The sequence below is a fragment of the Lacerta agilis genome, chromosome 11 (assembly GCF_009819535.1).
Source record: "Lacerta agilis isolate rLacAgi1 chromosome 11, rLacAgi1.pri, whole genome shotgun sequence".
NCBI classification, from domain to species: domain Eukaryota; kingdom Metazoa; phylum Chordata; class Lepidosauria; order Squamata; family Lacertidae; genus Lacerta; species Lacerta agilis.
The window spans coordinates 49,752,620-50,007,586 of NC_046322.1; the positions used below are offsets into that span (position 1 = coordinate 49,752,620).

Sequence of the window (254,967 nt, forward strand, 5' to 3'; positions counted from 1 at the left end):
CTGTCCTTCCAGTGAGCACTCAGGCCTGATTTCCTTAAGAATGGATAGGTTTGATCTTCTTGCAGTCCATGGGACTCTCAAGAGTCTCCTCCAGCCCCCAATTCAAAAGCATCAATTCTTTGGCGATCATCCTTTTTTGTAGTCCAGCTCTCACTTCCATACATCACTACTGGGAAAACCTTAGCTTTAACTATACGGACCTTTGTCGGCAAGGTGATGTCTCTACTTTTTAATATCCTGTCTAGGTTTGTCATGGCTTCTCTCCCAAGAAGCAGGCATCTTTTAATTTCGTGACTGCTGCCACCATCTGCAGTGATCATGGAGCCCAAGAAAGTAAAATCTCTCAACGCCTCCATTTCTTCCTCTTCTATTTGCCAGGAGGTGATGGGACCAGTGGCCATGACCTTAGTTTTTTGGATGTTGAGCTTCAGACCATATTCTGCGCTCTCCTCTTTCACCCTCATTAAAAGGTGATTGATTACATGTACTCATCAGAAGCAGGGCCCATATGCTCCCATGAAAACATGGGATTTTACAGAGAAACTCAGCGCATGAGAAATATTTCTTTCCTCAAGTACCCACTTTTTAAGCCAACAAACAGAAGCTTAACATTGTAAAGGCGACTTTATCTGGGGAAGTCTAAGGACATTTATCTAGAACTAAATCCCATTTTAATCAATGGTGTTTGTTTCCAAGTCAAAATGTCTTGAAGATTAGGGTGGCAATTACAGGATCTGGGAGATTAGGGGGCTAATCTGAGGTGAGATGAGGCTTCAGCATCCCATATTATTATTATTATTATTATTATTATTATTATTATTATTATTATTATTATTTCATTTCTATACCGCTTTATATTTTTAAGGAGAATGTCAAAGCGGTTTACAGCATATTAAACACCAGTAAAACAATGCAGAATCAAACATTTCTGAAGACAGTCAAGTATCAAGTACACAGTCAAAGCACCACAATTGACAGGAAACCAAAATACCATCTCAAAGATTTCAAAATAAAACATTACAAAGGAGGTCAACTACAGAATACATATTTAACAGAAGCAAAGTTAACAAAAAACAGAAATATAATCTTAAACATTTCAAAAGTACAAGTTACAGGTAGGTAGCCGTGTTTGGTCTGCAGTAGTCGAAACAAAATAAAAAAAAATTCCTTCCAGCAGCACCTTTGAGACCAACTAAATTTGTTATTGGTATGAGTTTTCGTGTACATTTCACATTTCTAAAGGCTCATGTTATGTGCTGTGTGCAGGTCACTTGGTAGAGCATTTGTGTATGTAGCACAGAGCTCCACCTCACTATTGGATTCCACCTAGTAATTCGCTTTATTTATATCCCACCTTTCTTCCCTGGGACTCAAAATAATACATTGCGGGTTATGAAAGAATCTCCCATCCAGCCGCTGCCCAGACCTACCCCTGCTTAGTTTTAGCACAATGGCTGCATCATCATGCACCTCCAGGCCAAGCTTGTAAAAATTCTTTGATGCTTCAACTTAAAGCATTCTCCGTAGCTTTACATGCTGCATGGCAACCAATAATAACAGCAAAAGTTATCATTATCGTTCCGTTCTCATGGTGGGAGCAGCTGGAAAAAAAAATCCGCCTAAGCTACAAATAGCTACAAAAAGGAAAGTTTGGTCTTGAGCATCTATCAATTTTTTTTTACATGATCTTTTTGAAGGAACCATTATTTCCAAAAACAAAAAAACAAAAACAACACCCAATTTTAAAGCACCATCAAACTGCATTTCTAGCACCGTTGCAATTTCCCATATTTAAATTGTAGAAACGAGGCCCTGAGAAATTAAGAGTGAAATATTCCCTCCTCCTCTCCTTTGGAACAAAAAGTATTTCTGGTTTTTATGAGGGGTCAGAGAGTTCAGACTGCAAGAGACTACTCAGGATCTCATTAATGCAGATCGCTGGGGATCTGTTCCTTTGAACGTATCTGGGCTGGTCTTTTTTTCTCCAAAAAAAAAAAGGAAAAAAAAGTTAAGTGTTGAGTTTTGCTTTTGTGTTTAGGAAGAGGAAATGCCAGAAATATTATAGTGTGTACCGCTTTCCCACATATCACTTCTGATGACATGAAAGCTCGTCAGCATCTGTCTGCTGCATGGGACTGTCCAACATCTGTTTCGGTAACATGTGGCGTGTTTACAGGGGCAAGAGAAACCCGGAGACAGATGCTTTGTGTGTGCACTTGAAAGAGAAGGAAACAAGGGGAGAGATGCCTTCCAAATATTTTTTAATGATTTAGGAAATTACTTCGGGGAGGCGAACGATGTATCAAAGTCCTTTCTGAACTACTGAGGTTGTTTTACATAGTTATCGGGGTTGGTGAGGAAAATCCATGCCATAGATGAGCAGCAGATCGAGCTTGGCTCTAAGATATATTGTTCTGTAGCTGAAAGCAGTGGCTGTACTGGTTGGAATGGAGATGCTACTCATTACAGTCGTACTTTGGTTTTTGAACGGAACGCATCCTAGAAGTCTGGTCGACTTCCGGAACGTTCAGAAAGCAAGGCACGGCTTCTGATTGGCTGCAGGAGTACTGGTTGGAATGGAGATGCTACTCATTACAGTCGTACTTTGGTTTTCGAATGGAACGCATCCCAGAAGTCTGGTCGACTTCCGGAACGTTTGGAAAGCAAGGCACGGCTTCTGATTGGCTGCAGGAGCATCCGGCAGCCAATCAGAAGCCGAGGAAGTCGCGCCAGACATTCAGCTTCCGAGGCAAAGTTCACAAACCGGAACACCTACTTCCAGATTTGCGACGTTCAAATTCCAAGTTGTTCGTGAACTAAGCTGTTCGGAAACCAAGGTACGGCTGTATACTGAACTGAAAAATATGTTTAAAATAACTTTTTTCCTAAAAAGCCCAGAGCCTTTCTTTTAGTAATTTAAGGTGTCAAAATCCCAACAGAGCAGAAAAGACTATTTAGGTATACTACCACAGCTTTACGGATGTTATTAGCCGAGAAATGGAAAGAGGATAAAGTCCCGACCAGAGAAGAATGGCAGATGAAGCTGATAGATTATGCCGAAATGGCTGAAATGACCGGAAGAATCAGAAATCAGGAAAACAAAAATTGTAATAAAGAATGGGGGGAAATTATAATTTATCTTAAAAAAACATTGTAAACAGTTAAAATTGTTAGTAGGATTGGAATAACACTTGTAGTTTAATGGTAAATTTTGGATATAATGCAGAGGTGAAAGATTTGGTGTCGGGGTTCGGGTGCTGGAGCTCCTCGTGCACAAACTTAGGCTGCCCATGCACGAGGTACCAGTAGCGGGGAAAAGCGGCCAGCGTTCCGCGTGCTTATGAGCACGGGCGCCGGCCAAGTCTCACAATCTGAAGGAAGCTGAGTAAGACGGAAACTGACTCCGAAGGTGTGTGAGTTCTTGAATGCCTTCTAACTAAAATAAAGCCTCGAAAACTAATGGATGCCTCGAAAACCAAAGGACGCCCTGAATCTGAACCATGTGAACCAAACCAAGGACATTGCGTTGAAATTAAAATTCTTAAAACCTTTACCCCCTTTTCCCCAATTGACGACAGACACCGGATCTTTCTTTTGTGGCTTTGGCAAAACCCGCATAGGCTCGTCTTCTGGCCCTAAGCTAAGTTTCCCTGAGCTCTAAGTCCCTGCGCGCCAATTCTTCCGCGATACTAAATTAATCTAAATCTAAACCGAATATCTTCCGCAATTCTAGCCCTAGGCTAAACCTAAAAGTCTAACTAAAGCTAAACCGAATATCTTCCGCAAACTAAACCTAACTAAAAGCAAAACCCATCCAACCCAGCCAACCCGCTCCCAAAATCCCTAGAACTAAACTAGACCTGAACTGAAAGTAAAAGTTCCCAAAAGAATAAAACGTGCCTAAGCGGGGAGCCTCAGCCTTTTATTAGGGAACAGATGTGACATCACGATCGATGCCTCAACCAATAAAACCACTGTTGCTGCCCTCCAAAAAGGCGGGAAGCAGATTTAACGTTCATTGATAACTTCAAATGTTGCCGGAACTACAAATAAAAGACGGATTAATCTTATTGGTAAACCAACTATTCATTCTTACTTTCACTTTTGCTTTCACGCGTAAAGATACTAAAAGTAGTTCTCAAAAACCCATTAAAGCAAATGAAACAACCGCGGATCTTTTGACGGATCCACGCAGCGTATTCCGACAATTTGGATTATTAGAAAAGATGCAGAAGGAAATGATTAACCAGAGGACCCACAAAGGGGAGGAGGGAAGGTTGTCACTATTAATAACCAGGAGGGAGAGGGGTGAGGCACCAGAGAGGTTGGTGTTGTGCAAATGCACTGGCAGAGTCAACCCAGTGAACCAGGGATTAGGACCTCTGTGACCATAGGATACTGGACTAAATAGGCCTTTGCTCTGACCCAGTAAGACTCTCCTTATGTTCTTAATGTGTGTAGGCAACTGGATGTGTATTGCTAGAGATTTTGGGGGAAGCCCCCTAAACCCTAGACATTAATAAATTGCAAGATTTTGATTATTTGGGATGTGAAGGGAGAAATAAAGGCTGCAGAGGAATTCCTGGGCGAGCCTATGCAAAGCCAAGCTCAGTCATAACCAAAGTTTATTTTGGTTAGTATGGTGTGATGAACTGTGCACTTGAGCAGCTATCGCTACTATACAGTTTTGGGACTGATCCATGCATTACAAATATGTTCTGCTGTGCCCTGGCTCAAATGAAGCAGCATTTTTAATTTCATTTATTGTCTATTGGTTGGAATGCTTTGTTCTTTGAATTTAGAAGGGGAAAGTGTTGAACGATGAATAGTTCAACTACTTTTATTTATTTTGGGGGTGGGGGAGGTGGGGAGAGGAAAACTGTATGCAACTGGAAGCAGGTTTTCCTTGAATTTTAAAAGTTTTTTGTGTTTAGTTTTGGGCAACAGATGTGTAGGTGTAAAGCAAAATGAATTCAAAAACTTATGTTTGGCATCGATTTCTGTATGAGAAGTATGGAGTAAATCTTGTTTCAAAATCATACTTGGGCTCCCTTAAGTCGAAGCTCTTTCCTTGATCATGGAAGTGCATTTAAAAATAAAATAAAATTCTAATTTATACTTTTCAAGTTTATACGTTTCACTAATTGTACAATCTTTTTGACATTTCAAAACTTGACTTCCTTCCCCCTCTTTCTGCGGTTCCTTAAATTTATTTTTAGTTCCGTCTGCATGTCCAAATTAACTTAATTTGCTCATTCATTCATCTTCTTTAAATATATACTCTTTTAAAACTGCAGATTATTACAATAATCCTGCCAATGTTTTTATCTGGATTTTTTTAAAGGGAGAAATGGAGGCAATGGCACTCTGCACATGCGACAGAGCACACTTTCCTAAATAAGAGCTGTGATTTTTTTTTTAAAAGCAGCATATTAACATGACAATAAATGCATTAAAGGTATCATAAGACTTTTGGGTGGTTTTGCTGCACAAGACTAGTATGGCTCCCTGTGTGATGCTAAAAAGCATGACACAGGGAGCCATACTAGTCTTGTGCAGTAATCCAGGGTGAATTGGACTTCCACACAGAAAGTCTATACCCTGCCCATGTCCTATTTTGAGACTTCAAGTAATAACATAAGTGAAGCCTATGTCATATCCTGGCTCTCCACACAGTGATTGATTTCACCACAACTTGCTGTGTCAGTAGTAAAAACAAGTTTCCACTTTCAGTTTGAGAGAAGGTCACATCTCACTAAATTTTACCCAAAGTATTATGAGTCCTGTATGCACTGTGTTGGAGTTCAACACACTCCCCCAATAATATGCAGCAACTGGAATTGGATCTGAATGTTTTGCGTATTTTACAGATACAGTGGAACCTTGGTTCCCGAACTTAATCCGTTCCGGGAGTCTGTTCAAATCCCGAAACAGTTTGGGAACCAAGGCACGGCTTCTGATTGGCTGCAGCAGCTTCCTGCAGCCAACCAGAAGCTGTGGAAGCCGCGCCAGGTGTTCGGCTTCCAAAGAACGTTCGAAAACTGGAACAATTACTTCCTGTTTTCGTCCGTTCGGGAGCTGGAACGTTCAGCTCTCAAGGCATTTGGGAGCTGAGGTTCCACTGTAGAAGAAGAGTTTGGATTTGATATCCCACTTTATCACTACCCAAAGGAGTCTCAAAGCGGCTAACAATCTCCTTTTCCCTTCCTCTCCTACAACAAACACTCTGTGAGGTGAGTGGGGCCGAGACACTTCAAAGAAGTGTGACTAACCCAAGGTCACCTAGCAGCTGCATGTGGAGGAGCGGGGACGCGAACCCGGTTCACCAGATTACGAGTCTACCGCTCCTAACCACTACACCACACTGGCTCTGTATAAGAATAGGGCGTGTTTACATCTGAGAAAACAAAGACCTCCATGATATAACAGGGGAAACTGCTTCCTGTATTATACACCAGCTGGTGTAAAGAAATGGGGATTACAATAAATTGGGAATGAGGAACTGTCACGGGGTTGGCCTATAATTTACCTGGCTGTGCTAATTAGAAAGGCTGCCATTTGCTGCTGCATGCATTTAGCTATAGAATAATGGGAATAAAAATTAGCTATAAAAATTGTGCTGTATGCAGTGTACAGCACGGCATGTAAAGATGTTTGCAGGAACTGCTGCTGATCAGACCAGGCAGTCTTGAGCGAGATGGATTGAGAAAAGAGAAGGCAGTTCCTCCTGTCCTTTTATTCCGTGTGAGAGCTTGGAATGTCACCCAGGGTAACTGAAAGATCAGAGAAGGGCAATGGTAGCAAAATCCCATGCCGCAGCAAAGTGCCGTGGGGTGGAGCAAGTTCACGGGAAGGCTAGTGTTGCTCACGGCAAAAGAAAGAAGCCGCGATTGTCTCATGATCTTTTATAAGAAGAAAGCAAACACAGAAGATATTTGCAAAGGCTGTTTGACCATCTGTTCTGTTCTCACTTTGCGTGGGCTTTGCACTTCTGACAGGCAGAAATCAGAGATCAGACAGGGCATGAGAGTCAGTGCAGTGGAGTGGGAGACCAGGATTCAAATCCCCACTCAACCATGATACGCATTGCGTGACCTTGGACCAGTCACAATCTCTCAGCCTAACCAACATCACAGATAAAGTGGAGATAAAGAGGAGGAGGTCCATGTCTCTTCTCTTTGGTGATCACTCGTAGCTGAGTAAGATTGTCTTCCATAAACATGGTTTTAAAAGTGAGTCCGCAAGTGACTGTGAAGGCCAATTCTGGATCCACACGTCCTTCCACAGTGGGGACATAGGTTTCCGGGTGGGAGTTGATCACGATGAGGGTTTGCCAAGTATGCCTTCCTCTTAGCACATTTCTCCCTTTCGTCCTGAGTTTGAGTGTCTTCCAAGTCCATGATACCTTCGGTAAAGGCTGTTCTCCAATTAGAGCACTTGCAGGCCAGTGTTTCCTAGTTGTCGGTGTTTATACTACTTTTTTATTAAAAAAATGCCTTCAGAGAGTCTTTGAACCTCTTTTGTTGACTACCAGCATTACGCTTTCCATTTTTATGTTTGGAATAGAGTAGTTGCTTTGGAAGACGATCATCAGGCATACGAACAACATGACCAGTCCAACGAAGTTGATGTTGAAGAATCATTGCTTCGACACTGGCGATCTTTGCTTCTTCCAGTACGCTGGCATTAGTTCGTCTGTCTTCCCAAGTGATGTGTCAAAATTTCCGGAGACACCATTGATGGAATCTTTCGAGGAGTTGGAGATGGCGTTTATAAGTGGTCCACGTTTCACAGGCATACAGTAAGGTTGGTAGTACAATAGCTTTGTAAACAAATATTTTGGTTTCCCTGCAAATGTCCCGGTCCTCAAACACTCTGCATTTCAGTCAGGAGAAAGCTGCACTTGCAGAGCTCAGGCGATGCTGGATTTCGGCATCAGTGTCAGCCCTTGTGGAAAGATAACTGCCTAGGTAGGAGAAGTGTCTGACATTTTCCAACGTTACACCATTGAGTTGGATTTGTGGCACTGCAAAGGGGTTGTTTTGTGCTTGTTGGCGCAGCACTTTGGTTTTTTGTATCACCTTGAGCTGCTTAGAGGAAGGGTGGGCCATGAATGAATGAATGAATGAATGAATGAATGAATGAATGAAACTGAAGCATACCATGGCATGGAGTTTGGGTGATGCAAAAGAGTCACCTGTGGACTTTCTGCCTGTTGTGTAACTTTTAAATGTACTGGATAATACAAAAGATAGCAACATTTGTTAAGGAAAACAGATACAGTCATACCTTGGGTTATGGCTGCTTCAGGTTGCGCATTTTTGGGTTGCGCACCGTGCCGAACCCGGAAGTACCGGAACGGGTTACTTCCAGGTTTTGGCGTTCGCCCATGCACAACAACACTGAAGCACGCTTTGCGCATGTGCAGAAGCGCCTAATCGCAACCCGTGTGTGCACAGACACAGTGCTGCGGGTTACGGATGCTGCAGGTTGCGAATGCGCCTCCCGCATGGATCACGTTCACAACCCAAGCGTCCACTGTATAGTAATTCCCCCCCCCCCGCCCCGGTTGTAATTAGGATCACATTCTGAATAACATAGGACTGTATCTAAATGGTGTCTTTGTGCTAGCAGAAAATGCTTTTGCTATGGTTCTTGTCCCTGATCTCCCCCTCCTTCCACTTTCTTCAGTTTTCTCTGCTGTATCCTATACTGTTCTAGACTGTCCCCCAATCCCCAGAAACCGCTTTTCAGAGGCTGCAGGTGGCTGCGGTGGGGAAGAATTGGCAAAAATTGGACGCCTCACTTTGCGCAAGCAGAAACGCTTCCAGCAATAGCCAGGGGCATGGATAGGTACTTTAAAGCGCTACAGACACAAATTTGCATGATATTTGCAAATTACTTTGGCCACCTCATGAGAAGAGACGACTCCCTGGAAAAGACCCTGATGTTGGGAAAGATGGAGGGCACAAGGAGAAGGGGACAACGGAGGACGAGATGGTTGGACAGTGTTCTCAAAGCTACCAACATGAGTCTGACCAAACTGCGGGAGGCAGTGGAAGACAGGAGTGCCTGGTGTGCTCTGGTCCATGGGGTCACGAAGAGTCGGACACGACTAAACAACAAAAATTCATATGCATAGACACGAGTTTAACTTTAAATGTCACAAGAGGCAAGCTAAAGTCATTTGAATTAATTTAGCCTCCCAAAGTAATATCCTACACAGTAACCAGGACCATAATACAATTCAGTTTCCCCGAAATTAATTACCTTCGTGGAAACACTCCAAAGTCAGCCCCCCAGACCCCATGAATTCACCCCTGGCAATGCCTCTGCTGGCTGCTGAAGGCCATCATCACTGGATACAATTCAGTATTTCCCCCTTTATACATTTTAAGCAACTACAGTGGTGAAATAATGTTTAAGAGGTTAGATCTCTCACCTCTCCAGCCCCAGTTTCAATGTATTCTTCTAGGCTGAATGATGGTTTTGACCTATATTAACAACCGTAGACACAAAATCAGTGTGCGATGATAATTCTAGATGCATTCCTCTGGAATGAAGGAGCACAATCCTGGTGCTAAGACAGATCTGCCAATGCCAACTAAATTAGATATAACTACTGCGGAGGAAGTGATAACTTTTCAAAAGCAGGACCAATTATCTTGTTAGTTCCAACCGTGCATTTTAAGTGGGGGGCGGGAGCTGTTTCAGCATGGCTGTTTCCATGACACTAGTGTGTGTGTGTGGGGGGGGGGGGAATCAGGCCCCCAATAAACAACTAACATTTGTGATAGGTTGAGTGTGCTGAGCCAGACGAAGTTTCTCTGGATTCTGGAAGCAATTATGAGACCATTGGAAACTTTACGAACTAAAGCCTTAGCAACACCAGATCTCAACAGCAACATGAAAAAGCGAGTCAATATATAAATATAAAATAGACTTTAAAAATATTTTTTAATCTGTCCAAAGTTTATCGATGGTTTTGAAGTAGGTGGCTACAATCCTAAGCACACTTACTAGGAAGGGGGGCTCGTTGAATTTATTGGCACTCGCTTCTCAGAAAGCATGCGTAGGATCGGGGTGTTAGTCAACTATCAGAAAGCATCTATGGCTTGTAGCATCAGACACATTTTAAAACCATATGGTCATGCAAGCAGATCTCTGCGTAGATGTTTTTCCGTCAGATGGAAAGCAAACAGTTTGGGACCAGATGTTGAAGAGCATCGGCATACATTCTAAAGATGTAAAGGAATAGGGTGAGCAAACCAGAAGCTGTCTGCTCTTTTGTACTTGTGGGCCTTTATTTTATGTTTTCAGCATGGAGTAGGAATTTATATGGTGGGTGGTTTTATCCTTCATGAGGCTAAGATTTGGGGGGGGGGGTTGATTATCTCAGCTGTGTGTGCAGCGTGAGCGTCGTGTGAACCAACAAAGAGTTCTTACATACCCTCCAACATTTCTCCAATGAAAATAAGGGCATCTAATATCATCATCAGTGCTTTTTTCTGGGGGTAGGGTACGCAGGGGTACGCAAACCCCGAAACATTTAGTGAATCTTTGTACTTTTGTCCATTTACTGTATTTATTTTCCCCGATTAGAACTATAAAATGGTGATTTTTTTCTTGAGTCAAAATGAGAGTACCTCTAAACATTTTTTTTTTAGAAAAAAGCACTGATGATGATGATGATGATGATGATGATATACTCTGGCTTCTTCTCAGATCGTATAAATCTTTCGCCTTTTACTAAAGATGATGATGATAATTGTTATTATTTCATACCCCCATCCATCTGACTGGGGTACCCCAGTCACTCTGGGCAGCTTCCAACATATCTAAAAACATAATAAAACATTAAACATTTTTTAAAAATCCTTATACAGATGTCTTCCTTCAGATGTCTTCTAAAAGGTTGTATAGTTACTTATCTCCTTGACTTGGTGGTAGGATAACTCCATACCCGTCAACATTTTTCCAATGAAAATAGGGACATCCTAAGGAGAAGCGGGACATTCTGGTGTCAAATCAGAAACCAGGAGTGTTTCTGTAAATCTGGGACTGGAAAATAGGGACACCTGGAGTTTCTAGTCTTATGCTAGACCATCTGGCCTCACACTGTCCATGCCAACTAGCAGCTCTCCAAGACCCCAGGCCTAGCCACAAGTTACACACAAATGTGTTTCATGACACCTTGGTGGCTCCTTAATTTTAATGAAAAGCGGTCTTTGAATGGGGCAGTTTCAAACAGAGAGTAAAAGGTTTAAGCACTCTCTCCTGTAAATAGTAAAGGGCCCCTGAACGGTTAAGTCCAGTCAAAGGAGACTATGGGGTTGCCGTGCTCATCTCTCTTTTTAAGCCGAGGGAGCCGGTGTTTGTCCACAGACAGCTTTCCAGGTCATGTGGCCAGCAGGACTAAACTGCTACTGGTGCAACAGGACACTGTGACGGAAGCCAGAGCGCACGGAAACGCCGTTTACCTTCACGCCGCAGCGGTGCCTGTTTATCTACTTGCACTGGCGTGCTTTTGAACTGCTAGGTTGGCAGGAGCTGGGACAGAGCAGCGGGCGCTCACCCAGTCGCAAGGATTCGAACCGCTGACCTTCTGATCGGCAAGCCCAAGAGGCTCAGTGGTTTAGATCGCAGCTCTACTTCTTTCCTCTATTTCACACGCACCCCTTTGGGCTGGCTGCTGTGTGCATTTTTGCATAGTGTGTTTTCTGCCCTCAGTCAGAGATCTTTCCCAATCCACCTACCTGTCCTGGCCTTCACTGCCAGACAATGAACTCCAACTCGCAGCACTCTTTCCGCCAAAGGCTTTAATGCGTCGTTCAGATTGGTACGTAGGCAAGGCACAAGTTACAAGTTACAAGAGGGGCATGAGAGATATAGACAAGGGCAAGTTAAGACATTAGTCTAACAAGCGACTCACGTTTTATGAAATGAAAATGATTCCAGTGATTACATCATCCCAATAAATGTCAACCAAGGGGCATTCCCACCCTAGGTGGAAGTATGATTTTTAAAACCTGCATCCCCTCTATCAGTTCACAGATCCCTCTCCTGTTACTCTTACTATGTGCACTGGGATACAATAACACCTATGTAGCATTTTAAGGGAATTGTCAAGAGATCAGATGTTGAGGACTGTCGAGATCTGCCATAGATCTAAAACCCATCAGCTGCACAACAGAGAACAACGTACTTAACAGTGCCAAACATTTGAGCAAGTTTGCTCCACAATTTGAGAGCATGAGTTGCAGAGACCACATCCCCCTCTGCATTCATAGCAGCGTTTGGTTTTGAATAACAGATGATGACTTCCTCCCAATACTGTCTCTATCTAATGTATTCGCTGTGCAACGGTGTACAAAACGACATTCTTTGTGTCTGCTTCTCAAGTGTGTAAAACCTTCTCTTGGTGACTTGCCAGGTACTAAGTCTAAGCACGTCTTGGAAGCAATGCAAGTTTTTGAGTCAGCTGGCTTTGGCGGTGGGAAGTTAGCAGGAAAGTTGTGTATAAAGTTCCAGCTTTTTATGCTGAGCAAGTCAGATAATTTTTAAAGGATGCAACCCACCAGGAGGTTTCTCTGCAGTAGGGAATAGAGACGTCCCATTTAAATTAATAGGAGCTTGCAATACTTTGGGCCCTAAATACAATTAAGTCATTATATTTATCATTACATATACAGTCGTACTTCAGCTCCGAACACCTTGGGAGTCAAACGTTCCGGCTCCTGAACGATTGAAAACCAGAACCAGGTGGGTAGCCGTGTTGGTCTGCCATAGTCGAAACACAATAGAAAATTCTTTCCAGTAGCACCTTAGAGACCAACTGAGTTTGTTCTTGGTATGAGCTTTCGTGTGCATGCACACTTCTTCAGATACATAGTGTATCTGATACACACTTCTTCTGTGTATCTGAAGAAGTGTGCATGCACACGAAAGCTCATACCAAGAACAAACTCAGTTGGTCTCTAAGGTGCTACCGGAAAGAATTTTCTATTGTGAAAACCAGAAGTGAGTGTTCCAGTTTTTGAACATTCTTTTGGAAGCCGAACATTCAACGGGGCTTCCACGGCTTCTGATTGGCTGCAGGAGCTTCCTGCAGCCAATCAGAAGCCAAGCTTTGGAAGTTGAACGTTTCGGAAGTCGAACAGACTTCCAGAACAGATTCTGTTTGACTTCTGAGGTACGACTGTATATCCTAACTTTCCTCCAAGGAGCTCAATGTGGTGTGCATGGTTCTACAACTTCCTATTTTATCTAAATAGGGATAGAGCATCTCAACACCCATCATTCAGCCCAGAAACTGAGGTCCACCTCCAAGGGTCTTCTGGCAGTTCCCTTACTGTGAGAAGTGAAGTTACCAGGAACCAGGCAGAGGGCTTTCTCAACAGTGGTGCCTTCCCTGTGGAACACCCTCCTATCAGATGAGAAGGAGATAAGGAAATACAGTCGTACCTTGGATCCCAAACGCCTTGCGACTCAAACGTTTTGGCTCCTGAACACCGCAAACCCGGAAATGAGTGTTCCGGTTTGCAAACGTTCTTTGGAAGCCGAATGTCCGATGTCACTTCTGCAGCTTCCAATTGGCTACAGGAGCTTCCTGCAGCCAATCGGAAGCCATGCCTTGGTTTCCGAATGTCTTGGAAGTTGAACGGACTTCCAGAATAGATTTCATTTGACTTCCGAGGTACCACTGTACACAACTTTTAGAAGACACCTGAAGGCAGCCCTGTATTGGAAAGTTTTTAATGTTTGGCATTTTATTATGCTTTTATATGTGCTGGAAGCTGCCCAGACTGGCTGGGGAAATCCAACTAGATGGGCGGAGTATAAGTAATTTTATTATTATTATTATTATTATTATTATTATTATTATTATTATTATTTGTATCATCATCATCACAAGAAACCTGTGAGGTAGGTTATCATGAAAGACAGTGACTAGCCCAAGGTCACCTAGTGAGGTTCACAGCTCACTGGGAATTTGTAGCCTCTCTACCCATTTCACTACACTATAACTTTTATAAAACAAAATATAATTTAATTAAAAATGGGCAAAAGAGTGTGCAGCTCCTTTTGTTATTATTTCCATCATCCATATATTATACTCAGTAGGTAAGAATTGCCTAAAACAGCTGTATTGACACAAAATTCACAAATGCAAACTTGCTTTGCTGAAAATGAAATTGACCAGTAATTTTCCTTGTTGGAACTATAATCGGTAAGTGACAGCAAATGTTTAAAGATTTATGGAGATATCACCATAAAGTTTTAATGTGCTATCTATTATTTAGTTTCTAGAGGAGGAGCCGTGTTTGCTATGACAGAAAACAGCTCAGTGGCAACTGAACGACCAACCCATTTATTATGGTTTAAATGTTTGTAAGGAAGACCTTATTTCATCTGATGAGCTAATGTCTGAACATATATTAATGGAGATAAAATAAATATGCATTTAAGAAAGAATTTGTGGATAATGTGGATCCTGAAAACATTTGCTTGGAAACAACATATTTATTCCAACATAACTTCCTTCCGATGATACATAGATGTTAAGGCACTGGCCACTGGTTTTATTTTCAAACCATGAAAGTCAATTTGATGAAACCTGGGTAGATTCCCCTGTGTCCACACTAGTGAATTCATTATTTTGTGCTTCTTCCTATCCTAAATACAGGACAAAGCTAAAGTTGCTTCAGTGCACTCAATCATCACGACCAACCCAAGAAATTTTGCTATCTGAGGCGGACAAGACTCCTGCCTTCCTCACTTCATTTACAGAATCTCACCTGACTTCAACACTGGCTACAAATGGGACAGTGTTCTCCACATTACATGAGGGCAGAGGGTTAGTTTAGGGCAGGCATAGGTAAAATCCAGCCCTCCAGATGTTTGGGACTACAATTCCCATCATTCCTAGATAACAGGACCAGTGGTCAGGGACGATGGGAATTGTAGTCCCAAACATCTGGAGGGCTGGAGTTTACCTATGCCTGGCTTCGGGGTACGGGGTACAAGGCAAACTGCACAACAGACAGAGCTCTGCCTTGTTACTGCTCCCCTCCCATTCTCAATATTTGCAGCCTCAGGCAGCCACCTCAATCTGCCTAACGACAGAAACACCCTGTAAATCATGTTATTTAGATATAAACACTGAATTAAATATATGGGGTTATTGAAAAGTTCCAGGCCTTAAAAGAAAGTACTTTTTCACTATGGAATCTGCTCCCACAAGACGGACCCCAACTTGGATGACTTAAAAAGATTATTAGACAGGTAATAAAATCATTTTGGGAAATAATATATAATGAGTTGAAAAAAACGTTTAAAATAACTTTTACAAAAAAACCAAAAAAAAACCCCAGAGGCTTTTCTATTGGGAATTCCAGTTGCCGATATTCCAAAGGAGCAGAAATAGTTTTTATGTCTGCAATGACAACTGCATGGATGTTACTAGCCCAGAGATGGAAAGAAAACAAAGTCGCCACCCACCAGAGAAGAATGGCAAACCAAACTGTTGGACTATGCCGAAATCGCAAAACTGACTGGAAAGCTCAGGAACCAAGAAGACCAAAACTTTAACAAAGAGTGGGGGAAATTTTATAATTTATCTAGGAGAGCACTACAAGCAGATGAAAACATTAGCAGGATTGCAATAACACTTGTAATGTAGCAAATACTATGGAAACAATGGAGTTATATAAAATATGGACTGCTGAATAATATGCAGTTGAAAAGGTTGACAATAGGACCCACGGAGGGGAAGGTCCAGAGATCTGGAGGAATCTTTAAATATGGATGTGTGTGGTAGTTATAATTTTATACTTGTAAAATCAAATAAAAATATTCTATCCGAAATGGCTATGTTTTCCATCCATTGTTGGAGGTGACATGCCTCTGAATATCAGTTGCTGTGAATCACAAGTATGGAGATCACTGAAAGTCCTGCTTGTGGACTTTCCACAAGAGAAACTGCTAGCAGACTTCCCTTTGCATTGGCCACTCTGACAACAGGGTGCTGGACAAGACATTATGCACTTAGAAGGGAGATGGCTTCTGATGTAGGCCAATAGGTTCTCAGCTATTCCTCATATATTTGTACAAGTAATCGGGTTCTCTCCCTGGAGAGCATGCGTTGCGGTGGGAGCTGGCAACCCACCTCCCTGGCCGCTGGGTGGGGTTAGCTGGCTGGCCACAGCTTCCATAGGACCCTGAGTGTTGCTGGGGTGAATTAAATGTTCCAATATGGTGATGGACAGCCCAGCATCCTTTATATTGCTCTGCACGCAGGGTGATCTCTCTCTTGGCTGCGTGCTTCGGATTACCCAGCCACCCTCCCTTTAATTTAGGCCTCTGCATTGACCTTGCAACTGCCTGTCATGGGGTTGTCTGCTTTTGGGGCAGGGGCCCAGTAGGCATTTTGTCCATTTGGCTGATTGGCTGTTGCCATTTGGTTTTCGCCTACTGCAGTAGCAACTAGTCACAACTTGTAAGGCTGGTGGTTAGGCATTGGTTATTGTGTTGATTACTGGAAGGGTGGTGCCCACCTCCAGAATGATGATTGTGTGCAGGGAATTCGGTTAAAATTCCGTTAAAGGAATCCAGGGGCTCGACATGCTTTTGTCCAAACCCCCAGTAGGGGGACAGGGCCACGCAAGAGCCCCTGGGACCTCTGGGGAGAGGGAGACTCTGCCCCCAGCCTCCTTAACTCTCCCCAGATGGCATTCTCCCGTCGCTGACTGAAAGTCAGCTCTGTCCCGGTGGACAGCTAGTCTGAACCAATGCCTACACAACCACTCACATTATTTGTATTTGAATAAAGTTGTGGACTAAATTATTGCCAAAAACCCAAACAAAAATTATGTCTGAAGTGTGAATTTCTTGGGGGGTGGCTTGGGGACCTCAACACGCAATCAGCTTTCCAGCTTTAGCTTTTCAAAACGTGCACTCTCAGAGCTTCTCTGGATTCATCATGAAGTGGACTTTCTACAGTATTTTTTTCCAAGCAGCATTTTATTTTAAGAGAGGAATGGAGAGCTGTTGCCCTCCAGATTTGCCGGGTCTCCATGTCCCATCAGCCCCAGCCAGCATGGGTTAGGCAGTGCTTTTTTCCTGGGGGGATGCAGGGGTACGTATACCCCTAAATATTTTGTGAATCTAAGTTTGGCCTCAGGGCTGTCTTAAGCATGTGTGGCGCTGGGGTGCAAAGATCTGCCTGGTGCCCCCCCCAATTTGCCCAGTCCCAGGCATGCAGGAGGGCGGAGCCAGCTGGCTGCCTCATTGTCTTGCTGGTTCGGTCACCCCCAAACTTGCGGAGCAGAGCCGCCCGCAGCAGAAGAGCCAGCCGCAGTGCTCCAACCGACAGGCAGGCTCTTCCCCAGACTCAACACTCTGGCGTCCCTGAGAGCGCGGCGCCCGGGTGCCCCGCACCCCTAGTGCCTATGGGTAAGATGACCCTGTTTGGCCTCATTGAGGGGCAGTATTTCAATATGAGTAGGAAGATGAGGGTACCCCTAAACATTTTTTTAGGAAAAAAAGCACTGGGGTTAGGGACGATTGCAACAACACCCAAGCTGTAAATACTCAATCCTTAATTCAAAATATTTAAATAGCATCCTTTGTCAGATCCTATATCAGGGTGGAGAGCAACGCATATTAGATAATAAATTATGTAACTTTTAATATAATATAATAGAACAATGACATCAACAACCCTGATAAAAGACTAATGAAAATTGCAAAGCAGCCCATGGGAAGTAATACAAATGCCTGGGCGAATAAAAACGTCGTAACCTGGTGCTAAAAAGATGCCAATGATGTTTTAATATGTATATTTTGCTTTAAAATTACTTATTTATGTATATTTTGCTTTAAAATTACAATAAAATTAATACTTCTTAATTCTGAACATTCTTCTTATAAGAAATGCTCTCGGTGCAATGCGGTTGGCGATCTTAAGACATAGGAAGAGCCAATCCATTTAGGGCTTTAAATGTAAGTCCCAACACCTACAGACACGTAGGAGAATGTTTGCATGGTTCTGAGGCAATATGGAAAATGGACTTTGGATTAAAAAATACCCCCTAGAGTTTCTTAAACAAGCATGAAGAACCGCTGACCTCCAGGCAAAGAATGCAGCTTTGTTAGCCATGTCCTCATGCGAAATGTGCTCAGACTATTTCCGTGGTTGCTTTATGGAATGATTTCTTCCAACTGAAGCCTTCTTTGCATGCATACAAAACAAAATAACTAAAATAAGCAAGACAACATACTGTTTGAGTTCTTGTCCAAATGACTTTGACAACTGCAATAAATCACTTTTGAAATGTTTTGCAAGTTTCAAAGAACGAACAGAAAGAGTTTTCAGTCCCTTATTGGGTAAAGTTACACAAATTTACTTTTAACACTGAAATTAGTGAAATGTAATCCCCCTGTGTTTTCAAGAGAGGGTCATGTTCTCTGGGACAGCTTCTTCTTAAGACTGCGCAGTGCTCTTATAATGAATCTGGACAGTTTGTTAGAAAGAGCAATTGGTTTTTGATCACTTTACTTAGATGTTACATAGATGATCAGGCTGCAGTTAAGAATAAGAAAACAAACTGGTAAATCCACATCCATACCCATACTTTTATTAATGCAGGCTTCAAAGTTTGCAACCCTCCACAAATATTTTCCTCCCCCACCCTCATATTGTTTGACGCACAGTGTGAGTGACAGCACTTTGAAACACATTAATCCTCTAAGACGCGACTCTTCCTGTACATATTTATTAAAATATTTATATCCCACCTTCCTGTTCTGCAAATCCACAGGGCAGCTATTTTAGCAGGGGGTGAACTGATTAAGAATGTTTACAGCACAATATAATAATAATAATAATAATAATAATAATAATAATAATAATAATAATATATTTATACCCTGCCCATCTGGCTGGGTTTCCCTAGCCACTCTGAGCGGATCTCAACAGAATTTTAAAAAACACGATAAAACAAAACACTAAAAACTTCCCTAAACAGGGCTGCCTTCAGATATCTTCTAAAAGTCATATAGTTTTTACTTCCTTGACATCTGATGGGAGGGCGTTCCACAGGGTGGGCGCCACCACCGAGAAGGCCCTCTGCCTGGTTCATTGTAACTTCGCTTCTCGCAGGAAGGGAACCGCCAGAAGGCCCCTAGGAGCTGGATCTCAGTGTCCCCAACATCTACCCAGATACAAGTCCCCCCGTAAGGCTTTCCATGGAACATCGTTCTTCAGAACTCCCTTTCAGAGGGCAGCGAAGGAGTCCTACCTTTGCAGATAAGAGGTCCAACCTTGTATGACTTCCCTGTGAGGTTGTGGAAAGGTAAATCCTCCAAATATGGAGCTCAGAAAAAAAAGAGATGCATTTCCAGGGAGTGTCGTGGGAATAGTGGGAGGGGCTGTGGGTTTGCAGAATCCCAGGTCCTTCCACTAACATGGGACAGACTGCACCAGCCCTGAAGACTGTGTAAGTTATTCTTCTAGCTGGAATGAATGGGAGGGGAAATGGTCCAATGTCCTGCCATCTGCTTTCGAATTTCTCTGCTCATTGATTAACTAATTTATTAGTCTTTTTGATTAAGTGTATATTGATTGGTAATATTACTATTTATTTAAAATATATATTTGTATGTATTTAAATCAGCACAGTATTGAAAGATAATCCTAGGAAAAAAACCCAGTTATAAACTATCTACTGAAGATGCAGAAATTCTTTCCACGTACCCATCATTCAGTCCATATTATTGTTGCATGTCATAACCAAAAATGTCTACCAAGAGCCTATTATCAACATATACCAAATCTTTTAAATATTTGTGGCTTTTTATGCAATTGTGTGATTCCGAAATATTCAGTGCATTCCTGCATACAATTTTCTTTTCCCCTATCAACTGTACTGTATTTAATTCAAGGGAAAGCTTGCTGATCATTAAAACATCCCATAACTTTTGCTATCTAGTCATCTGCAGCGCACGTCTTTGAGTTTTTCCAAAGCTGAGTGATTAATATGTGAGCTGCTGTCAGCATAAGTTGATTCAGATTTTTACAAGAATGGGAGATTTCCTCTCAATGTAACTCAAGAAGACTGTAAGAGGATTTCTCTCTAATGAAGTCAATTACTCCTCTTTTTCATTGATGGATTCTTATCCAAACTCTTTGCCGTACAGGCATGACCACAGGGCATACAAATCATTTCCTGTTTCATGTCACTGCTTCTAATAATTAGCCAAACTATACTTTTGATCATAACAGGGATTAGATATCATCGCATCAATATTTTATGATTATTATTTTTACTATCATTTAAAGAATAAGCAGGACCGTTAAAAAAGACACCATCTCACAAATCATTTTTTACAATGTGTCCTAAAGTTATTTCTCGTTTCCCCCATCTATTTTGTTTTACTGAGCAATCAAAATCGCTAGATTTGTGGGTTGGGAGGCCACACAAACATCCCAAACAGAGAGGGGTCCATGCTGGTAAAAACCATACGCTAGTGCGGGCTTCCTCAACCTCGGCCCTCCAGATGTTTTGAGACTACAATTCCCATCACCCCTGACCACTGGTCCTGCTAGCTAGGGATCATGGGAGTTGTAGGCCAAAAACAGTTGGAGGGCTGAGGTTGAAGAAGCCTGTGCTAGTGGGACCACATCGACCTGCCAGTGGTATATATAGTTCTCCCCCACAGGTGGATTATGCTGAGACAGTGACTGACCCAAGGTCACCTAAAGAGGGTCATGGCTGACTGGGGAATAATAATAATAATAATAATAATAATAATAATAATAATAATAATAATAGAATTTATATACCACCCTATACCTGCAGGTCTCAGGGAAGTTCACAGAATAAAATCAGAATATAAAACCACAAAATACATAAATAAAAACAAGAACCTAATAACCCTGGTCTCCCGGGCCCTAGTCCAACACACAAACCACTACACCATACTGACTCTGAGTAAATGTATTAATAATACAAGGTGTGACCGGAAAGTTCGGTGAATGGTCACAGAAATTGGACAGCGAGAAATATTCGAACACACAATCGGCCTCGGAAACCCACAAAATGCTCACAGATTGTGTACTGAGGTGAAGCTGTAACACGAAAGACAGGGCATGAGTGGTTTAAGTGTCTCCGTGAAGGGCGGCAAATCATCAAAGATGACCCTCGGTCTGGAATACTGTCGACGAGCAGAGCGGCGGCAAATGTTGGGAGAGTTCATGAGTTATTGATGTGGGATCAGCGTTTGTCCATCCGAATGATGGCGGAAGAATTGCATAAAAAAGGTAAAGGACCCCTTACAGTTAAGTCCAGTGGCAGACAACTCTGGGGTTGTGGTGCTCATCTCGCTTTACGGGCCGAGGGAGCTGGCGTTTGTCCACAGACAGTTTTTCCGGGTCATGTGGCCAGCATGACTAAGCCGCTTCTGGCGCAATGGAACACTGAGACCAGAGCTTCGCACGGAAAGGCCATTTACCTTCCCGCTGGAGTGGTACATATTTATCTACTTGCACTTTTGGGCATGCTTTCGAACTGCTAGGTTGGCAGGAGCTGGGAGCTCACTCTGTCACGGGGATTCGAACCACGATCATTACTGAGGTTACTAAGTTGTCCCACCCTCCATATTCTCCCAATCTGGCTCCACTGGATTTCTTTCTTTTTCCCAAATCGGCACTGAAAGGGCACAGATTTCCCAACATTTCACATGTCCAAGCTGCTGTGACAAGGGAACTGAAAGCAGTGTGAAAAGAGGACTTCTCCAGAAGTTTCCAACAGTTCTACAAACATTGTCAACGGTGCATTATATCAGAGGGGGCCTACTTTGAAAGCCTGTAAGGTATGTATGTTCAAATATTTCTCGCTGTCCGATTTCTGTGACCATTCACCAAACTTTCCGGTCATACCTTGTATCTCTGGGTGACAAGAGATAATGCTTTCTGGAGGTTTTTTGGGGAGTCAGAATCTTGGGAGGGCTGTGGCCAGCTTTGCCCTATAGGGTATGGCCCATACTGTAACTTTCCACATTTAAAGTACATGACTTCCGATACTGCTGCTAAGAGTTTTTATACCTCCGCTAAGGGTACTGGGAATTGTAGCTGTGGCATGATTAAATGACACCTCCCATGATTCTTTGGATGAAGCCACGTTCTTTAAATTTGGGTGAATATAGAGTAAGCAGCAAGTTATTTCTGAGCAAGAAATGCCCCTCTTTCATGACCCCAGACGAAAAACAGAATCGGATCTAAAGGAGACATGGGTTAGAGGGCAAGGAGAAGGATCACTCAGTTGAGGTCGACCCCTGCTTTCTTCATTGCAAAAAAAGAATCTTAAGTCAGGGTCTCTCTTTTTTAACAACTAAGGGAAGGTCTGGCTTGCCTGCAGTAAATCTCCCACTCAAGGTTGGCTGAAGCTCCATTTCTCAGGAAATTAAAAATTCACTCCCTCCTCGTCTGTGCTCACCAGAACTAGTTAAAATGAAGAAACTGGTCCCATGAGAAAAGACACAGGAGATTTTTCGCATGGAGGAATACTTCCTGCATGCCTCTCCTGCTGTGGTGCAAGTTTCCAGGGATATAAACATGCAAAGAGTCCTTTTACTGGAACAGCCCTGGAGGAGAGACATGAAATCACTGCAGTCAAAGGATGGCCTAAGATTTAATGCAGATTAGTTAGCTCTTAAGACTGATCGCCAAAGAATTGATGCTTTTGAATTATGGTGCTGGAGGAGACTCTTGAGAGTCCCATGGACTGCAAAAAGATCAAACTTATCCACCCTTAAAGAAATCAGCCCTGAGTGCTCACTGGAAGGACAGATCCTGAAGCTGAGGCTCCAGTACTATGGCCACCTCATGAGAAGAGAAGACTCCCTGGAAAAGACCCTGATGTTGGGAAAGATGGAGGGCACAAGGGGACGACAGAGGATGAGATGATTGGACAGTGTTTTCGAAGCTACTAACATGAGTTTGGCCAAACTACGGGAGGCAGTGAAGGATAGGCGTGCCTGGCGTGCTCTGGTCCATGGGGTCACGAAGAGTCGGACACAACTGAATGACTGAACAACAACAATAGACTTTTTGTGGTAGGGAACCCGTAGGCCTCTGAAGGGTGCCAAGAGGATATTCTGGGCTCGGTACACTGTACAGCAAAGTCCACAACTTACATTCCAGGGATTGCACCTGAAGCTAAAACTGTGTATTGGGTGAGATCGCCAAAGTCATTTCCCCAAGAATCCTGCCCACTTTCTAATTCTTTGCCTAGTGATGTGAGGTGAGAATATTCTCCGGAGAACATTCTGGGTTGCAAACCATGGTTAGTCTAAACCAGGGTTTCCCAAACTTAGATCTCTGGCTGTCTTTTGGACTACAACTCCAACCATCCCCAGCTAGCAGGACCATTGGTGATGATGGGAATTTAGTCCAAAAACAGCTGGCAACCCAAGTTTGGGAAACCCTGGTCTAAACCACAAACCTGGGTTGGGAGATGTGGCTAAGCCTAGTCGCGACTTAGCTCAACACTAAGCAGCAGAACAAAGGGGGATGAGCAGAGTGGCTGGGCTGTCATGTCTGGGCACCGGCCGGCAGGACCGGTGCTAGGGTTTCTTGCGCCCTAGGCGAGACCACCTTCTGGCGCCCCCCGCCCCCTGTCCAAGCCTGCTTTAGCAGGAGGTGGGGGGTGGTGGAGAGGCAAGCAGCTGTTTCTCCGCTGTAGTGGAGAAGCTGCTGCTCGCCCGTCCGGCCGCACACACCCCGCCAAAGCCTGCTTTAGCGGGAGCCAGGGGTGGTGTAGGGGGCAAGCAGCACCTCTCCGCTACAGCAGAGAAGCTGCTGCTAGCCCGTCCCCCCCCCCGCCCAAGCCTGGCCAGCGCCCCCTCCATTTTGGCACCCTAGGCAATTGCCTAGTTCGCCTTAATGGACGCGCTGGCCCTGCCGGCCGGCCATGGTTAAACCATGGTTTGACTTAGCCTGAGGCATGAACCATGACACTGGCTGGCTGGGGTTTGCTGGGGTGTCCTCCCCAGGAGCCTTTACCAGCCAGCAGGGATTGATCCTGGAATGCAGGAAACTCAGCTAAAGCATCCATGACAGATGACCCTCCAACCCCTGCTTAAAAACCTCCAAGAGAGTCCACCACCTCACAAGGGAGACCGTTCCACTGTCAAACTGCTCTTCCTGATGTTTAGTTGGAATCTCCTTTCTTGTGTAACTTGAAGCCTTTGGTTCGAGTCTTACCCTCCCGAGCCCTTGGGATATCTGAAGATGGCTACCATTGGGCCGACAGCTCAGACAGTAGAGCATGAGCAAGGCTACTGTACTTCAGAGGTTGATTTGAAAGATGGAATTGATTTGGGGTGTGTATGGGAATTTTCCAAAAAGCAGCGCTTTGTCCAAAATTTTGGTGCACATTATTCCACAAGGGTGGCGCTGTGGATTAAACCACTGTGCTGCTTGGGCTTGCCAATGAAAAGGTCGGTGGTTTGAATCCCTGCGACGGGGTGAGCTCCTGTTGTTTGGTCCCAGCTCCTGCCAACCTAGCAGTTCGAAAGCACGCCAAAAAGTGCAAGTAGATAAATAGGTACTGCTCCAGCGGGAAGGTAAATGGTGTTTCCGTGTGGTGCTCTGGTTTCGCCAGAAGCGGCTTAGTCATGCTGGCCACATGACCCGGAAAAACTGTCTGCAGAAGTGGACAAATGCCAGCTCCCTCGGCCTGTAAAGCGAGATGAGCGCTGCAACCCCAGAGTCGTTCCGGCTGGACTTAATTGTCAGGGGTCCCTTTACCTTTACCTTTACCTTAAATAAAAGAAGCTCAGCAATTTTGTGGTCTTCCAAAATAATAATAATGAAACTAGGCAACCCTACTACTTTTTAAAATAAGGCAACCGTCATCCTTTCTGAAATATGGCAACTCTAAGCATGAGAATTAATCGAAGAGTCGTGGGTTCGAGTCCCATGCTGGGCAAAAGGTTGAAAGGTCCCTTCCAATTCTACAACTCTGTGTTTCCAGATCTCCATTCGGTCTCCTCCAGATGCGCGCGCCCCTGTCCGAGCCAGGCCACCCTTCCCCTCACGCCTCGCGGCGGCGCGCCCCCTGCTTCGCCGCTTGCTCGGCGCGAGGGATCGCGATAGCGGCGTCGGGGGCGCGCCTTCCCCGCCCCCTCGCCTTCCCTTCGGGGCTGCCGTGCGCTCGCTCCATGCTCGCGAGGAGCAGCGACTGGCTGGGCTGACTGGGCTGTCCGGCGGGCGAAGGGAGGCGCGCTCCCAGCAGGCGGACTCAGTCGGCGGCGCCGCCGCGTTCCTCCCCTCGGGCAGCGTCCGCTCGCGGGAGGAGGAGGCGGAGGAGGCGCAGAGGAGGCGGCAGCAGCAGCTTCTCCGTCGCTCGACGTCCAGGGAGCCCGCAAGAAGGCAGCATCCTCGGGAAGCGCCGCCAGCAGCGTCCGCCACCTTCGCCAGCCGAAGAGGCGAGGGCGGCCACAAAGGGCTCTTTGTGCGGCGGCGGCGGCTCCTTCGTCCTTCTCTCTTGGCCGGCGCCAGCATGGGGGCAGCCAGCGCCACCTTCGTAGCCGTGCTGGCGGCGTCCGCCTTCGCCCTCTTCCTCGACGCAGCAGGTAAGGCTGGAAGCGCCCCGACGGCGGCTCTCGGGCTGCAGCAGCAGCAGCACCATCGCCGGTCTTACTCCAGAGTCGCCTCGACGGCTCGCCCTTTCCCCGTTGGCCGACCCCCGACTTGCTCTCGAGTAGACCAGTGCCAGGGGATGCCGTGGGGGGGGGGGTGCGCCGCTCCGGAGCAGCCCCGTTTGAAAGGGAGAGCTCTCTGGACTCCCTCGGCTGGGATGATTACTCTCGAGTAGCTCTACGTAGACTTCGCCACAAAAGGCGTCGAAAACTAGTTGTTGTCTAGGCAAAGGCGTGCAGGAGGAGTAAAAATGTGATTTTATTTTTTTAACTCGGGAGTAGCCCGATCGGAATCCGTGGTAGCTCCGTCGAGGGGCGAACCGGTTGCTTTCGAGTAGTCTTGCTTGATGCTTTTTCACCTCGGGTACAACGGCAGCCTTCGGGGCGCGGGGGGGGGGGGGCGAGGGAGCCTAGGAAACTTGCCACCGCCCCCCCTAGAAAATAGTTTATCTAGGTAGGACTTTTGAAGCTTGTATGCTTACTCGGAAGTAAGTTGCCTAGGTAAAGGACTTTTGAAGCTGCGCCCTTTGTGTGCTTACTCGGAAGTGAGTTACCTATGTAGGACCTTTGGAGTGGTGCTTACTCGGAAGGAAGGCGCGCGCGGCGACTCACTTCCCAGGATCCGCGCATCTTGTGGTGGAACAGTCCGTCTCGTTGGGTTACGGCCGCGTAGGACCGCCGTCGAATCTCGGGCTGTATTGTACAGTATTTGGCGCGGAGAAAGGCGCCCTGCAAAGTCCATTGGGGGGCTGCTGCTCTCCTGAAGCACCATTGAAAATTTACGCCCGTGCACTCGTGTTGGGAGTTGTCTTTCCAAACCCTTTCATCTGCAAAAGCCCAGCAGCGCCATCCTGCCCTCCTCTCTCTCCACCCCACCCCCCTTATACTTTATTGTGCAAAATGGAAACATCGCAGTATTCCCCACTGAGAGGGAGAGAAGATGGGATGGGGAAGGTGAGCATCTTGATGCGTAATGGTGGTTTGGAAAGTCTGGGCAGAGTTACGCGGCTCCATCCAGCATTACCCCCCCCCCCCCCCCTCTGTAGGAGACGTGAAGTTTTCACCTTCTGGGGTGAGAAATCGGGACAGGAGATGAAATAAAGGGGATTTCCCTCCTTTTAATTGCACATTGTTTTCCAGTGGCGTGTTGGGAGAGGGCAGACAAAATGTTTTGGGAGCAGAGAGTGCCTTCCTCTTGCTTGGCGCGTCCAAGGAACCGAACCCATAATGGGGCAGAAAGCCCATCCTCCTCCTCTTGCAGTGGGGATAGTGTGTTGTGGTTGAGTGTCCCCAGTAGGGGAGCAGAACTGGGGGAAAAGGATGTGTGCAGTTGCGCTTTGGAGTTTTGTCCTTCTCTCTCCCCCCCTCTTCCCACGAGTGCCTTTTGTGCTTTTCGGAGAGTCCCATTTCCTGTGTGTTACCTGACTGACCTAACCCAGAAAGAGAGCAGAGAGGATCACGGGGGGGGGGGGGGGAAGGCCGGGCGATCAGGAAACATTAGGATTCGGTTCAACAAGCCTTGCGATTGTTTGGAGAGCCTGAATTCAAGCGGCCCTATTAACATCTGACCTTGCACACTGGCTGGCTGGCTGGCTGCTGTTGAATGCTTGCCAGCTCGTCCGGCATCTCTCTTTTCTCCCTGCCTTAACAGCAGCAAGATTTATGGGAGCTCTTTGGGAGAGGGAGGAGCCGGGAGTGTGCAGAGTGAATATGAGACTGGTGGAAGACTTAACAGTCCTTGCAAAAAGCAATTGCCTGATCTTGCATTTTATGTCCAGCTGTGGATTTGTGGCGCTTTCTTCTCAGCCTTGCATTTTATCCCCTCCACCCCAGCCGCTTGCTGTTAGACTTAGGCTTTGATCCTGGGGCAAAATAATTTCTATGGCCAGTCATCCTCTTTCCAGGTAATTTTGTGTGTGTGGCTCCTTTGCACTCTTAACTTGGGCTAGATTTGGCAGAGAGGCAATACAAAGTCATTCCCCCACACCTTTGAATCATGCTTAATCACTTGGCTGCGGGGGTAATTTGGCAGGTAGCCAGTGGAGCTTCCATTTGTTTGGTTTTATTTTTTATTTTTTTTAAAAAAATAGCATTAACTTTGATTGCCCTGAAAAGGGATCCCATCCCCAATAGAAAAATAACAGGCTCAAACTGCAGATTAGAGAGGGCCTGTTAATCAGTTGCATGTTTAAAAGAACTTTTCTCTTCCTTTTGTTGAACGCTCTAATCCATTTACCTCCCCCCAGGAGGTGACAGATGCCTAGATTTCCTGTTATTCAGCTCCAGGGTCCCAGGGTCTTGCCATTTGTTGCTTTAGCATAGGGCAGGAGATAACATTTCTGGCTTTTTTTTTTTAAAGGGGAAACCTTATGGCTGCCTTGAAGGACTCAGGGCAAGGTTGCAAAATCAACAAGTTGCAAAATATACAAGTTGCAAGTAACCTGGATTCCCCCCCTCCCTCCTGTGGGCTTTTGTCTCTGTTGGGGAGGCACTTTTATCATTCCCAGACTGAAATACCCCCAAGACTGAGAAAAGACTTGGGAGCTGCTGAAGGGAGGATGGCTGGTTGCTCTTGCTTGCTGGAAGTTCCAGGAACAAAGTGAGATATTGCCTCCCACCCAACCCCATTTCCTTTCAACAGCTGGATCTGCTTTTAGGGGGCCAGCACTGAAAGCTCCAAAAAGTCTCCTGCACCTTTTTTCTCACCGCAAGAGGTTCTCCTTCCTCGTTTGACAGATTTCAGGCAGCTCCTTCCACTCAGTGTCATAATGGAGCCTTGTTCTTTTTAACAAGAGTTACTTTGGCTCCGATAACTTGACTGACCTTTGTGCTAATGTGAATAAATACTTGTTCTTCTTTTTCCTTAAAAAAAGAAAATCACGGGGGAATGCCGATTTAGCAAAATAATGGAAATACTTTGATTGAGAAATAAGCAGAGTTAGGGGTCAGCTTTCAAGTCTTTCCCCCAGAAGTGCCTTTTTATTTTTTATAAAGAATCCCACGTCTCTTCCATCTGCAAAAAACGTTCTCAGTGCGAGATTCTAAATTGCTGTTTTCAGGTAGTGGTCGCACCTTATTTACTGTGGAATGATTAAAAAAAAACATGTTGCACACAGTTTCAGATAGAGACGGGTTTGTTTGCTTTCTTCTGGGTATAGTCTCTTCGAGGGATGTGTTGGAAGTTTGTACTTCAAAGGGACAAAGAGTGCCAGCCTATTGAGTAGCGTAGAAAATATCCACATATGTTTGTGGTTTACTTTGACAAAATGACTCTTGCTGTGACTGGCCTCTCAGAATTTCAGTGCAATAAGTTTGCTTTACCAGCTGTGGGACTTAACACAGTTTATACTGGAACAGGGATGGGTTGGTGCTGTGCAAGACACCCTTGTTGACCACATGGAAAACTCTCCCATGTTAGGCAGGGCATCCATAGATGTGCCCCAATCGCACAGGGACTTGCTTGCTAGATTTCTCTTTCCCTCTTTTCGAGGGGCCTAATTTCACAAACGGAGCCCCCACATAATCAGAAGCTCTTGTGGAGGTTTCAGCAAACATGACAGGCTATTTGCATGGCGGTGGAGAAGAGTTTGTATTACCCATGCGCCATAGTATGGTAATAATGGTCCAGAAGATGGTGTGATCTGGAGCTATACAACTTTGTTGTTGTTCAGTCATTCAGTCGTGTCCGACTCTTCGTGACCCCATGGACCAGAGCACGCCAGACACGCCTATCCTTCACTGCCTCTCGCAGTTTGGCCAAACTCATGTTAGTAGCTTCGAGAACACTGTCCAACCATCTCATCCTCTGCCGTCCCCTTCTCCTTGTGCCCTCCATCTTTCCCAACATCAGGGTCTTTTCTAGGGAGTCTTCTCTTCTCATGAGGTGGCCAAAGTACTGGAGCCTCAACTTCAGGATCTGTCCTTCCAGTGAGCACTCAGGGCTGATTTCTTTGAGAATGGATAGGTTTGATCTTCTTGCAGTCCATGGGACTCTCAAGAGTCTCCTCCAGCACCATAATTCAAAAGCATCAATTCTTTGGCGATCAGCCTTCTTTATGGTCCAGCTCTCGCTTCCATACATTACTACTGGGAAAACCACAGCTTTAACTATACGGACCTTTGTCGGCAAGGTGATGTCTTTGCTTTTTAAGATGCTGTCTAGGTTTGTCATTGCTTTTCTTCCAAGAAGCAGGTGTCTTCTAATTTCGTGACTGCTGTCACCATCTGCAGTGATCATGGAACCCAAGAAAGTGAAATCTCTCACTGCCTCCATTTCTTCCCCTTCTATTTGCCAGGAGGTGATGGGACCAGTGGCCATGATCTTAGTTTTTTTGATGTTGAGCTTCAGACCATATTTTGTGCTCTCCTCTTTCACCCTCATTAAAAGGTTCTTTAATTCCTCCACACTTTCTGCCATCAAGATAGTATCATCAGCATATCTGAGGTTGTTGCTATACAACTAAGTCATGTAAATTTACTGTTTCATCTTTATTTGGGGCTTTACCCTAAGTAAGTGGAGACTTAATCCTTCCTCTCGATCCATAGGAGTGTAACTTGTATCTTCATGCCTTAATTGCAAAAAAGAGAGAGTTACTGGTAATTGGAAACATTAGGGAGAAGATGGGGTGTATTTCAGACTGATGCTTAGCATTGTTCACTCAGAAAGAGTGTTCCCTTCAGTCTTAACAGGGTTTACCTATTTAAAATTGCAGTACAGTATAACGTTCTGATCTTATGCACATTTAGGGTGCCTCAGATGGGGTCTTAATATTGGAAACAGATTGTACTGATATTGCAAATCAGTCTTGAGCAGCAGTTTGGCTTCTTTTTAACTTATCCCATTTTCTGTGGATAGGGTAAATCCGGATTAAATAGGGAAAATGCATGCTGAGTGACATTTTGATGCCAACAATGTCTTTTTTTAAAAAAAAAGACACTACAAAAACAAAAACAAAAAACAACCTTGCATGACTAAAGAGCACTGGTATCACAATAAATATTCACCTGGAAGCACTCAATAATTCATTTTAGGTGTAAGACCTCCTTCAGTCATACACACCAAGCCACCTGGGAACTGCTTCTCTATGGTGTAGTCTCACATATGTGTGTAAATATCACATGAATGTGTGCGTGCAGTTGCTTGGGTTGATTGCATATAGTCCATGGGTAGGCAAACTAAGGCCCGTGGGCCTTATCCAGCCCAATCACGTTATAAATCTGGCCCGCGGATGATCCAGGAATCTGTGTTTTTACATGATTAGAATGTATCCTTTTATTTAAAATGCACCTCTGGGTTATTTGTGGGGCCTGCTTTTTGTTTTTACATGAGTAGAATGTGTGCTTTTATTTAAAATGCATCTCTGGGTTATTTGTGGGACCTGCCTGGTGTTTTTACATGAGCAGAATGTGTGCTTTTATTTAAAATGCATCTCTGGGTTATTTGTGGGGCATAGGAATTTGTTCATTTTTTTCTTCAAAATATAGTCCGGCCCCCCACAAGGTCTGAGGGACAGTGGACCGGCCCCCTGCTGGAAAAGTTTGCTGACCCCTGGTATAGTCCCTTCAAACCTAATAGTTACCCCCCTTCCCATTGGGGTGCCCATCAGATCACATAATCATTCACATATGCACAGTCATACCTTGGTTCCCGAACGCCTTGTGACTTGAATGTTTTGGCTCCTAAATGCCATAAACCCAGAAGTGAGTGTTCCGGTTTGCAAATGTTCTTTGGAACCCGAACGTCTGACGCGGCTTCTGCGGCTTCCGATTGAGTGCAGGAAGCTCCTGCAGACAACTGGAAGCCCTGCCTTGGTTTTCAAATGTTTTCAGAAGTTCGACAACCAAGGTACAACTGTAGCTACTGCAATTTGTGGCTTGATTTCTGTGGGTACATGGTGGAGGCCTAACAGTGTAATCCTATGCTTGGCTACTCTGAAGTAAGTCCTGTTAACTGGAACTTACTGGCGCACAAACATTCTGAGCCAATGTTCCTGGGATCCAGCAGTTGATTCAAATAAATGTAGATAAGTAAACAGCATTGAATTAAAATACAGCTTGTCTTTTTGGGGGGGTTCAATAGATTGTAATAGAACATGATTTAAAGCAGCAACAAAACACCAGTAATTTCAAGGGGTCTGTTCTGAGCATAACTAAGTCTGGAACCAGCCTGTAGGATTACAACTGAGCAGTCCTATGCACATCTGAGAGTTAAGTATGGTGTAGTGGTTAAGAGTGGTAGACTCGTAATCTGGGGAACCGGGTTCACGTCTCCGCTCCTCCACATGCAGCTGCTGGGTGACCTTGGGCTAGTCACACTTTTCTGAAGTCTCTCAGCCCCACTTACCTCACAGAGTGTTTGTTGTGGGGGAGGAAGGGAAAGGAGAATGTTAGCTGCTTTGAGACTCCTTCGGGTAGTGAAAAGCGGGATATCTTCTTCTTCTTCTTCTTAAGTTGCACTGAAATTTGTGGAAATTATTCCTGAATAAATATGGCTATTGGATAACTAACACCATGAGTAATACCACTCAGTATCTGAAGAAGTGTGCATGCACACGAAAGCTCATACCAAGAACAAACTTAGTTGGTCTCTAAGGTGCTACTGGAAGGAATTTTTTATTTTGTTTTGTTTTGACCACTCAGACTGTCATTCATCCAGTTTGTAATGAATTTTGCATTGCAAGCTTTAATGTGAAACCGTTTGACTAGTTACAAAAATCCACCTCCTTTGCTTTACAGTTAAATTGATAATGAAAGGAACTTAAGTTTGGGTCAAAGAAGCAGTTAAGACTTCCACTGAAAATAGTTCTTCCCAGGGCATGTCCTGATTTTTTTTTGATTTTTTTTAAAGCAGTAGTTATGTCACAAATGCTGGGATTCCACAATCTTGTCTTTTGCGGAAAAGCACAGAAATGTGGCGGTAGGGGAAGAATGGAAGATTGACACACTTGGCAGATTAATCCTATTTAGGAAGCTTTCAGTTGGTTGCAGGAAAGCTGATCCCACTTTTCTTTTTAAATACATTTCACTCAGGGCAAGGTGTTAACAGCGCTGAGTATTAGTCGGATGTATGGAAGCAATTTGATTACTAATTACAAAACGAGCATTCATGCTCTGGGTGGCTAATATTAAAATGTAAAAGGTTTTTGTTTCCTTGTTCTGCAAAATGCGCTTGATAAATGTGCCCTAGATTTCAGGCCTCTTGCGTGTAGTTTGGACACAACTGCCAAGTTAAAAGTTTGTATTCAGCAAACTCATAAGTTAGAAATGTGTAGCACCTGAAATATATACCGGTAATTACATTCTAGAAAAGAATACTAAGTTTTTTCTCATAGCCCTGATCATTATAAGCATAGCTAACATCTTAACGGAAACAAGCTACATCTAGCTAGTGTCTATCGTTAGAACAGGGGTCAGCAAACCTTTTCAGCAGGGGGCCGGTCCACTGTCCCTCAGACCTTGTGGGGGGCCGGACTATATTTTTGGGGGGGAAATGAACGAATTCTTATTCCCCCCAAATAACCCAGAGATGCATTTTAAATAAAAGCACACATTCTACTTGTGCAAAAACACCAGGCAGGCCCCACAAATAACCCAGAGATCATTTTAAATAAAAGGACACATTCTACTCATGTAAAAACACACTGATTCCCAGGCCGTCCGTGGGCCATATTTTGAAGGCGATTGGGCCGCATCCGGCCCCCGGGCCTTAGTTTGGGGTCCCCTGGTTTAGAAAGTCTTTGAATTCTAATATGTTTGTTCCATATTTTACTGTTACTTTGGTTAAAATTCTGTTACTTTTGTAGTAGGCTTCCTTGTGTAAAGGAAGGAGGTGCAATTTAAAGCTTGTTTGTTCTCCCTGGGTTTGTTGCTTTATAAAAGGAAGCTGTCATTAAGCTCAGTATGTCTGGAAAGTATGCAAGTACCCAAGTCTTTCTAATCCAGTGAGTACAAGCTAGTTAGGGCTTCAAAGAAAACGAATGACAGGCTTTTGCTGCAATGAAAGAGGCAGCATTGTTTGTTAATCCTGTTTTTTTATTGTTATTTAGACTTCTGGCTTCTGTAGCATACCCTGTAACCATTTGGAACAAATAGCAATTTGACATAAATGGTCCTCTTTTCTTTGTGTTTTGACTAAACCATGGGAAAGGTTTGAAGTTAAAGGTCCCTTCCAAGCTTATCTTTGGCGCAACTTTTTGTCTGATTTTGAGTCTCTTGCCCTGCTTTCACCAATCTGGTAACCTACAGATATTTTGGGCTCAGTTCTTGGGAGTTGTGGTCCGACACATCTCGGGGGCACCAGGTTGGTGACGACTGATTTTGCCTGTTACATTTTGAATATATATTTTTTTAAAAAATAACATGTAATTTTAAGTTTCCTCCAGCGCCCTCACTTCAAAATGAAACCTGTAGCTTACCAGAAGGTATTCTGACTTCATAGAAAAAGAAACAAGTGTTTCTACTGGGTTAATGTTTTGTTTTGAAGTTTGCAAATAGGTGGTTAGAATAACTTCCGCTTTCATGCTTTGACACATTTCAAGTTTTGTGAGCAGCTTTGAGCTCTGCTCGGTTGTTGGGAAAACATAATACAAATATCGAATTACCTACCCTATTGCATATAGTCAAATAAGCTAGTTAATACTGCGATTCCTTGCACACCTATTGACAGCTGCTTCAACTGTGTGTCCTCTTGATTTGCATTTCTGGATGTATCTACAGGAGGAACTCAAAAAAATTAGAATATCTTGGAAAAATCCATTTATGTAAGCAATTGTTTTCATTAGCTACTGGACTTTAATATATGAGATAGACTCATGACATGCAAAGCCAGATATGTCAAGCCTTTGTTTGTTATAATTGTGATGATTATGGCGCACAGCTGATGAAAGCCCCAAAGTTGAAATTGTTAATTTGGGGTTCTCATCAGCTGTACGCCATAATCATCACAATTATAACAAATAAAGGCTTGACATATCTCGCTTTGCGTGTCATGAGTCTATCTCATATATTAGTTTCACCTTTTAAGTTGAGTTACTGAAAGAAATTTCACTTTTATATGACAGATGAAAATTTAAAAATAAATGTAATCAAGTAGCCAAATGTGAGGAACTTGAATGAAAGGATCCTGTGAGACAATAGCAAGTTGTTTCATGGAAAGAGGTCATTGTTTGCTCAGTTTTCCCCCCAATCCTTTTGAAGAAAGAGATCTTCCAAGAAAGCTCTTTGACTCTTGTGAATAACTGCAGAAAACAAAGCACTACTAAATTATCTGTCTGCTTTGATCACCAGAGATTGGTTGATCAAGAGGCCCCTCCAACATGGACCATTGGCAAGCTGTTGGTGACAACATATTTCTATCACATTCTTTGTAATAATAATAATAATAATTATTATAATTTTATAATAATAATTATTTTATATACTGCCCTATACCCGCAGGTCTCAGGGCAGTTCACATGATAAAATCACAATCTAAAAGCACAAAATAGATAATAAAAACAAAAACAAAAACAACCCAATAATTCCCCCTCCCCAACATATTTTAAAAGGGTGTCAGCCAGCCAAACGCTGAAACCATTCACCATATCAAACATTACCTCTATCAACCCATAAACCACCCCCCCTCAGCAATTTTACAATAGTGCCCATAGCTCCATGTGTAATAATTGGTGTAATTCCTTTTCTCTGACAAAAAACGATTCCCTACTCCTTGGACCCCTTCTTCTGTTGCTGTGAACTCACAGTTTTCTTTCTTCCCTTCAGTTCCTTCTCTAGCAGCCAGACTTAAGAACATAGCAAGGTCAGGCATTTTCTGGAGCCCAAAGACTGGCAGCTGTGCTGTTAACTTTCCCTTGGCATGGGAAGTTTCCCTTGGCACGGGAAGCCAAGGAGGTTGGAGGCAGCATGAGAGAATTTTCACTTTGCACGTCTTGCTGCTTCTGGGATTTAGGGGCCAACTGAGAGCAAAATGTTGGAGGTCCCCTACTCGCTTACAAACGGTGAGCTTTTTATAGAGCTGCAGTGGTATCACACTTGAAATAGACTTCTGAGTAGTCCACGGCTTCTTACTTTCTTTCTCTCTGTCAGGCTTCTGTTGGTAGTTTTGACGCCACTAGCAGCAGCTACTGCTTCTTTTTTGGGGTGTGTGTGTGTGTGTGTGTGTGTGTTTGTTTGTTTAAATGATTTTGCATTGACACTGCTGGTTTTAATTATGTTGTAGCAATAGTATTTATTCCAATTCAGTTCATTGTGCAAGCTATTGCTTTTCTTTGACTGAGGATATGCACGTACAGTGGTACCTTGGTTCTCAAACTTAATCCGTTCCGGAAGTCCGTTCCAAAACCACAGTAAGTGTTCCGAAACCAAGGCGCGCTTTTCCAGGAAGACAAAAGAGATTTAATGTTAGAGCCTTCTAAGTACTTCAACTCCAGTACAGAGATACCTCGGTTCTCAAACTTAATTCATTCCGGAAGTCCGTTCCAAAACTAAAGCGTTCCAAAACCAAGGCACGCTTTCCCATAGAAAGTAAATGCAGAACGGATTAATCCTTTCCAGACTTTTAAATACAACCCCTAAAACAGCAATTTAACATGAATTTTACTATCTGACGAGACCGTTGATCCATAAAATGAAAGCAATAATCAATGTAGTGTACTATAAAATAAATAAGACAGTATTGTGGATGATAAAAATTAAAATATTTCGTTTCCTTACCTGCACAGTGTTTGGATGGGGGGCTTTTATCTATTTCTGCAGTCACTCACTCAATCAATCAATCTGTAGCTGAACTGGATTCCACACAGTCACAAAAACAAATTAATGGAAAAAGCCTCAAACGCAAAATAAATAGCAAAAACCAAAGTGCCAAACTTAATCCGTTCCAAAAGTCTGTTTGACTTCCGAAATGTTCGAAAACCAAGGTGCAGTTTCTGATTGGTGCAGGCAATTTGGGAACCAAGTTACCACTGCAAAAGGAAGAAACCATTAACTCCCTGGGTAACATTAATAGGATAATGATGCGTCTGTATTATTGTACCCTCTTCTCCCCATGTTTAAACTAGCATTGAAAAGAACCAAGGTTGTGGTCTTCAGATTTAGCGATAGAAAGATAGAACTCAATAGAATCAGCTACCGAACTGAACTAAGCAAAACATACAATGTAAACAGGAACTCCAGATATTAGTTGATACATGAAATGAGTGTTGTTCTTGCTTAATGTCCACTTAAGAAAGCAGACTGTAAAGGCTTTCCTTATATAGACATAGAAATTGTTTGTTTGTTTATTAAAGGGTTTCTATACCACCATATCAAGCTACATTGTGGTGGTGTGCAACATTAAACTTAAAACACCATTGCAACAGTTCCGATGATCATTCAAGTGAGTGGCTGGTTAAAAAATAAATAAACAGCTGCAAAGGCCTAGTGGCAAAAAGAAAAGAAAAGAAAAGAAAAGAAAGTCTTCAAGAGACACCTGAAAGTGCAAAGATGGGGGGGGGGAATTCCATTCCACAGCATGGGATCAGCATCACTAAATGCCTGACTTCTAGTTAGAGGCCAGTTGAGCCTCTGCAACACAGGGCATGTCAAACTGCATTGCTGCAGGTGACGGAAGTGGGATATAACTGCCCTTTAAGATATCATGGACACAAGTTCAGGACTTTGTGCATCAAAATAAGAACATTGAACCTGGAGTCCAGTGTGCATGTTTTAGCAGAGGTGCCACATGCTCTAAGCCAGGCATGTCCAACCATAAGTAGCCTGAGATCTACCATCCAATATCGAAAACTGGCAGTGGTCTACCACACTCTCCCATTGTCATTCTTCAAGTTAAACATATTATATTTGGCTGAGCTTAGGAGAAAAGTAATGACAAATGATGGTCACTTCCATAAAACCTGAAAAGTTTGTCATAAATCAATATATTTTTTAAAAAATACACACTTTGTATACTTGTAATAACATAAGAAAATAAGTCCAGTTACAGGTAGGTAGCCGTGTTGGTCTGCTATAGTAAAAAAAAAAAAAATCCTTCCAGTAGCACCTTAGAGACCAACTAAGTTTGTTCTTGGTATGAGCTTTCGTGTGCATCCCCCCAAAAAGGGAGTAGATCACTGCCAGTTTTTAACTCTGTGAGTTGATCACAGTCTCTTGGGAGTTGGCCACCCCTGCTATAAGCTATTTCCCCCCATCTGCATTATGCTGTAGCTGGGGTTTATGGACAGCCAGGTAAACAATGCTTCCCTTCCCAAGCCATCCTGCTCCTGAGTTAAATGTGCTGTTGAAACACTTATCATGGGAATCCTATGTACCTTTCCTAGCACCTTCCTGTGAGCCCAGCCTGGCAGCAAGAGTTAAATATGCTGCTCCTTTAAGATAAGAATAACTCTGCATGATAAGAGCTTCTCTTCTTCTTTTTCAAAGTTGCTGTTCTGACTAGCTCTCCCTTACTTGCTCTCCCAGTAGTCAGCTTCGTCCCGACTTTTAAAAGCATAAATTTAAAAGATTTTACTGCAAGGATTCCGCTGCTGCAAAAAGTTTGAGAACCACTGAGTTACCTGTTTTGTGCCTGCCTTTAGTTACATGAAATTCAAAAGCTTGCATACCCTGCATTACCAAACTCCTAAATACATCCCCTAATAGCTGTAACTTAAAACATTTTCTTCAGTAGTTTAGGCCAATCCTGCTTGAATGTGCTAGAGTAGTTTTAAGCCATTCAGTAACAGTTCATCTGGTAAGTATTATTTCACAGTGAAGTGGCTGCTGTAACTGAATTTGCTTGCTTTTTTCCAGTTTAATGCCCTGACATTATTTTTCTATACTTTTGTGTATTTAACTAGAAGGCTTTGCATGCTGCGTAAAGAAAAGATAAATTCCAGCCAGGGTTCTGCAGCAGGTTAGAGTTGGGATTAATTGAGTGTGAAAGTTAACTTTTCAACACAGGCCTCATAACTGTCTAACTGAATCATAAAACTATCCCAGAAAATGTTTTATTTTTTTGTATTGTGAAGATCATTCATAATATTTTTCAGGTTCAGAACATTTAATGTGGAAGTAGTTAATAGATTTTTTTTTAAAGTTCAAATTAAAATTGCATCAAGTGAATTCAAACTTTCCTCCAGGGTGCTTCTGGGGATGTGATGATGACCATTCAACGATCTTGTGCAAGATGGCTCTCTTGTCTGCGGCTGGCCAGTTGTGTTTAGTATACTTGCCCATGAGTATACAGTGCCTGGATGACCACATCTGGGTGTAATAAGCTGAAATATGAACAAGACATTTGGCGCCACACACAACCCCATTGCTCTTCTTCCTGAGCAAAGAAACCACCAAACTAGAAAACTTTCAATTTACAATACTTTTCTCTTTTCCCCAAACCAGGAAGCTATGGTTTACGAATATGCACAAAATGGGAACCTGTAATTAATGGAATGCTTTCTGGTTGGTGAATGGGCTTTGCGTGTGCCCCAAAACCTTATTCCTATCTCAGCTTATTGAGCTGCAATATGATTCTCTGTACACTCCCATCACATGTTATCAAATGCTATTTTTACAGTGCTTGCCGCTGTGTGCTGGGATGTGAATTCTATGCCTGGTCAAATATGCATGACACCAGCTTTCTGGGGCTTGTTGCCATTGCACATAAACTTTTCAGAACACTCCATGCTCATAAATTATATAAAACGTACTCTTTTTCAATTGGCCTGACAGGCAGAATGTTATTTTACAACAACATCATCATCAACAACAAATTTATTATTTTTACCCTGCCCATCTGGCTGGGTTTCCCCAGCCACTTCTTCCTTCCCTTAAATAAGTTTTAAAGGAAATGTATTACATCTTCATTTCAGGAATCTGCCAAAGATTTATTCTTTAAAAACCATTGTTGATTATAGCCCTGAATGAGTTTTGAGTGCACTTAGGAATAAGTGTCATAAAGAAGAAATGTAAGTGATTTTTAAACAATAATACATTCAACCAATAAATTCAATTTACATGAAAGGAGATTGTGACTAAACATCAGGGGGGGGGAAATCTGGCAGTAAGAGCTGCTTGACAGGGGAAAGGACTTCCTTGGGAGGTTGTGCACTCTCCTTCATTTGAGGTTTTTAAGCAGATGTTGGACGGCCATCTGGCTCCCTTGGGGCTGGGGGGTGGGGAGGAGGACTACTTGCCCCCCTCGCCTCTTCTTCCAGCTCCCCCTCCCCCATACCACATCTCCGGCCTGCCACAAGGTCTGAGGGACAGTGGACTGGCCCACGGCTAAAAAAATTCGCCGACCCCTGGACCAGATGAGTCCCTTCCAATTCTACAGTTATATGATTTCATAGGGAAACTACAGTAGTATTGTAATACTTTGACGACCAACAGATTGATTATGGCATAAGCATTAATTTACTAGAGCCACTTTATCCGGTGCATGAAGTGTAAGCCTCACTTCCAAGTATATATACATGAGGGAATTGCAAGCAGTGAGGTCAGAAGAAAAAGAAAAGACAAGAGATGGACAATTTAAGTAGACATAGCTGGGCAACCAGGTTGACATAGGCTTGTCTAGATCGTCTTCCCTGTTAGTCTGCTCCCTTCCCCAAATTTCCTAGTAAATGAGCTTCGGCTTTTCTGTCAGCAGGCATGTTTGATCATTTGGGGTCCTTGTCCCTGTGTAGCCCAACTCATGAGTGATGTAGCTACCAAAGACGTGGCTTGCTTTAAACTCATGCCATGCCTATGTGGTTCTCATTGTTTTGACTCCCAATCCCACATCTTTCCTGTTGTGGTCAGAGGAAGCCTTTGTGTTTTTAAAAGCATTTCCTAAGCTCACGAGAATTACAGTTCTTTCCTTTTTTTTAGGTGGTGGAGGTAGTAGCTATAATTAATAGGTGTGGTGAAAATTATTATACAGTCGTATCTCAGCTCCCAACGCCTTGGGAGTCAAACATTCTGGCTCCCAAACAATTGAAAACCGGAAGTGAGTGTTCCGGTTTTCGAACATTCTTTAGGAAGCCAAACGTCCAACGGGGCTTCTGCGATTCTGATTGGCTGCAGGAGCTTCCTGCAGCCAATCAGAAGCCGTGCTTTGGAAGTTGAATGTTTTGGAAGTCGGACGGACTTCCGGAACGGATTCTGTTTGACTTCCGAGGTCTGACTGTATATGTGTATGTAAGGGGACATAGCTCAGGTATTTTGTACACATAAGGTACCAGGCTCACTTTCTAGCATGTCCATTTAAAGGATCTCAGTGCCGCCTTGATCTGGGAGAGCCACTGCCTTCTCTGTGCTTGGTACAGTGGGTGGGATTCTGTCAGAATAATAATGAGGAGGAGGAGGAGGAGGATGAGCCTGAGCTTGCTAGTGGACCCTGAATTATTATTATTATTATTAGGGTATGATCAGTATCCAAGCCCTGCTTTTAAGCTAGTTCAGGGCTAGCTTCAAAATGTGCCTTTTGTTGTTACTGATTAGTTTCTGTGAGGACTATGTCTGCTTAATGAACAGTGAGGGCATCTGAGGAAATGGCAGAGATGTGGATTTAGGTTTCTGCTTGAAAAGTTTTCCTGTTGGGAGATTAGGGACACTGGTGGCGCTGTGGTCTAAACCACTGAGCCTCTTGGGCTTGCCGATTGGAAAGATGACAGTTCGAATCTCCACAGCGGGGTGAGCTCTCGTTGCTCTGTCCCAGCTCCTGCCAACCTAGCAGTTCAAAATCATGCCAGTGCAAGTAGATAAATAGGTACCACTGTGGCAGGAAGGTAAACAGCGTTTCCATGTGCTCTGGCTTCCGTCACGGTGTCCCGTTGTGCCAGAAGCGGTTTAGTCCTGCTGGCCGTATGTCCTGGAAAGCTGTCTGCGGACAAACACCTGCTCCCTTGGCCTGAAAGCGAAATGAACGCCGGAACCCCTTAGTTGCTGTTGACTGGACTTAACTGTCCAGGGGTCCTTTTTACCTAATGAGAGATGAAGATGTCCAAGCCTATTCCTCTGGATAGGTCACAGTTGTTGTTGTTGTTACAGTTTACAGTGGTACCTTTGGTTACATACGCTTCAGGTTACAGACGCGTCAGGTTACAGACTCCGCTAACCCAGAAATAACGCTTCAGGTTAAGAACTTTGCTTCAGGATAAGAACAGAAATCGTGCTCTGGCTGCGCAGTGGCAGCGGAAGGCCCCATTAGCTAAAGTGCTGCTTCAGATTAAGAACAGTTTCAGGTTAAGAACGGACCTCCGGAACGAATTAAGTTCTTAACCCGAGGTACCACTGTATTAGTGAATTACTTTCACTTGGATTGGGCTTCAGCCGTTTTTTGGGGGGGGGCATGGATAAGTTACTGTCTGACATGTCTGAGGGCTGGGATGTAACTGGATTAAATGATACGTTTTGATAGTATTGCTTGTATATATGTGTATATCATATGTTAAATGTGTATATCATTTCCTCGGTGTTTGGTGCAGGCCCATTGTATCAAGTAAAAATTTATCTATGTCTGGGTTGGCTCAATGACAGCTGTCAGCCTAGGACTAGATTTGCAGTTTGTTGTTGTTGTTGTTGTTGTTGTTGCATATAACAACTGCATAGTTATATAACAACATTTCACCACAAAAAAACTTGGTTTGTTTTAAATATGATCTCCTCAAGAGTTCCTGCTGTATTCCGGCAGCGAAAATGTGGAATGCATCAAATTTAATTTGAAATAGTCTCACAGCTCTTTAATTTACTGTTAAGATCCTAGACATTCATTGTTAATCGCATGCTTTGTATTGTCATTTACCATTAGTGCTGCACTTTGAACGTGGTATTTCCGAATGAGAGATGGAAAAGTTTGGATAACCGTTCACATTGGGATTGAAATAAATCATTTCCACTTCCGTGTTGTGTGAGTGGGTGTGTTTTAAGCAATTCATAATGGAGTTTGTATCTTTTAAAACGCTTTCCAGGCCCGATTGGAATTTGGCTATTTAGGCTTCCACCTGTCCTTAGTCTCTATCTGCTACAAAAAACCACCCTTGTGTAGTAACTGTTATTATTGGCTCCAGATCCCCTTCATTATTAATTGTAAGCCGCTCAGAAGTTTAGAATTCCACCAGGACTTTACATGTGTATTTCTTGCTTCAGTTCTGTGGTATTAATAGTCTGCTCCATGAGATAAGTCGTTCTACTTCTAGGGAAACCATACAGTTCAGTCTTTGCAATAAAGCACTTTTTGGGTGGTCTGCTCATATGAGGAAATATGAGAAACTGGTCATGAGAGTATTTCTGTTCTCACTGCAGTTTGGGATGGGGGGAAATGAGGAGATTGTGGATGATCAGCTGTAGTCTACATGTGTATTGACTTTCTGTGAGAACTTACACACTGGATAAAGGTCTGCTTAAATTCAGGGTTAGCATCTTTCAGGCACCCAATATTTTGAGGCATCTTGGTGAGGGTAACTTCACACGACCATGCCTTGGGTGGATATAGCTGATTGTCGAAATACTACACGTGAATATTCAGTGTTATGTTGGAGGGGATGCCAGAAAACAGGGAATTAGGTTCACATGTGGTGGGGGTGTAAATATGTACAATTTTTTTTTGGCAAAGTGTGTTTAAGGAGATAACAGAAATCACTGTGTTGAAGCTGACCAAATGTCCAGAGGTAGCATTATTATCAATTTATGATGGGGTGGAAGGTTCACAGGCTATGAAGGACTTGCTCAGAAATTTATTGACAGCTGCACAAATTAGCTAGGAAGTGGAATGGGCAAGCAGAATATAAAATGGAAGAATGGTATAAAGAGGTGTGGGATATCAATGATAAATTAACATGTGCCATTAAGGTAAGACGGGGAATATGCAAGAGAAATGATTTTGAGGAGATATTGGGGGGGGGGTGTTTGTAGACTTTGTACTGTTAAAAGGGAAAGGGGTCAAACCATCGCAAAAGGTGTTGAAGTTTTGGGAGGTTGGGTCGTTACAATGGAATGGTCTCGGTAGTGGGAGGCACATGTTTATTCTTATTTATTTATGATTATTACTTTGTCAAAATAAAATAAAAACCAAACAAACAATCAAATAAAAAAGAAATACTACACATGTGATTACACGTGTGCATTTTGCCATGTGCCTGTGGTTGCAGCATCCCACTTAGGTAAGTAGAAATGTTTGCTGTTGTGTACAGTGCTTTCCCCATAGAAGAAGAAAAAATTGTGAAGAATGTTTGTGTGTGAAGGGACCCTGAGGAATTAATTGATAAATGTATTTAATAAAGCATCCAGACTTTGTTTGATGTATCCTAGCGCTGCATAGGTTTAGGTGGGGTTTAACTTTAATATTTTCTCTCTGTGCTTTGTCTCGCCAAAATCATTGCAGTAAGGAATTGAAATCAGCCCTGGGCATGATAATCCATTGGCGCTCCAACCTAGATGACATGGAATGCATTTGGTGACAATAAAGTCCAATCTGTCCCCACATCCTCCCCACCCAATACCAAACACTCACAAAAAAGTCTTTCAAGACTTTTCTGGTTTCTCTGATGCATCAAGAGAAATAAAATACCAGCCATGTTCCTCCTCTGCTTCCTTTTAACATGTGCTGGACTGGAGTTTTGGCCTATGCAGCTGTGCTTTCCATGATCTGCTTTTACCACTTAACAGCTCTGCAGTACTTCTCACTTTTGGGTTGGGGATGAGGGATGATTTTGTGTCCTGTTGAATCTGTTTATTTTCTGTTCACTTTTAAGGCAATAAAACTTGAGCTAACACAGTTACTTTTCCACTGGGCTTTTCCAGAGTTTTCGAAATACTTCCTTCATTTACAGATTTTCCAAATGCTAGCCTTGAAGAATAAATGTTCCATTTGCAGAAGGGGCTGAGGAGATTGAACAAGAAGATAAGAGCATTAGAAAACGTTCCCAATGCACTGAGGGTTGCAAGTGGCCTCAAAATAACACCAGTAGAAGTCTGACGTATTGCATGTGTTACGGATTTTAAAAATCTGGATATTGTGTCACTTACAGGTAGGTAGCCGTGTTGGTCTGCCTTAGTAAAAACAAAATAAAAAATAAAAAAACCCTTCCAGTAGCATCTTAGAGACCAACTAAGTTTGTTCTTTGTATGAGCTTTCGTGTGCATGCACACTTCTTCAGATATTGTGTGTTGGCTTGAGCTCAGAAAGAAGCACCTGTGTCTCTGAACTCCTACCACATCATTACTTGTTCCAAAACCTTTTTGGGTATTTATAGCTTGAGTTGTTTCCACTTGGTCACCCTTTCCTGGGCCTGCTTTCTTTCCTGCAAAGAATCCAACCCTCTCCTTCCTTTGTCTCAAGCTTTGTGCATACTGAAACAACAGGAGGTTATAAGCTTTCTCCCCGTGCTTCTCTAAGAGGCGTTGCAGCTCCATTTGGCCCTGACACTTGTGCATACCTGCTTTGCATCTAGAATCATCATGTTGGCTGGGACTTGGTGGGTCATCGAGTGCAGTGGAATTCCCAGAGCTGGGGAATCATTTCAGTTGCCTAGGAATCAGCACCGCATTTTCAGGCGTCTGGGATTTTTCCAGCAGTGGGATATCCTATACCTAAAATATCTCGTCCAGATGGCTTTCCCATCTCCTCTCAAAAACCTCTAGAGCAGGGGTCTGCAACCTTTAAGACAAAAAGAGCCACTTGGACCCGTTTCTGAAGAAAAAAAAAGAAACTGGGAGCTGCAAAACCACTGCGACATTTAAAACAAATATAACACTGCATTTTATTTAAAAAAATCCGATTTAAATTTAAAAAATCCGATTTAAATATAAAAAAATCTGATTTAAATAAAAAAATATATTTTTGATTTTTTTTTTTTTTAATCATTCATTTTTATCCAACCTGGGGACCACTACCAGGTCACAGCCTGATCCAAGGTGGGTTGCAACAGCATACAAATATTTGATTTGTTTTTTTTTTTGTTTTTTTTTTAAATGAGTCCTCAACTGCACACTTGTGTTAAATGTTTGTCCCATGTCTAATTGAAGACTGCTGGCTTTTACAATAATCTTAGTGTCTTTTACCCTTAATATTCCAGACCAGAGGCTATGCTCACCTCTTCCAACCTCCTCTCTTGCTAAATAAAGCACAGAATTGCGCCAGAGGAGCCTGTGATGTTTGTGCTGACTTGCATACAGGTGGCTGTAGTAGTTCATAGTGTTCAAACCTTTTTAGGGGAGTTCCCTGCCCCCTTAATGACAATGGCGATAGATTTTGCACATGAACACAGATCCAAGTTAGGACTCCTCTCTTCCACGCCAACAAGTACTTTGTCAAGGCTCCCCTAACACACACTCAGGACAGAGGAAAAACTGCAACCTTTTGGGGCGTCATTCTCCTACCCATGTCTCTGTGAGAACCAGCCCTTTATTCTGCCTCCCGTAGTACATCCTCCCCCTTCAAGAAATCATTTCCTTTGGACTTTCGGCCCATCTCCACCCCTATTACTCCTTGCCCTCGCGAAGGAAGCATTTTCACAAGTTTTCTTTTTGGTGGGCTGTCCGTGCTTCCAAACACCTGGAAGTCACGACAGGGGCTTCTCCCCCCACCTAGTAAATTCTGCCCCTGCATAAGTTACTCAGGTTTGGTTTTCTTCACCAGCCCACCCACCCACCCACTCCGGTCGAAGCAGAGCAATAAGTCATTTACCTCAGCAGGGGACAAGCTCAGCTCCAATAATGAAACCCTTCCAAGGAGTGGGGGGGGGGTCCAAAACTTGTGACAAGCACAAGGTGGTTGGAGAGCAGCATCGGAGGGGGAGGGGGGAAGGAAATGAGAGGGGGAGGGGGGAAGCGAGAGAAAGCTTTCCCAGTTTTTACGCAAGCCGGAGCCTGAAAAGTTGCCAGAGCGCATGCGGCAAGGAGACTAAAGAAGTGCTATTGTGGGTCGAGTGACCTAGAACTGGGAGAAAAGAAAGCGTGGGAGAACAAGCCCCTCTTTCAGCCGCCGAGGAGGAATCCCCCGGATCTCCTCCAGCCACAGGCTGCCCAACCAAACCGGGGCAAAGCCAAGGTGCCGCTCTTTGCGCCGCGCGTTTGGAGAGGCCACTTTGGAGAGGCCACAGCCGGAGGGCGCGGCGCAGGCGGCCAACTTGCGCTCCCGCGCTCCGCCCGGCAGCCTAAGCAACACATCTGAGGAAGCAGCGGCAGAGGACTCCCCCTCCCCAGTCCCAGTCCCCCACCCCAAGGGACTCATTGGGGGGGTTGCAAAGCCCCCCGCCCACGGCAGGCAGAGAGCTCGATGGTGGTTTCTGCCCAGCCAGCCCAGCTTTGCGCCCTGGAAGGCGGGGGCGACGTGACTAACCTTGCCTGGTGAGGTCCGGCGGCGGCTCCGCTCGACGCTGCTGCGGAAGAACGCACAACTGCCTTTTCCTCCATGCAGCCTTTTTAAGCAGCCACGTCCCTGCTGTGCGTGCTCGGGCTCCTAGGAGCCTCCAAGCCCCCTCGCAACACATGCACCCATTGGCTCCTGAGACGCGGGTCCCGGGCAGGGGCGAGTCCCGGCCTTGCTCTGGGGCGGAGAGAGACGCGCGCCCACGAGAGCGCGGTCTGAGGCTGCGAGCGGAACCAGGAGTGAAGGAGGCAGCGGCAGGGAAACAGGCGCAGCTTCCTCGACCATTTTTAAAAGGAGGGCTTCCCCCCTCGCCCTCGCCCACCACCCGCCGCCCCTGGCCCAGCCCACAGCTGCCTACCTCGTCGTCGCCTCGATGCAGCAGCCAGCAGCAGCTCCACACCAGCAGCAGCAGCCACACCTCTGGAGGGAAACTGCTGCTGTCTGCTGCTGCGCCTGTGCTGGCAGAAACGAGGTACGACGCATGAGCAGAGCAGCACAGCAGCAGCACCCTCAGCCTCCGGAGGGCGGGCCGCCGGCCAGCTGGAGGGCGGCCGCTGCCGCTGGCCAGCTGGAGAAGTGGACAGGCGTATCCGCCCCGGAGCCGCAGCAAAGGTGTAAAAGAGCCGCATGCGGCTCCGGAGCCGCAGGTTGCAGACCCCCGCTCTAGAGAAGCAGGTTTTGCAGACTCTCAAGGTAGCCAAAACAAAATGAAAAATGCATGTATCTGAAGAATGTGTGCATGCATGTATCTGAAGAAGTGTGCATGCACACGAAAGCTCACACCAAGAACAAACTTAGTTGGTCTCTAAGGTGCTACTGGAAGGAATTTTTTTTATTTTTTATTTTGTTTTGACTATGGCAGACCAACACGGTTACCTACCTGTAACTGGAACTCTTAAGGTAGTGTATTCCCTTTCTGTAATTAGTATGAGATCTCCTTTCTTCTGAATTCATTGTTTCTTTCTGATTTTCAGTTGCTTGTTCCTTTCTTCTGATGTCTTTTAAGTATTCAACAACTCTCATTTCCCCTGCTGCCTTAGAGCCTAAATAGACTGGACCATGGCTGCTGATTCTGCTGATTCAGACCCCATTCATGTGCAAAGTATGTCCAATTTTTACATGAGAAAGGGAGCTGAGCAACTTCCGCACTCCTCAGTTGCTTCAGGCATGAACCAGTGGTCAGGTAGAGTTTAGATCAGACTTCCAAAGGGGGGACTCTTCAGTGCCTATGGTAATTGTGGAATATTTTGGCAGGGAAAGGGCAGCCATCCCATGCCAGCTTTCTCAGTTTATGCTAAACGTCAAGGAGAGGCAAGGATGGTAGCATTAGTAGACATCTACTTCTGGTTGTGAGTAGCTCACACAAAATATGCCAGTGTGCTGCTGAGCCTCTTGGGCTTGCCAAACAGAAGGTCAGTGGTTCAAATCCCCACGATGGGACGAGCTCCTGTTGCTCTGTCCCAGCTGCTGTCAACGTAGCAGTTCAAAAGCACACCAGTACAAGTGCAGTGGTACCTCGGGTTAATAACTTAATTCGTTCTGGAGGTCCGTTTTTAACCTGAAACTGTTCTTAAACTGAGGTACCACTTTAGCTAATGGGGCCTCCCACTGCCGCCGCGCTGCCGCTGCACAATTTCTGTTCTCATCCTGAAACAAAGTTCTTAACCTAAGGTACTATTTCTTGGTTAGCAGAGTCTGTAACCTGAAGCGTCTGTAACCAGAGGTACCACTGTACATAAATAGGTACCGCTGAGACGGGAAGGTAAACGGCATTTCCGTGTGCTCTGGTTTCCGTCACGGTGTTCCGCTGTGCCAGAAGCAGTTTAGTCATGCAGGCCACATGACCCAGAAAGCTGTTTGTGGATAAACGCTGGCTCTCTTGGCCTGAAAGCGAGATGACCGCCACAACCCCATAGTCGCCTTTGACTGGACTTAATTGTCCAGGGGTCCTTTACCTTTATCTTTTTACCTTGTACCCTGGGTTAGAATGTTTATCTAGGATTAGGAATACTTAGGTTAAAATTGCCACTTGGACATGAAGCCATGAAGAAATGTCTGTGGGCCAGCGACCATTTCTAAACCTCCTCTACTTCACAAGTTTAATGTGAGAATAAAATGGGGGGGGGGTTGACCCACAAGCTGTGTTCTCCAACAATAATATTCAGAGGCACGCCATGTGTGATACTGGAGACAACATATAGCTGTCATGACTAGTAGTGTAATAAAAGTGCATAATTCTTTGCTACCCTTTCTTACTTCTGGTTGCAGATTATGAATATGTACTGGTATGCTGGACGTGTCATAGTATCTTGGTAACAGAAGTTGGGCTATATTTATAGAATTTGGCAGCGGTGGGGATATTTGGTAACATGAACTGTTGTACAGTTGTACCTTGGATCTCAAATGCCTTGGCTCCCAAACAAATTGGCTCCCGAATGATCGAAACCTGGATGTGAGTGTTCTGGTTTTCAAACACTCTTTTGGAACCCAAACATCCAATTTGGGTTCCACGGGTTCTTATTGGGCTTCCTGCAGCCAATCAGAAGCCACGCTTTGCTTTCCGAATGTTTTGGATGTCGAACGGACTTCCGGAATGGATTCCGCTTCACTTCCAAGGCACGACTGTATTTTGCATCCCTTGGACTTGCAGGAGGTAGGTTATTACACAGGAGTAAGTGTTGTGACTCCTTTGCTTTTGGCGTTTTAAGCCCATTTATAAGCAGAAATTGTAGCCACAGGGAGTTTTAAGCAGGATCTGGACCAGGCACCCCCAACCTTTGGCCCTCCAGATGTTTTGGACTACAATTCCCATCATCCCTGACCACTGGTCCTGTTAGCTAGGGATCATGGGAGTTGTAGGCCAAAACATCTGGAGGGCCAAAGGTTGGGGATGCCTGATCTGGACCACAGCGGGGTGGGAAGGGAACATTTAACCCCGGCCACTGCTGTGTTCCCCGCAAACCCCCGCCCCTGAAAAGTTCTTACTTGCTCTTGGAGGGAAGATTTCACTGGTTTCAGTTGGAAACAGCAGCTTTGGTGGGAGGAGAGCACAGCTTTATGGACTTCAGAATGGGGGGAAGCATTGAACTAATTGCTTTCTGCCTCCTGAGATTGTGATGCAGCTCATACTCCCATGGCTGCCATTTTGTGGTCCTCCTATGTTGTGATTTTGATGTTTCACATTGTTTTGATGGATTGACATTTGATTGTACTCTACTGTGTATTTTGTTGCAATATGCTGTCCATTGCTTTGAGCTGAAAACTGGTATATAAATATACAAAAAGAGTGGTACCTCGGTTCCCGAACGCCTCCGTTGTCATACGTTTCGGTTCTCGAACACTGAAAACCTGGAAGTAAATGCTTACGTTTTCGGACTTTTTTTGGGGGGGGGGGAACAGATTCCGTTTGAGAACCGAGGTACCACTGTAATTGTGAAGTAGTACAGTGGTAATTTGCTAGACGAATGCCTCGCTAGATGAAAAACTCGCTAGACGAAAGGCATTTGCTAACGAAAGGGTGACTCGCAAGATGAATTTCCCTATGGCCGCGACTCTCAAAACGAAAACGTTTTGCGTTCCCCCCGCAAAACCGCGCTTCCTCCGACCGTGCTTCGCAAGACGAAATTTCTGCTATACGACAGCACTCGTGGAACGAATTAATTTCCTCTTGCGAGGCGCCACTGTATTTACGCCACTGTATTTTAAAATGTGCATGTTAATTGCATTCACACAATTAATATCATATGTAGTTTGCCCTTGGTAATATTTTAAATATATGCTTGTTTAACTAATACTTCAAACAAACAATCAGAAATTATAATATGTGTTTGTGGCAGGGAAATGGAGGGAAGTAATTCCAGGAAGGTTTGTTAAGAGATGTATTTTGTAGTTTTTCAAAGTGTGCATCTTTAAATATTTATCTGGAAGGTGCATGATTAATTTTAGTACACTGCAGCCCAAATTTGGTAACCTGTGTGGCCCAATCTAGATTATACAGTGGGAGCTCGACTTACGAGCTCCTCGATGTACATCGTTTTCGACTTCCGAAACATTTCCGGGAGGAAAAAAATGGCCGCCGCTTCCGAATTTTTCGACCTACGAAGGGAAAGCGGTGGCGCGATACCTTGACCTACGAGTTTTTTAATGTGGGTTTCTCGACCTACGAATTCCCCCCCCTCCGGAGATAGCGCCTTTCGAGTTACGAAAATTCCGACCTACGAGGGCGCCTTCGGAACGCATTAACCTCGTAAGTCGAGGTACCACTGTAGTAGTATAATCGGTTAAAGGTTAATTTATTAAATACCGTAACACCCTTAAAAAATAAAATGTGAAGTATGCACGTGCTTGGTGATTACCTGAACGCTTTTGTACTTGTTGACTGAACACTGAGAGCTTTACTACCAGTACTTTGTGAGATATTGGGTAGAATGCTGCTTGCAGATTTTTACCTTCTGTCTCCATCAATAAAAGAGCTAAATAGGAACTTGCTTTGAAAACAACGATATTGAAAAGACGAAAGCCTAAACATTCACAGAAGGGAGCTGGAATATCATCTGTGAGAGAGCATGCCAGAGCTATGGGCCTGTATGGGATAATCATTTTTTTTGGCAAGACAGGGCCTGTTGTATTTTGGTCACCACGCACAATTTTGTGTCCCACAAGCATGGATGCTTAAAGAAGTGCCTTTTTGTTGGTCCCAGAGGTTGCTGCTACAAACCTCGCCCACCAGACAAACGGTTTCTGGCAAACAAATTGTTCGTAGCTCTCGAGACCCTGCTGTTTTGCTTGGTTGTTGGGGATTCATATGGGACTTGTGTGTGTGTGGGGGGGGGGGTTTGCTATTCACATATCTGCCTTCCCACCCCATGCATGGAAATATCCTGGGAAATACATGTATGCACTCCCAAGTTTTGTGCTTGAAAGGTTCGGCCGGAGCTCTTTTTGCAGCCAGCTAAGAGTTCCGTGCAAATGCAATTGAATAACTCTTGTGTTATTTGATTTTCCTCCCTTGCCATCTGGTTTCTCTCTGTCTCTCTTCCTTTCAGGATAAAAAAGTGTTTTTTCAGCTAACATTTTAAATGTCAGGCATGTCATCTGAACATTTAACTTGCTCTGAAACTTACTAATGAAATTTGTTTTCATGAAGAGGGGCCCTGTATCCTCAGCCGCACTTTTCTCCACTGGAAGCTGTAGACAAGTTAGAATGGCAGGAATGTAGTATCTGTTCTTTCATACTCTAATATTAGTTGAAGGCTCATTAAATTATAATATGGCAGTTAGGTTGCCTCGATTACCTGTGCCTCTTTCTGCAACTTAATTATCAGGTCAGAACTTAAGCCAGTCTCTCTCTCAGCATACTTGCGGCGAACCCTTTCTTAACCACTGGCTGTTTTTTGTTTTAAAAAACTCTGGTACTTGGAGACTTAGGGAAGTTAAACAAGAAAAAGGATTTATTTTAAGGGGAAAATTGGTAATACAAAAGATGTGTTAGGACAGGCATAGGCAAACTCGGCCCTCAAACTTTTGCTGTTGCTTAAAACCCGTGAATTAGGGCTGCAGAATTAAAAGAAAGAAGTGGCTTCAAAAACAGGGTTGGTAAGGTAAAAAGGTGGTTTAATAGTTGCATGGAGAATGAAGGGGAAACCCCCACGGCGGTTAATGTGGGGGAATGGCAGGGGGGTTAGCAAGACCCCAGTTGTCTATATACAGTGGACGCTCGTGTTGCAAACGTGATCCATGAGGGAGGCACGTTCGCAACCTGCGGCGCCGCTTTTGTGCACGCGTGGGTCACGATTTGGTGCTTCTGCGCATGCGCTGGAACCCGGAAGTAACCCGTTCCGGTACTTCCAGGTTCGGCGCGAGCGCAACCTAAAAAAACACAACCACAGCATTCGCAACATGAGGTATGACTGTATAGAGACATAGTATAATGACTAAGGCTGCAATCCTAGGCACGCTTCCCTGAAAGAAGTCCCATTGAACATACTAGGGCTTGCTTCTGAGTAGCCATGCATAATCATTGAGCTGTTAGGGACTGAACTGCGAATCGGGAAGGATGTACCGGTAGTTCATATCAAAGCTGCTGTTCACCATGAACTCATGTACTAGGAAGTCTCTGGGATGTGAATGGCGCTGTGGTCTAAACCACTGAGCCTCTTGGGCTTGCCGATCGGAAGGTCGGCGGTTCGAATCCCTGCAACGGGGTGAGCTCCCGTTGCTCTGTCCCAGTTCCTGCCAACCTAGCAGTTCAAAAGCACGCCAGTGCAAGCAGATAAATAGGTACCACTCCGGCGGGAAGGCTTACAGCGTTTCCGTGTGCTCTGGTTTCTGTCACGGTGTCCCATTGCACCAGAAGCAGTTTAGTCCTTCTGGCCACATGACCTGGAAAGCTGTCTGTGGACAAACACTGGCTCCCTCGGCCTGAAAGCGAGATGAGTGCCACAACCCCATAGTCACCCTTGACTGGATGTAACCCGTCCAAGGGTCCTTTACTTTACCTTACTAGGAATTTTTTCTATGCAAGTGTCAAGGAAACAAATCTATCTCTCATTTCAGGAAGACTTCCAGAAGTTCTTGGTGGATTGTACACTAAGCAATTACACTTTTTAAAAAATGTACCTATTTGAGAAATGGTCTGTAATAGTTTTTACTGTTTTTCCTCCTCCTGAAACAGTTTAATACATGTGTCCAACCTACTTGCCTCCTAAGTCAGGGAAGACAGATGCTCTCATCCCCATTGGGAAATTAGTCTCCATTCATTTTTTTTGTCAGCCACGAAACTGGTCTGGGAATTTGTAGAAGTCCATCCTATAATACTATTCCATATGTTCAGCAAAGTATTCACGATAGGATCTTGCAAGATGGTCATTGGAATGTTTCCATTGTCTGTAATAAATTTAAAAACTGTAATGCCAGCTACTTTTTTCAACTTATTCCATGGTTATGTATTTCATAAATATATGCAGGTATTTCTCTTGAGATGTTAATAAGCGCTACATGTAAAATGGGGAGAGGAGCTACGTAGAGATACTTATATTTAGTTCAGTCCTGGCTTTCTTACTTTTCTGTATTAAAGTGGAGGAAACTTGGTGCATTTTAGACTGCAATCCTATGCATACTTTCCTGAAAGTAAACCCTAACTGAACTCAGTGGGCCTTCCTTCTGAGTAAACATGTATAGGTTTGTATTGTTAGGAATGCATACTAAAAACCAAATCATCCTCTATAAGCTCTGCTGAAGGATGATGCATAAATCTTTTGATAAATACATCCCTGGAAGAACTACATTGGATTCTTGATGTTGTTTTTCATTATTACTTACATTTCCTAACTTACAACTACTGCCTAAGGGACTTATATTTTTGTGCAGGTAACAGTGCAAAAGAAACGAGTCACACGGGAAGAAATGTTAAGACTACGTTGGCAAAATGTTAAGATTCGCAGAGATTAAGCCCTGGTAGTTTTCTTTTTAAAAAACATGAATTGTACCAAGTAGTTACAGAGTCTTATTTTGTCTGATTTCAATAATATACAAGAGGAAAGGGCTAATAGTAAAATTATATGCTCTATAAAGTTGACTTGGAAAGCTTTGTCTTCAGTTTCAGATTAATCTGCCTAATTACCAGGGTCCAATAAACCACATTGTGAACTTGAGTCCTACGCCATAATATTCCACATTTTGGCTAACCCAGCAGTATTCTGTGCTGTTCCATGTGATTTGAGGGCTGTATAACCCATAGACTACACTGTGTAGTCCTCTGGTCTGGTCACTCAAGAGCTCAATCTGCTAAGAAGCTGGTGTGACAGACCACCCAAGATGGAAATGTCTGTTCTAGTTGTAGCATCAGCTGCATTTCATATGTGACATTCAACTCACAGACCTCGAGAGCACGTTTTATTATTGCATAAATTGCCACAGCACAAAATGGTAGGCGGCCATAGCTATTTCATGTGGGATATCTTCTATGCCATTTCAGGGAACCCTATTTTATGTGAATATTACTTGGTTCCTGGTGGGGTCTAGAATTAAAGTAAATGGAAACGCAAGTGAATAGATCCTGTATCTCCTAAGTGAAAATATGCCCCAACTCAAGCTTTTCAGAATTACAAATTACTTCTTCAGATGAGCACTGTAATGAATCACTAGAACCATTTAATAGACAGGCCGGAAGATAAAGGTTTTTTTTTTGCCTGCCAGTTAGCTCCTTTCACAGCTCAGTCAGCATGCAGGGAAATATTTGGCACGCTAATTTTCTGGCATTGTTGTGGACATGTTTTAATTATTGTTCTGGAAATTTTAAAATAACACAACCCCCTCGTGTGGGATTAAAATGCACTCCTCAAAGTGGTTAACAGAAGACTGGAAATATACACAAAGTAAGACATTAGCAACCTGAAATAAGAAAGGATAGGACAATTTTGTGAGGAAGAAGTATGGAGGGGGTGTAAAGGTCCTGTTTCGATGGTCTCCCTGATGAGCCCCCTACCTGGCTTTTTTTGGGGAGGGGGATGCTTCTGGAAGCCCAATTTGCAACAGAGGAGTTGTAGTCCTTGGAGGATATAAATGGTGATGTGGTAATATTTATTCATTTAGTGCTCTCCCTGCATGTTTTGTATAAAGATTCCTACCCATAAGTCCTCACTTCATTCTACTTTAATATCTTTACAGTGATGAGCCCCAAAGTTTTGCGTCTTAAAATTTGAGACTTGAGTTATCTAGCTGGAATTTCTGTAGGCCTGGTGCTGCGCCAAGACAGTCTGCAAAAGTTACGCAGAGTTTTATCCTTTGTTGTGGCTGTGGGGATCGAGGAGGAGTTGGGGAGATAAGTCATGTGGGTTGTCCATTGACTTCAGTTGGGAGGGATATCTCATAATTTGCACACTCTCCTTTGAAGGCTTAGTTATACCATTGCCAAGGGTAATTCTGCGATAGCAGAGAGTTTGCGTCTCTCAAAGGTGGATTCTAGGCAATCTGATCTCCCACCTAGCAGGTATAGCTCTTAAATTAGCTCTGTAGAAGAGTCAAGCTGTTGAAAACAATAAAGCTACGAGCAACAGTGTTTTAGTGGTGATACTTGGAGTAGACACATTAAAATAATTTGTCGTGGGGGTGGGGGTCCTACTCTGAGCATGAGGTTGGATATCACCCTAGCTCTTATTTGTGTTTGTAGAAATGATATTATTACCCCAATCCAAGAAGGGAAAATGTAGCTGTATTAGGAACAGTGTCTCAGGACTGTGAAACAGTGTCTCAGGACTGGACCTTTGGAGCATACAGTGGTGCCTCAGTTGTCAAATGTCTCAGAAGCCAAACGTTTCAGTTTTCGAACTCCGAAAACCCAGAAGGAAATGCTTCCATTTTTTAACGCGCCTCAGAAGCCGAATGGCTTCCGCTGAGTTTCCCCTCCAATTTTCTCAATTGAATTTGCAGACCGCCTTTTGCGCCTCGGTTTTCGAACGTTTTGGAATTTGAAGAGTCTTCCGGAACGGATTACGTTCAAAAACCGAGGTACCACTGTATTCTATTTTAGTAGCAGAAACTATGCCAATCCTTTCTGAGGCATCTATTAACTAACAAATCCATTTTTAAAACAAAAATGTGTACACATCAGTGCTAGTGTATAGAAAATAAAGGAAGATACAGAAACAATATATCTTTTGTAAGAGGGAAAGAATAACCTCTAAGATTCTTCTGATGAATAATCCAATGCAGTGTTGTCCTAGAGGGATTAAAAATATTACAGGAAAAACATGTCAAGTTGATAACCTTTTGCTTGAGGATATTTTTCACTTATTGCTCTGCACTTTGCTGCACAATCAGTTATGGAGAAATATGGCAAAGTCGTTTGACTGTTGTGTACATTTCTGTTAACTGTCTACTTTCTGTGCCTTCGTTTTGAAAGGGTTTTGTTCCATTGTTGTTTTTAACTTTTCATTTGTAAAGATTTTTTTTTTATTCCTCCCCAACTCTAGAATGAATATGGGGATTCAGTTACATGGAGAACATTGTGTATGTTAGATGTCTGAATCGGGAATAAATCTCCAAAAATTTATTCTGTGCAAAATAAAGTGGTTCTCTGTGACCATGTGAATAGGATCCTTAATTGCAGGTAATGAAGTTATACCTTCTCAGACCTAGGCATATCTCCAGGGGTAGGGAATTCACTTAATGGTAAGTTTGATGTTTAGAGTAGAGATGGAGAATCTATATGGTCCTCCAGGTATTGCTGGACTTCAATTCCTATCAGCCAGCACAGCCTATGGTTAGGTAGGGATGCTTGTGGAGCTGTGGTCTAAACCACTGAGCCTCTTGGGCTTGCTGATCAGAAGGTCAGCAGTTCGAATCTCCGCGATGGAGTGAGCTCCCATTGCTCTGTCCCAGCTCCTGCCAACCTAGCAGTTCAGAAGCACACCAGTGGGTTTGAGCCCCACATTTGGCAAAAGATTCCTGCATTTTAAGGGGCTGCGCTAGATGACCCTCAAGGTCCCTCCTAAACTTGATTCCCTGATTCTCTGATTCCATGAAACCAACATCCCCTGTCCCATGGATTCCATCTATTCATGAATAATCTACCTTTCACACATCACATTCGTGCACATGCAAACACCATTCTGCCTCAACCACATTTGAAACCTCCCATTTACTCACACAAACATATAACATTCACGTTCGTGCCCTGGCTTCAGTCCACAAATATCCACTGGCTTCTGTTGACTGTCTTCCAAAGGTGAACTTCCGTCAGCCGACATCCACAAACGTCAGTCTGCTTTAGCCTTGCAGCCTCCACCAACTTCTGAATCCAAATGCCACTGGCTTCCATCCACCAACATCTGCCAGCTTCTCTAAGGTCCATCATGAGACATCAGCCAGCTTCCAACCACAGATACCAGCAGCCTTCAAGGAAGCAAACTTGCCTTATTATCGCTCCATAGCATCCCAATGCCAGAGGATTGCCTCCTTTCATTCACCACTTTGCCTCCTCCAAGTGGAAGAAACCTGGGCAGTGCTGAAGGTCACATCCATTTCCAGGTGTGTCCTGCTGGAAACTGAAAAGGGCTTTCCCCTTGGCCTGCCTGTATATCCACTCAGTTGCCAAGTGCCTTTGTGACATCACAAGAAACCCACAGCCAATGGCAACAGCTGGGAGGCATCATCTTCATTGCTTTGAGCCTCACAATGGCGGGTGGACATATCAATGATTGTGTGCTTGTTTTTTTGGGGTGGTGCTGTGGTCTAAACCACTGAGCTTCTTGGGCTTGCTGATTGGAAGGTCAGCGGTTCGAATCCCCGCAATGGAGTGAGCTCCCATTGCTCTGTCCTAGCTCCTGCTAACGTAGCAGTTTGAAAGCACGCCAGTGCATGCAGATTAATAGGCACCTCTGCAGCAGGAAGGTAAACGGCACTCTAGTTTCTGCCACATTGTTCCTTTGCGCCAAAAGCGGTTTAGTCATGCTGGCCACATGACCTGGAAAGCTGTCTGTAGACAAACACCCAACTCCCTCGGCCAAAAGCGAGATCAGTGCCGGAACCCCATAGTCACCTTTGACTGGATTTAACCATCCAGGGGTCCTTTACTTTTACCTTTATGGCCACATATTATGAGAACTGTATTCCTGTGATATATGGAAGGCTACAGGCTTAGAGACTTGAAACCAATGCAGCAGAATAGTGACATAACAGAGTTTCCTGGGCTGCACTATTTTTAGCTACCAGTAGGTGATGTCACTTTGGAATGCTCCCCATTCAGAAATATTCCAGTACTTCAAAAGCTATCATGTGAGGAAGGACGTTAGCCTGCCTTTTCCACATGATTTCCCCCCCTCCTATTTATTTATTTATTGAATTTATACACCGTCTTATACCTGGAGGCCTCAGGGCGGTTCACAAACAAGACCAAAACATGTAAAATCTAACCAAAAACAATAACCCCATACCCCCCCCAAAAGAACTACATTCTAAAAAGGCATAGGATGTCAATCAGATCAACCAAAGGCCTGGTTAAAAAGGAACATTTTTGCCTCGTGCCTAAAGGTGTATAATGAAGGTGCCAGGCGAAGTTCCCTGGGGAAAGCATTCCATAGATGGGAAGCCACTGCAGAGAAGGTCCCGTTCTTGTGTTGCCACCCTCTGGACCTCTGGAGGAGTAGAAGGCACACGAAGAAGGGCCTCAGAAGATGATCTCAGGGTCTGGGTAGGTTCATATGGGAAGAAGCGGTCCTTGAGGTATTTCAGTCCTGAGCTGGTATTCTGTTATTGTGCTAGATGTGTACATTGTCTCTCAAGAGCCATTCAGATGGTGAGACTGTTCCTGGTCTTGTAAAGTCCAGGAAAAGCTTTACTTCTTGATTCTGTTGATTTATATAGATTGGTACCCAGTCAGGCACATTTGTAATGGCACGTTGACCGCAGTGTAACCTGCAACCTCTGCATCAGGCAGGGGAAATGTCATTAATTATCTTGATAGGCGACACTTCGGGGAAATGTAGTTAAGTATCCCTTGAAAAAAATATTTAACATACTAGGTAGGAGGCTGAAATCCAGCTAGTATTTTCAGAAATGCTACCTGTACCTGTACCAAGGCCAGTTTATTTACAGAATATTCCTGTAGGGTCTCAGTGTGTGGAAGAGCTGGTGGCAATTGGGAAGGAAAGGCTTAGAATTGCTACGCCTTGGGGAGACAAGCTTTGGGACAAAGGAAGTCTGTTCCAAAGAGACAGGTTTCACTTTAACTACAGTATAGCGAACTGCACTGCTGGCTCTTAAAATTAAAAGTAGTTCTGGAACTAATTTCCAGGACCTTCGTCCAGCTTTAAGTATTCAGCTTATCAATTATTATTATTATTATTATTATTATTATTATTATTATTATTATACTTTCCATGCCCTTAATGTGAGGATAGAAAAGACTAACATGATTATACACCAGAATATTTAAAAGGTAAAATATATAGATACTTACATAAGAAGCTCGATGGTCAAGATAGGAGAATTAGATTATCTGTGTCCAAAACAAAATACAGTGTGGATATCATAAATCTAGCAGAACACTGAACATCTGTTAAATTTTAAAACATCACATGTGAACACTTTGCCAGTAGAAAATAGTTCTGGTGAAAGTTATTCTGGTCACCTTACTATTTTGGGTGTCTTGTCAAGTTGCTGAGAACAACTGTCTGATCAAATGGTTTGAAGAGCATGAGCTATTATAGAAATACTATGATTCCACAAGGACATATTAGAGGAGTTTATGTGTTTTAAAGTAGGGGTTTTTTTGTTTTTGTTTTACACTTGAACTAAGTGCGAACATAACTTCCAGTTCAGTATTTATTGAGAGCTTCACTTTGAGGGTGAGGAACCGGTGACCTGCCAGATGTATTTCGACTGTAACTCCAGTCTTCCCCAGTTAGCATGGCTAATGGTCACTGATGATGGAAGTTGCAGTTCAAAAAGATCTGGAAGGCCAGAGGATCCCTGCTTCTCAGCTTGGACTTCCCCAAGCTTAGCCCTGGATCCTGTACTCATTAGGGGAGTGTTCATGCTTCTCACAGTGTGTATGCATTGCAGATAAAAGTGTTGGTGCTGACCTTTAAAGCCGTAAACCAGGCATCCCCAAACTCAGCCCGCCAGCTGTTTTGGGACTACAACTCCCCATCATCCCTGACCACTGGTCCTGTTAGCTAGGGATGATGGGAGTTGTAGTCCCAAAACAGCTGGAGGGCTGAGTTTGGGGGTGCCTGCCCTAAACAGCCTTGGCCCAATACACCTGAAGGAGCGTCTCCACCCCCATCGTTCTGCCCGCACACTGAGGTCGAGCTCCGAGGGCCTTCTGGTGGTTCACTCACTGCGAGAAGTAAGGTTACAGAGAACCATGCAGAGGGCCTTCTCGGTAGTGGAACAAGACCTGTGGAACACCCTCCCATCAGATGTCAAGGAAATAAACAATTATCTGACTTTTAGGAGACATCTGAAGGCAGCCCTGTTTAGGGAAGTTTTTAATGTTTGAAGTTCTATCGTGTTTTTAATATTCTGTTGGGAGCTGCCCAGAGTGGCTGGGGAAACCCAACCAGATGGGCAGAGCATAATTAATTAATTAATTAATTAATTAATGCTCCTTCAGCACTACTGTGAAAAGGGCCTGTGTGTATAGAGCTGCTCCATGTATTTGGAAACACACTTTATTTTCAAATGCTCTGAGTGCACACAGGAGCTCATATAGGAACTTTTCACACTAATGCCAAATCTGGGGGTGGTGGGAAGGCCAGTGTTAGAAATTAGCCAGGCACATTTTGCTACTGGCGCGGGTTCTATGTGGAGATCTCTGGATGCCAGGTTGGCGACTGACATCTTCATTTGGGTGCCCTCACTTGCTTTCTTAAGCAGAATAGCTTATTTATTGCATTTATATCCCACATTTTTCTCCAAGGAGTAAATGGTTCACCCCCCTCCTCAGTTTTTTAAAAAAATATAAATATTTATTAAAGATTTTCTTTGTTTACAAAAGTACATGCATTGTCCCTTTCTTCAGGTTGTGTTTTCTACAGATCAGGTTTAAAAAAATTTTTTTATTGAAGAATCCCCCTGCTCAGTTAATCCCTACAAGGACTCTGTGACATAGGTAAGGAGACTGTGACTGACTCCGTAGCCAGCAGGTAAGCTTCATGGCTGAGTGGGGATTTGAACCCTGACCTTCCAGGTCCTCCTAGTCCAACACTCTAACCACTGCTCCACCCTGGCTGATCAGAAGGTTGGCAGTTCGAATCCCCATGACGGGGTGAGCTCCCGTAGCTCTGTCCCAGCTCCAGTGGAAGTTTACTACTATTATGACAATTACTATTAAAATTTGAATGCTGCCCTTAATCCAAAGATCACAGGGCAGTTCACAACATTACAACATGAAAACACAAAATATACGAGATTCTAAACCTATATCCCTCCTCCCATGGGTTTCATCTTTTCTTTCACACATCACAATCATCAACATGCAAACACCATTCTGCCTCAACCACAATTGAAACCCCCCATTTATTCACATAAACATATACCAGCCGACATCCAAAAACATGACACCCATTCACGTTCATGCCCTGGCTTCAATCCATAAATATCCCCTGGCTTCTGTTGACTGGTTTCCAAAGGTGAACTTCCGTCAGCCGACATCCACAAACATCAGTCTGCTTTAGCCTTGTAGCCTCCACCAACTTCCGAATCCGAATGCCACTGGCTTCCATCCACCAACATCTGCCAGCTTCTGTTAGGTCCACCATGAGACGTCCACCAGCTTCCAACCATGAATATCAGCAGCCTTCAAGCAAGCAAACTTGCCTTATTATTGCTCCCAAGCATCCCACTGCCAAAGGATTGCCTCCTTCCATTCACCTGTTTGCCTCCTCCAAGTGGAAGAAATCTGGGCAGTGCTGAATGTCACATCCATTTGCCAGGTGTGTCCTGCTTGAAACAGAAAAGGGCTTTCCCCTTGGCCTGCCTTTATATCCACTCAGTTGCCAAGTGCTTTTGTGACATCACAAGAAACCCACAGCCAATGACAACAGCTGGGGAGGCATCATCTTCATTGCTTTGAGCCTCACAATGGCGGGTGGACCTATCAGTGATTGTGTGCTTGTTTTTTTGGGACATGGGTGGTGCTGTGGTCTAAACCAGAGCTTCTTGGGCTTGCTGATCGGAAGGTCAGCGGTTCGAATCCCCGCGATGAAGTGAGCTCCCATTGTTTTGTCCCAGCTCCTGCCAACCTAGCAGTTCGAAAGCACACCAGTGCCAGTGGATAAATAGGTACCACTGCGGCTGGAAGGTAAATGGTATTTCCATGCACTCTGGCTTCCATCACAGTGTCCCATTGTGCCAGAAGCAGTTTAGCCATGCTGGCCACATGACCCGGAATGCTGTCGGGGGGGGGGGACACAGCGGCTCCCTTGGGTTGAAAGCAATATGAGCGCCGCAACTCCATAGTCGCCTTTTACTGGACTTAACCGGCCAGGGGCCCCTTACCTTTACCTTTTTTTACCCAGAGTACTTCTGTTATGGGGCAGCTATATAAATTAAGTAGGTACATGAATATGGGGAAAGCAAAAAAGCAAAAATACTGGTATTTTACTTTAAGCTTGAATTGGTTTTATTTTGGATTGTTTTATTTGATGTTTTAATGTGTTGTAGAGTGCTTTTAGATTTTTTTCCTTAAAAATATAAAGTGGCATAGAAATGAAACTAATAATAATAACCATAACAATTATTATGTTGGCGCCTAGACATTCTGTTGTGGCCACCGCAACCTATGTATAAGAAGCCATTTGGCAATTAGTTTATATATCTGAGTTTGTATCACTGACTGGAAGGCATGGCTGGCAACAATGGAGCGGTGCCAGCATGCCCCATTCTTACCCCTTTCTCGAGTGGGCACTAGGGCACCACCAGGTGGGTGGTGTTATCCCGCACTGGCTTCAAGAAGAGGAAAATATCATCCTTTAACTGTGCTTCGAAACTGTTCAGGTTCATTGGTATTGTTTGATTTTAGAAAACAATCCATTTTAGTAATGGAAACTTTTCCATGGAAAAAAGCAAAGTAGTGGGAAAATTTTCCCATCCCATATCTCTGCAGAGTAATAAGGGCCTTGGTGGATGTGCACTGTGTTTTCCCCAAACAGCTGAATGACCACAATAAGACCTCTTAACATCTATAGTTATTGGGATACAGGTGGCGCAGTGGGTTAAACCAGTGTTCCCCAACCTTGGGCCTCCAGCTGTTTTTTTGACTACAGCTCCCATCATCCCCAGCTAGCAAGGCCCAGTGGTCAGGGATGATGGGAGTTGTAGGTCAAAAACAGCTGGAGGCCCAAGGTTGGGGAACACAGGGTTAAACCACAGAGCCTAGGGCTTGCCGATCAGTAGGTCGGCGGTTCGAATCCCCGCGACAGGGTGAGCTCCCATTGCTCGGTCCCAGCTTCTGCCAACCTAGCAGTTCAAAAGCACGAAGTGCAAGTAGATAAATAGGTACCACTCCAGCGGGAAGGTAAACGACGTTTCCGTGCGCTGTTCTGGTTCGCCAGAAGCGGCTTAGTCATGATGGCCACATGACCTGGAAGCCGTCCGCCGGCTCCCTCTGCCAGTAAAGTGAGATGAGCACTGCAACCCCAGAGTAGTCTGCGACTGGACCTAATGGTCAGGGATCCCTTTAACTAACATCTATAGTTAGAGAAAAGCGTGTTTAGGTTAAAGGGGGAAATTTCCAGGGAGCCTTGAGCCTGGATACCTCTTTGCTTTAGATATTGAGCACAGTGTGAATCCAAGAAAAACCTTGTTCCTGAGCCAGCTGTGTCCTTCCTCTCTAGATCAATCTCGCGGCAAGTTGTAACCTTTGAAATGAGGTATGTTACCCAAAGGGAAAGGGAAGGCTACGGAGAGAAATTAAGTGAGGTAGAGCACGACTATGTTTGCCAAGCCAAGTAGAAAAGTGTATGCTTGTCAGAAGTGATTAAAGAGTTATTCACTGTAACAGCACAGCCCCTTGTATAATGGTGATGGAATGAAGGAGCCTAATAAGAAAAAGAAAAAAATACAGGTTTGGACTGAGCATCATTATGCATTAATCAGCTCCAAATCACGGATTAAATTTTTCTTTAAAAAATCAAAGCCATTTCCCCCATAACAATACTGTAAGTTTAAATACAACGTTTTTGTCCAAAATAAAGTATTATTATTATTATTATTATTATTATTATTATTATTATTATTATTATTATGCACTCTATACCTGGGGGTCAGGGCGGTTCACAGAATAAAAATGAATGTCACTCTAGTTTTTTGCTACTATGTGAAAATGGAACAAATGAAAATGGCAATTTTTGGTAGCTACAATCTCAATAAGTGAATTATTTGTTTATAATTGCTTCCTTCCGCTCAAAAAATTTGGACTAAGAGAGAACCTGGAGAATCAGGCTAATATATATTGAGCACCTAGGATATTGGGCTCCTTACCTACTCAGACGTTGAGTGTTCACAGCATGCTTCCTTGCTGCAGGGAGTGCAATTATAACAACGTAAATGGCATCGATCACATGGTTGTCTCTAACCAAGCTGGTCTTTTTTCTTCTTTGGTGATCTCTCGTAGCCGAATAAGATTGTCTTCCATAAACACGGTCTTAACTGTGGGTCCGTAAGTGACTGTGGAGGCCAATTCTGGATCCACATGTCCTTCCACAGTGGGGACATTGGTTTCCAGGCGGGAATTTTCCAAGTGTGCCTTCCTCTTAGTGCGTTTCTCCCTTTCGTCCTGAGTTCAAGCATCTTCAAAGCCCATTACACCTTTGGTAAAGGCTGTTTGTTCTCCAGCTAGAGCACTCACAGGCCAGTGTTTCCCAGTTGTCGGTGTTTATACTACATTTTTTTAGATTTGCCTTGAGAGTCTTTAAACCTTTTTTGTTGACCACCAGCATTACACTTTCCATTTTTAAGTTGAGAATAGAGTAGTTGCTTTGGAAGACGATTATCAGGCATCCGCACAACATGACCAGTCCAACGAAGTTGATGTTGAAGAATCGTTGCTTCTACACTGGTGATCTTTGCTTCTTCCAGTACACTGGCATTAGTTTGCGTGTCTTCCCAAGTGACGTGTAAATTTTTTTGGAGACACCGTTGATGGAATCTTTTGAGGAGTTGGAGATGGCGTTTATAAGTGGTCCATGTTTCGCAAGCATACAGTAAGGTTGGTGGTACAATAGCTTTGTAAGCAAGCATTTTGTTTGCCTGGGAATGTCTCTGTCTTCAAACACTCTGCACTTCAATTGGGAGAAAGCTGCACTTGCAGAGCTCAGGCGATGCTGGATTTTCTGGCAGTGTTTCTATTGGATGGTTTAGACCCATAGGATTGGCCATGCCCTTTGGCTTGCAATATTTGTCACTTCCTTCCCTCCCAGCAGTTTGGGATCCAACATGGGGTCATAACTGCTCTGTGGAACTGCACTTACTATAAAAAGCTATTGTATGCAAGCATTTACCACATCAACAAGGGTTAATTGAATAATTTTACATGATAATTCTAATCAGGAATGCTTTTATGCACATGGGAGCTTATTGCACACTCAGCATTGAATGTTTGCATTCTGCTTGGAAGCGCTGCTTAACTGGGATTTAAAATACTACAGGAAGTGCCGTTAGAAGGTACATTCCTGAAGAACTCAATTATTAAATTTGCAAGCTATTTAAGAAAATAAATCGGGTCTGGCAAAGGGCTTATAAACCTCCTGCAGCTCCATTTGTTTTATACAGGAGAAGAGAGGAACCCAGTCTGAATGATTGGGGGGGGGAGGAGACTCCTGTCACAAACTTAAAATTCTGCTTGTTGGATTAACTTCAGTTTAAAGCTGTAGTACGTACATGCAAAGTGATGAACTACATTTGAAATTCTTTTGTACTGTTAACCTAAGATGCACATCTGCAGTGTAAGTGGTTAGAGGTAGATCCCGTTATAAATTGTTAGGAGAAGATGGAGCCTATACTGTATATTGAATTCAGTACTGGGTAAATGACAACCCTTCGTTACATTAAAAAAAGGCCCTGTACAATTTATCCAGTAGAAATGAAGGTGTGTGTGTGGGGGGGGAATTAAGAGGGAAATAAAAGCACACTCACTGATCCCTCGTTTTTCCTCCTTGAGTGAATGAAAAAATTGGGACAAAGCCCATATTCCACCTGTCCAAAAACACTCCTTCACAGGCAAGCTGTGCCTCAATCCCTCCTTTTCAGGCTCACACAAAGAAATCTGGCTGTTTGGTATGGGCTGGGGAAGAGAAAAGATTAATCCAAGTTGCTGCAGCAATACCAACAGCTTCCTCCTCTGCCTCTTTTCCCTTCCCACCACAGCATACCTTTCCATTTTCTGCAGAGGGCCTTCTCGGTAGTGGCACCTGCCCTGTGGAACGCCCTCCCATCAAATGTCAAGGAAATAAACAGCTATCTGACTTTTATAAGGCCCTCTGCCTGGTTCCCTGCAACCTCACTTCTTGCAATAAAGGAACCGCCAGAAGGCCCTCGGAGCTGGATCTCAGTGTCCGGACTGAATGATGGGGGTGAAGACACTCCTTCAGGTATACTGGGCCGAGGCCATTTAGGACTTTAAAAATAAGCACACGGATGGTGCTGTGGTCTAAACCACAGAGCCTAGGGCTTGCCGATCAGAAGGTCGGCGGTTCGAATACCCGCGACAGGGTGAGCTTCTGTTGTTCGGTCCCAGCTCCTGCCCACCTAGCAGTTCGAAAGCACGTCAAGTGCAAGTAGATAAATAGGTACCGCTCCGGCGGGAAGGTAAACAGCGTTTCTCTGCGCTGCTCTGGTTTGCCAGAAGCGGCTTAGTCATGCTGGCCACATGACCTGGAAGCTGTACGCTGGCTCCCTCGGCCATTAATGTGAGATGAGCGCCGCAACCCCAGAGTTGTCTGCGACTGGACCTAATGGTCAGGTGTACCTTTACCTTTATCAACACTTTGAATTGTCCTTTTTTTTTTTTTTTTTTTAAAGTAATCTTTATTGGTTTTATTTACACACATTAAAAATATTTACAGTCTCATCAATACAGATAAGAAAAGAAGAGAAAGAAAAAAGAACAAAGAAAAAGAAAAACACAGAAAGGGTTAAAATTAAATTACATAACCACACTTCTCACATACATACATACATACATACATACAAGTCTTCCGATCTTTCTTATTGTACTTTCGTTACATCATTGTTTGTCTGCACAGTTTTGATCATCATTTCTCGTTCCTTTATCTTCAATAGTATTCGATATTTGTTTAATTACAAGTATCACTCTAGTTCTGCTAATATGGCCTTATTATTGCAATATATTCTGATGTATTCTTTAAATATTTTCCATTCACCAAAAGTTTTCTGCATCATTTCTCCTCTAACTCCTCCTGTCAATTTTGCCAGCTGCAAATAATCTAACATTAGCATCTGCCACTCTAGGATTGTCGGTACTGATTCGTTTTTCCACTTTCTAGCCACAAGAATTCTAGCTGCTGTGACAGCATACATGAATAGCGTTCTCCTTTCTTTTTTAATCTCTGGGGGTAAAATTCCTAATAGGAAAATCTCTGGGGTTTTTTTAAAAGTAATTTTAAACAATTTCTTCAGTTCATTGTAAATGTTATCCCAAAATTCTCCAATAATTACACACGTCCACCACATATGGTAGTAAGACCCCACGGCTTTTTGGCATCTCCAGCAATTTGGTGACCCTCCTTTATACATTTTCGATAATTTCGAGGGGGTGTGGTGCCACCTGTAAAGCATTTTCATGGTGTTTTCCCTTAGGGTATAACAGGCTGTAAATTTGACATCCTCCTTCCACAGTCTTTCCCATTGATCCATATATATGTTATACCCAAAATCCTGGGCCCATTTCACCATTACCGTTTTAACCTGTTCTTCTTTGGTTTCCCACTCTAAAAGATGGTCATAAATTCGTGAAATATTTTTCCCTTTAATCAAGATTAGATCTTTTTCAAATTTGGATGTCTCCCTCGCTATTCCCTGCTTTATATCTATTGCCAATCTTTGATTTAACTGAAAATACTGGAGCCAGTCCGTTAGGTAGCCCTTAATTTCCTCATATTTTTTCAGTTTGAAGTTATCATTGTTTAATTCCAGTACTGTTCTATACGTTGGCCAGTTTGCTTTCATATTCGGTCTTTTAACTGCTATGGCTTCGGTTGGCGACATCCACAGGGGTATTTTTGGCTCCAAGATTCCTTTGTACTTATTCCAGATCTTATACAATGATTTTCTCACAATGTGGCTCAAAAAACCCCTGTGGACCTTTACTTTTTCATAGATTAGATATGCATGCCAACCGAACCTGTTGTCGTGGCCTTCCAAATCGAGTATGTCTGTATCTCTTAGTGTGATCCAATCCTTTAACCAATTTAGTCCAGCTGCTGCGTGGTATATTTCCAAATCCGGCAGTGCGAAGCCTCCCCTCTCCTTTTTGTCTATTAACGACAGATGTTTGATCCTAGGTTTTTTCCCACTCCATATAAATTTAGATATTTCCCTTTTCCATTCTCTAAAACAATTCATTCCTCCTAGAATGGGCATCGTTTGGAATAGATACATCATTTTAGGGAGGACACACATTTTTACCACTGACACTCTTCCCCAAAATGAAAGGTGGAGTTTGGTCCAGGTTTCCATGTCTTTCTTGATTTCTTTCCACACTTTACAGTAATTATCTTCATACAAATGTAGACATTTATTTGATATCCAGATCCCCAGATACTTGACTTTATTTTTTATTTCTAGCCCTGTCTTTTCTTGAAGAGTTTTTTTCTCATCCCCTGTGAGGTTTTTTGTCAGAATTTTGGTTTTTTGCATATTTATTTTCAGCCCCATAATTTCTCCAAATTTCTTAATTTCCTCTATTGCTGCTATTAAACTTTGCTCAGGATCTTGAATCGTAATTATTAAATCGTCAGCAAAAGCTCTTATTTTATAGACTTTTGCTCCAATCCGTATCCCTTTTATATTCTCATTTTTTCTGATACTGTGGAGTAGAGGTTCTATTGCTAGTATGAATAGCAGGGGCGACAAAGGGCACCCCTGCCTAGTCCCTTTTGAAATGGAGATGTTTTCTGTTAAGTTACCATTTATCAGCAATCTAGCTGTTTGTTTTTCATATATTGCCTCTATTCCTTTTGTAAATTTTACTCCAAAGTTCATTATTTCCAGTTGCTTCTTCATGTAGTCCCAGGACACATTATCGAATGCCTTTTCGGCATCTAGTAATACAAGGGCAGCCTTCTTATCGCTATGTGCTTCTAAATATTCTAGAATATCTATAACATTCCTTGTGTTTCCAGCTATTTGTCTGCCCGGGAGAAATCCAGTTTGATTAGGGTGGATAACCTCCTTTATAGCCTCCCTTAATCTATTGGCCATTATATTTGCAAAGATTTTATAGTCACTATTTAAAAGTGATATTGGCCTATAATTTGATATTAGTTCTGGGTCACCTCCTTGTTTCGGTATGAGAGTTATGTAGGCTTCTCTCCATGAATTGGGTATCTTACCTTGTTTTAAGATATTATTCATTGTCTCAGTTAATGGGGTTGTTAACAATTCTATCATCTTTTTGTAGTACTCCGCTGGAAGACCATCTGGGCCAGGTGTTTTGCCTGTTTTAACTCTCTGGATAGCTTTCTTGGTTTCTGCTTGTGTTATCGGATCTTCAAGTGTTTGTAGTTTTTCCTTATCTATTTCTGGGATTTTATACTGACGAAGATACTCTTCCACCCTCTCTCCTTTATTTGTTTTTTCCTTATATAAATCTTCATAGTATCTTACAAAACTTTGCATTACTTTCTTTGGGTCATCTATATATTTCTCATTTATTTTTAGTCTATTTATTTGTTTTTCTTCTCTCCTTTTTTTGAGCTGCCAAGCCAGGTATCTACCTGGTTTGTTTGCAAACTCAAAGTTATTTTGTTTCCAGGTTCTCAAGTTAAATTGTATTTCTTGTTCTATTTTAGATGTGTATTCTGCCTGTAGTAATCTAAGTTCCCTTTTAATACTCTCATCTCCTGGTTTTTTGTATAATTCTTTTTCTTTTTTCTTTATTTCCTCCAGTAGTCCTGCTTTTTTCCTTTCATTATCCTTTCTTAAAATCGCATTTTGTTTTATAAAATATCCCCTGATGACCGCTTTACTAGCGTCCCAGATTGATCTTACATCGGTGTTTTGCTTGTTATTTAATTCAAAATACTCTTTCAGGGTTTTCCTAGCACCCTCTACAATTTTTTCGTCTTTCAGGAGGGATTCGTTTAGTTTCCACCTCCAAATCCCTGTTGTCCATTCTGGTTTTATTTTCAACAGAACCGGATTGTGGTCGGAGATTGTTTTGGGCAGAATTTTTACCTCTTCAATCCTTCTTAACATTTCTTTTGAAATCCAAATGGCATCGATTCTGCTAGCTGATTTATTAGGTTCAGAGAAGTAGGTATATTCTCTCTCCGTTTTGTGTTTATATCTCCAGGTGTCTACTAGTTCCATATTCTCCCCCATTTTAGAAAAGGTCGTCGGCAATTTCCCTTGGTTCTTTTTCCCTCCCGATCTATCTAAATGTGGGTCTGGTACCCCGTTTAGATCTCCCATTAGTATTATTTTATATTCTAAATACTCTATCAGCAGCGTTTCTAGTTTCTTATAAAATGCGGCTTTTCTTATGTTAGGTGCATATATTCCTACTATTACATTTTTTTCTCCTTGATTCGTGATTTTTATTATCAGTATTCTTCCTTTGGGGTCTGAAAATAATAAATCTGGTTCTAGATTAGGTCTAACATACATCACTACTCCTCTTCTTCTTCTTTTTTGATCAGCAGCTATAAATTCTTTTCCTAGCTTGGGGTTAATCAAAACTCTCTTATGATCTTTTGTTACATGTGTCTCCTGTAGGCAGACCACGTCGTTCTTTTGCTTTTTCAGTATGTATTCTATTTTGTTTCTTTTTTTCTTATCATTTAATCCATTAACATTCCAAGACAAAAGTTTTAACTTCATCTTTATTTATATAGATTAAAAAAAAGAAAAAAAATAATCAAGCTTTTATTTGCAGTGACTTTATATTCTGGTGTTGTTTCAGATGTTATGTTTCTTACTTTTTTAAACTCTTCTTCCTTTTGGATCAATGGTTTGTTTTTATTTGTTTTTCCTTATTCACTGTCCAAGCTACGGTCTGAGTTTATACCTTTTGTTTGTACATTTTTGGGGCTGGATTCTTTTTCTCCTAAATATTTTTCGCCCCCAAGCTCGCCTCTGTATGTTCTGTGGAATTTTTTTGCATCGTCCACTGTTTCTAATCTTCTCCTTTTTCCTTTAAAATTGAAGGAAATTCCTTCAGGGAACTCCCATTTGTAAAATATTGACTTTGCATTTAGGGCTTTTGTTAGGAATTGGTAACCTTCTCTCTTTTTAAGCAGGCGGGGCGGAATTTCTTTTAAAATTATAATTTCTTCTCCTTGTATTTTGAAAGGTTTCTTTCTTCTACGCTGGAGGATCATGTTTCTTAATTTATTTGATGTTAAAGTAATTAAACAATCTCCAGGCCATTTGTTTGCCTTTGCTTTTCTGGAATTAACTCTAAATGCTGATTCTGTGTTTTCTAAAATTTCATCCTCTTTTATTTCCAGCCAAATAGCTAACTCCTTTGTTAAAATTTGTTGGATATTTTCTTCTGGAGTTTCAGGTACCCCTCTTATCCTGAGTATTTTCTCCTTATTCTGCATCTGAAGAATGGACATTGCATCCCATGTCGCCTCTTGTGTGATTTTAAAATCATCATTTTCCTTCTTTACCCTCTCGCATTCTTTCCTGCTCTCTCTTGAGTCTTTTGCAACCTTTTTATAAGATTCTTCTAGATGTTGTGTTTTTATTTTAAGGTCCGCTACTGCTTTTTCCAGTTCTTTTTTGTCTTCTGAAAGTTCTCTCACCTGAGTTTTCAAATCTGCGATTGCTTTTGTATTGTCATCAGTTTTTATCCCCATCTTGTCTAGCTTTTCCTCTAGGCCTTTCACTTTCTCATTCATTTCATTTTTCATAACATTGAAATCCTTCCTCATCTCACCTATGTCTCCTTTCAGACTTAATATAAGTTCTTTTAGTTCCATTTCTTGATCTAATCCTGAGTTCCTTCTACTCTGTTGATTATACGATGGCCCCGAATTATATTTTTTATTCGATGACATGGATTAACCAGTACTTTGTTGACCTTGTTCTCTGAACAGTAAATAGCGTTAAATAGCCAGTGTCTATATCCCAGTTTTCAGTCTTTCCTTTTATGAGAGCTTTAAACGCAGAGTCTTTGTATGAAATGCAGATTATACCCAATATATTATACCTGATCAGTTTTCCCTTAATTCCTCCAAAGGGTCACCCCCAAATTCCGGATATATTCCTCACTTGTTTTCACCAGAAACCATCCAAAACTAAAATAAAACTAAAATAAAATAAACCAATTTCTTTTTTTTTTCCTCCCCCCTTTCCCTTGTTTTGTTGGCCCCCCCCTATTAACCTCTAAGTATTGGTATTGTTGGTATTATTAATATTGTTTTGGGTTCAGTTCAATTATTAATATACTGTTCACTTATTCAGAATATCTTCTCCTTTTCTCTTGTTACACTGATTGGATATTTCCTGTCTTTTTCCACCTTTAGGTTCCTCAGTCTCTCAGAGGTAAAAGTTCTTTTTTTTTTTTTTTCAGGCTAAGGCTGCCTCTGGTTAGTGCTTTTCCACTTCCTCACCAGCAGGTGTCGCTTTATTACCTTCCTTTTCTTGACGTTGGGAGGTTTTCTCTTTTCTCCTTACCAGTCCTCTCTTTGTTTTCTTTTACTCCGCCCCTTCTTGCTTTATTGTCTAGTCATTCCTTTCCAATCTTTGTTGATCCAGCCCTCTGTTAGACCACGCTACGCCATTTCTCAGCCTTGTAAGTCCATTAATAAATTTGTAATCCCAGTCTCTTAAATGCTTTTCTTTGCCTTCTTTTGTTTCCCTTATTTCCTGGGTGTCTGTGTTTTTTCCACTCCTTCCCCACTGACCACACTGACGGTGTGTTCCTTTTTGGTGGAGTTTTTCACGGAGATAATGCTGCTGCTGCTGAGAAGGATATTTTAGCCTTAGCTTGTTTCTTTAGCTTTTTTCCTTTTTTTCGAGCTACTTGTTGCTAACACTCTGTGCTTTCCTTCAAGTACAATAAGATAGATCTCTGTGTTGCTTCACTAATTAACAGGAAAACAAACTGTCCCGTTCTTTCTTCCTTTGGGGCAATCTTTATGGGTATAGATTAACACGACCCCCGCAGTTTGCGTCTGGTCTTTTTGAAGATTAGCTTCTGCTTTTAACCCCTTCTCCCCCTCTCTGGGCTTTTTATTATTTTTTCTTTAGTAGCCCTACTTAGTCTGTAGTAAGGGATTGATATTTGTAAGAAATCTCTCCGCCGCTCTTACCCTCCCGGGGTTTTGAGGCTTGCTTCTGAGGACTGCTCTTTTCCTTGCGCTTGGTGGTGCTCCGTTGTCTCACCCCTGGTTAAAGACGCGGACTCCGAAGCTCCCCTCTTTTTGGCGCTGCAGGACACTCTCAGTCCTGGGTCACCCCCAGAACCTTCGTGGGGACGCGTAGCCTCTGCGTTGCCCCAAATTTGTCCTCTGGAAGCTGCTTAGTCGCGGAGAACCCGCTAAGCTCACCGGAATGGAGGGCGGAGAAACCGGAAGTCCTTGGAAACATACTGGGAGCCAATGTAGGTCTTTCAGGACCTGTGTTATATGGTCTTGGTGGCCACTCCCAATCCCCAGTATAGCTGCCGCATTCTGGATTAGTTGTAGTTTCCGGGTCACCTTCAAAGGTAGCCCCACATAGAGCGCATTGCACTCTTATTGAAGTCTTCTAATGATAACGTTTATATCTAAAAGATCTTAACGATAATGAGCATATTAAAGGTTTTTATTTTAATGTGGTTACAGCTTCTGATATGCTTTATTTTTGTTTTAAAAGAGTTCTTGGTGCTACAGCCAATAGCAAATAAACACAGCGTCCCCTGAAATGTAATTGGGCATGTCGGATTGCCCTGCTGTGGTTTTGGGTCCCTCGCCACATCGAACGAACGCAGATGCCAAAATGTTCTGTAGCTCCATTATTTATGAACTAAGATATTTAAGAACCGTGACAACTTAAGTCCTCACAAGCTCATGGTGGCATCGTGAGTTCCAGCAGCTATTTGAAGCATTTGTTTGTTTATTAAATTTAAATCAAAAAGGGCAGGGTTCACATGGAAATTAAACAAATAAATAATAATTTATTTCAATTTAAATCCTGCCTTTATCTGCCATGATCCCACGGCAGGTTATGAGAGAAACCAAACATCATAACAATGAAATCTGAATATGAGATTTTAAAGAAATCCAAGAACCGATTAAAAATGGGCTGATAGAGCAGTGTGTCAATTCAGAGCCAGTTCATCATATCAATCTCCCATGGGCAAAAGCTGTGTCCTCAATTGGCACTTAAAAGTGAACAGGATCAGTACCAGTTGCATCTCGTGAGGATAGGGCATTCATTCCTAAAGCAGGTTGCCACCACAGAGAAGGAGACTGTCAGTAATGTCTACACTGACTGTCTGGGACGCAGGTGGCGCTGTGGTCTAAACCACTGAGTCTCTTGGGCTTGCCGATCGGAAGGTTGGTGGTTCGAATCCCTGTGACGGGGTGAGCTCTCGTCGCTCTGTCCAAGCTCCTGCCTACCCAGCAGTTCAAAAGCACTCCAGTGTAAGTAGATAAATAGGTGCTTGCTGACCTTCCAGATAAGCCTAAACTAAATGCCCTCATCTTAGGCAAAGACCTAAAAGACAACCTGGATGGTCAGATTCTGCGCACAGATTTGCAGGCGCAGTCTATCCTCCCGGAACAAACTAGTCTGCGGGGAAAATAGTCGAAGTGAGCCCCCAGGGTGATAGGGTCAATCTGTATGGTATCTCAAATTTTAAACTTTTAGGTTCTCACATGTCTAATTTTATTTTAAGTCTTAAGCTTTTTTGCTGTATATTGTTTTAAATGCATATTTTACTTTTCTGAAAGCCATCCTATATGTGCCCTTTGAGCTGGTTTATAACCGTAATAAACAAACAAATGAATGAAAGGGGGTCGATTCTGTTTCTAGTTGGCTTTGTTTTGACACAGGAGTTAGCAGACTTAGAACACCTATTTTAAGAAGCTAAACGAAAAGCCCTTTTAGACCCCTGAAGTACACAAAACCTTTTTCATTATTTACTATCACCCCAGAATTTCACCTAGGCATTGTTTTTTGTTATGAGCATAATAAACATTTCACTTAAGCATCTCTCTGTTTTCTTCTTCAGGCTTCCTGATAGACCCACAAGAAACTTCAGTTAACTTTACGGGATCCAGTGTACTCCAACATTAGACTATTTTTTTGGAATGCAGTAACAAAGAAACCTTTTAAAAAATATGTTGGAACTGGAGTCATTTTGAAATAAATCATATATTGATTTCCAAGCTAGGAGTGACCTAGTAGAGGGGGGGGAGGTGTGGGAGTGATAATGAGGTTTTGATTTTAAAGTTAATCTGTAGGGGTTAATTTAAATGAGAATAGTGTCCTGAAGTCTTCTTAGTGTCAGCTCTAAGTCTAGAAGCACGTAAACCAATAGTTAAGGACAACCCACCTGAAAAAAGTAGCTTTCTGCAAGGGGTGCCCAAACTTTTCCCAAAGAGGGCCAGATTTGATGAAGTGAGCATGCGGGAGGGCTGACCAAAGTTTTGAGCTTTTTTAAGGATTGAAGTTTTGAGCTTTTTTAACCCAGGACATATACTGCCATGGGGACCGGATTAAATCGCCCGACGGCAAGCCGGATTAGGCCCTCAAAATGGACTTTGGACATGCCTGGCTAAGGAGATAGTGCCTGAAAACTGGTACAGAATTCATTTATATGATGGTAACGAAAACTCCAGCATATCTGGAATTGGTGGCAGAAAATAAATCAATAGACAAATTATTTTAAACATCAGAAACACCTGCTCTTTTAGCATGATTTTCATGGTTTCATAAGGTAATTTCTGCAGGAGTGAGGTTTTTAACTCACCTTTCCCATTGGCGGTGATTTTTCGTTGCCTGTTGATGTGAAATAAATTGCAGGTTTCTGTAAGTAACAGAGGAAGGCTTGGGGGCATAGTCTGAGCAAAGTAGAAAGAAGGAATCTTGTGAAGTCTTGAGTAGTATCTCTGTTCTTGTCATTGTACAAGGCAGATGAAAGTCAATTTGTCAGAAGTAATTTATAACTTGTATTTTCTGAAAAGGACACTTCTTTCAGAGCACACAGCCAGCGGTGATGCTATATCTTAGATGCTTAGACATTTGTTTCACTTGTCTCAACTGCTAAGCATAAATTACATGCTTCCTTCGTTACTCGTTTTGAATTTCTGAGTGCATTTGAAGCAGGTGTTACAGTCTGGAAGAGGCAGAGGCACAATTGCAAATTGGAGAAAAGCCATATTGGCTTCCATCTTGAATTTCAGATACAGCTCAATTGTTCATTGCTTAGGTAAAGTGAAATTCATAATCAGTATTTCAAAATATATAAAATTCTGCCCACAAAACTAACTTCATTCTCTCGGCCTACAAACAAGAAAAACCTGCCTTTCTATGTGAGATATCATTTCAGGACAATATATATATATATCAAGGATCTGGGTGTAAGGCTGCTGTCTTAAGCATATTTGCTTAGGATATAATTCCACAGAAATCTGTGAATTTGCCTTTAAAAAGGGAATGAGATTAAAAGATAACCATATTTCCTGGAACTGAGTTGGTATTTTCATTCTTTTCATGTGTTAAAGTCCATGTAGGTTACGTAAGTACACCTCGAAAGTACCGGTATTCATATTCCGCAATAGATTGTCCTACAGCTATGTACGAGAAGGCCACTTAACTGCCTTGAAGTAATAGCTTTGGACCATAAACATTAAATAGAAGCTAAAATTTCTATAATCAGAAACTGCAGGTAATTAAGAGAATCCTCAACCAGCCACCACAAGAAAACCAACTACAAGTTTGGTGGCCATAGATCTGAATGTTCTTTAGATGGTGTTCTGTGCACCTGGGGAAAACATTTATGCGCACCAACACCAGGTTTCACTTAAAATCCATTCCACGACTGTAGCCAGAAGCAATTCCATGCTGCCTGAAATAATGTATTCCAGATATCTAAAATGGGAAGGAATTATCTTCCTTTTGACAACTGCATTTTTCATTTGATTTGGCTTTTGACTGCATGCTAAAATACTTTCTCCTTAGACAAACCATCTCTTATAAAAATGCTGTAATATTTTATCTTACATTTTGAAAGAGTGTAGGACTTCGTTATGAAGCTTATTATTAGGGTACTGGTGGTTTAGGATTGTTTGGTTGAGTTGATGCAATACTTTATGTTGGCATTTTTTCTAATCGCTAATGAATTGGTATATAATAACTCTGCTCTGTGTGAAGCTGAGCCGGTTCACAGATGCACACCCATCACTGCTGAGTTACTGTGTGAATAATAATAATAATAATAATAATAATAATAATAATAATTTATTATTTATACCCCGTTCATCTGGCTGGGTTTCCCCAGTCACTCTGGGCGACTCCCAACAGAATATTAAAAACATGATAAAACATCAAACACTAAAAACTTCCCTAAACAGGACTGCCTTTAGATGTCTTCTAAAAGTCAGATAGTTGTTTATCTCATTGACATCTGATGGGAGGGTGTTCCACAGGCCTGGTGCCACTACTGAGAAGGCCCTGTAATCTCACTACTTGCAGTGAGGGAACCGCCAGAAGGCCGTCGGAACTGGACCTCAGGGTATAGCTGTTGGTGATTCCGTCAGTTTGCATTTCTTAGTGCAGAAAGTATTGATCTGACGTGTAGAGATCGTTCCTATTCTAGTTCATTCAAGAGGGTTCCACAAGCTTCTGGAGGCTTCTCTGTGTGAAAGAAATAAGCAGAAGGTTCATGATGTTCAGAGAAGCTGAGTACAGCTGGCTTAAACTGGTCCTGTTATCTGTCTGTCAAGGTCATGCTGACTATAATAAGAAGGCCAGAAGCAACCTGGGTTTCACTTTCTTCCTATCTCTCTTTCCTTCTGGAGTGGTGTTCTGTACATAGTATGCTTAGTGTTAAGGTTTTAGTCTTATTATCAGTTATTGTAAGTTTAAGTTAAGTCAGCTGCAACTGGATTTCTTATGGGATGGATGCAGATTGAAAAATGGAAGCTGAATTCAGACGAAAAAGTGGCGCTGATATTTTATGTTTCATCTGCAGTTTTATGTTGTAATGTTACCCACCATAGGACCATTGTTGAAGGGTTGGGTAAACATATAAATATACTGCCAGTGGGAACACTGGTGTGGGGAGGGGGGCTCTGCAGTGGTTGTGCCCCCCCTTCCTTCTCTGTGGATGGAGAGGCATCTCTTCCCAATCCTAACCCCTTTCAGAAGATCTAGGTATTAGAACTGCTGTGTTGGTCATGCCAACATTGTCCCCTTTCTTTCAACAGACCTATAAAGCATAATGACCCTCCTTTAGATTTGACTGATTGTCTTAGTTCTGAAGAACAGAATGCATTTCCTTCTATTTTCATACTGATCTGCAAACTATGATTATTTGCACATCAAAATTGAAGCATGTTTATTTTGAAATAAGACCGTTTGATCTCCATGGGATTTGCCTCCAAGCCAAAATGTTTACAATGATAGCCTTTCACAGTGGGCTCATCAGAGCTGGATACCTCTGACCACAATATGTTGTGTGGGAAAAGAATTGCGCCCATACCAAGACTTTTGTGTAGAATGCAAATATTTTATGTCCGCATAAAACTTCGCTCCGTTGGAGTACTTTGAGATTTTTCATAGCTGCTGGATGCCATGCCACCCTCCATACCAGCCCATTGTGAGTGTGTGTGTGTGTGTGTGTGTGTGTACACACACACACACACAGAGAGAGAGAGAGAGAGAGAGAGAGAGAGAGAGAGAGAGAGGGTGGCAAGCCTAATAGCCCAAACCTATGGCAAGCCTCATAGGCAAAAATGGCTTTGTGCAAGGATATTTTGGCAATGGGTGTATTTGCACAAAACATTTAGTCCAAGGTTCTTGGTTTAGTAAACCATACTGTGCATGCAGCCCAATTGCTCCCCCTTTTGCATGCATGGGAAAACAAACCAGAATGGGGGTAGCTTAGTGTTAGTTCTGAACCTGAGATTGTGGTTTCTTTCACAGGTGTACTGTTTTTGGAGGACGGGGGGGGGGGGCGGGCAGGTGTGAAGGACTCCCTGGTCTTGAATGGGGTAACTGTGCCCCTGAAGGAACAGGTACACAGCCTGGGAGTCATTTTGGACTCACAGCTGTCCATGGAGGCGCAGGTCAGTTCTGTGTCCAGGGCAGCTGTCTACCAGCTCCATCTGGTACGCAGGCTGAGACCCTACCTTCCCGCAGACTGTCTCACCAGAGTAGTGCATGCTCTGGTTATCTCCAACTTGGACAACTGCACTGCACTCTACGTGTGGCTAACTTTGAAGGTAACCTGGACACTACAAGTAATCCAGAATGCAGCAGCCCAGTATACCTGAAGGAGCGTCTCCACCCCCATCGTTCTGCCCAGACACTGAGGTCCAGCTCCGAGGGCCTTCTGGCAGTTCCGTTAATGTGAGAAGTGAGGTTACAGGGTACCAGGCAGAGGGCCTTCTCGGTGGTGGCGCCCGCCCTGTGGAACGCCCTCCCATCAGATGTCAAGGAAATAAACAACTCTCTGACTTTTAGAAGACATCTGAAGGCAGTCCTGTTTAGGGTGAGGTATAAATAATAAAATCATCATCATCATCATCATTGGCTAACTGCTACCTGTTAGTTTCTGTATTTCATTGAACACACGAGCTTCAAAATGAAAGTTTTAGTGTGTTTGTTTTTGTGTGAGAGAGATTTACTTCCCTTTGGCCTTGGGAATCATCACTTGGTGGGTTGGGGTTTCTCAAGGCCACCAGGGACACGGAGCGGGCATTTGGCACAAAGCAACACGATTGGTTTGTGGTTCCTGAAACTCTGACAGCCCTTCTGAGTGTGTTTGTTTGTTTTAAAAAGAAGAAAACCTGGTAGGTAACCAAAATAAAAAAATAATTATACAAATGCAATGGCAACTTCAAAATAAAAATGCTCTGGGAATTTATTCCTGAGCTTATATATGGAGAATTTTTGCATTTTGTTTTGATCAAAAATTACCAGGTTTGAAGTGTTGATTCTTTTATTACAGTTGCAGTTTTTGAGGGAGAACAAATTTTTGCAAATGCTTTCTAGTGCCGTATAACCAATAATTGAGAGGAAAAGGCCACCTGCATGAATATTTCCCTTTGTTTTCTTATGTTCAGTTGGGCAGGATTTATGCTTGATTAAGTTACTGTCTTTTATCATAATTAAAGAAAAATGTTGTGGAGAATGAACTAAAAACACTGCTCAATGAAAAACAGATTGTCAAAGCTGAAGTGAAACAAAAGGTACCCTGTCACACATGTTGCCTCCTTTTTCCTGAATAATTACCAGTCAGAAAGATTTATCTGCTGTGAGAATGAATCAACTCTGTTTTAACCATGGGAATAAAAAAAAGGAGAGAAAGTATATTTAACATTTCCCCCCAGAAATGATGCTGTAAAGTTTGGCTGGGATGGTAGGAAAAGGAACCCCAGAAATAGGGACTTTTAAAAATCCATATTTTTAAACAGTCTCACTTAATTCTACCAATTCTGTCCCCCCCCCCGAAGGTTGGTTGATTTCAACAGAATTTAAGTGTATGATTGTGTACACATTGCTGTTGACTTATGAAAGAGTTAAGTTCTCCTTGTGGTGCCTCGGAGTCTCTCTTTTTAAATGGCGTAGCCAGATTTCCTCCTTGAAATATGTATGCTTCTATCAGACTTAATTCCACAGCCCTCTCTGTTCATAACTAGCTGCAGTTACCCACAAAGAGCAATAAGCTGTATGAAAATTGTAGAGTAATGCCTTAAGTTAAATGAAGTCGGCGAAACTCGCATCTTGGGTCTCGCTTCTCCCTCCAACCCTCGTTTTTAGCTAAACTCTGCCAAGTTTGAGGGGGACCCATCTTAGGCTCACCATAATTTTCCCCAGTGCGCAAGGGAAAACTTGGCAACACAATTATTTGGCATTTTTAACGTGTTTATAGTTTTAATTTAAAGTGGGTTCCATACACCATGTTAGGCAGATGTCAAGTGGTTATGTCTCCCAGTATTTAGCAGCAGTAAAGGTAAAGGACCCCTGGACAGTTAAGTCCAGTCAAAGGCGACTATGAGGTTGCAGTGCTAATCTCGCTTTCAGGTCGAGGGAGCCGGCGTTTGTCCGCAGACAGCTTTCCACGTCATGTGACCAGCATGACTAAACCACTTCTGGTGCAACAGGACACCGTGACGGAAACCAGAGCACACGGAACCCCATTTACGCAGGTGGCAGGGATGTGGGTGACGCTGTGGTCCAAACCACTGAGGCTCTTGGGCTTGCTGATCGGAAGGTTGGCGGTTTGAATCCCCAGAATGGGGTGAGCTCCTGCCAACCTAGCAGTTCAAAAGCATGCCAGTGCAAGTAGATAAATAGGTGGGAAGGCAAACGGCATTTCCATGCGCTCTGGCACTCGTCACGGTCCTCTGTGCGCCAGTAGAGGTTTAGTCATGCTGGCCACATGACCCGGAAAGCTGTCTGTGGACAAACGCCAGCTCCCTCGGCCTTTGACTGGACTTAACCATCCAGGGGTCCTTTCCCTTTTTACCTATTTAGCAGCACTAGTCTTGTGATTCAAGGTGTGGCACATCAGCAGCTTAAAACTATAAACGAAGCAACCTATAAAAGTTTCAAAGCCTACCTAAAGAAGTGATGTTCACCTTTCCCCAGGTGTACAGCTGAGCAGCATCAAAATCCCATCTTTTAAGTAATAGTGGTGTTGACAGTTCAGTGCGAAACAGACTACAGTGGTACCTCGACTTACGAATTACTCGGCATACGAATTTTTCGACTTACGAATGAAAAAAGTGCCCGCACGCCTACAAATTTTTCAACATCCGAAGGACATCCGTTGGCGGTTTTAGATGGGGTTTACTCGACTTATGAATTTTAGATGCGATTTACTCGACTTACAAATTTTTCCGAATTTTTCATTTCCAATGCATACCTATGGGGAAATCGCTTTTTTCGACTTATGAATTTTTCTACCTACGAATGTGCATTCGGAACGGATTAAATTCATATGTCAAGGTACCACTGTATAATGCCAACAAAGGGCATTGGGAATTAAATAGCAGGATCTGAACGGTAATTTTGTCTGTAAGCACCAACAAAAATAAGTCATCATTTGAGGATCTCCAACTTATTTAGCCCTTTGTTGCAGCCTTTATCAAGTGTAAAAAATTGTTTTCCAATTCTTCTCTCTTTTCTTATCTTAGTTGTCTTATTTAGGACTGCCTGTGGATAATATTGAAATACAAAATATGAAATCCTTTGTACACTTGGGATGCCGCATTTTGGAACAGCGATATTAATACTTGGTTTTCCATTTTTTCCTGTCTTATCTGCAAGCCACGGGTTTTTGAAATAAGGCATTTTAAAAAGTAAAATTATTTTTAAAATTTCTTTTCATCATCTACATTAGTTTTAAGACGCACTGAGTCACAGGTGATAAATCACCCTTATTTTCTAATTTAACAACAACAAAATATATAAATAACATTTCTTTGTTCCATGATAAAAAAAATAGCATATGTTTTTCATTTAGGAAGGACTTCAACACTACCACAAAATGCTAGCATAGGAATTACAATGGAAACGTATGTGCTTCCCTTTTCAGAATTAATCCGCATACAGGTTTCTGTCAACATCAAAGGGAGAACTTTGAACTCTTCAGAAGATGGAGCTGGTTTGTACACTGTGGGGGTATATTTGGTGGTAGCAATAAAAGTATATCCTGCTCTTGCAATCTGCACCAAAACTTGTTTCTTTGCAAGGCTATCTCCCCCCCCCCCAAAAAATAAAAGAAATATCAAATATCATTAAAGAAAGATTGAACTAAAACAGATTTCAGAAATGAACCTCAGCTTGTCTAGATGTGGTGATGTGCACCTGAGTAAATAAATTTTTTGGATTGGTTGCGATAAATTTTTGCTGACTTCCTTTCTTTCCAGCGCCACCTGGGATTGTTTTGCATGGGAATGAACAGAATCAGATGAGGTCTGCCTGGAGTATTTGGGGTTTTTATAGTTACAGCTTTCTCTATAGTCCACTACGACATCGACTTTCTTCAGTTCTTATTTGCCATAGAGAGCAATGTGCTAGGCTGCCTGGTCCCATTGTCAAGGAAAGGAGTAGGATTGTACCCGTTGGGTTGTTTGTCTATATTATGATCCCATGTAATTCTATGAGAAATTAAACACAGTGGTACCTCTGGTTACGGATTAAATTCGTTTCGGGGTGCTGTGCACACACCGAAAAATCCGCAACTTGAGGTTCCTCTTCTGCACATGTGTGAGTGGTGAAACCTGGATGTATACACTTCCGGGTTTGTCGCGGCCGTAACCCAAAGATTCTGTAACTTGGAGGTTACGCAACATGAGGTACTACTGCATTTCTTTTGAAATTGTGAGTCTCTGTTTAGGATGTTTGTCTTAGCTGACCTTAAAGATCAGCTAACCTTAAAGATCCAGCTTTCAGTTGGATCTAAAGTTGTGTGAATTGGAAGGTCACCCATGCAGTTGACGTTTCCTTTCCCCTTATCCTCCTCCTATGAGAGCCAGTGTGGTGCAGTGGTTAAGAGCAGTGGATTCGTAATCTGGTGAACCTGGTTCGCGCCTCCGCTCCTCCACATGCAGCTGCTGGGTGACCTTGGGCTAGTCACACTTCTCTGAAGTCTCTCAGCCTCACTCACCTCACAGAGTGTTTGTTGTGGGGGAGGAAGGGAAAGGACAATGGTAGCCGCTTTGAGACTACTCACCATTGTCCCACCACCAGTCCCTTGGCTCTGAGTCTTCATCCCCTGGGGGTGCCCAAGGGGGGTGGGTTTCCCAACTGGTGGATCCCACCACCCAACTCCATCCAGCAAGTCCATGACAGAATGTGAGGCTATGTTAGGTTTATTAAATGTGTACATTGTATCCTACATGAAAGTCGCCCAACAATTTATATGCAAGTAAGAGAAATGGTATGGGACACGGGTGGCGCTGTGGTCTAAACCAGTGTTCCCCAACCTTGGGCCTCCAGCTGTTTTTGGACTACAGCTCCCATCATCCCTAGCTAGCAAGGCCAGTGGTCAGGGATGATGGGAGTTGTAGGCCAAAAACAGCTGGAGGCCCAAGGTTGGGGAACACTGGTCTAAACCACAGAGCCTAGGGCTTACCGATCAGAAGGTCAGCGGTTCAAATCCCCACGATGGGGTGAGCTCCCGTTGTTCGGTCCCAGCTCCTGCCCACCTAGCAGTTCAAAAGCATGTCAAAGTGCAAGTAGATAAATAGGTACCCCTCTGGTGGGAAGGTAAACGGCGTTTCCGTGCGCTGTTCCAGTTCACCAGAAGCTGTCTGTGGACAAACGCCAGCTCCCTCAGCCAGATGAGTGCCACAAACCCAGAGTCGTCCGCGACTAGACTTAACGGTCAGGGTTCCCTTTACCTTTAAGAGAAATGGTAATAAAAAGACAGAAATGTATTTTAGAAACATCCAATGGATACAGTCTAGAGCAGAGCTTTCAAAACTGTGTGTCGAGACATGTTAGTGTGTCAGCTGCAGTGTGGGGCACAAATGCTTTGGTGGTCAATGAGATTCAAAGACTCTCTCAAGGCAAATCTAAAAAAAAATGTAGTATAAATAATGACAACTGCCAAATATTGGCCTGTCTTGGGCCTTGAAGACACTCAAACTCAGGACAAAAGGGAGAAACGTGCTAAGAGGAAGGCACGCTTGGCAAACCCCCAACGTGATCAACTCCCGCCCAGAAACCTATGTCCCTACTGTGGAAGGACATGTGGATCCAGAATTGGCCTCCACAGTCACTTACGAACTCACTTTTAAAACAGTGTCTATCTTACTCAGCTATAAGTGATCACCAAAGAAGAAGAAAAGGGGCGTACAAATGCTCCCCGTGCTCCTTCCAGGGCTGGAAATGGCTAGTTTAACCTCCAGTTTGCTAATAAAACGGAATTACTGTGCCGTGAAATGATGCATGTCCAAAAAGTGTGTCGCCAACTTGAAAAGTTTTGGAAAGCTCTGGCCCAGAGACTTGGAGAAACAAAAGATATATTTACTTGGTGCTGAAATGATGACAAGGTTGCACAGAATACCATAGATGTGGGGGCAGCACTACTATAGAGAAGTACATTCTTTCATTGCTACTCTCTGGACCTCTCTCAGAGATGGCACACAGAGTAGGGCTTTACATTACTACTACTACTACTACTACTACTACTTATACCCAACCCATCTGGGTGGCTTACAGCATATATAAAAACATAATAAAACATCAAACATTAAAAACTTCCTGACATTCTCAGAATCCTGGCAGGTTCATATAAAGAAAGACCCCCCCCAAAAGTAGACATTTATTGGATTTCCCTGACTTATGCCCACCCTGACTTATCCACCATCAGGCAATCTTTCCACCATAATTATATGATTTTAACTTCTAATATGGTTTTTCTTGTATGTTTTTATGTGCAATTGTTGTGAACTGCTTTGATTTGCTTTATATTATACTTTCCCCAAAAAGGGAAGGCAGACCTTATGGTGGTGGTGGTGGGGGGAGGGAATCCTCTACACCAATTTTATGTCATGCCCATTATCAATACAGACTAGGACACACACACACACACACAAAAAAAAACACACACAGACACAGACAGTATATTCATAATAAAACTTTTTCATAATAAATAATAATAAACAAGCAGGTAAAAGGTAAAAAGGTAAAGGACCCCTGGATGGTTAAGTCCAGTCAAAGGCACTCATCTCACTTTCAGGCCAAGGGAGCCGGCGTTTGTCCACAGACAGCTTTCCAGGTAATGTGGCTAGCAGGACTAAACTGCTTCTGGTGCAACGGAACAACATTATGGAAACCAGAGCGCATGGAAACGCTGTTTATCTTCCCGCCGCAGTGGTACCGATTTATCCACTTGCATTGGCATGCGTTCGAACTGCTAGGTTGGCAGGAGCTGGGACAGAGCAATGGGAACTCACCACGTCACGGGGTTTCGAACTGCTTACCTTCTGATTGGCAAGCCCAAGAGGCTCAGTGGTTTAGACCACAGCACCACCCATATCCCAAATAAACAAGCACACAATCACTGATAGGTCCACCCGCCATTGTGAGGCTCAAAGCAATGAAGATGATGCCTCCCCAGCTGTTGCCATTGGCTGTGGTTTTCTTGTGATGTCACAAAAGCACTTGGCAATGGAGTGGATATAAAGGCAGGCCAAGGGGAAAGCACTTTTATAATTTCCAGCAGGACACACCTGGCAATGGATGTGACATTCAGCACTGCCCAGGTTTCTTCCACTTGGAGGAGGCAAAGTGGTGAATGGAAGGAGGCAATCCTCTGGCAGTCGGATGCTAGGGAGCGATAGATAATAAGGCAAGTTTGCTTGCTTGAAGGCTGTTGGTATCCATGGTTGGAAGCTGGTGGACGTCTCATGATTGACCTTAGAGAAGCTGGCAGATGTTGGTGGAAGGAAGCCAGTGGCATTTGGATTCGGATGTTGGTGGAGGCTACAAGGCTAAAGCAGACTGATGTTTGTGGATGTCGGCTGATGGAAGTTCACCTTTGGAAGCCAGTCAGCAGAAGCCAGTGGATATTTGTGGATTGAAGCCAGGGCACAAATGTGAATGGATGTCATGTTTTTGGATGTTGGCTGGTATATGTTTGTGTGAGTACATAGGAGGTTTCAAAATGATGTTTGCATGTGCACGAATTTGTTTAAGGTGAAACCCATAGGAGGGGGGATATTGGTTTCAAAGAATCAGAGAATCTAGTTTGGGAGGAACCATGAGGGTCATCTAGCTCAACCCCTTACAATGCAGGAATCTTTTGCCCAATGTGGGGCTCAAACCCACGACCCTGAGATTAAGAGTCTCATGTATTTTGTGTTTTCATGTTGTATTTTCACGTTGTGAACTGCCCTGTGATCCTTGAATGGAGAGCAGTATTCAATTTTTAATGATGGTGGTGGTGATGATGATGATGATGATAATTAATAATAATAATAATAGACATCTGAAGGCAACCCTGTTTAAGGAAGTTTTTAATGTTTGATGTTTTATTGTGTTTTTAATATTCAGTTGGGAGCCGCCCAGAGTGGCTGGGGAAACCCAGGCAGATGGGTGGGGTATAAATTATCATTATCATTATTATTATTATTATTTTATTATTATTATTAATTGGGAGGCTGAAGTTAGCGGGTGAAGTCACCAGGCAGAAGCCAATGGAGGGGCCTGAGTGATGGTGTCAGATGGTAGCTATCAAGCCATTAAGCTTGGCCATCTATGAGGTAAGGTGAAGCAGCCTCCCTTGGCCTTTAAAATCATCGAATCATAGAGTTGGAAGAGATCCTGAGAATCATCTAGTCCAACCCCCCTACAATGCAGGAATATGCAGCTGCCCCATACGGGGGTTGAACCTGCAACCTTGGCGTTACCAGCACCATGCTCTGTAAGCAACTGAGCTGTCCTGAATTAGTATTATATAAATATTTTTTAAAAAGAACAGGAGGCTGTTCATGCATGCTCTTCTGTTTTGGCCTTAAGGCACTGCTTTCTCTGTAAAGTTCCACTTCTAATCTCTTAATAAAAACGGGAAAAACAAAATACGACCATTCCGTGGCAGTCAGCACCCAGGCAGATACTTGAATGCAAGCAGTAGAGTGGTAATTACTAGCTTTCAGTACCCATTAGTTTCAGATTTAGATTAATTTTTCTTTTGGGAAAGCTTTCCATGACTGTTGGTTAAGGAAAACCACACTAGTATACGATTGACAGGATGATTAATTTTTTCAGCATTTTTGTCAAATGTACATAAATCAGAGGTGCCAAAACACTTGGTGGCATCTTGTCTCTTTCACTGCGGGCTGGAAAGTTGCTAGGAAACATGCCGTCATTGCTAAAACCACTTTTCTGCTGACTTCAAACCGGTTTGTGGTTCTGTAATGGCAGGCTATAGGGAACCAAAAGATATCTGAATTCTTCTTCCCGCCCATTCCTAAATTACTGACTTTTTGAAGTGTGTGTGTGCGTGTTGTGGAGAGAGGGACATATATAGATGGCTGCTGTTAACTTCATCCACCAAAAGAAGCAGCACCTCTGGAAGTCAAAAGCATCTGATGGCGCAGAACTAAAATTGCTTTTAAAGAGCGGTTATGTTGCCCTTAAGTCCTGTTTAGCAACCAAGTAGTCTTCTTTGTGGGGAACTGAGGTATTTGTGCAACAAATGAAAATTGAGTTGCCATCCTCTGAAACAGGAAATAGGAGGTTGGGATAGTTATAACAACTCACACCTGTCATCAATCTCAGTATTTCTTTTCATAGTGAAGATTTATTAAAGTGGAGGGTTGAGGAAATGGTGATCACGGTTGCCTGAGTGCAATGATAAATGAGAGTTTTAAGGTTTCCCTCCTTTTATTGCTTTCGGTTTATTAAGCCATTTATTTTTCAACCTCTTCTTTCCTTTTCGCTAAAGTTCACCCAGAATCTTTCTTCATATGAACAGTCTGGACACCCCACCTTTCTCCAAGGGTCTACAACAACTGAGCTCTGACACTGGGAGGTCCCAGTGGTAGATTCAGCAATGAATGACTTTCATATTTGTCCTATTAGTCTCTCCGGTGAAAATATTTCTTCCTCCTGGCTTTCCAAGCCAGATCTCCCGTCTCTTGCCTTAGCTTTAAAGCTGACCTTACAGGTAATTAAAGCAATCTTGCAAAGAAACGGAACATACAGCACAACACAGCTTCGTTGCAAACAGGAAGCTTTCCTGTTAAATTTCACCTAACTCCGATAGGGAGCGATTGGGATAGGTGGGGGGCGAAGCCGCAGTTGCCTGGAAAAAAAGCTACTGGCACATGCGGCGTGATTTGAAATCTTGCTGCAAATATACTGTATTTGTGGTTCCCTTTGTAACCAGTGGCGCCAGGAATTGGTCCCAGGGTTTTTATTTTTTCCTTTTTAGAATGCTTCATATTTTATTACATTATTAAGTTTTAAGTGCTATTGTTCCATATTTGGATCATTAAAGGCTTTGAGGTATGCCTTCGCGCTCCTAAGAAGTATGAATGTCATCAGGATCCCAAGGAGTGTATGTTTTCTGTATCTTTATTTTAATGTCGTTCTTGACTCTCTGCCCAGGTTTGGGTTATTAGGTTTTCCTCTCTGCTAGAACAGAAATTAATCTAGTTTTCCCTTTTGAGTGCACAAAGGACCCTTCTTTTTAGTTGTAGTGAGCTAAAGTTTTACTGTAGGCAGCATAACTGTATATTATTGTTCTCTCTTTTTTTTTCCAAAGTAGAAGCAGTCCATTTATTTTTTATGAATGTCTCAATTGTAAAAAGGTGCTGTGTCTAATTATGAAATATTAGGTTATATTTTGACCTGATTCCCCTGCTTTCTCAGATATTTTTATGTAGTAATCTCCTTGCATATGGTGTTTAAAAAAATAAGTAGTTCAGTTTGAAAAGTACTGACCAACCTCCTATTTTTTTTAAAGTGCACCTCTTTTTGCTGTCCAAAGCAGCATAAGGGTGCAAACTGAGGCTTTGAATTTTATTTACCGTATTTTCCGGCGTATAAGACGACTGGGCGTATAAGACAACCCCCAACTTTTCCAGTTAAAATATAGAGTTTGAGATATACTCGACCGCAGGGGCGTCGTAGGGTGGGGGCGGTGGGGGCGGGCCACCCCTCGTGCCGCCCCTAGGCGGGTGTGTGCGGTGCTGCTGCTCCCGGGGTGAGGGAGGGAGCGGCGGCCCCTCCCACCACTCCCACGCGCCGCCGCTCCCTCCGTCACCCCGGGAGCAGCAGCGCTGCACGGACGAGGCTCCCGAAGTGGCGGCTCGGCATCCCCGGGGGCGGGGCGTCGCCGCGTGTGCGTGCGTCATGACGCACACGCAGCGATGCCCCGCCCCCAGGGATGCCGGGCCGCCGCTTCCGGAGCCTCGGTGGGCTGCAAAGAGCCCCGAAGCCGCAGCCTGGCACCCCTTTGCGCTACGGCAGCGGCTTTGGGGCTCTTTGCAGCCCGCCGATGCCCCCAAGCCCCCGCCCGGCATACCCCAGGGGCGGGGCGTCGCCGCGCGTGCGTGCGTCATGACGCACACGCAGCGATGCCCCGCCCCCGGGGATGCCGGGCCGCCGCCGCTTCCGGAGCCTCGGTGGGCTGAAAAGAGCCCCGAAGCCGCAGCCTGGCACCCCTTTGCACTACGGCAGCGGCTTCTGGGCTCTTTGCAGCCCGCCGATGCCCCCAAGCCCCCGCCCGGCATACCCCAGGGGCGGAGGCGTCGCTGCGCGTGCGCGCGTCATGACGCATACGCAGCGATGCCCCGCCCCCGGGTATGCCGGGCCGCCGCCGCGCGTGCGTGCGTCATGACGTCATGACGCACGCACGCGCCGCGATGCCCCGCCCCCCAGGGGTGTCCCTTGGCTTCCCGCCCCGGGCAGCCAAGGGGCTAGGAACGCCCCTGCTCGACCGCAGATTCTCCACCCGGCGTATAAGACGACCCCTGACTTTTGAGAAGATTTCCCTGGATTAAAAAGTAGTTTTATATGCCAGCATATACAGTAACTGGAAAGGAATGGATTGAAATGGGCATTGTTGAAGTTTACAGGCATTTTCCCACAGGGGTTACGTTTCCGGGTACCATGCCTATACAGTGGAACCTTGGTTCTCAAACTTAATCCATTCCACAAGTCCGTTCGACTCCCGAAGCCGTTTGAAAAGCAAGGCGTGGCTTCTGATTGGCTGCAGGAGCTTCCTGCACTCAAGCAGAAGCTGCGTCGGACGTTCGGCTTCCGAAAAACTTTTGAACACCGGAACACTTGCTTCCGGGTTTTCAGTGTTCGGGTGCCGATTTGTTCGTCAACTAAGCCATTTGAGAACCAAGCTATCACTACATGTGAAATAGTGGGGAAACCATCTAAAAAGCCTCTAAACACCCTCTCCTCCAAACTCCACCACAATCGCTCCCTCCAAACCTCCTTTCTCAAACTCTCAACTCTCCACAAGCTGCAAAGGGTGGTGGAAAGGCTCCTGGGATTGCTAACCATTACCCCTCTCTTTTTGTGCCTTTTTTGCAGTTTCATTGCTCTTTTTGGGGCTGTTTTTGTTCTTTCTGCACCTTTTTGCAGTTTGAATCCAGTTAAAAAAAATATGGATGGATGGGACATTTGCACGCCTAAAACTTGTATCTTCTCATGAAGCTGTGTGTTCTACAGTGCTGCCCATTTGTGTAAACTTTCCACTCAGATCACTGCCTTGGAATTTCTTCTTTTTTTAAGAGATGAGTTGGGGGGAAATACCTTCCAACCTGATTAAACAGAACCTACTCTCAGTTCTATTGAAACATTTAATGCCACCTGGTAGATTCCATATGGTAGATATCTAAAGTAGTCTTCCCCTGAAGAAAAGGTAGAGTGGTACCTCCGGTTGCGGACAGGATCCGTTCCAGAGGTCCGGTCAGATCCCGAGGATTCCGCAACCTGCGTGCGGGGCGAAACCTGGTAAAATACTTACGGATTTGCCACGTGCACATCCTGAGGTTTACGTAACCAGAGGCAAGGTGTGGCTTAGGAATTGTTGCGTGGAACTCATCCTGAAAAGGGTAAAATGTAATTGATAATTTTGATATTGTATATATGTTTGTGCATGGAGTACAGTGGTACCTCAGGTTAAGAACTTAATTTGTTCTGGAGGTCTGCTCTTAACCCGGAACTGTTCTTAACCTGAGGTACCACTTTAGCTAATGGGGCCTCCCACTGCCACTGCGCCACCGCCGTGTGATTTCTGTTCTCATCCTGAAGCAAAGTTCTTAACCCGAGGTACTACTTCTGGGTTAGCGGAGTCTGTAACCTGAAGCGTCTGTAACCCGAGGTACCACTGTATTACTTAGCATTGCCTCGTGTTGAAAGTGACCTTTCAAACGGCGAAGTAAATTTTAAAATGGCCAGTGGGTAACTGCTACCTCCAGCTGCAAAATATGGCATGAAGTCATACACCAGCAGCTAAAGACATTGAGCAGGGCTTCTGGAGCAGACTGATGCAGCTTTCCTGCCGAAGGAGACCTTCAATTACTGCAGGAAAAGTGATAGTGCTCTTGAGGCCCCTGGTTGAATGAGTTTACCGTTTTTGGATTTAATGCTTTCGAGGCTCCGACTATTCATCCTGCATCCTCCAGAGCTGCTTGATTTAGTTGTGGTTATTGTTCGCGACGTGTGACCTTTTAGTTCAGGAGAAGCAGGAGGGCAGAAGAAGAAGGGGCCTTGTCAGAATTTGGATGGGTTTCTGGGGCTAGGATTGATGCATGCATAGCGGGCAGTGCGAAAAGATTCTTTCCCATGAGAAAAAGGTATTTCCCCCTTTAACTTACTTTGATGGATGGTACATGTTTTTATGTTCAGTAATGTCCAGATTGGGTTTCAGCCAGTAAACCAGGAGGTAAGTCTGAAGTGCGGCAGAAACTGTTACATGGTGTTGCACTATCCACTTTTATTTAATAGAGGAAGTTTAGTATCACTCTCAGCAGGCATAGTGGGGGGAGCAGACTATCCCAATTTTGCTGTTTCAAAGCTCAATAGTTCATCTCTGTCCCCTATCTCCCTCTGTGGAGGGAGGCTGTCAGTCATCCCACAGGTGGTCAGTCACCCCTACTGGGGAAACAAATATCCCTTTCCAAGAAGGAATTGTCAGCAGTTCTTCCCTCCTAGGGGTGGGAATTTCCATGAGAGAGTATACCACCTGATAAAGCCTGATAAAGAATTCAGGAATTGGAGATCATGAGTGGTGAATAGGAAATCTATGCCCCACAAATAACCCAGAGATGCATTTTAAATAAAAGGACACATGCTACTCATGTAAAAACACGCTGATTCCCAGACAGTCCACGGGCCGGATTGAGAAGGCGATTGGGCCGGATCCGGCCCCTGGGCCTTAGTTTGCCTACCCATGTCTTAGACTAAGGATGGTGATTAACTTTTTTAGTCAGAGCTGGGAACCAGGCAGAGGGCCTTCTCGGTAGTGGTGCCCTCTCTGTGGAACGCCCTCCCATCAGATGTCAAAGAAATAAACAACTGACTTTTAGAAAAAGCAAAATAAAATAAAAAATTCCTTGCAGTATAATTTTTTATTTTATTTTTTATTTTATTTTGTTTTGACTATGGCAGACCAACCTGGCTACCTATCTGTAACTGACTTTTAGAAGACACCTGAAGGCAGCCCTGTTTAGGGAAGTTTTTAGTGTTTGATGTTTTTATCGTGTTTTATCTGTTGGGAGCCACCCAGAGTGGCTGGGGAAACGTAGCCAGATGCGTGGGGTATAAATAATTAATAATGATGATGATGATGATGGAACAAACACTTAAATAGCTCCCCTCCCTTCCAATTTATCCCATTCACCCAAGGCCATCTCTACACTCCCCACCTTGAACTTCTCAGTTTTAGTGGAAATTCCTTTCCAGTGGCTTTTGATCTGGAAGAATGAGTACAGCTCACAAAATAGAAGCTGTAGACTCTAGTACCCTGTTTCTCCTAAAATAAGACATAGCCATAAAATAAGCCATAGCAGGATTTCTATGCATTTGCGAAATATAAGCCGTTCCCCAAAAATAAGCCATACCCCAAAAATAAGCCATAGTGACGTGGTACCTCCCATTAAAACAGCCTGGGGAGGCGTGGCTATGCAGCGTACCGATGCGACATGGTTAAAATAAGACATCCCCTGAAAATAAGCCATACTGTGTTTTTTTGAGCAAAAAAATATATAAGACGGTGTCTTATTTTAGGAGAAACGGTAGCTCTTAGATTCCAAGATAGTAAAGGACCTCATGAGCTCCCTGGAAAAGGGAGGTAGAAGCATCCATCACAGGCTCCATTGCCCCAACCAGACTGAATCAGCAGCCCACTGGCTGTATTCTGAGCTAACTGAAGTTTCTGAGCAGTCGTCAAAGGCAGCTCCATATACAATGCATTACAATGGTCAATCCCAAGCAGAAAATACCATACTTCATACTTTTCTATAAGACGCCCCCTTGGATAAGACACACACACACACACACCATTTTGGGGGACTATTTTTTTTTTTTAATGAGGGGAGATGGCCCAAAGTTGTTGAGCCTTTCCCTCCACGCAGTTACGGGCAGGAAACACTCCCTGGATCATTTCCCGCACGCAGCGGCATCTGGTGATTTTGCGCTCCCTCCAGCCATCCGGTTTGCAGGAGCGCAACCTCCCCCGATGCCGCTGCAGATGGGAAACGATTCAGGGAGTGCTTCCCATGTGCAGCAGCATCCGGTGAATTTGCGCTCCCGCCAAAGAGCTGGCTGGCGGCGTGCAGCTTCTCCCCTCCCCACGCAGCTGCGGGCAGGAAACACCCCCCCCCAGATCACTCCCCGCTCACTGCAGCATCTGGGGAAGCTGTGCTCCCACCTACCGAATGGCTGGCGGCATGGCGCTTCTCTCTCTCCCCCTCCCCCCGCCATGCTACTATCAGTGTATTGGATGACCCCAGTTTTTTTGATGTGATTTTTGAGTCAAAAAACCTCATCCAACACATGGAAAAATACAGTACTTTTTATGTATACGACAACAGCCACACGGATGTTACTAGCCCAGAGGTGGAAAGAAAGAGTCCCTACCAGAGAGGAATGGCAAACCAAGCTGTTGGACTATGCCAAAATGCAAAACTGACTGGAAAGCTCAGGAACCAAGAAGACAAAAACTTCAAGAAAGAATGGGAAAAAAATATAATTTATTTAGGAGACCACTGTAAGCAGATGAAAACCTTAGCAGCATTTTAATATTGCTTGTAATGTAACAAACACTTTGGACAATTATGGATAGATACAAAATATAGATTATGAAATAATATGCAGTTGAAAATGTTAACAGTAAGACCCATGGATGGGGTGGTAGGAAGTCTTGAGATTCAGAGAAATCTCTACATATGGATGTGCATTTTATGTTATTATAAACTTACATTTGTAAAACCAAATAAAAAATATTTCAAAAATAAAAATACAATGGTCAATGCCAGATGTTACCAAAGAATGGGTAACTGTGGCCAGGCTATGTCTGCTCAAGCAAGCAGCTGGAACACCAGCCTGAGCTAATGAAAGACACTCCTTGCCCATAGAGCAGTGATGGCCAAACTTGGCCTTCCAGCTCTTTTGGGACTACAACTCCCACCATCCCTAGCTAACAGGACCAGTGGTCAGGGATGATGGGAATTGTAGTCCCAAAACATCTGGAGGGCCAAGTTTGGCCATCTCTGCCATAGAGGCTACTTGGACCTTCAGTAACAAGCTGGATCCAAGATCTATGAACTTGATCCTTGTTAGGCAAGTGTAATCCCATTCAGAACAAATTGAACACCAACTTTCTGAACAGAAAATCCACCTACCCACCATCTTCTTGGGTCTGCGTTTCAATTTTTTAACCCCCTCCCCCCGGCCATTATTGATTCCTGGCACTAATACTTCCAGCGCCTCACCTAAATCTGATGAAAAAGAGAAAGAGAGATGGGTGTCATTATTACACCTGATTCTTCAGAGGCCCGGCATTGGGAGCAAAGTCTAGAGCAATCGTTCATCAAACAGGGAGAAACCACCAGCTAGTCACATCTGTTCATAGAAACGTGCATCTTTTTGGCACCAAGTGGGATATCCGGTAGGACTTTGGGAGCAATGATATCAGGGAACAAATATGGTAATTGAATGAAGACAAAGGAAAGCTGTTACTTTTGGAATGGATCTCCAAGGTACTTTCTCTGAGGAGGAAGCCATAGCATTCCCTAGACTCCCATTTATGGCTCACGGTTAGTTTCAGTACTCTCTGCTTTCTCCATGACACTTGTGAATTTACATCATCTGCGAAAAGAATGTCGTATTGATTCCTCATTAGGGAATGAGTACTTTGAGCAACTCCTATGCAGGTGTGTGAACTGGCTTTCTCTACCCCAGCTGCATACTCCAATGTGCTTTGCCCTTCGTTCCTCCAAACCTCATGGTCAGGGATCACATGTTTTAGATATGTTGTAAGCTGTGTTTGCTTTTCCAGGAGGACAAAGAGATTTAATGTTAGAGCCTTCTAAGTACTTCAACTCCAGTACAGTAATACCTTGGTTCTCAAACTTAATCCATTACAGAAGTCTGTTCCAAAACAAAAGCGTTCCAAAACCAAGGCATGCTTTCCCATAGAAAGTAATGCAGAACGGATTAATCCGTTCCAGACTTTTAAAAACTACCCCTAAAACAGCATGAATTTTACTAACAAAACCATTGATCCATAAAATGAAAACAAAGATCTATACCATACCAAGAACAAACTTAGTTGGTCTCTAAGGTGCTACTGGAAGGAATTTTTTATTTTATTTTGTTATAAAAAATTAAGACAGTATTGCAGATGATAAAAATTAAAAATTATTATTATTTTCTTACCTGCACTGATGATAGTCTTTGTTTGGATGGGGGCTTTTATCCATTTCCGCAGTCACACAATCAATCAGTCAGTAGCTGAACTGGGTTCCGCACAGTTGCAAAAACAAATTAACCGCAAAAGCCTCAGAAACAAAAACGCAAAGTAAATAGCAAAAACAAAAGTGCCGAACTCAATCCATTCCAAAAGTCCGTTTGACTTCCGAAATGTTCGAAAACCAAGGCACAGCTTCTGATTGGTGCAGGTGCTTTGGAAACAATAGCCGACAGCCGCATCAGAAGTTTGGCTTCTGAAAAACGTTCAAAAACCAGAACACTTACTTCCGGGTTTTTGGCGTTTGGGAACCAAGGCGTTTGAGTACCAAGGAACCACTATACAGAATTGCAGTCGCCAAGGGCTGTCTTCTCTGATAGGACCTGCATAGAGGTCTATTGCCTGATATTGCCAATGAGCATGACCAGGTAAAGGACCTTTTGAGTCATGGTACCCCATTTGTGCCATGCCCTTCTTCTGGGTTTTTGGCGTTTGGGATCCAAGGCATTTGAGAACCAAGGTACCACTGTACTTCAACTCTTGTATCCTCTGGAACTGCTCCTTGTTCATAGCTTTGTGTCGAGCAATTCTAAGTGAAGAATGGCCTTTATGGCTGAATATTGGATTTCTGCCCCCAGTAAACAGTGTAGAGTGTGGCATTCTATATATTTAAACAAAAAAATAATGTGCCTTACTACAAGCTTTCAAGCTTCGGTTCTCCATATTCTTCAGAGTCCTAAATTTTATAACTTTTATTTATTTTGCTTTCTTTAACTCTATGCCTTCCTCTTCAGGTTTTCTGACCTTTTACGGTGTTGTTCGTGTTTCTGTTTTGACCGAATGCTGCCACCTTTTGTTTGAAAGAAGCGCATCCCATCATCTTTCAACAAGCAGAAACCATATTTAGAAATCTTCTGCAATGGGTTGTCTTAATGGTCTTCCTAAGCTGATCTTGTCCAGCTAATCTTCTTTGTAAACTAGAGTCTCCTCAGGGTGGACACTATCTTAATCCAAAATCTTGTGAAGCATCTTATGTGCTTACAGCACTGTATCCATGTTGAATGTTCTTTCTGAGAGTATCCTGTTCCTTCATGCACTTACCATTCATCAGTAACAAAAAGACACTTCTGAAATTCATATTCAGAGCATATCCCTTGTGTTTTTGTATGTGGTTAATAATTCCATCTTTATCCCTTTTTTAGTGTGCAATTAAACTATTAAGAGTGGAATTCAACACCACTATTACAAGCGTTCTGTTTCTGCAAGCGTATCAGAATTCTCCTCTCCAAATCAATTTCATTAAGTGTGCGGGGAGGGGAGAGAGAAGAAAGTCCCATTGTGCTTGAAAAAAGTTCTTGTGCAGGGCTTCAGCAGCATAGTTTTGTTAAAAGAAATTGGATCAAATGCTTAGTTACCCCATTATAATCTTACAATAAAACATAACATGACAAAGATTCCTGACAGCCCTCATCACAAGGACATCTCTTTTCCCCCAGTGGAATTTATTTAAATCAACACTCCATTAATGCTTCTGGCAGAGAAACACAGTTCACTGACATAAAATATCCTTGAAGTTTCGGAAGCTTAAGAAAATTAAATGCTTGTTAATTGAATAACATTTCCAATTAGCCAAACCCAAAGTATTGGAGAACAGGTTCCAACAGAAGAGGCTGTCAACTCTTGAAAATCCAGGTCTTTGGGGTTTTGTTTTGTTTTGTTTTTGCTTGATGCATTAGCTATAGCTTTCTCCATAATGAAAAGAGTATCCATAGAAAATCTTGAAATATGTACAATTTATGCAGACTAAGCTCCCTGCCACCACTCCAGGAGTTCATTAAAGAATCTGTACATACTGAATCAACTATCATGCATAGTCAGTGTCTGAGGACAGCTTTGCATGTAGAGAAACTGTAGTGTTATGCAGGCTTATCTTTCAAGTCTTTGCTATGTGTGTTTGTGGATTTATTTCTGTGCATTTTCCCTTTCCCAACACTTCCATTGGCCGTTCTAGAACCCGAGTCTCTCCGCTTAATCCCATTACAGTGGTACCTTGGTTCTCACACTTAATCTGTTCCAGAAGTCTGTTCCAAAACCAAAGTGTTCTGAAACCAAGGCACGCTTTCCCATAGAAGGTAATGCAAAACGGATTAATCAGTTCCAGACTTCTAAAAACAACCCCTAAAACAGCAATTTAACATGCATTTTACTATTCAGCGAGACCATTGATCCATAAAATGAAAGCAATGGTCAATGTACTGTACTATAAAATAAATAAGACAGTCTTGTAGATGATAAAAAATAAATTATTTTTTCTTCTTCCCTGCACTGATGATTGTCATTGTTTGGATTGGGGGCTTTTATCCATTTCCGCAGTCACACAATCAATCAATCAATCAATCAGTATTTGAACTGGGTTCCACACAGTCACAAAAACAAATTAAACGAAAAAGCCTCAGAAACAAACAAACAAACAAAAAACACAAAATAAATAGCAAAAACAAAAGCGCCAAACGCAGTGGTACCTTGGTGCGTGAATTTAATCCGTTCCAGAAGTCTGTTTGACTTCTGAAATGTTCGAAAACGAAGGCATGGCTTCTGATTGGTGCAGATGCCCTGGAAATATTAGCTGACAGCAGCATCGGACGTTTGGCTTCTGAAAACCATTCGAAAAGCGGAACACTTACTTCTGGGTTTTTGGTGTTTGGGAACCAAGGCGTTTGAGTACCAAGGCATTTGAGAACCAAGGTACCATTATATTCAAGATACAGTTACCCTGCTGCTGCTCCTTCCTGCTGCCAGGATATTTCCCCTACTGTTGCCACAGTCATAATTTTGTGTGAGCGGGTAATGTGCAAAAGTGACTACTGCCAATAAATTATACATTTTGGGGGGGGGGCAGTCTCCTTACAGGTGAAACTCGAAAAATTAGAATATCGTGGAAAAGTCCATTTATGTAAGCAATTGTTTTCATTAGCTACTGGAGTTTAATATATGAGATAGACTCGTGACATGCAAAGCGAGATATGTCAAGCCTTTATTTGTTATAATTGTGATGATTGTGGCGTACAGCTGATGAAAACCCCAATGTTGAAATTGTTAATTTGGGGTTCTCATCAGCTGTGCGCCATAATCATCACAATTATAACAAACAAAGGCTTGACATATCTCGCTTTGCATGTCATGAGTCTATCTCGGATATTAGTTTCACCTTTTAAGTTGAATTACTGAAAGAAATGAACCTCTCCACGATATTCTAATTTTTCGAGTTTCACCTGTATACTGCCCTTCTCCCAGTGTGGTCAACGGCAGCAAATAGCACATGAGGAGCTGAAATGAAGGGGCTTACTCTGACCTGCTGTACCAGGAAGTTTCCTAGTGTGAGATCTAAAATCTACAGGTGCATAATGCAAATCTGTGCAGAAGGTACTTATTTGCAATGGCTTAGTCCAAGGACTCATTTTATTGGAAAGACCTATTAGCGAAATAGCTTGAGATGTCTCTGCTTGCAGAGCTGACACAATGTCCTGGCAGGCTGCAGAAACCTAAGTACAAATTAAATTACTTTTAGATGCAAATCACTTTCTTACAAGAAACCGTAACATTTACAACCTCTTCGACAAGAGAGCACATGATGATTTTCGACGTTGTGTTGCGAGTTATATAAATCAGGCATGCCTGCGGTTTTAGTGCTATGAACTTTGTTAGGATTTGAATAGCAAGATACTGCCTTGAACAGAAATTGAAGGGGAGGAAAACGGTATTAGGAAACTTGAGTAAAATTATTAAATAAGTCCTTTTCACGTATTATCTGCTTCTGTCGAGGGCAGAATGACACGAGCTGTAAAACCTGGGACCAAATCTTAATCCTCAAACCATTATCTGAATGTTGCTTCAAAATCCTCCCTCTTTAAGCCCACCCATAAACAGAGACATTTTTGCCAGCAGACATAAGGCAGAGCAGCATTCTTACGCTGGACTGGAAAAGCAACAATTTCCTGGCAGAGAGCACACTTGGTCAAGTTATAAAAGTGGTTTCACTTGAACAGAGCCCATGCTATCAACTTTTATTAGGGCACTGTTTATCTTGGACCTTGTGGGAGTCAGGAGAAGTTGTTCAAATGGAACTTTTAGGTAAACTTTTGTGCTGCGTCTAATGGGCCATATCTTCATGAAATGCAGAACTTAGAAAGTACTTTATTTAACTTTAAAGCCGGTTTTCGGCTCTGAAAATTGCACGTGCACTGACTTTACGCAGAAGTAAACAAGATCCATTTTTTGTATTTCCAGAACTTCGTTGTTTTGACAGATAGCACTTCAGTAAAATATTGCCTCGGCTTTGAATTAAAACGTAGATGTTAACAATGCATTGCAGTTGTATAGCATAACGGCCTACAGAACTCTTGTCCATACTTTGGTTGAACTGACAAAATGTATTCAGCATATTCTGGCAAGTGTTGATAAAATATGGGCATTACGGAGAGATTTTGGGGGGGGTATTATTGGGTTGTTGTTTTGATTATATATATATTGTGGTTTTATATTTTGAATTTGTTCTGTGAACCGCCCTGAAACCTTCAGGTATAGGGCGGTATATAAATTCTAATACTAATACAGTGGTGCCTCGCTAGACGAAAATAATTCGTTCCGCGAGTGTCTTCGTAGAGCAATTTTTTTGTCTTGCGAAGCACCAATGCAAACCTAGTTTTCACTAAAAAAATAAAAATCGTCTTGCGAGGCAGCCCCATTGACTTTTTTGTCTTGCGGGGCAGCCTTCCGCTAGCGAATGCCGTCTAGCGAGTTTTTCGTCTAGCGAGGCATTCGTTTAGCGGGGCACTACTGTACTACTACTAATAAAGTTAAATGTTAATGGGCTTGGCAACCTTCTGGTATGAACTGGTTTTTTTAATCGATGGAATTTGCCTGGCCTGCTCATGAATTCTTAAACACCAAACATGATGTCATAGTTCAGGCAGGTACGAGGTTTTTTTTTTGGGGGGGGGGAAACATTTATTCTTTATGAAGAACAGTTCTTTCAGAAAAAAGTATTTCTTTAAAAAAAATATTTTTATTAAAAAAATTCTTGATTTACAAAGGTAGTGGAATGTCTCTCTCGTATTTTTCCATATAACATTTTTACAAATCAGTTTTTGTTGTTGAGACATTAGGAAGAAAAGGGGGAAAGAGGCGGGTGGGATGGGGAGATAGGTGGGGTGGGGTGACGATGTTTCACACCCTACACCAACCCTGACCTCTCTCACCGCCAAAGGAGCGCAAGCGAACAACAGAGAACCTACACAAACAACGCTGACACCAAACCCTACTCATATTAAGAAAAAAGTATTTCCGTACGCACCTAAGCAAAGGAAGCTCCCTTATCGTAAGAACATTTATCCATCGAGCTCAGTATTGCTAAATTGACTAGCCGTGGCTATCCCGGGTTTCAGAGTTGGTACTGTATCATTCCTAGTACAGTTGAGCTTGGAAGTTGAACAGAATCCATTCTGGAAGTCCGTCCGACTTCCAAAACATTGGAAAACCAAATCGCGGCTTCTGATAGGCCAATCAGAAGCCGCGGAAGCCTCGTTGGACGTTCGGGTTCCAAAAGAACGTTCGGAAACTGGAACGATCACTTCCGGGTTTGCTGTGTTTGGGAGCCAAAACGTACGAGTTCCAGGGTGTTCGACAACGACTGTACAGAGTTGGAGAAATTGAATTTAGCCCCCCCCCCCTTTTTGGTAAGCAAGTACTGTATATGTTTACCACTGAACTGTCATCCCTTCCCTAGTTCAGGACTTGAAACCAGCTGCATGGTTGAGTTGGCTAGGTCTCCCAGCCTCAAGCATAAGGGTGTTTTACTTTCATGGCAGAAGATGGAGATGAGAATTTCATTCCTTAGCAACTTTTCCTACCTGCTCTGCATCACAGCTGCAGTTTTTTGTTTTTTTAAAAAAAGAAAAGACTGTTTCTGCAGAGTTGAAATTTGAATCTCTCAGAAGTTAAATGCAGATTGCTTCTCTGGCTGCAACTAGGTAATTAGCAGTTCTAGATGTGCTCTGATACAGAGAAGCCCAGCTGACTGCATCTGTAGGGCCAAGGTCATGGCTTAGAATGGAGGGAAGTTGTAAGATGCATGTTAGGGATGAAAGAATTCACAACTGCGGAGACGGCAACAAAAAGATTATATTTTGGAGTACACCTGTCTAGGAAGCTCTCTATTCTACCCCTCCTCCTGATTTTCCATTCCCCTCCTTCCCAACCATTACATCGTTCTATGATAGGAAGGCCATCTGTCCTACTTTGAAGAGGCCAAACCCTCTATTTGAAGGGCTGTTCTGGTCCAAGTCCTGTTTAAAGATAAGGAACCTAAACTAGGAAAGTAGGAGGCTTGGCCCTTCCTCACAAAATATCTAGGTAAATTTCAGACCCCCGAAGTGTCCCTATTTTCCAGGGATGTCCCTGATTTAGAGAAGCCGTCCGGGTTTCTGATTTGATCCCGGAATGTCCCACTTTTCCTTAGGATGTTCCTATTTTCATTGGAGAAATGTTGGGAGATATCCAACCCCCAAGCTGTTTGAAGGCAATCCTGTATAGCAGGCTTCCTCAAACTCGGCCATCCAGATGTTTTTGGCCTACAACTCCCATGATCCCTTACTAGCAGGACCAGTGGTCAGGGGTGATGGGAATTGTAGTCTCAAAACATCTGGAGGGCTGAGTTTGAGGAAGCCTGCTGTATAGGGAAGTTTTTAAAAAATGTTCAATGTTTTATTATGTTTTTATATACGTTGGAAGCTGCCCAGAGTGGCTGAGGCAACCCAGTAAGATGTGTGGGGTATAAATAGGAAAATTTTAATTATGGAATGGGACATCCCTATTTTCATCAGAGAAATGTTGGAGGGTATGAATTTTTAGTAAGTGATCATGAGTTTGCATCTGTACAAATGCTCCAACAAATGCAGATTTTATGCAAATATCTGCAGTGCAGTTCCTCCTCTTCTTCGGCAATGTGTAAGTGGCTACCCTAGCCACTGAGCACGCTAAACCAGGGGTCAGCAAGTTTTTTCTCATAGCCCTGATCATTATAAGCATAGCTAACATCTTAACGTAAAACAAGCTACATCTAGCTAGTGTCTATCGTTTAGAACAGTGTTTTTCAACCACTGTTCCGCGTCACACTAGTGTGCCGTGAGATGTTGCCTGGTGTGCCGTGGGAAAAATTGAAAAAATACTTTATATATAGTCAATATAGGCACAGAGTTAATTTTTTTAACATTTTTTAACATTTTCTAATGGTGGTGTGCCTCGTGATTTTTTTCATGAAACAAGTGTGCCTTTGCCCAAAAAAGGTTGAAAAACACTGGTTTAGAACAGGGGTCAGCAAACCTTTTCAGCAGGGGACCGGTCCACTGTCACTCAGACCTTGTGGGGGGCCAGACAATATGGGGGGGGGAATGAACGAATTCCTATGCCCCACAATAACCCAGAGATGCATTTTAAATAAAAGCACAGATTCTACTCATGTAAAAACATGCTGATTCCTAGACTGTCTGTGGGCCGGATTTAGAAAGTGATTGGGCTGGATCCGGCCCCTGGGCCTTAGTTTGCCTACCCATGCACTAAACTCTTATTGGGATGTTTTGGAGATTCTCTCTCTCAAGAGTTTATTATTTCCCATAGACTGGCTTTTGTAGGTGCCTCATGCACTAGAAATCAAATCTCTATATTCCAGTAGAGAAGATTCAGCGCTTGCATTATAGTACACCCTTCCAGTGGCGGTGAGGCAGATGCTGACATTGTATGGATTTGGGTGTACCATAAAAACAGTTTTAATTTAGCAAGTATTTCCTGAATGCCAATTTTATCTGGTCATGTTTAATATTCTACAGCAGTGGCTCCCAAACTGTTTTCTCCACAGACCATTTAAAAATTGCTGAGGATCTTCACAGATCACTCAGTAGATTTCCTGTTCTGTCCTAGATTCAGTATTGTTTCATTGTATTTTTATACACTCTGCAGACTACCTGAATGAAGCTTGCAGACCACAGGTGGCCTACAGACTACAGTTTGGGAACTATTTCTCTACACTTTTGTATATGATATATGCTAAACCACAGAGCCTAGGGCTTGCCGATCAGAAGGTCGGCGGTTCGAATCCCTGCGACGGGGTGAGCTCCCGTTGCTTGGTCCCAGCTCCTGCCAAACTAGCAGTTCGAAAGCACGTCAAAGTGCAAGTAGATCAATAGGAACCGCTCCAGCGGGAAGGTAAACGGCGTTTCCGTACGCTGCTCTGGTTCGCCAGAAGCAGCTTAGTCATGCTGGCCACATGACCCGGAAGCTGTACGCCTACTCCCTTGGCCAGTAAAGCAAGATGAGCTCTGCAACCCCAGAGTCGTCCGCGACTGGACCTAATGGTCAGGGGTCCCTTTACCTTTACCTTTACTTCGTATTTTATTTTGCTGTGATTATAGGTGATTCATAATAAACAAATTTACATGCTCCCATATTGCAGTCTCAGAATTAGCTTCAGTGAATGGGAATAATCTGTTAAACTTCAGCTGGTAGTAGTAAGCTAATGCGTAATAGATGTGTTCATCCTGCCAAGGTATCACTTATATATGGCGGTTTCAGGATGTGAGTGTTGGTTGATATTTTCTTATATCAACTTGCATCTTCCTTATCAAATGTTTATCTCAATGCAAAGTTTTCTGCAGTTATTTTTCCTCAGAGCGGACCTGCTTTTAGCACGATCTCCTCATTGTTGAATTGCTGTTTTTCTTTCTCCCTCTCAACAGGCAGACACTCTTTAATTTGCAAAAGGAGGGAGAATGCGTGGAATGCAAGCTACCTCCTGTTAGCCTGCAATCATGGGGTCAATTTGCACTAATTGCACCAAAGCAGCTGTTGCCCTGAGGGGTACAGAAGTGCAGTTTCTCAACCAGAGGCCAAAGGGAATAAGAGCTTACTTGCTCTTTCAGGAGCATTATCCAAACACCACTAGGCAACATGAAGGACAATAAGACAGGGATCAGGCTAATCCATTTGCTGCATCAAAGGCGACGAAGCCTTTAAAGTCTTACTTCATCCTAAAACCGGCAGCAATTTTCAATTATACTTTTATTGACAGATTCAGATGGTTGTTGTCAACACAGCTAGTTAATTTGGATCCAGAATGATATATAAGGCAATCTGAGATCTTTTTCTTTTTCTTTTTTTAAGCCTATTTTAAATCTTTCAACGCAAGCAGTGAGAAGACACTTGCATAGCTTCTCTGTTCTGTGGCTGCACGTATAGATCTTAGATCAGGGGTCAGCAACCTTTCCCAGCTGTGGGCCAGTCCACCGTCCCTCAGACCATGTGGACTATATATTTTTTGGGTGGGGATGAATGAATTCCTATGCCCCACAAATAACTCAGAGATGCATTCTAAATAAAAGCACACATTCTACTCATTTAGAAACACGCTGATTCCTGGACCGTCCGCGGGCCGGATTGAGAAGGCGATTGGGCCGCATCTGGCCCACGGCCCTTAGGTTGCCTACCCCTGTCTTAGATGCTGCATTTCCGACTAAGCCCAACCCAGAAGGCAAATTTATCCATGTAGGATCTGAGTCAGTGTGTCCTCAGATATAGCCATTGTTTTAAGCAATTTGGTGACTTCTGACCTTGGTCCTTAAATGGAAGATCATTTCAATGGTTGCAAACTGTTGTTGCTTTATATTGAGGGTAGAGGGAATAGCATAGCCTCATGGAAAGGAATCTGGTCCTTTAAGCAGGTATTTCTAAGAAATTTTGTAAACCACCTGTTGTTCATTAGCTTGCCAGCACTGAAGAAGTTTTTTTGCGGCCTTTAAGCAGGTTAGCTATCCGGGGAAGAAAGCATATATAACATAGATTTCTTACTTTTATTGCATGGTGTTTATACCCTTGACTTTGTCTTCATTGACTTTGTTCTGTGAACCGCCCCAAGCTCTCCAGGTATAGGGTGGTGTGTGTGATGGAAACCAGAGTGCACAGAAACTCCATTTACGTACCTTCCTGCCGCAGTGGTACCTATTTATCTACTTGCACTGGCGTGCTTTCGAACTGCTAGGTTGGCAGGAGCTGGGACAGAGCAATGGGAGGTCACCCCGTGACGGGGATTTGAACTGCTGACCTTCTGACTGGCAACCCCAAGAGGCTCTGTGGTTTAGACCACAGTGTCACCCGGGTGCAACAGTGTGTGTGTGTGTGTGTGATAATAATAATAATAGTAATAATAATACCACACACCTATTGCTTACTGAAATGAGAATATATTGTCGCTCTCAAAATGTACCTAATCACATCACAAACATTATACAACAGGTAAATACAGCCGCTAAGTAAATAGCAGTAAATAACATTGTGAAATGAATCTCATATCCTCTTTTTCCCTTTCCATACCCCTTTCTCATACAGAGATAAAGCTATTTTAGCCCTATTTGGAAGTTCCAATGCTTCACCCAATTAGATTCATGTGAGGGAGGGTGGGTACAAGCGGACTAGGTCTGCCCTCCAGTTTCTGCCCTATCGCCCATCACAACTTGGAAGGTTAGCTTCTGTCGTGGGGAGCCTGATCCACTCATGTTGGTGCAGTTTAGAACCCTGGAAGATCAGGGTTCTGGGTCATTCAGGGCACCTACATGAGTACTAATGATCCCCCAAGTTATACTTCAGACTTTTGGAGGGCAACAAGGAGAGAGATGGAGTTAGCACAGCCACCTCCATCTCCCCAATGCTGTGGGACTGTCTGAATTGGGTTATAGGCTATAGTTTTGCTGCTCTCCCAAGACACTTTATAGCTATCACCTCCTATATAGCTGAAAAGAGGATTGAGAGACAATGAACAGGAATGAAAGGAAGTGTCTTCCACATTATAAGGCCATGAACTGACTGTTTAGAATAAATTGTTGGTGTTTGACTTACACAATTTATTTCTTTTTTTGATCTGTTGCGTATGTTAGGCTATATCTTTTAATGTTTTGTAGAATCTTTTGGGAAAGTGTTGGACTAGCAAGAGAGGCATGGGTACATAAGGGGAAGAAAGAGTATATGATGGAGAAACACCACAGACTCTGCGGGGAGGTAAAAGTCATCATTCAAAACCCTTCTAAGATTTCCTTTGAACTTTTCACAGGTGCCCTCAACTGCTTTTAAATATACCTTTGTAATTCCAACTGCTGCAACTCTGCAAATCTCTACAGAAAGGGGCCTCAAATCCTGGATTTCTGGAAATGAGATTCTGCAGCAGATTCTGTATGTCACTATCCAAAGAGAAACAGCCTTACAGGAACCTGCTGCTTGGATATAGCTGTTGGTAATCAACCAAAGGGAACCCCATAACTAATTACAAACACATGAGAGTGTTTATATGAGTATGAATACATTCCTAAATTGACTGATTCTGTGATCTGGTGCAGCATATGTTTGCCAGCCTTTTTAAAGGTCTGTAACTTGTCAGATAAACTCTTAATTTCTCAGCTAGTGAGAGAGCACAGCTGCTGTGTGGGTCCAGAGTAACAAAAATATTCCAACAAAAGAAGACTGAGCTTAAAAAAAAGGTAACTGCTATTGGAAATTACTTTTCTTTCAAGCCAAGTAATCTCTCAGTGCCATCTTCTAGTTATGGCTCTACCCAAAGTTGGACTGTTGAGAATAGCTGAAAAAATTATTGCTATTCATTCTGTCTTTCTCTCTCAATGCACACATTGTTGAATAAATAATAAAATAGCATTGCTTTCATATTGCAACCGTGTAATTGAGTTTGATAAAAAATTTAAATGTGATCTCCATCATTTGTCCTATTAATTAAAAAACGCTTTACATCACACACACTTAAAAAACCCCCACACATGTTGCACATTGTTAAATCACACCTGTAGTTTAATTTGAAATGTTTCCAATATACGTTGCTTACAAAATATGTTGTGCTTGAGACACTAACCTGATTACAAAATGAATGTTCATCATGTCAGTTGTGAAAGGCAAATGTTATTTGCTTACTCGGCTTTGTTTGTTTGTTTAAAATGTAGGAAATTTAAACCTGGAAAAAAGCTTGTATGCAAAGTGTATTCTGGGAATGTAGCCTTAATGCTCCCAAAACAGTTGCCTGAAGTGACCACCTCACTCTGCCCAATGGTAGGACCGGCCTCCAAGTCAGAGCTCATGTGACTGATTCCCTGAGTAGGGCAACCTGTGGCCCTCCAGATGTAAATGGATTACAATTGACCACTGGCCATGCTGATGGAGTTGTAGTCCAACATCTCGAGAGAGCCAGTGTGGTGTAGTGGTTAAGAGCGGTAGATTCGTAATCTGGTGAACCGGGTTCGCGTCTCCGCTCCTCCAGATGCAGCTGCTGGGTGACCTTGGGCTAGTCACACTTCTCTGAAGTCTCTCAGCCTCACTCACCTCACAGAGTGTTTGTTGTGGGGGAGGAAAGGAAAGGAGAATGTTAGCCGCTTTGAGACTCCTTCGGGTAGTGATAAAGTGGGATGTCAAATCCAAACTCTTCTTCCTCTTCTTCTTCTTCTTCTTCTTCTTCTTCTTCTTCTTCTTCTTCTTCTTCTCCCTGACCAAATGCCCATACCAGCTAGGTAAAGGGACGCAGGAGGTGCTGTGTTCTAAACCACTGAGCCTCTTGGGCTTGCAGATCAGAAGGTAGGCAGTTTGAATCCCTGCGACGCAGTGAACTCCTGTTGTTCTGGCCTAGCTCCTGCCAACCTAGCAGTTTGAAAGCACACCAGTGCAAGTAGATAAATAGGTACTGCTGTGGCGGGAAGGTAAACGGCATTTCCGTGCACTCTGGTTTCCATCACGGTGTTCTGTTGCGCCAGACGCGGTTTAGTCCTGCTGGCCACATGACCCAGAAAGCTGTCTGTGGACAAACGCCGGTTCCCTCGGCCTGAAAGCGAGATGAGTGCCACAACCCCATAGTTGCCTTTGACTGGACTTAACCATCCAGGGGTCCTTTACCTTTACCTTTTTAAAAAATCTGATGCATGAAGTGGGGACATCAGTGGGTAGGCACGTTTGAATACACTATTCATTTTGCCTTGCCAGTTTATCACCACTAGAGATTGGGTTATACCATCTCTGATGAGTTTGTTTATCCTTTGAAGGCCTGGGAAAAAACTGGAAAAATGGGGGGGGGCACGCGACCCAGGTTCTGTTGGGTTTCTGTTCCTCTCACTGTGCAGATATGTGGGATTCGTTCATCACATGCCTGTGTTATGCATTCCAGCACCAACTATTGGAATCACAGGAGCGGATGTTTACTGTACTCTGTTTCCGTTTGTTTTTGCTTTCACTTCTGACTTCTCTCCGAGGAAGACCAGAGAGAGGAGACATGTTATGCTTATGCTTAAGAAAGTAGTTTAGTGCTCACAACCCCAGCCTAGCTCTGACTGCGTTTGTCTCTGCTGGACTCTGAATGTGTGCTCAAGGTCTCCAAGGGATGAGTCACTATAAATCGTCGGGGAAGGTGGTTCGGAACTCCCTAGAGCTGCACGCTGATGGGAGAGACAGGCTGGAAACATTCCTGTTGTTTGCCTGGGAGTCATCCTCGCCCCCAGCCAACCTGACAGGTTCCCCCCCCCCCGTTTCCCCCCAAAGCCGTTTCCCCCCAGGGAAATTGGGGAAAAAAACCAAAACCCACAGTTTGATGTAGTTTGAATATTTCACCCCACCCCCGAATTTTCCAGGAAAACAACGGCTTTGGGGGGAAACCCTGGGTTTTTCTTCCAAATTTTCCATTTTTTCCAGGCCTTCCCATCTCTAAACCCTTTCTAGCTCATGAAATGCCACAATAAGTGATTGTCCAGATATGAGGAACCCTTTTTAGATCAAGAGGCCACTTGACCGTTCGTGGGCTGCCCCAGATACAAAAGTGGACAGAACAGTTAACGCCAATTCTCTCTCTCTCTCTCTCTTTCTCTCTCTCTCTCTCTCTCTCTCTCTCACACACACACACACACACACACACATATGAGACATTACCTCAAGTACCATATCAGATGGCAGAAATAATGTTATATTTTAAGAGAAAATAATTCTAACTTCATATTTCTCTCCTGATTATGGACCTTGTGTTCTAGATTGCTGGTGATTGTCCAGTCCTTTTTGCACCTATGACTTCTACCACATAATTTTTCTTCTATCTGTATGTATGAAAGGCAGCTGGAAAATTTTGTATTCCAGTCTGCTTGACAATCAAGGCAATATCACATTTTCCAGCAGAGGAACAAAATCCTTGCTGTGTGATTTAACAGTCAGCTCTTGCTTTCAGAACAGTGTACACTTTGTTTATCTGAGGATTAGTGAAAATCCCATAATTCATCACTAGTCTGTCAGAAGTAAGTTTTAGTTGATTTAGTGCTTCATTCTACATTGGAAATGTATACACTTTTACCTTAAATGTTTAATGTTCTTTCTCAAGCACTACTTTATGGCATCACGTTCTATTTATAATAGCTTCAGTTTACTTTTTGAAATGACAGCTCATATTAATGAATTAAGAAATGCTTTATAGAACATTGCTAGGGAGATAAAGACATATGACCTGATAAAATGTCTTCAGGAGACTGTTATAATACAGAGGTTGTATTTTAGGGAGACTGTAAATTTATTTTCACATATACATTAGCCTATCTAATACTGATGATAAAAATTTCAAGTAGGTTATTAAATCCAAAACAGAAGTATACTTTTACCCTACATTCAGGTTTCCCCCCCATAGTGGGTCTTGCAGCTACTGTATTTGGATTCATGTAAATAATCTGATATTGTAGTTAGAAATAAGTCTATGTATTTTGATTTTATCCGTATCATAGATTGCTTCAAGATCTATGAATAGCAAGTGATCTATAAATTGATTAAAACGATAAACAAACAAAATACAAATAATAATGTATGGGAAACAGCGGTCCATTAAAGCCATTCTTTCATGCAGAATATCTGAACTCCTTTCTCCCCCCCCCCAAAGTACATTGGAAAATTAGCTGCCACTTAGAAGGATGTAAGGACACCAGTGTTTTTACCTAAGAAAACGCTGTCACTTATGTTCCCTTTTCTTAAGAAACTCAGTCCCATCACAGATTCCACATTCGCCTCTCATTCTACATCCAGTACTTTATCAAATCTTATCTTTCTGCAAGGCTGTTCCCAAATTTGCTCTTTTCCCATCATAGCAAATCTTTTCCCCCAATGGCAGCTTCTGTATAAGAGGAGTTAAGATCACACCACTAATGTCTTTGCTTCTGAAAGGAAATCCCATCTCACTAAGGTCATAAACACTCACCTTCGTGCTGAGTCTGTCAGCCCTACCAAGTTTAATTATGAAGTCTCTGACATCTGTGTTAGGTGGGCTAAGAACCAAAAGGCCAGGTTGATAAAATAATGGCATTTACCGTATGTTTTTAAAGCACTGAGTGGATTTAGAAGGCCTCATTTGCATCCAGGCAAACATATGAGCTCACAACACATTAGCGCTAGATCTCATTTCTCAGGGTTAGGATTCCACTTTGGGTTCACGGAGTATGATGGGAAAAACCAGAGGGGCAAAGGCAAACATGAAAATGTATACTTTGTGTATTAGCACGGGTCTGTGTCTCCCAACTATCTCCTGCTAATACATGGTTTCCATGAGAGTCTAACCAGTTTATTTGAAACTTCCATAATCCTAAAATGGTGGCTAGTAAGCTGCAGGAACACCTGTAAACTCTGATTCAGTACCATACTTTGTGATGTTGCACTGGCACAGCAGTGTGAACCCCAAATAAGTTTGTACAGCAGGTTTTAGGAGTGGGACAGGACTCATTGAAGAATTTTTCTCGAAGGAATGTCTTGTGTGTACAGTGGCACCTTGGTTCCCAAACTCAATCCGTTCTGGAAGTCCATTCCACTTCCAAAACGTTCGCAAACCAACACGCGGCTTCTGATTGGCCCTGGAAGCAATGCTGACAGCTGAAACAGACGTTCAGCTTCCAAAAAATGTTCACAAACCTGAACACTTCTTCCGGGTTTGCATTGTTCGGGAGCCGATTATGTTCGAGAGCCAAGATGTTCAGGAACCAAGGTACCACTGTACATAAAAAAGTTTCAACTTAAAATGTAAATGTAAAACCATCACAATTTAAGAATAAAAAAGAATAGGCAGGAACCAGCTTAATTGTATACCGTATTTTTTGCTCCATAAGACGCACTTTTTTCCTCCTAAAAAGTAAGGGGAAATACCTGTGCGTCTTATGGAGCGAATGGTGGTCCCTGGAGCTGAATTGCCCAGGGGCCAAAAGCAGATTGTGCTTTTTATTTTACAAAGAGAAAAGGGAGTGTTGAAAGGACCCCGCTCAGCAGCTGATCAGCAGAAGATCGGGAGAGAGATAAGAGTCCCCGGCTCCCTTTCAGCCCCGCCCTCCTTTGTTGAATGTGCTGCAGAGGGAGGTTGTTTGTTTCCCCAGGACATGTGACTGGCTGATTAGATTATCTGTCTGAAAACAGTAGAAATGGCTCCCTTTCCTTAAGATTTTTCAGAAATGTGAGTTAAACCCCATAAAAATGGGGCTTTTCTCTTTGCTTTTCCCCCTTTGCAAAAGGAGCTTTGCTTTTCCCCATTTGCAAAAAAAGCTGCAAAACCTTTAGCTGATCCTCAAAACAAAAACAAAAACAAAAAAACCCCTAGGGCTTTTCCCTTTGCAAAAAAAGCTGCAAAACTTTTAGCTGATTCTCAAAAAAGGCCTTTTGCCTTTGCAAAAACAGCAGCAAAACCTTTAGCTGATCCTCCCAAAAAAACACCCCAAAACCCCAGGGCTTTTCCCTTTGCAAAAAAAGCTGCAAAACTTTTAGCTGATCCTCAAAAACAAAACAAAAAACAAAACAAAACAGGGCTTTTAGAGGAGGAAAACCAGAAAAATATTTTTTTTTTCTTGTTTCCTCCTCTAAAAATGAGGTGCGCCCTATGGTCCGGAGCGTCCTATGGAGCGAAAAATACGGTACATCTCCATTAACATTATTGCTTTCTCAATTAAAGAAATATGCCAACGAAGTTTTCTACTGCTGCAGCTGTTCAAGTTTATTTACATCTATGCAAATTTGCAACCCGGAAAACAGCAATGTTACTGTTTAAACAACTAGTATAAATAGTGAACCGCTCCATTAACAAGAATATAAATAAATTGAGACAGGTTCTCTAGAGCTCCAAGTTTAGGTTATGCAAAAACTTCAACAGCTGTAATATGTAGGTCCTTACAGACTGAGAGGTGTGACTGATGTGAACTGTAGGAATCAACATTTGGTGAATGTATATTTTGTCGCTTTGCCAAAAACCAGGACTTTGCTAATGCTCCTTTCACTGTCTACATCTCTTGCTGAAATAATTCCTTGGAAGAGTATTAAGATACGCATTATGAGAGCAACTCAACGTAATGCTAAATCTATCTATGCATAAGTGCAAGAATTTCTGCTTGCTTGCTTGCTTCAACAATATTTGCTGTCCTTATGCTGCATGCTGTTCAGGGGGTTCTGCTTAACCCCACGAGCCAAATTGGGGGGGGGCACAGAGGTGTGGGGGCAAGAGGGAGGGGCCCCCTGTTGTACTAGCAAAAATCCTTGTGTGGGCATCTGCTAGTGGAACTGGTCAGTTAAATTGACCACTTTCTGGACTTTTAGTACACATAACTGAATGCCTTCCAACTTGGCACCAAAAAGAATGAGCATAACTTAAAGGTTTTATTTTTAAAAACAAACAAACAAACAAACAAACAAACAAACACCAAGACCAACTAAGGCAAATAAATTTTAAAAAGGGCATCTAATGACACAAGTTAAATTTCATTGGCAAAGTGCCATTTTAAGCAATGCAGATACAGTATTATGTTGGGTGCATGGGAAATATCATCCCCGAAAACATCTTGCAACAGTTTCTGAACTGAATTGTAAGTGCAAAAGGTAGTGGGAAGAAAGGGAAAATATACAGTACACGAGAAGTGACATAAAAGTGACCTGGCTTTTTCCACATTGGATGAGATGGTCTTTCCTTTCATTTGGCACCTTCCACTGGTTAAATTGCAAGCTGGCTTGTTATAAATCTTGCTGGAAAGCAGCTACTTCAAATCATGTTCAGCTTCACTTGCTTAAGAAAGTGGAGGATACAATTGACTTTCGTTTTGTGACATTTTAGAGCCATCTTCTGGTTAGCTTTATATACCTATTAGAAATACAGTGGTGTCTAACATTTTTGGATGCTTGTCACATGAAGGGGGGGAATAGCAGTTGTCTTTGATCTGTTGATGATTTTTTTTTTGTATAAATCACTACCATCTGTGTGGCGGGGGGGGGGAGATAATGTTTCAGGGGTGCTTGCTGTTCTTTCTCTTGAGTATTTTAACACAGAAGAGTGAGTGGTCCAGAGATGTCAGGTGGTTATTTATCACCCCACTTTCATCACACACAGAACACACCTTACATTGTCACGTGTTAAATTGTGTAAAAACCTATATGGAAATTGTAAGTCTCCACGTATTGTAAGCCCCAGATATAACCTTCAAAAGAGATTTTCGTTAGCTGGTTGCCATGCAAACTTTATTTGTTAGATAGAACATGTTGTCAGAAGCTGACATTTTAATTAGTTTTTTGGTCATTGGTGATTTACAGTAGCCTCTGAATTCTTAACAGAGTTTAGAGCAGGCATGTCCAAAGTCCATTTTGGGGGCCTAATCCAGCCTGCTGGACGGTTTAATCCATCCCCTGTGACAGTTTATTTCCTGGAATAAAATCCTTTTAAAAAGTTCAAGAACCTCGGTCCTAAAAACAGCTCAACAACTTTGGTTGGTTGGTCAGCCCTCGCGGCCCTTCACTTCATCAAATCTGGCCCTCTTTGAAAAAAGTTTGGACAGCACTGGTTTAGACTTTGTGCGCTGTGTGTGTGTGTGTGTGTGTGTGTGTTGTGTGATAGATTTTGGTGCTATTGTATGGATCAGTTAGTGCATTTAGAAGATTTGCCCAAGGATCTCTGATCAACCTGAGACCATGTTGTTCATTGTAAATCAAAGCACCCTTCCTCTCACCTCCTAAATTACATTGATAGATATCTCAGCATTTTATCTGTGGTGCTGAATGGGGAAATCGTAGTCAGTTTGGATGTATGAAATGTTGAATGCACCGTTAAATATCCAGTAACATAAATTAAGTTCGAAAGGTGTTAACATAAAATACAGCCAATGTGGTACCCGTCAAATCCGACCCAGCCAGTGTGTTCAATGGTCAGGGATAATGAGCGTTACAACCTAACAATATTTGGACGGCACCACATTGGTTATCCCTGCCTTAGAGATATTATTCCTTCCTTCATTCGATCTCTCTCTCATTTTCTCGTCTGACATTCGTGGTCACACAGAGGCCCCATTAAACACACTAATTACTAATCATTTTTCAAATTAGAGTAGATATATTTTGGTTAAAAGTACATAGTGGCTACATGGCTGTAACAAGGAATTTGCACAGGCAACAACATGAATAGTTTAATGCCATACAAGTGTTCCTATGCTTCCAATATTCCACCTTTCATAATCAGGGTTGCTCATCAATTTTGATGTCTGGTTCTTCACAAGAACAACTATTCTCTAACCAGAAGCTTACGTTTGAGGTTCCACCACAGTTCCTTTTAATTATTTTTAACACTTCGCAGGTTACAACGAAAGAGAGAACTGTGGTTGTGGTTTTTAAAGCCATTTTCATCTCAGAACCCCTTTCAGTATCATAGATTACGATACCTCTTCAGTATTTGAAGAATTGCCGCTTAAATAAGGTTTGCAAGAACTTTAAGTCAGGTGGCTGTTACAAGAAGTTGTGTTGTATTCTATGCATTCCTATGCGCCAGGAGAATCAATAAATTTTGCCAACAGGTGTAATGGTTGTGGATAATCACTGTTAACTCTGGCCAGCTGGGCACTTTTCCAGAACTTAATAAGAAAAATTCCAGACTTGAGACCACACTCCATGCACTTTCGGAATTTTTGGCTGCAACTTGAAAACTTAAAATGTTATGCGGACAAGCCTTTGCAAGAGATTTTAGTTTCTTCTAGAACACTCTTGTCATTTTCAGTAAACACACAGCTCCCTTCAGTCATTATTTGCTGCTTGAATACATTTGTGGAGTGGCATATTATTTAAAGAGTGCTTTTTAAACTGGTCTCAATTTAGAAATAACACGAAAAGTTCAGGATGCTACATTTGCAAAATATATATATAATATTGGACTGATTTGATTTAGAAGAACACAGCAGCAGCTTTTAACATGCTGGCTTAATTTGATTATTCATCAAAGTTGTTCCAATGAATGTAATTAGAACATAAAAGTCGAGTCAGTCAAAATGTCTTTGCTATTTAAAAAAGAGGACAAACTTAAAGTTTTGACAGCTACTGCAATTCTATAGTTCATCTCAGAGCTGCAGCTGCAGCAACCTTCCCAGCCTTAATCTCTTGCTGGAAAGAGAGAGATGGGAAGGCTTAAATTCCTTAAATTTCCCTCCCCAATCTTGGAGCAGGACCCATTGTAGAAGTTGCCAAGATGATCCCCCCACATCTCTTCAGCTTCCATTCGTCAGGAAGATTCCCCGCCCCCCTTCCCCAATCTGGATATTATGTGTAAATGTGAGACTTGAGTACCAGACATATTGCTGCTTCTGATGAAGAGTGAGATGGCATTTCTCCAGTATGCATACAGAAATCGGCCAGAGTGCCAGCTGAACTTTACTTCAATGCCAACAAGGTTCTCTCTCCTAAAATGGATGTTGCTGGATGTTCAGAGTTCCAGCTAGCTGTTGCTTCAAAGCAGGGCAATTCACCCTTTCCCTTTTCTGCTTCACATAACAACAACAACAACAACAACAACAACAACAACAACAACAACAACAACAACAACAAATTACTTGTAAAGGTAAAGGGACCCCTGACCATTAGGTCCACTCGTGTCTGACTCTGGGGTTGCGGCACTCATCTCACGTTACTGGCCGAGGGAGCCGGCGTACAGCTTCCTGGTCATGTGGCCAGCATGACTAAGGTTCTTTCAAAAGCAAAGCACTGCTTAATGGTTTTAATGGAATACGTAGGGTTATTTTTTACAAAATAAATACAGTAAATAAATAAATAAATAAATAAATCTAGTTATAGCCATATCCTTAAAGGCTTCACTATGAGACAGCAAATACTACTTATGCATTTTATTTCTGCTTGCACTTTTTCACACAAAAGGGAATATTGAAAAATCATTTGTTTGCCAGATTTATGGAGTGTTAGGCAATAAACTATGATTATTTTCAGCCTTTTGGAGAGATGTGAGTTTTTTGTTTTTTGTTGCGTTGTTCTCGCAGCCAGAAGCAGTAAAGTAATAAATCATGCGATAATGTCATGGATAATTATCATGTTTCTTGGTGTGCTTTGAGCTGCAGGTGTGTTCAGCCGTACTGTTTGGTGCATTTAAGCCACAATATTTACAACCCAGGCAATGAAATGTTTTTGGAATGTTTCCTCATTTTCAGGAAGGATTTTTATTTGGTATAATACGTAACCAACATTTACCATCTGTTGTGAAGGCAAATATTCATTTCATTGTGCAGTTTAATGCTGATCTTCATTCATTAACTTCATATTTTAGCTATGTTATTTTCAAGCTAAAGATCAGCAACAGATGTGGTTTCTACAAGTAGATGTCTGTAATGGTTATCTAGACGGTATATTTAATACTTCAAAAGTAAATAAGGGCAGATTGATATCCCCTGCAATCAACTTCCCTTAATCAACTCCCTTAAAATTACTGAGATTCTGTAAGAAATTGTATATTTTCCCTTCTAAACGAGACAACCTAGTTAGAGCAGCTAGATGGCTAAAATGGCATTCTGGACCCCCTTTCGCCCCACCCTACAACTAAGAGTAACATGAGGGTAACATGCGGGCATTTCCCGTCAGTCCTGCAACTAACCATGTGCCCATATGCTTTCCTGTCGCCCTCCATATTTCCCAAGTATTTTTTGATCAGCAGTTATTTAAGATTTGCCTACATCTCCTCCTCTGTTCTGAATGGGACTTGTGTTTCTCTGAATAGGGGAAGACCAATTGCAGTCGTTAACAGTCGTCAACATGTTTTCCACACCTATCAGCCAATCACCCATTCCCGCCACCCCTCTGAGTAATACCCCTCCCCACTCTCTCACTATATGTAAGGGTCTGGTGACTTCTGTTTCAGTGTATCTGAAGAAGTGTGCATGCACACAAAAGCTCATACCAAGAACAAACTTAGTTGGTCTCTAAGGTGCTACTGGAAGGAATTTTTTTATTTTTTATTTTGTTTTAACTATGGCAGACCAACACGGCTACCTACCTGTAACTCAAGCTATGTAGCGCATCTACATGCAAATAAACCCACAGCACAGCTGAGTACCCACACAATTTAGTTTTCTGGCATCAACGATGCTGTGAAGTTAATAAATGGAGCAAAGTGTCAGTCTGAATTAAGGGAGGAAGAAACAGGTTGTGTTTTACTCTTCCATGGGGTTGTGTGAGCATGCTTTGTGTCATTTCTTGCCCTTGTGCACTCCAATTCAAGATTGCTACTTCCTTTTTAGTACAAAGCACACTGGTAAACTGTGGCTTTCTCTTACCTTCCAAAGTCAGTCATGACTTACAATCCTGGCTTGGATAGCAATCCATAGTTTGTTGGTTTGGATATACAGTTGTACCTCGGCTGCCGAATGCCCTGGGAGTCAAACGTTTCAGCTCCTGAACGATCAAAAACCGGAAGTGAGTGTTCCAGTTTTTGAATGTTCTTTCGGAAGCCGAATGTCCAAAGGGGCTTCTGCGGCTTCCGACTGACAGCAAGAATTTCCTGCAGCCAATCAGAAGCTGTGCTTTGGAAGTTGAACGCTTCAGAAGTTGAATGGACTTCCGGAATGGATTATGTTTGATTTCCGAGGTACGACTGGACCTGCAAATAATGGTTTTTGCTCAAGAGAAGCAACTCCCTTTGAATCAGATCATGGGGAGTGCTCAATCACAAGCCATTTTCTTGTAGTGCTAAACCATAGTTTGGTTTTATGTCTGAGCTGTGTACTGTTATTGCTAGACTAGTTTCACTTTCACGATGAGTTTAATATCTTTCAAAGGCTTTTTACATAAAGTCATTGTTTGCTCTTTTCATCTGAAACACCTGTGATTTGCGCTTGTGGGCAAACCAGGATCAAACCGTAGTTTCCCTGTTCAGACAAAATGACAAACCACGGTTTCCTGAAAACTAGGACCAGAATTTTCTGGTACGAGAGGACAAGGGAACATTGGACACCCTAGTCTCCTTTAGCCTTTTTCTTATGTCTCAACACACTCTTGCTTTCTTAGTCTAGGAAGGCTGTCTAAATTTTCCTTGTTGAATGTCAGCCAAGTCTCAATAGCAGCAGGCGTAGCCATTGCCTTGAGCCTCAGATCAACTCCCCAAGAGCCTTTGCTCTCTCATTTAGAGTTTCTTTGCCAAAAGGAACTGCACTGATGAAGTGTAGCATTCCAAAGGTTATATATATATATATATATATTTAAAAAGAAAGAAAGCAAAATTCTGCCTTCTGCAGAAACAATATGTACTCCCCTGTCCCAAAGCTAATCAGAATTTTATTGCCCAATGTGTTATTTTTTAATATAAAATTACATTTATTGATATTATGCACATGCCTTTGTATTGGTTTTAATCTCAACGAACATGGCATTTGATAGAAAAGAGCACAGTAATGGCATTCCTTACATTCTGTTTTTAAGGGCTGCTTATGAAGAATGAAGTTATACGATGCTTTAATAGTAAATTTGTGCTGTGGCTGCAACACTCGACCTACATACCTGGGAGTAGTCCTTCTGAATCAGGGGTGCCAACTTGAATAAAATAATTTTTTTGGGGGGGAGTAAGCCCCGCCCAGCATAATTGATCACATGATGCAGCGCACAAACATTATTTGACTGAAAATGTCCATCAACTTGGGGATGCCCATCAAATATTTTATTGGAGGAGGGGGCAAAGGATTTGGCCCCTATGTTCTGAATCTATAGGATTGCATTGTGATAAAATGGCCTTTTAGTGTGTACGTGTGGCCTGCCACTTTGTAGAAGACCGAATTGCTAGAAAAGTTGTCCTTTTTAGGTTCAAAATCCCTTTGTTAGGTCACATTGCCAGCTGGGTCCGGGTGACGTCATTTGGCTTCAGTCTTCCTGGTTTCCATGTTACAAGGTTGCCGTTACTCTGAATTCAGCATGAGACAAATGTGAAAAGTGTCTCTCTGCCCCGTTGAGGTTAAAAAATAATTTGACACTGAAATCATTAGTTTTGCTTGTTTAAGGAAGTAAAATGCCTCTACATGTGTGTGTTTATCATGTAGTTTAAACAGGAAGTCTTCCGACTTGCCCATTTGTCCCTGTTGTTTTCATTTCAGGCAGGAACTGTAAGTTGTGGAGACAGTGCAGGTCCTATCCTTGCATCACCGTGAAAGGGATGTGCAAACTGTAGCAGTAACTGCCTCTTTGTAGACATTTCAACACCCTTTGCCACTTTTTTAAAATATCTGTTGCCAAGAGCTGCAGATGTTGGGGGATGAATTCCCATGAAAGGGTATGATTCAGCAACCCAAAGCAGCTTGCCTTTCACAGCCAAAGTAATTAGATTAACAGCTGAATTAAAAACCTACAGTGGCTTCTTTGTCGTGAGGAGTTACAGACGTTGATAACTGACGGTGGGCCAACGAGAGTGCAGCCAAGGAAATAATAGAGAGCTTGACGATATTAATTTGAACGATACTTTCATTTATTGTCATGCGTTGTTCACCTACACATGTGGCCCCTCCAGAAAATTGTTTCGTAGACCTGTGACCACCAGCAGCAAGCTGACGCAGCACCTCTTCCATTTGTCCACATGACCAGTAGATTTGAGGATTATCAATACATGTCTCCACATCTCATCTGGACCCACATCCCTCAAGTGGGATTAATTTTCATCTCCGTCTCAATTATTCTGCACATATAATTTCAATATATTTTAAAAAATACAATCTAAATTTCTTCCAATCTTCCTGCACTGTTCCCTTTCCTTGGTCGCGTAGTCTCGCTGTCAGCTTGGCAAGTTCCATAAAGTCAACCTTAGAAGTCCTTAAAAGCTCAGGACATATCTTAGAGAGCATTTCTCCCTGAATGAGTCCGCTCACCTTTCCAAATCAGTGGGGCCAAGATGATTTGAACCAGCATGGCCTTTACAGCTGTGTTCCTGAAACTCTAACATGAGTTCCCTTTGAAGGTTCAACAATCCTCCTCTTCTCTTGACCTTTACAAAGAGATTGCAAATCTCACCCTTTCTGGAAGGCATTTTGGGACTTAAGTTGCTTTTTCAATTATTTAAATGAATACCATGCTACTGGATTTGTTTCTCATACTTGTTTCTTGTTTGTGGAATATACTGTTGGCTTTTATTTTAATGGCTTTAATTATTTTAAGTCACCCCAAGCTTTCTTTGGAAAAGTAGAAGTGGACAAAATAAATAGAAATAGAGAGGGAGAGGGAGAGAGGATATGACACAAGGATTTTTTGAGTGGGATAGATCAACCATGGATATACAGTGGTGCCCCACTAGACGAATGCCTTGCTAGACGAAAAACTCGCTAGACGAAAGGCATTCGCTAGCGGGAGGCTGCCCTGCGAGACGAAAAAAGTCTATGGGGCTGCCTCGCAAGACAGAAAATTAATTTTTTTTGCGCGAAAACCTCCGCGCTCCATTGCCGCTTCGCTAGATGAAAAATTCGCTCTACAAAGACACTCGTAGAACGAATTATTTTCATCTAGCGGGGCACCACTGTATTCGAATTTCAGTCATTGCTTTGGCTCAAACCTTATACACCTAGCAGTTCAGTATTGGAATGGTATTGAGACTGCTGTGCCCCCTCCCTGCTCCCCAGTGCCTGCTGCAGGATCCATTGAAGTTTTTCACCCACATAATGTGGCAACTATCCTCCCTTTGTTTCGCCTAACTCAACCTGGGTAATGAAATGGAACTGCCATGTCAAATTTTGGCCATCAGCTCACTTTAACTGCCTAGCACCCCCCCCCAAAGGTCAGCAGTTCATTTCACATACCTGTCTATGTGTGGATTTTTACGACCGGCGTATAAATCAACCAATGAAGGAGAGCCGATGATATCCCACAATACTATCTTGCAGATAAAAGTCAGAGAAAGAAATTATCAGCAAGTTGCGTTTGGGGTCCTTTGTGGGTTTATTGCATCGATTGTTTAGCTCTGAAGGACCCCTTCGATTTTCGAAGAAGGTTATTGACATCCTGGTTACCCGAGTTCCACAGTAGCTCTGGTCATTTGTGCTGCTGAACAATTATGTGTGGGGTTTTCTTTTCGTGCTGGCACACCGATAATTTGGTGATGGAATATCATGGCTAGGCTTCCGATATCGGTAAAAGGGGCTTTGTATAGTTTACACGCTGAAAAACCTAAGAAGGAAATAACCAAGCATGTTGGGAAGAATAAATCTATTTGAATTGGATATGTGCCTATGAGAATGAACTGGTGGTAGCAGTCATGTTTGTATTTGGCTACACTATGGGAATGACTTCAGCAAGGAGAAACTGGGATCAAAATGCTCTGCTAATAACACTTACCATACTTTATTAGATTTTCAGGACATTGTAGTTCTTTCCATTCTGTTTGTATATGAGCCTCAGTTTAGAAGTTCATCTTTAAGAGACATGAACACATGATCATATATTGACATTAGAACCTGAGACATGCAGGAATCTCTTGTCCGCGCTCAGCCCACTTCTCATCCCTCTATGGATCATAGTTTCTTGTTTTGTTCAGACAAATAAACCATGGTTACCATGTTCAGAACCAGCCAGGATACTAAATGAACTGCAAAGCGTGGTTTGAGATCCTGATTTGTTCTGAACCTGGCAACCATAGTTTACTGGTAACAGGCAACTATGGTTAATTGGAGACTTCAGAGTTAATTGCTGTGCATAACAAAGGGGTAAGATAAAGGGTGAATGCAGGGGCAAAAGGTTTGATCTGAACTGAAGCAAAGAATCTGGATCTGATTACCTTTGTTAATTGTATTACCATTACCCTGCCCCTTCCCATAGACTAATGCTCTTTTTCGTGATATTGACCAATATTAAATTATTCTGTTGCAACTACTGAGCTTCTTGGGCTTGCCGATCAGAAGGTTGGCGGTTCGAATCCCCGCAACGGGGTGAGCTCCCATTGCTCTGTCCCAGCTCCTACCAACCTAGCAGCTGGAAAGTATGCCAGTACAAGTAGATAAATAGGTACTGCTGCAGCAGGAAGGTAAATGGTGTTTCCGTGTGCTCTGGTTTCCATCATGGTGTTCTTTTGTGCCAGAAGCAGTTTAGTCATGCTGGCCACATGACCCGGAAAGCTGTCTGTGGACAAATGCCGGCTCCCTCGGCCTGAAAGCAACATGAGTGCTGCACCCCATAGTCAATTTTGACTGGACTTAACCATCCAGGGGTCCTTTACCTTTAAATTTTACCTGCAAAATTAGGACAGTTAATGACTCCATTGTGGGATAAGCGATGACTTTTTCTGGCATGGGAGTTGAGTTAGATCTTGGTAAGGATTTGGACTGTCCTTCAAGCAAGAGGCTTCATTCAAGGACCTATTCCAGTCAGACAAAAATATTCAGAATGTGAAGGTTGGTCAATGAGGTGTGCGGCATGGGGAACATTCCAAGGGCCGCATCAAGGGGTGTGGAAGGCACATTCGGCCCCTGAATCTAAGGTTTCCCATCTTTGTTGAAGAGATAGGATGTGCCAGTGTTGTTTTCATCTGCTAAAAGAGGATCACAGATTAAGGTGCGGAAACTGGCAAGGAAAAAAAAATACCTGTGAGAGGTGTAGTGGTAACACTAGAAAGAAATGGATTCACAGGTAGTTATTGAAAAATCTACAAATCCTTTCAATGTTACACAGCTGCTATGAAAGGAAAGGGGTATCTATTGGGCCAGATGGTTCATTGGCAGTTTTTCACAAAAATGTACAGGCAAAGTCTCATGGTATTTATGACACACAGACCAAAGTCTGGCATTGCATTGACTTCCAATTTGAAAACATCTGGTCTAAAATTTAAAAGAGGATAGATTTTTTTGAAGGTGAATTTTCTAGGTCAGCGTCTCTTTTTCTAAAAGTAAATTTAAAAGGGAAAAGTTTGTAATAACATGTCTGCCTGTGATGTATAATTTACATAATGTAAAGAGGATCTTATAAATTTAATGCAGCTTATTCATGCAGATTTTGTTGGGTTTTTAAAACTTTCTGTGGCTTGTAATTATCCACTGATAAGGCACATATGGGGATAGATGTTTTTGCTAGAAATAAACACACTGAGCTCAAGAAGGAATATCACAAAGCTATTATTAAAGTTCCTCTTTTAAAAATAATAATAATAATGAGTAAATGCTTTTGTGTCTTTCCATCTTGATTTGAGGGATTGAGAAATCAGGAAGGAATGCAGGAGGGTGGGAGCTGGAAAATGAGAAAGCCTCCATGTGTCTGGTCATCAATTTACTCCTCTTGTTTCCCTGTCTCCAGGATTCCTCTAAATAGCTAAAGAATTGGAAAAAAGGGGGAAGGAATTTGAATTTTCTCTAAGCAACAAATTTCTCTCTCTCTCTCTCTCTCTCTCTCTCTCTCTCTCTCTGTGTGTGTGTGTGTGTGTGTGTGTGAATTATAGTTTGGGTGTGTAGACACTGTCAATTCCTGATCATTTTCTAAATGTCGCTTTTCTGTAGCCAGTAGATTCTTTACAAATGAAGGAACCATTGGCCAGTGTGTTTCAAGAGCAACCCGTCAATTTTGTTGCATGTTCCGCTCAGATAGTGGATAGAAATAACACTGAGATCCCCTGCACCAGTGTTCCTTTTCTTCATTCCCCCTTTAATAAAGGTGAAGATAAAGGGACCCCTGACCATTCGGTCCAGTCGTGTCTGACTCTAGGGTTGCGGCACTCATCTCGTTTTATTGTCCGAGGGAGCCAGCGTACAGCTTCTGCGTCATGTGGCCAGCATGACTAAGCCGCTTCTGGTGAACCAGAGCAGCACACGGAAACACCATTTACCTTCCCAACAGAGTGGTACCTATTTATCTACTTGCACTTTGACGTGCTTTCGAACTGCTAGGTGGGCAGGAGCAGGGACTGAGCAACGGGAGCTCACCCCGTCGCAGGGATTCGAACCGCCGACCTTCTGACTGGCAAGCCCTAGGCTCTGTGGTTTAACCCACAGCGCCACCCGCCTCCCATCCCCCTTTAATAGATAGGAGTTAAATAATAAGGCTCTAAAACTAATTAAAGAAGCCTTCTTTCCATATCCAGATTGCAATCCCGTGACATAACCATTTCTTAGCTTTTGTCTGTACAGTTCCTAGTCCAAAGTATGTCTTGCAGTATTGATGATGACACAGGCAGGTAGACAACAATCCACAGTTAGATTATACGAGGATTACAGAAGCAGAGAGTTAGAAAAGTTCTCTGTTTTGTATCTTGTTCTTTGCCCTTGAACTTTGTGCAAGACTTATGGAAGATTAGGGGGGAAACTACCACAATCTCTTCAAGTAAAGACCTGTAGGTGCATCAAACGATTCCTCTGCAAACATGTTTTGGGTAGTTCAAAAACAGTGGTCCCTCCAAGGCCCCTTTCTAGAAGAAATCCAAAGCACAATGAAATACTAAGCCCTTTTTCTGACTCCAGGAACATGTAGTTCCCCTTCCCTTTGGAAGTGAGAAGGAAGGAAACCTCACGTATATTGGAATAGCAGGGGCATTTTACCAGACACATACTTCAGCATTTCTGTTCTATTTACCTGTTCTTGGAGATATATCTTAATGGTCTGGCGTGAAATGAGGTGGCTGTCATAAAAAAAAACTAAGATCCGATCTCCCGGGAAGACAATGGATATAAATTTGGATGTGCATTTTTGTAGTTTACCGAATTTGCAAGTCAAAATAACATCCTAGTGAGAGAGGAAAAAAGATAAGCTGAGTATCTGAACTAGATTTTGTGTTAAGTGGTTTGTATTTTTATTTATTTCTTTAGGTGAAATGGAAATACCAGATTCTGACGATCCTTTAGGCCAAATGGATGGACATGACAGACCAGTTCCAACACACAAAGGTAATAATAGTTTGTTTAAATACTAGCCTTATCAATCCTGACAGCCAAAGGGTTTGTTTTATGATCTACTTTTTTCCACTGGAAGAATGGTTATGTCCCTGTGGAAATGGCAGTAATTTAGTCAGTGGCTCATGTGCACTCTTTATAAAGATTTGAGGAGTGACGTTATTAGCCCTCTAGTATTGCCCATGCCGGGTTGCTCAACCAATGCTACTGTGTCCTTTCTTCTAGCAGATCAAGATGATCAGGTGACAGCAAAAACTGCAAGATTATTAGCTAGGGCAAGAGGATTGGTAGTTTAGACCACAGCGCCACCCGCTTCCTTAATAAACAAGCACACAATCACTGATAGGTCCACCCGCCATTGTGAGGCTCAAAGCAATGAAGATGATGCCTCCCCAGCTGTTGCCATTGGCTGTGGGTTTCTTGTGATGTCACAAAAGCACTTGGCAACTGAGTGGATATAAAGGCAGGCCAGGGGGGAAGCCCTTTCCTATTTCCAACAGGACACACCTGGCAATGGATGTGAGATTTGAACTGCTAGGTTGGCAGGAGCTGGGACAGAGCAACGGGAGTGCACCCCATTGCATGGATTCGAACCAGTGACCTTCTGATCGGCAAGCCCAAGAGGCTCAGTGGTTTAGTCCACAGTGCCACCTGTGTCCTGAATAAATAAGCACACAATCACTGATAGCTCACCCCGCATTGTGAGGCTCAAAGCAATGAAGATGATGCCTCCCCAGCTGTTGCCATTGGCTGTGGGTTTCTTGTGATGTCACAAAAGCACTTGGCAACTGAGTGGATATACAGGCAGGCCTAGGGGAAAGCCCTTTTCTGTTTCCAGCAGGACACACCTGGCAATGGATGTGACATTCAGCACTGCCCACGTTTCTTCCACTTGCGGGAGGCAAACTGGTGAATGGAAGGAGGCAATCCTCTGGTAGTGGGATGCTAGGGAGCGATAATAAGGCAAGTTTGCTTGCTTGAAGGCTGTTGGTATCCATGGTTGGAAGCTGGCGGACATCTCATGATGGACCTAAGAGAAGCTGGCAGATGTTGGTGGATGGATGGCAGTGGCTTTTGTATTCGGAAGTTGGTGGAGGCTACAAGGCTAAAGCAGGCTGATGTTTGTGGATGTCGGCTGATGGAAGTTCACCTCTGGAAACCAGTCAACAGAAGCCAGTGGATATTTGTGGATTGCAGCCAGGGCCCGAACATATGTCATGTTTTTGGATGTCGGCTGGTATTTGTTTGTGTGAGTACATGGGAGGTTTCAAATGTGGTTGAGGCAGAATGGTGTTTGCATGTTCATGAATGTGATGTGTGGAAGGTAGATACATTCATGAATAGATGGAACCCATGGGATGAGGGATATAGGTTTTAGAGAATCAGAGAATCAAATTTGGGAGGGACCATGAGGGTTATCTAGCCCAACCCCTTACAATGCAGGAATCTTTTGCCCAATGTGGGGCTTAAACCCACGACCCTGAGATTAAGAGTCTCATATATTTTGTGTTTTCCTGTTGTAATGTTGTGAACTGCCCTGTGATCTTTGGATGGAGGGCAGTATTCAAATAATAATAATTATAACAACAACAACAACAACAATACCAGCTGTAATAATAAAGGTTTTTAGCAGGGGCCATTAAAAAAAGATCTAATACAGTCAAACCTCAGTTGTCAAACGAAATCTGTTCCCGAAGACTGTTCAACAACCAAGGCGCAGCTTCCGATTAGTTGCAAGAGCTTGGATGTTCGGGTTCCGTAAAACATTTGAAAACGAGTGCACTTACTTCTGGGTTTTCAGCGTTCAGGAGCCGAAATGTTTGAAAATGGAGCCGTTCGAGAACTGAGGTTTGACTGTACAGTCGTACCTTGGATCCCAAACGCCTTGCAAGTCAAACGTTTTGGCTCCCAAATGCCACAAACCCGGAAGTGAGTGTTCTGGTTTGAGAACGTTCCTTGGAACCCGAACGTCTGACGCGGCTTCTGCAGCTTCCTGCAGCCAATCAGAAGCTGTGCTTTGATTTCCAAATGTTTCTGAAATTGATTGGACTTCCGGAACGGATTCCATTCGACTTCCAAGGTACAACTGTATTTGATTATTGATATAACCCCCCAAAATATATTTTCTATAGTTAAGTTTTTACCTCTATCTTCAGTACATTTTATTTTATTTTAAATAACCGTTACCTTGAATAAAATTAAGGAAAATGCAAAGATATTTATGTATCTCCAGGAGTCTCCCAAGATTCAGCTTGACTTGTTAACCAGACATTGTTTGTGTTTGCTTCCCTATCTCACACCCAGCCAAGATCTCTGCATGTACAGAGGACCAGCTAAGGGAAGCGGCCAGCCTTTCTCTGGAATAATATTCCAAAAGACATAGAACACAGCGCAGGACCTCTCCCTGAGTCTTCTAGTGTATGCAGAAGACTCCGGGGAAAGGTGACACAATTTTTCATCTGCTTTCCAAATACCACTTTGGAGAAAGAGGGGAAACGGCAAGCTCCTGCAGCTTCCTGATTTCTCCAGAGCCCCATACAATGTTAAGCAAGACTCTGGCCTTTCTCCAAATACTCTTTATATTTCAGTGGACCTAGTGATGGGGGCTGGGCATGATTTCATTTCATGCCTTCTGCAGTTCATAGGGAACTCAGGAGACGGGGAACTCACCAGAGCAGAGAGGTTATTGTTTCTGGCAACTTGGAGAGTTTATGGGAGTCTTGAGTGTCTTGACATTTAGCAAAACATCGGGTCTGAAGAATGACATAGTGGCACAATATGGCTAAACAGGTGTGGATCATAGAAAGGGTTAAATTTGACCAGGCTTCCTCAAACTTGGCCCTCCAGGTCTTTTGACACTATAATTCCCATCATTCCTGGCCACTGGTCCTGCTAGCTAGGGATCATGGGAGTTGTAGGCCAAAAACATCTGGAGGGCCAAGTCTGAGGAATCCTGAATTTGACTGTGGTTATAGCTATTAATTAATTAAATTTATATACTGCCCTTCATCCTAAGATTTTATTTATTCAGTCTTTTGGCAAGTGTGTAAAGCTGAATGCACAAAAGTTAAAGTTGTGAGTTACTTTTATTATAAAATAAGCTTTCGTTCTTTTTTACACTTTGATATGAAAACGGATTTTAAAATACAGTTGTACCTTGGTTGACGAACGCCTTGTGAGTCGAAAGTTTTGGCTCCCAAACACTGCAAACCCAAAAGTGAGTGTTCCGGTTTGCGAATGTTCTTTGGAACCTGAACGTCCAACATGGCTTCCAACTGGCTGCAGGGGCTTCCTTCAGCCAATCAGAAGCTGTGCCTTGGTTTCCGAACATTTTGGAAGTCTAATAGACTTCCGGAAGGGATTACGTTCGACTTCCAAGGTACCAATGTACACAGTTTTGTACCTTTTTGAGCAAAGAACTGCAGCGCAGAATTTGGAGAAGTGCCAGAACTGAAGGACAACTGCATTCTGATTTGACGATAATCCTGGGAAGTGTGAATCAGGCTGGTTTGCTTTAAAATAATGGGCCAAATGTATCCCTGGAGCCAGCAAGTTCCCTTGCCAAAATTCCTCAAAGTTTGCTGCTATTGCTAAATTTACTGTGGCGTGTGCAAAATTGTCCAGCATTTTCATCAGCGCTTTTGCCTCCAACAGTTGTCTCATATGCTATCCCTTCTTCAACCAACCCACCTAAATCAGTTACTTAAATCAGAGCCAGTGTGGTGTAGTGGTTAAGAGCGGTAGACTCATAATCTGGTGAACCGGGTTCGCGTCCCCATTCCTCCACATGCAGCTGCTGGGTGACCTTGGGCTAGTCACACTTCTTTGAAGTCTCTCAGCCCCACTCACCTCACAGAGTGTATGTTGTGGGGGAGGAAGGGAAAGGAGAATATTAGCTGCTTTGGGACTCCTTTGAGTAGTGATAAAGCGGGATATCAAATCCAAACTCTTCTTCCTCTACCTTCTCTTCTTCTTTGTGCCTCGCACCCACTCAATGCCACCAATCATGAAATGAGCTGGGGGAAATTGAAATATATTTTTATATAGACATTCTTTGCACAGCTCAACCACCACCCAAATCTCTGACTGCTATTTATTTTTTTGGAGGGGGGGGGGCAAAGCGTTGGGCACGAAGGAATGAAGTGATCTGTTAGGAAATGTCTCCAACAAGAAAGCCTTCTCTAAAATTTGGTTTAATTTACTCTGCCGTGATTTGAGTTTAATTTACTAGAACTTCAGATACTCTAGCGTATGCTTACTTATCTTTAAACATCTGAGAGTTGAATAAGTGAACCTTATGTTCCTAATGCTACCGCTGACATGCACTCTGCGTCGCCCCAGCATCTCAGAACAGAACACCCTTTTAAAAACAACTTTTTGATTACCGCAGGCCTTTTCCTTTACAAGCTATTTCATAGCACGAATTGCAATTTGGAATGTTACACTGTGGAACATTCTAATAATTGCGCTTGGCTCTCTGCCAGCGTGCATGCTTTCTGGCTGCGTAACACACACCTATCCTGTCTGAATCAACCTGTCGAGCATCTGATGTGCAGCGGAACTAAAATAGGGTGCATTCATTTTAAGGCAGTCTTCATTTTAGCTGAGCATGGATATGTTTAATTCCAGTCCTGTTTGTCCTTATTTTGCACACTGCTCTGTTGTTGTTGTTGGTTTTTTGTTTTTTGGCAAATTTGTTTGCTTCCTCTGGATAGCTGTGTTATGAAGCGCAAATCCATGTGTTAAAACAAAATTAAAAAATTCCTTCCAGTAGCACCTTAGAGACCAACTAAGTTTGTTCTTGGTATGAGCTTTCGTGTGCATGCACACAAAAGCTCATACCAAGAACAAACTAAGTTGGTCTCTTAAGGTGCTACTGGAAGGAATTTTTTTTATTTTTTATTTTGTTTTGACTATGGCAGACCAACACGGCTACCTACCTGTAACTAAATCCATGTGTTGTGTTTGAAATAGCTACATTAGATACACATTTGGGCACCTGCTGTGGTTTATGGTACTTGATGGATTTTGTATCTTGCTTTTGTGGAAGCAGCTATTAAATATGTAAACAGCCTGTAAATGCAAACACAGATTTTCAGGTTTGTTATAACAGCAGAAGAAACAAAAAGCAAAGCCAAACGCATCTGACGGCGGAAATAAGTTCCTGAGAGAATTGTTCAGTACAATGGGGGAGCGTGGAAGTATCATCATGAACTGTGAGACTTCGGAAATGTCTCTGAAGAATGGAATGGCCACCAAACTGAATGCAGTCTGCCTGCCCAACAGCTTAAGACCATCCTAGAATCATAGAATTATACAGCTGGTGGAGACCTCAAGGACTGTCTAACCCCGTGGTTCCCAACATGGGGCACACGCCCCACAGGGGGGCAGTTCATTTTTAAGGGGGGCAATTCGAGAATGAGTTATTAACAATGAATGGCCTTTTAGGCTTCCTCCACATGAATAGGAGTTCACTTTTTGAATAATAAGAATTATATGTCACGGGGGAGGGGCGCATCAGGATTAGGTGGGGCATGGCAAAAAAAGAAAAAGGAAAAGAAAGGTTGGGAACCACTGATCTAATCCAACCTCCGGCAATGCAGGGATCTCAACTAAAGCATCCGTGATAGCCAACCATCCAACCAACGTCTGCTTTAAAACTTCCAATAAATCAACAAAAAATGTGCCTTGATAATAATCTAGGCATGGGGAACTGGATTCAGCTGGCAGGCCAGTTCCTTATTCACCACTGCCACCCTGGCCCGGTTCGTCACCGGACATCGCAATGATGCTAGGTGGCTTGTTTTTGCCTGCGCACATGGAGGTTGCTTAGCTCCATGCACTGCACTTTGCAAGCCCTGACAATCAGCTTGGCAGGTGCCAATCATCAGGTCATCAGCAATGCCTGGAACCCCCAGTTGGCCCAGTGGCATCCCCACTTCCTCCACTCAGGTGGTCCACAGCCTTGTGGGCCAAATATGGAGGCCTGGTGGGCCTAATCTGGCCTGTGAGCCACAAGATTCCCACCCTTGTTCTAGGCCTTGACTATCATGAAGTGTGTGAGACCGTTACTAAGTCCTCATTTGCTTGTCCCACTGTTGCTCTTATCACTTGCACAGTGACTTATGTATGGTGACTGAAGCCCTACAATGATGCCTTCTAGGAAGAGAGGATAAGCTGGAATCAGAAGAAATAGGGTTTTTTTCTGTGGTGGCTAGAGTTGTGGAGCAGATCCCAGGGCTTGCCAATTAGAAAGTCGGCGGTTCGAATCCCCCCAACGGGATGAGCTCCCGTTGTTCTTTCCCAGCTCCTGCCAACCTAGCAGTTCAAAAGTGCACCAGTGCAAGTAGATAAATAGGTACCGCTGTGGCAGGAAGGTAAACTGCATTTAAGTGCACTCTGGTTTCCGTCACAGTGTCCCATTGTGCCAGAAGCTACTGTTAGGTCCATCATGAGACGTCCAACTTCCAACCACAGATACCAGCAGCCTTCAAACAAGCAAACTTGCCTTATTATCGCTCCCTAGCAACCCACTGCCAGAGGATTGCCTCCTTCCATTCACCACTTTGCTTCCTCCAAGTGGAAGAAACCTGGGCAGTGCTGAATGTCACATCCATTGCCAGGTGTGTCCTGCTGGAAACAGAAAAGGGCTTTCCCCTTGGCTTGCCTTATATCCACTCAGTTGCCAAGTGCTTTTGTGACATCACAAGAAACCCACAGCCAATGGCAACAGCTGGGGAGGCATCATCATCATTGCTTTGAGCCTCACAATGGTGGGTGGACCTATCAGTGATTGTGTGCTTGTTTATTCAGGAAGCGGGTGGCACTGTGGTCTGAACCACTGAGCCTTTTAGGCTTCCCAATAAGAAGGTTGGTGGTTTGAATCCCCGTGACGGGGTGAGCTCCCGTTGCTCTGTCCCAGTTCTTGCCAACCCAACAGTTTGAAAGCATGCCAATGCAAGTAGATAAATAGGTACTGCTGTGGCAGGAAGTCAAACAGTGTTTCCATGTGCTATCATTTCTGTCACAGTGTTCCATTGCGCCAGAAGTGGTTTCGTCATGACCTGGCAAGCTGTCTGTGGACAAACACCGGCTCCCTCAGCCTGGAAGCGAGATGAGCGCCACAACCCCATAGTCACCTTTGACTGGACTTAACTTCCCATGGTCTTTTACCTTTTTAATATGCGGATCCCCCTTCTTTTTATCAATTAGGTGGGCTGTAATAACTTTTTAAAGGCTGTTTTTAAGGGTATGTAAGAGATAGGGGCCTCTATTTTTTATTGCGATGTCCAGCTGATGATATTGGGTATTGTTTTTACCCACTTTCCAGTAGGCAAAAGCAAGCCAAGGAAGTGGTATTTAAATTATATCCTTTGCAGGCTCTAGCCTTGCCATGATATCTCAAACTGCTGCAAAAAATATTGAGAACTGTTAGGGATTGTTGCACCATTTCAAAGGCAGGTGCAACACTGTTCTGTGAGTGGAAAGAACGTACTGCCTCAAAAAAAAAAAAAAATGAAAGGCAGGTGTTATGTGTTACGAACAAATTCATTCACAAAGCTAAATAAAAATGTTAAAATAATCATTTGCAATTGAAACATTTTTTACTAGAAATGATTTGAACTACCGTATATTGCGGCGTATAAGACGACTGGGCGTATAAGACGACCCCCAACTTTTCCAGTTAAAATATAGAGTTTGAGATATACTCAACCACAGATTTTCCACCCAGCGTATAAGACGACCCCCGACTTTTGATAAGATTTTCCTGGATTAAAAAGTAGTCTTATATGCCAGTATATACTGTATGTGTCTACTTTAGGCTTAAGTTATTTCGTTTTATTGTTAATAGGAAGTAACAGAATATTTTGAGCATGCTAATTTTAAGCTGAAACAACCTGCTTCCTAATTATTCCAATGCTGTCATGAATCGTTGAAGTGAGGCATGAGGATTTCTGATCAAGTGACAAATCCAATCAGAGTACCGGTACATATCGAGAAAACCTTTTGGTTAAATTTGTTTCTACAGAAGCAAAGAACTGTCAACCCAGGTCTCAGATAACCACGTCTCTATCTGCACAGATAATGCTTAATCTTAAAAACCACAGACCTGAAATGATTTTCCAAAACTGTTCATAAATAAGGGCCCCCAGGCAGTTGCTTATCCCAGCTCGGCTTTGATCTCTTTTTGACCTTTCCCCTTTTCAGGCTACTTTTTGACCTTTTTGGAACCAGTAAACAATATCACCATAGTCCAGGGCCAGACGGCAATTCTCCACTGCAAAGTCGCAGGAAATCCATCGCCAAATGTCAGATGGTTAAAAAATGATGCGCCAGTGGTTCAAGAACCAAGAAGGATCACCATAAGGAAAACAGACTATGGCTCACGACTCAGAATCCAAGATCTTGACACCACCGACACTGGGTATTATCAATGCGTGGCTACAAATGGGATGAAGACCATCACTGCAACAGGAGTTCTGTTTGTAAGGCTGGGTGAGTTACTTTGTTTTAAACTCTGGCTTTTATAGCTAGGTTTATTGCTTTATAGACTAGCTCCTAGTTTTCACAATCACAAAATGAGAAATTAATTCACTGGGTCCCCCCTCCTTTTTTTTTTTAGAAAATAAATTGCAACATGAAAGAAAATCAATAAAGTCCTTGCCCGAGGCATCGTCCTCAGCACAGAACGTCTGGGTTGAACCTGATACCATTTACTAGTAATAAAAGAAAGTAGATACAGATGGAATGGTCTGTAAATACGAAGTTCGGAGAACAGCACAAATGTGAAATAAGGTTTAGTCTAAGGCACAGAGAGGCAAACTCCCATTGCTTCACGTTTCGCAGTACTGCTTGAACTCATTCTGTTCTCACTGGCCAGAAGAATTAAGTAGCTGCTCCCCATCTGGTATTCATAGCTTTGGCCCCAATCTTTGCACATGATGCCTAAAAATCAACACGGGTATTTTACTGCACGATGGATATCCCCAAAACTGTATTGACTGAAGTAATAAGTTGCACACTGGGTTTTGTATTGGGGTACTGACCAGTTTGAAGTCTTTTTTGTAATGGCACTAACTATGAAGGATGCTGTATCCTCTATGCCTATTTATTCTAATAATTTCCACAGGTTACTTAAGTAATAATAATAATAATAATAATAATAATAATAATAATAATAAAAAAATCTATATACTGTCCTATACCCGGGGGTCTCAGGGCAGTTCACAGAATAAAATCAATATATAAAACCACAAAATACATAATAAAAATAAAAACAACCCAATAGCCCCCCCACCCCACCCCCCCAAAAAAACATTTTAAAAGGGCATAGGATGTAAAAAGGAACATTTCTGCCTGATGCCTAAAGGTGTATAATGAAGGCACCAGGAGAACTTCCTTGGGGAGAGCATTCCACAGATGGGGAGCCACTGCAGAGAAGGCCCCGTTCTCATGTTCGTGAACACAAACAATGAGAAGTACCACAGTGGTAACAACAAAACCACTGCACATCGGCTGAAATAATAATGACAACAACAACAACAACAACAACAACAACAACAACAACAATAATAATACCAAAGATACTGTAATGAAAAATCAAACAATGGAACCAAATACACTTATATACATGTAACGTATATGACCAAAATCAATACAAAAGAACCATTCAGCTTGAGATGTATTCAAACAGCTCAGTGCCAACATAAGTTTTCAAAAGTTCACTAGGACAGAAAAACAAAGCTGTCGGTAGTGAGATGTAGTCATCTTGAATTCTTTCACAGAGAGGCAGCTGTTTGAATACATCTCAAGCTGAATGGTTCTTTTGTATTTATTTTGGTCATATACGTTACATGTATATAAGTGTATTTGGTTCCATTGTTTGATTTTTCATTACAGTATCTTTGGTATTATTATTATTATTATTATTATTATTATTATTATTATTATCATCATTATTTCAGCCGATGTGCAGTGGTTTTGTTGTTACTTTTCCCGTTCTCATGTTGCCACCCTCCGGACCTCTGGATGAGGCAAACAAAGAAGGGCCTCAGAAGTAGGTTCATATGGAAAGAGGCAGTCCTTGAGGTATTACGGTCCTGAGTCGTTTAAGGCTTTATAGGTCAAAACCAGCACTTTGAATCGGGCCCGGAAACTCATTGGTAGCCAGTGCAGTTCCTGGACCAGGATCAGTGTAATATGTTCAAACCGTCTTGCTCCGGTGAGCAACCTGACAGCTGAATTCCGCACTAGCCAAAGTTTCCAAACCATCTTCAGAGGCAGCCCTTTGCAGTAATCTGACCTTGAGGTTACCAGAGCATAGTCAACAGTAGTTAGGCTATCCCTGTCCAGATAGGGGCATAGTTGGACCACCAGCCGAAGCTGATGGAAGGCACTACTGAGCCTCGAGTGACAGCAAATCACAGCATCTCAGAATTTATCTGTGTTTTCAACAAAGGTCATACAGCAGTACCTGCAAATCGTGTTTTAACGGTTGAATTAGCTTTAATAGTGTTTAGCAGGAGAATGATGCATTGACCAATAGGATGCTTTCTGGTGTGCACAAAACCTCATTTACCATATTTGATCCAGCAATGATAAGATACTGATTTGCACTTTTGAAAGTAACACAAAATAAGAGTGGGGTCGAAAATACTTCCCCCCCCCACACTGAGGAAAAAGCATTGTTAAAAAGACTATACTTGTTTTAATGCAGTTTTCCAAGAGCCAAAGCTATTTAATAATTTCTGTTTATTCGTTTATAGGTCCAACACACAGTCCGAACCACAATTTCCAGTAAGTACAGAACTACTTGTGATTATTTTACTGGGTGTCCTAAGTATTTTGATACAGAAGGCTCAGTCAGAGAACCATTAAATGAAGCTGGAAGTCATCTCATGTCTTTACTTTTCAGAACGATTGAAGGGATCTTTGGAGACTAGCATTGTGCTTTATTTGGTTTCACTTTGACAAAATTGTCTTGCCTTGTTTCTGCAGGCAGGTTTAACGTTTTAAAAGTGCAATACATTGTGATGGTATTTGTATGGCGATAGTTTCAGAACACTTAATGTTAGCAGAAAACAGCCTTGGGTCCCTATAATTCTAACTTTTACCTAGTTTATTTTACCATTACCCCAAAACTCAAGTTCAATCAGATTCTGAAGACGTTATTTTTGAGTAATCATTGTAATATAAATTGGTTTGTACTTCATGATTTTTACTTCTTGGCTATAATTTATCTCAACTTCATATTAGATGGGAATGTTTCTCTTTCCCTTTCAAGATATTTGAATGTATTTTGTATCCATTTATATAATTGCACAAATCTGCTTGTATGATATCTCAAGGGTTGAGGAGATAAGGCTGCACAGTTGGAAACTAAATTCATAATATTGTCAAGTGTATTATCTCATTGGTGAAAAGAGCCTAAAGGACAGCCAGAATGTATGACTCAGTTGTAAGTTCTTATTTTCCACTCCAAAATGTTAAACTTGTTTGGGGCCACACGGAGACAGAAATTTATAGGAGAATGTGTGTTTATTCTCTCAGTTACTCACATATCAATAAAGAGTTGAATTGTCCATTGTTCAGCTTTTGTTTCAGGGCTGTTTCATGTTCTCTGTTTTCTACTCAGGATTTTATTTCTTTCTATAAAGCACCCATATACATTCAGTTATTTCACGCTCACATGTTTATTAGAGATTTCCTGCTTGGCAGGGGGTTGGACTGGATGGCCCTTGTGGTCTCTTCCAACGCTATGATTCTACGACTGGGAACTATTGAGTTGTACTCTGGGGAAAAAGGTTGAGTGAATTTGGATTTGAATACCCACAAAATTCCCAATACCCATCCCACAAACTAAGACTCTAGAAATCCTGCTCCAATTGTGTGTTTGATAGTTTCCCCGACCATATGCCAGTCGCACATTTGTGCCACTACAAAAGCAACCCCTGTCAGATTCTCGAAGGAATCTGCTAGCAATGTTCCTGCTGCTTCGAAACAGCTTCTGTCATCATGCTTTGTCAGTATAAGAGGCTTAAGTACATAAGTGACAAGGTATAATGTACCCTTAAAGCCTCCTAGACAACAACAACAGCAACAGCAATTTTATTTTTTGCACCCCAGCATATACAAAAACATAAAAAATGTAACATTATAAACTTCCTGATACAGGGCTGCCTTCAGATGTCTTCTAAAAGTCAGATAGCTATTTATTTCCTTGACATCTGATGGGAAAGCGTTCTGCAGGCCGGGCACCACTACCAAGAAGGCCCTTTGCCTGGTTCCCCATAACCTCACTCCTCACAGGGAGGGAACTGCCAGAAGGTCCTCGGAGCTGGACCTCAGTGTCTGGGCTGAATGATAGGGGTGGAGACGCTTCTTCAGGTTTACTGGGCCGAGGCCGTTTAGGGCTTTAAAGGTCAGCACCAACACTTTGAATTGTGCTCGGAAACGTACTGGGAGCCAATACAGATCTTTCAGGACCAGTGTTATATGGTCTCGACGGCCACTCCCAGTCACCAATCTAGCTGCCGCATTCTGGGTTAGTTGTTGTTTCCGGGTCACCTTCAAAGGTAGCCACACGTAGAGCACATTGCAGTAGTCCAAGTGAGAGATAACTAGAGCATGCACCACTCTGGCGAGACAGTCGGTGGGCAGGTGAGGTCCCAGCCTGCGTACCAGATGGAGCTGGAAGACACCTGCCCTGGACACAGAACTGACCTGCACCTCCAAGGACAGCTGTGAGTCCAAAATGACTCCCAGGCTGCACATCTGGTCCTTCAGGGGCACAGTTACCCCAATAAGGTCCAACGCTATATAGGACCTTAATCCTATATAGTAATAGTGAACTCATTCTCCAAGTGTTCATCCATTTGTAACCAAAAGGGCAACATCCACAGACAAAAAATAAGTATTAGCAGGTTCAGGGGGAACCCATAGGCTTTCAGAAGTAAAAACAACTTAGGATTCCCATTCAGTCAGAACTGAGAATGCTCAGCAGGCATAGAATGCTAACTGACTTGGGGGAGAAACTAGATTGCAGGATGGGGAGGAGGCATGATCTGGAGTGTAATGGGAGAGGCCATGGGAAGCTGGGTGGAACCCCAAGCAGAGCACTCCACACTGCAACATTTTGTTACAGGTCCCACTTCTAGGTATAAGTTGTGGCTTTTTCCTTAAAAGCGTATGTAGGAGGGTTCCCAATTAACAGATGTATTGTCTAACCCTGATTTCATTGTAGTTCATAGCTATTTCTGGTAACATGATTGGAAATCTATTTTGTTGCTTAAATACTTAACTTTCCTAATATTGATTAGCCATGGGTGCAGAAGATAGGAACTTTGTTTGGCATTTGGTAGTTTTACATAGGCTGGTTCAGCGGAAACAGAGCTTAAGGTACTGTGCCACACCAGGCCAACAGAATATTTTGGTTTCTGAATATTATGTGAGTATCTTTATTCATTTCTTAGGCTCATTGCTTATTATCATGATTATGAAGCTGGAGCCCTCTAGAATGTATAATGTGAATCTAAATAGATTGCCACATATTGTATAAATCAAGTCAGTTTTTAAGAGCAGTCAAACTGATCAAACAATTTATTCTTCACAAATGCCATTTTAAATTGCCATGTGTTTTCTGTTGACAAAACAGGGATGGGGGGGGAATCAAATGTTCTTTCTCTAAAAAATCGCACATTGTTGATTATTTGTTGAGGGAGTATTCTTCAACAGTTTTTGTAAAACAAACCAAATACTCCATCCAAAAATGCATTGCCATTCTTGTGAGCTTGAATTGGTCACAAATAAGTGAGCTAAATGCACAAAAATAACAAAGGTATCAGGTGGAAGCTTTTCAATTAATTTTTTTTTGGGGGGGAATAGTCAAGCTATTTGCCTTTGTTTAACTTTTCCCTATATATAAAAAACAAATTATATGAGAGTGGGTGCTTATGTAGTTAAAATAACATTATCTATGCAGCAGAAGGGGTGTTTCAGCAAGCTTGGGGCAAACAAAAGGTTTACTAAAGTCCAAAAAAAGAAAAAGAAAATAAAGACTAGGGGAGGCACAAAACCCTAAGAGAGGATATAAATAGCTCAGTAAAGACTGGTTATGTTTGATAGGCATGGAATGCTGATTGGGCATTAGAGGAAGAAAACAGAAAATGAGAGGAAAGGAAATGGAAAGCAGTGTTCCATATCTCTTTGGATCCCTGGACAGTTAAGTCCAGTCAAATTCGACTGTGGGGTGCAGCGCTCATCTCGCTTTTAGGCTGAGGCAGCCGGTGTTTGTCCACAGACAGCTTTCCGGGTCATGTGGCCAGCATGACTAAACCGCTTCTGGTGCAACAGGACACCGTGACGGAAACCAGAGCGCACGCAAATGCCGTTTACCTTCCAGAACAACGGGAGCTCACTCTGTCATGGGGATTCGAACCGCCAACCTTTTGATCAGCAAGCCCAAGAGGCTTGGTGTTTTAGACCACAGCGCCACCCGCGTTCTACTAATCTAGTAGTATTGATTTTGGTCAGCTGAAGGGCAAATCAGCAAACACCTGAAAATGGAAGCAATGGTGAAATAACACAAGCCCCACATGCACACAGTCACAGCACTTCACGAACAATGTCCCTCATTTTTGCTCACCACCATGAGAGTTCAGCTGCTCTCTGCCAAGCCAAATGAGCTTCTTCTTTTTTTTAAATTAAATATGAACTTTATTTAGATTTAACAATTTCACAACAAATTTAAAAACCTTTCATAGGTACAAATACAAAGGAATAACAACAACCACAAAAGATAGAAAACAAACAAACAAACAAAAACAAAAACAACAAAAATAGAAACCACAAAAAGTTGAAAAGGAGAAAAGGAAAAAAAATAAAGAAAAAAGAGAAGGAAAAAAAGGGTAAGACTAAGTGTATAGTCACGTAAGTAGCTTCTACCAATGCAAGAGAGACACAAGCAGAGGAAACAAAAAACAATAGTTAATTCTAATTACACATTATTCAACTTTTTTCCTTTCCTATATTCCTCCCTGCATTGCTACAATTCTACACAAATAATCTATACAAATAGTCTATAGTACAGTGACTTCCACCTTCCATACAGTACTTTGCTTCAGATTCATCGTTCCGTCTGTTTTAAATCTTTTTCCTATCTTTCATCTTTCTTAATTTTAATTCAAAATAACTCTTCCTACTTTCTTTCCTTTCTTCACAAATTTCTTTCACTCTAAACTTAACCAGATTGTCGATTTTGATCCTTGTTTTTTAAGGTATTCGTTCAAACATTCCCACTCATTTTTAACTAAACTTCTAGGTTTACCTCTTACTGTATCTGTTAATTTTGCCAGTTCTAAATATTCACATACTTTACATACTTTACAGAGCCAAATGAGCCTCAATCTTCTCCCAAACCTGTAGCTGTAGGGTGGGGCAGTCATATCATTCCCTGCAGTTTTGTTGCAATCTTCACTCACGTCCCGTCTTTAAGGCTGGGAAGAAGCCAGTTGTGTGGTGGTTTGACTGCTGCATTGTCACTGCTTCCGCAGCATCCCATCAGCACATGGCCAAACCAAGATGCATCTGGAGCTGGAAAGGGTGGTAGAGGGTTACTGGTTCTGGTGTAACGGAAAACTGTGATGGAAGCCAGAGTGCAGGGAAAGTATTTATTGACAAGCATCAATAAATATAGAAGGAAGGAAGGAAGGAAGGAAGGAAGGAAGGAAGGAAGGAAGGAAGGAAGGAAAGTATTCTGAAAGCAGGCATGGCTGGATAGCTGGAATTCTGAAAAGGAGTGCTCTGTTCAGCAATGCTTTGTCTTGTTTGTTCCTGTGAATGTTTATAATCCTTTCTGGTCTTTTTTGGTGAAGTATTGATTTGACTTTATTTGATTTATCTTTTGACTTAAAACAACAACAACAACACAATGCATCTTTCAGTTTAGATCTCTACCCCCCCCCCAAAGCTGTATTTATCCTGATGTCACACCATAATATTCCTAGGGCCTCCTCCCAATTGCCTCTACTATGGTATTCATTACAGTTGCCAATAGAAATGAGCTTAAAGCTGATCCATAGTTTAATCTACTCTCATAAGGAATCAACGTCTACAGCCACATCTGCTTTTCACTACTGTATTGCTATCCCCACACATGTCTACAATAGACTGATTATATGTCTCCAGCAGACTCTGTGGCCAGAGGCACCATTATTTCAATAATACAAGAACATTGCCTTACCTCTTTTGCCAGTAGTTAATTGCATTTCTTTTTGGAAGGATTTGTTGTTCTCGGGTAGCTTAAAAGGATGCTAAAAGTACTGTAGCTCAATTATGGGGAAGTAGAAGATACGAATGTACTGGCCTATGCAGGGGTAGACAACGTGTGGCTCTCCAGATGTTGGACTCCAAATCCCATCAACATGTCCAGTGATTATGAGAGATGTAAAGTGCAACAACATCTGAGAGCACCATGTTGACTCCCCCCATACCAATTCACATTGGATCTGAAAATTGTAAAGATTCTATTCTATTCTATTCTATTCTTGCCATTGACTGTTTCCAATGTGTAATTGGTTTAATTAGCCATTTTATTGCTGTATGCTGTGAAGCAGTATGATGACCATTATTTGCAAACTTCTGCAAAAGCAAAAAATTGTCCAGTAGCACCTTAGAGACCAACTAAGTTTGTTCTGGGTATAAGCTTTCATGTGCACGTGCACTTCGAAAGCTTATACCCAGAAGAAACTTAGTTGGTCTCTCAGGTGCTACTGGACAATTTTTTTATTTATTTCGACTGTGTCAGACCAACACAGCTACCCCTACCTGAATCTAGAATTCTGCAAAAGCAGTATCAGTCCACATATGGCAACATGGCCGCTACAGATTGAGAGGCCTGCCCAGAAAGAAACACAAAACTAAAGGAGAAGCGCATCAGAGGCATGGTTTAAGTGAACTAAATTTCAGATAGCAATGGCTTTTCTTCCAAGATATAGCAGCCTTAATGCAGGTTAATGTGTGGTCAGCTTCCATGTCCTAAAGCTGAAAAAATAAACCTATGCTGCCAATACTCGTAGTACAGTGGTGCCTCGCTAGACGAAAATAATTCGTTCTGCGAGTGTCTTCGTCTAGCGATTTTTTTTCGTCTAGCGAAGCACCAAGGCAGAAAGCGGTTTTCGCAACGAATTTTTTTTTTCGTCTTGCGAAGCAGCCCCATTGACAATTTCGTCTTGCAAATTAGTACAAAAGGACAAATGTTAGACATATTGTAGCTTAAGCCAAGATGAGATGTAACATATGAATTTGAATGTTTGTAAATACTGTACATTAAAACCTTGAAAGAGAATTTACTGAAGAAGCCCAAAACTCTTCATGGGCGAAACAGGTGACAAACGCCGGCACCCTGTCTAACATTTGTGTGTAACATCCTTGACATTTCATCCGATCGGACTTAACCTTCATTGATATCCACAGGAGCCTGGCTAAAGGAACTTTAAAGACTGAAATTGTCCTTTTGTACTAATTTGAATGAGTTTTCTGTTTGTGGCTTCTGTATAAGATTTTGCACATTGTTCTCTCAATTCTTGGATTACAAAGAGAAGATTTAGAACGTGGAATGCTCTGGTAGATTTCCATGCACCGTTTTTGTGCTGCTTACTGTATACCGGTCCATTTTTCTAAAGCAGCTTCCCACAAACTTGGGTGTCCAGATGTTGTTGGACCACAATCCCCATCACACCTAACCCCCAACCAGTGCTGTCAAGTATCCCGTTTTCCCCGGGATTCTCCCTTATTTCAAGCAGTTTCCCGCTGCTCTCCCTTATTTTTTATTTCCCTTAAATTTCCCATTTTTAATGGAAGCAGCTCCTCCCCTGCTGGCCAGGGACTGGGTGGGAAGACCTTGCCTACTTGGAGAGAAAAGCCTCAGCCCTCAAAGCAAGTGGGAGCCATTTCCCGCGCTTACAGGGGGGTGTATTCCTCCCCCTGCATCAGCTCCTATCCGTTGCCGCCGGGCCCCTCAGCTGACCAATAGGGTTAGCTGGCGGGCGGAGCCTGGCTGCCTTTGAGCAGCTGCTGCTTCCTGTCCTGTTTGATGGGATCAGACAAGAAGACGTTGGGGTTCCATCGCGCAGAGCACATGGCTGCCCTCCTCTTTGCTGGCTGCCCTCCTTTTTGCTCCACTCTGAGCCCGAGCCTGCTTGGAGTTTACATTGCTGCTCCGCCCACTTTTGCTTCTGGCTCCGCCCACCACTGACATGTGACTGTCCCCAGGATGGGTGAGACTGCTGATCCCTTATTTTCAAATCCGAAACTTGACAGCTATGCCCCCAACCATGCTGGCTGAGTGTAATGGGGTGTGTGTGGTGTGGCTGAGTGTTTGCAAAGGTGTGCCACTGTCCTGCGCTTCATGTCTTCTACGTACTTCGCATCACGTCTGGCTAGAGCACCCCTTTCCAATGTTCCTTGTTCCATCCTGTCCAAAAAAAACGACTCACGCCACTACAGCCCACTCACGACTGCTTCAGGAGACTCGTTCTTTCCAGAATTGAGGTGAAATCCACGCTATTTGCCCGTCTTGTTCTCTCTGGCGTTGGTTGTTCCTGCAACCTCCGTACTGTCAGGCAAGAGCAACCGATGCAAATAATATTTTGTGTGGTTTTTGGGGTGTAGGCAGCAAGAAGCGGCCTGCTTTCATTGCAAGGTGCTTGGGGCAGAAAGGGGATTAGGAGGAGATGCTGCAGAAATGTTTCTCCATAGCGTTTGTCCAAACTGGGGGCCCCTAAGAAGGCAGACGAGAGAGTTGAAGAACAAGAGCAGCTTTATCTGCCTGCAGTGATAAGGAACAGACATAAAAGAAGAAGAAAAGTCCTTGCAGAGAACCATCAGTTACTTATATTACACATAATATATACCAGCATCTGTCGTACTTCAGTTCTGTGTAAAATAAGCCTTCTTTATAGCATGATTTTATGTTCTCAATGTAGATTAGGGTATGTGCCTACCTATTCTCTTGCTACTGAAGACAATATAGTTATTGTGTTTATATGCCCTCTGGCTCAATCACACGACAGCCCGTGTATAATAGATATCTTAGGCGGTTAACATGCACCGGGTTCTGTCTGCATTTATTCTAGCATTTAGCTTGTTTGATTTGTAAAGAAAGGCTCCTTTGTTCTACAGGTATCTTTCAAACCTTTGTCTGGGTGGTGTTGGCATGCTACAAGCCTAATTTCACTAACCCATGAATCTAACGGCACAGAGGAAATTATCACTAGTAAATCTTCAAATATTGCTTTGACGTGCAGTCTACAGATTTGAGTTTTAGTTAATGAGTGAAACAATATCTCAGGGTCACTTTAAAAAAACCAGCGCATTTTATTCATTAGTCACTAATTCATTAATTAGGCACCGCCTTTCCTAAATGCATTTATTGGTTCTAATGAATTGAGTAACGGTGCTGTTGAACGATGGCTTAGGGATTGTTGTTGTTCAGTCGTTCAGTCGTGTCCGACTCTTCGTGACCCCATGGACCAGAGCACGCCAGGCACGCCTATCCTTCACTGCCTCTCGCAGTTTGGCCAAACTCATGTTAGTAGCTTTGAGAACACTGTCCAACCATCTCATCCTCTGTCATCCCCTTCTCCTTGTGCCCTCCATCTTTCCCAACATCAGGGTCTTTTCCAGGGAGTCTTCCCTTCTCATGAGGTGGCCAAAGTACTGGAGCCTCAACTTCAGGATCTGTCCTTCTAGTGAGCACTCAGGGCTGATTTCTTTAAGAATGGATAGGTTTGATCTTCTTTCAGTCCATGGGACTCTCAAGAGTCTCCTCCAGCACCATAATTCAAAAGCATCAATTCTTCGGCGATCAGCCTTCTTTATGGTGCTGTTGATTTTAAGGACCATCGTTCTCTGTGTGCTTTTGCCTACTCACGAGGAGAGCAATTTCACTACTGTAACTGACCAACACCAGGATATATGCTATCCACACACAAAAAATGGGTGAATGACTAATGCTGATTATGTAATTAGCACTGTCTCTGTACTTTCTGTATTTCGTTCCATCTAACCTCCCCCAGGCATGTAATCCAGCATAATGCTTCATTCATCAGATGAAGTGGCCTGTAGACCTCAAAGCTTTGCCATAATAAATTTAAGATGCCACAAGACTTAATGTTTTTGTGCCAGGAGTCCTCTGAAAGATAATATATATAATTGCCCCAAAGATGCACCTTTTGAACTAACCGCTGCCTTTTTTTTGTTGAGTATTGCTTGTATGACTTATGTCCAAGAACATCATCTTCCGCCTGGGTAGTGGGACTTCCTTTCCCGTTGCCCCCATGCCTGATCTGCTCCAGAGGGTTGGGAGAACCGCCAGCACAGATTCCCCCCCCTCCCAATACTTCTATACCAAATCTCTTAAGGAGTGTACATTATACATGGATGAGGGCATGGGAAGAAGAAGATGCATTGTCCAGGCAGAAGTCCTTGTGCTAAGTGGACAAGTTTGTTGGATGCATCCATATGACTTTTATCTGGTTAAGGAAATACACACACACACACACAGCCCATTTTACATAGCAGAAAGTTTTGGTAATGGAGGGTAAAAAAAAATCTAGATTATTGGCCTGGTTTGCAGGCAAATCATACTGGATCGCCAGGAACAGGTGTTTGGCTTATTTGCTTCCCCTTACACACTCAAATATCTGGAACTTCCAGTTTTTACTTCATTTACTTACTGTGCTTAGCAACAGTGTTCAAACTGGGCAAACCATGGTTAGCCGCCAAACCATGGTTTGCCTCCAAAGCAGAATACTTCGTACCCTGCAGTGTTCAGAAGTCCCATTGTTCTAGGCGCATTTTGCGACAGGGAATTTTATTAGTGTGAGCAGTTTCTGAGCTCTGGCTGCAGTACAGTGCCTAAAATTTCAGATTGACAATGCAGTGTGGAAGGAAACGAGCTTTTTCTGCCTCCCCACTTCCAGCCACTCTCTGAAGACAGGAGAAGAGACCCTCTGAATAATATTAGGGGGGTGGGCAGGAGAAGGACTAGACCATGTGAAAAATGAACTTAATATTTTAGCTGCAGTTCGTTCATTTTCAGCTTTGTATTCTTGTTATAAGAAAACACGCCAAGACTGTCCATTGTTGCACCCATAACCTCGGTTTAAGGTGCCATTTAGCTCCTAGCATCCACATCTCAGTTTCTAACACTATGTGACGGGTTGGTGATCACATGCTTGATTGCTATTCCATGTTTAAAAAGAGAACCCCAAATCTTTCTTGTAGAAAGCTAGCACTTTAGGGAGAAGTTCAGGATTGAATCCTTCTCTCTGCCTGTTAGCTTTCCATAGACAGCTATTTACAGGGAAGCTTTCAAACATGCATGCTGAAGTCTTCCTGGGAGTACATTATATACTTGCAAAATGATATAATGTGTGAAGCGCCCCCCTCAGTGACTATTTAAAGTTGGTCTGTGCTGCTGCAGTTACTGATAAGGGTAGTTTCACAAATTGACGCCCTCCCCCTTGGATTTCCCATATCCTGTAACATGAATGTAAAACTTGAATTAGCCTCAGTTTTGACTTTCAAATGACTCTCTTTGGCTAGGCTAAGAACATATAATATATCAGGCTGAGAGGAAACATATTTCAGGCTAAAAGGCACTGATAGCATCCCTTTTGGTAATTCCTTTAGAGCTGTATTTCTGGGTAATTGTATTCTGCTCTTCCTTTAAATTAAGAGGATAAGATTAATGCCCTGGACGGCTGGATCTCAAGAGCAAAATCCTAAACTTCCATGAAGGAAAGGTGGTATCTACAGGCGAAACTCAAAAAATTAGAATATCGTGGAAAGGTTCATTTCTTTCAGTAATTCAACTTAAAAGGTGAAACTAATATACGAGATAGACTCATGACATGCAAAGCGAGATATGCCAAGCCTTTATTTGTTATAATTGTGATGATTATGGCGTACAGCTGATGAGAACCCCAAATTAACAATTTCAACTTTGGGGTTTTCATCAGCTGTACGCCATATTCATCACAATTATAACAAATAAAGGCTTGACATATCTCACTTTGCATGTCATGAGTCTATCTCGTATATTAAACTCCAGTAGCTAATGAAAACAATTGCTTACATAAATGGACTTTTCCACGATATTCTAATTTTTCGAGTTTCACCTGTACATGTACATTGAAGACATTTCAGCTTTACTCAAGCCCAGCCTTCCCCAAACTGTTGGACTACCTGCTCCCATCATCCCTACCACTTGGTCATGCTGGCTGGGGCTGATGGGAGTTGTAGTCTCAATGAGCTGGAGAGTGCTAGATTGGAAATGGCTGTTCCAGCCCCATTGAGGCATTCTGTCCACACTTGAAGCGGGTGGCGCTGTGGTATAAACCACTCCCAGTCTAGCTGCCGCATTCTGGATTAGTTGTAGTTTCTGGGTCGCCTTCAAAGGTAGCCCCACATAGAGCACATTGCAGTAGTCCAAGCAGGAGATAACCAGAGCATGCACCACTCTTGCGACACAGCCTGCGGGCAGGTAGGGTCTCAGCCTGCGTACCAGATGGAGTTGCCCTGGACACAGAATTGACCTGTGGCTCCATGGATAGCTATGAGTCCAAAATGACTCCTAGGCTTCACATCTGGTCCTTCAGAGGCACAGTTACCCATTCAGGACCAGGGAGTCCCCCACACCCACCCGCCCCCTGTCCCCCAAAAAGAGTACTTCTGTCTTGTCAGGATTCAACCTCAATCTGTTAGCTGCCATCCATCCTCCAACTGCCTCCAGAGGACCTTCACTGGTTCTGATTTAAAAGAGAGGTAGAACTGGGTATCATCCGCATACTGATGAACACCCAGCCCAAACCCCCTGATGATCTCTCCCAGTGGCGTCATGTAGATGTTACTGAACACAAAGCACTCGTGACAGAAGCAGTTTGAATTCTTCTCATTACCGAGACAAAATTAAAACGATCTTTTAGGTGGCCCCTTAAGCCATGTTTTGGCTCCGAAGATGTGAAAGGTCTAGATTTCATTTCATGTTTAACCTCAGTCAAATTGGCAATCTTTGGTTTGAAACTGAGTCAACTACCTTGTGGTTAAGTGAAAAGTACATGAACTCTTTGTGAACCGGGAATGAGGCTGTTTCTGTTAGGTTACATCGGTTCCCCTTTCTGTTTAGCACCACACTCTGTGATGACTTTAGTTATTGTAAAGTGTGTTGAATACCAGTCAGGGAGAGAAGAAATTGCCCTAATCGGTGCTTCTGCTGAAGTTTTGTTGGGAAACAATAACTCCACATGTGCAGAAAGGGCTTCCTTTAAAAAAAAATCCATCCTACATAAATACATTATATTAAATTATAGATGTCTATGCTCAACATTTCCTACATCCATTTTGTTCCTTGATCATTTTCTATGAACTTGGCTGACCTAAAGCTTGCAAATAAATACCATTGTGCTGTTTTTGGCCATAATTGCAGCAATAATTACAACAATGCAGCCGCCTAATTGCCACAACAAACCATACATTTATTGTAGCCCATCTTTGACCTTCTCTGCAAAGTTAACTCATTCATTTTAAGAAACCAAGTCAGTGCAGGAATCTGACAGAGGCTGAAAGTCTTCATACCACCCCTCCTGTGCTGCATCTCTTTGGCGAGAAGGACAAATGTTGATGATCTGGCTTAAGAATAGGAGACTTTCCTTCTGGCTTAGCCAAGCAATTGTTGACTAAAATGGCTGGGGAAATGCAGTAGTGAATAAATCAAAACATGCTTATATGTTTAACTTCTTTACGGGTATCCACTAGACCAAGAGGAAGGCAGACTTGGGACTTTCAGAATCAACCTTGTGTTTCCCTTGAACTTCAGGATCTATCAGCTAGAGCAGGCTTCCTCAACCTCGGCCCTCCAGATGTTCTTGGCCTACAACTCCCATGATCCCTAGCTAGCAGGACCAGTGGTCAGGGATGCTGGGATTTGTAGTCTCAAAACATCTAGAGGATCGAGGTTGAGGAAGCCTGAGCTAGAGGAAGGTGCAGAAGACCATGGTGTCTCTGAGCAGCTGCTGAGCATTGGAGTTTGCTTACAGTGCCAGAATTGAGCTGAGCTCACAAACCTTTCACACAAAAATCCATTCCTGGTTACCCCCAGTCTTTCTAAATTTCAGAAGTCTAAGTTAGTGCACGATGGTGGTTCTTATTTTATTGTTGCTCTTGTCAAACAATTGGAGAGTCGGAAATCCTTGTCTATCTAGTACAAATTGGTCAGAGATCTATCTTCTGTCCACGTCTGCACTAAACAGGGTGTAAATATGTAAAATAAAAATAAAAATGGCAAAGGGTGTTTAAGGAGATAACAGAAATCACTGGGCTAAAGCTGACCAAAAGTCCAGAGGTAGCATTATTCTCAATTTACAATGGGGTACATTGCAAAATGAGCTGTTTTGCTGATAAGGCTGCAGCTGAAATGAACCTTTTATCTGCAGCGAATTGAAACATGTCTTGTTGATGTTCGGTCTCACAGTCCCGTGCATCAAGCCCCGGCCAAGTTTGAGAGGACACAAGTCTTTGGTGCTGTTTTTGACCTGTACTGCACAACTCATGGAGTGACTTAGCTCAAGGCCTAGCACTGATAAGGCCAAAAGGATGTATCACTTCCCAGCTGGCAGGTATCCTGCATGAACCATTTCTCATGTATCAAAGGCATGTCTTGCCAGAGTGGTGCGTGCTCTAGTTATCTCCCACTTGGACTACTGCAATGCGCTCTACGTGGGGCTACCTTTGAAGGTGACCCAGAAACTACAATCAATCCAGAATGCAGCAGCTAGACTGGTGTCTGGGAGTGACCGCCGGGCCATATAACACCAATCCTGGAAGACCTACATTGGCTCCCAGTATGTTTCTGCGCACAATTCAAAATGTTGGTGCTGACCTTTAAAGCCCTAAATGGCCTCGGCCCAGTATACCTGAAGAAGCGTTTCCACCCCCATCGTTCAGCCTGGACACTGAGGTCCAGCGCCAAGGGCCTTCTGGCAGTTCCCTCACTGCGAGAAGTGAGGTTACAGGGAACCACACAGAGGGCCTTCTCAGTAGTGGCACCCGCCCTGTGGAACACCCTGCCATCAGATGTCAAGGAAATAAACAACTACCTGACTTTTAGAAGACATTCTGAAGGCAGCTCTGTTTAGTTTTAAATGTTTTATGTTTTATTGTGTTTTTAATATTCTGTTGGGAGCCGCCCAGAGTGCCTGGGGAAACCCAGCCAAATGGGCAGGGCATAAATAATATGTTGTTGTTTGTTTGTTTGCTGTTACCTTTCAGAGTCGTAGTAACTGGCCATCCCTAGCATTAAAAGGAATGACTTTTTACCCCCCCTAGTAATGGTACTCTGGAGCAACTCCATTTAAGCTGGATACATTAAGCAGATTTTTAGCAGCCCAGACAGTAATTCAACATATGCATTAGGTTCTATAGAAGAAGAAGAAAAGAATTTGGCATTAAATCTAACTTGAGGAGGGGGTGGGAGAGAAGGACGTTTAAATCCTGATTTCATTCTGTTTATCTAAGCCATAGTTCAGAATTATGCCATATTTTAATTAACTCTTGGCAAGGCCTCTTTTGCTATTCGCTTGCAGGAAATGAAGAATTGCAGGAGGAGGCAGGAGAAGAGAAACAACTGCTTGCCTAATTGCATTGCTTGCTGTTAAATGCCAGCAATGTATTATGAGGTGTAACACGATACACATTGTGGTCTTAGTTGGACAGGCTTTTAATAGAATAACCTGCCACATCCCATTATCATTAGCATAGGATTTCTAAGATAATTCTTGTTTTCACTTTGAAAAGGTCCTCCCCCCTCCCTTCCTTGGAATTAATATGTTCATTTATGCCCTTCTTGTCTCCAGAAACATTTTCTGGTGAAAATTTGAGGTGAGAGACCAGTATCTGGAGGAATGAAAAATGTCAGATTGAACATTTCTCTGCTGCTGTTGAAGGACATATTTCTTTAAAATTCATCAGGGACAGGCGGACGACATCTGCAGGTGTACTTACAGGCTCCCCAATTTGTCTTTTGCAGGGAAGATTACCACGAAGATGGGTTTTGCCAGCCTTACAGGGGAATTGCTTGCGCTCGCATCATTGGAAACAGGACTATATACGTGGATTCCCTCCAGATGCAAGGGGAGATCGAGAACCGAATCACTGGTAAGCCTGCATGCCTCTATCCTTGTCCGAAAACATTGTGTTTCATGCAAAAGCCTGAAATCCAATTTTAACACTGTAATGAATGGAAATCAAACTGGGAACAGCTTTTTACAGCCTGCATCATAGAATGAATTGAGGCAATGTGTTTTCCCTATTATGCAGTAGCTTTTGCAGTCGTCCTCAGGTGGAATTTGAAGTGCAAGGAATCGCTCTCAGAGCTTTAATATAGAGAGCCAGCGTGGTGTAGTAGTTAAGAGCTGTAGACTCGTAATCTGGTGAACCGGGTTCGCGTCTCCGCTCCTCCACATGCAGCTGCTGGGTGACCTTGGGCTAGTCACATTTCTTTGAAGTCTCTTAGCCCCACTCACCTCACAGAGTGTTTGTTGTGGGGGAGGAAGGGGAAGGAGAATGTTAGCCACTTTGAGACTCCTTCGGGTAGTGATAAAGCGGGATATCAAATCCAAACTCTTCTTTAATATATGTCTGGGGGAAGGGTTTCCTCCCTTCACTTAAGTTCCTGCTTCAGGGCAACAGCAGTACAACTCTAGCCTGAATGTAGAGTTGTCCACACAAAACAAAGAAACCTCTTTTGGAAGAACCTGAGTGATTTTTTTCCCAGGGTTAAACTGTTTTCTTACGTTGGAAGGCAGTGATCCCAGGTCAAGAAGAGGATACTTCAATTTCCTTAAAGCGCACACCTTTGCTCACCAGCATGAATAATTGGATGCTATCTCATACGATGGCACTTTGATGAACATGATCTTGTTCGCTTCTTATAGAACACAGTGATTTGGAGTATCTGGATTAACTCTTGAGGTGGATTGATGTCTTGCGTGTTGCAGGGGGAGATGGTTGAATTTCATGAGGTTTCTGTCTGCTCACGTTGTGTTATTCTGTGGCAGGGCTGGTGCCAGACTTTAGCAAGAAGGGAACGACAGAAGACGAGATAGTTGGACAGTGTTCTCGAAGCTACCAACATGAGTTGGACCAAACTGCGGGAGGCAGTGGAAGACAGGAGTGTCTGGCGTGCTCTGTTCCATGGGGTCACGAAGTGTCAGAAACGACTAATGACTAAACAACAACAAACCATGGTACTGTGGAGGATCTCACCCCTCCAAAAACAAACCATAAGGCCTCTGCCCAGTGATTTTGCTCACCATCATGCCCTGCAGGACTCCTGGATGTCTCTTAGTGGTGGCACTTTTGTATTTTGAGTATGGTAGGGTAGCCATGGCAGATCACAGCTTAGTACTTTTTGTTGTTGTTGTTGTTGTTTAGTCATTTAGTCATGTCCGACTCTTCATGACCCCATGGACCAGAGCACTCCAGGCACTCCTGTCCTCCACTGCCTCCTGCAATTTGGTCAAACTTATGTTGGTAGCTTCGAGAACACTCTCCAACCATCTCGTCCTCTGTCATCCCCTTCTCATTGTGCCCTCGGTCTTTCCCAACATCAGGGTCTTTTCCATGGAGTCTCCTCTTCTCATGAGGTGGCCAAAGTATTGGAGCCTCAGCTTCGGGATCTGTCCTTCCAGTGAGCTCTCAGGGCTGGTTTCTTTAAGAATGGATAGGTTTGATCTTCTTTCAGTCCATGGGACTCTCAAGAGTCTCCTTCAGCACCATAATTTAAAATCATCAATTCTTTGGTGATCAGCCTTCTTTATGGTCCAGTTCTCACTTCCATACATCACTACTGGGAAAACCATAGCTTTAACTATGTGGACCTTTGTCGGCAAGGTGATGTCTCTGCTTTTTAAGATGCTGTCTAGGTTTGTCATGGGTTTTCTCCCAAGAAGCAGGCGTCTTTTAATTTTGTGACTGCTGTCACCATCTGCCGTAATCATGGAGCACAAGAAAATAAAATCTCTCACTGCCTCCATTTCTTCCCCTTCTATTTGCAGTTCATGGGACACTCAAGAGTCTCCTCCAGAGACTCTTGGGACCAGTGATGGTACCCAGGGGCCATGATCTTAGGTTGATCTTAGGTTTTTCGATGTTGAGCTTCAGATCATATTTTGCACTCTCCTCTTTCTGTTCCCCTTAAAAAGTGTCACTGCTACCCGCCACTGGAAGTAGCATCATAGGTTGACAATGTCGGTCTCTCTGGAACTCCTTGCCTATTGAGACCAAGCAGACACCATCGCTGCTAAAAACATTCAGGTTAACATCAACCTATCTAGATGCTTAGAAAGTGGAGATAATTTTAATCTGTTGCAGTATTTTAACTTTTTAGGGTTCAAAGTAGGGTTGTGATTTTTCTTGATGCTATTCTTGTATCTTTGTAAAGAGCTTTGAGATTTTTTTACAATCAAGCAGTATATAATTTTTATATAAAAGTGACGTGGGTGGCACTGTGGTCTAAACCACGGAGCCACTCGGGCTTGCCGATCGGGATGTTAGCAGTTCGAATCCCTGTGACAGGGTGACCTCCTGTTGCTCTTTCCCAGCTCCTGCCAACCTAGCAGTTTGAAAGCACACCAGTTAAAGTAGATAAATAAGTACCGCTGTGGCGGGAAGGTAAACAGCATTTCTCTGGCCTCAGTCATGGTGTTTTGTTGCGCCGGAAGCGGTTTAATCCTGGTGGCCACATGACACAGAAAGCTGTCTGCGGACAAACGCTGGCTCCCTCAGCCTGAAAGTGAGATGAACACCCCAACCCCATAGTCACCTTTGACTGGACTTAACCGTCCAGGGGTCCTTTACATTTTTTAATCTTAAATTTTAAATAATAATAATAATAATAATAATAATAATAATGATAAATGTTATTTAACCTCCCTGTGCCTAATTCAAAGCTGTTGCAAAGCAATCACATACCTGAGTAGTATTTGGAATCAAACAGCTGTCAATACTGGGACTCACTATGCAACCTTTTGTTTTGTTTTTAACTATTTGTATATACCCTCTGTAGTCTACTGCAAAAAATAAAATGCTTGCTATGGTGGATCTCTTCCAGGAAACACCTTCCCCAGCCTTATGCCCACCAGATGTTTAGGACTCAAAACTTCCATCTTCTCTGACCGCGTGGCCGAGTCTGATAAAAGCTAGAATCTAAAACATCTGGAGGGCGATAGATTGGGGAAGGCAGCCTGGGACTCTGTGATTGAGCTCACGTTTGGCATGTACCGCCGGGTTCCAGGTCCAATGTACAATTCCCAGCATCCCAGGTTAGGGCTGGAAAAATCTTCTGCCAGTCAGCTCCTATGCTTCTGTGCTCCTATTCAGAGTTTTACGTAGGGTGTATATTTGCTTTTATTTAATAGGTTTTCGCAGCAAAGGCCCAGGCTTCTGTTGTACACCAGTGATTTTTAGACAATTCTGCAGTTAGTACATACAAAGGGTCCAGTGATTCAGTGTGCATAGTTATTGGGGCTTGTAATAAGCCATAATCCAGAAAACCGTGCTCCTCCACATGTAGAAACAAGAACAGCTGTGCTCTGCAAAAAGGCATGAGCAAACCTGAACACAGGAGATGCACACAGTAATCTAAATAGGCTGCTTACATGTATCTATGAATGAACTGCAGAAATAACCAAGGCTTTCTGGCTTTCTCCTCAGTCTTGCCATTGTAGCTTCCACAGGTGAAGAGGCAAACAGCTTTCAATGGGAGTTAAGCCAGGGAAAACTAGAATGAGCACTCCAGTTTCATACCCTGAAGGGACGCAGGTGGCGCTGTGGTCTAAATCACAGAGCCTCCTTGGCTTGCCAATTAGAAGGTTGATGGTTTGAATCCCCGTGGTGGGGTGTGCTCCCATTGTTCTGTACCAGCTCCTGCCAACCTAGCAGTTCAAAAGCACACCAGTGGGAGTAGATAAATAGGTACCTCTGCAGCGGTAAGGGAAACGGTGTTTCCATGCACTCTCTTTTCCGTCACGGTGTCCTGTTGGGCCAGAAGCTACTGTTAGGTCCACCATGAGACGTCCACCAGCTTCCAACCACGGATACCAGCAGCCTTTAAGCAAGAAAACTTGCCTTATTATCACTCCATAGCATCCCACTGCCAGAGGATTGCCTCCTTCCATTCACCACTTTGCCTCCTGCAAGTGGAAAAAACCTGGGCAGTGCTGAATGTCACATCTATTGCCAGATGTGTCCTGCTGTAAACAGAAAAGGGCTTTCCCCTTGGCCTGCCTTTATATCCACTCAGTTGCCAAGTGCTTTTGTGACATCACAAGAAACCCACAGCCAATAGCAACAGCTGGGGAGGCATCATCTTCATTGCTTTGAGCCTCACAATGGCGGTTGGACCTATCAGTGATTGTGTGCTTGTTTATTCAGGACACAGGTGGCACTGTGGACTAAACCACTGAGTCTCTTGGGCTTGCCGATCAGAAAGCTGGTTTGAATCCATGTGACGGGGTGAGCTCCCGTTGCTCTGTCCCAGCTCCTGCCAACCTAGTTTAAAAGCATGCCAGTGCAAGTAGATAAATGGTTACCGCTACGGTGGGAAGGTAAACAGTGTCTCCGTGTGTTCTGGTTTCCGTCACAGTGTCCCGTTGTGCCAGAAGTGGTTTAGTACTGCTGGCTACGTGACCCAGAAAAGCTGTCTGTGGACAAACGCCGGCTCCCTTGGCCTGAAAGCGAGATGAGTGCCACAACCCCATAGTCGCCTTTGACTGGACTTAACCATCCAGGGGTCCTTTAACTTTTACCTTATTACCTGGTGGTCCCCTTGCCCCCTTGGAAAACACTTTTGAAACATGGGATTCTGAAAGTGTGCACATTTGGGACACTTGTAATATTGAGACCGTTCTTTATCATGCATTGTTTTGAAAGTATAGAAGTTCCCTCCTATCGTTGCACCAGATATTTTGGGTCGATGAGTAGTTCACTGTAAAGTCTGTTCAATGTAAAAGCACGAGAATCAAACTGAAGGTGACAAATCTTAGAATGGGGGAACAAATATATTTTTATTCCAGGAAAAATCAGTTTTTTAGCAGTTCTTTTTTTTTTAGGAAAACAGAAAAGGAAGTCTACATTTGTAACTGTTATATTAGTTTTCAGTTTAAGCCACTGAAGCATGTAGCTATGGGAATGGAAAATGGTGACACCTGCAGTCCAAACAGGAAAATTAATTTTAAAAGATTGCTTCAAGCACTGTGGTAGTACAACTCTTTAGTGTAAAGTGTGAAACATTTCTGAAATCTCTCTGTCTTTTTTTGCCAAGAAAGAAAGGGGATAATAAATACTCCGCCCCCCTGAGGTGGTGTGGCATGGCTTCTTCAAGACCAGCTGACTCTTAAATTTTATCTCTGCAATACACCTCTTATTACTGCTTTTGGCACGGAAGAAAACTCCCATGGGTTCCTGTACTCCTAAGAGGAGCCATGGGCAAATCTATTATCGGTGTTTAGGGAAGTCAGTATTTGAATAAGCTGCTTTGCTGTACTGGAGAGGACCTGTATGCGTTGCCATATATTGCCAAAACTCCATTTTCATGCACCCAATTTCCACGGGAGTGCTGTATTCCGCTTCAATGCCTGTACTTTGTTTTGCCATCTAATAAAAAGAATTATTTGCTAGGCAATTGATGGCAAAAAATATACAAAGCGCGGAGGTTATCTTGCTTAATCTGCCCAGTGCATATACAGATCCAGATGTTTTTGCAAACAAGTTCAGACATCGGCCAGCAGTGAACAAGGAGATTCTCTTACAGGAGATACAGAATATGAGAGAACTAGTTTGTATTGAGCTATGAACCTTCTGAACCACTGGATCTGATTTTCTGACTTCTAACAGGGTGCACCGAGTTATTCCTGGCCAAAGAATAGCACCGGGCATTTTTCTACAAGGACAGCTCTGAGTCTTGGTTGTGGTATGCTCCTTTCAAGCATCCAGCACTCTACCCAAGACACTGGGGCCCATTGAAAACCAAACTTCCATCGTACCCACCACAGCTGGTTCATTCTCTGGTGCTTTTCCATGTACAGCTGGCACAGCTATAACTGCACTATCCAAAAGATTACTGAAATAACTGCATGGAATTATCTCTGTAACGTTTTCTCATTCTCATTGTTTAGTTAATAGTGTTACATGAATGGAAATTGTTTTGCAGTATTTGGGATTTGGGATTGTTTTACTGATGATTTGTGAAGTATTCTGTAAGATTTATGCTGTATTCGTGATGTTCCATTATGTTATTTTTAAGCCACTTTGGGATTTATTTGAATAAAAAGTGGCAAAGGAATAGAATCAAGCAACTTAGATCCAGGGTTGCTAAAGAGGGAAATTCTCTGGCAGCAGTTATCCCAAATATGAAAATTCCTCAATTATTTTATGTTCCCTTCCAAGTATTCCTTTTGTAGTGGGCCCACGATCTTTACTTATCTTGGCTTTCTTCTTATCTGCATTCTTTTTAAAGACCGGCTTGTTCAAAGATGCTTTGCCATTGATTGAAGTCGTTTGGTAATTCATTATAATCTTTAGTGCAGCTTACCAAAGTCATTAGCAAATATCAGGTTTTTTCTGGTGCACTCATACTTTTCACTTAACATGGTCATGAATGCTGTAAAGGGCATAGCCCAAAATTCTGACTATAAGCTCTGTGTGATACTCCTGTTTGGCAATCTTAGGAATTGCTCTGTTCAGTTACTCAGCTACTTGAAAAAATCTCTGCCCAACCAAGAAAATTAATCAGTACTATCTTTGCCACTGAGTTCAAGGGTTATTCTAAGAGTGTAGGAACACAATGTGGATAAGGCAATAGGATGATTAACGAGAGAGCTGCTAGGTAGACCAAAAAGGCTCACTATAAGCCCACCAATTAAGAGAGGGAGAGGGAGAGGGGGAGAGAGACAGAGACAGAGACAGAGAGACAGAGAGAGAGACAGAGAGAGATGTTGCATCAATAGAAGTCTAGTGTCTAGAGATCAAGGGAAATAATAGTACCACTCTACACTGGCATAGGAAGGGCAGGGCATAGGGGGTGGGGCACCCCGAGCAGCACGATCCTGGTAGGGTTCCATCTCTGCTGCCCCCCCACCAGTGCTGTGCGCCCCGCCCCAGAACACCCACCACGCCCCTGCGGGTGGCACGCCACACCCCCAGAATGTGCACCACACCCCTGCGGGTGGCGCACCATGCCCCCAGAACACTCACCACGCCCCCAGAATGTACACCAGCCCCACCTCTGCCTGCTTCCCGCCCCTGGTGCTGGAGCATGAAGCTCCGCCACTGCCACTATTCTCTATTGTCCTGCCAACCTAGCAGTTCGAAAGCACGTCAAAGTGCAAGTAGATAAATAGGTACCGCTCTGGCAGGAAGGTAAACAGTGTTTCCATGCACTGCTCTGGTTCGCCAGAAGCGGCTTAGTCATGCGGGCCACATGACCCGGAAGCTGTACGCCGGCTCCCTCGGCCAATAAAGCGAGACGAGCGCTGCAACCCCAGAGTCATCTGCGACTGGACTTAATGGTCAGTGGTCCCTTTACCTTTATTCTGCCCTAGTCAGACCACACTCGGAATACTGTGTCCAATTCTGGGCGCCACAATTTAAGAAGGATGTTGACAAGCTGGAACGTGTACAGAGGAGGGCAACCAAGATGATCAAGGGTCCGGAAACTAAGCCTTATGAGGAATGCTTGAAGGAGCTGAAGGAGACGGAGAGGAGATACGATAGCCATCTTGAAATATCTTAAGGGCTGTCACATGGAAGAGGGAGCATGCTTGTTTTCTCCTGCTCTGAAGGGTAGGACTTGAACCAATGGTTTCAAGTTGCAAGAAAGGAGATTCTGACTAAGCTTTTGGAAAAAAACATTCTGACAGTAAGAGGTGCTTGGCAATGGAACAATCTCCCACAAGAGGTGGTGGACTCTCCTTCCCTGGGGTTTTTTAAACAGAGGTTGGATGGTCATCTGTCATGGATGCTTTAGCTGATATTCCTGCATTGTAGGGGGTTGGACTAGATGACTCTTGGGGTCCCTTCCAACTTCCAGATTCTATGATTCTATGAAAGTACCCGAGGGAGAGTTAGTTTCCATTTTGTTCCATTTTGAGAGTGGGGCAGAAGGCATTTTCCTGCTCCGCAGCATAGCTGCCTGTGCCTTCACATGCAGAGATGTGTTTGTAATAGTGTGTGAGCACCTCTGTGTGTGTATTTCAGTAAGTACACACACATGCTTGTATGTGCTTTTGTGTAAGATCTGATTACCAGTTTAAAATCGGCAGTGTGTTTGGAACAAGCATTTCTAGTCCTAGGCAATGTACACGCTGTAACATTAAAACACACACTTTCCCTCAAAGAATTCTGGGCACCGTAGTTTTCCCCTCACAGAGTTACCATTCCCAGCAACCATTAACAAACTACAGTGCCCATAATTCTTTGAGGGACAGAATATGCTTTGAATGTGCTTTATGGTTATGGTGTGAACACAGCTTTTGAATAAAAGGCAAAACAAATGAACATGTTATGATGAACATGTAGTGTGAGCTGTGCCAGTGGGAAGGAGCAGCCTGCGCATTATGAAGGGAAGGTGGCAATTTGTTGGGGGCACGTAAGTGATTTCATTCTTTTATCATTTCCTTGCTTGGCACAATTTGCGTTGGCAGGACGTGCAGATTTGTCGTGAGCTGAAAGCTATAGAACAATTGGGGAAAGTGGAAATCTACCTACATGTATGTGGGACCTGTTTCATGTATCACACCTGTGATACGTCTTTTATTTCCCTAACTTTTAAATATCGAAGAAAATTCAAGTGATAAATGTCAGCATTTAAGCAGCAGTTGCTGGAAAAGCCAGGGGAGGGGCAGTTTCAGCTCTGTGATTATTACATACAACAGGCATAGGCAAACTCCGGCCCTCCAGATGTTTTGAGACTACACTACAATTCCCATCATCCCTGACCACTGGTCCTGTTAGCTGGGGATGATGGGAACTATAGTTCCAAAACATCTGAAGAGTCAGAGTTTGCCTATGCGTGACATACAACCTATGACGAACAATGCAATTGAACTTTGCAATATTATTTTCTCCTTAGCTTATGTATCAGCCAAGAAATGTATTGTTATATTTCCATCCAGTGTTTTCCTTTTTTCTAATTGTGCTGTGTGTGTTTCAGTTTCGGGAGTGGGAAAATGTATGTTATACATTTATCCAGCATAGTGATTTAAAAACAAAGCAAAGCATGAGCTGAGGCAGGTCTCACTAAGGCTTAGTCATGGGATTTGCTTCCCATGCCAAGGCTCAGCAGTGAAACATGTGAGGCTATACTGTGAAACAACATGTCTTTGATCATGCTCATTGCGGGATTTATCTCTTTAAAAAATATATCATTTTTATTGTTTTTATATAAATACATTGAGAAAAACTTTCACATTTGTCTTTCCATTCATTTAACATTTTGGCCTTTTAGGGCCGTGACTTCCCTCAAACCCTCCACATGATTTTCTTAATATCTATTACTTTATACTATACCTCTTAACTCAATCATTGCTTTAAATCATCATATCCAACTTAATCACTGTAATTTCATATTTACAACAACATTTCTTCAACAATCTACAAAGCTTCTTGCAGTCCTATCAACGTGTTTAATTGAATACCATTGTCTTTTAAATACTGTAATTCGTAAATTTAGTCCAGTCTTTGATGAATTTCTGGTCCCGCTGTTCTCGGATTCTTCCCGTCATTTTGTCCAATTCTGCACACTCCAGTAATTTCACTGTCCATTCTTCCTTTGTCGGTGTTTCTTCTTGTTTCCATTTTTGTGCTCTTAAGATTCTCGCCGCAGTCACTGCATATTGGAAAAGTGGGATTTATCTCATCACACAGTGAGTACCGCTAACCCCAGCACATCTGATGGCAGACAGGTTTGAGCATCTCTGCTTGGAACCAGTGGGATAACGTAAAGCTTTCCTTTCTCAATCCAGATCTGTCAAGAGCCTCATCAGATGGTCTCTTGTCAATGGGTCATGGCAGGTTGTCCTGCCGTTGAAAAGAGGGGGCTGCAAAAGGAGACGATGCGAAGATGCCTCAAAATGCAGAGTTGGCTGACCAGATACAGTGGAACCTCGGTTGTCAAACACAATCCGTTCCGGAAGACCGTTCGACTTCCGAAACGTTCAACAACCGAGGCGCAAAGGGCTGTCGGCAATTTCCATTGATAAAATGGAAAAACACACAGTGGAAGCTGTTCGACTTCTGAGGCGCGTTGGAAAACAGAAGCAATTATTTCTGGGTCTTCGGCGTTTGGGTTCCAGAACATTCGGGTTCCGAGACACTCGAAAACCAAGGTTCCACTGTACATCCCAAACATAGGGAAAAGGAAAAAATTGTCAAGGGGTGGGGTGGTCTGTTGGTGGGTGCTTTTTCAAGCGGCTACCATTGTGAAACTCAGAGTGATCATAATATACACCACAGTATAGGTGCATTCAGACACACTCTGCCGTTGCAAAGGGCTGTGTAACGACATGAACCAGATTATTCTGCTTTGACACCACCTCTTGCACCAAAGAACTCTGGGAATATTCGTGATTATGAAACTTTTGAAAATTCTGCATCTGAAAGAACACATCAGTCTGGAATTTGCAGGGCAGATGAGCCCTCTTATACTCTGAGAATGTGACGTTGTCGAAATATCTACTTTGGTTATACATGTGAAATGCCTATGTACTTATCTAGCGTGGTATGTTCTCAGTTCTTTTATTAATGTTTTTAATTTGGTAGCCAGCTTTGAAGATGTTTCAGTTGTAGGAGATCAATAATCATGTGTTGTGTCTCATTTTTTGCCTGAACTAAGCTAAGTCTTAGCGTTTTGCCTTCTCTTTCTTTCCAGCTGCATTTACCATGATTGGCACATCCACCCATTTATCGGATCAGTGCTCCCAGTTTGCCATTCCATCTTTCTGCCACTTTGTGTTTCCTCTCTGCGATGAGCGCGCTCGGACACCTAAACCAAGGGAGCTCTGTCGGGATGAGTGTGAAGTTCTGGAGAACGACCTCTGTAGGCAGGAATACAACATTGCTAGATCTAATCCGCTCATTCTGATGCAACTCCAGCCACCCAAATGTGAAGACCTGCCACTGCCAGAAACCCTGGAGGCTGCCAACTGCATAAGGATCGGAATACCTGTAGATCGGCTCAACAGGTGTAAGTTACCTTTCTTGCTTTTTCTTTCGTGCAAATGTATCAAAATCAAATAATTGGTTTTATCTATTTAAGCATTGGGTTTGAAAAGGAAGAATAAGTTAATTCACATATTACCCATTATAGCCTGGGTAGCTCAGTTGGTTAGAATGTGGTGCTGATGGTGCCAAGGTTGCAGGTTCGATCCCTGTAAGGAACAGCTGCATATTCCTGCACTGCAAGGGGTTGGAGTAGATGATCCTGATGGACAGCGTCTTGCAGTAAATAAAAAGAAAGAGCATACAGGGTCAAAGGTCCAAAAGAAAAACTTTTACTAAAAGGCAAAGGCTTGTTACAAAACTTCCAGAAAAAACTTCAGACACACTAGGTACAAAGAAAGCAAGAGAGAGATGGAGAGCAGATTGCTGAGGGGGGATGCATAGGCCAGCAGTACGTGCTGCTGAAACCAAAACTGGCAGAGGTTTAGGAGAACTACCTGAAAATGATTTACAGATGGTATCTAACTCCGAGTATACTTGCTAAGATGTATAAGACTGAATCAGATAAGTGTTGGAGATGCAATGAGACTGAGGGTATGTTAATATGTGGTGGACCTGTAAAAGGGTAAAAGAGTATCGGGAAAACCAACAACAACAACACCAGAATCATTTTTGTTGGGGATAATTCAGATGGAAATTCCCATGTGTCAAAAATGCTTATTTATGTATGCCACTACTGTGGCCCATGTTTTGTTAGCTCCAAAATGGAAAATGAGTGCGGTCCCACCCACATGGCTTTTACTAAGGCTGCCATACATCTGGGTTTTCTGATTTTCGGGAAGTCGAAAAAATCTCTGGGGAAACTCGGATGTGGGGCAAGGGGTGTTAATATTTTCAGAAAAAGCATTAAAAAATACAAAAAAGGCATGGAAAATGAGCGACGTCCCAACTAAAGAAGAATGGCAACTTAAACTGATGGAATATGTGCAGTCTGTGGACCTGACATATAGAATAAGAAAACAAGAAGAACATATGTTTAAAGAAGTTTGGAAAATGTTTATTGAATATATGGGGGGAAATTGTGTATATTTGAAAACGTGGGCAACATTAAGATAAATTCAACCGTGTAAATAAGCTTCGAAGGATGTAATAATGGAATACTGAATGGTTTAGTTTATATAAAATATGCAGGGATTTATGTTATGCAAAATGAACCATGGAAAGAGAAGAAGGGGAGTCATTGATATTTTAAGGTTCTTTAAATGAATATTATAAAATGTAAAACAGAAAATTTAATTAAAATTATAGAAAAGGGGGGGGAGAGAGAGAGAAAAGCTGGCAAGAGGCTTGAAACTAGGCCGAAGCTTGCATGAAAGTAGGCTGTGTGGCCCCCGCTTCCTCACTCTACCTTTAATGTAGACATTAAATTTGATACATGACATTGTTTAGACTTCTGGGCCAAGTACATTTTACTACTGTGCTACAAAGTATGGGTTGCATCTAATCATGTTGTTCCGTTAGTGCAAGGACTTCTGCAGGAACAGGTTTCCTTTCCCCCTTGGATTCCCATCCCCGCCCCACCCGCCATTTTCTTCTGGGAATTCTCAAATGCCTGGTGAGGGCAGAGAAGGATGGGAGAGGAAGTCCCATGGTGCAGGCAGACATACCTGCACTAATGGGACAGTTTTGTTGGTCTCCCCTTTTTTTTAACATTTTTAAGATTTTTCAGCTACTGGTGGTAGGATAATGTTGGGTGCCCCTCTTTTTCTTTTCAGGTCTAAATTAGCAAGTAAGCTTTGCTTAGGCTTTGAGAGCAAGCAGTTAGGCATCCAAAAAGCAATAAATTGGATTGGGCACAGGAGGCAAGATGGATGGTGAAGTTTTCCCTGATGAAAAACATACCTAGATTTGGCATCCTGTCTATCTGTTCTGGTCTGAAAGGATCTAACACTTAAGAACGGAGAAGACAGTGAAACAATAGAGGAATACAAGAGAAGAACTGCATTCCAATGCGGTGTTTTTGCAAGAGAAATCCTAAATCTCTTTTGCAAAATTAGCAAGGCTTGTGTCGTTCCATCGTAGTGCTTTAAATGTGCATTCCTCTGCAGAGCGAAAGCAATGTGCTGAATTTCATGTTCTCTCTTTCTCGGCTGCTTGAGGCGTACTTGGAAGGGGAGTGAAGTGTGCTGGTGAGAAAGAGGAACAGCAGATGTCAAATCATTCTTCTCCAGCTTCTCTCTGTATGATGTAAAGGGTTGTTGCCAGAGGAATGCAGATTCCGCCCCAGGCACCTGAGAAACTGCCAGACCTCCCTGTTAGAAAAAGGCTGCCCTCCTGCATACTAACCTTTTCCAGCTTCATTGTTTTCAGTAAGATGCAATGTATACACAGTACTATGGCACAACCTTTGTGCTGTTGTGAAGTGCTTGAGGTGTTAAGAATCCACAGAGGAATAAGTCCGCTGGAAAAGGGAAGCATTGACATCTCTGGAAAGGGAATTTCTCTACCCACAAAATGACACGCCTGAGGCAGCGGGCCAGTACAGATCACCTTGTGCAACTGGAGCAATTTTTAATGGGATACATAAATATTATGAAACTGGCACAGTTGTGTTTATGGAAGTGAAGCAAAACCAGATACAGGATAAAAATAAAGAAGAGGGCTGGCGATTAGAAAGTTGCAGGGGGGAAACAAGGAAAAGAATTTGTTAAAAGGAGCAGAGGAAGCTAAGCAGGGGTGGAGAACAGCAGTTTAAAGATGGCATGCAAATTCTGGTGGGAGTTATGTGGTTTAGATATTGGTTTGTTGGCCTTCATGCCGGGACCTATTTGGTTTCTGAATTGCTGCTTTATTCATCTTTTTCTTCCTTGGTGATCACTCGTAGCCAAGTAGGATTGTCTTCCATAAACACAGTTTAAACAGTGAGTGACTTTGGAGGCCAACTCTGGATCACACGTCCTTCCACAGTGGGGACATTGGTTTCCAGGCAGGAGTTGATCACGGTGTGGATTTTCCAAGTGTGCCTTCCTCTTAGCGTGTTTCTCCCTTTCGTCCTGAGTTCAAGCATCTTCAAAGCCCATGACACCTTTGGTAAAGGCTGTTTGTTCTCCAGCTGGAGCACTCGCAGGCCAGTGTTTCCCAGTTGTCAGTGTTTATACTACATTTTTTTTAAGATTTGCCTTGAGAGAGTCTTTAAACCTCTTTTGTTGACCTCCAGCATTACACTTTCCATTTTTAAGTTCGGAATAGTGTAGTTGCTTTGGAAGACGATAATCAGGCATCCGAACAACATGACCAGTCCAACGAAGTTGATGTTGAAGAATCGTGTCTTTGGCACTGGTGATCTTTGCTTCTTCCAATACACTGGCATTAGTTCACCTGTCTTCCCAAGTGATGTGTAAAATTTTCCGGAGACACCATTGATGGAATCTTTCGAGGAGTTGGAGATGGCATTTAGAAGTGGTTCATGTTTCATATATTAATTTATTCATATAGCATAGTCTAGCTGATAGGAAAAATCATACATATTGGGTTATTCTTGTTTGTTATTGCAAGAGTTAGCCTTTTCACTCATCTTTCACTTTTGGATCAGTTAGTTAATCTTAGGTGAAGCTGTTCTATGAAAAAGAGGCTTAAGTCATGTTGAAGCAGATGAGTTTGCTAAGAAGTGATGATGCATATATTTCTGCACTGCATCACATTGGGAGTTTACCTTTTCCTGACATAGAGGTCGGCAAAACAACAGATTTACTAGACACAGGAAACTGTTTTGCAAGGGGAGGATTGCATTGTGTTAATCATCTTCTGCCAAACTACTTCTTGCAGATCACCAGTGTTACAATGGCTCTGGAGCAGATTATAGAGGCACCATCAGTGTCACAAAGTCAGGCCACCATTGCCAATATTGGGACGCTCAGCATCCTCATCCCCATCACTTGTCAAGCACAGAGTTTCCAGAACTTGGAGGGGGACACGCATTCTGTCGCAATCCTGGAAGCCAGATGGAAGGTCCCTGGTGTTTTACGCAAAACAAAAACGTACGCATGGAACTGTGTGAAGTACCTTCTTGTAGTATGTATTATTTTTCTTCCCTGCTTCTAGAGTGTTTGTAGAAAAAAATAGTTGTAAAGCAAATCAAAGGCCTTTTCGTTGCACCATTTCGTATTAATGCATTATTTGTTTGTAAACACTGAAGCCATTTAAGTGCATGTAATATATGGCCTGTACTGCTGTTTTTGGGTTTGAGGAAAGCAAGACTAATCTTTTCAGGTTTGCAGTTTATCTAATGATCTTACCTAAACCACACAGCCTCTTGCACTTGCCAGTCAGAAGGTTGGCGGTTCAAATCCCTGCAACGGGGTGAGCTCCCTTTGCTTTGTCCCAGCTCCTGCCAAACTAAGAGTTCGAAAGCACACCAGTGCAAGTAGATAAATAGGTACCACTACGGCAGGAAGGCAAACGGCGTTTCCGTGCGCTCTATTTCTGTCATGGTGTTCCATCGTGCCAGAAGTGGATTAGTCATGCTGGCCACATAACACGTAAATCTGTCTGTGGACAAACACCAGCTCCCTGGGCCTGAAAGCAAGATAAGCACCGCAACCCCATAGTCGTCTTTGACTGGACTTAGCCATCCAGGGGTCCTTTAGCTTTAGCTTTTTTACAAGAATCAGCTTCAATGCTCCTTGGGCTTGTGTGCTCCTCACTTCTCAATCACAGCTGCAAGGAACTGATTGAGAGCACCTACGTTCATTTTTAAACTAATTGCAGTTGGTTGTTACATCTGACAAGAGCAATTTGTATTTAGTTTAAACAATGGTTTATTGGAAAACCAGGCTTAAACTGTGGTTTATGACTGACGAGTTGCAGTGCAGATATAATAAGAAACACTGGTCAGTCAAAACTAGGAAGCAGATTGTCCCACTTCCCTCTCTTCAGCAAGTAACAGAGGGAGGAGAGCATGGAAAAAAGAAGACCCATTTCTGTAGCATTGAACTATGGTTTAACATTATGTGTGAACTGGGTTGTGATCAATGGTTTGCACACTTAACTCTCTTCAGAAAATCTGTAGTGTGCCAAATTTCATTTCTGAGAGTTTGGGAGCATAGCCTAAATTTTCAACATGCAAATGAATGCTTTATACATGTGCCAGTAATTCATTCTTGTGTCACACTAAATGTTCCTAAAGGACAGAGCTTCACATTCAGCAAAAGGATGCAAGAGTCCTTCCTGGGTGGTACTACTTCAGATGACAGCTGGGAAATTATTATTATTTATTAAATTGACATGTCGCCCTTTATCCAAAGATCTTGGGGCAGTTCACAAGATAAAAAGACAGCATAAAAGCACAAAATAAATAATGAAAACAAAAACAAAGCAAAAATTCAAATGGGATCATGTTGATGAATACTTCTCCCTGATTTATTAATCTTGTATTAATATGTTAATTGCTTCTATTTTATTGTACTGATTTGTTGTTTTTTAACTTTGCATTTTTGTCCTGTTGCATTTTCCTGTGAACTGCTTTTATAGTTCTTACATATAAGTAGGCTATAAATATTAAAACTAAACTCTGCTGCACAACTCTGCTGAACAGATAGATAGTCAAGGTCCTGTTGGTTTTATAGATTTTTCCTAAAGAGCACTTCTTACTTCAGGCATTGAATTACTTTTATTATAATTTAGTCAGAAATTAGACAGTAAGTGATCGAACTGGAAAGTTACATAAGAGGGCAAAGGCCATATAAAATTTAAATGTGCAAATATATAATTGCCAGTTGAAACATTTGTTTATTTTATTTATGAATATTTGCTGGGGATACTCTTAAAGGTGAAGGGTAAAGGGACCCCTGATCAGGGACCGAGCACAGGAGCTCACCCCGTCGTGGGGATTCAAACCGACAACCTTCCAATCGGCAAGCCCTAGGCTCTGTGGTTTAACCCACAGCGCCACCCGTGTCCCTATGGGGATATTCTTAATTCTGCCTTATTCATTCCAATGTGATAGCCTCTCTGGATATGTTGATGTGCATGTGAAGCTGCTGCATTTTCTGTTCAAATGAATGAAGCAACTCTTTTGGGAGCATGAATTCTATGTGCATCAGAGTCCTATACCTGCAGAAAATTGCTGGACCTGAGTAAAGCTGTCATTTGGTGGTGTACTCCAGACTTGTATTTAAGCACGGGTTAGAGTCGTACTGTGGTCTAAACCACTGAGCCTCTTGGGCTTGCCGATCAGAAGGTTGATGGTTTGAATCCCCATGGTGGAGAGAGCTCCCGTCACTCTGTCCCAGCTCCTGCCAAACAAGGAGTTCGAAAGCACGCCAGTGCAAGTAGATAAATAGGTACCTCTGTGGCGGGAAGGTAAGCGGTGTTTCTGTGCTCTCTGGTTTCCATCACAGTGTCCTGTCGCACCTGAAGTGGTTTAGTCCTGCTGGCTGGCCACATGACCCAGAAAGCTGTCTGTGGACAAACACCAGCTCCCTTGGCCTGAAAGCGAGATGAGCGCCGCAACCCCATAGTCGCCTTTGACTTGACTTAACTGTCCAGGGGTCCTTCACCTTTTACCTTTTTTATTTAAGCACTCACCTGGGGCCATAGGCAAGAAGGCAAGTAAGGAGGCTGTCTCTAAGGGACAAAGCAGGCCATGAGGGGAAGGAAGCCCCCTTCTCCGTGCCCTGTATAGAAATGTAGTGGGTTGATGGGGAAAGGTTGGCTACCCCAAATATACTAATAAAAAAGTTTGCAGCCTTATAGCAAGGCTGGTGTGCCTTATTAGAAGTGGCCCATATGAGTGGCTGTTGGGCCACAACCTGACAATGCGGCACAATCTTGGTGTGTTTCCTTGGAAGGAAACCCCAATGTATTCAGTTAGACCTATTCCCAGGTAAGTGCCATAGGATTGCATCCTTTCAAACGGAAATGCAGTCATACCTTGGATCCCGAACCCCGTGGTACTCGAACATTTTGGCTTCCGAACGCCACAAACCCAGAAGTGAGTTTTCCAGTTTGTGAACGTTCTTTGGAACCTGAATGTCCAATGGGGCTTCCGCGGCTTCCAATTGGCTGCAGAAATATCCTGCAGCCAATCAGAAGCTGTGCTTTGGTTTCCGAACGTTTTGGAAGTCGAACGGACTTCTGGAACAGATTCCATTCGACTTCCAAGGTATGACTGTAAAGTATTGTTATTTGTGTATTCAGAAAGTTCAATTATAGAGAGTCATCTATGCATGACCAGTGAGTGCTGTTTAGATCCATGTAGCTTGTATTTATTTTGCATATCAACTTCTCTTGGACCGTATTCACCCCTTATTCTTAGGAATTTGAAAATCTGTTGGCAATTAATGCAATATTATTATCGGGTTTACCATTGGGTTTCCATGTGTGGGTGCATGTGCTGAAGTTTAATCTCTTGGTGCTGGTTGTGTGTATGCACTTATTTGCATGTTTAATACTCCTCCTGAAAATGTGATTTTTTTAAAAAAAAACCTAAACAGGTCCACGTGACAACAGCAAAATGGGGATCCTCTACATCCTGGTACCCAGCATAGCAATTCCTTTGGTTATTGCCTGCCTCTTCTTCTTGGTGTGTATGTGCAGGAACAAGCAGAAGACATCTGCTACTACTCCGCAGCGTCGCCAGCTGATGGCATCTCCTAGCCAGGATATGGAAATGCCTCTCATTAATCAGCACAAACAGGTACCATTTAAACAAGAAAAAAGGACAGCAGGTTTTACCCAGTGGTAGCTTTACAGAGACAGGAAGCATCTCCTTGCACAAGGCAAGAAACTCAATTTTTGCCAATACTCCCCTACCGCCTGGAGCCCTCAATGCCGTATCTCAGACCAGAGATGGGTCCTTAAGGTGGTACAGCAGTCCCAGCATGGCCAATTTTCAGTGATGATGGGAGTTGTAGTTTGACAATATCTAGAGCAGGCTTCCTCAACCTCGGCCCTCCAGATGTTTTGAGATGACAATTCCAATCATCCCTGGCCATTGGTCCTGCTAGCTAGGGATCATGGGAGTTGTAGGCCAAAAACATCTGGAGGGCTGAGATTGAGGAAGCCTGATCTAGAGAGCTGCAGATTCCCCAGCTTTTATCCTCCACTGTTCCAGAGACTCCCTCAAAAACCAGGAGCAGCTTTCTTGGGGACATAGCAGGCTAGATTAAGTTGGGATTAGTGAAATTCAAGTTCCCCACCCTGTGCACAGTAATTTTCAGACAGCAAACAACCATCATTGAACACAAGCCTGTTTCCACAAGCCATTCACATGCCCAGTGAATAGAAAATCTTGAGTTATGAGATATTGAGGTAGAAATGATGCCAGTTCCTTTGACTTTTAGGGTTGGCAAAAAAGGCCATTGTGTTAAAAAGTAACATCACTTTCTAGAACATGATGAAAATTCTAAGCCACTGGGATGATCCTGTTGATAAACGCATGGCAGTTTCTTTTACTTGCTGATTTAAGACAATTGAAATACTCAGACATGAAATATTTTGTCCTGTGTGTGAGTTTGTAAAACAAATGAGATCCCTTTGAGTAGAAATGTAAGCTGAACGCACACTTTGATCCATAGCTGCTTTCTTGTGAGAACCACCTAATAATTTGCAACATTTTCCTTTGATTAAGAATTAAACAATTATGAGAATGATTTTGGGTATGTTTTATTTTCAGACTAAGCTGAAAGAGATCAATCTCTCCACGGTGAGGTTCATGGAGGAGCTCGGCGAGGAGAAGTTTGGGAAAGTTTATAAGGGTCACCTGTTTGGTACAACGCCAGGCGAGCAGACGCAGACAGTTGCCATCAAAACCCTCAAGGATAAAGCCGACTTGACCCTCCGGGAAGAATTTAAACATGAAGCGATGATGAGGTCACGGTTACAGCACCCAAATATCGTTTGCTTACTGGGAATAGTGACAAAGGAGCAGCCCATCAGTATGATCTTTAGCTACTGTTCCCATAGCGACCTGCATGAGTTTTTGGTTATGAGATCCCCTCATTCTGACGTCGGCAGCACTGATGACGACAAGACCGTGAAGTCCACATTGGAGCCAGCAGATTTTTTCCACATTGTGACTCAGATAGCAGCAGGGATGGAATACCTGTCAAGCCATCACGTCGTCCACAAAGATTTAGCCACTAGAAATGTATTGGTGTTCGACAAACTCAGTGTGAGAATATCCGACTTGGGCCTTTTCAGGGAAGTCTATTCCGCCGACTACTACAAACTCATGGGAAATGCTCCTCTGCCTATACGGTGGATGTCCCCCGAGGCAATCATGTATGGCAAGTTTTCCATTGATTCCGACATCTGGTCCTACGGAGTGGTATTGTGGGAGATCTTCAGCTACGGCCTGCAGCCTTACTGTGGCTATTCCAACCAAGATGTCATCGAGATGATAAGAAACAGGCAGTTTTTGCCCTGTCCCGATGACTGCCCTGCGTGGATGTACTCACTGATGTTGGAATGTTGGAACGAATTTCCCAACCGAAGGCCAAGATTCAAAGACATCCACAACAGGCTGAGAACCTGGGGGAACTTGTCGAATTACAACAGCTCGGCACAAACGTCCGGGGCGAGCAACACCACGCAAACCAGTTCCCTCAGCACAAGCCCCGTTAGCAATGTCAGCAACACTAGGTATGTTGGACCAAAACAGAAAGCGCAAGCTTTCCCTCAGCCACAGTTCATACCAATGAAAGGACAGATAAGGCCCATGGTTCCGCCACCTCAACTCTACATTCCCGTCAATGGTTACCAACCCATGCCGGCCTATGGAGCTTATTTGCCCAATTTTTATCCTGTGCAGATCCCAATGCACATGGCTCCTCAGCAGATGGCTCCTCAGATGATTCCAAAACCAGGGTCCCATCACAGTGGCAGTGGTTCCACAAGCACGGGATATGTAACAACTGCTCCCTCCAATGCCTCTGTGGCAGACAGGGCTGCTCTGCTGTCTGAAGGTGCAGATGATGTGCACGCCGCTGAAGACGTTGCTCAGAGTCTGGTCCAGGAAGAGGAGGAGGAAGAGGGCTCAGTGCCCGAAACAGAATTATTGGGTGATAATGACACTCTTCAGATGGACGAGGCAGAATTCCAGACAGAAGCCTAGAGATGTTGGCCTTACTACAAAGACAAAATGGGGCACGTCTACAATCCACTGGAGGCTGTCGTCCTTTTGACTTGTATAATCAATGTGTCCCGTCCCCCATTCCCCCTTCGGACTTTTACACACACAATAATCCAAAGCCACCTGAGATGCAGCAATAACGACATATCATGTTTAAAGGGTTTTTCTTTCCGCCAGATGTTGGCAGATATGAAGATTGGGAATTGCTGTTTCTGGATCTAGGGTTGATTACCGTTTTTGCAGGGAGGCTGTTTTTATAATATACTGTTGCTGTGCAACAGAAAGTGGAAATGCATTGCACATCATGTATATCTTGAACTCTGATTGTAATATTATTATTTTTAAGGAATTCCGGTAAAATCAGTAACCAAAAAAAAGAAAAAAAAAGCTGGTTAACAATAACACACAGGGTTGTTCTGCATGTGGAGAAGTGCTCAAGGTATAAGGGACATCCTACAAACAGAATCTTTGTCTCATTGATAGAATTGATTTGGAAGGGGGTTATTCAAATATAGGTAAGAAGAGACAGGTAAGAATATTATTCCAAAATTGAAAAGAGCTGAAGTTCAGGTAACAAAAGCAGAATGGCTGGTATGCATTTATCTTAGTGACTGAGCATTGCATCTCCCCCCCCCCCCCCGGGGAAGAAGTGAATTGATTTCCATTATAAAGGAATGGAAGTAGAACATATGTTTTAGCAGCAAATATATTTTTCTAACCAAAAGAAGTGACCTGGTAGGCTTTGCACTAACTGAATAAGCCAACCTCTTTTGCCTGTTGTGGTCAAATCTTGATAAAGGGCTCAGAAATAACATTAGCACATATTATTGATCGCGTTGATCAATAAGAATTTTAAACTCATTTTGTATTCATTTTAAAAGGTGCTAGAAAAACTCATACCCTCCTTTGTTTTTCTTTCAAGAAATAACCTTTTTTTTAGAGATTGTAGATCTTTAAAGACCAAAGTAAGCAATATTGTATAGAATGTGTGGATACATGTTAATGCTTTCTTTGTGTGAGATGAATCATGTACAGACTTTGAAATGTAATTTATGTTTTGTTACATTTTATATGGGGGTTTTTTATTGTAGCATTTGGATCTCTGAAAAGAATGCCTATATAACTTAACCGTTTACATTATGCTTTGTAATATTTTATTGGGATTGGGATTTTTATGCTTTGATATGTTGATAAATACTGGTCCAAACATTTCATAGCCATACATTTCATGCATTCTGTAATATAAATATTCCCTGAATTGTATTATAATGTAGCTACATATACATTGTAGTTCTAGGCTGTAAATCCATCACATGGACTATCTAACAAAGCAGCACATAAATATTTGGTTAATTTGTAAGATGTTGTAAAAAGAAAAAAAATACACTGTAAATGTGGAAATTTTCATTTCCATTCTGCCATGTTCTACCATATAAACTGTGCCTTTGTGAAGTACATTTCTGTTACATGAGGTACACCATTGTAATCTGCAGCCTGTCTTAGTAACGGGAACTGCTTAACTGGTTTCCAGTTTATCTCTTGAAATTTGCTATGCACTGGTAGGTAAACGATGAGAAGCTCTCTTGCTTGTTAATATAAATGTGAGTTGGAGAATATCAATAAATCATACAAATAAAATTGAAGTTTATTTAGTTCATTAAATGCGTTGATGACCTTCGATACTGTAATGCAGCTGAATTTAAGAACTTTCTCCTCCTATGCTCCCATTTTCTTATTTATGAGCATATTGACATGGCGGCACAAAGACAATTGTATGCCCAGAGTCCAGAATGGGAGACCAATTCATTCATTCGTTCATTTTAAATGAATGTTTTGCATCCAAGCGGTGCCTCTCTGCTGACTGGAAATTATCTGATTTGGTAGAGCCTTCCACCAGAGGAACGTGGACTAAGGCGATCTTCAGTGATGATCTTGTGCCACCTTCCATGCTGTTCCAAAGGATCCTTCAGACCTCTGGAACAGATTTGAGTTAGGGATGACAGAAAAGGAAAGAGATCCCTGTTCTGCTGGTGGAAGAATCCACTGGGTCAAAAAGCCTTCCATCCATGTTGTTGTTGTTCAGTCGTTCAGTCGTGTCCGACTCTTCGTGACTCCATGGACCAGAGCACGCCAGGCACACCTATCCTTCACTGCCTCCCGCAGTTTGGCCAAACTCATGTTAGTAGCTTCGTCTTTGTCCATGGAGTTTTCTTGGCAGGGATACTGGAGTGGGTTGCCAGTTCCCCCTCCAGGTGGATCACGTTTGGTCCAAACTCTCCACTATGACCTGTCCATCTTGACCTGTCCATAGCTTCCCTGAGTAATCCAAGCCCCTTCGCCACGACAAGGCAGTGATCCATGAAGCACACTAACAGGACACATAGAACACACTAACAGGACACAACCTGAGGACATCTCAATAGCTTTACAATGCAATAAATACACTAGTGGCCAAAATTGTGGAAACCTTTTGGGAAAAGTGTATTTCTGAAGTTTGATTACTCGTAACACCACTTTTTTTGGAGTAATAACATAAAATTATATATCAGTGGAAAGATAACTTAATGAAGAATGTAATGCAACAAAGTGTGTTCAATTATCTGTATTCTATCAAACATTATAGCCCAATAACCAGAAAAAGGAAGCACAACATGCTTAGGTTGATATGCAGTAGCTTTCCTTGTAGCTTTTAATGTAGCCAATGAGCAGAGGCATCGGAAGGTCAGGTGGTACCTGGTGCGGAAAATTTCTTGTCACCCCCCCACACACACACACGATCCCCCCCCCCCCCCGCAAAAATGGTTTTACGTTATTTCATATTTTCTTACAAAGGAATAATAACAAGTAATAATACTAAAAAACTTTTATTTATATCCCTAACATCAGATACATAACATTGGTATAAAATGAAACGATAATTAAATTACCTCCTAAAAACACCTCAAAATCAAATTAAAGTCTTATTAGATGGCTTTCCACAGGGTTAGGGTTGGGAACAGTAAGTGCTCCACTGAACTGAAGTTTCAGCCTTCACGACATAGGAAAACAGCCAAGTAAACAGCTATTTTGGTGGAGGAGGGTCAAGATATTAACCGATATGCATGAAATTTCATATATAGCTATATAATCCCTAGTATAGTAAGATAAGACCTTTGGAGCAGGCATTTTATAAAAAAAGTTTTTTTATGAACCACCCTAGTAGGGCAGTAATTTTTCCTTGATAATTTGTCACCCCTCCATTATGGAACATGGGGCGGACTGCCCCCCCTTGCTACGCCCCTGCCAATGACCATGAGTGTTTAGAGAGCCAATTATGTGTTATGAACCATCAAATCTCAGAAATGCTCTTTTCCCAAAAGGTTTCCACAATTTTGGCCACTAGTATGAATAAATCCCATATGTACTGAGATATTTTCTGAAATTGTTTTGAAGGTGCCTTAGTGTCCACTTCTTTGGTCACTAACGTCTGAATTCTTGACTTATAGGACATCAGTACTTATTGCTCAGCTCTTAACTACACTGTTGGGATATTGGAAGCCACTCAGTTGCTTAACATAGTAGGTTACCTAATTCTTACCAGAGAACTCCTTACCCGTTGCATCACCATTGACTCCAGCAGTATTTTTGGCCACCAACCCCTAAACCTTCAGGAGGCCAATAGACTGCCAACCTTGTTTTTCGTTGGACTAATCTCAGACATGTATCTAACCAGGAGGAAGAATTTGACTGAATACATGCTTTCCATATATGTGCTAGATTCCAAATCTGGAAGAAAAATATAGGAGGCACATAGGAACATTGCCAATCTTATGCATTTTAGATCCCCAGCCATTGTATAACAAGCCCATTGGTCAAAATTCCATCTCTAGCAATTTTGTACACTTCTGATGATTGCTTCTTGTTCCTGTTTGATGTCCTAATTTAGCTACTGAATCTGTAAACAACTTCTTCATTTTATTTATATTTATTTGCGCAAGAATTTTAAGGATGGGTTTTGAGTAAAAAAACAAGGTACTGTCAATTTTAATTCACTTCTTCATTGCTCCTGATACAAGTTCATTCATTTTCCTTTTCACACAAAAAGTCCAAAAGTAGTTCTCTAATTATTATTATGAATACAGGTCAGCAATGTTATTTCTCTAAGTGAACGTATCTCCTTTGCCTCCAGTAACTTCAACAACCATGCCTCCATATTAAACAATAATAAATACTTTCGTCTTTGTCCATATAGGAATCTCTCCGCTGTGATCATATATTGAGATATTATTCCATATATTGAGATATTATTCCATAGTTCTTTTCTTGTTATATAGCCATTAATTTGCACCCAGCTCTTTATCTTCAGTTCCCGTTTCCTGTTGTGTTTGCTATGGTTTTCCATCCTTATCTTTTAGAAATTCCTCCATTTACGCTTCTTTTCCCAAGTAAAGCGCCAGAGATTTGATAGGTTTTTTCCTCTGAGTTCACTCCAAGTTGTACACAGAACCTTTTCTTTCTTAGCTCTGTCGATGCCGGATGTCTCTCCATCCATGACAATTTCACCATTTGGCTGTTTCATTCCTCCAAACACCACGATGAAGGAGAAAGAAGTCCTAAAAATGGCACAGGCTTAGGGCATAAAGTTAAACCACCAGTTCACAGCCAAAATTTAAAAGTAGCTGCTGATGTGTGGAAACATCAATCTTCCGTAGTTTTAAAAAGGAAGGGGCATTAGAACTCTAATATGTTAGAAATGGGATACAAGCATTTTCTTGAACAGGCATCCTGATGGAGATGCATGTAAGTTCATTAAGGGATTTAAAAACCTAACTAGAAACTTCATTCTGTTGCAAAAATATTATCCTTCTAATACGATGATGGAGACTGAGTTGGAAATACATGCTCAGCCAATATTTTCTTAATTTTAATGACTTCTGAAACGAATTTTCTGTTTGAAGTGAAACACTGAAAATTGTGTTTGATGCATTAATTTTTGCACTCCACTTTTCAGCTGCCACATACGTTTCACTGTTGAATAAGAATATCTTACCATTATGTTCATTTAAAGTGATTTAATTCTCAGAAGGCTTGAGGCACTTAGTACTGTTCAATTATCTTTCAAATTACTTTCAGAATTAAACAGATGTAGTATGACAACAGTCTGCCGCTCAGCTGTAGCAACAGAATTGGGTAGTAACAGAAAGCAGTTGCCATAACTTTGGATTAATAACCTCCCAAAAACTGTCCCTGCATGTAGGAGTGAGGCACAGCAAGTGAAGGTGATATTCTGAACTGCAGTGGTTCACAATTATCTTTTTTTATGGAGTAACCACTTTGGCCACCTCATGAGAAGAGAAGACTCCCTGGAAAAGACCCTGATGTTGGGAAAGATGGAGGGCACAAGGAGAAGGGGACGACAGAGGATGAGATGGTTGGACAGTATTCTCGAAGCTACTAACATGAGTTTGGCCAAACTGCGGGAGGCAGTGAAGGATAGGCGTGCCTGGCGTGCTCTGGTCCATGGGGTCAGGAAGAGTCGGACACAACTGAACAACAACAACCACATGAACAAAATATTATTTCTTGGGCATATGAATAAGCGTCCACAGCATCTGGGGCTTCCAGGTACCTGTGGCATGTGGCAACCATCAGTTCCAATAGCTACAGGCAGCCTCAGATTCCATTCCAATCCTCTCCCCTCTGGCAATTCCAAAGCTTACCATCTTGGCTAATAATAATAATAATAATAATAATAATATTTCTGCCCTACCCATCTGGCTAGGTTTCCCCAGCCACTCTGGGCGGCTCCCAACAGAATATGAAAAACACAATAAAGCATTAAACATTAAAAACTCCCTAAACAGGGCCTCCTTCAGATGTCTTCTAAAAGTCAGATAGCTGTTTAGTTCCTTGACATCTGGTGAGAGGGCGTTCCACAGGGTGGACGCTACCGAGAAGTTCCCTGTAACCTCACTTCTTGCAGTGAGGGAACCGTCAGAAGGCCCTCAGAGCTGAACCTCAGTGTCTGGGCTGAATGATGGGGGTGGAGACATTCCTTTAGGTCTACTGGGCCAAGGCTATTTAGGGCTTTAAAGGTCAGCACCAACACTTGTGCTTGGAAACGTACTGGGAGCCAATGAAGGTCTTTCAGGACCGGTATTCTATGGTCTCTGCGGCCACTCCCAGTCACCAGTCTAGCTGCCACATTTTGGATTAATTGTAGTTTCCAAGTTACCTTCAAATGATGTACTGGTGGAACATGACTCCAAATACACTAGCTAAGATCTATAAATTAAAATATAACACATGATGGAGGTGCAATAGGGTAGAAGGAACGATGTATCGTGTAAGATGGGGATGTGAAAAAAATAAAAAATTCTGGAGTAGTATACATGAACTGAAAAAGTTGTTTAAAGCATCATTTGAGAAAAAACCAGAAGCATTTCTATTAGGTATCTTATTAATAGATATCCCTAACGACAAGAAAAAGTGTTTTTATATGCCACAGCTGCTGCCAGAATACAAAAGCTAAAAATTGGAAAGGGCACATAGTCCCATTAAAAGCGAATTGGCAAAATAAGCTATGTGAATTCATAGAACTGACCAGAATGACAGCAGGTATTGGATATCAATCAAATCAGAAACTTAGGAAAGAATGGGAATGTGTGGAAGAATACTGTATATGACAAAACATTGGTCCGAAACAAAACCATTGGTATGCATTGATTAAATTTCATAAACCTAAAATATGGATAGATGTTTTATGGTGGAAAATAAAAACAATATTGACAACACAATAGAAAAAGAAATGTAAGTAGAAGAAGCTGTGAAGTCACACGGATAAGAAAAAGGAATATATATATATATATATATATATATATATATATATATATATAGACGCAGGTGGCACCGTGGGTTAAACCACAGAGTCTAGGGCTTGGTGATCAGAAGGTCGGCAGTTTGAATCCTGACGATGGGGTGAGCTCCCGTTGTTCGGTCCCTGCTCCTGCCAACCTAGCAGTTCAAAAGCATGTCAAAGTGCAAGTAGATAAATAGGTACCACTCCAGCGGGAAGGTAAATGGCATTTCCATGTGCTGCTCTGGTTCACCAGAAGTGGCTTAGTCATGCTGGCCACATGACCCAGAAGTTGTATGCCAGCTCCCTCGGCCAATAAAGCGAGATGAGCGTCGCAACCCCAGAGTCATCCATGACTAGACCTAACGGTCAGGGGTCCCTTTACCTTTACACACACACACACACACACACACACACACACACACACACACACACACGGTATTGAAAACAGTTATAATCTGAATGCATTGTAAAGAGTGTTTAAAATGTGTAACTGAATGAAGCTAAATAAAAAAGTAATTAATGGGTGCAGTAGTGCAAGCAGGAGATAATCAGAGAATGCACCACTCTGGTGAGACAGTCTGCGGGCAAGTAGGGTCTCAGCTTGCATACCAGATGGAGCTGGTAGAGAGCTGCCCTGGACACGAATGGACCTGCTCCTCCACGGGCAGCTGTGAGTCCAAAATGACTCCCAGGCTGATGGGTGAACAAAGAAGACTCTGCACCTTCCTTTCATTGCTTGTTTCTCTACTCGCCTTTCCTTGAACAGCGAGGCCTCTCTCTCCCACTGGCATCCTGGTGGCTGACCTACAGCCTTCAATTACACCATTTAAATACCTCTTTTATGACTTCACAGAGGTAGTTTGGGAGCCCTGTCAGCACTTGGCCTTGGACCAGTATACCTGAAGAAGCGTCTCCACCCCCACCGTTCAGCCCGGACACTGAGGTCCAGCTCTGAGGGCCTTCTGGCGGTTCCCTCACTGTGAGAAGTGAGGTCACAGGGAACCAGGCAGAGGGCCTTCTTGGTAGTGGAACAAGACCTGTGGAACACCCTCCCATCAGAGGTCAAGGAAATAAACAACTATCTGACTTTTAGAAGACACCTGAAGGCAGCCCTGTTTAGGGAAGTTTTTAATGTTTGGTGTTTTATCGTGTTTTTAATATTCTGTTGGGAGCTGCCCAGAGTGGCTGGGGAAACCCAGTCAGATGGGCGGGGTATAGATAAATTACTACTACTACTACTACTAGGGAGCTCCCAGCCGGAATTCAGTAGGGAAGAGGGGATAATCCTTATTATCTGTGAGAGTTTGGTTTTGTTGCAGCCTTTGTGAGAGAAATAAAGCCTGGAAGAAATAAGCTCTTCTTTGCCCTATTTATGGGGGCTTAGGGAGTGTTTTCTCCTTCTCCCTCTCTTTCCCCTCCCCTCTTTCACACCCTTCCCCCCTGTGCAGATGTTAGGGGGAAGAGACACCCCTTGGCTGCTCTTTCCAATCGGGCTTCTCATCCCGAATATTGGAACTGATTTCTCCTCCAAGGAGGCCCATTTCAGACAAAAATGCTCCTGTTTCCCGATGGAGCCTCATCGGAAGCTCATTGCAGTACCCAACGCGGTGCCCTCCCAAGGTTAGACTCTCTTAACTCCCATTAGTTCTGGGCAGCATCACCAGGGATGGTAGGAATTTTCAGACAGCATCTGGTGGGCATTACGCTTGCAGAAGTGTGTAGCCTACAACACAAGGTTGTTGACAACATAAAATGAGAAAGGAGAGAGAACTATGTCCACACCTCCTTGGAGGAAATGGGTGTACAGGAATGAAATAAATAAATTAGTCACACACACAGTGTAACATTTGCCATTAGCAAGAGTAATTATGTATGACTCGGACTACAGAACAGTGAGTCTATGCAGCCACCTGCTGGAAAATATGACTAACACCAAACTACAATAATCTGATCCACAAAGAACATTTTGTGTTGCCCTGTGTGGGGGGAATTCAGTGACCACGTTGCAGCTTTTTTCTTCTTCTAATCAAATAAAACAAGAGGCTCTCAAAATAGTCTGTAGCAAGGTCAGTGGCCCAAATTGGAGCCAAGTAGCTGATTCACAGGGCCATTCAGAGAACAAATAAGAGATGTGTGACTCACAAGTCACTTCTCCTCTGCTTTTAAATGTCGGACAGTTCCCCCTCAAAAGTCACAAATAGGGTAATATCAGAGGAGGAACGGTTGAGAGAGTTGGGTACCGGTATGTTTAGCCTGGATTAGAGAGAACAGGGAGGAGATATGATATAGCATAAACTAATTCAGGCATCTATTGCAGAAGGAAGATGCATATACAGTCGTACCTTGGAAGTCAAACGGAATCTGTTCTGGAAGCCCGTTTGGCTTCCAAAACGTCCAAAAACCAAATTGCAGCTTCTGATTGGCTGCAGGAAGCTCCTGCAGCCAACCAGAAGCCGTGGAAACCCCATTGGATGTTCGGCTTCCAGAAATAGTTCACAGTTCTTTACCTTTCACTTTTTTATATCCATTTATCTGAGATGCTGTACCAGAAGGTTTCTTGCACTGTTGTGGCCTTTCAGCTGTCACACTGGAAGTGGGAGTTTGGGCTCCGACTTCCATCAGCCCCAACCAGCATATGGGAGTATATGCAGCAAATGGAAGGCCACGAATTCCCCTAGCCCATGAAGTCATTTTCATATGAGTCTATATGAAATGAGTCACATGGCTGTATGATAATAATTTTTATTAGTTTTCAATTACAACAATCCAATAAGAGCCTCATTAAAACAATGCCAAATTATAATACAATTACTTACACCAGTCATTCAGATGCCAAATTATACAATATAGGTGCCCCCCCACATGCTAGAATTGATGGTTTGATGATTTGCTTTGTTTCTGCATTCCAAAATCTTATTAATTTCAATTACAATCCAGTCAAAATAACAATCCCTTGTACAGCAACTGCAATTTTAACGACTTCCATTCATATTGACACATTAAATGATTGATAAACTTACAGGTGAAGCATTCAAAATAGATCCTTGTTCTTCCTGTGTGTGGCAATTACTCTGTCCATTGTGTTCCTTCCTGACCTTGTAAAATATTATGTCTATCTTTTCCCAGTCATTGCTGTTCTCCGTCATGCTTTGGGCGGAGCTAATACCCCATTGTTGTTTCTGAAGTTCTCCATCCCTCCGTCTCATGCTTTGTTGTTTTGCAACTTTAGCAGCAGCTGCAAAAGTCACACTGTCTGAATAAATATCCTGGTTTTGCCATTTTTCTCTCACCCTGGGAAGGAGAGTGATCTGTCGAACTTCAAATAACTCAGTGAATCACAGGGCTGTATGCATCTCAAGTCTTAAAAGAGATGTACAGCCGTGTTGCTTGTTGTTGTTGTTTAGTCACTTAGTCGTGTCTGACTCTTCGTGACCCCATGGACCAGAGGACACCAGGCACTCCTGTCTTCCACTGCCTCCCGCAGTTTGGTCAAACTCATGTTGGTAGCTTCAAGAACACTGTCCAACCATCTCATCCTCTGTCTTCCCCTTCTCCTTGTGCCCTCAATCTTTCCCAACATCAGAGTCTTTTCCAGGGAGTCTTCTTTTATCATGAGGTGGCCAAAGCATTGGAGCCTCAACTTCAGGATCTATCCTTCCAGTGAGCACTCGGGGCTGATTTCCTTAAGAATGGATAGGTTTGATCTTCTTGCAGTCCATAGGACTCTCAAGAGTCTCCTCCAGCACCATAATTCAAAAGCATCAATTCTTCGACGATCAGCCTTCTTTATGGTCCAGCTCTCACTTCCATACATCACTACTGGGAAAACCATAGCTTTAACTATACGGACCTTTGTCGGCAAGGTGACGTCTTTGCTTTTTAAGATGCTGTCCAGGTTTGTCATTGCTTTCCTCCCAAGAAGAAGGTGTCTTTTAATTTCGTGACTACAGTCACCATCTGCAGTGATCATGGAAGCCAAAAAGTAAAATCTCTCACTGCCTCCATTTCTTCCCCTTCTATTTGCCAGGAGGTGATGGGACCAGTGGCCATGATCTTAGTTTTTTTGATGTTGAGCTTCAGACCATATTTTGCACTCTCCTCTTTTACCCTCATTAAAAGGTTATTTAATTCCTCCTCACTTTCTGCCATCAAGGTTGTGTCATCAGCATATCTGAGGTTGTTGATATTTCTTCTGGCAATCTTAATTCCGGTTTGGGATTCATTCTGTCTTGGGATTCATCCCCATATTGCTTAAGAAGAGCCATTCATTATCAGTTGTGCTAGGGGAGGGAATGCACATTGTAAATTGTCAGTTGTGAGGGTGCACACCCATGTTCTAAACATGGTCTCCCCTTTTAAAATACACAGACGTCAGGGTGCTGTCCTTGATCCCACCATGCACTTTAAAGGGAAAAGTCACGTAAGAAGCATACATGACACCTTTTCAATGAGATAGTACTTGTGTATCTGTACCCATGTGCAAAACACTTTTATGAGGATGCGGGTGGAGCTGTGGTCTAAACCACTGAGCCTCTTGGGCTTGCCAATCAGAAGGTTGGCAGTTCGAATCCCCGCGACAGGGCGAGCTCCTGTTGCTTTGTCCCAGTTCCTGCCAACCTAGCACACAGTGCAAGTAGATAAAGAGGTGCTTTTGTGACATCACAAGAAACCCACAGCCAATGGCAACAGCTGGGGAGGCATCATCTTCATTGCTTTGAGCCTCACGGTGGCGGTTGGACCTATCGGTGATTGTGTGCTTGTTTATTCGAGACACAGGGGGCACTGTGGTCTAAACCACTGAGCTTCTTGGGCTTGCTGATCAGAAGGTCAGCAGTTTGAATCCCTGCGAGGGGATGTGCTCCCATTGCTCTGTCCCAGCTCCTGCCAACCTAGCAATTTGAAAGCATGTCACTGCAAATAGATAGGTACCGCTGTAGCAAGAAGGTAAACGGTGTTTCTGTGCCCTCTGGTTTCTGTCACAGTGTTCCGTTGTGCCAGAAGCAGTTTAGTCATGTTGGCCACATGACCCGAAAAGCTGTCTGTGGACAAACGCCGGCTCCCTCGGCCTGAAAGCGAGATGAGAGCCACAACTGCATAGTCACCTTTGACTGGACTTAACCGTCCAGGGATTCTTTACCTTTTACCTTTATGCATGTACAAAATACTTTTATGAGAAGGTGGATTAAGGACCAGAGGGTGGTGTTTTATGTAGTGTCCAATTATTGGTTCTTTGTCTGAATTCTTCATGGGGTTCTTTGCGAACCATGTTACACCCTGTTCATCATAATGAATTGTCTATCAGGAAAGGCTGTAGGACATATTCTGCAGCCAGGAAGTCCCTTGTCTAAATCCCACCATCTCGTGGTATGGCTAAAGATGATTCCTGTTTGAAATGCTGGTCGGTCACTACCAGTCACACTGTAGGCAGCATTCAGCTAAATCCGTGTTTCCCAACATGGGGCACATGCTCCACAGGGGGGCATTTTGATTTTGAAGGAGGGCAATTTGAGAATGTATTATTAACAGTGAAAGGCCTTTTGGGATTCCTCAACGTGAATAGGAGTTCACTTTTTGAATAAGAATTATAAGTCACATTATAAGTTTTTAGAGATGCTTAGGTGGGGCATAACCAAAAAGAAAAAAGGTTCAGAACCACTAAGCTAGATGGTCTGACTAGGTATAAGGCAGTTTCCTATACAGTAAAGGGGGGGTTGCTTTTCAAGTCATACATAGTGAAATATTGTATCCTAAGCAGTTGTAGTAAAGAAATTGTAATTGCCATGAAGAAAGACCCTTGGAAGAAACGAAGAAGGCTCCTGGTAACATTCTCACAAACAGATCATCCAAAAGGAATGTGCTTTTCATTAATGACCGTGTTTTCTGATCTTGTTGCTATTCAGCTCTTCCACTGAGCCCTGGGATGAAGGCATCGACATCTGTCGAGAACCTAATATACCTGTAATGTGAGCCTTTGTTGTAAAATTCTGAACTGGTGAGCCTACGATGTCGTTTGTGTGCTTTCCCACAAGGTGGTGCCCGCAATCAATCGTTGGCTTCATGCTTAGCAGCGCAATGTTGTTCTCTGCATCCTGATTCCGATGGACCGGTATGCCCTCCTAGCATGCGAAGCAATAACAAGGCAATTACAGAATAATGTCCTCCGCAGAGGATGTGGTGCTTGTTGTTGGACGTTAATAACTGATAAAACATTTGCCAATGATGAGCGCTCCCCTCCCCCCCCCCGTCTTGTCTCGAGGCTATGGAACTGTTTGCTTTGCGGAATGATTTTCAAGTAACATGCATGAATATTCATGAACTGCACACGAATTAAATTATAAAGGCATCTGTTACACCACCAGGGACTTACTGCTATGCTGGTCACTTGCTGCGCAACTGGAAAACCCCAAATATTCAATAACTCTTCATCGAAATGAAAGATTAAACTTTATCGCCAATGATTGCTTGTATTTTTCAAGGTATTAAACATAACAAGCTTTTTACACAAATACAGAAGGATCCACCCCCCCTCTCTTTTTAATGGGCCATTTTAAAATACCTTGAATACCAGGCTGTTTTCAGAATCCTCTGTAATAGTAACTAAGAATAGGAAGGCATGTGAAATGTGATGCTTCCTGCAATGTCTGTGAAGGCTGCCATCTGAAGGAGAAGCAGAAAAAAATGATTGACTTCGGTAACAGTGAGCATCAAAGATGGCAACTGTGACTTAACATTGAAGTGGGGGGAAACAAAACTAATCTTTGGGCGAGGCATACTGGATATTAAGGGAAAGAAGCACAGATTTCCCATTTCTGCTGCAGACATTCTCCACACCGGTGTGACTAGTCCCTGGTTTCTGAGAAACAAAGATGGATGTTGGAAGAAATTCAGACTAAAGAGGCGAAACAAAGGTGATCAATGGCGAGGTGGCAGGAACAATCAAGGATGACAGTGGATCCTGAACCCTCTCGTCAAACTTCAGGACTACAGTGTTTAGTTGTTAAATTGATTAACTGATACATTTTAAAAGATGCTTTGATTAACTGGGCAGCAAGCTTTCTTGCATGGAAATCCAGTGTGATTACTTCTGGAAATCGCAAATCACAATCCCCGTCTTTAGAAAGACATCCCCTTTTCTGTGTGAGAGAGAATGGAAAAGAGCTTTCCTCAGACGATGTTTGTTTTTAGTTGATGGGCACGGGCACGTCAGCTAAAAAACAATGTTCATATGGATTGTATTGTCATATGCAAATTTAATAAATATATTTCTTAAATGACAAGCTCATAGCGTAATCTTCAGTGTTAGCTATGCTCAAAGTAGACCCTAAGTCCACAGATGTTAATGCGTCTACTGGCTAACGCTGACTATCACCCTTACAATTTAACAAATATTTATTAAATTGGCAGAGAGCCTTGTGGCATCCCAAAGAGTCAACACATTTATTATAGCATAAGATTTCTGATGAAGTGGTGCCCCAATGAAGTCAGCCCACAAATATTTATGTCTTGATAACTTTGTTAGGCTGAACCCTAGCCCTACTTGCTTGGGAGTAAGCTCCATTGAATTCAATTGGATTTAAGAGAGCCTCTGTGGCATGTTCCCCCAACAACGTCCACCTAGTGTACTCTCTGAAATCTTATTTTGCTTACTTTTCCCTACCCAGGCTTTAGATGGACTGAGATAATACTATTTTACTGTTAATGCGCTGCCAAACCTTGCCGCAGGGTTTTTGTGGGTTTTTTTGATGGGGCAGAGGGTTATGTATATATACTTGCAGGTGCTTTATATGAATTCTGTTAATGGTAAAAGGTGTTTATGTTTTTAAGTGCAAGCCACTTGGAGATCTTTGAGTAACAAGCACCTAACAACAGCTACTACTACTACTACTACTAATAGTATATTATTATTATTATTATTATTATTATTATTATTATTAATAATAATAATAATACCCCGCCCATCTGGCTGGGTTTTCCCAGCCACTCTGGGCGGCTTCCAACAAAATATTAAAATACAATAGTCTGTCAAACATTAAAAGCTTCCCTAAACAGGGCTGCCTTCAGTAGACACAGTTGAGGTTGTGCTGTTAGTTCATGGGTAGGCAAACTAAGGCCTGGGGACCAGATCCGGCCCAATCGCCTTCTAAATCCGGCCCGCTGAAGGTCCGTGAATCAGCATGTTTTTACATGAGTAGAAAGCGTCCTTTTATTTAAAATGCATCTCTGGGTTATTTGTGGGGCCTGCCTGGTGTTTTTACATGAGTAGAATGTGTCCTTTAAAATGCATCTCTGGTTTATTTGTGGGGCATAGGAATTGTTCATATTTTTTTTTTCAAAATATCATCCAGCCCCCCACAAGGTCTGAGGGACAGTGGACCGGCCCCCTGCTGAAAAAGTTTGCTGACCCCTGTGTTAGTCTTTTAAGATGCTACAAAACTCTTTGTTAATTTTTTTGCAGCAGACCACTATGGCTATCCTTCTGGAATGTCTTTATAATCAAGTGACCATCTTGCAGTTAAACCCCGTTTAACAAGAATTATCATGTTCAGATATGCCCTTAAACTTCATCTAAACTAGTTAAGGCTGATCTAAGAGATGACTGAATGCATGTTCTTCATTTGCACTGAAACACCAGCAGGTAACATCTTTCAGTCCATGTCCCCTCAGTTTCCATGTGTAAAATTAATGCCCCGAATACTTAAGGGGAACTGAGAATCGAGAGCACATCCTAGTTAATGAGACAGTACTATGAGAATGAATAAATAACAAGGAGGTAAATAATTGAAATACACTTTTTTGAAATGATGGGATGGGGATATTGTCAACAAAGGTGGGAGAAAGACATTGGGGAACTCTTTATTTTTCCCCCTTCTTGCATTCAGATTCATTCCATTAAAACTTTATTTGATTCAGAAGTGACTGCATGAATAAGCTTATGTTTGCTGCATTAATTGAGTCTCCTCACAGTCCTAGATCATCAGAGCAGTATGTCACTTTGGCAAGTACAATATATTCTCTGCTCAAAAGAGGTTCTAACCAGAAACAGCTGTCATCTTATCTTTCTTCTCCCATTGCCACCCCTTTTCATTATTTTGTTGTACAAGGTAAAACCTTGAAATCAATTGGGATGCTTTTCAGATTAAGCACTGAGAGATGTGATACCTGCAGATACGTTTTACAGCTCCCCCACCCACAGTTTAATAATAATAATAATAATAATAATAATAATAATAATAATAATAATAATAATTTGTTACTTATACCTTGCCCATCTGGCTGAGTTTCCCCAGTCACTTTGGGCAGCTTCCAACAGAATATTAAAAACACCATCAAACATTAAAAACTTCCCTAAACAGGGCTGCCTTCAGATGTCTTCTAAAAGTCAGAGAGTTGTTTATTTCCTTGACATCTGATGGGAAGGCATTCCACAGGGCGGATGCCACTACCGAGAAGGCCATCTGCCTGGTTCCCTGTAACCTCCCTTCTTGAAGGGAGGGAACCGCCAGAAGACCCTCAGAGCTGGACCTCAGTGTCCGGGCAGAACCCCCCCCCCAAAAAAAGTAGATTCAGGTGGGGAGGATGTGGTTAGCCTCCTTTCCATTCATCTCTCATCTGCTCCAAAACTTCCTTCACCCACTTTCCTTTCCATTAGGTTCCTAAACCTACACCTGGAGCCTTAGAAAGGGGGAAGATTTTGGGATCAGGTAGTGCAAAAATCATTCATTCCTGGCTACCAGCTGGTATTCACTACCAGGTGAGAGTTGTATGGGCATGGAAGCTCCTCAGTTCCTAAGGTGATACACACCATCTGGGCTGTGCACTATGTACTGGGCACTTTCTAAAATGGCTTCATGAGCAGAAGTTCCTCAAGAGGCCACAGAGCATAAAGAATGGGTGAGATGCAACATGGCATGAAAGGGCATCTGTTTGTATAATAGGGCTTCCTCCCTTGTGCAGCCCCCACATGCCCCCAAAATCTGCTCCAGTTGGTTAGGGATTCTCTTTTCCATGCCCCCCGTGACCCCCAGTTATCCTCTACGTTATTTTTTTTCTTTATTTTTTTCTTTTATTTTGACAATGTAATACCGGTAATCATAAATAAATAAGAATAAAAATGTGCACCCCACCACCGAGACCATTCCATTGTAACTATCCAACCTCCCAAAATTTCAACACCTCTTGCAATGGTTTGACCCCTTTGCGTTTTAACAGCTACAGACACCCCCCATATCTCCTCAAAATAATTTCTCCTGCATATTCCCCGTCTTACCTTAATGGCGCATGTTAATTTATCATTAATAGCTATATCCCACACCTCTTTATACCATTCTTCCATTTTATATTCTGCTTGCCCCTTCCACTTCCTAGCTATAATAATTTGTGCAGCTGTCAATAAATTTGTGAGCAAGTGCTTCCTAGCCTGCAAACTTTCCACCCCATTGTAGATTGATAATAATGCTACCTCTGGACTTTCAGTCAGCTTTAACCCAGTGATTTCTGTCATCTCCTTAAACACCCTTTGCCAAATAAATTTGTACATATTTACACCCCCACCACATGTGAACATAATTCCCTGTTTCCTGGCACCCCCTCCAACATAACACCAAATATCCCTTTGATTTAATCTGACTGGTGCCTTTATGTTAATTTTAAAGTTTTAAAAATTTGGCTTACCACCTAGGTGTTCCCAGTGAAGTTTATATGGTTTAAAAAACAAAATGCCAAACTACTTCATGCAGTGTATAGCAAAACATGATGCTTGCTCTAGCACCCATGAGGTGGTCTTCAACTGAACTTTTGCACCTGTGTGTGTCCTGCACTGTCTCCATATCTCTGGAGGGTGGGGTGAAACCCAGAACAGATTTATGGGAGACATGGTGAAAGAAGGTTTAATTGTGCAAGGAGAAATCCTTGCACTGACAGATTGCGTACCTTAGCTCTATAGTGAATACAGTGGTACCTTGGGTTAAGAACTTAATTCGTTCTGGAGGTCCGTTCTTAACCCGAAACTGTTCTTAACCTGAGGTACCACCTTAGCTAATGGGGCCTCCCGCTGCCGCCACGCTGCTGGAGCACCATTTCTGTTCTCATCCTGAAGCAAAGTTGTTAACCCGAGGTACTATTTCTGGGTTAGCGGAGTCTGTAGCCTGAAGCGTCTTTAACCCGAGGTACCACTGTACAACCCATGGCTTCCCCCAAGAAATCCTGGGAACTGAAGTTTGCTCCCCCACAGAGCTGCAATGCCCAGCACCCTTAAACAACTGCAATTCCCAGGATACTTTGGGGGAAGCCATGAACTTTAAATGAATGGCGTGGACACAAGGTTAGACTCATTGTATATTCCTTTCTATGGTTCCAGAGTTTCCATGTGACATGACTGATAAAGGAATGCATAGAGTATTCCCTAAAAAGACAAAAGATTCCTTCTATCATATTCCTTTTCTTTACCACTATAGCTTCCAACGGTGAAAGCCAAAGTGGTGTATTTATCTCTAATAAATTCTTGTATTTATCCCATACTCCATACAATTTTTTCCTAATTATATGATTTTTAAATCCTTTATGAGCTTTCACCTTTTCATACCATAAATAAGCGTGCCAACCAAAAATATTGCCATGACCACCTAAGCCTAGAATATGTGAATTCTCTAATGTCACCCATTCCTTCAACCAACAAAGACAGGATGCCTCATAGTATAGTCTCATATCCGGCAGGGTAAAACCTTTTTCTTTTGCATCTATCAATATTTTATATTTTATTATCGGTTTTTTCCCTTGCCAAATATATTTAGAAATATCTTTTTGCCATGTGTTTAAACAATCTGTCTTGCCGTATCAGAATCAATTGAAACAGAAATAACATTCTTGGTAATACATTCATCGTTATAGTCGACATTCTACCTGATAGTGAAAGATTCATTCTGTTCCAAATTTGCTAATTTCTTTTAATATCTTCCCAGGTTTTTAAATAATTATCTTTATACCAATTTATATTGCTTGCTGTTAGTCATAGAAAGACAAAACTTTCCAGCCACCTAGCAAACAATCTAGTTCTGTAGTTAACAACAGGAAACCAAATATCCATCTACAGAGATATGACAATAACTTCAGATGAAGAGAGCTGCATCACCTCCGTATCTTCAACGTGACAGAAGTGACCTTTGCTATACAGGTATAATATATACAATGACATGTTGTGAAGTTATGGACACAAGGAAGTTACAATTAAGCTGTTGGTTTCTGCATTATTATTGCACTTTCCAACTCAATAAGTTTTGTGCTCTTTAGAGCTGGGAACTGCCATTGCTACCAATAAGATATTTCTGCTGATGTTGGGAGAAAGAGCATAGTTCGGTGGTAGAGCAGTTGGATTCCATGGAGAAAGTCCCAAATTCGTTTCCTGGCATCTCAAGGTAGGACTGTCCCCTGTCTGAAACCCTAGAGAACTACTGCCAGCAGACAAGGCTGACCTAGAAGGGCCAGAGGTCTGATGCAGTATAAGGCAGTTTTCCTTCTTCTGTGCCTTCATAGGATTTGAGACAATATGACCTTTTCAGGGCCAAACTAGATGTGATAATTGGTTGTTTTTATGCAGCTTAAAAATATGTGTTTTGCTTTACAGTGCATTGACATAGGTGGTGATTCCCCCCCCCCCCATAGCATTTTTGTTATTTTTGGCATGAAATACAGAAGAGGTTGCCCTTTAAAACCATTTCCCTGCTCCACAGCCTTTCCACTTGAAAAATGAGGCTCCTTTTCAGGTAGCGCAGAAGCTTTGCTGGAAGGGAAATATTTTTGCACAGTCAGGCACATGTTGATGTAAGTCGTCTGCATTTGGAATTGCAAATGAGCTGGGAGACACCTCCGCTATGGGTTTTTCAAATTCACTTGATAACACGTGGGAATTTCTGTGCCATTTATAATTCAAAGCAAGGCAATATCTAACAGCAGCAACATGTATTTGCCCTAAATGATCATAGTTAGACTGAAGTCATGGAAACAAATTATAAACAATTGCTTTCACACAATTAGCTAGAATAATAACAATAACAACAACAATAATAATTTATTTATACCCTGCCCATCAGGCTGGGTTTCCCCAGACACTCTGGGCAGCTTCCAACAAAATATTAAAATACAATATATTAGTGCTATACTGACCAGCAATGCCAAGATCATTTCATAATATTTAAAGGTAAAGGTAAAAATACCCCTGACCGTCCAGTCGCAGACGACTCTGGGGTTGTGGCGCTCATCTCGCTTTATTGGCTGAGGGAGCCGGCGTACAGCTTCCGGGTCATGTGGCCAGCATGACTAAGCTGCTTCTGGCGAACCAGAGCAGCGCAAAGGGAGCATAGCCCCTGGTTGTTTTTTATTTTTATCACAGCTATTTTGTGCAAGAGCAGTTCTTCACAAAAGAGCTGTTGTTTAAAAAAAAAACAAAAAAACTGAATACAGCAGATGGGGCCTGAATGTGATGCAGTAGTATCTTTCGCATCCATTGTCATTAGTGAAACAAAAATAACTTGTGTGTAAGGTGAACCAGAGCTTCGTGCTTCTCTTCTTCCTCCTGCCCCCTTTACCATATGTTGTTTTTCCTTTGTTTGCTGCAGTTGCTCTAAGCCAATTCTGTAGCATTCTGCTCTCCAGAAATAATTTTGAAATCGCTTGGCTGAAGGCCACCATATCAAATACCCAGCGTGTTATAAGAGCATACTACACAGTTTAAAAGGCGACAGGTAGTTGTGTCCTCTTAGGGGAAAGTGGTTTTCAGGTGTGTGTGGTTTCTTTGCAGGGTAGGAGACCTGCCACTGTCTTTCCAAGCAACAAGAAAATGTATTTTATTTTATTTTATTTTATGAAAGATGCCTTTGTGCCAATGCTCCTTTCCGAGATCTTTCAGGCATCTCTCTTCTCAAGGATGTCAGTTATTCAAAAACAATTTTGTATAATCTTACTGGTGAACTAAATGGAAGCTCTAAGTGCTAAGCTTAGCAACCTTGAAAGCCAAAACACTTCTGCTGAAGTGAATAAAGATTTAGGTACTTTAACACAGTAGCTCCTATTTGAAATATTAGATTTCTCCCCTCCTGTGTCTCTGCGTCATGAACTGCTCTATAAAATGTGCTCTGGTCTTCCGTAGAAACTCTGGCAGCAGGCACATCATGTGTGTGTGTGTGTGTGTGTGTGTGTTTGTTTGTTTTCCCCCCAATATCTTTATTTAAACTCCATAATGATAAAACCAAAATCATACAAATAATGACATAACATAACATAACAACATGACATGACATGACATGACATGACATAATATAATTCTAACATGAACACATTTCTTCATTGCAATTGACTCTTTCCCCAATATTTACATGTTAATGTATTCATTAATTTGTATACTTCTTTAACAATCCTCCATAATATACATTAACCTTTGTCCATTTTCCTTTTTTTCCGTTGTAGGTCAAATAAAAAAGTATGACAGGATCGGAGAGAGAAAAGAAAAAAGAAAAAGAAATCAATAAGAAAGAACTGGAGCAGAAAGAGGTTTCAGTGAAACAAAATAAGAAAAAAAAGAGACAAACGCAAACACACAACACAAAATAAACGAAATTGACTTCCGATTATACTCTCTGCGCCCTTATTTTTACCATTTGTTTATACACGGATCTATATTATTATATTCTCTTCTTTGGTTCTTTCCAAGTAAAAAGATAGTATTCTTCTTTGTATACAAGAATCACGCTATGTCTACCAGGAGATTTTGATATTATAATACTGATTTAAGTATTCCGAAAAGATTTTCCATTCTTTTTGAACCTTTTGATTGGAATATCCTCTAATTCTCCCTGTCATCACGGCTAGCTGTAAGTATTCTATATATATTTTTTAAATTTTTATTAACTTTATTGCATCTATACAGAAGAAAAAAACACCATTGAAATAGAAACATTAACTGAAGAGAAATAAAATTTGAAATTACAGATTGAGTTCTTCCTTAAGTAAAACCTCAAGATACATACAAATAATACAATCCAATATATCTAAATTAAAAATAATACAAAATCAACATAATAACCTCCAATTCAATATTCATATAAATCAATTTCTACTAACCTTTAGCAATACTTCTTTCTTCCGTTCTTCTGTCCATTCTTATCTATTCCTGTTATATATTACCTCCTATCAGAAAAACCTGCCAGTCACTTACGGTTGGAATTTTATCGCTCTTCCAATTTCTTGCGATTAGTATTCTGGCCGCTACAGTTCCATACACGAGTAATGGTCTAGCTTCTTTTTTAATTTCTAATGGTAATATCCCTAAGAGGAAAATTTCCGGCTTTTTCTTGAATGAGAGTTTAGGTTTTTTTATTCATTATAGATCTTGTCCCAATAATCTTTAATAGCCATGCACTCCCACCACATATGGATGTAAGATCCTAATCCATTTTTACATCTTATGTGTGTTTTTAGTGAATAGCTTATACCCTTCTTCATCCTATTTGTTGGGCTGCTTGCCTAAACTTGATTAAATGCCAACTTCCACTGCCAAGCAATGGCAATCCCAAACAAATTTTGTGTTTGCCTAAAAATTCAGAAGCACACTAATTCCCCCCACTCGGGTCATGTACATGTGGTCATCAACATTCATTATTATATGCCCCAAAATATAGATTAATATCTGTATTTATTTGTATGCCTTCTTTGCTACCTTCACTGCCACTAGGTAGACTTGATAATGAGCCCTCGCCAATTTTCAATTGCATTCAACTGGAATTTTCCTCCACTTGTCGTCGAGCCATCTCCTGGTTAATAATAATAATAATAATAATAATAATAATAATAATAATTTTATTGTTTGTATGCTGCCCATCTGGCTAGGTTGCCCCAGTCACTCTGGGTGGCTCCCAACAGAACATGGAAAACACAAAAATATTAAAAACACGATAATTGTTTCCTTGCCCTAACCTCTGCTGTATACCAGGGAGCCAAGCGGGCAAAGAGTGCTCGGGAGCAATCGTGTCAGTGGCCCAAGGCATTTAGATGTTGCAGAGGTTGGCCAGGGATCTGACAGGAGTGCCAGTCATATAAGCTGGAAAAAGCCCCCCACACTGTCTGGAAACCCATTGCATCCATCAGTCTTCAAGGACGGACCATCCTAACAGGATGTGTTCAGCAGGAGTTATTCCCAAGAAAGTGTGTCAATTCTGTCTCCAGGGAAGCTGTCTACCAGCTCCATCTGGTATGCAGGCTGAGCCACTACCTGCCCACAGACAGTCTTGCCAGAGTGGTGCATGCTCTGGTTATCTCTCGCTTGGACTACTGCAATGCGCTCTTTGAAGGTGACCCAGAAACTACAACTAATCCAGAATGTGGCAGCTAGAGTGGAGACTGGCAGTGGCCATCAACACCGGTCCTGAAATACCTATTTGGGCTCCCAATACGTTTCCGAGCACAATTCAAAGTGATGGTGCTGACCTTTGAAGCCCTAAACGGCCTCGGCCCAGTATACCTGAAGGAGTGTCTCCATCCTCGAGGGTCTTCTGGTGGTTCCCTCACTATGAGAAGTGAGGTTACAGGGAACCAGGCAGAGGGCCTTCTCAGTAGTGGTGCCTGCCCTGTGGAACACCCTCCCATCAGATGTCAAGGAAATAAACAACTATCTGACTTTTAGAAGATAGTTGTTTATTTCTGAAGAAGTGTGCATGCACACGAAAGCTCATACCAGGAACAAACTCAGTTGGTCTCTAAGGTGCTACTAGAAAGAATTTTCGATTTTGTTTTGACTATGGCAGACCAACACGGCTACCCACCTGTAACTGACTTTTAGAAGACATCTGAAGGCAACCCTGTATTGGAAAAAATTTAATGTCGAATGTGTAAGCCACCCAGAGTGGCTGGGGAAACCCAGCCAGATGGGCGGGTTGTTGTTGTTGTTGTTGTTGTTGTTATTAATTTATTATTATTATTATTATTAGTAGTAGTAGTAGTAGTAGTAGTAGTAGTATTTGAATTGCTCTCACTCGCCTGCAAGAAGCCTCCCTGAAATCAATGGGGTTAAGTGCTGAATGGACAAAGGATTACCCATTGGGGTTTCTATCACAAAGATATGTCAGATACAATTAAGATTGCAAGCACTTTGCATATTTGAAAATATGACCGGCATTTCTCTCTCATTTAATTTAAATATATTAATCCATACGGGAATGGTCAAATTTGTCTATTCTATAGATAAGAAAAATATCTAAATGATTATATCGAATTGAACATACAAACAACCTAAAATCATAACACAATGTCTCCCCTAAAATGCCAATGTTTGACATTGCAACTTACTAGAAGTATCCAGGACTTAGAGCAGTCATCTCATAAAAAAATTCACATAAGCCTCCACCTTCTGGGAATTGTTCAGTAATGACGAAGAAACTAATCAAATAGCATTGTAAAAATAAACCACTCCGTGTGTATAAAAATAGTTGGCCCAAAATAATCCTCTCTCACAAATCATTCCCTGCTTAGACTTCATCCACATGATGAAAATGCTTTTGACTTGCTTCCAACTTCTATCATCCTCCTGGGGCATTTTATAAAAAGATGCCTAAGCGAGCAAAGTGTCAATCGCAATCACAAAAATGGGCAAAAGATTACATGGAAAATAATAACATTCCTAATAGCTAAACTTCTCTACCTCAAAGGGTTGCCTGCTAATGGATCACATATTTTTTTCTGCTATTGATCTGATGTAACTGCATATGCCTAATATGCATATATTAGGTGGAGTAGAATAATTAAGCAATATAAACAGATGTTGTATAATGATACGCCCATTTTTCTCGGCAAGAGTTCATTATGAGAAAACTAGTTGCTTCATTGAGAAGCTTTGTGGCTTGTTCTTATGCTCGATATGGCTGTCTCATAGGGGTGCATAAGGTAAAGGTAAAGGGACCCCTGACCATCAGGTCCAGTTGTGTCTGACTCTGGGGTTGTGGCATTCATCTTGCTCTATAGGCCGAGGGAGCCGGCGTTTGTCCGCAGACAGCTTCCGGGTCATGTGGCCAGCATGACTAAGCCGCTTCTGGCGAACCAGAGCAACACACGGAAACGCCGTTTACATTCCCACTGGAGCGGTCCCTATTTATCTATTTGCACTTTGACGTGCTTTCAAACTGCTAGGTGGGCAGGAGCTGGGACCGAGCAACGGGAGCTCACCCTGTGGCAGGGATTTGAACCGCCGACCTTCTGATCAGCAAGCCCTAGACTCTGTGGTTTAGACCACAGCGCCACCTGGGTCGTCTCATAAAAAGGGCTGCATAGTAAAGTGTTAAAAATGTAATACAATAATGGCCACACCATTATTGCAGTGGGGACTAAAGGGGTAGCCACCTTAGTTGATGTTTTTAGAAAGCCATGAAAAGCACAGGATTTGGCTAAAATTTTAGGGTCAAATTAAATCCAAAGACAGACACACACACACACACACACACACACACACACACAGAGAGAGAGAGAGAGAGAGAGAGAGAGAGAGCACTTTGCCCTATAATTTGAACCCTGCTATAATTTGAGCCCTGCTTCACACAAATTTATTGAGGTCATCTTGCACAAGCTATGAAGCTGTCTGATCCTGCCTGCACTCATATTATCATACTAAATACCGGTAATGATTTAGAGTTTTGTACAATGCAGGTGGCACTGTGGTCTAAACCACTGAGCCTCTTGGGCTTGCCGATCAAAAGGTTGGCGGTTCGGATCCCCGTGATAGGGTGAGCTCCCATTGCTCTGTCCCAGCTCCTGCCAACCTAGCAATTTGAAAGCACACCAGTGCAAGTAGCATGGAAAGCATGGGAAGTTTCAAATTGCTCCTCAGACTTGCAAGAGGAGAGGGAGTGTGCAATCGAACGCTCAATGCAACTCATTCCTGTTCATGTACATTGTGCGAAAAGGTTTGGTTCTTAGCAGGAATTGGGTACATTTTCAAGATTTCCCTCCATTTTATATCAAAATTCAGTATGAGATGGTAATTATACAATGTGATGGTGGAGTGAGGGTTTTTGGGGTTGTTTTTTATTTAAAAAATACACTGAGGTTTTTGAGACGAATGGATCTCCAAATCTATCTATCCAATCCAGGGTTTCAGTTTTCCAAGACAGACTATGATGTGAATAGATGCATTTAATTAGAATACAATTTCTTTAGAAGTTTTTATGTGTATAATGTTCACTGCCTTCTGAAACGCTCACGCACACTGCTGTCTTTGTAAGCCACTGGGTAACTCCATGTGTGCGTGCAAACCAGCTGTACCTTAGTCCACCCAGCTGCATCAATTTCTCTTTAAATAAAAAAAAAAATGTGAATTGGGTTTTGCTCTCCTCCTTATTTTTATTCATGCGATAAATTGCAATCTGTGGACTGAAACTAATCCATAAACACTTTAAAAGAAATGAAATTGGCGTAAATGAATGGGGGGAGGGGGGGGAGGAAGAAATTGAATTTTCTACATGTTTGTATATTCGAGAAAAGTAATATAAATAAATAAAAGCGTGTGACCAGCCCTCTATGACTTATGTGGGGTGAAAGTGGGCTCACTTGTGGAATATAGTTAATCCTGCCTCTATGGAACAATCTGATGCTACAGACTGGGAAATCCACAAACCTCTACCTAATATTGCTTAAGTGTCAGGGACTGTGCTGAGGAGGGCTCCCCCCCCCTGCTCCTACTCCAGATCCTGAATCTTTCCAGGAGCAGGAGGACAGTATAGATTTGGAACTGTGGTTTGCAGAGGGACATAGTTCAGAAGCCAGAAGATGGGAAATACTGGATGGGGAACAGCTAGGACAGGCATGTCCAACAGGTAGATTGTTATCTACCGGCAGATCACTGGACATCTGTGGTAGATCACTGGTAGATCATTGGCTCCCCCCCCCCAAAGAAGCTGAACAACTGTGGCTCCCCTAAAAAAGCTCAACATTTTAACTCCTCCCTGAAAAAACTCAACAACTTTGACCCGAACTCCCCAAAAATGGGCCTTCCTCCTTCCTAAAAAGGGGGTAGATCACTGCCAGTTTGTAACTCTGTGAGTAGATCGCAGTCTCTTGGAAGCTGGCCACACCTGAGCTAGGAGAAGAAACACTGGGAGAGAGAAGGTTAACAGATTCACAGTCTCTGGACAGCATTCATCTGTACTCCCCAAGGTCAAGAAGAGCTCAGAAAGTCTCAGAACAGAAAGTGCAGAGGGTACAAACTCAGATTACAAGACATAGGAATGATGTAGACAAATAGGGACGAAAGGGAGTGTGATCCTTAATTGGGAGCACCGCCATTTCTAGGAGATGTTATTTGTTCTCTCGCTGTGATTATTAAAGTTTCTAACTGGTAAGATGTTCCTCTTCTTATCTACTGCCACAGGGGTGGGTGGGGGGAGGAAGCCAAATCCCTGAAGCCTGACATTAAGAGGGATGTAAGTATTTGATGGAATGATTCCAGAGTGGTATGAGCAGGATAGGGTGGGGTGTCACTCTCTTGCATCCTGCTACATGGACCATGTTCTAGAGCCAGTGTGATGGGTGAGCATGATCAGGCACCAGCCTCTACCCCAGTAGAGGCCCCAATGCTACTCCTGACTGTTGCCCCCTGCCCTTGGACCCTGGCAAAATAACATTTTGGGGCACTGTGAAAGATTACGATCCTGGCAAAAGCAAAGCTGTTCAAATCACAGCACCCAAAAATGGGTGCTGTGATCTCACGGCACGGTGTCCCACCTTTTCAGGGACACTTGCCGGGAATGAAATTGAATTGAATTGAATTTATCTCCCATCCCTAAATGTAGCTGCTAGGCAGTGGGGTCACCAACTTTTTGAGGCAAATGGGCATGGTTGGAGTTTTGAGAGCATCATGGGCACCAGTCAAAAAATGGCTGCTGCTGGGAGCTTCTGGTTTCCTGCCATGGCCGTTGGCTGCTTTCCCAGAACACCGGACCCCAATCGTGCAGGTTTTCAGGGTTAATATGGGGGTAATTGGCCCTGCCGACCCCCCCCCCAGGGTAGGGGGAACTGGCCGTCACCCGTAGTTTGTCCAATAACTGCCACTCGCTACAGAATGCAGGGGCAGGGACGCTGGGTAAGACATTGCACGAATTGGCAACTCTCCAAAGTCATCCCCATGAGCTGGACATCCCTGTTTCCTAAAATCATTAACATTCGGACTAAGAAACAGGCATGTTCTGGAAAGAATGAGATTTAAAAAAAAGACCTGTCAGACAAAACAATCACTGGATTATCCAAGGTGTGGACTTGAAACCGACTTCCATCGCTGTGCTTTGATTTAAGTAGGGTGAGCGACTTTCTCTTTCATATTCGTACATTTGCTACTTTGGAGAACCTCACCAAGAAAGAATTAATTACTCAAAAGCAATGCGGGGGAGACTGTTAAAATCAATTTGATATTTGGCTGCATAGGCATCTGCGGAGAGCCCTAAGGCAAAAATAACGATTTGATAAGAAGGAAGCTTGGGTTGAGAAATATGGCGGCGACTGTTGCGGTTCTGTGACACAGAAGGAAAATAAATGAACTCCGGGGTGGGGGGTGGGGAAGACATTCAATGGATTGGGAATATCTCATGCATAAACTGCATTTTGTCTGCATGGACAATCTTTATACCTGGATTAAAGTAAAGGTGAATTTGTGATTTGTGGCTTGCTCCCCCCAGAGGCCGGAGGGAGCTGGCTTGGATCCCAGAGGAACAACCATCAACAAATAATTACTGAAATTGTGAGATATAGCCCACGGCATTGTTTTTCTATGGAAAATTCGTATTTGGAGCAACAACTGGTTAAAAGACTTGGGAGGTCGCTGTGCCATAAACCTTACTAATTGAAGTAGAGTTGGAAGAGCGCCCAGAGCATTGGAAAAGAAAGATAAAATGGGAATGAAGGAAGGAGCAACTGGGATGACTACACCTAAATCATTTAAAGAAGAACAACACAGGGGAAATGCCTCTCGCATGCGAACAGACTTATGGATCTATGAATCGCGATAGAAAGCTGCACACCTGTGATTGGAAGAAGACGTTAAGATCGGAATGATGAAACTGGGGGGGGGGGGAACAAGAGTGACGAACGCAGGAACAACTGAAAGAGACTTTCTCTAGACATCCAGAACATGGGAAGGTCCCTTGAAATTTCTTTTTAATTCGGATGGATAATTGACATTATTGTTTGTATGATGTGGCAAGATTTGATTTGATTTGTTATCAGTTGGAATATATTAATTGAAAATTAATAAAAATTATTTACAAACAAAAAAAGGCTGCTGCTGGAATGTGGCGTAACACAAAATGGCGGCTGGGGTGGGGGTTAAAAACAATACACAATGAATCCTGTCTGCTCCCCTTTAACATCACATGTGAATCTGGAAACTGACCCAACAATTGTTCTCTTATTTGGAGAGGGCTGTTGTTGTTCAGTGTCCTGGTGCCAGGTTAGTATGTCAAGTCCCCAGCCAGGGTCAATCCACATGTCCAAAGTCGAAACTGAATGCCATCTCCAACTCCTTGAAAGTAGGCTTCAATTCTCCCATGAATAGTCTGCCATGTTGGTTTCTTATTTTTGCTGTTAGTTTAGCCAACTCCACATCATCATCATCATCATCATCATCATCATCATCCTTCTATTTTATCCCTTCCCTGTAAATGGCGGGGAAGCTTCTGTTGATGGTTTCAGGGTGGCTATCTTTTGATTCAGGGCTCTCGGTATGATGGTTTTTCCATGCATCAGCCTTTCCACTATACTGTGAGATTATCTGAGAAGGTTCTTCAGCCTCAGCTCCAGATGTAAATGACAAGGAACTCAGGTGCCAGGCCCGTCTGAGTAGGGGACAAGGGTAGTCCATGTGGCCCCAAGATGCTTCCACACATCTGAACGCCCGATAGTTCCCAGTGGATCTCTCCAGTGATTAAAACTGTATTGCCATCTATTAACAAGTATATCAGCTGCAGGACTGTATGCCGTGGGGGAACATTCTGGGTTTTTTAATTATCTCTTTACACTCCTCTGCTCCTCAGTTGCATCCCGTGAGATTTGCTAATGTGTTCTTTTCCTTGCTTATGACTTCCTTCTAATGCCAGGGGGTAGAAGCACAGCAACTGCAGGTTAATCTGACCTAAACACTTGGAAGTAAGCACCACTGAATTGACTGGTTTATACATGCAGCAGAAATGTGGCAAAGTTTATTGCTGACTGTACCACTTCTGCAGATGGGGAAAAGGATATGTTTTCATAATCTGCTAAAACCAAACCAAACCAAACCAAACACAGCATGCTAGGGAGAAGGTTAAGCTGAGCTCTTTTTGATGAGATGCATTTCTCTGTGAAGGGTGGTTTTTCTTGTGGGGGAACCTGTATCCAGTCCTAGCTGTACACAGAGTGAAAAAAGGTAAGGTAAAGGACCCCTGGAGGGTTAGGTCCAGTCAAAGGTGACTATGGGGTTGCTGCGCTCATCTCGCTTTCAGGCCAAGGTTCGGAGCCGGTGTTTGTCCACAGACAGCTTTCCGGGTCATGTGTCCAGCATGACTAAACTGCTTCTGGTGCAACAGAATATCGTGTTGGAAACCAGAGCACACAGAAATGCCGTTTACCTTCCTGCCGCAGTGGTACCTGTTTATCTACTTGTACTGGTGTGCTTTCGAACTGCTAGGTTGGCAGGAGCTGGGACAGAGCAACGGGAGCTCACCCCGTTGCGGGGATTCGAACCGCCAACCTTCCAATTGGCAAGCCCAAGAGGCTAATTGAAAATAATGGGCTATCTGAGGCAGCCCAGCAAATGGTAACGAGCCTCATTCCTTGCCCAAGCCAAGGCAAGACATTTTGGCACCAGAGGCAGAAAATCCCAACACTTCACCCACCTGAGGATGGGATCCAATGGGTGTTTTTTCTGCTGCTTCAGGGGTCCTCCAATTTTCCTGGAACACATTTATTATCAAGAAGGGGAGGAATTGCCAGACATTGCCTCCCTTCCCATTCTGCTGAAGAGTACCTTTTGTCAGGCAGTAGATTCCATCCTAAAAAACTGACAATTGCTTGCCTTTCGTAGTAAATCCTGCTGCTTTGGGTCAGTTGTGATGGAAGTTATGCTGAGGAAACCTTGTTAGGATCTGGCTGCAAACCATTGTTTATAGGTTTATGCAGGGCCAGGCTATCCACGAGGTGAGCTGAGGCAGCTGCCTTGGGTGACAGAAAGACAAGGTGGCATCCCCATGGGTGCCCTGCCACAGGCAGAGAAGCAGCGGCAGCTATTGGTGAGATACTGCCAAAATGTCGTGAGATCTTACCGAAATCTGCTGAGATCTCGTGAAAAATCTGCTGAGATCTCATTAGATTTTGGTGAGATCTTGCTGGAAGCCACCACCGCTGTGCAACCCAGGTAAGGGAGGTGGCGGCCCCTTCACTTTTTGCCTCAGGAGGCGAAACACAACACACCATCCCTCAGATTTTCAACATTCAAAAATTCCAAAATTCTTTCCTATCCAATGTTGTTCAAAATCAAGCCTGGCTGCATTTTGTTACCTTCATTTTTGGTAGAAATAAAATATATTTTGGCATTCCCAGGAAATGCATAATGTTGTCCACCGAACCTGAGAGTCAGGACGCCCTGTGGTGTCATCGATATATGCTTTGTGTGGCTTAATATTCCTCCCTCGTTTCTGCTGATGGCAAAGGGATTTTTCCCACACATGTGTGCTTTAATGAATAACTGCCCATCAACTATACCAAACATGAAAGGAGCTATTTAAATTCTATGCAAGTATAGCTGTGTGTTTGACGCAGCATAGACCGTTTAAGAATTTAAGAGTGTTCTGTGCTCACATACTTGCTGGGAGTTTTGATTGTTTTCCTTGTGTTTAATGCTCTAACATATAAAATTAAATGCTTTTAATAAAGGCTATTAACTTTACAATCCTCAGTAAAGTCTTTGTAATTTCTTATCTCGATTTCTTCATCTTTATTACACTCTGAAACTACCCTTGTCCCAACAGGCAGGTAATACTAAGTAAGAAAAGAATACGTTCGAAAACAGACATATTTTTAATCGTTTTTGTTGTAAGCTGACAAACACGGCTTATGACAAGCTATGCTTTGAAGACATGGTGAGTGTCTTGTTTTTATGCTTAACATTCTACAGGAATGCAGATAAGCGAGGCACAACCTTTTCTCATATATATTTAATAGCTATGTGCTCCCAGACTAAAAATAATAATCCATTAAAGTGGAGTTAAGATTAGGAGTATAAATAATTCAAGGATTAAGAAAAGCGAGGTCACAAGTTTATCCAAAATGCGTAGTATATACCAGAACTACCCAAACAATATAGAAATTTATTCATGTATGAGACTGTAGCGGCAAGAATGTTACTAGTCCAAAAATGGAAAGAAGAAGTCCCAGCAAAGGAAGAATGGAGACAAAAACTTATGGAATATGCAGAAACGGCGAAACTTACCGGAAGAATAAGAAATCAAGATAACAAACTTTTTATAAAAGAATGGAAATGGTTTATTGAATATTTACAAATAAACTATACAGGTGAAACTCAAAAAATTAGAATATCGTGGAAAAGTCCATTTATGTAAGCAATTGTTTTCATTAGCTACTGGAGTTTAATATATGAGATAGACTCATGACATGCAAAGTGAGATATGTCAAGCCTTTGTTTGTTATAATTGTGTTGATTATGGCGTACAGCTGATGAAAACCCCAAAGCTGAAATTGTTAATTTGGGATTCTCATCAGCTGAACGCCATATTCATCACAATTATAACAAATAAAGGCTTGACATATCTCGCTTGCATGTCATGAGTCTATCTCGTATATTAGTTTCACCTTTTAAGTTGAATTACTGAAAGAAATTAACCTTTCCACGATATTCTAATTTTTCGAGTTTCACCTGCAAAACAGATAAGTACATTGGCAGGGTTATTGTAATAACCTGCAGTTTTGTAAGAGTATATATTTAAAGTAGATGAATAAATGAGTCAATTTGGAACAGGCAGAAAATATAAAATATAAATTTAAGGAATCGCAGAAGGAGGGGGAAGGAAGTCGCGTTTGGAAAGGTTAAAACGCTTGTGAAATTATTGAAAGGTATAAAATTGAAAATCATAAATAAAAAGGGAAAAAAGAACAGCAAGGTCGCAAGTTTATCAAAAATGAGTAGTACATTTAGTCTTAATGCTATATCAAAGATGGGGAATTTATTGAGTCCTAGAGCTACATTCTTCTATGGGCAACCTTTTTGGGCCTGCATGTAGGGGGACAGTCCAAAGTGGCTGGAGCAATGGACTCCTTTACCTTTGAACAACAGCATTCTTAGAGATTTCTGCATGCATATCCTTCATCCAAATGAACAAGCAAGATGAATTATCTCGGTCCAACCAGAGAAAACATTCAAAGGGCTATGGAGAAGGACTAGTGGGGGATTTAGCGTGGGAAGAGGGAGGAGCCAGGGGAGGATTTGGGGGGGCACATGTGGCCCCTGGGGCTGAGGTTGCCTATATCCCTGGGAAACACTGGCCTGCAAGTGATCTAATTGGAGAACAGACTTTACCAAAGGTGTCATGGCCTTGAAGACACTCGATCTCAGGATGAAAGGGAGAAATATGCTAAGAGGAAGGCACACTTGGCAAACCCTCACTGTGATCAACTCCCACCCGGAAACCTATGTCCCCACTGTGGAAGGGCGTGTGGATCCAGAATTGGCCTCCACAGTCACTTATGGACTCACTGTTAAGACCGTGTTCGTGGAAGACAATCTTACTCTGCTATAAGTGATCGCTGAAGAAGACAGCCTGCCTTTTGATTCAGGGCAGCTCTGTGTTTCTTTTCAAGACTTTTCCAGCAATACTCTAGACCTCACAGCTTCTGTAGCTTCTGTTATGACAACTGAAGACAAATCTCCTGTTAAAAATGAATGCCTGACTCTGTCGCTGGTGGCCATTTGATAGTCATTAGTGGCGCTCACCAATTGTGGCCTTGTCTGTCTTTGTTTCTGTCTCTGGGACCCATCTCCTGCCTCATCAGTCTGCTCCTGGAGCTGGCTTGCCATCAAAAGACAGAGACCGGGCATGGGCATTTTTGGGTTTTGGCATTCGGCAGCAAACCATAATGATCTCCTAAATCTCCGAAATGAATCAGCCTTTCATAGATGCAGCATTCACAACCCTCTTCAGGCAGTTTGACTCACTAGGTCATGGAAACCTTATGCTAGAATGGGCCTGTTTGGTTGAGCAAATATTGACTTTCACCGACTGTTTTATTCTGAGTCCTGACTAGTACAGCTGTGAGTTATTTAGCAGCTTGCTCATGAAAGGAATTGTGGTGTGGCTGATTATGTCACTGAAGTTCTGGAAAGCAAGCAAGAAGGAGGCTAATCTGACAAAGATGCAAAATGGAAGAATACTGATCTCAGCACATTTGAATATCTGTTTGCTTCCTTAAATCTGGTATGGCGAACTGCTCAGTGTACAGTAGGCTCAGTCGCTTTTAGCTCCAAGAAATCATTTGGCAGCTTATGGCTGACAGGAATCAGTCACCTGTCTCTACTGGCTCTGATTCTAAGAAGTGTACATGCATTAGAGTTGCCAGAGCTTGAGATTTCAGGACCCAAACCTGAAACCTGGAGGGCCACCCCACCCCCACCCTTTGATGTGATGTCACATGGGTGGCCCCAGTCATGTCATGGGGTGAGGTCCATTGATGTCATTAAGCATGGCACAACATTAAGCATTAACCACTGTTGCCGAGACCATGCCATTAAAATAAAAAACATGAAATCTGCAAATGAGGAAATATGTCACTGGTTGGAAGTTGCAAAAGGAACTCTAGATAAAGAGGTTGTTCTTACGGTTATCGTGAACTGTTTTTGTGGACAGCCTGGATTTAAAAAAATGCTTGGAATGCTTCTTGGCACAAGCTTTTTTATTAGGAATTGTAGGTGCCGATATCCCAAAGGAGCAGAAAAGACTTTTTATGTATGCGACAACAGCCGAACAGATGCTATTAGCCCAGAGATGGAAGTCCCTACTAGAGAGGAAGGGCAAATCAAGCTGTTGGACTACACCAAAATGGCAAAGCTGACTGGAAAGCTCAGGAACCAAGAAGTCAAAAACTTCAATAAAGAATAGGAAAAAAATTATAATTTATTTAGGAGACCACTGTAAGCAGATGAAAACATTAGCAGGATTCTAATAACACTTGTAATGTAGCAAAGATCATGGAGAATACAGAAAGATATAAAATATGGATTATGAAATAATATGCAGTTGAAAAGGTTGACAATAGGACCCATGGAGGGGAGAGTGGGAAGTCTGGAAATTCAGAGAAATCTCTAAATGTGGATATGCATTTTGTTTTCTATAATTCTACACTTGTAAAACCATATGAAAATTATTTCAAAAAGGGGGGGATGCTTCTTTGCACAACCTTACTATTTTGCACGCAGTAGAATTGGGGAACAGTCAGGAAATGTCCATTGCACTCCTGTCCAAGGGCACTTAAGTACCTGAGTTAGGCACATGAAAGGCCAACATGAAGCAGTCAGGTGTCAAGCAGGAAGAATACTGGCAGGTGGAAGGCAGGTGTGTTGCTCCTTGTGTTGCAAAGCAATGCTCTGAATCTGTTGTCTGCAAACAACAAATGCCTAGGTGTGGATTGTAGAAGAGTCCTGTCTTCTTCTTCTCCTTTAGTGATCACTCATAGCTGAGTAAGATTGTATTCCATAAACACAGTTTTAACAGTGAGTTCGTAAGTGACACTGGAGGCCAATTCTGGATCCACACGTCCTTCCACAGTGGGGATATAGGTTTCCTGGCGGGATTTGATCATGTTGAGGGTTTGCCAAGTGTGCCTTCCTCTAAGCACATTTCTCCCTTTCGTCCAGAGTTCAAACGTCTTCAAAATCCATGACACCTTTGGTAAAGGCTGTTCTCCAGTTGGAGCGCTCGCAGGCCAGTGTTTCCCAGTTGTCAGTGTTTATACTACATTTTTTTAGATTTGCCTTGAGAGAGTCGTTGAACCTCTTTTGTTGACCACTGGCATTACGCTTTCCATTTTTAAGTTCAGAATAGAGTAGTTGCTTTGGAAGACGCTAATCAGGCATCCAAACAACAATACCGGTCCAATGAAGTTGATGTTGAAGAATCATTGCTTCAGCACTGGTGATCTTTGCTTCTTCCAGTACATCGACATTCTAGTTTTGTCCCAATTCCTCACTATATAGGTAAAACTTGAAAAATTAGAACATCGTGGAAAAGTCCATTTATGTAAGCAATTGTTTTCATTAGCTACTGGAGTTTAATATATGAGATAGACTCATGACATGCAAAGCGAGATATGTCAAGCTTTTGCTTGTTATAATTGTGATGATTATGGCGTGCAGCTGATGAAAACCCCAGTTGAAATTGTTAATTTGGGGTTCTCATCAGCTGTATGCCATAATCATCACAATTATAACAAATATAACAAATAAAGGCTTGACATATCTCGCTTTGCATGTCATGAGTCTATCTCATATATTAGTTTCACCTTTTAAAGTTGAATTACTGAAAGAAATGAACCTTTCCATGATATTCTAATTTTTTGAGTTTCACCTGTAGTCTAATCTATTTTTGGTTGTTCCTTTCATCTTATCTCTTTTGGACCCTTACATTCACAACAGGCACCAATAAATAAGAAAGTCTGGTAGTCTGCAGACATTAAAGGTAAAGGGACCCCTGAACATTAGGTCCAGTCACGGATGACTCTGGTGTTGCAGCACTCATCTCGCTTTATTGGCCGAGGGAGCCAGCGTACAGCTTCCGGGTCATATGGCCAGCATGACTAAACCGCTTCTGGTGAACCAGAGCAGCGCACGGAAAAAGTGATTACCTTCCCGCCGGAGTGGTACCTATATATCTACTTGCACTTTGACATGCTTTTGAACTGCTAGGTTGGCAGGAACAGGGACCGAGCAACGGGAGCTCACCCCGTCGCGGGGATTCGAACTGCCGACCTTCTGATCGGCAAGCCCTAGGCTCTGTGGTTTAACCCACAGCTCCACCCGCATCCCTCTGCAGACATTACAGAGGGATAAAACAAGTCACCCAGGCTGGGGACTATAGCAGCCAATGTTGCAGGATGGGCTCTCTGGTGTCACCCAATCCCCAGGGCCCGGAGGTCTCTGGGCTGCGGCCATGTCTTCTTGTCTAAAAGTAGCTTGACGGTTGCATAGCTGAGGCTGAAATATGGCAATTAGCATATATTTTACAGTTGTTTCTTCTGCATGCTGAACTGTTGAGTGACAGAAAGTCAAAGGGACATTAGAGAAGAGGATTTGGAGCTAGTAATTTTTGTGGTTTACGAGGTTGGGGAGCACAGCAGGGGTCATTTTATTCAGGCTGTTTTTTTGTTCCGCAAACGCTCTTTCATCCAAAGAGCTTTATTGCATTATGCCATGTTTTGAGCCCGTGTTTGTAATATCACACTGACTTATCTGAAGTGGCTTTGAAAATGAGCGCTGTCTCCTTGCGAGTCGGATTCAGGCCTCATTAAAATTCATTCAGTCATTCAGAAGCTCAGAGCACTTTGCTGATGCTGAGAAGCAGAGGAGACCCTTTATTGTATTATATCCTACACTCCCCACCCCAATAGGATTATTATTTCAAAGGGTGTCCACATGAAGAGACCGCTTGGCTTTCAGTTGATAGCAGTTGGTGTTTCCTATTGGGAAAGCTGGGCTTTCATGAAGGCACTTTGAGACGCAAGCTAGTCAACGGTCTCTCAAGCCATCTCTATTTCCCCACATAATTGCATTACTTTGGTCTAGAGGAGGCAAGTCTTGAGGCTTCGATTTCAAGTCCCTCACAGCATCCAATACTGCAGACAGAGGGTGACGTTCAACTTAAGTTTTATTTTCTAAAAATATTTTTTATTGGTTTTTACACATATTTTCCAACATTTGTTGTTGTTCAGTCGTTCAGTCATGTCCGACTCTTCGTGACCCCATGGACCAGAGCACGCCAGGCACCCCTATCCTCCACTGCCTCCCGCAGTTTGGCCAAACTCATGCCAGTCGCTTTTAAAAGCGCCATTTAGGCTTGATGGAAGGCAGAGGCTCATTGCATCTTCATACAAGTTTGTGGACCCAGCTCCCCTGTGTACTAACACCCCCATTTTACAGATCAGGAACTGATGCTTAGGGGATTGGCCCCCATGAAACATTAAAAGCAGGCATTTGTCCTGTGTATGTCATATGTCCTGTGTATCCCTTCATGGATCACTGCCTTGTCGTGGCGAAGGGGCTTGAATTACTCAGGGAAGCTATGGACAGGTCAAGATGGACAAGTCATAGTGGAGAGTTTGGACCAAACGTGATCCACCTGGAGGAGGAACTGGCAACCCACTCCAGTATCCCTGCCAAGAAAACTCCATGGACAAAGACAACAGGCATATAAAAGTTATAGATCAAACCTATCCATTCTCAAGGAAATCGGCCCCGAGTGCTCACTAGAAGGACAGATCCTGAAGTTGAGGCTCCAGTACTTTGGCCACCTCATGAGAAGAGAAGACTCCCTGGAAAGGACCCTGATGTTGGGAAAGATGGAGGGCACAAGGACAAGGGGACGACAGAGGATGAGATGGTTGGACAGTGTTCTCGAAGCTACTAACATGAGTTTGGCCAAACTGCGGGAGGCAGTGAAGGATAGGCGTGCCTGGCGTGCTCTGGTCCATGGGGTCACGAAGAGTTGGACATGACTGAACGACTGAACAACAACAACAACAAAGGGCCGAAATGGGCAAAGGCAAAGACTCAGGTTGTACCTGAAGCCTTGAATACGATGGGCTTTCGGTTGCTTAGAAGCTCTATGGGAACAAAGCAGGAAACGGCTATTAATGCTTCTCTCTAGTGCAGCGTTGCTATACAATAACTTACAGCACAATTGTTTCTGGTTGCCTCCCCTCACACATTCTCTTTTTTATTATAATTTTTTTTATTAAACAAATTTAGCAAAACAAATTATCAATCAGTATAATCAATTACATTTCCCCCCTTTTTTATTCCCTCCCCTCCCTCCGTCCCCCCTCCGTCTCCCACCCCGTCGACACTTCCCTCAGCTCCCTTCTCTGATTTGTTGGTACATATTATTTTTTGCATGTTATAAATTGTACATATCATTGCCTTGTCTGTCACATGTTCTGCCAATAAATTTGTGAATGTTTATTCAAAACCTGCCAAGGGGTCCAAATCCTTTCGTTGTCTTTTTAAGTAATTTGTAAAAAGTTCCCATTCTTCCTTAAAGTCACGATTGTCTTTCTCATGTAGTCTGTATATTAACTTTGCCATCTCTGCATAACTCATCAGTTTTTCTTGCCATTGCTCTTCCGTCGGGATTTCTTCATTCTTCCATTTTTGTGCCAACAAGACTCTTGCCGCTGTTGTAGCATACATAAATAAATTCTTTGTTTTCCTTGGCAGGTCTTGTCCTAAAATCCCTAACAGAAATGCTCCTGGTTTTTTTTTTTTAGCAAATGTCATTTTGAATTTTTTTTTCAATTCATTATATATCATCTCCCATTTTTTTTACTTATCTACATTCCCACCACATATGATAAAATGTACCTTCTTTTTCTTTACATTTCCAACATGTATTTGACCCATTTTTGTACATTTTTGCCATTTTTACTGCCTCCCCTCACACATTCATGTGCATTCTGTGCTTTTATGGGTTGCGTTATTTGGAGGATGTTGATACGTCCTTAAACTTTTGTGGCTGCGGCTTTGTTTCAGTTATCCTCTCTGCCTCCCCACTTAGAAACATACACAAAAAAATTATTTTTATTCTTTTCATGGATACAATCGAGAGGCCTCTAAAGAATATGTGGAGTTTTGCAACAATCCTCCTGTTGTGAGTGTGTATAGACAATATATATATATATATATATATATATATATATATATATATATATATATATATATATATATGGCTGCCATATGTCCAGACATTACCGAGATTTCAAAGGCAGAATTTAGGTTTAGCTCAACAATTTTGGTGGTTTCCAAAAAAGAAGCTCTACAACTTTCTTACTTCTTTTTTTTAAATTTATTTCTTTGGTTTTTCAAATTAAAATTTTACAGTCTCATATCCAACATACAACATAAAAACAAGATTCCAAGGAATCTCCTGGACTTCCCTCCTCTCCTTTGTGGGTCCTATTGTTAATCATTTCCTCCTGCATCTTTTATAATAATCCGAATCTTTTACGTCCCCATTTTGTCCAAAATTCACCATTAAACTACAAACTACAAGTGATATTCCAATCCTACTAACGATTTTAACTATTTACAATGGTCTTTAAGATAAGCTTTAAATTTTCCCTAGTCCTTATTAAAATCCAGGAGAGCAAGAGGCATTCAAGGACACACTCCAGCCAGGCAAAAACCCACAAGGAGGATGCAAAGTAGGGTGAGCGAGGGGTGTGTCCTGGGAAGAAGAGGTATGGCTGGGAGGGTGTTTGTTCTGGGGAGGGTGCCAAGGGCCAGATAGACAGCCTTGGAAGGCTGCATCCAGCCCCCCTGGGGTTATGGATGCATATGCATATGATCTGACGTAACTGAGGAGTTTTGTGATTTGGAAAAATGCAGGGAAGTGAATCCTCTCGATGAGTCTGATGCATATGCAGTGGTTATTATATGATAACATTGCCCATTGATTTCTGTCTTGCTTCTTTACTCTGGTGGCTGAGCTTCTAGTACAGTATGTAATGTACATTCCACATGTGGTTAAACCTGATAATTTCCTGCTTTCATTCACTGAAGCTTTAATTTAAACCAGAATTACCCAGCCATATCTAAATGGTGTTGTGCTTGTGGCCATTGATCATGGTTAATTTTCATTCCAGATCACCCAGGTGCCTTTTGGACTGTCCCGGGGGCATTGTCCCTTACTGGGAACCAGTAACGTCACCTGGTCCCACATTCACTGATCACACACAGAGAGAGATTGCTTTCTCTGCAATTCACTTTCGTGATGGACTTAGTGGACCATTCTGGGCTAGTGCATGACCTGGTCTGGAGGTGATGATAAGTCCTGAGCCCTATTCTGGAGCCATGTTTATCTCCTGCTATCCACATCACTGCCTCCTTTCTCTTGCAATTCTGTCTCAGACTGTATAAGGGAGTCCTTGGAGCACCCCACAAATGCCTAACCTTGGCTCCCATAGGTTCAGGTCAGGGGTCACAAGCAAGAGACTTCAGTCAGGAGATAGAAGCAAAACAGTGGCCTGTAGGCCTGATCATTATTGTTGCAACAAGACTTCCCGCTACCACAAAGACCAAGCAGCCAGAAGCCCCGAACAATGGTTACATCAGTATTTTAAAGTTTTCCAAAGTTTCCCATAATCCTGTCAGTTTGCATTTCTTAAGGCAGAAAGTATTGATCAGATATGTAGAGATCTTTCCTATTCTAATTAATTCAAGAGGGTTCTGGAAGCTTCTCTGTGTGAAAGAAACAAGCAAAAGGTTTGTGATGTTTGGGTACAGCTGGTTTGAACTGGTTCTCTTATCTCTTCTGTCAAAGTCATGCTGACTATAAAAGTAAGTCCAGAAGGAGCCTTGGTTTCATTTCCTTTCTGTACATAGTATGCTTAGTGTTAAGGTTTGGACTTATTATAAGTTGCTGTAAGTTAAGTTATGTCTGCTGCAACTGGATTTCTTATGGGCAGTGCCAATCCTGAATGTATTCGATTTGTGACCATTATGCTTATTTGCCTTCAGTAGCAGTAAAGCTCTGCTGGATGAAATATAATTGCCTCTGGTCTATCCTGCAATGTGTTTAAGTTTTTACTCTGCTAACTATACATTGGAATCTGCTCTGGATCAATATTGAGTAGAATTTAAATGACAAATACATCTCAGGATCAGAGGCAGAGCTACCTGCTCCGGCATCCGGAGCGGCGCACATGCTGCACACCTGGGGGTGGGGCAAGCCACCCATGGGGATGGGGTGAGCGTCCCAGGGGGTGCCGCCCACGGTGAGCAGCAATAATCCCAGTGGGGCACCGCCCGTGGCGAGCATCCCAGGGGGCGGGGGGGGGGGGCGATGTCACACCCCCTCAGGGATGACATCCGGGGCAGGCCACACCCACCACACCCCCTTCCTCCGCCAGTGCTCAGGATGTATCATCAAGACATCATAGATGCCACAGAAAAGGTGTGGTCTACCCAGGCATGCCCCTGTCAGTCAAATACAGTCTTTCACACTTGCTCCATCACAACACAAAGGAAAGCATTTGCAGTTCCCAGGTTCCTGAGTCAAGTCAAATACACCCCTTTGTCTTGTCCGGGCTTCATCCCACTATGGGGTGGGTAGCCATTGTGACTGAGATGGTTATCTGTCTGACACTCTTTGGGGCAGGATATCACCGGTCATGACTCCTTGGGAAGGCCCTCTACATCTCAGAGATTATGGTGGGCTCTCCCCTTACAGCTCATTTCCCTGGGTCCTAAATGCCGTTGGAAGATTGATACAATGATGTGATTTCTTATGAATGTCTAAAGTTTTCCCATTGAGCCAGTACAAACATACATTTATAAGTGAATTGCTACATTTGATAATGTGCAACGGAGGCTCTTTGCTTTTGCCTCGTGGTGTGGAGAGGCAAGGATCGTGGGGAGGTCTCTCACCCCCATTTCCAGTTTCCTGGTAACAGGACACCAGTTAGGCCATTGGCACTTAAATACCATCAGGGCCCCACATGCTATTTGGAAACATGGTTACTGCTTTTCAAAGATTAGCTCCCGTATTTTTCCGTGTATAAGACCAGTTCCTCCACCCCCAAATGTCAAAAATCAGGGGGCTTCTTATACACGGATATACACCCCCCCATTTTCTTAAATCTGAGTCCACAAAATAGGGGGAGTCTTATACATTGGGGCGTCTTATAGACGTAAAAATACGGTATATGTTCTAATAATCTAAGATATGCAGAAATTTAAAGTACGGTATTTTTCCGTGTATAAGACTATGTTTCCCCCCAATTTTTTTAAGTTTAGAATTGGGGGTCCTCTTATACACAGAATGATTAAAGTATTTATTTCTTAATTTTGGGCTCAAAAAATAGTGGTCATCTTATACGTGGGGGCGACTTGTAGACAGAAAAATACGGTAGCTTGAGTCAGAAGCAGGACCCAGCTCTGCTTCCTGCTTATGCAGAAGTGAATCCAGTTTTATTGCTTCTTAATAGTGGTTTTCAGAGTAAGATGTGCCCCTTTCAAATGAGATGTAGGCACTTTCAGGGGGAGTACCTTCTTTTAAAGGTTGGTACTACTAAGTTGGCTAAGCCGGAGCAATGCCTCGTTCGGGATTTGACTACCCCTTGTACAAAACCTACAAAATGCTGTGAGCAGCCACTGAATATCTTTCTTAACCATGTAGCTGCTATTGCTGGCTTGCTTCTGATACAGCTCATGAAAGGGCTCCACTTGTAGCTCAGTTCAAGCAATGACTAATTCTTTCTGTATTATAGTGACTCATTATTTGTTCTGAGAAACAGCCTTTCTTAAGTCATGGTGCCCACTCGCTTATTCTTCCTGCCTTCTAAATGTACTGCTTATCAACCAAAGCAGAGACATGACACTCTTAAATTTGACTTGGAAATTCTCCTGCAGTTGACTCCTCCGTGTTTTGTTAAGAAAAGTATAATTTTTTTGCACAGCTATATGTAAGGAAGGCTGGTTATTTTCTGTATTTCCAGAGTATTTGGAAGAAAATCTGGAGTCTAAACCAAAATTTGGATTTGTGAGCATTTCCTTTATATACCTAAAATAGAAAATGCATGTTTCTAGCCTTCAAGATTTTTTGAAGAAAATTCTATTCTATTCTATTCTATTCTATTCTATTCTATTCTATTCTATTCTATTCTATTCTATTCTATTCTATTGATTTCCTTTATATACCTATAATAGAAAATGCATGTTTCCAGTCTTCAAAATATTCCAGCAGTAACTGTGGGCTAATTTACATGTCCTGGGTTTTCTTCAAGATTAGTCACACCCTGAATAGACCCATTGAAATTAATAGGCATAACTACCAGGATCCATTATTTTCAATGGTTCTACTTTACATAGAACTTGGTCAGATATACCTCTGTGGTTTTAAATCGGTGTTAAAATATTACGAGATGTGTTGTCAACCTATCAAAACTGGAAAGTCTGAAGTGTGAGCATGTCTTACATACAGTTCAGATCCACGCTGCAGCCAGACCTAGCAAGTCTTTTCATTCTTTAAATAAACCTGAATTCAATCAAAGAGATGCATACACGTGAAATAAAATGTAGGGTACTGTCATCCGTATTTGCCCTCAGCCTTGGATGTCTCTCAGCAAGATCCACGGCATTTCTGTCTCTTTCCAGTTACCTCTTGATAGACAACTGGAGTGATGGGGGAAGCTGTAGAAGAACTTGTGATTCAGTAGAGTGCGTCGTGCTAAATAGGCAGCTTGTTAGTAGATCAGAATCCGCAAACCAGGTAAGAACCTATATTTGTGATTCACAAGAACGGTTAGGATCAGTTTGCCAGCTTCTTAACTTAACTTAACCCCTTCCCAGCACAGGGTGCCATGACTGTTTGATGGAGTGACTCAGAACTGCTGTTGATGCTTTTCATGTTGTCCTCTGCTGCATATTTGAACATTTCAAGACCTCTTCAGGCCTTCCTTTCACTACATGAATAACACTGTGCGGAGGAGGAAGTGGGGATTGGACCACCTCACCCCCCATCCCCCTCTATCATTCTCATGTGAAAAAAGGTACGATTAAGTCTAGTCAAAGGCAACTACGGGGTTGCGGTGCTCATCTCGCTTTCAGAACGAGGGAGCCAGGCAGAAACATTCCTTTTTAACAGGCCTTTGGTTCATCTGTTTGCAATCCTATACCCTTGTAAAATGTGGCTCTTTTCTGGGGTGTGTGTGTGTTATTGTGTTGTTGTTTTTAAATTTGATTATATATGTTGTGATCTTTTCTGTGAACCGCCATGAGACCTCCGGGTATAGGGCGGTATATAAACAACAACAACAACAACAACAACAACAACTCCTTTGTGTCAAGAACGCAGCCACATCCTTGCACCAATGAGGACCACAAGCTGGAGGAAGCCTTGGTAAGTGCTCTGTGTCGTCGGTGTGTCATGGAATCGACGGAGAATGGAAACGGAGCCACATTTGCTACTCTTGCAGCAGAGGCAAACTAGCTTCAGCACAGCACAATCCCATGCCCATTAACTCACAAGTCATTAACTCATAACTCATAAGGCTCAGTCCGATTACAGCCCAAGTTGGACGCAAGCTGAAAGATGCAAGTTGAGATCTGAGGAAAGACAATTCAAGGTGGTGTTTCTGTCAGTTTGCATTTCTTAGTGCAGAAAGTGTTTATCTCTTGTATAGAGAACTTTCCTATTCTAATAAATTCAAGAGGGTTCTGGAAGCTTCTCTGTGTGAAAAAGAAACAAGCAGAAGGTTCAAGGTGTTTGGGTTATTCCTTCAGAGAAGCTGAGTACAGCTGGCTTAACCTGGCTCTGTTATCTCTTTCTGTCAAGGTCATGCTGACTATAATAATAAGGCCAGAAGGAGCCTGGGCTTCACTTTCTCTTTCTATCTCTTTTCCTTCTGCTGTGGTGTTCTGTACATAGTATGCTTCGTATTAAGGTTTTAGACTTATTATAAGTTATTGTAAGTTTCAGTTAAGTCTGCCACAACTGGATTTCTTATGGACAGGGCCAATCCTGAATGTGTTGGATTTGTGACCATTATGCTCATTTGCCTTCAGTAGCAGTAAAGCTCTGCTGGGTGAAATATTAATTTCCTCTGGTCTATTTTTTGGGAATCCTGCAACGTGTTTAAGTTTTTTATCTGCTAACTATACACTGGAATCTGCTCTGGATCAAGACTGAGTAGAATTCCATGACAGTTTCCTATATAAGTTAGCATTCTGGAAGCCACTGTTCCACATTTGGAGTTATACTCGAAAGGACCGAGAGGCATCAGTGCCGGAATTATTGTGAAAATAAGAATTTGGGAGGGTGGCATCAAATTTTGTCCTCCCTCACCACATTACCTGTCTGCTCCTGGAGATGCATTCACGTTCCAAATAATTTCAGCCGATATTCAAAGTCGCTTTGATTATCTTTTACAAAGTTTATTTAAATGACAAGGTTTCCCCCCCCCCCTTTCTGTGCTTTCCTTTGGGTGCTTTGATTCAACACGACTACTTTCCCCTAGACACAATTATCACTGTCTGTGCTCAGAGGACTTCGTGGACGTTATTTCTGTCATATTAAACCCTCTAAAGTATTATTTCCACGTGGTTTATCCTGCAAAGTGGAACCTGTTTAAGGCTGCCTAGTGACCATAAAGAAGACTGATCGCCGAAGAATTGATGCTTTTGAATTATGGTGCCGGAGGAGACTCTTGAGAGTCCCATGGACTGCAAAAAGATCAAACTTATCCATCCTTAAAGAAATCAGCCCTGAGTGCTCACTGGAAGGACAGATCCTGAAGTTGAGGCTCCAGTACTTTGGCCACCTCATGAGAAGAGAAGAAAAGACCCTGATGTTGGGAAAGATGGAGGGCACAAAGAGAAGGGGACAACAGAGGATGAGATGGTTGGACAGTGTTCTCGAAGCGACTGGCATGATTTTGACCAAATTGCAGGAGACAGTGGAGGATAGGGTGCCTGGTGTGCTCTGGTCCATGGGGTCCCAAAGAGTCGGACACGACTGAAAGACTGAACAAGAACAACAACAACAACAACAACAGTGGCCAATGTGAGATTGGAGCCAGAGCCTTCTTGGCTCATAGCTCACGCTCGTCATTACTATACTACACCTGCTCTTAATGCTAAAATGGCTGTCTTCCACATCAAAGTCATCGCCTTCTTTGAACTGTGCCTTTGGAACTTTTAGAATGCATTATTGTCTTTGCAATCTGTATGTGGTCTCTCAAAGGCCACCTTCATTCAAAGGGACAACATGACATTTTCCATTATGTTTAAATTAAACATTAGTTTCTTATCTCTACCAAGTGCCCTTTAAAATATCTTTAGGTACATCCTTCCATTTTATCTTTTAATTGGCTTACCTTGAAGAACTGCTTTATCTCGTGTTTAAATATAGGGCCATCATCATCAGGCTGGGGATGGGATATTTGCTTTGTTTTTGTTTTTTAAAAATATATTTTTATTAAAGATTTCTTAATTTACAAAAATACGTGCATTGTCTCTTTTTTCAAGTTGCGCTTTTTACAGATCAGCTTCATTTGTTGTGAGACATTAGCGCTGCATACATTGTTAGGTTAGGAAGAAAAGAGGGGGACAGAGGTAGAGGGGAGAATGGTGAGTGGGGTGGGATCGGGTGGCAATGCTTAAATTCTTCTACTTAGTATATGTGTGGGGTTTTGTGTCAGCGTCACTTGTGTGGGTTCTCTTTACTACATTTGTTTGCTGTATTCCTTTGGTGGTGAGAGGTTGGGGTTGGCCAAGGGTGTGGTTGGTTGTCTTTGACTGGCTGTAGCGAAATTTGTTTTCATGTGTGAGTGGGGTGTGTGTGTGTTTGGATCAGGTTAGCCAGATTGATTCATATGCTGTTCACGGGTTTTTGTTGTTGTCTTGTTGGGTTGTGTATGTGATAAAGGGGAACCATACGGAGTAAAAGCATCTTCTTCTATTTGTCCCCATGTCAGTTTCAGTTTGTTGGTTACTTTTTCTATTAAGGCTGTTTCCCATACTATTTGGTACCATTGGTCCATGTTTGCTCCTGACAGATCTCTCCAATGTCTGGCTATGATGCTTCTGGCTGCTGAGATTAGGTGGGTTATGAGCAGGGGCGAACGGTGCATCTCGGGTGCCCGGGGCGGCAAACAGGAGACACCCCCGGGGGCAGGGCATCGCCCCGCAGTGCGCCCCTCCCCTCTGCTGCTCCATCTGCCCAGCAGCAGGAGGGGAGAGTGCGCGCAGGATGGCTGAGCTGAGCCCTGCCTGGCGCCGGCAAAAACCTCGCTCGGCACGGCGGGGCTCGGCTCGCTCGGCTGGCCGGCCGGTTGGCACGAGCTCTCCCTTCCTGCTGCTGGGTGCTGGGCGGGACAGCAGAGGGGAGGGACAGGTGGGACAGCCCGCCCCTCCCCTCTGCTGCTCCATCTGCCCAGCAGCAGGAAGGGAGAGCGCACGCAGGCCAGCCGAGCGAGGCCGCTCCGCCCAGTGGCCCGTCCGGACCCGCCAACAGGGTTGGGTGGGGCAGGGCCAGCCCAAGTTTCACCCCCTCCCCTGGAACCCGGGGCGACCCGCCCCCCTTGCTCCACCCCTGGTTATGAGCTCTTTGTGATGTGAGTGGGCATTATTATCTTGGAAGATGTTTAGTAGGGCTAGTTCTGCGATAACCTCTAACACTTGCTTAGTTATTTTGCGTATTTCTTATATGATTGATGTCCAGAAGAGTTGGATTTTAGTTTAGTTTAGTTTAGTTTTTTTTAAAAAATCTTTTTGAGGCTGGCAGAGAATGGTTAAAATATTGAAAGAGTATGGCAAAGTAATATCAGCATTCTGGATAAGAACCTAGTTTCATGCCTTGTTTTGCAATGGAGATAGATTTGGTCCTTCTGATGGAATTATCTGCATCTGGAAAGGGAATTAAAACAGCAACAACAGCCATAACCACAAAAATTAATAACATTTATATAGTGAGCTAAACTTCTTCAGGTACAATTGTCAACCTGAAAATAATCCTGGGTCATGACAGATGAGAAGTTGAGTCTGAGAGTTAGCATGCCATCATGTGTGCTCCGTCATGGCAAACGCAAAATTCAGTTTCATTCATCATGCAGCCTCTTTGCCACAATGTTACACCTGAGACATCCTTCCTGTTTGTGGGGTGTAACATCACTGAAGCAGTCAATAACAACATTTCCTGTTTGCCCAGAGTGGACACACAGGGGAATGTTGCTCCAGCCAGGAGGACTTCCTGTCACACCTGGTCTGGAGCTTCCTACTCCTGCGTGTGACCAGGTAGATGGGCGTGACCCTGGTAGACCCTATAAAAGGGCTGGTCATGCAGCCACCTCTCTCTCCCCCCCCCTTATTCCATCTTGCCTTTTGCTGTCTGCTGGCTCTCAGCCAGCAGCACATGAGCTCATCCCTCACAAGAGGATGAACCCACACTTTTCTCTGTAATTAACTACAAGCTAAAGCCTGCCTTCAGGACCATACTGTGAACTGAATGTAAGTAAACCTTATCATTACTTTTAAAAGAAGACTGTTGTGTTATTCTTGCTTTTAAGAGGGATAGGTATGCCTGGCGTGCTCTGGTCCATGGGGTCACGAAGAGTCGGACACGACTGAACAACAACAACAACAACAAAATCCAATCTAAAGTCAGACTGGATTGCTCAACTTAAATGATTCTCACGAATCTATCAACTAGCTTCCTGCTATGCACAAGGAAATGTGCCCTGCTACTAGTTCACTAGCGTGAATAAGGAAGGATAATGTTTAATCAATATATCCTCTCCCACACTGTTGAGACTTCTCAGTGACTTAGATACGGCATCCAATCATAATTCATTGCATGGATGGGAAGAGGGATAGGCAATGTGTGGCCCTCCAGATGACTACAACTCCCATCATTCCTAATCATCAGCCATGCTGGCTGGGGCAGATGGGAGGTGGAGACCAACCATACCTGGAGCACTTTACAGCATGTTATGGTCTAATAGAAAATTATATTTAAAAAGGTATATCAATGGTATCTAACACCGAGTAAGTTAGCAAAAATGTATAATTCCAAATCAAATAGGTGTTGGAAATGTAATGAGAATGAAGGCTCTTTTTATCATATGTGGTGGTCTTGTAGTAAGGTTAAAGCTTACTGGGAAATGATATATAATGAATTGAAAAGGATGTTTAAAATAACCTTTGTAAAAACAAACAAACACAGAAAGCTTTTCTTTTGGGAATTATAGGGACAGAGCTACCTAAACTGTATAGAAACTTATTCATGTATGCTTCTACAGCGGCAAGAATGTTACTTGCCCCAAAATGGAAAGAGCCAGAAGTCCCAGCAAGGGAAGAATGGATACAAAAGCTTATGGAATATTCAGAAATGACGGAACTTACTGAAAAAATAAGAAATCAAGATAAGAATGGAAATGGTTTATTGAATATTTACAGGTAAATTATAAACAGATAAAAACATTAACAGGATTATTGTAACAACCTGCAGTTTTATAAGAGTATATATTTAAAGAAGACGAATAAATGAGCAAATTAAGTTAATTTGGAGATGCAGAAGATATTAAAAGCAAATTTAAGGAACCACAGAAAGAGGGGGATGGAAGTCACATTTTGAAATGTGAAAATGAATGTAAAATTAGTGAAATGTATAAAAGTAGCGAAATGCATAAACGTGAAAAGTATAAATAAATACCTCTGAGTTTGCAGGGGGGGAGGGGGAACAACATACCTGGAGCAGCCCAGGTTTTTCAACCCTAGGTTAGAACGTCAAGTTGGCTTGACCCTGAACTCTCTCCGTTCATTATTGCATGGTTACAGCCACAAGATCCAGAGGACTGAAGGGAAGGGCTGGGTTTATGGGGGGGGGGGTTCGTAGAAGGCAAAAGCAACACCCCCTCCTGGTGCTATTTCTTCCTTATGCAAAGTCAATGATATTAGGCATGAAGACTTACCAACGGGGCTGGAGCTCACAGCTACATGTTTTCCTCCAGAGCATCTTAATATTTGCAAGTGTCCATGTCTGGCACGGTTTACCTCCTTTGCTAGAGCCAGGGGCTCAGCAAGGTAAATTGGTACCCGGGGGCAATTTTTTTTTTGTCAAACCCCCCCCCCCGAGGCATGGGAAGGTCAAGTGGTACCTGGTGCAGAAAATTTCTTGTCAACCCCCCAATTGATCCCCCCCGCAAAAATTGGTTTTACATTATTTCATATTTTCTTACAAAGGAATAATAAGAAGCAATAATAATAATAAACTTTTATTTATATCCCATCCTCCCCGGCTCAGGGTGACTAACATCAGATACATAACATTGGTATAAAATCAAACAATAATTAAATTACCTCCTAAAAACATCTCAAAATCAAATTAAAGTCTAATTAGATGGCTTTCCACAGGGTTAGGGTTGGGAACAGTAAGTGTTCTCTGAACTGAAATTTCAGCCTTCATGACATAGGAAAACAGCCAAGTGAACAGCTATTTTGGTGGAGGAGGGTCAAGATATTAACCGATATGCATGAAATTTCATATATAGCTATATAATCCCTAGTATAGTAAGATAATACCTTTGGAGCAGACATTTAAAAAAATGTTTTTTTAAAAAAATTCAATTTAAAAAAAAAATTCGAAAAAAAATTCCCTCATAATTTGTCACCCCCTCCATTATGGAACCCGGGGCGGCCTGCCCCCCCTTGCTACGCCCCTGACTAAAGCCCATATTTGCTTTAGGGTCCCATGTAACACAAGCACCTCTCCTCTGAAGGTAATTGTTGCAAAAGTAATTTTAACCCTCATTTCTTTCTGTCCTTATAACGCATGGCCTCGTATGACCTGGCATGAAGCTGCGGTTGTAATTACTGATGTAATTACTTTATTATTATTATTAATCACTGCAGCCGTGCCCTGCTAGATGTTTCCTTTTACATGGGCTTTTTAGCGTGAATTTGTTTGATCCCTCTTCTTGAAGAGGCTCCTCCATATTTCCAATTCGTTTGCCAAGGTATTTGGAAGCCCAGAGATGGGTGGAAAGAGTTTGATTTTCCATGCTTCAAAGCTGACAACAATATTTTGCTCGGGATGTAGTTTGTTTTGGCTAACATAGGCTTAAACCATGCCAAGAGCTTTAGTTAGTAGTGTGGGCGTGCGGCGGTGTCTCATTTGGTCTGGAAGATGTCCAAAACATTTCAATAATCAGGTGCTTGGAAAAGGAAACTGTTTACAAAAGGTGACATTGAACTAAATGGCGGATAGAGTGAATTTGGATAACGAGGAGTTTTATGTAATAGAGCTTTGATGACATCTGCAAATGGCATAGCATCTCAGCTAGAAATGATTTTCTGCCTTTGCTCTTAAATTTTGGAGGTGCATAAACCACTTAACAGTCTGCTCCTGTGTGTGCCTACTCAAAAGTAATCCCATTAGCTTCAGTGGGACTTACTCCCAGGTAAGTGAGGACAGGATTGCCGTCTAAGTAAGTGTTCCAGTTATCTCTGCCGCCTAAGCTACTCTTTGATTTAGGAAGTGTTCTGTGTTTTAATAATAGTATAAAATAGGAGGTTTAAAGATGTTTGAGAGGGTATCTGTCATTGTTAAAGATGGACTTTCCTATTGACTGAGTAAGTTTTGATCTTCGGACTGCATCCTTGTTTCTTCCATAGATGTCAAACTCATGTTTTGGTTGCTTTGTTAGCTTTTTAAGATAAATAGCTCCTTTGAAACAGGGCTGCATTCTTTCTCTCTCCGTTTATTCAGCATCCTAAACAGTGGCCTCATCTAATGACTTTGCCCCAGATATGATTGATGTTTGTCAGACTGATGAAGTGGCAAAATAACTTGTTTAAAAATGCCACTCCTGGGACATTAGTAACCTTGGAAAAAATGCTCAGTCATGTGGCCTGTAGGTCCTATATTCCCGGAGAACCCAGCCTGGGGTGGGACAATATGCGGTCTCCAAGAAGCTGATTAAATGGAAATGGGGAAGAAGCTCTGAAGACTTTGGAGAGGAATAGTTTGTTTCTTTTGATTTCCACTTGGCCGTAACTTGAAGTGAACGGCAGGGATTTGTATGCTACTCCCATCATAGCTTGGTGACTTCAGGCGTTTGCTGTTGTTGCTGTTTATCAGCCTGTCAGTGCATATGGTACTGTAAAAATGGCATCTGCAGCAGTTGAGTTTTTGAAGAGTTCGCAGTCAAAAATTTGTCCATTAGATCAGACACAGCAGGCACTTCTCTCTCCAGTTCTTGTCTGGCTGATGACAGATACTTTATCAGTTCTCACTGCTAGTAGAAATCTTCCTGGAACATGCTCAACACTTTGATTGGACCGCAAACTACAGAACATCATCTGCTTCACTGCCGCTCAGGGTCCTATCTGGAATTGCACGAATCGTTATTAAACAACAAATATCACCCATGGTGGGCCTGTTCAGGATTGGGATTGCAGCATCCTGGAAGACAGCTTCAGTGCCATTTCTTAAATATCTCTAATGCCCACAATATTGAGTTTATCCAGAATTTACTCTGCAAGAACTTCAGCCAAGAGGGGACAGCGGAAGAAGATCACTCTGCTGTGATACCAGCTGAGATGCTTAAGATGCGACAAGGTTCAAATATTAATAATAAATTGACTTGTGTGCTTCTTTAAATCTTAGAGGTTCTCGTCAGATGAAGCACTGAGCAGGAAAAAGAAAGCGAACTGCCTCACTGTTGATGTCAGACATGACACCTACACACACACACACACACACACACACCAGTCTCTGATGAGTTGTTGACGCCGCAATTGAGACATTCAAGGGAACCAGAGAACGGTGACTGCTTTCGTCAATGGCTCATTTTGACTCACCTTCCAAATATGCAGAAACAGCTCTGCTGTAATCTGCCTCAGTATGACGTAGTTCACTTCTGTGTTGATGCTTTATCGTATATTTATACTCTTCATTTTTATTTAGCTGCTGTACACTGCTAAGAGTTCATCATCATCATCATCATCATCATCATCATAAATACATTGTACAGTGGCAAATAGTCAAACCTCTCCAACAACTCTATATAGTACTGCATTACACTACCACATACAGCACTTTGCATCAACAAACTTCACAGGTATAGCCCCTATATTTTCACTATGATGTAGCTATTATTGTTACAGGATTGGAGTTGGACTAAATGATGTCAGGAGTCCCCTCCGATCCTGTGATTTCCTGTAGATCTATGGCAGGGGACAGCAACCTTTTTCAGCCATGGGCCGGTCCACCGTCCCTCAGATCATGTTGTGGGCCGAACTATATTTTTTTGGAGGGGGGGGGATGAACGAATTCCTCCGCCCCACAAATAACCCAGAGATGCATTTTTAAATAAAAGCACACATTCTACTCATGTAAAAACACCAGGCAGGCCCCGCAAGTAACCCAGAGATGCATTTTAAATAAAAGGACACATTCTACTCACGTAAAAACATGCTGATTCCTGGACCGTCCGTGGGCCGGATTTAGAAGGTGATTGTCCTGCATCCAGCTCCCGGGCCTTAGGTTGCCCACCCCTGATGTGGTTGGTACATGCTATCCTATACATTTCATGCTGCCATGGTGAGCCTTAGGATCAGGCCGTTATTTAATATGCATTTGTTGAGTGAATTTTTAAAAATCACTACATCGCTACTGGAAATGCTGTGTATGTCATATGTGTTTGCTTAGCATAAGACACCCTGCCAGGAATGTTAAATAGGCTGTTGTGTTTACAACTCTCTGAGATGGAAGGAGATCAAAAACCGAAAATAGCTGCAAGTTGTGCAGTATTTGAAGAAGCTTAATGTACTTTCTGCCTATTTTGAATCAAGATCAGTATGAACAGCAAAGGAATAGAAATCCGAACAGTGTGGCTTTCATGATTTTTTGGTTCTCTGTTGAGGTCAGGCCAGGAACAGACCAAAATATAGTTGCTAGGGATGGGCGCATTTTTGCTGAAATGGGTCAAAAGGGCACAATCCTAATTTCCTCTGGTTTCCCTGTAAAAAGACACCATTTCTGCCTCTTATGTTTATTTTCTCTTGGGAAACTTTTGTTTGGCGTGGAAAAATACTGTGCAGAGTGCTCTCTTAAGAAGTGAAAGCCAAAATACCTGGGATGCTCAGTGTTCTTAACAGTACTTGTGTTTTGCACGTTTAGCTTAGGTTTACAGTGCAATGACGTCTTACAAATGAACATGTTGCATTTCATCTACTGGCATGGAATGAAGGACTCCTAATCAGAAACTGTTTAGGATGAGGCCAGTGAGTACTTTGTTGTTGTTGTTCAGTTGTTCAGTCGTGTCCGACTCTTCGTGACCCCATGGACCAGAGCACGCCAGGCACTCCTGTCTTCCGCTGCCTCCCGCAATTTGGTCAAACTCATGTTAGTAGCCATGAGAACACTGTACAACCATCTCGTCCTCTGTCGTCCCCTTCTCCTTGTGCCCTCATTCTTTCCCAACATCAGGGTCTTTTCCAGGGAGTCTTCTCTTCTCATGAGGTGGCCAAAGCATTGGAGCCTCAGCTTCAGGATCTGTCCTTCCAGTGAGCACTCGGGGTTGATTTCCTTCAGGATGGATAGGTTTGATCTTTTTGCTGTCCATGGGACTCTCAAGAGTCTCCTCCAGCACCATAATTCAAAAGCATCAATTCTATACAATATTTGGCATCCAAGGTACAATAATAGTGAATATTATAAAAAATATAGTACTGAAAAATATAGTACACAAATATTATTAAGTATTAAAAAATCCAGAAGCTGTATGTACCATCAGTGTGTATAACAGGTACATATGTAATTGTACATGAATGAGCTCTTAATCATCCTTAAGACCTCTTAATATGGACTTTGGGGGCAGGGGTTCAGTCTGTCGGTTCCCCGCACTCTACACAGAAACAGTGGCCTGTGCTAATCTCTTAGTAATGGCAGACAACGTATCTGAAGAAGTGTGCATGCACACGAAAGCTCATACCAAAAACAAACTTGGTTGGTCTCTAAGGTGCTGCTGGAAGGAATTTTTTTTATTTTCTATTTTGTTTTGACTTGGGCAGACAAGGGTACTTGTGTGGTCATCGGTGTGGATGGCAAAATTCTTAAAGTGAAAGGATGCTCTGAACCTGGCCTCGTGGCACTTTTGGCTTCCAACATTTGCTTCCCATTCCAATGCCAAATCAAGAGCACTGGATGGTAAGTGGTGCGTCCCTTGTTTCTGTGCATGTTCAGGGGAGTGCTGGGAGGGAGCACCGAATCTGGGACTAGGTGCAGAACCCAACATCAACATATGGAACTGGCCGTAGCAGCATGAGGGGGATTATGAGAGGTGGCACAGAAGGGGCAATACATATTTCTAGTTGGGGAAGAAAGAAAAATAACAGTACCTATTAATGACAGGAGTTCAGAAATGGATGGGACAAGTAGGGGAAGCTCCTTATGTGGGGGGGGGATGTGTTTGTGCCCCTGCCTGCCCCACCCAAGCACCATCTATGGGAACTAAATGCAGCATTTCTGTTTCCATGTTGTCTGTCCTAGCCTGTGGGAAGACAAGTCCAGGGTTTATGCTGAAAATAGAACTCTTCTGTCTTCTTCTGATAAGAAAGGCTTAACATAAAAGTCAGTGGTGAAGTTTGCAACTGAATAGTTTCATTCCTCTGTACAATGCCACAAGGCACAAACAGTAATCTTATGCAATAAGAAGAAAGGATAATAATAATCCTTTCTCTGGTTTACCTTTGAAGGCCGATGCCCTCAACAGGAATGGTTGGTTCATGGGATCATCGCTAAAGCTCTGGTGTTTCTCGTTGAAATATAATTTGTAAAGTGGCAGAAGCTAATTATTCTATGAATTTGGCCTTGGTTGTGGAATTTTACAAAGGAGGTTTTATGGGACTCTGAGCTATTGCAACCACACGCCCTGTGCTTTGTGCATTATTTCCTTGTAAAATGTTCAATTCCTTTGGAAAATTCCTGGCCCCATTACTAGGACTTTAGAAGGTGGTTTGCCCCTGCAAAATGGAGATTGAAATGTGTGGTATTGTAGGATGTACGGTTTCAAAAACACTCCCTTTGTATTGTCATTGGGTTTTCCCAGAAGCTGCTGTAACCTCTGGTGACCTCACCCCCCCCCCCAAAAAAAATTTCCATTACAAAGAATAATACATGAGCCATCTTTTATCAGTCCTCTTTGAGTCTGCAGTGATGGAAATAGCCGAACATATTAATATGCTGAAAAAGGCAGACAGATATCATTGACAAGAGATATAAGATCCATATACGTTGGGCAGAAATGTAGTATTCAGATTTCTCTGCTGGTATCTCACAGAGACATCAACGATCAGGCTTTGTGCTGCTAGGCAGAGTCTCCTTCAACATATTATTAGTCAATTTAGCATTTCAGCAAGCTCTGAAGTGTCTGCAACAGTTGAGGGATTGGGGCTATGACAGAAATAGATAAGACCTTTGGATAAAACAGCTTAGCTGTGTTTAAGAAAATCTCCGTAGGGTTTAAGAAAATGTTGATGTCATAGAATTGGTAGTTCTACCAACATTCTTCTGGAGTAACATCTATGGTAAAACTATAACCACATCCCAGTTACAACCGCTTCCTGACCTCCTCTACTACAGACCGAGGCAAATCCCTCTTGAATGATGATGTGAATCGAGCCAGTTAAAACACTGCAGTAGATAGAAGCAACAAAATGGGATCTGGAATATTTTGTAGTCTTATCTTTCTGTACGCAACTGAGCTACAGTAAGTCTGGAGCCTCTGGCACATCAGGCAAGGATTTAGCTGGTGAGTCATCCATGAGAACTTGCTCAAGGAGGGGATTACCAGACAACCTACTACAAGACTTGCAAGAAAGAGCTGGAGTTGCAACAGACCAGAGCAAATCATGTGACAAGGCAGGGCAAGGGGGAGAAATTCACTTTGGTTGGAATTTTTAAACTCAAACCTATCCAGTTTGCACTTTCCGAAACAATATGTGAACAGAAAGACAGCTGATGGTTCCCTGTTATTGAGTTGGTTGACGAATGGAGAACTGGTGACTTCTTCAAGTCTGTCCCATCAACTCCCATCAACAGTGAGAATTGTTGAGTCTGTCCTTTGCTGAGTTGTTGATAGGAGCTGCTTTCGGCCTGAATAATCTGAGGTTGTAAACCTCTTGAGCCGGTTAGTGTCCAGAATAAGTTAAAAAAAAAATAATCATTTGTTATTGTGATGATCTTCTCGTAGCCTAGTAAGATTGTCTTCCATGAACACTGGCGAACTAATGCTATACAAATTGAACCATGGAAGGAAAAGGGAAGTCATTGATGTTTAAGGTTGTTGAATGAATATTTTAAGTTGTAAAGTAAAAATAAAAAATTATACACGAAAGAAAAAAGAGAAGCTGGCCAACTGCAGGAGGTGTGGTGAACTTTTCCAGTTGGCCCGTAATGACATCCTTTGTATTCCTCATCATTAATGAGCTAATGCAAATGATCAGTCTCTGCTCAACAGGTATGTTAAGTTGGAAACACTAGGAGCATGTTCTGCTGACAGGTGGTTTGTCCCAGAGTTGCTAGTACGCTGTGTACTGACTAAGAACAGCTTATACAGAGAGAGGGAAATGTCTAGACTAGCCCCAGAGTACAGTGGCCTCAGCACTTCTTTCATCCTTCCTGGTCAGAGACCTAAACGTTGCAAAACAGCCTGGGTGTTTAGACTGCAATCCGGAGTGCATGTACTTGAAAATAAGTTTCACTGAAATCTGTAGGTCTTCTGGGCAAATATGCCTGGGAACATGGCGACATCTTTCCCCACATCTTCTTCCTACACCATATTGTTGAAAACGTAATCTTTGGTTTCCGCATCCCTAGAGATTGCTGCAGGAAGCTTTGCTTGCAATTCTTAGGTTTTGCAAAGCTGAAATACCCATGCAAGCATGCTTCTTAACTCCTGGTCTGAAGCTACATTTATCTTTCTTTCTTTCTTTCTTTCTTTCTTTCTTTCTTTCTTTCTTTCTTTCTTTCCTTCCTTCCTTCCTTCCTTCCTTCCTTCCTTCCTTCCTTCCTTCCCCCTCCCTCCCTCCCTCCCTTCCTTTTTGACATCTTTATTGAAAGTTCAAAAAGTATGTAATTATATGTGCACTAAACATGGTGAGACATAATTAAAAGAGAAAGGGAAAAAAATACACAGCACCCATGTAGAAGGGGAAATAAGGGGGGGGGGACGACGACCAAAACTGTATACTTTACAAAGTTGTTATTGTACTTCACCAGATCTTAACCTATTACAGTATTTGTTAAAATGGATTCCAAATGTCATCGGATTTGTCCATGGCAAGTCTGTGTTTATATGCAAGTTGTTCATATGTGTAAGTGTTTGATCTAATCGTAGAAGGGAGCCACATTTTTTATTTTTCCAGTTACAGGTAGGTAGCCGTGTTGGTCTGCCATAGTCAAAAATAAAAAATAAAAAAATTCCTTCCAGTAGCACCTTAGAGACCAACTAAGTTTGTTCTTGGTATGAGCTTTCGTGTGCATGCACACTTCTTCAGATACCTGAATGCATGCACACGAAAGCTCATACCAAGAACAACCTTAGTGGGTCTCTAAGGTGCTACTGGAAGGAATTTTTTTATTTTTTATTTTGTTTTATTTCTCCAGTTCACCAGTATCAGTCTTTTTGCTGTGGTAAGGGCAGGGAGAGTCCACTCGTAGTATTCTTTTGTAAGGTTCCATGTACTGGGTATATAATTCAAGAGGATATTTTGCTCTGTAAATGTAAGGTTATTCCGTACAGTTTTGTTGATGGTTTCAGTTACCTCCTGCCAAAAATCTTTATGTCTGGCCACATTTCTTTATCTCTAGCACACATTCCTCGACACCTCATCTGTGCCCTTTCCAGGTACACAAAGATGTGTGTGGTACATCCAGGATTACAGCGTGAGCCAAAAAAGAACAGTTTGGTCTTGGAAAAGACACAACAAACATGCAGCAGAAAGAAAGCAGCAACAGCATTCTTGCTATGATAATGGTCTCGAAGTGTACCTTCTGAAAGATACATAATACTTTCCCTTGGGAATTCCAGACTTGGTCTCCATCACAGCAAAGCACAATTCACAGATATTTGCATTTTCCAGCAGGACGATTGTCAAATGCCCATTAGTTTAAGAGGAGGAGCTCATAATTCATAATTCTCACAGAATGCAATGCCTGGACTTTGTTTCTAAATAACACAAATTTATTTCTAAATAAGCTGAAGATGGGAAGTCCTTTTTCATGCTGCATGAAAAACAACAAAAAGTTCTGCGACATCTTAATGGTAGCGCAATTGTTGTGGCGTCCACACCTTTGCAAAGGATCTACCATCAATCTCTGACTGGCAACAAATGGTTTGAATAAATCTGGATTGAAATCATGGTGGTTGCATAAATTCACCTTAAGTGCACACTGTCCTATTTCTTTGATGGATTCCTCATTTGTTTGGCGGATCAGCTCACGGGAACAAAGGAGGTTACGACAAAACAGAGGCGGTAACTGCAAATCTGAGAAGGTGGTGAGTTTTAGCAGTGTGTGTGTAACATCTGTTCAATTACAATTTAAAAACTTGAGGTTGAGGGAACACGTGAACCCCATAAATAACAACAACAACAACAACAACAACAACAACAACAACAACAACAACAACAACAACAACTTATTATTTATACCCTGCCCATCTGGCTGGGCTTCCCCAGCCACTCTGGCTGGCTTCCAACAGAATATTAAAATACAATAATCTATTAAACACTAAAAGCTTCCCTAAACAGGGCTGCCTTCAGGTGTCTTCTAAAAGTCTGGTAGTTGTTTTTCCCTTTGACATCTGGTGGGAGGGCGTTCCACAGGATGGCCATGTAATAATAATAATAATAATAATAATAATAATAATAATAATAATAATAAATTTTTATTTATACCCCGCCCTTCCCAGCCAAAAACCGGGCTCAGGGCGGCTAACACTAATTAAAATCACAGCAAAAACATAAAAACAATCAATTTAAAATACAGATTAAAATACAAATTTAAAAATTCAAAATTAAAACTGCAGTCTCATTTCCAAATAGCCCACCAATAAAAGAATGAAGCATAACTATCAAACAGAAACCAACCCAACTTTACAGTTTAAAGGGCTTTCCTATATTTTTTTGGGGGGGGGCTGTCGGGTCCAAGTCCAGTTTATAGAAAACAACCATAGGAAGGTGCAGGTCACATTTTAGCCGAAAACCCATCGTAGTTCGATTCACTCCAAAGCGCTGCCAAATACCTCCAAATTTTCCCCTGCAAATGCTGCGTTTCCAGGTAGACAAAAAATGAGCCCTCAGTGCCCTAACGCGCAGGTGTTGTGGTCCTTTGTTGCCAGACAACAAGCTGAATCTCAGGGATGTACTTGCCTGGAGATAGAGTCTGTATAAAAAGTCCAGTCCAGTCATAACTTCAGGAGTATCTCATTTTATGTAGTCAGATGATCCGGGGGTCAAGAAAGCCGAGGTTCCAAGGATTCAGAAAGCATGAACAGGCATCCCCAACCTGCTTCCCTCCAGATGTTTTGGCCTACAACTCCCATGATCCCTAGCTAACAGGACCAGTGGGCAGGGATAATGCGAATTGTAGTCCAAAACATCTGGAGGGACAAAGGTTAGGGGTGCCTAAACAAGAAGCAGCAAGGTCTGCTCAGGAACGACAAATGTAGTTCTCAGCAACTGACTGAGGCTGGAAACCCTGCTTAAGAAAGCTGGAGCCAGCTGGTTCTCATCAGGAGCAAGAGGACTGATCGGCAGCAAGTGGAGTCACTTTGCCTTCTGCTCCTTCAGGCTGCTGCTCAACAGGTGAAGCCGACTCCTAGCCCATGACAGGAGGGCCAGGGTTTCGCTGAAAACCCAATGTCGTCCGATTCACTCAAAAGTGGCGCCAAACACAGGCAAAAGGTCAACTGCAACATTTGGCAGTGAAAATCCCACGTTTCAGGAGCTCCACAAGATACCCTCGGTGCCCTGGATCCCTAACCAGCGATTTCACAATTTCTCTGAACACCCAATGTCATCCGATTCACTCCAAAGCAGCACAAAACACCCGCAAAGGCCTCCTGCAAAGTTTGGCGGTGAAACCCTACGACGCCCCACAAAATGAGCTGTTGGCACTCTAACCCACTAGGTTACAGTTTCGCCCCAAACCTGACATCATACAATTCACTCCAAGGCAACACAAAAACAACGGCAAAGGTACTCCTGCAATGTTTGGTGGCAAAAACCCCACATTTCACGGCGCCCCACAAAATGTGGCCTCAGTTCCCTAACCTGCAGTCACGTCGTACGATTCACTGCAAAGCTTTGAACTTGCCCACCAATAGTTGGCACCAAGAAGTGATGCACATTTCTATTTGAATTATAGTCATTTTTGAAATTTCCATCCAGATCAGCATATGCAAATTGTATGCAAACCCACTGGTTTTGTATCCTTTCTCCACCCTGCAACCCAACTACCTGTACCTAGGCAGGCAGTGATTGTGCTAAAGCAGCTTCAGTTTGTTCTCAAATAGCGGTAACTGTTGCAGATTCGGACCTGCTCCACTGGGCCAGTTCACATGGCAAAATGGTTTCCTTCATTCTACACCTAAGCAGGTAGACTGCATCGGCTTGGAGAAACCATCAAGTCATCATGAGCAAGCAATTTTTATCAAGCTGAGAGAGAGAGAGATTTTGCTTAGTCAAAGAGTGTGCTTAGGAGCCAGAACACTATTATTCAGAAAGGTAATGTTATCTAGAGCTTATTTAGAAATAAAACCCAGGCAATTGTATTCCATGAGCATTATGAATTTTACAATAACATCTCAACGTACAATATAGAAACAAGATTCCACAGAATCTCCTGGACTTCCACCCTCCCCTTTGTGGGTCCTATTATTAGAAGGAGAAGAAGAAGAAGAGTTTGGATTTGATATCCCGCTTTTCACTACCCGAAGGAGTCTCAAAGCGGCTAACATTCTCCTTACCCTTCCTCCCCCACAACAAACACTCTGTGAGGTGAGTGGGGCTGAGAGACTTCAGAGAAGTGTGACTAGTCCAAGGTCACCCAGCAGCTGCATGTGGAGGAGTGGAGACACGAACCCGGTTCCCCAGATAACGAGTCTACCGCTCTTAACCACTACACCACACTGGCTCTATTATTAATCATTTCCTCCCACACCTTTTATGATAGTTCAAATCCTTTACATCTCCATTGTGTCCAGAATTCAACCTTAAGCCACAAGGGATATTCCAGTCCTGCTAACGAGCATTATGAATTAATGGTGAACAGCAATGAGGGTCCGTAGATAATAGTGCATAAACAATGACCCAAAATATGAAAATAGCACTATACCTGTACTGTTCTCCCTCTCTCTCTCCCTCTCTCTCATATCATAAAACAAAAATATGTAAATATATCAGAAGATGGTGCATTGGTTGAATGGCCATTTAACTCTTGGTCTTTTTCAATCCCATCTACTTAATCTAGCATGTCACTGTTAGTAGACCCTCAGCCTAAACTGTCTATGGTGGCTAATGACAAGGTGCTTCTTCTAAGCTATTTTGGAAGGCCTTCAAACCAGGGACTTTTCAACCATCCAGAAATCCATTTGAGTGAGCTCTGCTTATTTGCATCATTTAAGAACTAGGGCAGTCCGGACTGAAATGGAGAGACAGTCAAGAGACTCGCCCAGGTGAAGCTTTCACAACACTGCTTTTAATCAAAGCCTAATTGCTGCTCATTAAGTGAATCCAGAATCATTGGCTGATGTAAGACGCTAGCAGACTTGAGAACTGAAACCTTCTGAGATCACAGCAGATCCAAAATGAGAAGGACATGGGCATATTTCCCTGTGTTTCTCAGGGCCATACTTGACACGGGCCCTCCAGATGTTGTTGGATTACAACTCCCATGACTATTGGCTGTGGGGATAGGGCTGCCATATGTCCAGGAATTCCTGGACATGTCTTCTTTGTGGGGTCCTGACGCAGGTGGCGCTGTGGTCTAAACCACTGAGCCTCTTGGGCTTGCCAATTGGAAAGGTTGGCAGTTTGAATTTGTGCGACGGGGTGAGCTCCCGTTGCTCTGTTCCAGCTCCTGCCAACCTAGGTACCACTGTGGTGGGAAGGTCAACGGCATTTCTGTGGTCTCTGGTTTCCGTCATGGTGTTCCATTGCACCAAAAGCGGTTTAGTCCTGCTGGCCACATGACCTGGAAAGCTGTCTGTGGACAAATGCCAGCTCCGTCGGCCTGAAGCGAGATGAGCGCTGCAACCCTGTAATCGCCTTTGACTGGATTTAACTGTCCAGGGGTCCTTTACCTTTACCTTTTTTTTAGTACTTGGCCATCTTTAGCCTAGTTCTCACTTGTCACTTATTTGAAGGGGTGTTACTTGAGTACTGAGGGGTGTGGTCCTGCCCCTAGTATCAGGCATGCTGCCTGGCCATATCTGCCCTGTTTGTGTGGCTGTCTGCAAGGAAAAAGCCTTTCCTCGTTCTAGTGTAGTGTTAGTATAATTTCAATTTATTACTTGCCGTTCGCTGTAAGGTCCCAGTGTATTTCAGAGTTTATTATGCCACTATTCACCAGTAGGCCCCAGAGACGTTTACACTGGTAAAAAAAAAAACATTAAACGGTGCAAAAGAATTCAAATCAAATATAATTTAAACAATTCCTTGACTCCAACACAAAGAGGAATATTTTAAACGCCAGCATTGAGTTGTTAATCAATTCTGCACAAATCTGACTGTAAAAAGCTAACAGTTCGTTTCCTCAGCTAAAGGAGGTTTGCCTTGACCTCTTTTCTAAATGAAGAGGTCAGATGTACCTCAGTAGAATAGGGGGAACTATGAAGTAAGCCCTTCCCTAGGTCCCCATGCTAAATATTGATTATACTTGTTATCCACCTGCTTCAGATACCATGCCAAACCATCCATTGACATTAAAAACTTACTGACAATGGCAGCAAATCACTTTACTCTTATACTATGAGTCTTCTTCTGGTCAGTCCGAACAAGAGACATCAGAAGGCACCCCATTCAGTTCTGCTTTCTATTCATTGCATGCGGCACTGTTTCCTTTCCACTGCAATTCATCTCCCACCCCTCAAAAAAGCATCGTTTGGCATGCCGCCTGCAGTGGTGAAGCTACATAACCAATTGCGATAAATTACATTGTTTTGCTTGATTCCAATGGAAAGGGTAGTGTCACTAACTGTGTGGCATTTTCGGACCGGAAACAACAACAAGAGCAAGCGCCTGTTGCATTCAGTGGATTGGTTTCCATTTCAGACGTAGGACAAATATGTGGCCGTTTCTGCTGTTGTTTCCATTTTTGTTGCAGTTATCCCACACCCCTATTTGGGAGCCACGACTGGATAAAAAGGACCCCTGGACAGTTAAGTCCAGTCAAAGGCAACTATGGGGTTGCGGCGCTCATCTCGCTTTCAGGCCAAGGTAGCGGGTGCTTGTCCACAGACAGCTTTCTGGGTCATGTAGCCAGCAGGACTAAACTGCTTTTGGCGCAATGTAACACCGTGACGGAAACCAGAGCGCACGGAAATGCCGTTTATATTCCCGCCGCAGCGCTATCTATTTATCTACTTGCACTGGCGTGCTTTCGAACTGCTAGGTTGGCAGGAGCCTGGACAGAGCAACGGGAGCTCACTCCGTTGTGGGGATTTGAACCGCTGACCTTCCGATCAGCAAGCCCAAGAGGCTCAGTGGTTTAGACCACAGCTCCACCCACATCCCATGACTGGATAACAGCCCCACCAATGGAAGAGTGAGATGATAGCCTCAGGCGGCAGGTGGAGGACAGTGGCGGAAGCCCACTAGCTGTTCTCCCCTATCACCACCACCCTTCTTTGGGTGGACAAACCCTTCTTTTGGGGGGCAAAGCTTTGTGTGCCATGCAGTCCATTCTGGGTCTGGGTCTGAAAAGACTGGAGACTTCTGCTTTAAACCACAGGTCTACATATAGCACAAAATACAGAACCACCCACATGGCTTTTACTAAGGCTGCCATACATCTGAGTTTTCCGATTTTCGGCAATTCGAGAAAATCTCTGGGAAAATTCAGATGTGGGGCAAGGGGTGTTAATATTTTCAGGAAAAGCGTTTAAAAATACAAAAAAAGGCATGGAAAATGAGTGAGGTCCCAACTAAAGAAGAATGAGAGCTTAAACTGATAGAATATGTGCAGTCTGCGGACCTGACATATAGAATAAGAAAACAAGAAGAACATATGTTTAAAGAAGATTGGAAAATGTTTATTGAATATATGGGGGGAAATTGTGTGCACTTGAAAACACTGGCAGCATTAAGATGAATTCAACAGTATAAGTAAGTTTTGATGGATGTAATAATGGAATACTGAATGGTTTGGTTTATGAAAAATATGCAGGGATTTATAGTATGCAAAATGAACCATGGAAGAAGAGGAAGGGAAGTCATTGATATTTTAAGGTTGTTTAAATGAATATTCTAAAATGTAAAACAGAAAGTATAATAAAAATTATAGAAAAGGCCCAAAACCTAGATTTTGGGGGGAGATGTTCTCTAAAAAAGCTCAACAACTTAGAGCAAAAACAAACCAAACAACCAAAACTCAACATCTTAGTCCAGGTTTTTACTTGGGGGAATACGGCAACCCTACGTTTACAGAGTGTCACTCTCATTCGAAAGCTACAAACAGAGAGCTGGCATGAGAGAGATGCCGAGAGACGCTCAACTTCAAACGTTTGTGCTGGTGCCAACGAAAAGAGCACTGTGTGTGCCAGAATGCACGCATTGCATCAGTGTTTATTCAGTGCTCTTAAATAAAAATAAAACATTAAAAAATGAAAAGGAAAAAAAAAAAGTTGGGCCAGAGCCAGCCCTGAAAGAAGCAGGCTAAATACCAGGAATATCAGTAGTTCTGCTCACATTTCCATCAAAACAGAATTAAGACAACTATGTTTAAAATGGGTTTTAAAGGGTACAAAGGGTTTTGAATGGGCTATACTTAAGACTTGTCTTAACTCCCACAGTTGATTCTTGGGTGTGAATTGAGAAAGGAGTGTCAGGTGTAATTTTGAAGGCAAGACAAAGGATAGGTAAAACAGGCAGCAGCGAGGCATGTTGGGTGTGGGTGTTCTTCAGTCAAAAGAAGATTATTGGGAATGATCAGGCCAAACATAGTCCCTCCCAGGGTTTCAGACAACCTTACAGAATCATTGAACCCCTTATATTTCAACACCAAACCACCAATCATTTCCCAGTCATTAGGTAACGTTGCAAGGTAATGGTACACTTAGCCAATAAAGACACAAAAATAATTAAAACTAATTATTAGTCTTTGAGAGCAGCGTGAAGCTAGAAGCAGCTGTACAGGGAGCAGCCAGTGAAAAGAGTGCATTAATACGACCTGAAGAGAAACCAGAGTGCATTAATATCCATTCATGACTCAGCCTTTCTTCTTAAATTCTGAGCGCTTTCATGACACCTTTGCCATCAAGTTGGTAACAGTAAAAGATGCAATAAAGGGAGAAGCAAAAATTCCGGAACATTGGCTTGTGCTTTTTGTACATTGAGTGTGAGTCAAATACAGGTGAAACTCGAAAAATTAGAATATCGTGGAAAAGTCCATTTATGTAAGCAATTGTTTTCATTAGCTACTGGAGTTTAATATATGAGATAGACTCATGACATGCAAAGCCAGATATGTCAAGCCTTTGTTTGTTATAATTGTGATGATTATGGCGTACAGCTGATGAAAACCCCAAGGTTGAAATTGTTAATTTGGGGTTCTTATCAGCTGTACGCCATAATCATCACAATGATAACAAATGAAGGCTTGACATATCTCGCTTTGCATGTCATGAGTCTATCTCATATATTAGTTTCACCTTTTAAGTTGAATTACTGAAAGAAATGAACCTTTCCACAATATTCAAATTTTTCGAGTTTCACCCGTAAAAGACCCACCAAAATAAATACTCTTTCTTGTAACTTGAAGCCATTGCCTTGAGTCCAGGGGAACAGGTAGCTGCTCCGGCACCCGGAGCAATGGGGGCGGGGTGAATCGCCCATGGGAACGCCATGGTGATCAGGCAGCGTTTTGGGCAGCACTGGGCCCCAAGCCACCACGTCACTCCCAGGGCGTGCTGCAGGCCAGGCACTGTGGTAAGTGCCACCCCCCGTGTTGTGTCATTTTGTCACCCCCTCAGGGATGACACCCAGGGCTGCCCGCATCCCCTGCACCCCCCTTCCTATGCCGCTGCTCCAGTCCAACCCTCCAGAGCAGGAGAAAACAAGCATGCTTGTTTGTGTGTGTTTGTGGTGCGAGAGGTAACCATATTTTATTTTATTTCGTCATTCCATGTTAAAAGTCAGATATACTGCCAGGAGGGGTGTGGGTGGCGCTGTGGTCTAAACCACTGAGCCTCTTGGGGTTGCCGATCAGAAGGTCGGCGGTTCGAATCCCCATGACGAAGTGAGCTCCCATTGCTCTCTCCCAGCTCCTGCCAACCTAGCAGTTCGAAAGCATGCCAGTGCAAGTAGATAAACAGGTACCACTGTGGCAGGAAGGTAAACAGTGTTTCCGTGCACTCTGGTCTCCATCACAGTGTCCCGTTGTCCCAGAAGCTACTGTTACGACCATCATGAGACGCCCACCAGCTTCCAACTACAGATACCAGAAGCTTTCAAGCAAGCAAACTTGCCTTATTATTGCTCCCTAGCATCCCACTGCCAGGGGATTGCCTCCTTCCATTCACCACTTTGCCTCCTCCAAGTGGAAGAAACCTGGGCAGTGCTGAATGTCACACCCATTGCCAGGTGTGCCCTGCTGTAAACAGAAAAGGGCTTTCCCCTTGGCCTGCCTTTATATCCACTCAGTTGCCAAGTGCTTTTGTGACATCACAAGAAGCCCACAGCCAATGGCAACAGCTGGGGAGGCATCACCTTCATTGCTTTGAGCATCACAATGGCGGGTGGACCTATCAGTGATTGTGTGCTGGTTTATTTGGGATGGAGGTGGTGCTGTGGTCTAAAGCACTGAGCCTCTTAGGCTTGCCGATCAGAAGGTCAGCAGTTTGAATCCCTGCAAGGGGATGTGCTCCCATTGCTCTGTCCCAGCTCCTGCCAACCTAGCAGTTCAAAAGCACACCAGTGCAAGTGGATAAATAGGTACCGCCGTGGCGGAAAGGTAAACGGTGTTTCTGTGTGCTCTGGTTTCCATCACGGTGTCCTGTTGTGCCAGAAGCGGTTTAGTCATGCTGGCCACATGACCTGGAAAGCTGTCTGTGGACAAACGCTGGCTTCCTTGACCTCAAAGCAAGATGAGAGCTGCAACCCTCTAGTCAATTTCAACTAAACTTAACTGTCCAGGAGTCCTTTACCTTTACCTTATACTGCATTGTACAAATGCAGTAACAATGGGCGTGTGAAGCTATGAAAACATATTCCCCTTGGTAGTCGTTGCAATGAGAAAGATCAGTGGCAACAGGAATGTCCCTGGCATTCTAAATCTCTGGTCTTCAATTGATATGTTGGGACCCACAACCCAAACCAAGGTGGGTCCAACAGGAGCACAACTACCACGCAATTAAGAAATGGCCAGATTAACAGAAACAATTAGGGGACAACCTAGACAAGAATTCCAAAAAGAATGGGGGAAATGCAGAGAATACTTTACCAAACAGTGCCCCAAAATATACACCTGGACTTGTTTCAATTAATTTCTATAGGAGACTTTGCGGTTTTTAAAGTCACAATTAGGAAAAACTGTAATAATCACATATAAAAGAAACAGTACACAAGAAGTAAATAAGGAGGCCATTTACAGGATAAAGGAAGTCTTTTATTTTTGTTATGTTTTCTTTGTAAGGGGATAGGAGTTTAATTTTGATAATTAAATTGTCAATGGTGGTGGGTTGTATGTATCAGTTGTTGGGGACTATGTGGTAAAAATAAAATAAAATAAAATAAGAAAGAAAGAAAGAAAGAAATGGGTCCCCAATACATGTTTGATTTCAAGGTGGGTCCTTGGTCTGAAAAGTTTTGAAGATACCTGTTTTAAATCATGTGCAACATGGTGCCAGCTACAGCTGTGCTGATGAAACAGAAACTGAATCAAGCTATGTACCAACTAGGAATGGGTGAATCTGTCATTTTCCATTTCTCTCAGTTTCTACTTTTTCCAGTCCAGTTCGGTTCTGCACATTAGTTTTCATTTTTGTTATAAAAAAGTCTTCTTGGAATTAGTGTGAATTTCTATTAATACACACATGTTTGTGTGCAATTTTGGCTACATTTTTTGGAAAGCATTTCCCACTTTAATAAATAAATTAATTTTGTGTGTGTTATTTTTTACTAATATATGCATTTTTAAGAAATAAATTTATTTATTTGGATTTTCAAATTAAAATTTTACAGAGCTATATCAAACATAAATCATAAAAACAAGATTCCAAGGAATCTCCTGGACTTCCATCCTCCCCTTTGTGAGTCCTATTCACAATCATTTCCTCCCTTTCCAAGTCCTTTACATCTCCATTGTGTCCAGAATTCAACCTTAAACCACAAGTGATATTCCATTCCTGCTAATGATTTTAACTGTTTACAATGGTCTTCAAGATAAGTTATAAATTTTCCCCATTCCTTATTAAAACTTTGGTCTTCCTGATTTCTGACTCTTCCGGTCATTTTAGCCATTTCGGCATAGTCCATACTAATATGGGATTTCGTTCTTGTTTTATTTTGGAAAGTGTAATTTAGATATGTTAGCCTATAAATGTGAACAGAATCATATTTCCTCCCCATCCCTAGGCACCATTTGATGAGCAGCAGGCTACCCAAGAAGGAATCAAATTATCGACAAAGTTTGTCATGAGAGTTGCATGGGAAAGTGATGGTGCCCAAGTCGATACTGTTGATAGAAAAGGGACTGTCCATGATGGCATCCATCTGCCTCTAGAGACAATGGAAGAGTGTGCCTTTGCGAGTGAAGTCAACCTGTTGGAGAACTACAGCGCTTGGGCAGATGAAGGAGCCCAGCAGCAGGACTGTCCATGCCGCAGCTGATATCTGCTCTCAACATGTTGCATGGGAACTCTCAGAAGAAGAAAAAATGCTGAAGAATCAACAGCAAAAATTAAAAGATACCACAGTTTTTTGTTGGAACTGGGATCAAACATAAAAAGACGGTGAAGATCAAAGAACACACATTTGTACAACTCGATGAAGGCAGAAGATCTGTGATTTTGGAAAATTATGAAGCTTTCATCCACTTTGTGGGTGGTGTTTCTAGCATTTGATATATAGGAAATTCCATTGCGGGCTTGTTAGCATTCCAAAGGAAATCACAAAACCCTCCAGAAATCAACCAGTTCCAAACATCATTACAGATTGTACTGAAATAATGAAGAGATCTGTCAAAATAGCCGAGGGTATGCTTATTATCGTGACTTATCATTTGGCGTTGCATTTACAATACAAGCAAATGAAAAGTCCCAGATTTGACATAATGTTTGGCGGATTTCACATCTGCATGGCATATATCAAGGCTGCCCTTTTTTGGAGAAATCTGGAGGCAGAAGTTGAAGTGCTTGCTGAAAGATCACTGAAGGGCTCAGTACAGGTGCCCACTTCAGGAGATGTAGCTGGAGCTATAGAAAATCTGTCCCAGTTGTGGCATCCTTTCATAAATAGTCGAGGAGCTTTGCTGTTTTGTGACACGCCTTCAGAATTAAAGCTCTGGCTGATGAAATGAAACAGTGCATATGTGAAATTCTAAGTAGAACTGAGTCAGGGATAGAGAAACTCCCCTATGAGAAAAGGTTACGGTATTTGGGGTTTCTTATTTTAAAGAAAATATGAGTAAGAGGCAACATGAGAGAAGTGTATAAAATTTTGCAGGATGCAGAGAAAGGCTACAGAGAAATGTTTTGCTCCCTCTCTCGTGACATTGGAACAGGCTGGCATCCGATACAGCAGAATTCTGGAAGGCTCGGGACAGACAAAAGGAAGTACTCAATGCAGTGCGCAGTTCAAAGATGGAAGCTGCTCTCACAACAGGCCACCAACTTTGATGGCTTCAAAAGAGGATTAGACAAATTCATGGAGGATATCGACAGCAACTAGCCACAATGGCTTTGCTCTGCCTCCACAGTTTGAGGCGATAAAGCTTCTGGATACTAGTCGCTGGAAACCACAGGAAGAGAGAGTGCTGTTGTTCTGAAGTCCTGTACCTGCACAATTCCATACCTGGACAAAACCATAGCTGATGTCAATATCTCATTAATCTGATAATATTGCAACCAGTCTGTGACATGTCCTTTCAATTGCTCGTATGATTTCCATTTAAAGTATTCTCCTTCTTGTCTCAAAATATCACTATATTTCAGCCATTGTCTATCCGTATTTGCTCTTTTGTGGGCTTTAGCTTCTAATGGTGACAACCATTTGGGCGTTTTCTTTTCTAGCAAATCTTTATATTTCATCCATACTTTGAACAGAGAACTTCTAATTATATGCATTTTAAAACCTTTGTGAGCCTTAATCTTATCATACCAGAGATATGCATGCCATCCAAAAACATCATCATGTCCTTCCAAATCTAATACATCAGCATTTTCTAACGTAAACCAATCTTTCAGCCAACAAAAAGGCCGCTGCTTCATAATAAATCCTTAAATCTGGCAGAGAGAATCCACCTCTTTCCTTTGAATCAGTTAAAATCTTGTATTTAATTCTTGGTTCCCCCCCCCCCCCCGCCAGATAAATTTTGACAAATCCTTTTGCCACCTTTTAAAACAGTCCATCTTATCAATAATTGGCAATGATTGGAACAAAAATTACATTTTCAGCTATACATTCATTTTTACTACAGAAATTCGGCCTGAAATAGATAGCTTCGGATTTGTCCAAATTTCTAAATCTCTTTTGATCTCGTTCCATAATTTTTCATAAGGAAGAGAGAGTGCTGTTGTTCTGAAGTCCTGTACCTGCACAATTCCATACCTGGACAAAACCATAGCTGATGTCAGGGACTGTGCTGCAGAGGGCTGCACTGAGGAGGAATGGTGGAAACCACCCCCTCCCCCTCCCCCTGCTCCTGACTCAGATCCTGAATCTTCCCAGGAGCAGCAGGACAGTATAGATTTGGAACAGTGGTTTGCAGAGGGACATTGTTCAGAAGGCAGAAGCTGGGAAATACTGGGTGGGGAACAGCTAGGAGAAGAAGAAACACTGGCAGAGAGAGGGTTAACAGATTCACTGTCTCTGGACAGCATCCCTCCACTTTCCCCAAGATCAAGAAGAGCTCAGAAAGAGGCAGAACAGAAAGCACACAAAGCACAGAGGGTACAAAATCAGATTGCAAGACTAGGAATGACGTGGATTAATAGGGACATAAGGGGATGGGATTCTTAATTGGGAGCACTGTCATTTCTAGGAGATGTGTTCTTTGTTCTCTTGCTGTGATTATTAAAGTTTCTAACTGGTAAGAAGACTCCTTTTCCTTTGTTCTGCTTATCTACTGCCACGGGGACGGGACAGGTCCAATTCCCTGAAGCCTGCCAGCTGATCATGAAACAAACGTTGACAGCAAGGTGTGCCATACACTACTGAGATAATTTAGGGCTAGCGTTTACAGCTGGCTCAAGTCACAGAAGAATATGAAACTACCCACCCAACAACAACAAAAACCCAGAGCCAACATATTATCTGATACAAGTGAATCAACGGTGATGATTGGCGGAAGAGAGGACTATTAAGTCTTTCCTGTCCTTTCTTCCAAAATCTGGTGAGTGGTTCAATTTTAGGAGTGAAAGCAAAGTCCATCTGTCGAACACTGGTTTTATATTAACCTGTGAGCATTAGCAATTTCTCTGCTGATTGATTCATGTTCTTCCTTCTAAGAACAGCAAAACTCTAAGACTGAAAAAAGAATGTGGTGAACCACATAAGAAGTTTTAAAAACTCGTGTAGGCAGTTCCTCATAATGAGTCATGCACACTGCTAATATGCAAGTAACATACCTAATTAAGTTCATTACTTAAGACATTCATAACTGTTTTACAAGGCGTACTGCTTGCACACTGGGAAGTCCTATCACGCTGTTAAGTACATAGACCATGATGAGTTATATGGCTGTCACACAGCACACCTCTTGACTAAAAGGTAAATTTCACGAGAAAAAGTAGCAATGTTCAGATTCAGGAGTTTGGTAGAAATGGCCAGGAGGTGCCCATGTGATGGGTAAAGGCCCATTTTTGTCTCCAGTACACCCACACGACCCTGACTTCAGCATCGCCCTGCCCCTGCCCAGTCCTATCCAAAGTCTAGCCCCAGTCTTAAATACACATCATTCCATGACAGCTATGGCTGATTCAAACCATCATACTCCAAAAAGATATAATAATCTTATGGGTCAGTACCACTTCAGTGCTGGGTGGCGCTGTGGTCTAAACCACTGAGCCTCTTGGGCTTGCCGATCAGAAGGTTGGCGGTTCGAATCCGTGTGACAGGGTGAGCTCCCATTGCTCTGTCTCAGCTCCTGTCAACCTAGCAGTTCAAAAGCACGCCAGTGCAAGTAGATAAATAGATACCGCTGCGGCGGAAAGGTAAATGGCGTTTCTGTGCGCTCTGGCACTCATCACGGTTCTCCATGCGCCAGTAGAGATTTAGTCATGAGCCGGAAAGCTGTCTGTGGACAAATGCCAGCTCCCTTGGCCTGAAAGCAAGATGAGCGTCGCAACCCCATAGTCGCCTTTGACTGGACTTAACCGTCCAGGGGTCCATCACCTTTTTTACCTCATATGTTTGTGTGATGTGCAAGAGGCCACACTCACTTCGGGGGCACACCCACGATTGGCCTGCCACCAAGTGAAAAAGAAAAACTTTCCCAAAACAGAGTTAGATAAAGCAAGTAAGCGAGAAGACACGTTTCTTTCTTCCTGTGAATTTATTTCAAACATTGTTTACTGCCTTCATAATTTTGGGATTTATACGTAGGCAGCTGGGAAGGAACGAATGCCTTTAAGGAAAGCAGTTATTCAAGCACGAATCCCGAAAGGTGGCAAATGCCTTTTGGTGGCGGCAGTACAAGTTACAGAAATAATCCCAGGTTTTTTTTTATTTATTTTTAAAAAGGACTAGAGGTTTAGCTTGGAACTAAAACAGAGGGGGGGGAATCATTTTGGTGAATGACAGAAAAGGTCATCGTGACTATAGCTGTAGAGTTCTAGTTTGCCGTTGAAAGCATCCACTTGAGGAGTTATGACTCAGTGCTGGCTGGGGGGGGGGGGGAATGCAGCCTGTGTGATTGGCGATGAGTAAACTCACCTCATCTATGAAATCATCCATGCTGCGTGGCTGGAAGAGCATCTGCTGCATAAAGCCCAGGGTTTGTTCCAATATGCCATAAAAACACTTTCTCTTTCCTTTTATTCCCCCCACCCCCCGCCCCAAGTGTTGGCAGGGGAAGAATGAGAGCTCTGCACATGTCTCTAATGTTGTGGCGTTTAATAATAACGCTTGTGGGCAAGCTGCACTGCTAATATCGTCTTGGTGGGATCTTCGTCTCAGACGTGCTGTCAGCTCATCCCGTGTGATTCATACAAAGATGATGAGGCAAGGGATGAGGAAGGAGGGAAGGAAGGCAATCAAAGCCTCTTATTTATGATATTTCCACCCTTATCAAGAAATCCGCATGCTGGCACACAGTCAGCTCTGAATTGCACAGTAGCAAAGTCTGTTCTAAAGGGATGCCTGAAATAACAGCAAAATCTCTCTCTCTCTCTCTGTGTGTGTGTATTTAAAAAAACCATACATGCCAAACCAGTATATTTAGGATGCTTCACTGCCTCTTATATAGAAGCAATTAACAAAAAAAAAATACAGCAACAGCTGTATATACTTTGCCCTGAGAAACAAAATTAAACCTTCTGCCAATATATTATTATTATTATTATTATTATTATTATTATTATTATTATTATTATTATTATTTAAATGTATTAGTCACTTTATCTTGCCCAGGGCAACCCAAAACAACTTACAACCATTACCCAAAGATTAGCCCAATTCTAGGGCAAAGGTAAAAGCTGAATTGCAGAAACTGTATGCGTCATGCAAATCAGAATCTATGACCTTGTTTTGCTGAATTCTGCTGGTCGTAAGGGGAGGGACAAAGTGTTACAACACACTAGGATTTCTGTTTGGCTCTGCAGCTTGCTCTAGCTTCAGCTATTTAACAGGCATTGCTAGTTTTGGACTATTGTCGTATGCTTAAGGACTAGGAACTTGATTTTTAGAAATCTAGACAAAGAGGTGCCAGAACTCACCATGAACTCACCCTCATTCTCTTAGAATGGCAATCTTCTTCTTTGGCGATCCCTCGTAGCCGAGTAAGATTGTCTTCCATGAACATGGTCTTAACAGTGAGTCTGTAAGTGACTGTGGAGGCCAATTCTGGATCCACACGTCCTTCCACATTGGGGACATAGGTTTCCAGGAGGAAGTTGATCACAGTGAGGGTTTGCCAAGCGTGCCTTCCTCTTAGCACTTTTCTCCCTTTTGTCCTGAGTTTGAGTGTCTTCAAAGCCCCTTTGGTAAAGGCTGTTCTCCAGTTGGAGTGCCCGCAGGCCAGTGTTTCCCAACTGCTGGTGTTTATACTACATTTTTTTATTTAAAAAATTGCCTTGAGAGATTCTTTAAACCTCTTTTGTTGACCACCAGCATTATGCTTTCAATTTTTAAGTTCAGAATAGAGTAGTTGCTTTGGAAGACGATAATCAGGCATCCGCACAACATGACCAGTCCTACAAAGCTGATATTGAAGAATCATTGCTTTGACACTGGTGATCTTTGCTTCTTCCAGCACACTGGCATTAGTTTGCCTGTCTTCCCAAGTGATGTGTAAATTTTTTGGGAGACACCATTGATGGAATCTTTCGAGGAGTTGGAGATGGTGTTTATAAGTGGTCCATGTTTCACAAGCATACTTCAAGGGGGCAATGGCGCCCCCTTGAAGTACATGGACCAGATCCAAGGACTGACCTTAAGTTGTGCCATTGACTGGGACCCAGCCATGGTCTGGAGGAGGAGCATGGGATGTGGTGTAAGTCTGCACCTCTCCTGTACCCACACATGTCCCTCTCCTGCTTTGGCTGCCCTCCCCACTAGTGTATCTTGGCTGGTTCTGCCATTGGAATGCTCCACTGCCATATTGGAGGAGTTCCGTTGGCATTGTGCTGGCACAGTGGAGCTTCTGCAATATCTGAGGGGCCCTTAGCTGGCATACCTGCACTGCGGGATTTCACCCTTAATATCTGATATACTGCTCTTTTCCCCCAGTTTAAGCAGCTGTCTTGTTCTCCTTTGCTACTATCTTATTTTTCAAGCTTTTAATTGTGCTCTAGGTCTCAGAATCATTACGTTAGCTAACCAACTGCAACAGACCCAGACTTAATTCACACTTGTCAGACAGATGGTCCTGCAAGCTTCACTTTAATGGGGAGGAAAGTGAGATACTGAACAGAGTTACAACTTGGCAAACCCATCAAGTTCCCTTTTTATCTCTCATTTCCGTGTGTGCGCTCCCTGCCCCCCCTTCGCCTGCAGGGCAATTGTCCCCCTGGATCAACCATAACCCCCAGATTCCCAGCATTTTTTTAATTTACCGTATTGGCTTGAATATAAGCCTCACTTTCCCCCCAAATTCTGACTGTGAAAAGTTAAAGTGCGGCTTATATTCGCAACCTTATGGTATGCAGCCAGGAGCGCGGGGCAAACAGCATCAGGAACGTGGCAAAGTGGTGCTCGCCCTGCACGAAGCCCCCCACCCTCTCCCACAAGGCAGGGAAGGGGGAGAGAGGGGAAGGGGAAAGGCCGTCAGCAATGCAGCACGGCTACCCCCCCCCCCAGTATGCAGCCAGGAGCAGCGAGGAATGGAGCGACTTATATTTGGGTATTTCTTTTCTTCTTCTTTTCTTCCCACCCTCTCCAATTTTAAAGGTGCGGCTTATATTCAGGTGCAGCTTATACTTGGGACAATACGGTATTTCTTAAGGAGAGTAAGTGTCCAGCATTTGTAGAACCTAAACCCGAGACATCGATGGGCCTTTACTAGGGCTCGTTTTAATGCATTACCCTCGACGTTATTAACTGGAAGATATCTTCAGATCCCGATAGAACAGAGACTATGTCCTTGTGATTACAAGGAAATCGAATCTATTAGCCATGTTCTCCTACACCGTACTCTGTATCGAGATTCGAGGAAGGAGTTAATCGAACCCCTGTTAAAAAATCTCCCAGGCCGTTCAATTGAAATGCTGACTAGATATTTAATTGAGGGCACCAACCCAGAGAGAACTATGTCTGTAGCCAAATTTTGTTACCATGCGGCAAGACTGAGACGCGTTGTGACATCAACTAACAACAGCGATAAAGCCGTCCACCAAGCCATAGCGGATAATACATAAATGGAATTATTTCCCATTAAATTTTTAGCTTAATTTTAATCTAATACGAGATTTGAGATAGCATTGTTAAAAGACGATATTTAAGAAATATTTATACTATGTATTACCGTTTTATTTTTCTTTTGCTGGTCTACGACCGTAATAAAGATTATTATTATTATTATTATTATTATTATTATTATTATTTGTAGAACCTGTGGTAAAGAACTATTCTAATTGTTTGTGGGAAAGTAGCCTTCTCCCCCTTTTTGTGTTTTACTTTGCCCCCCAACCCAAAATATCCTGTGCACATTTGTGGGTATCACTAAACCTCTGCTCCGCCATATATAAGGAGGGAGAGGATAGAAACGGTTGTGCTACCCCCTAGAATTTTTAACAGTCCTGATGGTACAGTTTCTCATCTCTCAAAGCTAGTTCAGCTCTGCTTCATAGCCTCTGAAGTCATCCACTATTGTCCCAAGCAATATTTCCACCCCCTCTTTTCCCCGGGGATTTTTTTCCCCTTTTCTGGCTTGCATTCCAAGCATTGCGTGTCGAGGTCCCCAAGCCACCCCCCAAAGAATTCACACTGGAGACATTAATTTTGTTTGGGTTTTTGGCAATAATTTAGGCCACAACTTTATTCAAATACAAATTCTGTGAGTGGTTGCGTAGGCACTGGTTCAGACTAGCTGTCTGCCGGGACAGAGCTGACTTTGGGTCAGCGTCGGGAGAATGCCAACTGGGGAGAGTTAAGGAGGCTGGGGGCAAAGCCTCCCTCTCCCCAGATGTCCCAGGGGCTCTGGCACAGCCCTATCCCCCTACCAGGGGTTCGGACAAAGCATATAGAGCCCCGGGATTCCTTTAACAGAATTCCCTGCACACCATCATCATTCTGGAGGGGGCCATCACCCTACCAGTACCAACACAATAACCAATGCCTAACCGCCAACCTTACAAGTTGGGACTAGTTGCTACTGCAGTAGGCGAAAACCAGGTGGCACCAGCCAATCAGCCAAATGGAAAAATTCCTACTGGGCTCCTGCCCCAAAAGCAGACGACCCCATGACAGGCAGTTGCAAGGTCAATGCAGAGGCCTAAATAAAGGGAGGGAGGGTGGGTGGGTGATCCGAAGCACGCAGCCAAGAGGAAGATCACCCTGCGTGCAGAGCAATATAAAGGACGCTGGGCTGTCCATCACAAGTTGCAACATTTATCTTTGCCTAGCAACACCTCCTGACCCTATTGCAGCTAAGGCCGGCTAGCGGCCCCACCCAACTGACCAGGAAGGTGTCTTGCCAGGCCCGACTGCAACACGTGCTCTAACTAAAGGCAGAACCCGATTTGTCATTTTTCTGGCACTCTGGGGACATAGACACAGACACCCCTGTCTACATGGGCGTCTGCCTCTCTCTGGCCCATAACTCTTTAGCCATTGTGTTGGGCAGGGGGACCGAAAGGGGACCGTCTTTCATCCACCTCAGTGAAAGGAGCAAATATGAGCTCCTCCTCCTTCCTCCTTACAGTGGTTTCTGTGGAACCAGGAACTTTTATGTAAACTGCTAGGAGGCTTTGATAATTAAGTGGCATTCAAATCCTGTTAAATAAAAATCCTGGAAGTTTGGACATAGGTGGCCTCATGTACTCACCACTGCATCCTTGAAGTTGGCAAAATCATGTTGTTGGGTTATCTGGGAGCGGGTGATGTATTTTCAAAGAGAAATATATACAGGTGAAACTCGAAAAATTAGAATATCGTGGAAAAGTCCATTTATGTAAGCAATTGTTTTCATTAGCTACTGGAGTTTAATATATGAGATAGACTCATGACATGCAAAGCCAGATATGTCAAGCCTTTGTTTTTTATAATTGTGATGATTATGGCATACAGCTGATGAAAACCCC

The 254,967-nt window shown here is 42.7% G+C and overlaps 1 protein-coding gene across 1 annotated transcript; it reads left to right on the top strand.

Annotated features, from left to right (window-relative positions):
* The first annotated feature begins 25,122 nt into the window (after window positions 1–25,122).
* ROR2 (receptor tyrosine kinase like orphan receptor 2) lies at window positions 25,123–175,006 on the top strand. The gene is made up of 9 exons (XM_033163836.1): window positions 25,123–25,638; window positions 127,466–127,543; window positions 135,758–136,045; window positions 138,316–138,346; window positions 153,636–153,763; window positions 164,535–164,849; window positions 168,650–168,895; window positions 172,318–172,520; window positions 173,499–175,006. Exons 1-9 carry the CDS (start codon window positions 25,566–25,568, stop codon window positions 174,936–174,938), a joined length of 2,802 nt encoding a protein of 933 aa, XP_033019727.1. The 5' UTR covers window positions 25,123–25,565; the 3' UTR covers window positions 174,939–175,006.
* The last annotated feature ends 79,961 nt before the right edge of the window (window positions 175,007–254,967 follow it).

What these genes read in the sequence shown, in the direction of transcription:
- ROR2 (XM_033163836.1), top strand. Translation starts at nt 25,566, where the DNA reads ATGGGGGCAGCCAGCGCCACCTTCGTAGCCGTGCTGGCGGCGTCCGCC. An exon ending in AGTTCTGTTTGTAAGGCTGG is followed by an intron (nt 136,046 to 138,315) that starts GTGAGTTACTTT and finishes ATTCGTTTATAG; the next exon opens with GTCCAACACACAGTCCGAAC. An exon ending in GATCGAGAACCGAATCACTG is followed by an intron (nt 153,764 to 164,534) that starts GTAAGCCTGCAT and finishes CTTTCTTTCCAG; the next exon opens with CTGCATTTACCATGATTGGC.